Raw genomic sequence first — 288,358 nt, forward strand, 5'->3', positions numbered from 1 at the left:
TAATGTAATAAAGACTAATATAGGATGAACATTTTATTTTTTTATTTTTCTAGTGCTTAAGCTCTTAATAAATAAAAAGTGCGCTTATATTATGCGGGTAGGGAAGCAGATGGTACTAAAAAATACATGTGTTGAAGAATAAAATGTACGTACAAATTCTATAGGTAGGTAGGTATACGATTAAATATTTAAAAATGTTTATTCCTGCTTACTTAATAATTAAATAAAATCAAATTCATTCATCTCTTCTCTACATTTTTGGAATTAGTAGGTACACTTTTTGAGCAACCAATAACGGATTTTCCTGCGACTTCGTCCACATGATGTAATTTGTAGTCTAGTAGGTACTTAGATTAATCAAAAATTGCTAGGTATTTCAATTATTTCATGCATCAAGATTCTCATCAGTACAGAAAAAGATTTTATATGGTAACTAAAACCATAGGTAATAAATCATAATTGAGTTCTGAAGTTCAAAAAAACATGAGATTCTAAGCTTGTTTCTAAAAAAATAATAGGTAGGTATCTACCTACGTTACGTAGTATCACAGTTTTACGATACTATTCTATGGTTTTTAGTCAAGTTACTTGGTCCTAAGTACCTAGCAAACTTTTAAGAAACATCAGTTTTTCTAAATTCCCATGGTTTTTGACGAGATCAGTATGTTTTGCAGTTGGTTGCTATAGGACGGCAGTAGGTATGTCCTAGCAACATAATAATTGTAGCGAGCGTCATTTAACTCATGCAATGATACATCGAGTCGGAGACCATACACACATGCAGTCGCGGGCAAGGGCCGCGCGAGAATGAGGCGCGGGGCGGGCGGGGCGCTTGCGCGCGGTAGGGGCGAACAGCTGAGCGGGTATATTGACAGCACTCTGCACGTTGCCGACTAGTTAGTAGGTCCTCTGACACCGCGGAGTGCAGATGTGCGGAGTGTAGCCGCTACAATCGTAATGCCACACTTTGATAACTGAGCGGTCGCGTCCCGCAGAAATTATGACTTATGGACCGCCAGCCGAGAAAGAAAGTGGCCGATTTATAATTCTAGAGCGAAAATTAAGAATAGTGTCCAGATATTGGGAGGTCTTCGGCGATACGTCCGCCGTGAGGCTCCCGCGTCCAAAGGAACTCGTCTAAACTTTTCAGACTTTTATTACTTTAGTGTTTAGTGAAATAGGTGAACTGTGTTTTTTTGTGTTGAGTTTTTTCGGGGTTTTATTTTGCACGATGGTACCCCAGCAAATTTCGGATGTGCGTTCTCTGACGCCCACCTCGAGCGGCGTTCCTGTGTTCGGATCGCAACTGGTGGACAAAAACTCCTCAACGCCATATACTGATGCTACTCAGGTAAGCTAGATAGGTTAAGTGTTTTGGATTAGGTTAGTTTGTGATAGGAATTAGGAAGTGAAAAAAATAATAAAAACAGTCAAAATATAAATTTACAAAAAAGTAAAAAAAAAAAATGAAAAAATAACAACTGAAATTTAAAAAAACCGAATACATATCTACATAATATATCTATAAATAAAAAATACTGCAGATATATTAAAATATTGCATAATAATCAAAATTATATAAATTAATATTAATGATAAAATATGAATTTTGATGAATTTACATCATTAAAAATATTGATTCACTATCACTACAAAATTATCAATAATAATACTAAAATCAGCAAATATACGACTATTCTAACACGTATTAAAGAAACACGAGAAAATACTGAATAATTTAAAAGAAATAACAATAAATATATTAAATAATTGGATCAAAAAAATATTGTGCAAATTTATTCAGAAAGCACCCCAAATTCGACATGAAAACAAAACATACTCAATCTAAGGTCTATTAAAATATGAAATAAAATCAGCAAATATAGATTTAGCTAAACAAACATGAAAAAGTACAGAATAATAAAAAAACGATTACTTACAATAATTATTAATAGGATCAAAATAACATTGTGTAAATTATTCAGAAAACACTTAAAATTTATATAAACATACGCTCAATAGAGAACAAATATCAATCTAAGATCTATTAAAATATGAAAATTAAGTGTTCCAAAATACAAACTTTAAAATTTATTTAAAATGCCTTAAACGCTGAAACATCTAAAAGGCAAGAAAACGGTACCCTCTGAAATAAAGTAGCTACGCCAAGAACTTCCGAACGTTAGCAAACTTCCGTAAACGCTACCTCCCGATTAAATTACCGTTGAAAATTCAATTCTGAACTTTCGAATAACGAAATTGAACCATTTTAATTTTCTAAAACGTCACAAGCTCACTACGCTGCAGGAAAACAATAATAAACAAAGTGCGTAATAATTTTATCACCCAAGTTTTGAGCACGTAGAAATTTGTAAACATGTTTTTATAGATAATCATAAATTGAAGAAAATACCTTAAGATATAATATGCATACAAAAATATACATATATGCAATTACGTAGATATTGTGGTTTATTTTTCTTTCCTGTTTTGACGTTTTCTTTTTACATTTTCCGTTTTATTCATTTAATCATCAAAAGATGATACAGATAACACATAGATTTTTGAAAAAACCAAACTTCTTATAGGTAGTTTTCTAGTCTGCAGTGAAAAAATGTAATGACACCCCTTACCATTAAACAAGTGACACTTTAAAAATTTTGGACATCCATCTTTTAGAGTGTTATTCTTGAATGTTTTCGTATTTTATGATCTTCCACTCGATCAAAAGATTCGCAGTAATATACTATATAATATGTAATATTATAAAACAAAAAAAATTATATATTCAATCCAATTTGTTTATTAAACTACGAGTAGGTAGGTATTAATAAATATGTATTAATAAATTGTGTCAAACAACGCAGTTAAAAGACGATTACAATAATAGCTTGTTTAAACATCATTAATAAAGTTAATGTTAGTCAAAATTATCTAGTGTTTGTTTAGCTATAACTTATAAGTAGGTATACCTACTACCTTCTTACTCTACCATCTAGACAATTAATTTGATAAATAGTTCGTTTGGATAACGTTAATAAAATTTAAAATTTTATAACTTTAAAAATCTCACACTTTTATTAAGAAAGCAACATTTGAAAATCTATAGCATGTTTTTGTGAAAATGTTTAGCTGTAATCTAGTTATATAATTGTATAAATATAATGATAAAATAAATCACAAAAATACAAACACACAGCGGTTCATTAATTAATAGAATAACCTAATAAAAATGCTAAAATATAGCAACGTAAAAATATAGTGTATTAAAAAAGTGTCGGTCATTAATAAAATGTGAAATTAAACCTCAAGTTCGCGAGTAAAATTATTTTTCGCAGCTTACGTGGTTATTACCCGTCCATAAATTAAATTTACTAAGCGACTTGCTAACGAAGAAAAATTATTATAAAACATGCGAACTTTGAGGGGAAATGCGGGAATCCCGCGTTGATAAAAAATGAATCATGTTAAGTAAATAATATTTCAACTACTTATAAAGCATACGCTCCTAATAGTTTTTAAAGATATAGTGAAAAAGAAGAATGAAATATTTACATAAATGTCAAACTGAAATTTTTTGCAGTACAAGTGAAAAATTTATCAAAACATTTAAAAACTTAAGTGCCTAACATAAGATCTTACTTACTTAGTCCAAAATAAAGAGAAACAAAATGAGTTTAACGAAGAAATATCGATATTAGAAATAAATGTCAATTTGCATTAATTCACAAAAGAATATACCTTTCAAAATGTTTAATTTTTCTCCAGTACCTACTTAATCACTGCTTAAATTTAAGCCAAAATTCGGAATAAAAATAAATTCAAAAAACGTTTAGTTAGATTTTCAGAGCATTAAAAATTTTACTTAATTATGCAAAACACTTGAAATATGTCTCATTCTTGTAAATACCGTTTTTAAATATTAAATCTGTGAAAGAAATTATAGTTACTGTTTTATGCTAAAACGAAAGAGATATTTTTTACAAGATTTATAGTTTTAAATTTTTGATAGCTGTGAAAGGTTATTTATCACGTCTCAACGTTAAATAAAAACCTAGGAATTAGTTTTTTACGTCTCGTAAGACCTAGGTAAAGTGTTTATGAGCTGCGTGAGTGAACCTATTAAAGATATAAAATCTGAACTTTAAAAAACACTCCGTATCGAGTCGTGCGTGCAAAGCTAATCAAAGTTATGTTTATTTAAATTTTAGTATACAAATTAACATAAAGAGACTTAAGGAACGGAATAGTATCATTTTGTTTACTTTTTTACTAGAATTCCTCTATATGATTCTGAAATAATTAATAACAAGTATTCATATCCTACTAACTATTACTATAAATAATGATATTATTTGAAATTCATGAATAGTTCTTCTAAAATTGTGATAATCACATTCAGATCCAAGTTTTTAAAACCATTTCCGTGATATAATTCTGCTGAAATAAGATGATAATCTTTGAATTAATATGTTTGACACGTGTATATTTGAGACATTATTCTAGAGTTCAAATATAATTTGTCAGAACACATGGAAATTATTTAAGATGTTGTGCAATATCACAATATGTACTTACACGATTCTGGTCACGTACCTACACAGAGCTCTAATCAAAAAACCACCGATCTAAGAATATTACGACGTAAATCCAGTTTTATTATTCACCGAAATAAAAAGAGGTGTAACGAATTTAGTGCCCATAAAATAGAAGGATCAGCTTAAAGACTTAAAGTATAAAAGTGGAAGGCGGGTTTTTGTGAGAGTTTACTTACCTGAACACCGTGAATGCTGGATGATGGATCATAATAGTTTTCTTTTCAAAAAAAGATCGATTCTCGGAAGCAAAAATCTCCGTAAAACTCTGATTCAATTTAGTAATTTAACAGAAACGCAAACCTATTGTCGGCTTGAAAATAGATAAGTAGATTCCAAGCGTTACAAATGCATAATATAATTCAGAACTGTATGACTGTTACGAACGGATAAAGCTCGAATTTCAGAAAATAGGAAAAAAAGAAGTGAAATGAATAAATGAAGTGGACTGCAGTCGAATGACGTAGGCGTGTCTGCGTTAAACACGACGAGGAGCGACACACCACGTTATATTTTTCATTATCGCATTAAACGTTATCCATCACGCGATAGCTGCAAATGTAGCTGTAGGAGTCAAAACAATCGATAATGTAGAAAATAAGGAGTTTTTTTACTTTATTGCCGAACGGAGGATCGATCGAAATATCCGTGAAATGCGCCGGCGAACCCGAGAGTGCATTAACATTTCAATGTCAACTCGTAATATTTTTAGTCATCCTCTCTGCGTGTGTGAGTGGCCTTTCACGTACAGGCGAGTTCATGCGCGTACAGTACACGTCTGTGTGTGTTATGCGTTCGCTACTAGGAAATGTTAATCTCAGGTCATTCGCGCCAGCAATTTTGCCGAGAATATTAAAGGGAAATGAATTTTCGTACGCTTCTTCTTCTACGCTCAATTTTCCGCTTACGTTTTTTCTTTATCGGTTTTATCGGGTCTGGGACGTTCGCTATCGAAACTACCGTTGTACGATAACAGTATCGGGCATTTGTCATTGTACAAAACAATTTGTACAGAGGCCTTTGACCTGAAATAATGGACGATAATTCAATAGCGTATTAAATATTTTGAAGCAGTAACAGAATCGTGATTGTAACATAAGGAAACGATTAATCAGGATTGTAATATTGTACTGTAGTTTGCAGCACAATGGGGTGGATAATTAATACTATTTCATTAGTCACGAGATGATATTATGGTATGTAAAGAGCGTGATTATCATTATTTAACAAGGTGTCACGCTTGAGAAATGACCTATTCTCGAACGATTTATTCCTCGTCCGTCAAGAAGTTTTTTTCATCAAGAGGAAAATATAACATCACGAATGTTAATAATTTAGTTCGAACCGGCCATTCGTTTACATTAGCTTTGAAATATTACGCTGTGAATTGTTCTTTTCACGAATTTAATACGGACTAAATTTTCGTGCTCAAATTCTCTCGGTTTGTGTAGCGCAGTGGTCCAGTTTACAAAAAATACTAAAAGGGCGGAGTTTCGGACGGTTATAATCCGAACGGCGAGCAACAGACTTGTGTCGAGTCGGTTTTTGTTGTATTTTTTATTGGACATGTAGCGCAGTTGTGTATGGCAACAGATCTATTTCCAAGGTTACAGCGCCTCGGCTTCATTTATTACTGGAATTGTGATTGTTACGTTCTCCTAACCGATTGTTAGATTAAACATAATCTGAAAAACTCGCCTCGCCCGCTTTTAATTTACTTCAAACACTTCCTTGAAATAAAAGGCGCTACATTTCTAAGTCAACTTTTTCTTCGTGTCCGTCTGCTATAATGCTGAATACAACCTCCACTCACGAAAGGCTAGGTTTCGGTATTTAGGGAATTCTCATTAGGTTCGCCCTCAGTTATTTTATTTCTACTTAACGTTCGCGATAACATCTGAGTGGCGATTTCAAAAGATTACCGATTTCCTTGCACTTTCACAAAAGAAAATATAACTGCCGTCTGGCTGCGTGGCGAAACAATAAATTAAATGTTTAAGGCTGCCCGCTTTCAGAATCAATTTCGTGTGAATCCTTTACTCGAGTTTATCGTTTAAGTAAGCAAATTTATGTACCCTAATGCGCTCTTGGTAGCGCTGGAAATCAACGTTTGATTGTAAAATACGTACCCATGTCGGCAAATGCAATTTGCTCAGCACTTGTGGGTGGTGGTTTAATGGTGCCATTATACAGGAGAATGGCGTTTGTTGCACAAGAATTACCTTCAAGTACAGACAAACATTACCTGGAAGTATGTTTAGTATTGAAATTTTAATGTGTTTCGAGTGCTGACATTTATCTTTTTCGTTGATAACGCTGTGATAGTTGTTCTTCTGTTAAGTACCTTAAAACTTTGTTCTGTTTGCTAAATAATATTTTTATTAGTAAGATAGTATCATTTAAACAAAACATAGAGTACTTATAATGCTTAGGTAATCGAAAAATCTCAAGCGTTTTAAAAAACTTCAAAAAACACAGAATGTAACAAATAAACAAGTAAGCAACGTAAAATTACTGATAAAAAAATAAGTAAGCATATCTAATAAAACGACACTAAGTACTCCAACTAATTAATATTACCACAGTCGGTACAGTTAATTCCAATAAATTACCTCTTGCTAGTAATATAAAACCGAACCTATTGTTTAGACTATAAGGATTCAGATAAGTAAATAAACAAATAAAAAACCTAGCCCCACTTGAATTAATAATAATATCGAAGCTGAAATATCACACTAAAACATCAACATAGAAATTTCAACCCTGTGACATTCGAAAACACAAAGTCCAGCAAATAGCAATAAATTTAACGTCACGTTGACACCGCCTGAAAATCGCTACGACCAACTTCTAGGCGAAACACCAAAACTCGGCCATATATCTTTCAATTCCGCATAAGCTTCAGTTGGCTATTTGATTGTAAACATACCGGACTTTAGAAAATTTAGTTGAAATTCATCCGAAGTATTCGCGTTGTTTTCACTAACTGCTATAAATTGGTGTTATCACCAAACTTATGTCAAAGCGAACGAAAAATATTGATCTTAGTATGTGTATATGCGTGTAACTTTGTTTACCAAACTATTATTGTACATCAACTAACCTAAAAGAACACACTAATTCTTCTTCTCAATCGTTCACTCTTGACAGAGTGGTCGTGGCTATGAATATTTCACTGCTGCTCGTGCGATCTTCCTCCAGCGATTTCTGTTGGCGGCATTATGTGCACACACAGAGACAGGCATGTTTGTTGCAGAGAAAAGAACACACAGAACACGCAAAAAACAGAGTTGTTGTTGCTTCTCTATTTTTGTATTGTTGTAAATTAAGTTAAAGTTTTTAAATCTATACAAGATTCCAAAAATACCTATAATAATAGATTGGTATATTAGTATACAATGCAAAAGTAAGAAAGAGGTTAAGTGGTTGGAATATCGTTTAGGATCGTTATCATTAAGTGTAGCCAATTGTAATAAATGTAAGTTCTATTTGAAATATAACAGTACTAATAACATTTCTCAAAATTTCTTCACCGTCATTCTTCATAATTAACGGGTGACAAATTGTTTGTTTATCCTTAATGATCCATAGCATGGATTATCCAGTACATTTAACTATTCAGTCTTGTCTCTATAAATGCATAAAGAACCAAGTAACAGGTTGTGTTGTTGGACGGTATCAAATGTAACATTATCTTTACTTTTAATCCTATTACCTTCTTAGTTACATATTCATATTAAATTTCTATGACTTATTATAGTCTTCATACTCACAAACTCATAATTACGTAGATTTTGTGTTTTCTAGTCAACTTACTGAAATTAGACCCAGATTTTATTTTAAATCATCATGCTTTGATGATAAGACTTAAGTACTTTTTTGATCAAAAATTTGAACTAAAAAGTAAAATTTATCTGCAAACAATATAATAATTAAAATGACTTTAGTATTTGTATAACAAAGATAATCATGAAAGACATGAAGGGTAAATTTAATCAATAATATGATTAAATTGGGACATAGTAATAATATAATAGAAGCTGTAAATACTCATGTAATAAATTTGTACCAACGAGGTAACTCAGTAGATTCGAACAGTAATAATGTCTTTACAACTATTGTTAGACCAATAAACAAATCGAGGGCGTCAGACACTGGAATAAGCAGAAACTTAAGTTCATCTTCAGATTAGCTTAGCTGCGTGTATCTACATAGTTATTGCCAAAAAAGTAAGTAGTAAGTCTCTGCAAAATGAACAGACTTAACTTTTAATGTACCTGTTTAATATTCTTATATCTTAAAGAGATTGATTTAGGCTACTTTTTATTCCAGAAAATTAAAAAGTTCTCACATGAGTTTTATAGAACCTAAATCCATGCAGACAAAGCCGTATATCAACTGAAATAGACAAGTAACGTATATTGTCGGTATTAACTCCTAGAAGCACTTTTCAGAATCTATCAAAAACGTGACTTGAAACGTGGCGTAACAACTAAATCGTGCGGCTTAATAACAAATCTGTTAGAGCTCTAACATCCAGCGCTGTTTACCCGCGTAATCCGAACGACTGGTACAATCTTACGCCATTAACCGATTGCTATTACTGCTGACTGTGCACAACTGCAAGAAATCCCCGAGTAAGTGGGAAATATATTTTAACCAAGTCAGCGAAATCGTTGCTGTTATTAACAAGAGCAATTGAAATTTTTGTTAAAACAGCGAAAATATATACGATTGGTGAACAGAATCAAATATCAGTCGTAGTATTATACTAAAAAAATATAAAGTATTTTATGTGATATCAGCGTATTTTGTGGGAAAAGTCTTTTAGGTAGGTAAGTGTGAATTATAAACAACAGATAAAGGATATTTTTTGTTGAATAATTTTTATCTGTGTCGAACTATTTTGATAGTCTTCCTGATTAAGGTTTGAAAATATCCATTACTAGTTGCAATACAGTATAAGCAGATGTATGCCAATTAAAGTCAATCGAAATAAAGAATATTACTTAATAGGTATAAGGTACCCACTTATTCTGAGTTTGTGCTTCGTCGTATGTTTCTTTAAATTTAAATACCAGCTTTATTTTTTACATTAGCAATAATAAAACTCGTATTCTGAAATTATTCTCGCATCACTGACAATTATGGCGGTATTAAAAAGTCGCAGCCATATATTTGTAGAGTCATTAAACTTACTTTGAACTTTTAAAAATATTAATGTCAATATAAAACTTAAAGGTTGCTCGAATAATGCGTAAAGTTTTGCTTTAATTTTTTTTTTATTATGTGTGAAAGAAATCTGTATTTGTACAATCTTAAAGCAATCGTGTTTTAGAATCGTGAAATGCCACAGGCTAAAAGTTTCGTGGTTAACTACTTAGGCGTTGTACATTTTGTAATGAAATGTTAAAATATTGAATACTTTAGACTAATTAGGTCGTTTTGTAAGTGATTGCTAATAAAATTAGTTGTTTGTAAAATTAAGTAGGTTTTTAATTTTGTCCTGCTCAATATTATAAATGTGAAAGTGTGTTTGTTTGTGGGTTTGTCCTCAACGAAGGAATCACTTAAAGTGACGTGATTGTTTGCATGTATATATAGGTAGTTAGAGACTTAGAGAGTTATAGGTACATGTTACATTATATCCCAAAAAATCGTATTATGTAAATCGCTTCAGGTATTTAGAAGTTATGGTGGAATAAACAAACTCACATGTACATAAATCCTGAAAATAATAGATACCTACACTCGTTTTTTTGAGCAGTCATGTAAAAATCAGTCTGTATAAAAATAAATCAAAATCCTTATTATGCTTAAGAAAAGGTTTACTTTACATTTTGCAATTAACAGGGACGAACAATCATGGGTAATTGCCCCCTTTTTCATTTAATTCCACGCGATGGTACATCGAAAATCATAAAGTTTACGACTGCCGAAATTACGGGACGCTCGTCCTCTGTACGCTTAGTACAAGATTTTGCATCTCATCAACGTTGATAGAATTCGAGTTTCGTTGACTCCAGTGTTGAAGTAAAATGAACTTTAACTGCCTTGTTTTAAAGTTCAAATTTGCCCATACATCTACAGCCAGCGCTCCAAACGGAAACTTTTTCTTTAATTTTAATTTATAGATTAGCGCTAGGCTGAAATCAGACCTGCGTACAAGAGATGATGCAACGTAAGATGAAGCGCGCTTGTCTAGAAGATACCTATTCACTCTTGATTTAAAGAATATGGATATGAATACCTACTTTATTAACGGAGACAAATGATGTCAGCGCGTTTCGAAATTAAAATCGGTGGTACTGAATTTTTGACTTTAAATCAAGAACTTTTCGATTCATTTTAAATTGAAATGATTATATTTAGACGCTCGATTTCTGCCAAAGTTGGGTGAGATGTGAGATCTCATACTAAGGGCAGTGCTTTCGAAAAATTTCTTTAAAACTAGATTTTGCTGGGCTTCCTCTCTCCTCGGTTTTACGACCCCTTCCTTATCAGCCGCGTCGGTTTATGGCGTAATTAATTCTCTTATATGCCCTTCTGAGACCGCTGTTTTTAATGTCCACTAAACTTGAGTGAGCTTCGTGAAAATTTTCATAATCTCTCATGTATATTAAGTAGATATATGTTTAAGTTTATTACTATCATTAATTCAACTTTTTTATCCTTAATTAAGTATAATAACATGTAGTTAATTTAACAAATTATACCAATATTTAAGATAGTATAATCATAAAATTTGACATATTTTCCGATAGCTGTTGATAGTCAAAACTATTTTTGGTTTCATGTTTTAAACAAAACCCACTGAGTCATGAGTGTAGAATCTTTAACAAGTGTGTATAGACCCCGCATATAAAAGGATATTTACCTATAAATTTCAGCTAAATGCAGCTGTGGCGAGTACCGTTATCAACGGTAAAAAAACTCATCATCATCATTATCATCATTTTAACGCATTGCCGGCCTAGGTGACTTTTTTCAAAATAAGTACCTAAGTAAGTAGATAAGTATAATCTTAGTATAATAACCTTTTATAACGAAATTCCGCAATCTATTTTGGACTTGCCTTTACACAAGTTTAAAAAATCTATTAAAAGTATGCTCCTGCAAAAAGCATATTACCCAATCGAAGATTATGCAAATGATAAAAGACATTCTTCTTCAAAGAGTTTCTTGCTGCTTGGATAGGAAAGGCATTCCGAACCAGTGGTAGAGGCATTTGACCATTCAAAATTAGTACTTGTAAAGTTTAACTGAACAAAAAAAAGCATTTTTGTTTTATTAATTTTAAACATCTTTTATCATTCACAATGATTTTATCACACAGCTAGCTCGTTCCTACGACTTCGTTCGCGTGGACTACACAAATTTCAAACCCCTATTTTACCCCCTTAGGAGTTGAATTTTCAAAAATCCTTTCTTAGCGGATGTCTACGTTATTATAGCTATCTGCATGCCAAATTTCAGCCCGATCCGTCCAGTGGTTTGAGCAGCGCGTTGATAGATCAGTCAGTCAGTCAGTCACCTTTTCGTTTTATATATTTAGATTAGGTGGAACTGTATAGAAAGAAATTAGAAGGAGTCCAAAGGCGACTTGCTATAGGTATTTGTGGAGCATATCGAACAGTTTCCACTGAAGCCGTGCTAGTGATAGCCGGGCTTGTGCCTATTGCAAAACTGGTAAAAGAACGTGCTAAGCTGTTCGATAGCAAGGAGAAAACACTTTTAGAAGTGCGAGAAGATACCTTGAAGGAGTGGGTAAAGGAATGGTCGGGAGCAGGCAAAGGGACCTGGACCAGAGAACTCATTACCGACTTGAAAAAATGGCACACGAGGAAGCATGGGGAAGTAGACCGCTGGCTGACACAAGCACTCAGCGGCCACGGGGTGTTCATCACCTACCTCTTCGCAATAGGGAAAGCGCCTACTGAAAATTGCTACTTTTGCGGAGAGGAAGACACCCCGAGACACGCGATTTTTGAGTGTCCCGCGTGCGCGGATCTTAGAGAAGCAGCACAGGGAGCAAGCGACAGTGTCAACGCCCAAAATCTGGTAGCCCGTATGGTGTCAAGCGAGAATGAGTGGCACAGATACGGTCAGATGCTGAGAGCCATAATGTTGAGAAGGGAGGATAGAGAAAAACAAGAAAAAAAGGAGAGAGAGCAACCAAAGGGTCAGCACGAAGTAATGTTACACGGTTCCGTGCTGATCTCGCAGAGGGGGAGGTCTTTTTAGTCCGTGCGAGTCGGACACACCCTGTCGATAGACAGAAGTCCATTAGGGATTTTTCCTCCTCCTAGAGAAAAAAAAAAAAAAAAAAATATTTAGATTAAGTTCATTGTATATCATGGATTGCCGCAAAGTACCGCCTGCTTCTATACAACATACAAGATACTGTATTAGTTAGGTTAAGTTCGGAAGTAAAAGGCTATTTTATTTTTGACTGCAATCTCACCTGATGGTAAGTGATGATGCAGTCTAAGATGATAGCGGGCTAACCTGGAAGGGATATGGCAGTTTTTATTACCCCTTTGGTTTCTACACGGCATCGTACCGGAACGCTAAATCGCTTGGCGGCACGGCTTTGCCGGTAGGGTGGTAACTAGCCACGGCCGAAGCCTTCCACCAGACCAGACCAGAAATTTAGAAATTATAAAATTCCAAACCCCTGCCAAGAATCGAACCCGGGACCTCCCACTAATAAGACCACAGCGCTCACGACTGCGCCAGGGAGGTCGTCAAAGATCAAAGGTATAAACATTTTGTATCATTCAAAATGATTGTATCATACAATTTTGTGTAGGCATTAGTAACAACTAACAAGCCTAAGTCTAGTCGTGATGTGTTCGCTAGTGCCAGCCGTATAATCGGCAATGACCTTTAGAACTCTTATTTCGTTCAGTCGGAACCGGTTCGTGATCTACGCCAAGACCTGTTTCGTGTTGCTACGAGTAAGTTCTACCGGGCGAGCTCATGTTTCTTAACTAACCGTATTATTAAATTTAACTAAACAACGCTTCAGATTAGTTAACTACAATTAAATCCTTCTAATATTATAATTCACTCAGAGTCACTCAGCGGGCGATGGAGAGAGCTATGCTTGGAGTTTCTCTACGTGATCAAATCAGGAATGAGGAGATCCGTAAGAGAACTAGAGTAACCGACATAGCTCAACGGGTTGCGAAGCTGAAGTAGCAATGGGCAGGGCACATAGTTCATACAATCAATAGACGTTGAGATCCCAAGGTGCTAGAATGGCGACCTCGCACCGGAAGACGCAGCGTTGGAAGACCCCCCACTAGGTGGACGGACGACATCAGACGAGTCGCAGGGAGCCGCTGGATCCAGGCGGAGACCGTGGCGTGTGGAAGCAATATCAATACGTAACTCTATGAAAATTTCAACTCTTTACTTAATACGATTCAAAAGATACAGCTCGCTGACAAACGGACGGACGGACGGCGGAGGCTTAGTAATAAAATCCCATTGCCACCCGTCGGGTAAAGAACCCTAAGTGTTATATCTTGTAAGAATGGTACGGAACCTTCGTGTACGAGTTCGACTTGCGCTTTTTGCACTTCCATTGGGTTTAAATTTTAAGTTAAGCAGGAATGCTCAGCTCGACTAACACGCCATTGCAGCTGGGTGAAAAGAATTTTGTATTGACTTTATTTCTTTAACTGCTTCCACAAAATACCTACTTGCGTTTTCTTTTCTGCAGTTCAAACGTGGAATTATTAATGCTAGAGCCTTAAGAAAAAATGGCCAAGTGCGAGTCAGGCTCGCACACTGAGGGTTCCGTACTACAGTCGTATTTTTTCGACATTTTGCACGATAATTCAAAAACTATGATGCATAAAAATAAATAAAAATCTGTTTTAGGATGCACAGGCAAAACCCTTTCATATGATGCCTCACTTGAAATAGTTATCTTACTTCGAATATTGAAAATACTAATTATTAGTTCATGACCACAATTTAATTTTTTTTGTGTGATCTAACCCTAAATTCACGGTTTTTAACTTTTTCACCTAAAGCCAGCTATAAGACCCACCTACCTGCCAAATTTCATGATTGTATGTCAACGGGAAGTACCCTCTAGGTTTCTTGACAGACAGACAGACAACAAAGTGATCCTATAAGGATTCCGTTTTTCCTTTTGAGGTACGGAACCCTAAAAACAAAAGTACTTTTACATTGTTTTTGTAAAGCTAACGTCAGCAAAAAACCGTTTCTGAAATTATAAAGGGCTCTGTTTTTAATTTAAAAATTTAATAAAGATAAGAAACAAAATTGAAAAGGTACAATTCACTTTAATCCATCATCTACGTCACGCTAAAATACTTGGGTAGTCCAAAAGCGATTTTTATATTAAAGAGAATACTTAAGTGCATTCGAATAAAGAAACTAGAGATGGGAAATATAGCTAAAGAAAAATATATCACTCACTCATCTGGCTCAATAGCTCAATTAGCTCAGTAACCTATCTCAGTGAATCCGTATCCCCCATAGCATAGGAACCCTGGACCTAGCTTATGCTCGCGACTTCGTCCGCGTGGACTACACAAATTTCCAACCCCTATTTCACCCCCTTAGGGTTGAATATTTAAAAATCCTTTCTTATCGGCTGCATACGTCATAATAGCTATCTGCATGCCAGATTCCAGCCCGATCCGTCCAGTAGTTTAAGCTATGCGTTGATGGATCTGTCAGTCAGTCAGTCACTCTTTCTTTTTTTATATTTAGATTAAATATGTCAATAAATATATTGCAAATGGCTTGACTAAAAAAAACAGTCCAGAATATGTTTAATTAATAATTTAAAAATTAGTTTATTTTAAACATTTCATGAAATATAAATATCATGTTTGTAGTTTAGTTCGCAAAGTAAAACACAAAGTTTTAACTGACTGATACTTACTTTTTCAAGTACATAAATTAAAATTTTGCTAAATTGTTTAAATATTTAAAATTATATCCACTCACCTTGAATTATATTTTATAAATAGCTTCATGTTTATTTGCAAATAATACGTAAGAATAATTTTATGTAGCCTAATACTACAGAATATTTAATAGTACCTACCTTTCAGGTACAGAAGATTCACCTGACTATTCATAAGTACTTGTAAAAAGTTTACATGAATAAAAAAACATTCTATTCTATTCTATTCACCCCGAAAAATATTTAAATAAATAGAGCCTCTTGTCAGAACCAATAAAGTGCAATTTGGTTCGCTCGTGCTTCGGCTTACAATAGGGTATTTCACACCAAGCGAGAAAAAAATCAAAAAATGTATAAACAAAGTAATAGTTATTAGCAATAAGCAATCGAAAAACGTCAACTTCAGTTCATGAAATTATGTAACGAATTTTATAATTCAAATTAAAAGATACCAAGTGGGGTACCATATGAAAGGACTTTACCTGTACATTCTAAAACATATTTTTATTTATTTTTATGCATAATAGCTATTAAATTATCGTGTGCAAAATGTCGAAAAAATACGATAGTAGTACGGAACCCTCGGTACGCGAGTCGGACTCGCACTTGGCCGGTTTTTATTATTCACTCACGAGTAACCCACCTGTTTGTCAGACTTAAGATTTAGTTAAAACGAGACAGATTTATGTGAGAGATATACATCTGTCTCGTTTTAACTCTGTCTTAAGTCTAAGCTAAGTCAGAGTGTGCTCTATAGATCTCGCCTTTAGTGTTAAAAAAAAAATTCGATACATTTCACCGCGCTTAATAGCCTTATATGGTGACAGAAGGGTTGACTCATTTTTTGCGCAACGGAACAGCCTGGCTGTCCAGCGCAGAAAACAGAACCCTTATAGGATCACTTTGTCGTCTATCTGTCTGTGGGTCTATCAAGAAACCTACAGGATACTTCCCGTTGACCTAGAATCATGGTAGGTAGGTAGGTCTTATACCAGACATTCAGGGAAAAATCTGCAAACCATGAATTTGCGGTTACATCACACACAAAAAATTAAATTGTGGTCATGAACTAATAATTAGTATTTTCAATTTTCGTAGTAAGATAACTATATCAAGTGGGGTATCATATGAAAGGGCTTCATCTGTGTATTCTGAAACAGATTTATTTTTATTTTTGTGCATCATAGTTTTTGAATTATCGTACAAATAGTACGGAATCCTCGTTATGCAAGTCTGACTCGCACTTGGCCGGTTATTTCCAATTCAATAAGAAGTTAATTGTATAAAAGGTGCTGTCCGCAACTTACACGGCTAACACAATTACTGAAGCGAGTGAATATCAGAGGAAAAAGTTCGTTGGGCAAGAAAACTTAGAGAATTCTCTTACGGAGAATTAGTTGCAAACAGCGTAGACTGAGTAATAAATCTAGACAAAGGAACGTTTGCTTTCTCATTCTCATTAAAAAGAGAGCATAGATAAAGTTACTAATGTGATAAACAGAGACGCAGCTAACCTATTTTTGTCCCTTATCGTGTAACCGGTTTTTTTCAAGGACTACAACTTTAGTTGCAAATCAAACTTTGAGAATTTGTGGCGTCATTGTATTTCTCATTAGTTATTTACTTGTTTTCACATAAAAAACGTTTAATATAAATATTGTTGATCGGTTAATACAAATATTGACTACTACACAATGGTATTCATCGTTACGTCGTGTTATCGCTATCTCAGACGCGGTTACACAGTACTTTAGTCTAGCTTTTTTACTCAGTCTATGACAAAGAGGCTCAGCATGGCGGGGAAAAATAACTACCCTCATAACTTTTTATTCGTATTACAAATATTATTATGAGAGTCATTTTAGTGAGTCTATAACAAAAGATTACCTACACAAGATTTACAATGACGCTGATTCTGTTGTTTTTTGCTAAACTAAATTTAGAGTATTTTTTAGAAATATTAAAAAGAAAAGTATGCAGCCCTTACTTTTTAATATTGCTAAAAAAGGACGGAACATGAATTTTTCATTTAAAGACTAAATTTTAGTGCAAGCTCATCAATATAAATGACAAGATATGCCCAAGCGAAAACACACACACACACACCTAAATTTAAGAGTATTCGCATCCTCTTCTTACTAATGTAATATGAAAAGGGCAGACATAGTTTGACAGTTTTAAGTTTAATTTATTGCTGTCAAACCTAGTCACTTAAGCTGTCAGTAATCCATACTAATATTATAAATGCGAAAGTGTGTCTGTCTGTCTATCTGTTTGTCTGTATGTCTGTCTGCTAGCTTTTCGCGGCTCAACCGTTCAACCGATTTTGACGAATTTTGGTACAGAGATAGCTTGCATCCCGGGGTACATAGGCTACTATTTATCCTGGAAAATTAAAGAGTTCCCATGGGATCCACGCGGACGAAGTCGCGGGCATCATCTAGTTTTATAATATTAGTATGTCAGTGTAGATTTAAAAGTTATTATGGAAAATTACTTCATCGTTTTCCATTGAAGTTAACCAATTATTTTTTATTGGTGCTAGTAACAATAACAGGGCCCGTCGGGTAACGTGTTCCGCTGCACGCATGGTATAAGTTATGGTCTAATTAAGTATCAGTACTGAGCAATCTAATCGCCCATCCGTTTTACAACTTGAATCAATTTTGATTAACCAATGCAATCTAAAAGGAAACTTTTTAATAGAATACTAGATGAAACCCGCGGCTTTCTCCGCGTGGAATTAGATTTTTAAATGTCCCGTAGGAACTACTCTTTGATTTTCCGGCATAAAAAGTAGCTTCTGTCACTCTCCAGGTCTTTATCTATACCTACCCATGCAAAAAATCACGTCGATCCATTGCTCCGTTGCGACGTGATTGAAGGACAAACCAACAAACCAATAAACCAACCAACAAACACTCTTTCGCATTTACAATAGGGGTAGTGATAGATTATTTGATTTCATGATTTAAATCATAAGCCTGAAATGGCGGAAGGGAATTTTATGAATGAGAAAACAGACTACCCCAGCCTGCAATGCAACAGTAACAAAATTTAATTAAACAAGAAAATGCCTTACGGAACCCCAAAATCGGCATGAAGTACGGCATTCGGATGATTTACATCGCGAATAGCGTGACTCTAAGAACGAGGAAAATCCCTTGGATGCCTGTGATAGTGATGTAACGAATATTCGCATACGCGGATATTCGCATATTTTTGCATTTTTTTTTATACAGATACAAGTAGGCCCTTGACTGCACTCTCACCTGGTGGTAAGTGATGATGCAGTCTAAGATGATAGCGGGCTAAACTGGAAGGGGTATGGCAGTTTTTATTAAACCCATACCCCTTTGGTTTCTACACGGCATCGTACCGGAACGCTAAATCGCTTGGCGGCACGGCTTTGCCGGTAGGGTGGTAACTAGCCACGGCCGAAGCCTCCCACCAGACCAGACCAGAAATTTAGAAATTATAAAATTCCAAACCCCTGCCAGGAATCGAACCCGGGACCTCCCACTATTAAGACCACAGCGCTCAGCACTGCGCCAGGGAGGTCAAAATTATTCATATTCGCATTATGCATATTCGCATTCGCATTCGCGAAATTATTGCGACAGTTTTGCGAATAAAAAAAATATTGGATGTACCTAATAGTTGGTTAATAAAACAAAATCCATTAATTTTGTATGTTTTTAATTTAATAAAAAGTATCTTAATCTTATCTTCTCAGTCTTCTCTTTATCATTTGGTATCATTTATTTATTTTACTTTGGGCATGAATTACACTTCAATCGGATGCGTTCGTAATTTGTATTAACTCGGCTATTCTCGGATCAAAAAACAAACGGAACGCCGCCAACGTCACCAACCAAGCCATAGACAAATGGCGCTAAATTTATACAAAAACTGAATATTCGCATTCGCATTCGCGAATGTTGCCAGCATTATATATTCGCATTCGCATCCGCAAATGTCCAAAAAAAAATTTATTTTTTCATATTTTATTAGGATCACCAACAAACAGCTCTCTCATCTACATCAAACACAAAATTAGAAATACAAAAATTATTAGATAAAATGACGAGCTAATTAAAGGTAAATTACACCGCATGCGAATAAAGTCTCAGGTAATTTTACTACAAAAAATAAGTTAATTATAAAAATAATAATATTAATTACATAAATAAACTCTAAACTAATAAACAAATATAGGTAAGCATAGGTAAGCAAGAGTTAAGTATGTGCGTTTTAATTAATTAAATATCACTTGCTTTAACGGTGAAGGAAAACATCGTGAGGAAACCTGCATGCCTGAGAGTTCTCCATAATATTCTCAAAGGTGTGTAAAGTCTACCAATCCGCACATGGCCAGCGTGGTGGACTATGGCCAAAACCCTTCTCACTCTGAGAGGAGACCCGTGCTCTAGTGAGCCGGTAATGGGTTGATCATGATGATGATGATGATAGGTAAGCAGTTCAGCCCAGTTAAGCAAAATATGGCATTCGTTACATCACTAGCCTGTGATATTAATCACCCGCCTTGAGTCCCCCTTCCCAGGGTTCAGGCGGAATTCCCTCTAACGAACCATTTTAATACAATAAGTAGATAAGCTTCCGTTCTATGAACTTTTTCGTATCCTTTGGATCAAGTTTTGGGTCCTAAATTGAAATCTCCATCATTATTCTGCTATTATTATAATCATGCCAACGAATTCCATAATTTGGCTCCAGTTAGATATTTCTCCATTATCTTTTTTTATTTTTTTAATGAAAATATTACAATAAAACTTAAATTTAAAACTAGCCTTATCTAATTACTATATAAATCATGCCCGCGTGGAATGGTGTCAAGAATACTGGCTGCATTTCCGCGCTGGACAGCCAGGCTGATCCGTTGCGCAAAAAATGAGCCAGCCCTTCTGTCACCAGATGAGGTGAAATGTCTCGTAAAAATTTTTTTGCACTAAGACTCCATGACTCCATTATCTATATTATACTAGCTTATGCCCGCGACTTCGTCCGCGTGGACTACACAAATTTCAAACCCCTGTTTTACCCTTTTAGGGATTTAATTTTCAAAATTCCTTTCTTAGCAAATGTCTACGCCACATTAACTATTTGCATGCCAAATTTCAGACCGATCAGTCCAAAAGTTTGAGCTGTGTGTTGATAGATCAGTCGGTCAGTCAGTTATTCCTTTTGCACAGATAAAATGTAAAGCCGACTGAGTGATTGATCTATCAACGCACAGCTGAAATCACAGGACGAATCGGGGTGAAATTTCGCATGCAGATAGCTAGTATGACGTAGGCATCCGCTAAGGCAATTACGGATTACAGACAATTATTAACGGATTTAAAAAAAAAAAAAAAATAAGAGGGTTAAATAGGGGTTCGAAATTCGTGTAGTCCACGCGGACGAAGTTGCGAGCATAAGCTAGGGTTTACATAAACAACTTCAAAATTTCCTTCACATCGAAAAGTTTGCTTTATTTATTACAATTTACAAGTCAAAAGGTATTTCTAAAACGGATTCCGAAGAGACGAGCCAGTTTGAAGTTCTTGAGATAACAAATGGAAACTCAAAGACCTTTGACAATCGTAAGTAGGTAACTGAACATTTATTAATTCGAAACATTTTCCTAATTAAATATTCAGAACAATACGGCGCTTGTAATCAAAAGAGAAGTGATACGAGATACGAGATAAAAGTAGGTAATACAACATTTTTCTATTTATCTTTTTCAAATTGACTTGCCCCGTGATAATTTCCAAAAGTCTTGTAAAACGTATTTCTTCATTTTTAACCGAAAGCTTAAATTCTAATTTTCATAGATATAGATAACTTGAAAAACGACGGACTTCTCTTTTTATATGTACTATATACTATATGTATGTACTCTTCCACAAAAATTTAGGTTTTTCATAATCCCAGGGGATCTCTTCGATTTTTAGGGTTCCGTACCTCAAAAGGAAAAACGGAACCATTATAGGATCACTTTGTTGTCTGTCTGTCTATCTGTCTGTCTGTCCGTCTGTCTGTCAAGAAACCTACAGGGTACTTCCCGTTGACCAAGATCTGAAAACCGTGAATTTAGGGTTAGATCACACAAAAAAAAAAATTGTGGTCATGAACTAATAATTGGTATTTTGAACTTTCGAAGTGAGTGACTATATCAAGTGGGGTATCATATGAAAGGTCTTCACCTGTACATTCTAAAACAGATTTTTATTTATTTTTATGCATCATAGTTTTTGAATTATCGTGCAAAATGTCGAAAAAATACGACTGTAGTACGGAACACTCATTGCGCGAGCCTGACTCGCACTTGGCCGGTTTTTTGAAATAATAAGCAGTCGTCGATCCGCGTAATGCAAGCTGCCGTGGCCATGAAAAGCTAGCAGAAAGACAGACAGACATACACATTAGCATTTATGGATATGTATTTATCACAGCCTAGCCATAACCCCGTCACTGCATAACCCTGTATAAATAAAGCGTTAATGGTAAATAAATAATTAATTTTCAGCCGCCGCTGCCGGTATCATAAAGCCTTAATCCTAATTTGAATCGTAAACTTGTAATTATTACGAGCGAAGCCTAATCTTTGTTGATACAAATTTACTTCTTTAATCTAAAATAGCCCGTTTACTGCCTTCATGAATATTTAAGACTAGTTATCCTGCCCCACTTTAGCATCATTACCAACTGATAGACGTCCACTGCTGGACATAGGTCTCTTGTAGGGACTTCCACACGCCACCGTCTTGCGCTTCCGAATCCAGCTTGCGACTTATTTGATGTCGTCTGTCTACTTAATGAGAGGGGCTTCCACACTGCGTTTTCCAGTGTGAGATCGGGACACGTTTGGATCCCAACGTCTATCGGTTTTTCGAATTATGTGCCCTGCCCATTGCTACTTCAGCTTCGCAACCCGTTAAGCTTTGTCGGTTACTCTGGTTCTCCTACGGATCTCCTCATTTCTGATTTGATCACGTAGAGAAACTCCGAGCATAGCTCTCTCCTTTGCCCGCTGAGTGAATTTGAGTTTTCTTATGATTTTTTTCTCCTTTAATTTCTGAGATATTTATAAGTATGGCGCTGTTCATAAAAAATGACTAATCTCCCTTTTCACAATTGGCAAATCGTTATCCCTACCCCCGGCTCACTATTGAGCACGGGTTTCCTCTTAGAATCAGAAAGCTTAAGGTAAAATTAAAACTTTGCGACTACGGAGTTGCTGGCAACTAACATTGGTATACTGATTCTGAGCACACCTAAATTTTAGAGTATTCGCATCCTCTTCTTACTAATGTAATATGAAAAGGACAGACACAACTTGACAGTTTTAAATTTAATTTACAGGTTTAAATTAAGTCAAACCTCGTGACTTCAGCTACCAGTCGGGAGCCTATTGTTTAAATTTGTAGCGTGCACTAAAATTTAGTCTTTAAATGTAAAATTCATGTTCCGTCCTTTTTAGCAATATTAAAAAGAAAAAGATGTACTTTAGACATACTTTAAATTTAGTTTAGAGAAAGACAACAGAATCGGCGCCATTAGCAGTTACTCTTATTTTTAAAGTCGATATAAAAACTGTACCAAATCTAACGCATCAATAATAACGTTATCCTGTAGTTCAACAAGGTTAACACAGTTCAAAAGTTAACATTTGTTATCACTAGAAGATTGACACTAATTGAAACCCGAGTGGCCTAAGTTAACACGGTTTTAGTTAACAACTGATTACTGGTACGAGTCAATAGAGTCAATACTGATTAACCAATTTAATTAAATATATTCATAGGTAAATATTTTCCATTGCTAATTTGCGAGTTTTTTTTGTGAGTTTTTTTTTGTATTACAATACAGGTTTGCGCTTAAATAATAATCATCATATTTAATATTATATGTAAATGCGAAAGTGTCTTTGTTTGTTGGTTTATTGGTTTGTCTTTCAATCACGTCGCAACGGAGCAACGGATCGACGTAATTTTTTGCATGGGTAAGTATAGTTAGACCTGGAGAGTGACATAGGCTACTTTTTATTCAGAAAAATCAGAGAGTTTCCGCGGGATTTTCAAAAACTTAAATTCACGCGATTGAAATCGCGGGCATCAGTCTGCTGTCTGATAGCTTTTCACAGCCCATCTATATGACTGATTTTAACGAAATTTGGTATACGGAGATAGCTTGCATCTCGGGGAATGACCTAGGCTACTTTTGGTCTTGGAAAATTATAGAGTTTCCACAAATATAAGTAAGAGATTTCAGATTGGTACTGATTCTGAGCACACCTAAATTTTAGAGTATTCGCATCCTCTTCTTACTAATGTAATATGAAAAGGACAGACACAGTTTGACAGTTTTAAATTTAATTTAGAGCCAGTCGCGAGCCTGCTGTTTAAATTTGTAGCGTGCACTAAAATTTAGAATCTTCAAAGGTAAAATTCATGTTCCGTCCCGTTTTAGCAATATTAAAAGGAAAAGATGCAGATACTCTAAATTTATTTTAGAGAAAGATAACAGAATAGGCGCCAATATTTGGCAAATTCTTTCATGTAAAAAAAATCTAGGTTCAAGTTTACCGAAGCTATTATTTTGAGTAACAGATGTTGAGGTTTCAATTTAATATAGCTAACATATAACGAGTTCTGGCTTGAAAAGCCTAGGGCGTACCGGTCTGAGGCGAACATGTACAACATTTTTTAAGTTCACGGTCTTACAATTGTATTTATTGCACATGTCGATGCTTCCTTCTACCGGTTTGCCATATCTTGTTCTTAATGTGGCGCAGAAATGTTTTTCAGTTCAGCTTATTTTAGTGCTTTGGTATTTTAAGGTCGTGTTTCGGCGTGGCGATTCCAATGATTGATTTGATAAATTTATCAGAATGAATGAAAATGACGTCGTTGTTTTTGTTTGCGCTTTTATATTTCGCTGTAAGTATAAGTAATTACTATACAAATCATATCCGTGTGGAATGGTGCCAAGTAATGGCCGCATTTCCGCGCTGGACAGCCAGCCCTTTTGTCACCAGTTGAGGCCTAATCGCGGTGAAATGTCTCGTAATTTTTTTTTGCACTAAGACTCCATGGCCCTAGGGTCTCCACGGTAAACGGAACAAAAATGTAACACTTGATAAGAGAGGCATTATTATAAATGCGAAAGTGGGTTTGTTTGTTGGTTTGTCCTTCAATCACGTCGCAACGGTGGAACCCATTGTGATTTTTTGCATAAGTATAGATAAAGACCTGGAGAGTGACATAGGCTATTTTTTATCCCGGAAAATCAATGAGTTCCCACGGGATTTTTAAAAACCTAATTCCACGCGGACGAAGTCGCTGGCATCTGCTAGTACTTTCATAAATTCATTTCGTTTCAAGAAAATGTGGTCTCTTATGAAGTGAAACGCTTTTGGAAAGATAAAATCAAAAATAACCTCAGGAAATATCTGTCAGTGTTGGACTGTTACTTTGATAATAAACTTAATATATCAGAAATTAAATCAGATCATAAATCATTCTATATTCAGAGTTATTTGGTTCGGCATGTCGAAATTCGACGTTAGAATAACATAAATTTACAAATACATAAAACACTTTACACGTGTCGGATTGGTTTTCATGCGGTTTGAGGAAATGAAACATTTTGATGAAATGTGATTCATCAGGAGGATTCATCGAAATTACGGCGTAGATGATCTTAGAATACACAACTGCGTTATAAGTCCCGCAAATTGCTAATCCGCGTGGCCGCCATCTTAGTGACGTCAGCACTAGACTGAGGTTTCGAGCTGATGGTATATTTTTATTTCAGCTGACGTTAATTAACGTTATTTCGATGTTAATGAGACATGGTTCCAGCGCAATAGCAATTTGCGGGACTTATACGTAGGTACGTAAGAGGACTTACTAAATTAGCGAATCGCTTCGCACGGGCAGTTTGAGAGAAACTACATATTTAATTATAGATCAGGGAGACAGCATCAAGACTGGGAGCTGCAGTAGAAATGGCTAAAAACGGCAAGCGGCGCAAGTATGCTTCTCTTGTCGAGAGTTAGTTTGCCGTGGAGACCCTGGGGCCATGGAGTCTTAGTGCTAAAAAGTTTTTACAGCACGCGATTAATAACCTCATCTGGTGACAGAAGGGCTGGCTCATTTTTTACGAAAAGGATCAGCCTGGCTGTCCAACGCGGAAATGCAGCCAGTATTCTTGGCATTCACGCGGGCATAATTTGTATTAATTAGATAAGGCTAACTTTAAGTTTTATTGTAATATTTTATAGATAGGTCCCTATTTACATAATAATATTATCAAAAAATATTTTAGTAAGTAGGCTAGAAATCACCTTGAAGTGTAAGTAAAAACACAATAAAAAAAAACTATAAAGTACTTTCAGGTTATATTTTTATTACTCTGGTAAAACTAATGAGGCCACGGAAAAAATTAATTGCTGCAACAATTAATCTTGTTAAAAAAAACAACACTTAAATCACCAACGCATTAAAAGGATCTAATATATTCAGTATAAATGACACTTTTAAAAGAATTATAAATCATTCTGCTAAATTTCAAATATGGAAGAGTGCATCTCATGATATTGTTATCTGCATCTAAGTTGTTAAACTTGTATAACCGGTTTTTTTGGTAATGGTCTATTTATACGGACCACAACACAACCACGTCACAGCTACAGTCACACGTTGCTCGTTTGCGGTAGAATGGCAGCTACCAAGTCACGATATCGTAATCATCTCTGATTGGTTGACCCTCGCTCACTACTGGCTACAATGCATTGTTGCAACAAGAGTCGCGCAAATTCAGCCAATCACAATAACTGAGACTGTAATAATGATTGATGCAGGACGAAATCGACCAGCTGGTAACAATACTGATAAACACGTTACGGTATGATTTCGCGTAGACACCGATTAAGGGTATGGATTTAATTAAAATTAGCTCGCTTCCATTTTAGACAGCATCGTCAAATAAAGCACCAAGTGAGATCACAAAAGTTAAGAGTGTACCTACTTGTTATGAAATAAAAAGTGCGACCTAAAAGTCGTAGGTCATATTATAATATGAAAACATGACAACTGTAGAGAACGACCACAAACATAATAACCACATTACGACAGTACCTATTCTTAGTAATTTGTGGCTGTAACATCTCAACTTCAGGCACCTCGGCCACTGGCTGGCAAAATTTTAAAAAAGCTTTGCCGCTGTGATGTGGTCCGTCTGAGTAGACAAAAACTTTAGTATTGATTTAATAGGTATATCAAATTGATTAAGGTGACATTATGTATAATGATAATATGAATTTAAATGTTCGCTAAATTATGACAGAGAGATAATATTTTATTAGAGAATACTAACCTCATAAATCCGGCGCCAATAGATTTCCCACCAATAAATTTTACAAAAAAGTATTTTGTTACCTACTAATTTCAGTTTAATAGATAACTAAAACGGTGATAAATGGATAATTTGCCGAAAAAAAACTCAAAAAAATATTCAAAAATATAGGTAAGTTATAGTGCTTATTTATGTTTAGTTTCCAGTAGCAAAATTATGGGGCATTTTGAGGTTGACTTAGGAGCCCCATAATTTTCCATTTATCACCGTTTTTGTCTGCCTTTACCAATTTGTGTATTCCATTCTCCCTAGTCCTACGTGATTTCCACCTAATGCGTTTTTGGTTGAAATACCTAAGTAGTTTGTATCAGTTATCAGCAAAGCGCTGGATAAGGTCATTTGTGTACTTATCCGTGATTTCACGGATCCGTCAAAAAATGCGAATCGATGTAAGTTTTTGTATGACGGCCACTTCGAAAAATCACGGATACGAACTGAATACGGATGAGTGCACAAATGCTTTATTATGCATACTTTGATTAGTAAAGATGACGTATTTTTGCTGGACATTGGAGGCTCTAGTATCTTGATATCTCTATGTAAAATGACATTAGACAGGTCTACAGAAATCGACGTAGGACATTAGGTCGTTAACACTATATATCCACACGGATATTATGAACATTAAGCAGCGATGAAATGCAAATAAGTAGGCCAGTTTGATTAAAGCGGGTGATAACTAAATCTAGCTATACACTAATGTGACTGGTTGGCGAAGTCAAACAGAAATGAAAGCTAATTTGAACTGCAGCCTTCCTGTGGAGACGGCTATATAAAACACTAGTAGATAAATTACAATTCCAAACAAATTATACATTTCATTAGAATATGATTATTATTTTTTCAAGCAAATGTTTTTGTTTCTCTCTTTAACCTACCATTTCTATCATGGTTCGACTCCATTATCGGGCTCGGCAAATTGAGTACTAGCGGCAATGCTATCGTTCCGAACATTCGCGCTAACCCAAATGATTGGTGCGATTTTTCAAAAATCTCGCGGGGACCGTTTGGGTTTTCCGGGTAGGTAAAGTAAAGTAAAGTAAACGTAAATATTCTTTTGCACACCAAAACCATAACAATAGAATTATAATAACAAAGATGTTTGCAAGTACAATAGGCGGCCTTATCGCTAAAATAGCGATCTCTTATTATAAAAATTAAAGAAAGCGGAAGGGGTGTACTAATTAAATAAAGTAAACACATAAGATACATATTATGTATATGTATAAAAATACAACAGTAGATAAGAGAGGATAGAGGGATGTATATCTAATACATCACAGAGAGGACTATTCGATGTCACAGAATGTCGCATCTGTCAACCGGCTGATTTGCCAAACTTATTTAAAAATTCGCCAGACACAAAACATTCGCCGTAGGTATTTCAATAGTGGAGCCGCACCATTACAGATAGGTACCTACACGTCGCCGCACGTGTAGAGTGTAGACATGTGATAAAAAAACCAATATTTACCTAAGTAAAGGAATACTTTTCAAGTTAGCTTTGCTTACGATAAAAGTGTTATTTACATTTCAAAAAGAAATATAGAAAACCGGGTGGTCTTGCGCGCTCTATTTGCGAATTTATCTTCCATCGAACGGGAAGCCATTGATATTAAATCGTCAAAGATTCGTAGCCTAGCTAAACCTAGTTATTATAAAAGGAAAAGGTGACAGACTGACTAACTGACTGATCTATCAACTCACAGCTCAAACCGCTGGACGGATCAGGCTGAAATTTTGCATGCAGCTATATAACTATTATGACGTAGGCATTCGCAAAGAAAGGATCTTTTAAAGTTCAACCCCTAGGGGTTGAACTTTGTAGGTAGGGGACATAAATTTTTCTGGGTAAGAGCGGGAGCACACGATGCGTTGCGGTGGCGGTGCGGCGCCGGTGCGGTGTCACTGCGTCGTCTTACATAGAAATATCTGTGGCATGTCACACGATGCGCTCCGGTGCCGCACCGGACTTGCAACCACCGAGACGAGGCGGGGAGGGGTGAATGCGTTGCGACGTCGGAGCGGCACCGCTCAGTTGTTTATGCGTCACAAGGAAAGACACTGTCCAACGCTGCTACGGCGCCGCTGCGACATAACAACGTTGCGGCGGCGCACCGCACGTGTGCCTGCTGATACGGTGAAATCTTTGCGGCGCGGCGCCGCAACGCATCGTGTGCCTCCAGTCTAAGTTTTCGATGCGAGACAGTATTATTATTTATTTTATTTTTTAAATTCTTTATTATCAATAAATATTTTACAAAACATATATAACGTTATATTATAATGTTTAACTTAAATTATTAATACTTACAGGCTAAGTCGCGCCTCTTAAAGTTTATAAAGGAATATTAATGCGATGCGAGACAGTAAATCTTGGGCATCGGGTATCATTGTGAAGGAGAAGCAAAAAAAGTTTGAACGGGACTGTCGCGACGCAGCGATATTTCGCCAGGCCTTCTTCATAAATCGTCAGAACTGATCTACATATCCGTGTATGTACGCCCTTTCCAGGAATTTGGCTTTATCTTTTTTTAAAGCAGCCCCGTTTGAAAGCCATTTCTCAAAGAGTGGAATGAATTTTCGAGGAAAACATGGCCGCGAATCGCTAACAGAAATATACTTTAAACGTTCAAAGACTTTAATCTATCTAAAAGTAAAATACTTAAGTGCTTCTAGAATCTAGATAAAAGAAGAGAGCGCTACAGTTCAATCTCTATCTAAAAAAATGTTTTACAAATTTATTTGGGGATTCAAACAATGTTTTCTGAACTAGCATTTTGCTTTGAGCGACTTCGTCCGCTTGGATTTAGGTTTATCAAAATCCCGTGGGAACTCCTTGATATTCCGGGATAAAAGTAGACTATGTCTTTCCCCGGAATGCAAGGTATTTCTGTACCAAATTTCGTAAAATCGGTCGAAAAGATCGGCCGTGAAACGCTAGCAGACACATTTTCGCATTTATAAGTATTAGTATGGATGAGAGATCTGATGAGAGAAAAGACCTGCAGTTATTTACTAATTATATTTCTTATAGTAATCTATGTTTCTGTCTATGTCAGAATAATTTAATTTAAAGTAATTAAACATAAGCACCCACTAGTCACCCAGTGGGTAATGAGATTTATGTTTAAGGCAACAATACGCAAACAGAAGCAGCAAGTCGTCTCGAGAGATCGTATCAATAAACTTGTGTCGATTTGCGTTGACGCGGCGTTCACTTTACCAACTTTCTAGCGCTTTATTTGCCAAATCGAATACACTGTAGAGAGAGAGCCAGCGCGGGCCAGATCTTCGTTATTTGATAAATGCTGAAAGTAAGTAAGAAAGTTCTCTGCGCATTGTCCCCAACACTGGGAGGAACGTTTGTTTGAATATTTGTTTGGATCATGATTGCTTTGGGATCTAATCCATAGTTAATATTATAAATGCGAAAGTGTGTCTGTCTGTCTGTCTGTTTGTCTGCTAGCCTTTCACGGCCCATCCATTCAACCGATTTTAACGAAATTTGGTATAGAGTTAGCTTATATACCGGGGAAGGACATAGGCTTAGGCATAGGCATAGATGATGCCGCAACTTCGTCCGCGTGGATTTAGGTTTTTTAAAATCCCGTGGGAACTCTGATTTTCCGGGATAAAAAGTAGCCTATGTCATTCCCCGGGATGCAAGCTATCTCTGAACCAAATTTCGCCCAAATCGGTTAAACTGTTGGGCCGTGAAAAGCTAGCAGACAGACAGACAGACATGGAGTATGGATTAGTAACTTATGGATTTGGGCAAAAATTATCTTTCATGCATTCTAGTCAGCGCTTCCAGGCAGTTTGATCCACCTTTGGTATAGTGCATTCAATATAAACTGGGGTGTTTCCACTTGAGACCGTCATTAGGAATAACAATAGGATTACATTCGACATGCCACGTAAACAATAGGGATATTAAACGAAACACTCATAGAGTCCAGTCATTTTTAAAGGAGCCGGTTCAACCTCATACCTATATTTTGTTGCCAACCAACCAGTGTTGATACTTTTGAATTCACCCGCCACGACTTAATCCTCTTGTTATTGCTAATGACGGTCTCAAATGGAAACACGCCAGTTAATATTGAATGCACTATACTTGAAACCACTTGTAACAATCGGTATAGGTGTTACATTACAAGCCACGTCTAGCTTCAAGCAGACAGCCACCAGATGCAGCCAATCAATAAGTTGGTCCCAAATCCGACGCAGATGCGACGCCGTCCGACACTTTGTTACCTATCGGACGTTTTATAGCTGCACATTGATACACAGTGGCGTGCACAGGGTTTGAAGCCAGGGTAGGCACTAGTTAAGTAGGAGCCTGTTCACTGGCAGGTTATAATGAAAAATATGCATTGAGCTAAAAACTGGGGTAAGCAGTGCATTTATGCATCTATGACCTGCACGCCACTGTTGATACATATACATACATATAGCATCCTAGATTATCAGTACCCTTATTATAAATGCGAAAGTGTGTTTGTTTGTTGGTTTGTCCTTCAATCACGTCGCAACGGTGCAACGGATTGACGTGATTTTTTGCATGGGTATATGGTATAAAGACCTGTAGAGTGACATAGGCTACTTTTTATCCCGGAAAATCGAAGAGTACCCACGGGACTTTTAAAAAACCTAATTCCACGCGGATGAAGTCGCGGGCATCAGCTAGTCAGCTAGTTATTAAATAAATAAAAGCTGTGATAGCCTAGTGGTTAGGACGTCCGCCTTCTAATCGGAAGTCGGGGGTTCGATCCCGGGCACGCACCTCTAACTTTTCGGAGTTATGTGCGTTTTAATTAATTAAATATCACTTGCTTTAACGGTGAAGGAAAACATCGTGAGGAAACCTGCATGCCTGAGAGTTCTCCATAATATTCTCAAAGGTGTGTGAAGTCTACCAATCCGCACATGGCCAGCGTGGTAGACTATGGCCAAAACCCTTGTAACTCTGAGAGGAGACCCGTGCATTTGGTCATGATGAAATAAAAATGCTTACAAAAATTCACGTCATTTTATTACTACATTCCAAGACCATATTATTGTAATTTCCTGTATATTATTGATGTACATATCTTTGCTTATTTATATCACTGGTATTGAACAACAAAGTACTAGAGTTTTCAGCGTTGTAAATGTTGAATTTATAGCTCGCTCGCTTACTAAAAACTGACTCGAAATATGTATGAAATGTGCGCGCGTTTTGCACCATATAATTTAAAATAGGTATGACAATGGTATGGGTGGCTTCGGTTGTGGGTAGTTACCGTAATACGGGCTTATATGTGCCAAAATGGCCAGAAAGCGATTTCATTGACTTTTGGCAGACTTCACACACTTTTGAGAATATTATGGAGAATTCCTAAGCATGCAGGGTTTCTAACGATATTTTTCTTTGCCGTTAAATAATTTGATTTTTTTAACTTTTTAGTTCGTATTTAAACTTTTTTAATAATATAATGAACTGTTTAAGATAGGTGTACAAATACTTTATAAAAAAAATGCTTACACGCGTTGTAGCAATTATAACATCTGTTGATACCACAGTATAATGAATGCATAGAGGCTAACAGCAATAAAACACAATTAACGCCTCAACGCCCAGATAACTGAGATCTTTTGCAACGAGTTATAATTAGCTAATTAACTATGATCGTGTAAACGCAACGTTTGAGCCCGATAGCCTCATTGAGAATACGCATACGGTTTATTCGGTTAGAAAATTCCAAAAAATAAGTTAAAAAAAGTTCTACCATCGTTCCGCAAGGCATTGTCAATGTCTGTATCCATATTCCATACGCGCGAGGTTCTGTTTTTGAAATTGCATCGGCACATATTTTAGTACAGTAGTCCGTACAAAATTGGTTCTCAGACGCCATTTTAACTGTCAACTGTCATGTCGTACTTTTGACATGACAGTTGACACATTAAGTTAAAATGGCGCGTCAAAACTCATTTTTTACGAATAAAAATACTTGGTACTCGTATTTAAAAAAAACATCGATAAAATATGACGGTCTCAAAACAGCTGTTCTGTTTGGTGGCCATTTTAAATTCAGACGGAAGCAACGATCTTTGGATACTTATGTAGTACGCCCACAAGACGGGTCATTCGGAATAAAAACTTTTCCGTGTTGCATCTCGTTGTCGTTCTTTTGACAGCTTCATATGCACATGATTTTTGATTGGCCCTTCGTTTAAGTTTTACTTCAAAACTGAATTGTTAATAAGTAACTAAAATTGGCAATTTCTAACCGCACAAGCTATACCCTGATCGGTATTATCAACGTAGTCGCTCGCCGGAACGGTCGGATCCAAAGACAGAGGGGCTCTGTTTACACAAGGAAACGTCCCACAGGACTCGACAGAGCAAACATTGGAACAAATATTGGCCGTGTATTACCAACTGTAACCGTAACTTCTGAACTGCAGTGTGCACTGCAAGTTGCAATTGAGATCGCACTGATATTTTGGATCGTTCGCTTCTTTCATGGTTCTTGTTCATTTGATTCAATGAATCTCTTCATTTGTTTGTGTATTACTCTGTGGATTTTTATGTTTTTTGTATTGTTTAGTTTTGTACTAGCTGATGCCCGCGATTTCGTCCGCGTGGAATTAGGTTTTTAAAAATCCCGCGGGATCTCTTTGATTTTCCGGGATAGAAAGTAGCCTATGTCACTCTCCAGGTCTTTAACTATACCCATGCAAAAATCACGTCGGTCCGTTGCACCGTTGCAACGTGATTGTAGGACAAACAAACTCGCATTTATAATAAGGGTACTGATGTTGACCTCTAGCAGAGTGAACTACCTCTAGTCATAGAATCAGTACCCATTATTATAAATGCGAAAGTGTGTTTGTTTGTTGGTTTGTTAGTTTGTTGGTTTGTCAGAAGACCCGTGCTCAGCAGAGAGCTGGCAATGGGTACAAATGATGATGATGATTAGTCAATGTGGAAACATCAAACCAGTATGTTTGTTCATTCATACTATTTTTTTTTGTTTTTTATTTAGAAAACAAACCGCTAAAGACATTACATAGTTTTAACCATAATCTAGAAATTTCTTTAAGCCAGTGAAGTTTTCACAAAAAATTATTACAAATTTAGGTACTTTAACGCGCGTATCTCGATTCTCGTTAGTTACATTAGGGCCTCTGATCTCAAAGTAGTGTACATATAGTACGCGACAGTTTGAGATGGCAATCGAGGTGCGGACGCCCCGCACGCCCGCACAGCCCCCGCGCTAACCCGTATGGTGATTACGTAAAATGTTGCAGTAGCGACAGCAACGCGACACCAATAGCAATGCGACAGTTCATTTGTGTCTCTCTTCTTCTTATTATTGTTTTGCTTTGTGGCTATTGCTGTCTCTCTCTAGCTGGAAGTTTGACAGCAATGATTGCGAGATTGACGCCTGTCGCGAGATACGTAAGGTAATCACCCAGGCCGGTGCGGTATAGGGCGGGTGACGTGTGGGTGTGCGGGGCGTCCCCCCGCCCCCTACCCCGATTGCCTTCTCAACCTGTCGCGGATTATACTCACTTGAGACTGCACCATCAAGTTGAAGTAGTCAACATTATCCCGTTCGGTTATTATTCGGCTCTTTCGAGTTCACGGTCAGAAACCTATTAGCTACCGTAGTTTAGCAACTATACAGTTCGGAAACTATTAGCAAGCTGAAGTGGCAGTGGGCATGCCTGTCGTAGAGGCGATGGCCGTTGGAGCCAAAAAGTCCTTGAGTGGAGACTGCGTAGTGTGGAACGCCCTCCAGCATGATGGACTGACGATATAAAATTATAAAGAGGCTGGTGGGAAGTGGCTGGATGAGGAAGGCTGAGGACCGGGTGTGGTGGCACTGATGTGGAGGGATGGAACTCTTTGATTTTCCGGGATAAAAAGTAGCAGTAGTAATTTTATGTTAATTTAAGGTAATATTCTAACACCAGTTACAATCAGTACCCTTATTACAAATGCGAAAGTGTGTTTGTTTGTTGGTTTGTCCTTCAATCACGTCGCAACGGTGCAACGGATTGACGTGATTTTTTGCATGGGTATAAATAAAGACCTGGAGAGTGACATAGGCTACTTTTTATCCCGGAAAATCAAAGAGTTCCCTCGGGATTTTAAAACACCTAATTCCACGCGTACGAAGTTGCGGGCATCAGCTAGTGGTAAAATATATAAGGCTCATCAGACATTGTTTCAACCTATTGTACCTGCATTTTTTTAATTAAAAATTCATTCATTCATCCATTCATAGCCTATGTCACTCTCCAGGCCTTTATCTACACCCATGCAAAAAATCACGTCAATCCGTTGCTCCGTTGCGACGTGATTGAAGGACAAACCAACAAACAAACACACTTTCGCATTTACAATAAGGGTACTGATATTCAGTTTATTAGATAGGTAACGCGTTGAAACAACGAGGGGTGTGGGTAAAAATAAATTGCAGTGCAGCGCAAAAACAGTGCATTTCATAACTGTGTGGTCATTAAACTGTGTTATTAGAGTGATCACAGCTCTGTCACGAACGACGAAACATAGACACACGTCGTATAATTATAAACGCATTAGTGTAAGAGCCTTACTGTATAATGTACATTATACATTTTGTGTATAATGTAGGTACATTATACATTTTATGTATCACGAGCACAATTCTTTGCCTAATGCGGCTTATGGCCTCGCTCGAGAAAAATACGTCGCTGATACCTTATAATTCTTAAACGAATTTGTTAAGCGAAATATTAGTATTAGAACACATTAGAGACAATAATATCGTGAGACCATTGACTTGTATATTATTTCATTTGGACAGGGCTATTGAACAAACAAAATTTCACCGACTTAGTGGTGCTTTAGCACCAATGCAACCTCAGTGACGTCTGGATTTCAAACGTGTCGTTCATTAGTATGTAAGAGGTGGCGCTGATATATATTATGGTTCCGTGAAAAATTTATCCGTATATTAATTATCCGATCCGTAGGCGAATCAGAGTAACCGACATAACTCAAAGGGATGCGAGGCTGAAGTGGTAATGGGCAGGGCACATACTTTGAAAAACCGATTGAATTTGGGGTTCCAAGGGCTGGCAACACTGTTCATTATGATATATCAATTTATTAATAAATAAAAAAGCCTAAAATATTCATCCTTAATAAATCGGTTGACAAATTTACTTTTTATACTTGCATTTTAATATATTTATGATAATAAAAAACTTAATAATTAATAACGTGTTAGCGTGGTTAAAAAAATCGCTGATATCAATTATTGTTGTACTTTAAGTTTTTGTGGCCAAGTTTTTGTGCATAAATATCTTTCAATCTATGTGACGAAGAACCAAATATCAGTGAAAAACAGGACAAAAAGTTGCAAGACAAAAAGTCGCATATCTGTCTAAGGTCTTTATGGCACACCAATTTACTGAATAGGCCACTCGACACAGCTTTATGTTAACGCAACGTACTGTAAATATAGAAGAAATAAAAATGTCGGGACGGGGAATGAAAAAAAAAGAAAATTCTTATGTTTCGAAATTCAATATCTCCTTATCTACAGGATACAAATGAGAAATGAGGAAATTTCGAGGAAGCTAAGCTGGAAGACAGGATAGAGGGAGCATTTTTTTTCATTATAGGCGCACGCTTGACCACGATCACACCTGATGGGAAGTGATGATGTGGCCTAAGATGGGACGCGTCTGCCTAGAAGGTGCCTATTCACTCTTGTTTTAAATATGTGCTATTGCGCTGGAACCATGTCTCATTAACATCGAAATGACGTCATTTTGACGTCAGCCGAAACAAAAATATACCATCAGTCCGAAACTTCAGTCTAGTGCTGACGTCACTAAAATGGCGGCCACGCGCATTAGCAATTTGCGGGACTTATATTCACCAAAGTGCTCCATACGTTTCCTTCTAGTGTATTAATCTTCTAAAGCCGCTGCTGTGAAATTATGATGATCTCAAGGTTCATATTGAATGCAGCGAAGAGCTAGGAAATAGGAGTGGGTGAGGGGGGGGGGGGGGGGGGGGCGCAGAGCAAGTGCAAAGTAATTACACTAATGACGCCATTACAGAAAAGGGCATACGGGTAATGATTGATGATTCATCATTACGTATACTTGTTCACGATCATGTCTACACAATCGCGGAGAAGAAAAGTCTTTACTTTAATTAAGTAAAGACTTTTCTTCTGTTGCTCGTGCTGAATTTTAAAGGTGGGAACTTGGGTCTCATTGTAGCATTGAGTCTAGACCTTAGGCGTGGCATTATTATTAGGGTTCCGTACCTCAAAAGGAAAAACGGAACCCTCATAGGATCACTTTGTTGTCTGTCTGTCTGTCTGTCTGTCGGTCTGTCAAGAAACCTACAGGGTACTTCCCGTTGACCTAGAATCATGAAATTTGGCAGGTAGGTAGATCTTACGTTAGGGGAAAATCTGAAAATAGTGAATTTGTGGTTACATCACAAAAAAAAATTAAATAGTGGTCATGAACTAATAATTAGTATTTTCAATTTTCTAAGTTAAATAACTATATTAAGTGGGGTATCATATGAAAGGTCTTCACCTGAGCATTCTAAAACAGATTTTTATCTATTTTTATGTATCATAGTTTTTGAATTATTCTGCAAAATGTCGAAAAAATACTACTGTAGTACGGAACCCTCTTTGCGTGAGCCTGACTCGCACTTGGTCGGTTTTATATTTAAGAGCCTCAATAGCTCAATGGGTAAAGGAGTGGAATGAAAACCGAAAGGTCGACGGTTCAAACCCCGCCCATTGCACTATTGCCGTACCTACTCCTAGCACAAGCTTGACGCTTAGTTGGAGAGGATATAAGAGGAATATAAGCCATGTTAAATGACTAATATTCATTAGTCATTTAACATGGCTTATATTCTTTATTAAAAAAAACACTCGCAGACGTCAAAAGATTTACGAACCCCGTAAAGTAATCTGTCACTACGCGTAGGTATGTGTTGTTGAACCGAACTGTGCAGTGGGCTGGCTATGGGTTGATGATGATAATGATGATTACGTTTAATTAAGGTGGTACGATATATCGCTTCCATCTTAGATTGAAACGATATATCGTACCACTAAATAAAATGGCAGGCAAGATCTTATTTGTCAAAAAACTACACTCAATCATATAGCATGGTTGACCTAAGTCATTTTAGTAAAGACTAGCTTATGCTCTCGAATTCGTCCGCGTGGACTACACAAATTTCAACCCACTATTTCACCCACTTGGGGTTGAATTTGCAAAAATCCTTTCTTAGCGGATGCCTACGTCATAATAGCTATCTGCATGCCAAATTTCAGCCCGATCCTTCACTGAGTTTGAGCTGTGCGTTGATAGATTAGTCAGTCAGTCAGTCAGTCAGTTAGTCAGTCACCTTTTCATTTACATATTTAAGAAGATAACATCCCAAATGGGAGTCAAACCTTGGACCCTAAAGCTCACTGGATATTACTCGTACGCCATATAAATGGGCGTTATGTATGTAACTAAATCCCCAGTGGGTGTTAAACGGGCGACCATGGCTGCGCGTGTAATAAACAGTCGATGAGTACCCGGTTTGGCAAATATACAGAGGGGTCAGTAAATGTACTTGCTTAGCTTATTATGTTGCAGATTATGGCTCACAAACTCGCAATTTTTTTTACCGCAGTATTTGCTACAATTAAATCGAGTACGTTTAAAGAGACTTTCGAATTAATAACATTAACCAACGATGTCAGTATTTTTCAGATTAAAAATATAACTCAATCAATCAAATGCAAAGATTTGTGTTAAATTTTAATTCTAAAAAGTAGTGATATTGTAGGGTAATTTTATCAGTTTGTAAGAATTTTAATTGAGGTCCATTCGGGATAGGTTGATGCGTATTTTTTAAACAAGTTAATTACCATCATCGTTGTTTCATCCCAATCCTCAATCACAAGCACAGTCCTCTTCCTTCTCCTTTCGTTCCTATATTTTAACTCAAATGTAGTTGTGATGCTTAGCTACCTTTCTCTACTGTATGCTGGTTAGGCTTTGTCGCTAGGCTACCGCGTAGATGCAACACAGACCTCCGTTAGAGCAAATATAGTGCGTCGGTCTAGAATTAACCGAGCAATACACGGAAAATTTTAGTTGTTTTAATCATCATTCATCATTTAATCATTTATTTATTTTGCTCAGATATGGTAGGTGCATGTATAATATTTACATGGGGTCTTAAAAGTTAGGTAATCAGTTACATATCCTGCCAAGGATGGCGTGCAAAATTATTTCTAAATTATCTAATTTCATTAATATTGTTATGTCATCATGTACTCATACTCATCATGTAAATGTTTTTAATAATTCAAATGTCTATGTCTATTTTTATGTAAACTAAAGCTACGAGGGTTCCAAACGCGCCTCGTCTTAGCAAAAACTCGCTCACTTTCCTTCGATCACGACCATAAACGTTTCCTTTCTCAACTGTATGCTAGTTAAACCTTGTCGCTAGGCTACCGGGTTCCCATGCGGCTCGGAGATGCAACACAGAGCTCCGTTAGGGCAAATATAGTGCGTCGGTCTAGAATTAACCGAGCAATACACGGAAAATTACTGTTGTATTTGCGGGCGTGCATTTTTATTTCTCATAGCCGACACTGACTACAGATTAATGATAGACGGAGCTGCGTGATTGGTATTAAAAGTGAAGCCAATATTGTCATGCTAAAACATGTTCTACATTCAGAGAAAACTTCGTATTAGTTACTTCAGTAGGACTAGCTAATGTTTTTACAAAATCCCTTGGGGATTCTTTGATTTTCCGTGATAAAAAGTAAAGCTCCAGGTTTTCATGCCCTTGAAAAAATCGATCGTTGCTCCGTTGGGACTTGATTGACGGATAACCTAACAAAAGAACCAACCACAAACCAATAAATCAACAAAACACACTTTTTCTATTTATAATATTATGAGTAGTGATATAGTTCATTCATTTATATATTTATTGGCAACCACCAGTAAAGTTCAGTGAAGGCCGGATACGTAGATGCACTTTGACCTTCTAGCTCTATTTTTCTTGCACCAATTACAGATAATATATACAGCAAGCAGATGTTTTCCAATATGCACATTACATTAAAATGTGTTACTAAAAAATCTGCTATGAATATTTAGAAATAATAACTTATTTATTTTATTCATTACTATTATTTAATTACAACGGGCATAAAGCCCAATTACACTAATTAAACTACTGACTAACATACATATAATTACAAAAAAATTAAATTGAGTAAATGTAAGTTAAAATTACAATTAATAATAAATTTCTCATGTCAAAAAGCAAAAAGTAAAATAATATATTTATTTATCCAAGGAAAAAAATACCTATTTATATAAATCAGGTTTAATCTCGTAATTTAAATTTTTCGTACACCAGTATAATGAAAGTAGAAAAATAATTCAAATAAGCAATTAGATATGTAATTTTCAATACTCAAGGTCTAACCTTTAGAATCCGCACTATGCTCAAACCATTAGACATTAATGCGGGCTGATTTCTATCTATAATAATATGTTTCCTATAGTCTGTGATAGAGACATGACTGGTTGATCTATGATGTCATTATATAATTATATCAGCTGTGCAAGCCGCTTCTGAGTAAAGGGTAATCGTTTATCATATATGACTTGTCTGTCTGTTGGATAATATTACATTAGATATCTATATTACTATCATGAACTTACTCTTGATATAAAAATTCCATTTGGCATAATAATTTTTTTTTTTTTTTTTACTATGGTAGCCTGCCTGTGATAGTGGTAATAGCCTAGTGGTTAAGACACGACGGCCTTCTGTTTGGGGAGTCGGGGGTTCGATGCCGGGCACGTACATTCAACTTTTCGGAGTTAGGTGCGTTTTAAGTAATTAAATATGGATACCTGCATGCATAAGAGTTCTCCATAATGTTCTCAAAGGTGTGTGAAATCTGCCAATCGGCATTTGTCCAGCGTGGCGGACTATGCCCTTAAGCTTTTTCATGCCCAAAGGAGACCTGTCCTCAGTAGTAGGCCAGCGAAGGGTCAAGCATGATTGATAGTGATAGTGTTACCTCGTCATGTAGGTACGCTCAACAGCATTCGGGTTACATTCAAAATGTCAGATAGGTATGAGGGACAGAGACAACGCTCTACAATGTCACTCACACACACATACACACACTCACACACAATACACACTGATACACATATGTACACACACACACTCATACACACACACACACACACACGTATTTTTAAGTTTCATATTCATATCATATCACTAAATTTAGTTTTGTATAAGTGTTTATTTGTTAATGATGGAGGAGGGAGAGCGGGGACCCTGAGATACAGGTTTTGCAAACTTACTTCAGGGTCCTTGGCACAATATTCAAAAGACCTTTTAAAACAAATAAATCAGAAAATCAGAAAAAAAAAGTTTATAGATTAATATTAAATTTAATAAAGATAAATTGTCATTCTAAAGGCCGATGTACATTACTTTCTGCCGCGTACGTAAGTTTATTTATGTTAATTACCTGACATAATAAATTATCAAAACAAATCAATTCGCGTTGTTCGGATTAAACTACTAACCGAGTTGTATTATTTGACGCAATTAAGTAGTTATCAATTAGCCGAATTTAGATTACCACCTACGACTATGCTTCTACTATAATAGTAGTATACTGTAGTAGTAGTATAACGCGTGTTTGGCACGCGTTCTCAACTCAAAACGTGTGTTTATTCACGTGATAGGAAGCCAACGCTTCTCAAACTACTAGGGGGTTCAAATTTTCTGAAAAAATAATAATATGAAAATCTCTTCTTTTTAAAAAAAGAGTTCTCTTTACAACATTATCATAGTCAAGGGAAAAGTTCACATTATAAGGTTATAACATAAAAATATGGCATTTTTTTAACAATGTTGTTTTTTCTTCCAGGTAAAACTTCACGATCTGTTGGCGTGATTGAATGCGTTCGTGTCAGTAAGTATATAACCTATTTGTCAGTACTAAAATAAGCGTTGCTGACATCTGTCTGTGACGACTCTTGTACACTCTTAAACCAGTAGGGCGATTGTCTAAAACCTGCATCAATCATTATTACAATCTCAATTGTTCTGATTGGCTGAATTTGTGCGAATCTTGTTGCAACAATGCATTGTGGCCAATAGTGAGCGAGCATTAACCAATCAGAGATGATTGCGATCGTGACACTGTAGCTGTCAAACAACCGCGGTAGGGCCACTGCTGCTCGATCGCAATCATCTCTGATTGGTTAACGCTCGCTCACTATTGGCTACAATGCATTGTTGCAACAAGAATTGCACAAATTCAGCCAATCAGAACAATTGAGATTGTAATAATGATTGATGCAGGTTTTAGACAATCGCCCTACCGTTTAGGTGCAAAACAGTTGCAATAAAAATATCAACATGTTTAGTAGGGAATGCAGTTAGTTTATATAAAATTGATTGTATTATTGGCAATCGAGGTGCTGCTGCGCGATTGCGGTAGAATGACAGCTACAATGTCACGATCGCAATCATCTCTGATTGGTTAACGCTCGCTCACTATTGGCTACAATGCATTGTTGCAACTAGAATAGCACAAATTCAGCCAATCACAACAATTGAGATTGTAATAATGGTTGATGCAGGTTTTACGAAATCGACATAATACGTTATATAGGGTTGTATGCCATCACTTTTACATGCCATTATAATTCAGGGAATGAAAGTATTAGAATTGTTATGACAGGGTTGCGTGAAAAAAAAATGGCTGAGCATTCCGTGGCCCTACCGCGGTTGTTTGACAGCTACAATGTCACGATCGCAATCATCTCTGATTGGTTAATGCTCGCTCACTATTGGCCACAATGCATTGTTGCAACAAGAATCGCACAAATTTAGCCAATCAGAACAATTGAGATTGTAATAATGATTGATGCAGGTTTCCCGCAATCGAGGTGCTGCTGCGCGATTGCGGTAGAATGACAGCTTCAATGTCACGATCGCAATCACCTCTGATTGATTGACGCTCGCTCACTATTGGCTACAATGCATTGTTGCAACTAGAATAGCACAAATTCAGCCAATCACAACAATTGAGATTGTAATAATGGTTGATGCAGGTTTTACGAAATCGACATAATACGTTATATAGGGTTGTATGCCATCACTTTTACATGCCATTATAATTCAGTTAATGAAAGTATTAGAATTGTTATGACAGGGTTGCGTGAAAAAAAAATGGCTGAGCATTCCGTGGCCCTACCGCGGTTGTTTGACAGCTACAATGTCACGATCGCAATCATCTCTGATTGGTTAATGCTCGCTCACTATTGGCCACAATGCATTGTTGCAACAAGAATCGCACAAATTTAGCCAATCAGAACAATTGAGATTGTAATAATGATTGATGCAGGTTTTAGACAATCGCCCTACAGTTGTCCACATAATGTACAGCAGCCGGCAAGAAATATTGTACATCGACCTTTAGAAAGACATTTCGGCTTTGTAGAGCGTTGTCTCTGTCACTCATACCTATATGACGTTTTGTCGGTGTCAACGACAGAGACAACGCTCTACAAATCTAATATTTTCTTCTAAAGGTCGATGCACATTACTTTAAGCCGCGTACAGTAGAATATATTTTAATATTTTTAGCGGATTGATACATTTGGGAATCATCATAAGGAATGATAAATTAAATGATCAAACCTATGTATGTCAAACCTGATAGCAGACAGACAGGACAGCGCTCTCAAGGCGCACTGGATGTCTGCATTAGTTAATAAGTATATTAATTATATTAACTAACATAGAATAAATTTCTTACTAACATACATTATATTATAATATAGTTACTAACATAGATTAAGATGGTTACTAACATAATATTGTGGGCCTTGATGTCTGTGAAATAAAGATTATTTATTTATTTATTTATATTTATGTAACTCTGTCACCAGATAGTACGGATTAATGTACGTAGCTATTCGTCCGACGCAATATCGAAGTGCGTAGTAAAATGGAGCGCTGAGAAAACACCGCGCACGTGTCGGATACGAACAGTCTATTTCTGACTGTTTTGTGAACTTTCTAAGGATACTTTGTGAATGTCCGTACACATTTCGAGATGAAATTACGCGCTACGTCTCATAATTTTATGTATGTATCTGTATATGTATGTATATGTATGTATATGTATCTGATAGTATTAAATTATTAGCTACTAGATGATACCCGCGACCAGTGGCGTGCACAGGAGTTCAAGCCAGGGTATGCATTTAGGTATGAACTTATTTTACGGCAGGTTATAATGAAAAATAAGCATTGATTTATTACAATGAGGGTAAGCAGTGTGTTTATGCTTCTATGAGCTGCACGCCACTGCCCGCGACTTCGTCCGCGTGGAATTAAGTTTTTTAAAAATCCAGAGGAAACTCTTTGATTTTCCGGAATAAAAAGAAGCCTATGTCACTCTCCAGGTCTTAAACTATACCCATGCAAAAAATCACGTCGATCCGTTGCTCCGTTGCGACGTGATTGAAGGACAAACCAACAAACCAATAAACCAACAAACAAACACACTTTCGCATTTATAATATGGGTAGTGACTAGCCGACCCGCCCCGGCTTCGCTCGGGTGGAATTTAGAAAATCGAGGTGGGTGTTGAATTTCCAAAAATCCTGAAACACGTATGTATTTCTTTATTTGTGACCGAGAACCCAAATACCAATTTTCATGCAAATAACTTGAAACTTGACGGACTTTCATACAAATTTCATCCCCTTATTAGGTTAAATCCCCTTGGTAGTAAAATTTTCAAAAATCGTGAAATATGTATTTTTATTTTTGACCGAAAGCTTAAACACCAATTTTCATCGGTGTAACTTCAAAAATGACGGACTATCAAGTGCTAGCCAGAAGTCCCTAGAAGAGACCTATGTCCAGTTGTGGATGTCTTTTGGTTGATAATGATGATTTTTTTTTTTTTTTTAATAGATATAGCGAGCAAGCGAGCAGGCGGGTCACCTGATGTTAAGTGATTACCGCCGCCCATGAACATTTGCAGCACCAGAGGAGCCGCCGATGCGTTGCCGGCCTTTTAGGAATTTGTTGGTCCGCCCCTTGAATAACCCCATGTTATAATCTAGTGGGAACATCGCCGATGAATAAAAACATGCGTTGAATTGACGAGCTCTTAGTTTGTTTAAAAAGATTACTTCTTGACCTTTTAGGTACTTTTAAAGTTATTTCGGACGTGGACAGCTGTTTTGGCGTCCGTCCGTCTGTCCTAACGGGTTGATCCGTAGCCAACTGATCGTAAACACAAACATTAAGATTATCTGCTAACAACAGCATCACTGCTCATCCATCAAACGTCCATCTCCACTCTAACAGCCGTACTCAGAGTCGCTAATCGTTACTTAAGATTGAGTTAAAACGAGACAGATTTATGTGAGAGATATAGCTCTGTCTCGTTTTAACTTAACTTAGTAACGATTAAGCGACTCTGAGTGCGACAGTAAATCTTATTGCCCTAAGAGCTTGCGCGCACTACGGAAAATTTCCGTACGGTTTTTCCCCGCAAAATCTGTGAACTATAGAACTACCTACAGCTTGATAGCCTAGTGGTGGCAAAAAACAAGAGGAAAAAATTTACGTTTAAAAAAAAAAAAGTTAAAAAAATAGAAGCCAAAAACGACAAAAAAAAAATGCTATGAAAGATGCTAAAAAAAGACAAAAAAGAAAAATAAGAATATTATTATTAAAAAAAAAAAACTAGCATAGTCTAAGTAGGTATATAAGCCTAGTGTAACGTAGTATCCCTAACGCACTGCACTTAGTGTGTAGAAGCACCAATTTCAACAAAGCAATAAGAAAGGCAAACGGAAAAAAAGCCAATCTTAGTACCGACCTAGAACAGTCTCCGACCGCCATGTCGGAGGAAAAAAAGGGAGGAACACATTAAACAAAAAAAATAGCCTAGTGGTTAGGTTAGTTAGGCCGAATTACACGTCGTTTATCGACTTATTGAAACTATTTCATTCAAATGTGTCAATGTAACAATAAATAGGTGTTATGCAAATAATTTCCGATTGATAAATATAATTCCCGACGCAGTGACCTACTGGCCCAAATAACTGAGGACCGTATTTTTCATAAATTAGCATTGAATGACCTGAAGGTACAAATGGTTAGGGATTATAATAATTCCAGAATAATTCCAGTTAGCCTGTGACTCACACTGTTTATATTGACTAAAACCTATATGGAATAATTTTGTGCTCTCGCAGGTCAAAGCCCGGACCTTAGGCATAAGCAGGGACATCAAAGCCTCAATAGCTCAACCGGTATAGGAGTGGACTGAAAACCGAAAGGTCGACGGTTCAAACCCCGCCCGTTGCACTATTGTCGTACCTACTCCTAGCACAAGCCTGACGCTTAATTGGAGAGGAAAGGGGAATATTAGTCATTTAAAAAATGGCTAATATTCTTTCATAAAAAAATATATATATATATATTAATAATCTAAATATAATATATAAAATGAAAATGTGTCTGACTGAACTATCAACGGGTATGTAGATCTATTATGACCCTGACATCTGCTAAGAAAGTATTTTTGAAAAGAACAACTCCTAAGAGGTTAAAATCATCATCATCATCATGATCTACCCATCGCAGGCTCACTATAGAACACGGGTCTCCTCTCAGAGAGAAGGGTTTTGGCCATAGAGAGTTCTCCATAATGTTCTCAAAGGTGTGCGATGCCACACATCCATCAATCCACACATGGCCAAAGTGGTAAACTATGGCCAAACCCTTCTCACTCTGAGAGGAGACCCGTGCTCTGTAGTGAGCCGGCGATGGGTTGATATAATTTTTTTTTCTTCTTCTACGTCATTGTTTGACGTAAAGTGATTGTAATACATATCTACATTTTTACATCGTTTCATATCTTAGCTATTACAAGTTCTAATCTCTTAACTACTGGAGTTTAAAAACTTTAAAACGAATGGCCTCTTTTCAGAAAAAGAAAAACACTCAAGACGAGCTCGAACCAGAAACGATTTGAGATTGCTTCCTATAAATCAGGTTTAGGAGCAATTGGATTAACTACAAACGTTTGATAGAGGTAGTGTTATAAGTGTATAACGAAGAAACAGGAAGAGTGACACATAAAACTTGTAATTTTGAACTAAAATATCATGACAAGTTGATTACGTCAGACCCCGAGGTTGCAACCGTTTTCGAGACCTTCTTTACAGATATTCCTGTTTCTACTACAAAATCATTGAACTCTTCAGCAGCCGCCGCTCTCTCACTATTGGAGGATAACGTGCCTGAATGTAATAAAATGTTTGAATTCAGTCACGTTAGTTGCTCTGACGTTATCAAAGCTTTTAAATTAATTAATAATAAGAAAACAAATGATCTGTGGGGCATTTCCGTTAACGTTGTGAAATCATTAATTGATATTGTTGCACCCGAGTTAGCATTAATATTCAATAATTGTGTTGACTGTGGTGAGTTTCCAGACTTAATGAAACATAGTAAAATAATTCCATTATTTAAATCAGGTAGTACTAGTGACCCCACTAACTTCAGACCGATATCTGTACTACCCACTTTTAGTAAAATCTTTGAAAAAATAATTTTAACTCAACTGCTTAATTTTTTCAACATTAATGATTTATTTCACACCAAACAGTTTGGTTTTACACGGGGTCGCTCAACAACCGATGCTGGTGTTGAGTTAATACTAAATATATTTGAAGCCTGGGAGGAATCACGTGATGCGCTTGGCGTTTTATGTGATTTATCCAAGGCTTTCGACTGCGTTGATCATGAAACATTGGTCGCGAAATTGCACCATTATGGAATTAGGGGTGCAGCATTGGAATTGATGAGTTCTTACCTAAATGATAGAATACAAAGGGTAGACGTGAATGGAAAGCGATCTCCCGGATCCGTTGTAAAAATGGGGGTGCCACAAGGTTCCATCTTAGGACCTTTTCTGTTCCTTATTTACATCAATGACCTTCCTTACCTCGCTAAGGACAATTACGGGATAGTCTTGTTTGCTGATGATACATCACTTTTATTTAAAATCAATCGATACTTAACAACTTTTGATGAAGTAAACAATTCTCTCACCAAGTTAGTACAGTGGTTCGAAGCTAATAACCTGCTTCTCAACGGGAAAAAGACAAAGTGTATTAAATTCACTTTACCAAATGTTAAGCAGGTGAAAACCACTGTGCAACTTAATAATGAGGAATTAGATTTAGTGGATACCGCTATTTTTCTTGGAATAACGTTAGATGCAAAACTTCAATGGGGCTCTCATATAAATAACTTATCGAACAGACTTAGTTCTGCCGCATATGCGGTAAAAAAGATTCGCCAGTTGACAGACATAGAAACTGCGAGACTAGTATATTTTAGTTACTTTCACAGCATTATGTCATATGGTATATTATTATGGGGTAATGCTGCTGATATTAATTCTACTTTTGTGCTGCAGAAAAGGGCTGTTCGAGCCATATACAGTATGGGGCCACGAGAGTCGCTGAGAACTAAATTTAGGGAAGTTAAAATTATGACAGTGCATAATCAATATATTTTTGAAAATTTACTGTACGTACATAAAAACATAAATAAATTTAAAAAAAAAGTGACTGTCATAATATAAATACTAGAAATAAAAATAAACTTGTAATTCCCGCCTCTAGGCTCAGTAAAGTTAGCAATTCATTTGCTCGTAATTCCATACGTTTCTATAATAAGCTTCCAGAAGACATATTGGAGATGTCTCTCAACAAGTTCAAAGTTTTCATAAAACGTAAACTAATTGAAAAATCCTATTACAATGTAAAGGATTATTTAAATGATAAGCAAGCTTGGGAATGAGTTGCTTAACGACTTTGTGATAGTTCTAATAAGTTTCAATAAATTTGTAAAGTGGTGATAATAAAAAGAATACCCGGCTGAGTTTGTTGTGGGCTCTTCTCAGACCTGGGCGCGTTTGGAACCCTCGTAGCTTTAGTTTTAAGTTTGCGTTATAATTATCACCACTATATTATCTTACAAATCTAACACTATACCAGACAATCAATAAGAGTAATTTATTACCTATTTTGAATAAATCATTTGACTTGACTTTGTGAACGACGAAACATAGAAATATTCTGTACGCTCCATTGTAATGTACCGACAACTCTACTGTGGTGAGTGGTGAATCACTACCCATGAAAGCGTGAAAGCGTGTTTGTTTGTTAGTTTGTTGGTTTGTCCTTCAATCACGCCGCAACAGAGCAATGGATCGATCTGATTTTTTGCATGGATATAGTTGAAGACCTGGAGAGTGAACGAGGCTAATTTTTATTCCGGAAAATCAAAGAGTTCCTATGGGATTTTTGAAAATCTAAATCTACGTATACGAAGTCGCGGGCATCAGCTAATATATTATACTCTACCGCAAGCGTCTTCAGTTCGATTGTATTGACAGCTATATGGAAGCTGTAACTTTGAGTGAGCCATTCACAGAAGCGTCGCATGACACCCAGTAGGTAAACATCAATCACGAGTCTGATACGGTGAACGCTAATTGATGTAACACATTATAACTGTTTCTGCAAAATAACTATAAGGTATTTAATATATTGTAAAAAGTAATGGGGAGACAAAAAGAATTAAAAAATCTAACTACCTACGGGACTTTGTGGCCTTTATTTTTGAAACGCGTTTTCTATGATTTGTCATTCACTTGGTGTTATTAGATCATTTGATGAGTACAAACCTTGTTTTGCCAAAAAGCTTGCTCTAAGTATAAGGCCCGCAAATTTCTAATGCGCGTGGCCGCCATTTTAGCGACGTCAGCACTAGACTAAAGTTTCGAGTTGATGGTATATTTTTATTTCGGCTGACGTCAAAATGACGTCATTTCGATTTTAATGAGACATGTTTCCAGCGCAATAGCAATTTGCGGGAGTTATAATATAATATTATTTTACCTCGACTCTATATGTATATCAATGACTTGGATAAATATTAGAGTATTTTCGTTCACCACATTATCTTTTGTCATGACCCCTTTCTTGATCTCATAGAAAAGTGCTACGGTTCAAAAATCACCGATTACCGTTACTTTTGGCTCATTAAACAGCAGTCAGAGTCACGGAACCTTAAAATGGCCTTCTAAAATCCTCCGTCTAGCCACCCCGGTATACTTGGTTATCTCTGTGAAGAATTGGACGATACGTTAAGCCATCTACAGATGTCCCAACAGGACCCGACAAGGCCAGCTAAGTTTTTATCTACACTTAATAAAATACGGAAATACATATCGAAATAAATAAATAATGATTTATTTAGCTTCTTAGAAACAGAGATAGAAAAAAATACACAAATAAACGCTAACAACTAAGTATAAGATTTTTATGAATAGGTAAACTAGGAATATTGTGTTTAATCTTTCTTTACAGGCTGAAACGCCGAACCGATAGTTATGTAGAGATAATTATAAGATATGCTTAAGTATAAATAAATATATTAATTACCCACTAAATAAGTATATTAATTCTCGAAGACAAGGTTGTTTATAACGAACACTAAAGCTAAACAGAGACTGAGTGAGGCCAGTGGCTGACCTACGTAAGAGTAATATTCACTCTTAAAATTCATTAATTTAATTAAAATATTACCACTACCCTTGGGCAGTTAAATATCTACTCTTTATGACTCTAATATTATAAAGAAGTAAAGCTGTAGTAGAGGAAATCTTCGGAACTAATGATTTTTATTTGTATTTTGTATTTATTTCGATTTAGACTCATTACGAGCGCTTACGAAAGTCAGATCGGCATAGAACAATACAATAATAAAATGATTGTACAAAATATGGCATATTATAATCTAGACAATACTAGTTAAAGATGGCATAAAAATTATTAAGTTACTCAAGCACCTTGTCGTATTTGGTAATAAAATGTCATAAATGCACTATAAAAAAAGAAAAAGATAGGTACTCAAGCAAGTACATAATCTTCATGTCAACATAATAATAAAATGTAATCAAATGTTATGTTATATAGATTCTATTCTGAATATTGTTACACTCATAGATAGCTACATTGTCCCTCAGTGCTATCCATACTAATATTATAAATGCGAAAGTGTGTCTGTCTGTCTCACTGTCTGTCTGTCTGTCTGTCTGCTAGCTTTTCACGGCCCAACCGTTCAACCGATTTTGATGAAATTTAATACAGAATTAGCTTGTATCCCGGGGAAGGACATAGGCTACTTTTCATCCCGCAAAATTGAGGAGTTCCCACGGGATTTTGAAACCTAAATCCACGCGTATGAAGTCGCGGGCATCAGCTAGTAGGCTATAAATTGCTTATGAAGTCGCAGGCAAATATTTTATAATTGTTCATTGATATGACAGGATGATGACACTATTTTTGTCAACTTAAAACTAAAACTATGCTATTTCAAAACGTGTCGTAACCTAATTTAAGAAATTAGGTCCAAAATCAGCCGGTCATACTTTGTTGGATGTTGGAAAGTCTGTAGATGTGTAAGGAATCGGACGATACGTTAGAGAAGAATGGTAACATTCGTCGATAAGGCTTGGTGGAGCGTGCCAAAACTTGAATTTATTATGTTCGGTTCGGAAATCAAAAGTTAATGTTACGTAGCTTTGCTTTTTAAACATGGCAACAGTGTGCTTAAAGTTTATTTGGTATTTTATTTCACAATTCTGTTGCAAAAATAAGTAAAAATTAGTAATTTTGTTGAGTTTGACTTTATTTTAGGTAGGTTGTGTCCAACCTATGTGGTGCCTACAGGACAAGTTTTTCCGTTAAAAGTATCCGAAAATTCTATTAAAAAAATTGGCGGATTTTTTCTTCTTTATTTATTTATTTATTTATATTTATAGACATGTCAGCCCCATTATAATCTAAGTAGGAACATGGAGAAAATATTTTTAAAATTTTGGTTGATATTTAAAAAATTTGATTGAAAATATGTCTCCTTTTTAGAAGATTTTTTTTATAGAAAATATTACAATAAAACTTTAAGCTAGCCTTATCTAATTACTTTACAGATCAGAGACAACGCTCTACAAAGCCGAAATGTCATTCTAAAGGCCGATGTACATTACTTTCTGCCGCGTACTGTACCTATTGTTTCGTAAACAAATGTATGACACATACAATAAATAGTACAAAAATATTGTTTTTCCCATTGACTTATATATTACTTCGTATAGACAGGGCTATTGAACAAACAAAATGGCACCGACTCAGTGGTGCTTTAGCACCAATGCAACCTCAGTGACGTCTGGATTTCAAACGGGTCGTTCATTAGTACCTAAGAGGTGGCGCTGATTAATTTGGTTCCTAAACCGTCAAAAATTTTGTTCGCTTGACCATATCTTGTCATTTATGTCGATGGTTTTTCCTAACATACAAGCGCAGTATGCGGCATACCACAACGCTATAAACTGCAATAGGTAAGTACAAAATCCATCATAACAATCGCCACGTTGCATCACTGCACACTGCACGCGCTCCCCTGCGCGGCGTATTAATAAACAAGCCACGTGTGCGATATACGTGCGCTTGCGCATATTGCACAGTAAACTAGAGTGAGGGAACTCTCAGTTTGATCCTGCTGCTCGATTCAAACTCAAACTCAAATTATTTATTCAGAATAGGTAAAATTTTACGCTTACTGATGGTCAAATTTTTTTTATTTGTAAGATGATAATTTGTGATAATTAATACGTACCTAAAACTAAAGCTACGAGGGTTCCAAACGCGCCAGGTCTGAGATGAGCCCACAACAAACTCAGCCGGGTATTCTTTTTATTATCACCACTTTACAAGGGGATTTGCGATTGCGGGAAAACTGCATCAATCATTATTACAATCGCAATCGTTGCGATTGGCTGAATTTCTTTCTTGTTGCAGCAATACATTGAGCTAGCATCAACCAATCAGACGTGATTGCGATCGTGATATTGTAGCTGTCATTCTAAGTAGTCGTAGTAACTAAATTTTTTTTGTGTGATGCAACCACAAATCCACGTTTTTCAGATTTATTCCTTTACTTGTGCTATAAGATCTAACTACCTGCCAAATTTCATGATTCTAGGTCAACGGGAAGTACCCTATAGGTTTTCGTGACAGACACGACAGACAGACGGACAACAAAATGATCCTATAAGGGTTCCGTTTTTCCTTTTGAGGCACGGAGCCCTAAAAACTGTTAAAACAGATCATGAAAGCAAAAAAATACACAAAAACTAGCTAGACAGGTATGAATTTGATTGCATAAATTAAGCACTAATTAATTTATTCAGTTTTAGATTCGGTGTATTTTCTAAAGCAATATAAACACTGTTGATTGCAGGCGGTAGGTAACTATTACTAAACAACACTGTTAATTAATTTAATTATTCATGCAAATTGTGGCCGCTAATCGACGGCCAACTTGAACCAGCCCGTTTATCTCGCTCGCGCATGTCAGATATAATGTACTAAAACTGGGGGCACACGATGCGTTGCGGCGCCGCACCGCAAAGATTTCACCGTATCAACGGGCACACGAGCGGTGCGGCGCCGCAACGTTGTTATGTCGCAGCGGCGCCGTGGCAGTGTTGGACAGTCTGTTAGTAAAAATAACTGAGCGGTGCCGCTTCGACGTCGCAACGCATTCACCTTCCCCGCCTCGTCTCGGTGGTTGCAAGTCCCTTGCGGCGCCGGAGCGCATCGTGTGACATGCCACAGATATTTCTATGGTAGACGACGCAGCGTCTGCTTCTTTTTGGACGCCCCAGAATCATCAACGTCAGCGTGGTCGGCCGAGACGATGTTGGCGTGATGAATTAGATAAATTTACAGTAACGTGGCCTGAAGAGGCACGAAATAGAAAATTGTGGAAGGATCGGAGGGAGGCCTTTGCCCAGACGTGGGACAGCACAGGCTGATTTAGATTAGATTAGATTAGACGTCGCAGCGACACCGCTCCGGCGCCGCACTGACGCGCCGCCGCAAAGCATCGTGTGCCCCCGCTCTCCTACTATAACACAATCGTCACTATTTAACGTGTGGTCGTGTGTACAATTGTTTGCACCAGATTACAAAGTTATATAGTTATATAGTATAGTTGTATAGTTTGACCTGCAGCTCTTTCCAGCAATGTGCAGGACTGCAAATTCTTTTCTCATACATGGCATAATATTGTATATCAAATGTTTGAAAAGAGTAACCGCCGAGTTTCTTGCTGGCTCTTCTCGGTAGGAAAGTCATTCCGATTTCCGAACCAGTGGTAGATGCATCTGACGATTCAAGAATACCTGTAAAAGTTAAATTGAAAAAAAAATATTTTCATTTTATTTTTATTTATAGAATAGGTACAATAGATTAGAAATCTTTTTTACTAGATGATGCCCGCGACTTTGTCCGCGTGGAGTTAGTTTGCCAGACCTTCCTTACTTTATAAAAGCTGAAAGTTTATCTGCGTAGTGTCCCCAACACTGGGAGGCATAAAACCAAACATAAAAGCCCTTTTTAGATGTCTAGTAAAGAAAAATGCGATTAATTACAATGTGGGATACATAATAGATCATGTAAACGACTCTATATACTAAAGAAGGTAAAAAATGCTAATTAGTTCAAGATTACAATAAACTTGAACGTCAATGAATGGAAACAATTTGTGACTAAACTACTAAACAGTAACATTGAACCAGACATACAAAATCAATGGCCTAAGAGCCAGCGCGTGTCAGACCTTCCTTCTTTACATAGTATAAAATAAAGTCGCTTCCCGCTGTCTGTATGTATGAACGCGTAAATCTTTTAAACTACGCAACGGATTTTAATGCGGTTTTCACCAATAGATAGAGTGATTCAAGAGGAAGGTTTATAGCTATAGTTTAATTCTCAAAAAATTAGAGATCCCTAGAGAAATTGAAATAATGTGAATTAGGTCGGAAAAAATCCTCTCATTTGAGAGTTTCCGAGGCAATGACACCTCAATGACACATTAGTATCTACATTGCACCCATGCGAAGCCGGGGCGGGTCGCTAGTCTATATATCTAAAAGGAAAAGGTGACTGACTGACTGACTGACTGAATGACTGACTGACTGATCTATCAACGCACAGCTCAAGCTACTGGACGGATCGGGCTGAAATTTGGCATGCAGATAGCTATTATGACGTAGGCATCGGCTAAGAAAGGATTTTTGAAAATTCAACTCCTAAGGGGGTGAAATAGGGTTTTGAAATTTGGTAGTCCACGCGGGCAAAGTCGCGAGCATAAGCTAGTATTATATAAAAGCTGAAAGTTTCTCTGCGTATTGTCCCCAACACCGGGAGGAACGTTTGTTTGGATATTTGTTTGAATCATGGTGGCTTTGGGAGATAATAAGTAGATTGTATTGAAGATAATTTAATCGCATTTCTTAACGATATTTGCAAGGATACTGCTGCTAATTCTGTTGTACAACATCTCTAGAAAATGCTCTAAATATACTATCCTTTTTGTAATTCTCCCCGCCGAAAAGGATAGCGCTAGATTTAGACCTGACAATTTGGTTCAGTATAAAGATTGTGTGCAAGAGAATTAGCCACATTGTATAAAGGCTCAGACTAAAAATTCAAGGAGAGTTAGAGCAAGCTAGGTGTATAGAAAAGCTCTGAAGAGTGACAAAGACAAAAACACAGTTTTTTGTCTTTCTCACAGTTAGCTTTTTTTGCTGGGCACGTTGTCGTTTGTGCCCAACAAACCTCTGTGATGGTAATTTATTGCGAATATTACGAGTTATTATTTAGTTTTCTGGTTTAAATTTAGTACTGAAGGTGTGTAGAAGCCATTTATGGTACATTGCTGTGTGATCGGCTGTAACAGTTGTAGCGAACGTAAATTGTGAAACATTACCTTTCATATGTAAGTATGATTTCTTTTGTTGTTATGTCCCTTTCGGGTATACGCGTCTAACAAGTCTCCTTGATTCTTAGTCAGTCTTAGAGTATAAAGGTGATCACCCAAGCAAGCTCTGTGGTCCAGTCTATAGTTAGCTTATCGCTGCGTCAATACGTTGTAGTGTTATCTCCCCAGTAACAGCCCGGCACTGTCCTACAGGAGACCAAAGGCCTTGTCGCTTGATGTTATATTGCAATGATCGATAAATTTTTTGCACCTTTATTACCTGGTATCTCCCAAAGCCACCATGATCCAAACAAACGTTCCTCCAAGTGTTGGGGACAATACGCAGAAAAACTTTCAGCTTTTATAATAATAACGAAGGTCTGGCATGCACTGGCTCTTAGGCCATAAAGGTGATCACTAAAGCAAGCTGTGTGGTCCAGTCTATAGTTAGCTTATCTGCGTCAATACGTTGTCGTTTTATCTCCCCAGTAACAGCCCTTCTCTGTCCTACAGGAGAGCAAAGCCCTGTCGCGTGATGTTATATTGCAATGAGCGATAAATTTTATTGAAAATGTCATTACTCCCGTCCGCTTGTCAGCCGATAATATCGCTTCAAGCTCCATAAGGCAGTGGTCCGACCGCCGGCGAGAAAACGACTAACTGTCGACGATTTTCTCTCTCAAGAAACGCACAATAAATGTAGTATGCACATTCCGTGTAAACGAAAGAGATGCATATATCAAAAGTTGCTCTCTGACTGTTCACATTGCCGGCGACGACTCGCTTTACTAGTTTTGTTGCTAAGCGACGACCTTTCAAAAATAAACTCGCTCAGCGATATTCGTTCAGCGATGCTCGCTCGCTTGAACACGTGTAACGCGCGCGCAGGTTTGCATAGGACTGAGCGACCACGGGCGAATGGCGCGAGTAATCGCTCGTCGCACTAGCACACTCGCTTATAGCCCGGCGACCAAACTATCGAAACTACACACTCGCTTCCCGCTGAGCGCCAACTCGTTTAAGTTTCTAGTTGTACTCGTTTCTCGTTCATCGTCGGCGGTCGGACCACTGCCTAAGGGAACTATTAATTTACACAACAAGAACTATAAAACGGCTAATGGCTACTAATTCTCTAAAGATCTTAACTTCTAAAGTATTAAACAATGTAGTGTTTTTTATGATGCCTCGGACAGCAGACTGGTCTGACATCAAAATGCAATTGTCGATTCCCTGATATTTAAAGTTAAAAAAAATGAAACTTTAAGTCACGAAGGATTAGATGAATAAACATAATATGGAAGAAAATAAATATTAAACAAAGAAATCATTTATTGCTTCAACAATGTTACGTGTTGGGATGAGACTCTGATGGGTTTGAAATTTGTCTGGTTAAATAATAAAATGAAAAAAAAAAGATTAGTTACATTTGTACTAGTATTAATCCAACGGAATAGATTCGTATATTTTATTTTATTTTATTTTATTATAAAGGCAACCAATAAAAATAAAAAACAATAGATTTAGATCTAAGCGGTAACTCTGAATATGTGTACACAACAATTCTTATATAAATAAATGCACTAACTAACTGATAAGATACAATTTATAAAAACACAGAAAAAAGAAATACAAGAAAATTAACTATGAAAAATATACTTAAAGTGGAGAAGATGCAAAATGTTGATAAATATGTTTTTTAAATATGTTCAAATTATTAATATCTATTTTCGTAATTTTGTATTGATAGACTTGCTAAAATCATTTTAATCTCTTCCTAGTCGAGTAAATATAAGTAATCTAGGCTTCCTTTTAGTAACCGTTCAAGGCCAAAAGCATACTTCTGGTGCAGTTCAAGTTTCTACACCGATTATAATTTAACCATATCAAATCTAACTTGAAACTTAAATATCGGAACGAATGCTCCAACGTTAAAAATAAATATTGTGCTATAAAAACCGGCCAAGTGCGAGTCACACTCGCTACCGAGGGTTCCGTACTCGGATATTTTTTCCGACATTTTTCACGATAAATCAAAAACTACTAAGTAGGTATGCATAAAAATAAATAAAAAACTGTTTTAGAATATACTGGTAAAGCCCTTTCATATGATACCCCACTTGGTTGGTATAGTTATTCTACTTTGAAAACTGAAAATACTAATTATTTGTTCATTAAAACATTATACATTTTTTGGTAATTATTAAAATGTTTTCCACAAATCTACGCTTTTCACATTTATTCCTTTAGGCACTTCTGCTATAAGACCTAACTACCTGCTAAATTTCATGATTCGTGGTCAACGCCAAGTAGGTACCTTATAGGTTTTCGTGACAGACACGACATACAGACGGACAGACGATGGACAGACAGACACACTTTCGCATTTATAATATAAGTCTGGAAGTATGGATTTGAAAGAGGTATGTATTAATGGATACACAATTTGAATAAATGATTTGAATTTGAGTTTGATTTTAGGCTTATTTCGTAGTTTAACGGCATATTATAAAATAGTAAGACATAATTACAATGAATGATAATTCAAAATCATCGTATTCATCGTGGTAAAATGGAGAAAGATATACTTGGAGTTTCTCTATAACAATATGACACTTTGTTCCGGCGCTTCTTTTGCTTGTTCTCAGGTGGAAGAAGCGCCGGAATAACCAGCTCTTAGCTTTAAGTTGTGATGTGTGGCACAATTGTATAAATAAACGTCTTTCTTTCTTTTCTTTCTCTACGTGATCAAATCAGAAAGTAGGAGATCCTGAGGAGAGCTAGAGTAACTGCTAGCCTTCAAGGCCCATCCGTTCAACCGATTTTGACGAATTTTGGTACAGCGATAGCTAGCATCCCGGGGAAGGATATTTTACCCCGGAAAATCAAAGAGTTCCAGCGGATCTCAACGACAGGGACAATGCTCTACAAATCTGCTATAGGTCAGACATAGGTAGTACAAGATTTTACGTCTCACCAAACCAAACCAAATTCGAGAGTCGAAATACTTCCGCGTTACAGTAAAATGGACCTAAACAGCCTTGAATTGAAGTCAAATATTCAATGCCACTGATTTTAATTTCGCAATGTTTCCGCTTGGAGCGCTGGCTGTAGAAGTGTAGACAAACAGTGGCATTGAATATTTGACTTCAATTCAAGGCTGTTTAGGTCCATTTTACTGTAACGCGGAATTATTTCGACTCTCGAATTTGGTTTGGTTTGGTGAGACGTAAAATCTTGTACTACGGGTACTGTACGTTAAACGTGGGCAGGAAACTCTACACTACGGTACACTAAACACAAAGCAGGCAATTTGAAAAGACCACTCGTACAAACAATTGGCAACATTGTAGAGCTAACGCATGCCCATAATGTAATCGCTGCAACGTAGAATATGATAACAAACTACGCTTCAGTGGCGTCGAGTGTTTCACACCGAAAAACTTGCACGTGTACAACATTTCTTTGATATTAATGGCTTGCGTCATCCGATGCTGTACAGTGTACACGTAGACTACTGATAATAAAATTGTAATTATGCATGTTTATTGCATACTCTTGGCAGTGACTTGACCATCGCAAATTTAGATATTGGGAGATTTTATATAACAACTGAATGAAACCCGCGACTTCGTCCGCGTGGATTTAGGTTTTCAAAAATAATCTGGCGACTCTTAAATTTTCCGGGATTAAAAGTAGGTCTGCCTATGTCCTTCCCCGGGATGCAAGCTATCTGTGTACCAAATTTCGTCAAAATCAGTTGAACGGTTGAGTCGTGAAAAACTAGCAGACAGACAGACAGACAGACACACATTTATAATATTAGTATGGATTCAACGAGCACATTTCCATTTAGTCCAACTTATCTGAACGCAAGTAAAATATCTTGTCCCGTTACTTGGGGAGAAAGATTAAGAAGTACCAGAAAATTATCCCGAGCTGATTCCGCAGGTATTCTTGTTGTGAAATTGGGACATTTTTAGGGTTCCGTAATACAAAAGGCCTCCTCCAACCTCCTTTTGAATTGGAGGCCTTTACCCGCAATGGGGCTCATGTTCCATAAATAAATACAAAAATTTGCGTTCACTTACTAACCATACTAATCTAGGAAAATAAGTAAAATGTAAACTAACAAAACTAATCTACTATGTAATTAACTAAGGAACACGAGAATAAATGGCTTTATTATTATTTATTATAATTCAAAAGGAAAAAAGGAACCCTTTTCGGATCTTTTCGTTGTCTGTCTATCGTGTCTGTTAATTCAATAATAAAAAAGTCCAATTAGTATCATCATAATAATAAAAAAAAACTCAATTCAAGGGAATGGAAACCTATAAGAGTACATCCCGTTGACTCATGAATTGTGGTAGCAATTATAGCACAAGTAAATTCGAAAACCGGGAATTTGTGGTTACATCACAAAAAAATTGTATTCACGACCTAATAATATGTTTATTAAATTACATCATAGATGGCGTTATCCGTCATTAACTTGCGGTGTTGCTTATTGGAGCGAATTTTTTTACTATACTTACTGGTTTGAGATTTCTCGTACGATGGTATGGAACCCTTCGAGTGTGAATCCGACTCGCACTTGACCGGTTTTTCCCGCCCAATTAGAAAACTTTTGTAAATTATAATAAAGTAAGTAGGTTTAGTTTATTTGTAGGCTTTGTAACACACAGTCACAGTTTTCAGATTTTTCCCCGAATGTCTGCTAAAAGACCTACCTACCTACCAAATTTCATGATTCTAGGTCAACGGAAAGTAGGTTTCTTGACAGACCGACAGACTGACAGACAGACAACAAAGTGATCCTATAAGGGTTCTGTTTTTCCTTTTGAGATACGGAACCCTAAAAAGCAACTAAGTTAAAACTTGTAGATCTGTTTGACTTCTATTCAGCACTCAGATTTCAACATTCAGACACAACGCTAACGCTGGCTCCAACGTCGGGATATTAGCTTGCCAACGTTGGAGCAAATGCTAATTTCCCGTTCCACACGTTGGACAACTGTTGGGGCCAGCGTTGGGGCCAATGTGTGGAGCCGGCGTAAAGTATTAGCCGCACTTGAAACTGTCTCACTAAATGTCATCTTCAATTTCATCGAACTGTATATTATCCGAATCAGTAATATTATACTTCCTCTAAACATAATCGGATCATCTACACTTATGACTTCCACTAACTATTCCCCACAAGCACGGACTTATCAATTGTTACTAATGGTCCAAGATCCCAGTGTCACCAGACGTTACTTATTTTCTGAGAAACGAAATGTGTGGGATAGGGTACTGTTAGTGTGTATCTACTTACTATTTATGTCCAATTGGGGTCGATATGATCTGACACCTATAAACTGTCCGTGGGCCAATTTATAGTTATCAGAAAGATACCTAGGTATGTAAAAACATTACTCACTTTCCTTAAAGTTTGATTAGTAGTAGTAGAAAGTAGATTTATATGTTGCACAGAGTAATTAATATTCAATTCTGCCAGACACTTTCCGTCTGAGATAATTTCTGCCAAATGCTTTAATAATCTAACTTATAGCCTGAGTCATAAGTTTTACTTTACAGGATAATTTAGGAAATAAAAATAAAAATCCTCACTCACACTATAAGAAAAGTGAGTAAATATTTTACAACCTTTAGCAACTGATATCTTTATATTGACCTTCAGCAGAAGCTAGCAAATGTGCGGCAGAAAGTAACGTACATCGATAGCAGATTTCTAGAGCGCTGTCTCTGTCGTTGAGACCGACAAAACATCATATAGGTATGAGTGACAGAGACAACGCTCTAAAAAGCCGAAATGTCATTCTAAAGGCCGATGTACATGCCGCGTACTGTACCTACGTCAAAAGTACAAACTAACACTTCTCTATCACACACATTTCGTATCTCAGAAAATAAGTCACGTCTGGCAATTCGGGAATCTTGGACCATCACATCCTTGAGCTATTGTCAACAGTTCACACCAACTCGACATTAGCTGTGTGCGAGATTAAATCGAGTGCCGCTTCATATCGATCGGTTAATAAACCGTTTTGTTTATGTGACACATAATTCATAAGCGATTCGCGACATCGTTTAATGGCTATCTATCTCCAACTCTGTTAGCGTTTAAACTATCTTGAGTGGTTTCCATTATAAATATAGAAGAAACCGGCTCTACTCACGTTTTTAGTCGACGTAAGCCCGATTAGTTTCGAACCCATCCGCAACGCAGTCTCAAGCTGAGTTGAGTCCCTATGAAAAGGACCCCAGATGAGTTCGAAACTAGTCGGGCCCAGGTCGGCGTCGACTAAACACGTGAATAGGTACAGCCAGATTCTTCTATATTTATCTACTACTCATAATAATTATGCTAGATTTATGCTAGCTTACAAAGAGAATGTTATAGTCTTGCGTTCGACGACTTCCTACTTTAACTACGAAGCCATATAAGCAAATTATGTGCACTACCATTACATCCATGCATTCTAATGCGAAGGTGTGTCTGGCTGCCTTTTTCTTAGCTTTTCACGACCAATCCGTTTAACCGGTCTTTGGTAAAATTAGCTTAAATCTCTGGGATGGCCATAGGCTATCTGAGAAGTCAAAGAGTTCCCATGGTATTTTTAAAACCCTAAATACACGGGAACGAAGTCGCGGATAATGTCATATATTTGGTACATAGATAGCTTGCATCCTAGAAACTGATATAGGCTACCTTTTATCACGCATAATCTAAGGGTTTCGACAGAATAAAAAACATTTGTCCACGCGGCTAAATTAATATAACATGCTTTAACCGTGAAGGAATACATCGTGAGAAAACCTGGCGGTGATCTGAGAGTTCTCAATAATGTTATCAAAGGTGTGTGAATTCTGACAATCTGCATTGGCCGGCGTGGTGGACTATGGCCTTAATCCATTTCATTCTGAAAATGACCCGTTCTCAGTAGTGTCCCGGTAATGGTTTGAGATGATGATGATGATGATCACCTTCAAGATTTTTTTAAGACTACTGTATTTTATTAGATTAGATAGATGTTGGGAAACAAAAAGGCTTAACGTTCCTAAAATGCTAATGCAAACCGCAAAATAAATTAATATCCGTGATAGATAAAGTTCGTCCCTTGCACCGAATTTAGTCAAGCTACACGATAAAACCGGCCAAGTGCGAGTCAGGCTCGCACAACGAGGGTTCCGTACTACGGTCGTATTTTTTCGACATTTTTCACGATAATTTAAAAACTATGATGCATAAAAATAAATAAAAATCTGTTTTAGAATGCACAGGTAAAGCCCTTTCATATGATACCCCACTTGATATTATAGTTATCTTACTTCGAATATTGAAAATACTAATTATTAGTTCATACCACAATTTAATTTTTTTTGTGTGATCTAACCCTAAATTCACGGTTTTCAGATTTTTCCCCTAAAGCCAGCTATAAGACCCACCTACCTGCCAAATTTCATGATTCTAGGTCAACGGGAAGTACCCTGTAGGTTTCTTGACAGACAGACAGACAGACAACAAAGTGATCCTATAAGGGTTCCGTTTTTTCTTTTGAGATACGGGACCCTAAAAACATTAGTTAGTACAATTTATATTATCCCGAGTCCGTAACAAGTTTCGTTTGTGGCAAAGGAACTTTGTAAAGCCGAGTTGTGAAATACAATAATAGCATTTCCTTACTGGGTTATCATAATAAAGTTAGTACATTTATCACGAGATATATCATTTGCCGCTTTTGCTCGAACTCTTGCGCCAACCGGTTTCACCACTAAGTAGTATTTGCACGAAGATAAGTCGCAAGGCAAGGATCTAAGGCTGAGCACAAATGTTTGTTCCAACAATATTTTCCTTCCAGCCCCCACTTGATGTCGACATCAGATTAAACAAGTTTTAAATCCGAGACCACTTTCAGAGTCGTCCTGATAAAAGTTAACTGAGAATGATAAAAGAGAAAATAATCAGCTGCTTTGAGTTGGAGATGATAAAATTAATACTTTGTTGGCTCAAAGAAAATATTTTAGTAAGAAATATGAATAAGCGATGCTCAAATATTGCATTAAGATCTTAACTTAACTACAATATTAATAAATGCTAATCTATGTATGTTTTGAAAAGGTGACTGACTGACTGACAGATCTATCAACGCACAGCGCAAACTGCTCGACGGATCGGGCTGAAATTTGGCATGCAGATAGCTATTATGCCGTAGACGTCTGATCAGAAAGGATTTTTGAAAACTCAACCCCTAAGGGGGTGAAATTGGGGTTTGAAATTTGTGTAGTCCACTCGGACGAAGTCGCGAGCATAAGCTAGTTAAGTATATTTTCAAAATAGAATCTCAAATCATTACTCAAAACTAAATCAACAATGGTGCACCCTTTTAAATTACATGGACTATAAAATTTATGGGGCATGATGGACCACTTAAATTATAAACCATGGAGGCACAATGAGAACCCAAAAATTATTTTTGACAAAAATGGTCGGAAATGCTAAATTGCTTACGAACATCCCCAAATAAAAACACAGGTAGGTCCCTAAATTGAAGGCAACGAAAGACATTTCGGTGGTCAATTATGAGATAACTTCAAAGTCATTCCATGCGGTAGAAAATAAAAAATTACTGGCTGCAAATCGCACCACCTGACTGACTACTCGAAAAGCATATTTTCAGGGTTCCGTACCTCAAAAGGAAAAACGGAACCCTTATAGGATCACTTTGTTGTCTGTCTGTCTGTTTGTCAAGAAAATTACGGGATACTTCCCGTTGACCTAGAATCATGAAATTTGGCAGGTAGGTAGGTCTTATAGCAGACATTCAGGGAAAAATCTGAAAACCGTGAATTTGTGGTTACATCACAAAAAAAAATTGTAGTCATGAACTAATAATTAGTATTTTCAATTTTCGAAGTAAATTCTAACTATATCAAGTGGAGTATCATATCAAAGGTCTTCGCCAGTGCATTCTAAAACAGATTTTTTTTATTTTTATGCAGCATAGTTTTTGAATTATCGTGCAAAATGTCGAAAAAATACGACTGTAGTACGGAACCCTTGTTGCGCGAGCCTGACTCGCACTTGGCCGGTTTTTATGAATAACAAAACACAACATCTGTCGGATTCCGAACTACATATGTGTTTACTTCTAACCATCTGAATAAATAATTTCCATATGTGAGCAATGCACGCGAATAATTCCTATATTTAGTCATAAATTTTACAGGAAACTAAAAGTAGATTTATAACATTTACCTTATAGGCAAAAAATTGCTTTAAATTTCTTCCTGCTGCTATAGAAGAAAAAGCTGACTGACTAATCTATCAACGCACAGCTTCAAAACTATTGGACGGATCGAGCTGAAATTTGGCATGCACATAGCTAATATGACGTAGACCTCCCCTAAGAAAGGATTATTGAAAATACAATCCCTAAGGGGGTAAAATAGGGGTTTGAAATTTATGTAGTCCACGCGGACGATACTGTAGGTAAGAGACACGTGTAGAAATTGCTCAAATCTACTTTGTTAGGAAACTTTTTACTAGTCAAAGTCAAAGTCAAAGTCAAATGATTTATTCAAAATAGGTAATAAATTACTCGTATTGATAGTCTGGTATGGTGTTACATTTGTAAGATATAGTGGTGATAATTATTACGCAAACTTAAAACTAAAGTTACGAGGGTTCCAAACGCGCCCAGGTCTGAGAAGAGCCCACAACAAACTCAGCCGGGTGAACTATCTAGACAAAACAAAATCTAAGATTCCAGTCAGTAAATGGTTACACGTCAGTGATATGCACACAAAAGAACTAACAGGGAAAGACAAAAGGTCCATTCTTTATTCAGTACCAATTCAAACTGCACAGGATTCCGTTTGTTAAGATATAAGGAATAGAGATTAAAATGGAGTGAAGAGCATCCCAGACCATGAGGGCCGTATAGTGCGGTAGCGTATAATAAAAAAAAATGATGCAACGAAAAATGGTTTTTAAACGAAAACATAGTAAAGGAGATAAGGTTGTTTTATTGTGCCCACAACATGGGGGCGGGCGGCGAAACGTAAAAAAGGAACGAATACAGGCTGCTCCAGTATTGGGTTACTTAAAAATCTGTAGGAACGTTGAAAAAACCGGTCAAGTGCGAGTCGGACTCGTGCACCGAAGGTTCCGTATTATTGTCGTATTTTTTCGATTAATTAAAAAGTATCAGGCATATTAAAAATAAATAAAACTCTGTTTTAGAACGAACAGGTAAAGCCCTTTCATATGATATCCCACTTGGTAAAGTAATCTTACTTTGAAAGTTGAAAATACTAATTATTATTTGTTCATGAACACATTTTTTTTGTGATGTAACCACAAATTTACAGTTTTCGGATTTTTTCTTTTACTTGTGCTATAAGACCTACCTAATTGCCGAATTTCATGATTCTAGGTCAACGGGAAGTACCTTATAGATTTTCTTGACAGACAGATAAACAACAAAGTGATCCTATAAGGGTTCCTTTTTTCCTTTTGAGGTACGGGACCCTAAAAAATAAGAAATAAACAATGTTTTAATTATATGGATAGAGTTGTTGAAATGTTTATCCATAAATGTCTTACGGAAGCTTGCGGCTGTCTGTCTGTCAGCATAGCTAAAAACTTATTCTAATCAGTACCCTTAGTATAAGATTTTACGTCTCACCAAACGTTAGTAGAATTCGAGAGTCGAAACACAATAACGTCAAAGCAAAATGGATCTAAAGAACCTTGAATTTAAGTCAGAAATTCAATGCCACTGATTTTAATTTCGCAATGTTTCCGATTGGAGCGCTGGCTGTAGATGTATATACAAACAAACTTGAGCTTTAAAACAAGGTGGTTAAGATTCAGTTTACTATAACGCGGAAGTGTTTCGACACTCGAATACTATCAACGTTAGTGAAACATAAAATCTCGTACTAAGCGACAACTCGTATCAACTTGTAGAAAGAAGAACAAGATATCTGAAATGCTGAACATACACTTCAACCGTTGTATTGAATTGTCGCGTAGCCATTTCATACCAATTTTCTTTTACGAATTTTATATTCGATTCTCCATTTTTATTGAAAAACCTCGAATATGTATGGGACATTTAAAATAAATGATCGTTTGTATAGATTTCAATGCAGAGCACGTTAAGCTATTGATGTTTTCAAAGATTATGAAATGCTCAGTTGTTAAGACGTCCGGTTCCTTTTCAGGTCGAGGGTTCGATTCCGGCCATGTAACTTTTTGGAGTTATGTGCGTTTTAAGCAGTGAAGGGAAACAACGCGAAGAAACCTGTTTGCCTGAGAGTTCTCCATAATGTTCTCAAAGGTGTGTGAACTGTGAATCCGCCCTTGGTTAGCGTAGTAGATTTATGGCCTAAGCCATAATTATAGTGCTCACCAATCAATGTTCACAAATTAGTCTCAATAGCAACAGACTATGAAGTCTAGTCTAGGCAAGCCTAGAATAATTAGTAGACCGTGGTTAAACACCGCGAAAAGTACTTGATCGAAGAAGAACTATCATTTAAAACCCATTACGAATAAAAACTTCAACTTCAGGAATTTACATTTTTTTAGGGTTCCGTACCTCAAAAGGAAAAACGGAACCTTTATAGGATCACTTTGTTGTCTGTTTGTCTGTCAAGAAACCTACAGGGTACTTCCCGTTGACCTAGAATCATGAAATTTGGCAGGTAGGTAGGTCTTATAGCAGACATAAGGGGAAAAATCTGAAAACCATGAATTTGTGGTTACATCACAAGAAAAAATTTCAAATGTGTTCATGAACAAAATATTGCTATTTTCAACTTTAAAAGTAAGATTAATAATATATCAAGAGGGATATCATATGGAAGGGCTTTACTTGTAAACTCTAAAACAGATTTTTATTTATTTTTAGTCATAACAGTTTCTGATTTATCGTGCAAAATGTCGATAAAATACGATTGTAATACGGAACTCTCAGTGCGCGAGTCGGAGTCGCACTTGGCCGTTTTTTTTTCAATTTCTAGTAAATACCTCGTCTGGCGATAAATTATACAGCCCATTACGATTATCTAATGCTACTCCCGTGGCATATATGAGCCCATGTATGATACGTATCTAATGGAATAATACATCATAACCATTATGCATATAGGGTGGAAATGATTAATCTATTTAAACATACTTAGATATAATTTATCAAAAAAACTGAATTCTGATTTTAATCTATACAATGTTTTTTACGTTTACTACTCATAATTTTTGTCTTGTACTTTTAATAATAATTTTAATTTATACTTACTTACTACTAATAATAAAGCGTTAAAAGTTTGTGAGTTTGTTTGAGTGAGTGAGAGAGAGTCAGCGTGGCGGACTATGGCCTAAGCCCTTCTCATTGTGAGCGGAGACCTGTGTTCAGTAGTGGGCTGGCGATGGGTTAATCATGATGATGATAGTTTTGAATCATTTTAATTTTTAATTTTACAATAAGAACGAAGTTCCTATCACCCTGTATAATGCGTCTGATATACCGACCGTTCTACCTGTCTCCATCAATAATATTTTTTATAAAGTATCTCTCTAACATTGTCTAACGTCTGCTGGTTTGATTGATGCGCTTTGAACACTCCTGGGCTTTGAGATCCTTGGAGTAAAAGCCTTGTCAAAAATATAGAGTTAGGTATAAAACTATATTTTTTTGAAAAAAAACCACGATGTTTATTACTGCTTTCTAAAACCATATAATCTAATATTATTTGGACAAAATTTCAACCCCTAAGGTGGTAAAATAGGGGTTTGAATTTTTTGTAGTCCACGCGGATAAAGTCGCGAGCATAAGCTAGTTTGATTCAAAGATAGCTTCCATATCAAGGCATATATAGGTACATGGTAGGTAGGTAGGTACATAGGTAGGCTACCTTCTTGTCCCGGAAAACCAAAGAGTTCCCTCGGAATTTTCCTAAAAAAAACGAAAAACCTAAATCCGCGCAAACGAAGTCGCAGGCATCATTTAATGTATTTCGTAAAAAAATACATAAACGAAAATTTTAATTCAACAAGAGAAATAGCATGTAAAAGCAAAAATAAGAAACCTGAAATTACTTTTACAAATGCGAGATTTTAAAGGGGAATAATTTACGAACGTTTTTAATCGCAAATGATCTTTCGAAAGAGATAAAACAAAAAGTGGAAGCGCATAATCTCCGAATCGATCCTAACATTGTAAATGCACATAAAAGTTCCTACTAATTAAAAGCCGGACATTGGAAAATCCGTGCAGAATCGTACTGAGCAACGAAAAATAAAGAAGACGCCCCTAAAAGATATCTAAAACTTTGCTAGAGCGGCAATCGCAATCGCGGAGATTAAAATTTGGGACGAAATTTCTACAGAAAACTGAATGTAACTGTATGAAAAATTTTACCGCAAAACATGTATTAGGTATATCATTTGCGCAAATCGTCTACAAAAAGCTAAGGAACCAGGATTTGAATCCACTCATTCCACCTACCGAAACATCTTTCTATACCTGTTGTTGAAAATATAGCGAAGATAAATAGCCAAAGAGCCTAAAGTTTTCATTTCGAGTACTTCAAATTGTTGCTTTATCCTATCTACCAAGATTAAACGTTTTATATCACTAATCCGCTCCCATCCGAGCAATCTCGATAAAATTGTATAAGAGGATTAAAAGATTTATTGTATAAACCTCTTCAAAGGATTTTTTCGGATGCTCTCTTCTATTTTATTTCGTCCGTTTGTTTCGTCGTCTTCGTGGTGCGTGCCCGCGCATAACTTAACCGAAATGTTTAAACTCATTCGTTTATTTGGCTCGTTCGTGCTAAGGGACGGAAATATCTGGATGAAAAATTTGTTAAAGTGTATTCGCCAATTTAAATCGTCGCATGTTGCCAGTGATGACAAGGATCCGAGGCATAGTCGCTATAGCCTCAATAGATCAACGGTGAAAGGTGCGGACTGAAATTCGAAATGTCGCCGGTTCAAACCCCACCCGTTGCACTACTGTCGTACCTACTCCTAGCACAAGCTTTACGCTTATTTGGAGAGGTAAAGGGCCATGACTAATATTCTTAAAAAAAAAAACTATAGGCCTCATAAGAAAGTTCAAAGTCACTCAGCAGGCGATGTAGAGAGCTATGCTCGTAGTAACCGACAAGAAGTAATAATAGTGCAAACCCCCCCCTTTGAACTATTGACCTTTTGGATTTAAGTTCCCTGCTTGAGCTATTCAAGCTATTGAGTACCTACTTAAACGATAGAAATTCTGTAACATGTTCTTCCTTTTTCTAATTACAAAGTTGCTAACTTTTTATATAATGACTTCGATGAAAGAATCGTAAAAATCCCTCCTTTGATTGTGCTTTTCCATCTTTTAATCATCGAAATACCGTTGTCTGTTCTTAATGAACCGTCATTGCCAATATTGTTTCTATAGAACGTAGCATAAGAAAATATTATTAAATGTTTTCCTTTTTCATAAATAGGATTTCTTACATTTCTTTCTGTGTTACTGTTACTTTGATCGGGTCATGTTTTAATTTTTTTTTCATCCTAACATTAATTGGACCAGCTAATCTCTGCGAATGAATAAAATTGAATATAATGCGTATTTCTTTCAGTGACTGACCTGTTAAGTAAACTGCCTGTTATTGATTTTTAACCGACTTGAAAAAAGGAGGAGGTTCTCAATTCGTCGGAATCTTCTTTTATTTTCATTTTTTACTACTGTAAGTGACCTTTGTGACGTTCTTGACATGGATTTAGGTTTTTTGAAAATCCCGTTGGAACTTCTATTTTTCGGAATAAAATTAGCTTATCTCCGTCTCCGGGGTACAATATACAACAGGGTAGTTTTGATTTGAACCGCGAACATATTATATCTGAGTTCGCTTTTTGACCATTCAGCTATTGGGGGCTATAACTTGTTTCGAGTTTATGGATCCTTTTTCGGCAGTTCTTGTTGTTTTATTCCGGGCCACTAATGGATTCGGCTCGAGTAGCTCGGGAAAGTACACTAATTTCTGGCAATAGCACTCCGCCTCGTGTTTCGATTTTCATTTTGGATGTAGCATGCGCTCGAATCACGATTCGTGCCCAGTGCCCAGTGCCCAGGGTGATTCGGTTCGTGATTCCGTTTCAATTTTGCTCAACTATCGGGGAATATCTTCCGAGAATTACCTACTCTATCTATAAAATTGAATTGAGATATTTACTGTATTTATCTTCTTTTATTTACTACATTAGCAAACCTCAAATAACCCCTCAAATAATAATCTAAATATTTAAAAGGAAAAGGTGACTGACTGACTGACTGACTGACTGAATGACTGACTGACTGACTGACTGATCTATCAACGCACAGCTTAAACTACTCGACGGATCGGGCTGTTTGGCATGCAGATAGCTATTATGACGTAGGCATCCGCTAAAAAAGGATTTTTGAAATAGGGGTTTGAAATTTGTGTAGTCCACGCGGACGAAGTCGCGAGCATAAGCTAGTTTTAAATAAATGGTTTTGATTTAATTTGAATATAGAATAATTTATAATAGAGTTTGTTGTGGGCTGCTTCTCAGACTGGGGCGCGTTTGTAACCCTTGTAGCTTTAGTTTTTAGTTTACGTAATTAAATTTTCACCTATAAACATCATTATCTTACAAATTCAACAATTATTGACATTCAAAATTCAAAAAGTGTACCGTGGTACCCGTTTTGAATAAACGCTTTGAGCTTCAAGTTTAAATAACTTGTGAAGGGTTATAAAGGTTAGTTTGGAATTAACATAATATGAAGAAATAGTACTATTTTTAATTGCGAAATTATAAAGCAATTTTGCCTTACTGTTTTCATATTTTTTTTTTTTTTAAAGAATATTAGGCTTGTGCTAGGAGTAGGTACGACAATAGTGCAACGGGCGGGGTTTGAACCGTCGACCTTTCGGTTTTCAGTCCACTCCTTTACCGGTTGAGCTATTGAGGCTCTAAATTGAATATAGATAGCGTAAAAATTATATGAATGTGAGGGTTTTGGTAGATTAACAGCCAATGAACAAATCCTAAAAAGCAATAAAAACAGGTACGATGTTAAAACAAACATGTAACTCGAAAACTTTAATTCAAAAAAAAAATTGAATGATATTGATCCAATAATCGTACTCCAGGGATGCATCCACAGACAATAGCAGCAACATAAACTACAAGTTAGATACGCCAGACGTCTGCAATTAACACGTCTGGTGGAGACGAGATATTTGAAGATACCGACTTGACGATCTCTCTGGTGCAATATTTTATTTTTTATTTTTTTATTATTTTTAAAAAAAAAAAAAAGAATATTAGCCATGTTAAATGACTAATATTTCCTTTTCCTCTCCATCTAAGCCTAAAGCTTGTGCTAGGAGTAGGTACGACAATAGTGCAACGGGCGGGGTTTGAACCGTCGACCTTTCGGTTTTCAGTCCACTCCTCTACCCGTTGAGCTATTGAGGCTCTCAAATATATATATATATACACATAATATAAGAATGCCACGCGTCACGCCTCGGCTCAATGCTACAATGAGACCTAAGTTCCCACCTTTAAAATTCATCACTTAATTAAGTAAAGACTTTTCTTCTCCGCGATTGTGAACTCTGTGGACTCATATCTAAAGGGCGATGAACTTTAGAAGGCCAATAATCACTACCTATATCACTTATTATGAATGCGAAAGTGTGCTTGATGGTTGGTTTGTCCTTCAATCACGTCGCAACGGAGAAACGAAAAGACGTGATTTTATGTATGGGTATAGTTTAAGACGGAGAGTGACATGAGATAGATACGCCAGACGTCTGCAATTAACACGTCTGGTGGAGACGAGATATTTGAAGATACCGCCTTGACGATCTCTCTGGTGCAATAGTACTCTGTGGACGCTAATCTAAATGGCGATAAACTTTAAAAGGCCAATAAATAATCACTACATCTATCACTACTTATTATGAATGCAAACGTGAACTTGATGGTTGGTTTGTCCTTCAATCACGTCGCAACGGAGAAACGAAAAGACGTGATTTTATGTATGGGTATAGTTTGAGACCTGAAGACCTAACATGCGCCCCGCGAGAAAATTTTGTCTACGCATTATCTCGTGTTTTTTCATACAAATAAGACGAGTAAATGCGTAGACAAAATTTTCTCGTGGTGCGCATGTTAGGCGTGCTGGAGAGTGACATGAGATAGATACGCCAGACGTCTGCAATTAACACGTCTGGTGGAGACGAGATATTTGAAGATACCGCCTTGACGAACTCTCTGGTGCAATAGTACTCTGTGGACGCTAATCTAAATGGCGATAAACTTTAAAAGGCCAATAAATAATCACTACATCTATCACTACTTATTATGAATGCAAACGTGAACTTGATGGTTGGTTTGTCCTTCAATCACGTCGCAACGGAGAAACGAAAAGAAATGATTTTTTGTATGGGAATAGTTTGAGACCTGGAGAGTGACATGAGATAGATACGCCAGACGTCTGCAATTAACACGTCTGGTGGAGACGAGATATTTGAAGATACCGACTAGACTGGACGATCTCTCTGGTGCAACAGTACTCTGTGGACTCATATCTAAAGGGCGATAAACTTTAGAAGGCCAATAATCACTACCTATATCACTTATTATGAATGCGAAAGTGTGCTTGATGGTTGGTTTGTCCTTCAATCACGTCGCAACGGAGAAACAAAAAGACGTAATTTTTTGTATGGGTATAATCTGCAATAACACGTCCGGTTGAGACCCAGATATTTGAAGATACCGCCTTGACGATCTCTCTGATGCAATAGTACTCTGTGGACGCATATCTAAATGGCGATAAACTTTAAAAGGCCAATAAATAATCACTACATCTATCACTACTTATTATGAATGCAAAAGTGAACTTGATGGTTGGTTTGTCCTTCAATCACGTCGCAACGGAGAAACAAAAAGACGTGATTTTTGTATGGGTATAATCTGCAATAACACGTCTGGTTGAGACCCAGATATTTGAAGATACCGCCTTGACGATCTCTCTGATGCAATAGTACTCTGTGGACGCATATCTAAATGGCGATAAACTTTAAAAGGCCAATAAATAATCACTACATCTCTCACTACTTATTATGAATGCAAAAGTGAACTTGATGGTTGGTTTGTCCATCAATCACGTTGTGACGGAGAAACGAAAAGACGTGATTTTTTGTATGGGTATAGTTTGAGACCTGAGAGTGACATGAGATAGATACGCCACACGTCTGGTTGAGACGAGATATTTGAAGATACCGCCTTGACGATCTCTCTGGTGCAATAGTACTCTGTGGACGCATATCTAACTTAAGGGCGATAAACTTTAAAAGGTCAATAATATGGATATTCAACATGGACATTTAATAAGAAATCCATAAAATTATTCTGATCAGATTAATTTTATGAATCATTAGCTGATGCCCGCGACTTCGTCCGTGTGGGTTTTAGGTTTTCTAAAATCCCGTGGGAACTCTTTGGTTTTCCGGGATAAAAAGTAGCCTACGTCATTCTCCAGGTCTTTATTCATACCCATGCAAAAAATCACGTCAATCCCTTGCACCGTTGTGACGTGATTGAAGGAAAACACAAACACACTTACGCATTTATAATAAGGGTACTGATATCATGAACTCATTAGATCTGGATGGTACTCTAGCATAAAATTTCAGACTTTTAGATGACACTATCCAAAAGCATTAACTTGAGCTGGTTTATGTCTTATATTTAAGTACGAGTTTTATGTGAATCGTAAAAATGCATTACTTTGGCATTCATCCTATTGTATTGAGGGTTTGAAAAGTTATAAGGTTATTGATGGGTACAGGGTAACATTTATGAAATCGATTTTGGTACAAATTCTATGTAATTGTTCTTTATCAGAAGAGCGTTTAATATCTTGTAGAATAGAATAGAATAGAATAGAATAGAATGTTTTTTTATTCATGTAAACTTTTTACAAGTACTTATGAATAGTCAGGTAGTTTTAATTTACCACTGGTTCGGAATGCCGTTCCTACCGAGAAGATCTAGCAAGAAACTCGGCGGTTGCTCTTTTTAATTTTTCAATTTACAATGTTATTATACCGTACTATACAAGCCATTGCAGCCCCGTGCATTGCTGGAGCGAGTCAAATCCAAGCTTTTTTATCGTTTACATAGTCTGCGACTGTATAATATGCTTTTTTAGGAGCATACTTTTAACACATTTTTTTAACTTGTGTATTTTTTTTTGTGAATTATCAGCATAAGGAATGTTTCACAAGTGTTCTTTGTCACTTACCTGTGTGTCATTCCGTCTACTTATTGATAAGTTACAATATCTATATATATCTATTTCTACTTAACATCTCGTTTTTAGCTTATTTTCTTACATTTGATTTATTCATACTTTGTTCAATTTTTATTTTTTAAGATCTTCTTTTTATGTTTCATGTTATGCTTATAAATAATTTTATTGTTGCAGGTACAGTGAACAAACAAAATATACAAACAACTTCATTATGGTGAGATCCAGAGATTATTGTATGTAAAAAACCGGCCGAGTCAGGCTCGCACACTGAGGGTTCCGTACTACAGTCGTATTTTTTCGACATTTTGCACGATAATTCAGAAACTATGATGCATAAAAATAAATAAAAATCTGTTTTAGAATGCACAAGTAAAGCCCTTTCATATGATACCCCACTTGATATAGTTATCTTGCTTCGAATATTAAAAACCTTATTATTAGTTCATGACCACAATTTAATTTTTATTGTGTGATCTGACCCTAAATTCACGGTTTTCAGATTTTTCCCCTAAAGCCAGCTATAAGACCCACCTACCTGCCAAATTTCATGATTCTAGGTCAACGGGAAGTACCCTGTAGGTTTCTTGACAGACAGACAGACAGACAACAAAGTGATCCTATAAGGGTTCCGTTTTTCCTTTTGAGGTACGGAACCCTAAAAAGAAACATACGTTTACATAAGTGTCTAAAGTCATGACTTATTGAGACTACTTAGGTCACATTTTATAAAGCGCTATCTTTTCTACTCCCGTGGATTTTGTATCTTCTGTCTTACTTACTTGGAGCTCGCTTGGAGCACTAATTTTATACGCCACGAAACATGAACGTATGTATTACGTAACATGTCTAATGTCTATGAGACCTAGTTCACAATGAGTTCACCACTTTCGAGTTCTTGACATTTCGGCTGAGATCTATAGAGGGCACTTTGACATTGCTATTAGATCTATGCTTTGATCATACAGACAGTGCTGAAATGAGACTTATATCTATTATCTTTACATAAATCTGTCTCGTTTTATCACTGTCTTAGTCAAAATGCGCTATATGTTTCAGCCTTAGTTTTTTTAATTGTATACATTTATCTAGACTATTCAGTTAAATCAGCAGCGTAGTTTAGTTTGACTTCTATTAAAAGGTCACTATTTCCTAATTGTTTATTAAATTAACTTATTTTCCGTCTAGGCTCATTGTGTCCAAAATTAGCAACAACTTCCTTTTGACCCTTGCAACCTCTTAAGTAATCTAGTTATACCTCATTTCCTTTACTTTGTGAACATCAATAGAAGTGAAGAGGTACTAATTGAAATTTTCTATTTTTAGCATCTCTTAAATTTTAGTAGTGACAATATTTTTAATTGCTTTTAGCTTCTGTTAAGTTCCATCGAATTACTCAATTATAACAAAAGGGCTTTTTAAATTACGAATTATAGGATCACTATGTTTCTGTCTGTCTGCCGTGTCTGTCAAGAAAGCTATAAATATAAATAAATAAATAAATTATTTATTGATCAAAAACATACATAGGTTACAAGTACATCTGCATATTTAAAAGTACAAAAGACAGCCTTAAAATAACATACCAATTTTGTTAAGTATACAGAAATACCGACTGTCCCTAAGCTAGGTATACCTGTTTTAGGCGACAGCACTCTCCTTAAAATTCATGACTCATATTATAATAAAAAGGAAATGAAATCAGCTTGTAAGGTAGATATAAAATTAAACATATTTACACTATTACAGTTAGAAACAGCTGTGTGTGTGTGTGTGTGTGTGTGTGTAAGTAACCACTCTTTGACTCTTTTTTTGCATTCGTTTTCATTTAAGGGATATATATTTAAGACTTTATTTATTTCATTATAGATTCTACAACTATTGATATATTATAAATCCCTGCCAGTTTAGTTTTGTGTCTACCCGTTTTACAAATTTGATCCATTCTTCTATTTGCAAGGTTTTTATCGAAATTTAATTAACTGAATGCTAATGAGCTATTCAATTGTACTACAATCTACTCTAAATTTTGGCTAATTTTGATCAAGCGTGCTCCATCTCATTACCTGTCAACAGGTCTGGTTGCAGCTAAGCTCTAGTATATTTTATCTGTCTATCGGTATTTTACAGGATATATGATTTTGGCGAGTGTGCCGAAGAACTTTTCGACCTGGTTCCTCCTTCACCTTTCTACTATCGTACCGCAAGGCATCGCCAAGGTCTGCACCCGTACGTAGTCGAAATTCCACGAATAAGTACGAAGCGGTTTGCCTCCTTATTTCTAATTCGAACCGCTAAGATTTGGAACACCCTTCCAGCATCAGTTTTCCCCTCAAATTATAATATGGGTACCTTCAAGTCAAGAGTGTCTAGTGTGTGAGGCATCTTTTAGGCAAGCGCGCTCCGTCTTAGGCTGCATCATTTCTTGCCACCAGGTTTGTTTGCAGCCAAGCGCTAGTCTAAAAATTAAAAAAAAAACCCTCTGTGTTACCGAGTAACTAATTGAGAGTAACCTCGCTACGATTTTATTAATAGGCACAAAGTGATTACCATCTACCTAATGACTAGTGCCAATCTAGGTTTAGCGTTAAAACATGCGTTTCCTGTTCAGTTTTAAGTGACATATTAATTCGTTCGTCCACTTAAGTAACTACATCCTCATTAACTGTTTTGTTATTATTTACTCTGTCTCGGCCATTTATCTCTGGCTTTATATGGGTTACCTTAATGTTTTAATTGTCTTTACTATGTTTGAAGTCTACTATGCGAGGCGGATTTTAATAATGATCAATAACTTTATTTTGAAAATTGGCGTTTCCAAATTTCACTTGTTTTTTTAATGAAAATCCAATAAGTAAATTCCTTTGCAAGCTGTAATAGCCTAATGGTTAGGACGTCTGCCTTCTAATCGGAGACTGGGGGTTCGATCGCGGGCACGCACCTCTAACTTTTCGGAGTTATGTGCGTTTTAAGTAATTAAATATTACTTGCTTTAACGGTGAAGGAAAACATCGTGAGGAAACCTGCATACCTGAGAGTTCTCCATAATGTTCTCAAAGGTGGTACTTTAACTAGAAAAATGTTAAATATGCATGTGGAAGGAAAAAAGACGACTAAAGAAAAAATGGATGGATTGCGTGAAAGAGGATAATATGCATGTAAAAGGGTTGGATAATGCGTTGACGGATCACAGAAGTGAGTGGAAGAAGAAGACATGTTGTACCGACCCCACGTAACATGGGATAAGGTAAGGAAGAAGAAGAAGAAGAAGTATATCCACCCCATGTTAAAAACTGGGAACACTGCCGAAGGGAGTTTATTCCACAACTTTAAATTAAACGAATAGTGTGATAAAACATTATGACCCGATAAAAACTTGAAAGGAATTATATTAATTATCTTAAGCCCTCTTTGCGAAGACTTCTTGGAAAATAGCTATTTTCCCAATGTTGACTTTTGGGCAAAGTTGGGCCACTTTGACACAGATGTTCTTGTTTACTTAAGATCCCAATTAAAGTTCCGATATCCACGAAGTTCCAATATCGGCATCTAATTCCTTCGCTGATGGAATATTTACTTCCCATCATCGACATAAATGACAAGATATGCCCAAGTGAACAAAATTTTTCACGGTTTTCGAACCAAATTTTTTAATTTTTTTTCCACACAAAATAAAAAACACTTCAATATTGGTTGGTTTCTTCGTGCTCGTAAGCGCTTGGCGGCTTGCCTGAGCACTGCAACATTCCTCTGTTGTTTGTACTTAGTCTAATATTCTAGGTAGGTATTGTGCATATTATGAACATAATGTAGGTAATAAATCAGCGCCACCTCTTAGATACTAACTAGCTTTTGTGCTCGCGACTTCGTCCGCGTGGACTACACAAATTTCAAACCCCTATTTCACCCCTTTAGGGGTTGAGCTTTCAAAAATCCTTTCTTATCCGATGTCTACGTCATAATAGCTATCTGCATGCCAAATTTCAGTCCGATCCGTGCAGTAGTTTGAGCTGTGCGTTGATAGATCAGTCAGTCAGTCACCTTTTCCTTTTTATATATATTTAGATGAACGACCTGTTTGAAATCCAGACGTCACTGAGGTTGCATTGGTGCTAAATAAACATTTTAGGACCAATGAATCGGTGCCATTTTGCTTGTTCAATGGCCCTGTCCTTACGAAGTAATATATAAGTTAATGTTTCCAATACAAAGTTTAAACAAGTTTGCGCGCGTTGTCTGTAAGAATAACATCTCGAATCCGGAGGAGCTAAATGTTTGACTGATTTAATTCGAGTTCTTACAGTGAATTAATGGATTCTTGCCCCTGTTTGAACGCTGTTACAAAAAGAAACGCACCCTCTTCCTCAAAGGGAGACTCTGTATGGAAACATCATTTCTGCCAAAGTATCCGCCCACTCGGTCGAAAAAATTTAATGAGGTGTCATCAAAATGTGCGTGTTTAAAATGGAGAAGTTTTTTTTTATTTCTGTGTCGTGCCTTAGATTATTTTAGCCCATTAACATTTTAGTTTAATCGATATTTTAAAATCGTAACTACACTTAAAACTAACAAAAGACTTGGATTTTACGTATTTTAGAAGACCCTCTATTTAATAATCACTGAGAAATAAATTATTTATTTAGCCTCGTAGCTTTAGTTTTAAGTTTGCGTAATAATTATCACCACCATTTCTTACAAATCCAACAACTGACAATCGAAAAGAGTAATTTATTACCTGTTTTGAATAAATCATTTGACTTTGACTTTATTTTTGATGTATTAAAATAGCCAATTTAGCGAATCACACATTGGAGGGCGAAATTTTGGGTCTCAACTTTGTCATCTGGTATACGTGTCGATCTACGACTCAGTTACGAAGTTTGTAACCCAAAGTTTCCAGTTTATTTCAATTTGTCAGAACCGATAGAAATTCAATGGGTATGACAGTGGGGTCTTTGTGCGCCAAACAAAAGATGTCCCATTTCATTCCCCCCCTCCCCCACCCGACTCGTGTCATTATCCCTTTTGTACATTTTGATCGACATCAATTGGTAATGCCTGCTAATATTTTAGCATTTTCGATCGGTATTGTGGCGAGAATTAATTAAATTCGATGCCAGACGAGTGACGACAAATACAATTTGTTGAATGACACGATAAAATTCTTGTTTCTCAATTTTATTCAATGCTTTAACGAATTCTGATACGAAATATTGCTAGCTGATGCCCGCGACTGCTTTGATTTTCCGGGATAAAAAGTAGCCTATGTCACTTTCCAGCTCTTTATCTATAGGTACTCATGCAACAAATCACGTCAATCCGTTGCACCGTTGCGACGTGATTGAGGGACAAACCAACAAACAAAGAAACTTTCGCATAATAAGGGTGTGTGATGAGTGTGTTAAAATCACGTCAATCCGTTGTACCGTTGCGACGTGATTGAAGGACAAATCAACAAACCAATACACCAACAAACAAACACACTTTCGTATTTATAATAAGGGTACTGATTATTGCGATGTAGAAAATAAATCATCATCATCAGCAACGCGCGGGACTACCTACTGCTACTTATAAAACACGGCACCATTGTTACCTATTTAAAACGAGCAACTGCCGAGTTTCTTGCTCGTTTTTCTCGGTAGGAGGGTTCCGTATTACAGTCGTATTTTTTCGACATTTTTCACGATAAATTACAAACTATTATGCATAAAAATAAATAAAAATCTGTTTTAGAATGTACAAGTAAAGCTCTTTCATAATATGATACCCAACTTAGTATAGTTATCTAACTTTAAAACTTGAAAACTAGTATTTGTTTATGAACACATTTTTTTCCTGATGTAACCACAAATTCACGATTTTTGGATTTATTCCTTAACTTGTGCTGTAAGACCTATCTACCTACCAAATTTCATGATTCTAGGTCAACGAGAAGTACCCTATAGGTTTTCTTGACAGAAACGACGGACAACGGGCTGACAGACAAACAACAAAGTGATCCTATAAGGGTTCCTTTTTTAAAATAGTACGCATAGAAAAGTTGACGAAACAGAAAGAAAGAAAGAAAGAAAAAAAAAAAAAAAAAAAGACGTTTATTTACAAAACTATGCCACACATCACATCTTAAAACTAAGAGCTGGTTATTCCGGCGTAAACAGCGTTCATATCCCTCGAGTATAACTCTGTCGCAAAAAATATTTTATCGTAGTATGATTAAAAACTCCACCCGAGCTTCCAAAATTAGGATTTCATATGGCGGAGTGCTCGAAGTTAAATAAAATACAATTTCGCGAACTTTCCCAAAGCAAATTGACCCAACGGCACTGCCTGTGACAGTCTATTTCTTTATATTTGTTACCCTTGTTCCCAACTTAGCGTTTTATTGAACCGAGGAAAATATGCTGTGTTTTTCCCCCGAGGGAAAAGGAAATGGGTAAAAAATGTTTAGGAGAACTCAGTATTTATTATGCCTAATCCATTATCCATTAGGCTAACGGTCGAAATTAGTAATTAATCACTCTATCTGTAATAATAATATGTGGATAAGTTACTAATGGCTCAAATTATTAATCAATCAATCTGTAATCTGTCGATAAGTTACTTTGTTTAATATTGTGGTATCTTTTGACACAAACAACGTTGCTAAGTAACTTATATGAACAGATTAAACGTAGATTGGTTATTAATTTCAGAATTAAATATTGTTTTTTTGTTTAAAATAGTATATCTTTTGTTGCTAAGTTGATCGACAGATAACAGATTGATTACACAGCTCAACAAAAAAAAAATTGTTACCCTGGATGTCTCTGCGGATTTCTATAATTTTAAGTACACAGTTTTACACACCAGTGTTATTATTAACTAGCTGATGTCCGCGACTTCGTACGCGTCGATTTATGTTTTCAAAAATCCCGTGGGAACTCTTCGATTTTCCGGGATAAAAAGTATCCAGTAAAATGTCACTGTCCAGGTCTTATACCCATGCAAAAAATCACATCGATCCGTTGCTTCGTTGTGACGTGATTGAAGGACAAACCAACAACCAAACACACTTTCGCATTTATAGTAAGGGAAAATAATTATCCAAGGTGGGGTAAGCAAATAGTTCTATATTTCCAGTACCTAGGGATTTGATACGCGCTCCATCTTGGGTTGTATCATCACTTGCCACCAGTGGCGTGCACAGGTTTGAAGCCAGGGTAGGCATTAGTTAGCTAGGAACCTGTTTATTGGCAGGTCATAATGAAAAATATGCATTGAGCTATTACTACTGGGGTAAGCAGTGCATGTATGCCTCTATGACCTGCACGCCCCTGCTTGCCACCCAAGTCTGATTGCAGCCAAGCGCTAGTCTATAAGTTAAAAAAAAATATCTCTCGACTCGTCAATAATAAATTAAAATAAAAACTAAAAGACAACCCTTTAAGATCAAATTGTTCTCGTCTCCCCGACATTATGTAGTATAATGAACCGGCGGGAAGTAAGTTAGCATTAAGGATTCGCGTTTGCGGAGCTGTCTCTGTCGAGACAGTTAAAATTTCACTTGGCTAAGCAAAATTCTCTGTCCGCTGCAAAAATCTTCCCCTTTTAAAGCTTGTACAGACGTGCCGACTTCAATTTCTTAGCACGATACGACGTGTAACACTTTATCTATAAGATAATAGAACTGTTTATAAATTGAGTTCCTTACTGGCTCTTCGGAGTAGAATCTGATTTCCGAGACGGTGGTAGAGTCTTGCCACATCATTAGTGGCACAGGATATTCTACATGAAATAAATAAAATTTCATTTCATACAATAATTTCATTTCATTTCAATTGCTGTTAATTGTGTGAAATTAATTAATTAGATATATTTTGACAATGAAATTAATTTTGATTCCATGCATTGCAGATTGCATTTTTCGTGTGTAATAATGTTGTACAACTTGTGCATTTATTTTATTTTTATTGAATGGTTTACTAGCGATTTTAACATAAAACTTAATAACTATAATAAATACATGGATTTTTCTATCATGTACAACTTTATTAAATCATTTTTTTTTTTTTTTAATTTTTTTTTTTTTTTAATACAATAAAACTTAAAGCTAGCCTTATCTAATTACTATATAAATCATGACCGCGTGGAATGGTGCCAAGAATACTGGCTGCATTTCCGCGCTGGACAGCTAGGCTGATCCGCTGCGCAAAAAATGAGCCAGCCCTTCTGTCACCAGTTGAGGCTATTAATCGCGGTGAAATGTCTCGTAAAAAATTTTTAGCACTAAGACTCCATGGCCCCAGGGTCTCCACGGCAAACGGCACAAAAATGTAACTCTCTATAAGAGAGGCATACTTGCGCCGCTTGCCGTTTTCAGCTGTTTCTGCTGCGGCTCCCGGTCTTGATGCTGTCTTCCTGATATGACACGGGGCCAATGTGTCAACGCAAGTTGCGTCCCACATTAGCGCCCGTCCCCGTTCCCAGGGAACCAGCGTCAATCCATCAGGTCTCTTGCCATCATCCCGACTAATCCCTGCCGGCTCAATGAGCGCAGGAATATTTATGGTGGCAAGAGCTCTTTTAATTGTATCGTTAAGAGAGCCATGCCTAAACAGCCTACCGGAGCTCCTTTGGCAAGAGAGTCCGTGGATTCCAAATTTATCAACCTCTTTTCCACACGGACATCTGTGCTGATGGCACAGTGGTGTTCCCAATCTGAGACCTAGAGCCACACGAAAACTTTCGTTATCTAAAAGTGTGCCGAGATTTTTTGATGGCAAGGCATGCAGCCAATACCCAGATTCCTTTTCGGATAATGCTAGAAGCCTGGCACGATCTCTGTCACTTGTAAGATTTTGAACCAAATTCGTATGTGTCAGTTGAACCAATGGCAAATCCCAAAGTTTTTGTGTAGTACGTTCCTTCGGGATGTCGACATTGGGACATCTGACCTTCCAACTCTCTAGGGCCTCTGTGGCATAGGTCAATGATGAATTGGATTTGAGAATTTGAGAGCTAAGCTCTTTTATACTATGCACAGAGGACAGAAAAGCCGGAAGAGCTACACTGGAAATTTTCCTCACGCCGATGCCACCGTACTTGACCGGTAAAGTTGCTTGGTTCCAGGAGTGCTCATCAAAAGTTAAATTTAGAATTTGTTCTAGTGTACTTTTAAGGGTGGCATCCATGTTATCGAGTAGTCCATGAAATTTCCAAATTGGACTCGCGCGGAGAATGTAAATTAATTTAGGTACAAAAAGGCAATATTTTAGGATCGAAAATGCAATGTGAGAATTTAGAGTGCCCAATTTGTCGGTATTAGCCGAAAATGTTCTGACTTTTTGATCCAAGAGTGGTTGTATGGATTCATTATAAAGAGGAGCACCGAGAAGGCAAAGTGAACGTTTATCAAGTATTTTAATATTAGGTGAAATTTCATTGAATAATTCAGAGGCCAATAGAATTCTTTCTTGCGACAGTTTTTCTGTAAAAAACAATTCGCATTTCGAAAAATTAAGTTCTAAACCAATTTTCCCAAACTGTTGCTTAATATGATTAAGATCTTTTAGAACGTCATCCACGTTGCCCCCAATGGTTCCATCATCAAGATACCATATGTTAAATTTAGATGTTAAATTTGAGATATGGTTATGGATCCCTAAGCTGAACAGGGCCGGACCTAAAGGATCCCCCTGCTGAACGCCTACAGAAGACTTAATATCGCTATCTCCAAAGAATAATTTAGAAGCAGAGCTGTAACATTGCCAAACATATGGGTAAATTTCAGGAAGTTGCGTTGAGACTTCTGTCAGCAAAGTTGCCCTGTCCAAAGAATTAAAAGCATTCTTTACATCTACTTTCAGCAGTACCTCAACCTCGCCATTCGTTAAGAAAGAACGAGCCGAATGAACTGCTGCTTCACAACCTCCTTTACTGCCGAATCCAACTTGAATAGGTTGGAATTTATCCTTTAGGGTAGAGACTATGTGACTACACGCTAATTTTGACGCCAAACGGCGAAAAGTACAGCCAACAGCGATGGGACGGATGCCACCATCTTTCTTATTGAAAGCACAAAGCCTCGCGCCATAAAGGAATGGTAGAAAGGATGAATTTACCTCGCCAGATAACATGAAATTACATAGTCTGGTAATGTCGCTCAGTAGCGCCTTGCCGGCGTCCCCAGCAGTAACTCCCACAAGATCCTTAAGATGTTGTGGCGTTATGCCGTCCATGCCACCAGCAGAGCCACTAGAAAACGACATTATCGCAGCGTAAGTTTCTTCATCCTTTATCTGTAAATAAGAAGTGTTAGAAGGTGGATCTGGCAGCACAGAATCGGTATTTGGTAAGGGATGCTTGTCACGTAAGGCTTCCAGCGTTATATCATTGAATGGAGCCAGTGTATCACTAGAAAACAAAATGCGGGCGGCGTTTTTAAGATCCCCATCCATAACCTTGTTTTCCACAATTTTCTTCAAATTGTAATTTTGTGTTCGAAATGAGCAGTCAGGGATTGGAAAAACGCGATCAGCCAAACTATTTTTTTTTAATTTTGTACATAGCGACCCGATTTCTGACTTATTAACATAGAAATGTCTATATGCAAAAAAAAAGAGGTTTCGCCAATCTAAAAGTGAATTTGATAGCACATTTTGGATTGTATGTGATAAGGATCTAGCTAACGATATCCTAGCTCCTCGCGGAATGCGTTTTATTAATGGAATATTTTGACTGTATTTGGATAATAAAATTTCAAATGGTACCTGGTTATCGCTTCCTGATTGGGTTTGATCGCACATCAAATTTGGGCAAGTAAGAGGCCGTGTAGGCGGTCCGTGACAACGTGCGATGTGAATATTAAGGCCTTTGCGACCCTTAAACTGCCTGCCATCGCTACAGTGGGGGCATTCTAGGTATTCACCTTGAGAAGCACTGGGGTTCATACTTCGAAACACGTAAAAATAAAAACACTAAAACACTACACAATAGCGTCTATAAGCGCGCGGAGCCCCGACAGCGGCAACCAGGAGGCCTGCAGAGCAGGCGCTGCCCGTTGAGGCCCCTGAAACAAAAAGTGCTGTTAGTATCGCATATCAGGCGTGAAAATAATACCACGGGGTATTTCGCGAATAAGTGCCAATTTGATGCCAATATTATTCCAGAATAACCGAGCCAAATATTTAATAAATAAAAATTTTGAAACGAGCAAATTTTTCTCATTGACATCTCACTGACATTTAAATCATTTAAAATTGCATGATGTGGTAGTATGAAATAAATATCATATTACTGACATGACATGACTGAGGGAAGCGTCTTGGCCGCCGACTTATTGGCGCGTCTGTTGAAGGCTTTAGGGCGGGGGAGTTCGCCGGGCGAATTCTTGCATAAAATTTACATCGAGTGGTCCATACAAATTACCATTTCACTTCTTGCTCTGATTAAATGTTGTAGAAAAAATATTGCTCACTAAATGGAACAGAAAATTCCTGGTTTTTCGGACTCATTAAAATTTATGTTTTGCGTTGATATACAAAACACTGGATATAGTACGGAAACTTCAATGTGTTGTAAAAGTGTGGCGGTAAAAAAAAGCGCGTCTTGCTTCGTATTTATTTGTCGTTTACTCATAACTAGCTTATGGTTGCGCGTGGACTCAGAAATTTCAAATCGCTATTTTACCCCTTAAGGGGTTGAATTTTCAAACTTTTTGTTCAAAATTGTTAATTTGTAAGATGATAATATGCCTACTATAAGTAGCCCAAAGCGCCTTATAAGTTTTCTCTTCAATAATAATCTATTAACATATCGTTGACGAGTAGTATATTATATCAATGGGCTTGGACTCATTAAAATTGATGTTTTGTTGTTTTTTGTTACCCTCGCCGTCGGACGCCTAAGACTGATTTCCTCAGTTTGCCATTTAATTTTTTTCGGTTTCAAGGTTTTTTCCAGGCTTTTTTCTTTGAAAGTGTTTTTCTTTTCGTATCTACGTAATTGTTTAATTTGTTCCATTGTAATTGATTTAGAGAGAAAGAAAAACGCGTTTTTTGTCATGGTTTTAATTATTTTCACTCCACGTTACATTATGAAACAGAAATAAAATGATGAAATTAAAATCCATACTTCCACACTAATATTATAAGTGCGAAAATGTGCCGGTCTGTCCATACATATATGTATATATCAAATACTAGCGGATCCAGCGACAAAGTCCGCGTAGTTTAAGGTTTTTAAAATCCCGTGGGAACTCTTTGATTGTCCGGGATATAAAGTAGCCTATGTCACTCTCCAGGTCTGCAACTCCATTATAAAACAATGATTTAGAGCCTCAATAGCTCAACAGGTAAAGAAGCGGACTGAAAACCGAAAGTCCAGCGGTTCAAACCCTACCAGATGCATTATTATTGTCGTAGGAACCTACTACTAGCACAAGCTGTACGCTCAGTTGGAGGGGAAAAGGGGAACATGGTTAATATTTTTTTAAGAATAGATCAATGCATTGCTCCATTGCGATGTGATTGAAGAACAAACCAATAAACTAACATACTTTCCTATTCATAATGTGTGGTGATAGTGATTCAAATTATTATTTGTTTTATGTATAAACGATGACGATTCAAAAGCACTTGTAAAAGTTTACTTGAATAAAAATATATATTTATTCTATTCTATTCTATAACAACTCGCAAAGTAAAAAAAGTTTGACGGCAAATACAAAGCATTCCTTAATGGCCGATAAAAAGTGTAAAATCTTACCAAACTTGGCAATATCCGATAGGATTTCTTCCAAAAAAGGTGTGTGTTACAGCGTCTTTCGCGCGTTAGGGCGAGAATCCATTGGGAGAGGGGTAAAGGATATTTGGCAGACATCGCCTAGCTAATGATCCCCTTGATTGCGGTAAAGTGTCGCTATAAAGCGTCTGGATGCTGCCAACTTTGAAAAAACATCTGCCGCCACTAAAGCAGAGTATTTTTCCTGGCAGCCAACCGATATTATGAGACAATTGCCTTTAGTAGGCGAGAATTGGGGTTTCTCCCTTGTTCTACAGGCTAGCTAAATGTTAAGTGCTTTTTTTATTTAAACTATAGCTCCGTCTGCATGGAATTTATGTATTTTTATTTAACTGTACCAAGGGTTGTAAGACTATTATAAAATAACGAAAAATAGGTTCCGGTCACGTTGGTAACCAATGTTTCGTAACCCTTCGTCTTTTTGTAACTGGTTATTAAATCTAAATATATAAAAGGAAAAGGTGACTGACTGATTGACTGACTGACTGACTGACTGACTGACTGACTGATCTATCAACGCACAGATCAAACTACTGGACGGATCAGGCTGAAATTATGCATGCAGATAGCTATTATGACGTAGGCATCCGCTAAGAAAGGATTTCTGAAAATTCAACCCCTAAGGGGGTGAAATAGGGGTTTGAAATTTGTGTAGTCCACGCGGACGAAGTCGCGAGCATAAGCTAGTGTTGTATATAAGCAGGCGTTACTTTGCGGAAGTCCATGATATACAATGAACCAAAGGCTAATCCAGGACTTTGCTTGCTTGGTGGCTGCTTCTTGGCGGACGGTGCATTTCGCATGATGCATGTTCCACCATACAGATTCGACCTTTTTCAGCGGATTATAACAGATTAAACTTTTTGTTCATTGTATAACTGGTTATTAATCAAGAATATTTTATCCGGGTTCATAACGGAATAGGATTAAAATTACGTAGTTTCTTAACTGGTTATGTACTACCTAAGAGTATTTTATCCGGGTTCGTAACGGAATCTGGTTACTACGTACTGGTTACCAAAAAAGACAAAAATATAAGTCAACCCGGTGCTTATTATTGTCAAATAATAGAAACGGTGTGGCATAACCTGAATAAAGTTTACAGACAATTCTCATGCATGCAGGTTTCCTTCACCGTTAAAGCAAGTTATATTCAATGACTTGAAAGTTGAAACGCATATAATTCCGAAAAGTTAGAGATTCGTGCCCGGGATCGAATCCCTGACCTCCACAACATAAAGTAGCTTATGCTCGCGACTTCGTCCGCGTGGACTACACAAATTTCAAACCCCTATTTCACCCCCTTAGGGGTTGAATTTTCCAAAATCCTTTCTTAGCGGACGCCTACGTCATAATAGCTATCTGCATGCCAAATTTCAGCCCGATCCGTCCAGTAGTTTGAGCTGTGCGTTGATAGATCAGTCAGTCAGTCAGTCAGTCAGTCACCTTTTTCTTTTATATATATAGAAGAAGTAGAGAGCAAAACTGATGCCGGTTCGTTGAAATGTCATACTGAGCATCGAACAACTTTTGCAAAGTATACATCTGCCCCAGAAAGGTCGTCAAAACAATTTCAGAGGCACACTCTGCGAAATTAAATTATGATTTCGGAATTGATGAGGCATTTGGAGGGGCACTCCAATAAGAGCTGACAGAGCCAGCAGATGACTATTTCACGAATGGCTGCCGGCTACGTACAATACATATTTCGTTTAAATTGTGTCACGACTTCTGTCTTTGGCGTGTTGCTTTCATCGAGATGATTTTCAATGACGTCGAATTTTATCAGTACCTACCCATATTATAAATGTAAAAGTATGTTTGTCCTTCAAACACGACGCAACGGAGCAACGTGATATTTTGCATGAGTATAGTTAAAGACCTGAAGAATGACATAGACAAAATCAAAGGGTTCCCTCGGAATTTTTAAAAACCAAAATCCACGCGGACGAAGTCGCGGTCATCATCTAGTAAAATAATATATCGTCCATCTCTCGTTATAAATATAATTCATAAAAACCTTTCGCGAGTTGAGGAGGATGCGCAAAAAATCTTTTTAAAAATTTAAAGTCTCGCAATTTGGTGAAACTTTGAAATATTAATTTTTAATAATGTTTTAAGACCGCGGAACCCGCTAGCTGTCGGCGCCGCAGCGTAATTTTTGGCTCGACTTTATTAAAAGTTGATACTGAGTTGCAGGGATGGAGCCAGCCAGTAAATTAGAGAGAGGTTCTAATTAATTTCTAAAGGCTCTTTAATATAGAGAAGAAAACTTTATAATCTTTAACATAATGCTTTTTAGAATTCTAACTATATAAAAGGAAAAGGTGACTGACTGATTGACTGACTGATCTTTCAACGCACAGCTCAAACTAATGGACGGATCGTGCTGAAATTTGGCATGCAGATAGCTATTATGACGGAGGCATCCGCTAAGAAAGGATTATTGAAATTACAACCCTTAAGGGGGTGAAATAGGTGTTTGAAATTTGTGTAGTCCAAGTCGCGAGCATAAGCTAGTCTTTTTGTTAACCTCTTCGAATGTATTCTCGAATATTGAAAACCTTGGCTAAAATGAAATAAATTGATACATTTTATAGAGTTTACTTTATTCTATATTTTTCCAATTAAGTATATATGTATAAGTACATAGATCTCCAAATTTGCTAAGAAAAATAAAACAAATAATTCAGGTCTAATTTAAAATACCTTAACAATGTTTATTACAATTTATCTCAACAAAACCCCTAAGATTTGAGTCTAAATTTCGGTACAATAAAAGGTAAGTATACAAAAATTTAATTCTCTAGCAATTTAACACACACACACACGCACGCCCGATTCTATAATAAACACCTAGCTTTTTGCAACTAAAACAAGTTTTAGAAAGCAATTTTCTTAGGCTCAGAGGGGTCACGACCCACTTGAACCCTTCTGAACTCACTGATCCGGCCCTGTTAGGGCGGCAGCCGCCACGCCACTTCACCAAGTAATATAATATTTTTGCGTTGGTCAAATCAACGTTTCAATATTCAGAGGGTTCATTAATCACAGTAAATTGACAGAGAGGGGACTTGGGCCGATATCAGACCCCCTCGCTCACTTGTTAAGTTCTTGTGTTTTATTTTGCGCTTGTGATAATATTTTTCTGCGGTAATTTGATAAGCGTTAGTAAACTATAGAGTTAACTAGCTTATGCACGCGACTTCGTTCGCGTGGACTACACAAATTTCAAACCCCTATTTCACCCCCTTAGGGGTTGAATTTTCAAGAATCCTTTCTTAGCGGATGCCTACGTCATAATAGCTATCTGCATGCCAAATTTCAGTCCGATCTATCAAGTAGTAGTAGGTACTAGGTAGTTTGAGCTGTGCGTTGATAGATCAGTGAGTTAGTCAGTCAGTCACCTTTTGATTTTATATATTTAGATATGGGTACGTCCCGTTGTCTAAAATCATGGTCAGCAATGATTTATAAGCACACGAAAAGGCAAACATCCAAAAACCGTGAATTTGTGGTTCCATAACAAAAAATAATTAAAAGTGTTATTTCTTGTAGGTACGATGGTACGGAATCCTTCATGTGCAAGTCCAACTCGCACTTGACAGGTCATGCCTTAAGGAAAGCAGTCATGAGGTCTAAGTTGGAGCGCGCTTGCCTAGAAGATGCCTATTCACTCTTGCCTTTAAGTTATTCATTAGACGTCGCACCTAAAGAAGTTTTACTTGAAAAAATGGTCGCTGTACTGCCTAAGGTTGCCTGGAAGCCTAGAATAATAAATACTATAGAACGCTGATGAAGCTACTTTTGTATGAAAACCGAGCGAGCCACCCTAGAATAATAAATACTATCCAACATCAATGCCTGGAAGAGATCGCTATTTCAGCGATAAGTCGTCTTTTGTATCTTTGTTATATTTCTATTGTTTTGGTGTACAATAAAGAGTATTTTATTTTTACATACTTTACTGAGCACGGGTCTTCTCTCGGAATGAGAAGGGTTCGGCTATAGTCTACCACGCTGGCCAGTGCGGATTGCAAGACTTCCCACACCTTTGAGAACATTATAGAGAACTCTCAGGTATGCAGGTTTCCTCACCATGTTTTCCTTCACCGTTAAAGCAAGTGATATGCGTGCGTGCCCAGGATAGAACCCCCGACCTCCCGTATAGGAGGAGGACGTTCTAAAAAATACGAAGTCTTAATCAATAAGAAGTCTTAAGAAATTGCGAGCCTCAATAGCTCAACGGGTAAACCCCGCCCGTTGCACTATTGTCGTACCTACTCCTAGCACAAGCTTGACGCTTAGTTGGTGAGGAAAGGGGAATATTAGTCATTTAACATGGCTAATATTCCTTAAAAAAAATAGGTAGGTACGCATTAAAAATAGCGGCATAAAAGTGAAGGAGATGCCATAAAAGCGCAGGAACGTAAAGTTAAACGGGCAAAAGGCGCAAACTTCGGACTTCCAAAGCCTTGGAAGTTAATAAAAATCGCTCCCAAACGACTCCTGCAAAGTTCGCAGTAAACAGACCGGGGCTTTGCCGATACCGAAATAATACACGTCAAGTTCGAGACCTGCTGGCGCGTCGTGGGTTCCGTATTATTGTTTATCTTCTACTAGCTGATGCCTGCGATTTAGGTGTTTGAAAATACCGTGGGAACTCTTCGATTTTCCGGGATAACAAGTAGCCTATGTCACTCTCCAAGTCTTTATCTATGCCCATGCAAAAAAATCACGTCAATCCGTTCCACCGTTGCGATGTGATTAAAGGACAAACCAACAAACCAACAAACAAACACACTTTAGCATTTATAATAAGGGTACTGAAGTATGGCTTAAATAGAAGGAGCGTCGTAGATTTTCGACACGGATCCCTAAAAGGTGCTCCCCTCTCATAAACAAGGAAAGAGGAAAAGTAATTTGTCAAGCAAATCCTTCATGTCCCCAGATAAAGACAGCCATAGCTTAAACCCATAAACGACAGAGACAAAAGATACATGGTGTTCTGATTTATGATGAATGCCCCATTAATGATAAATGGGTGCTTTTACACTGAGATTAAATCGCTGAGAGGTCATAATACGCTGTTACATTGTGCGAGTAACTAGACCCGGTGTTAAGTTAACTGATACCCTATAATTGCATCATTATGTATTCTTACAAATAGGTGCGAAATTACAGCTTTATCAAGGCATTGTTCTTAGTGAATTTAGAACCTACTCGTCACAATGGGAGAGGGGAGCTTAATGTGAGACGGATAGCAATTACGCCAAATGTTTAAGTTTTAAACAGTATCCGTAGTACAAGATTTTACGTCTCACCAAACCAAACCAAATTCGAGAGTCGAAATACTTCCGCGTTACAGTAAAATGGACCTAAACAGCCTTGAATTGAAGTCAAATATTCAATGCCACTGATTTTAATTTCACAATGTTTCCGCTTGGAGCGCTGGCTGTAGAAGTGTAGACAAACTTGAGCTTTAAAACAAGGCGTTTAAGATCCAGTTTACTGTAACGCGGAAGTATTTCGACTCTCGAATTTGGTTTGGTTTGGTGAGACGTAAAATCTTGTACTACAGGTACAGTTTTTGTTTGTGATCCGTACTCGAAGGATGCCAATATTATAGCATAATTGAAATGAAATGAAATGAAATGAAATGAAATGAAATGAAATGAAATGAAATGAAATGAAATGAAATGAAATGAAATGAAATGAAATGAAATGAAATGATTTGAAATGAAATGATTTATTTGTTTTAAAAGGTCTTTTTACAATTGTGCCAGGGACCCTGAAGTAAGTTTGCAAAACCTGTATCTCAGGGTCCCCGCTCTCCCTCCTCCATCATTAACAAATAAACACTTATACAAAACTAAATTTAGTGATATGATATGAATATGAAACTTAAAAATATGTGTGTGTGTGTGTGTGTGTGTGTATGAGTGTGTGTGTGTACATATGTGTATCAGTGTGTATTGTATGTGAGTGTGAGTGAGTGTATGTGTGTGTGAGTGTGTACATGTGTATATTTTTAATAACAAATAACAAATTTCAAATTTAACCTACCTATTTATATTCCTACAAGTAATTCTGTTTCGTCGTACGTTTTTTCTTGTAACCACTTAGACAATGTTTTTTTAATATCAAACTGTTTACTAGTGTGGAAATTGAGAATTTTGTTGATTTTATTGTAGAGATGTGCAGATTTTCTGGTGTACTGATTGCGAGAAAAAGACGTTTTTGCTGCAGCTATATTAATGACATTAAGTTTCCTTCTCCTTCGTACAATTAAAGGTTCAAATTTTGTGGATTTATGTACTTTCAGAATCGTTTGCAAAATATATAATTGTCTCACAGTTAATACCTGACAGGTTGAGTAAAGCTTGTGTGTAGGAAATCTATAGGGTTTCTGATACATGACCTTTAGTAAAGATCTTTGTGCTCTCTCTATATCGATGAATTTAGTTTTAACTGCGCCACCCCAAACGGGGATGCAATAACCTAGTAAAGATTGAGCTAAAGCTATGTAAATTTTATTTAACAGGACTTTAGAGGCTATATGCCTAAGCATTTTAAAAATCCAAATTAGTTTTCGTATTCTACCACTAATTACTTCTATTTGTCTCTGCCATGATAGTCTATGATCTATTACAACGCCCAAATATTTAGTGGAGTTTACCCTGTTGATACTGGAGCAATTATTACAGTTACTATTACAGTTAGGAGCGTGCAATATCATGCTATAATCGGCCTCCGGCTGAGTTTTATTGGAGATGGAGAAACATATAAAATTAGTTTTTTCAGTATTTAATGTTAGTAAATTATTCTTCAGCCAGCGATCGATTTTAGCAAGTCCCAGTTCTGTTATATTTTTAACTTTTTCCCAAGTGGTTTCTGAAAAAACTATTGCAGTATCATCTGCGTAAGAAAAAATTTTTGCATTATTGATTTTTAAATTACAGAGTGCATTTATATAAATTAAGAACAATGTTGGTCCTAAAACACTACCTTGTGGCACCCCGTAAGAGATATCAAGATCTTGACTTATATGTTGCCCGATCTTAACTCTCTGGGTGCGTCCAGTAAGGTAGTCCTTGAAAAGAGACAGAGGGACATCTCTTATCCCAATATTTTCTAACTTTTTCACAAGAATGGGGACAGAGACAGTATCAAATGCTTTCTTTAAATCGAGAAATAAAGCAACACATTTTTTACCGCTATCGAGTTGTAGATCTATAAACGAGGTAAGTGCGATAACAGCATCTTCTGTAGATTTTCCATGTCTGAAACCGAACTGCGAGTCTGAGAGAAGCTGGTATTTGTTTAGATAACTCAATAAACGTATGTTCATTATCTTTTCTATTATTTTTGAGATCGAAGGTAAAACGGAAATTGGCCGATAATTATTAACATCCGCTCTGTCTCCACTCTTGTGAATAGGTGTTATATTAGATCGTTTAAGTAGTGAGGGAAAAATACCTTTATTAAAACAGAGATTTATTAAATGACAAATAATGGGAACTACATGGTCCTTAGCAAGCTTAAGGAACGAAGAAGGTATGTTATCCCATCCAGGGGCACTTTTCGCCTTGAGACTCATAAGCACATCATTCACTTCCTTATTGTCTGTATCTAACAACCCAAAAGAGTTTAACTGAGACTTATGAGTCTCACCTGACTCCAGATAACTTCCACTTGAAACAATGTCTTCTGCTAACTTTTTCCCTATACTGGCAAAATATTTATTGACATAATTCGCTGACTCAATAGGAGAAGACTTTATATTTAACAATTGTGTATTATCGGATTTTTTAGTATTCATGTTAGTAACTGATTTTATATTGTACCATAGCATTTTAGAATTTTTAAGTGATGCTCCCAGCTGTTTCCTGTCGTAGTCACGTTTTAACTTTTTAATTAAATTATTACAGAAATTGCGATATCTTTTATAACTTATTTTTAATATTTCATTGTGAGGTTCTAATCGTACTTTTTTTTGCATTTTGTTTCTGTTTTTTATACACCTCAAAATCCCGGGTGTAATCCATGGTTTGATCACCCGTTTACTTTTAGGGACCTTCACTGTACTGGAATTTTCAGTCAGTGATTCAGTTATACTGTTTATTAATTTATCAGTTACAAAGTGTGGGTCATAACAAAATAATAACTCCGGTAAATTTTTTTGTGCTAAGCTTGCAAGTGCTGCATTAAAGTCGGTAATGGTTTTAACTTTATGATTTACTTTAAATTTAGGATTTTGTAAGGTTAGACAAAGAAAAATCATAGAGTGGTCAGTAATGGTTGTGTTTAAAACAGCCATTTGTATGGTTGATGTGTTTTTGTTAAGTTTAATCATAAAATGGTCTAAACAATTACTTTCTCTAGTTGGTAAAGTATGACCTGGCAAGAGACTGTGTATTGATAACATGTTAAGATAGTTAAGTCTATTATTACGCTCATGAGTTTGTTCTGTTTCCTTGGCTATTAGATTTATGTTGATGTCTCCTGTTATTATAATAGTTTTATAGTTTTTTAATGTTTCTAGGTGTAAGTTCAGCGAATCAATAAATTGATCAGCGTTGACATTAGAAGGGGAACGGTATATACCTATAATTACACTATCGCATGTGATTAGTTGAACACATGATGCGTGTTGTAGTTTAATTTCTTTAACTGCCGTGATAATGATATTATTTTTTACTTTTAATGATATTATAATTATAGCATCTCTTTGTAATGTGGTCTAGTAAACAATTTAGATTTTCTTTCTCTCTTTAAAAGTCGAAATAGGTACATGCATACAAACAAATAAAAATAGAATCGGCAAGGCTCTTCTCGGTGGAACGGGCATTCCAAACCAGGTGGCTAGCCGGCAAAGCCGTGCCGCCAAGCGATTCAGCGTTCCGGTACGATGCCGTGTAGAAACCAAAGGGGTTTAAAAAAAAATCCAAACCCTTTCCAGGTTACACCGCAACCATCTTAGACTGCATCATCCCTTATCACCAGGTGAGATTGCAGTTCAGGGCTAACTTGTTGTATCTGAATAAAAAAAAGGCGGAGGCGGTGTGGTGGCGCATGTCCAGCAGTGGACGCAAACAGACTGACAGATTGAATCTGGTAACACGTCTACCAATTTGTACTTGTGTCGCTAAGTATACGTATTCGTTGGTTTCAATTAGTGACGACATGAGTCGACTTAACTCAATCAACGCGGGCAGCCGTTACAAAGACGGTAATCGTGAAATTACATCTGCGCTGTGGTAATAAACACAAAAACCAGCTCCCGCACTGTGTAGTCTAGGAGTAAGGCCTCATTTACTGAGACGCGGGGCGTCGCGCGTCGCGTGTGTCGTGGCTTCTCGCGGCGCGACGTACGAATTTTTTGTTTACGGTGCGGCGGCGCGTGAAGCGGCACTGATCAACGTACGCGTTATCACAAACATGTGGCAATATGTTGTTCATAGAGATGAGAGGCGGGAAGAGTGGCGGTGCTCGCCGCTGTGCCCGCAGCGAATCCTTAAAGCGTGTAGCGTTGCACGCGGCGGGTGCGTCTACGTTGTGCGATTTCCAAATAAAGACTGGCAGAACGCGTGTAAAATTGCTTCTCCGTAAACGCACTCATACAACGCCATATGTTTAAATTCAGTGCGGGCCGCGCCGCCCATCGCAACGCGCGACGCCCCGCGTCTCTGTAAACGAGGCCTTAGGGCGCGGCCACAACACTGCGGTGCGAGATCGCATCACAAAAACGATGCCGCATCGCAATGCGATGCGTTGACGCAACCCAAAAATTTCATCGCTTACGGCATCGTACGAGAAAACTCATCAATTTCTAGTGAGAGTAGTGATACACATTTCCTGCCGACTAGTGTAAGAATTATAATGGGGAGTGCTCTGAAGAGCTTTTTGACCTCATTCCACCTTCTTTTTTCTACAACCGCACCGCGCGCCACCGTAAGGAATTGCACCCTCACCACCTGGGTGTCTGGTGCACCTCGACTGTCCGCTGTGCCAGATCCTTCTTACCACGTGCAAACTGTGGAACCAAATCCCATCGGCGGTGTTCCCACTAGATTACAACATGGGGTTATTCAAGGGGCGGACCAACAAATTCCTAAAAGGCCGGCAACGCATCGGCGGTTCCTTTGGTGCTGCAAATGTTCATGGGCACGCAATGTCGACTCTATCTTGTACACCAGCTCTCAGTCTATTAATAATATAATAATAGGCCTAGCGATAATCTAGGAATCGAATTTAGATAACTCAAGTTCTTATTCCATTGATTTAAGATTCAAAATTGTGTGTACGTTTGTGTCGGAAACCTCGCTCGGGACCGAGTGGGTGGGTTTCGAAAGCTTTTGCGTAGTTAAGGACATTTGTGATAACTTCAATACCCGTAGTGTTTAATAATTAATTATTATATTACTAACAGCTGGTACCTATCTATATGTATCATCATGATCAACCCATCACCGGCTCACTACAGAGCGCGGGTCTCCTCTCAGAGTGAGAAGGGTTTTGGCCATAGTCTACCACGCTGGCCATGTGCGGATTGGTAGACTTCATACACCTTTGAGAACATTATGGAGGCAACTCTCAGGCATGTAGGTTTCCTCACGATGTTTTCCTTCACCGTTAAAGCAAGTGATATTTAATCTATATGTATTTATATCTACTAGAAAACATAGGAAACTGCATGATTAAACGATTAATTAGGCATAAACTAGCCGATGCCCATGACTTCGTCCGCGAAATTCTTAGATTTTCTTCTACGTCCTTCCCCGGGATGCAAGCTATCTCTGTACCAAGTTCCGTTAAATCGGCTTAACCGATGGGTAGTAAAAGGCTAGCAGACAACGGACAGACAGACAGATAGACAACTTTCGCGTTTAGGTATAACATTTGTATGGATAGTATGATCAGTATGGATTGTGACCAGTACCCGTAGTACAAGATTTTACGTCTCACCAAACCAAACCAAATTCGAGAGTCGAAATGCTTCCGCGTTACAGTAAACTGGATCTTAAACGCCTTGTTTTAAAGCTCAAGTTTGTCTACACTTCTACAGCCAGCGCTCCAAGCGGAAACATTGCGAAATTAAAATCAGTTGCATTGAATATTTGACTTCAATTCAAGGCTGTCTAGGTCCATTTTACTGTAACGCGGAAATATTTCGACTCTCGAATTTGGTTTGGTTTGGTGAGACGTAAAATCTTGTACTACGGGTACTGATGCTTTTTCTAATTTTTTTTTCGAAATTTAAGTAGTTTCAATATCAAGGGAAGCAATCAAAACATTAAAATATTATTGTTTCCTCATGTGTATAAAAAAATTGCAAAACCGGTTCCACAATAATAATAATATTATGACGTTAATATGCTGATTAATTTTATTTTTATACTCACGCCAAGGCTCCTCGATTGATTAGTAAGCTGCCCAATCGTTTAATATTTATGTTTGTAAATGAGATGCAGTCAATTATTATTACCGATACATATATACACACTGATACTTTAGAATGTTTGTTTGTTGGTAGGGTCTTCGACTGTAGTAATAAAATTAACTTGACGACCTCCCTGGCGCAGTCGTGAGCGCTGTGGTCTTATTAGTGGGAGGTCCCGGGTTCGATTCCTGGCAGGGGTTTAGAATTTTATAATTTCTAAATTTCTGGTCTGGTCTGGTGGGAGGCTTCGGCCGTGGCTAGCTACCAACCTACCGGCAAAGCCGTGTCGCCAAGCGATTTAGCGTTCCGGTACGATGCCGTGTAGAAACCAAAGGGGTACGGGTTTAATAATAACTGCCATATCCCTTCCAGGTTAGCCCGCTATCATCTTAGACTGCATCATCACTTACCATTAAGTGAGATTGCAGTCAAGGGCTAACTTGTATCTGTATCTGAATTATCTGAAGTGATTCTATGTATAGCGGTAGTTTATGGGGCTAGAATTAATTATTAAAAAAAAAAAGAATTTAAAAAAATCATGATTTTTATTTATTTATTTATGTTTGTCGTTTACGCCACGTGACGTCATTAATTGCTTTCCGTACAGCGTAACGTTGTTAATTATTTTAAAAATGAATAATAATAATCCTTTTTTTTTAAATTATGCTCTTTAACAATGAATAAACCATAAACTACCGCTATACAAAAAAATCACGCCATTTTATTACTACAGTCCAAAACCCTATTAAAATAGGTACAGTACGCGGCAAAAAATATTGTACAACAACCTTTAGAAAGAGATAGCGGTTTTGTAGAGCGTTGTCTCTGTCGTTGAGACCGACAGAATACCTATCACATAAGTATGACCGATATGAGTGACAGAGACAACGCTCTACAAAGCCGAAAAAAACGCGAGTAAAGTCGTTAACATTTGCTAGTTAAGTGTCCAATATACTGGCGCCACCCGGCCTATTACAGAGAAAAACTAGTTGTGCCGTTCAATAAAATTTAAAGAACGATTCGTTAGCTTCCACGTTTGATGGACGGTCGTTAACTAGGCTCTTTGATTAATTAATTATTTTTACTAGCGACCCGCCCCGGCTTCGCATGGATGGAAATGTAGATACTTAATGTGGTGTCACTTCCATACTAATATTATAAATGCAACCACAGCCGCCTCCGTCTCGTTTTTTGCGCGTAATATTTGTTAATTTTCGATGGAAGCTTGATTTCTTCCGACATTTTGTTCAAATATCGTCATATTTCAACAAATTAACGCAAACCAATATTAAATTATACCTATAAACCTTCCTCTTGAATTACTCTATGTATTGGTGAAAACCGCATTAAAATCCGTTGCGTAGTTTGAAAGATCTACGCGTTCATACTTACAGACAGCGGGAAGCGACTTTATTTTATACTATGTAGAGATTCTACGAATGAGTTACCGCTTGGATTCGAAAATCGTTAATGTCGGAGTTAACTATATAAATTACTAGCTTATTCTTGCGAATTCGTTCACGTGGACTACACAAATTTCAAACCCCTATTTGACCCCCTTAGGGGTAGAATTTTCAAAAATCCTTTCTTAGCGGATGTCTACGTCATAGTAGCTATCTGCATGCCAAATTGCAGCCCGATTCATTTAGTACTTTGAGCTGTGCGTTGATAGATCACTCAGTCAGTCAGTTTGATTTCCGGTATAAAAAGTAGCCTATGTCCTTCCCCGGGATGCAAGCTATCTCTGTACCAAATTTCGTCAAAATCAGTCGAACAGATTGGCCGTGAAAGGCTAGCAGACAGAGACACACTTTCACTTTTATAATATTAGTATGAATGGATGTATGGATAAAGCGCTTTTAAAGGTTGAAAGAATAATTAAAATCAGTTCAACAGTTCCCGTCTTTATCGATTACAAACTAACAAGTAGGTAAATCTTTCCTCTTTATAAAATTACATTGTAAAGATGGGCGTTATTGGCTATTTCTGGCAACGGTTAATCAACAGTTATTTAGTTTCAATACCAATATTGATAACCGTTGCCGAATATCGGTATCAGAGTTGTGTTTCAACTAATTTAATATGCGCAACGCGCAGCGGTTTCCGTAGTAGTAACTAAGCTAGCTGCCGTATCAATACCGTCTGTATAGCTAGCGCGCGCATATTCACTAAAATAAAACCAATTTTACTTTCATGAATATCGTGAAGTAATCACAACCTTAAGTTCATAGCAGCAAAGTTTAATTATAATGATCATTGACATAGGTCAAACTATAGTGGACGCCTGCACGAATAGTTTGACACAATCCAGTTAACCAAAAACATTTCACGAAGATTGATAAACCAAAGAGGACCTTATCTCTATTACTCTAAGGCTAACTGTATTAAAATTGATAGATCAAAGTGTAATGGACAAGTACTTGTACAGTTAAGCCTTAGCTTAATAGAGATAAGGTCGGCTTTGGTTTATCAAGTTCTTAGTTACTAAGCCGGTAGCCAATAACCGCTCCTTCTCAGCTTTCAGTGAAAAAAAAGAAAGAGAAGGCATAATTATTGCGTTTCTAGTTACCAAAAAACCAAACAATGCATTGTCAGTTGCCAGTTGGCAGCGTTGCGTTGTCAGGTGGTTCGTCATAGATGATAGCTGATAACCGTTGCTAGCTACGACAATAACGCTACGGTACGCTATAGGCACGGCAGCGGTTTTCAGTTAAGTTGTCTATAGCGGACACATGTCTATTACATAGTATACCAGCTATAGAAGTATAGAAATAAATTAATAATGTTGCAAGTTCTTTTCAATTGTCAGTCTAACTCATAACAATAGTACGGAATGCTGTTGCTATGTCCCAAGCCCGTTTAAAGTGATTATATCAAGTTATAATCGACGTATTTCCTCACAAAAAAAGAGAACTAATTAAAGAAACAACAATACAAATAGTAATCCAGTATTAGTAGTAAGGTCAAGTTTCTTTGCGTCTCCGACCGTGATAATGGTCGGTAGTTCTGTAACTAGGGTTACCTAGTAAAGCAGTGCCGTCAAATAGCGGCCGCAATGTAGCTTCGAATGCTGTCACTGAAACTGCCGCTTCAAGACGGCATCGCTTTCGTAAGAAACTATCATCATCATCAACCGATAGACGTCCACTGTTGGACATAGGTCTCTTGTAGGGACTTCCACACGCCACGGTCTTTCGCTGCCTGAATCCAGCGGCTCTTTGCGACTCGTCTGATGTCGTCCGTCTACCTAGTAGGGGGTCTTCCAACGCTGCGTCGAAGTGGGTGGAAGAGGAAGGAGAAGGACAGTGTGTAGTGGCGCGCTCTCGGGAAGATCTATGTCCAGCAGTGGACGCAAACAGGCTGATTGATTGATAGGCAACATCCCTGTAATTTGACTATACATTGTGGCCGCTTTGTGACGGCATTGCTTTAGTAGGAAACCCTAGCTGTCGGCTGTTATATAACGGCATCGCAAACCGTAGCTGTAATCGCGAGTATACCTAATGAAACATTTTGATTCGAGATAGACAGAGTTCCAGTGACGACAGTCGACGTTACATTGTGGCCGCTATATGACGGCATCGGTGTAGTAGGAAACCCTAGCTGTCGGCAGTTATATGACGGCATCGCTTTAATAGTTAACCCTAGCCTAGCTGTACTCGCGAGTATAATGAGCACGTAACACGTCCATGCGAACAGTTTCGCAATTTTGAACCGAGCGAGGTTAACAGATAAAAAAACGCACTCTCGTACAACTTTAACAATACAAGAATATTGTGTTAAGGTCGATGGATTCCTAATCGCTCATTTTAAATTTGAAATTAAAATTTAGAGCTGAGAATTGGATTCCTCTCGTAACCTAAAGTTTATTTATTGAAGTGAAAATATTCTCTAGCCGCGTTGAGCGATTTTGGGATCGGTAAAGACTTCAAGGTCGCATCACCGACATGCTAATGTTATAATGTTCTGTCAAGTTACTTACCTGATAGTTTTCATTTACAAATTGTGAAATTTTAGTTTTTGATACTAGAATTATTATTAACTAGCTTAGGTATATTATATGCCACTAAAATATCCAGGGAATTTTATCCTAAAACCACGCGGGCAAAGTCGCGGGCAACAGCTAGTAATGTATACGATTGAGTAATAATTTAAGTGTTATCTAAATATATAAAATTCAAAGTCCTGACTGACTGACTGACATATTATATATCAACGCACAGCCTAAACCGCTGGTCCTAGAGACGTGAAATTTTGAGGGGGTATTCACTAAGAAAGGATTTTTCAAAATTCCACCCCTAAGTGGATAGGGGATGAAAGTTTGTATGAAAGTCCGTCATTTTTCAAGTTATTGCCATGAAAATTGTATTTGGGTTTTCGGTCACAGATGAAGAAATACGTGTTTCAGGATTTTTGGAAATTCAACCCCCACCTCGATTTTCTAAATTCCACCCAAGCGAAGCCGGATCGGGTCAGCTAGTCTAAATATATAAAATTCAAAGTCCTGACTGACTGACTGACATATTATATATCAACGCACAGCCTAGACCGCTGGTCCTAGAGACGTGAAATTTTGAGGGTGTATTCTTTGTAAAGAGTAGGTATCCACTAAGAAAGGATTTTTCAAAATTCCACCCCTAAGTGGGTTAAATAGGGGATGAAAGTTTGTATGAAAGTCCATCATTTTTCAAGTTATTTCCATGAAAATTGTATTTGGGTTTTCGGTCACAGATGAAGAAATACGTGTTTCAGGATTTTTGGGAATTCAACACCCACCTCGATTTTCTAAATTCCACCCGAGCGAAGCCGGATCGGGTCAGCTAGTCCAAATATATAAAATTCAAAGTCCTGACTGACTGACTGACATATTATATATCAACGCACAGCCTAAACCGCTGGTACTAGAGACGTGAAATTTTGAGGGTGTATTCTTTGTAAACAGTAGGTATCCACTAAGAAAGGATTTTTCAAAATTCCACCCCTAAGTGGATTAAATAGGGGATGAAAGTTTGTATGAAAGTCCGTCATTTTTCAAGTTATTGCCATGAAAATTGTATTTGGGTTTTCGGTCACAGATGAAGAAATACGTGTTTCAGGATTTTTGGGAATTCAACACCCACCTCGATTTTCTAAATTCCACCCGAGCGAAGCCGGATCGGGTCAGCTAGTTTAGTACAAATGTAAATTAAGACCTAGGTACACTCCCAGATCAATGATGTTATTACAAGTATTACAACATTATTAGGCACTACAGTCGGAGTTAATCCTTGAAATTTAAATATCACTGTTCCTTTCTAATTCACTGAATTTCTATTCACGATGAAGGCAACCTCCATTTTGAGGGAGCGATCTTACAAATGAAAGGGCGTGGTGACTATCTAGTGATGCAAGCTGAGTATGATCGTGATCTCAATCAAAGAGTGCCGCTTGTTTCTCCGGCCAATCAAAGTTATGTTGACAAATCGGTGTAACAAAAAAAAAAAATGTTTGTTATTGTTTTATCAATTAGGCATAAATCTGTACAAAATTTAATTAAAATCGGTTAAACTGTTGGGCCGTGAAAAGCTAGCAGATAGACACACTTTCGCATTTATAATATAAAATATTAGTAGGATATATTAGGATGTCCTTAAAGTTTCCTACCAGCTCTCAGGAGATCAGTGGCCCTACCGCGGTTGTTTGACAGCTACAATGTCACGATCGCAATCATCTCTGATTGGTTAATGCTCGCTCACTATTGGCCACAATGCATTGTTGCAACAAGAATCGCACAAATTCAGCCAATCAGAACAATTGAGATTGTAATAATGATTGATGCAGGTTTTAGACAATCGCCCTACAGTGCTTCTTCCCGATATCGGTGTAACGGGCAATAAAAGTCAACAGCGTTTGCACAAATTGTACGTACGTGAGTTGTAAGTGCACAAATTGGATTTTTACAAGTATCTTGGCACCATGCTTCGGATTAAATACACGTGTACCAGTTTAGCTGGAAATAAGCATGCGATGACGTCGGTGAAATCGGTTATCGATAGTTTTATAAAAAATAAAATAAATTGAAAAACACATTTAATCTAAATATATAAAAGGTGACTGACTGATCTATCAACGCACAGCTCAAACTACTGGACGGATCGGGCTGAAAGGCATGCAGAGAGCTATTATGACGTTGGCTGAGAAAAGATTTTTGAAAATTCAACCCCTAAGGGGATGAAATAGGGGTTTGAAATTTGTGTAGTCCACGCGGACGAAGTCGCGAGCATAAGCTAGTCGCATATAAATTTATATGAATTGATATTGCAGTAACTCGGTTTAACGGTGAAGAAAACATCGCGAGGAAACCTGTGTGCCTAGGATCTCTCCATAATGTTCTGAACGGTGTGTGAAATCTGACAATCCGCACTTGTTCAGTGCGATAGAGTATGGTTTAAAACCCTTTCACATTCCAAAAAGAAACCTGCTGCTCAGTTGCGGTACAGTGACAGCTACAATGTCACGATTGCAATCACCTCTGATTGGTTGACGCTTGCTCACTATTGGCTGCAATGCATTGTTGCAACAAGAATAGCACAAATTCATCCAATCACAACAATTGAGTTTGTAATAATGATTGATGCAGGTTTATGAAATCCACCTACTGGGCTCAGTAATGGGTCAGCAATGATGACGATGATGATGTTTTACAAAAGCTTGTATATGTGGCATTCAAAGCCTTAAATTAAAATAATCTTGAAGCGTAGCATCTTTATTTCTCAAATCTTAAGTAAGAAATCCCATCTTAACGCGATTGTAAGTATACCCTTAATGACCATAATGAAGAGGCGATTAAGTGTAGGGTAATACGAAAGTGATAATGCTTTTGTTAATTATTATTATGCTCGAACAAAAGACTAAAACGATTTTGTAATTAGGGATGCATGTATAACGAAATAATTCTATCGATATTGATCTTTTTTGTTGTTAAAATTAAATAACTACTAATAAAATAATAAACTACTACTAATAAATAAATAATATTTTGAATGCGAAAGTGCGTTTGTTAGTTTCTCCTTCGTTCACGCCATAATGGATCGACGTAATTTTTTGCATTGGATATATACATACTTAGACATCTGTAGAGTGACACAGGTTGATGAAAGATTTCCTTTGATTAACCTGTGTCTTATTAACGGGATTTAAAAAATCTAAATCTACCTGAACAAAGATGGTATTTATGTGAACAAAATATTAATGATAATTATGTGAACAAAATACTAAATAGTAATGATAATTAGGGAAATATTAATGTAATAAATATTTTCGCATATATATTTTATACTAATACCTACATATTAATTGATAACATATATGATAACATATACATTTTTACCTTCAATGTAATGTTATATTGAAGGCAAAAATTTATAACTGTTTTCCATATTTACTAATTTTGCTGTTTTTGTTTCAGGTAAAATCTTTTTGGTGTCCAGATAATGTGCCATGAGTGAGTAAAATAAAATTGTTTAGCAAAAATATGTACAAAGTGGTAGATTTCTACAATTTATCTAGTTCTTACTTACTTTTACTTGGCTTCCATACTTGAATCATATGAAAATATTATATTTTGCTAGGGAAAATAAATGAGATATCATTATCGCTTTCCATCAAGTGAAAGTTTGTAACGAATAAATAAATACTATTTTCTTTATGTACTTATTTATACTAATACCGATATACACAACTAATTTTAAGTTACTATAAAAAGCCTTTTTTAGTATTTAATGCAATATTAGCATATTTGTGTGATTTAAATCAAGTTTCCTGTAAAATAGCGACTATATTAATTATGATTATAAAAAGCAACTGCCAAGTGCGAGTCAGGTTCGCGCACCGAGGGTTCCGTGCTACAGTCGTATTTTTTCGACAAATTGTTCGATAAATCAAAAACTATTATGCATAAAAATAAATAAAAAACTGTTTTAGAATGTACAGGTAAAGCCCTTTCATAATATGATACCCCACTTCGTTTAATTATCTTACTTTTGAAAATTGAAAAAAACTGATTATTAATTGTTCGTAAACACATTTTAAATTTTTTTGTGATATTACCACAAATTCACAGTTTTTGGATTTATTTCGTTACTTGTGTTATAAGACCTACCTACCTACCAAATTTCATGATTCTAGGTCAACGGGAAGTACCCTATAGGTTTTCTTGACAGACAGGACGGACATACGGACAGATACATATACAACAAACGATAGGGGTTCCTTTTTTCCTTTTGAGGTACGGAATCCTAAAATACGACTGCACATTTAAAACAATAAACGTTTCCCATAATCGCCCTTATTTGTAGGGTTATTAAAAAGTATTCGTGTATAATACAAAGCTTTATCGATACAACTCCCCCAACACTATAAATAATTTAGTCCGTGTTAAAACTTCAACGTCTCATTTCAACAATCTGGACGATAAATCGGTTGGACGTAGTAATTATCACAGCCATTGTTTTAACAAATTATTACGCTGCCAAATCGAAGAAGCGGAAGTTTCATATACAAAACTTAATGGACTAAGAGCCCGTGAGGGCCAAACCTTTTGTATTTTATAAAAGCAGAAAGTTTATTCACAAGGAGGAACGATCAGTGACTATGAAGTTTAGATCATTGTAGATAACGGTAACAAACACTTCCCTATAAAATCTTTTGTCAAAGTATGACTTAAGTCTATTTTTTATTTACATATTTGCTTCGGAATAGTATAAGATATTACGTCATACATTGCCAGACACTTAGTATCATGGCAGCCCCGTGCCAGACACCTTTAAACTTTAATATATCTTGGGTAAACTCAAACTACATACTAAGGCTGAGATCTATAGAACGCACTTTGAATTAACTCAGTCTTAAGTTTCAGTTAAAATGAGACAGATGCCAGCGATATAACACTGTAAGTCTGAGCAAAGTCAAAGTGCGCTCTATAGATCTCACCATTAGTCGCTGATCGTTCCTCCCTATGTTGGGGACAATGCGCAGAGAAACTTTCAGCTTTTATAAAATAACGAAGGTCTAGCCCTCACAGGCTCTTTGTCTTTAATAGGGAACAGGTTCTTGTATTTAACCAGCGCATAATCTCCCCTAAAACTTGGAAGTGGTAACACGCGAGGTAGTTTAATTCGAGATTTTTATCTGTTCAATGGATGGTAAGTAGGTAGGGTATGGTTAGGAAATGGGTTTAGAGAAAAAGACCAGCCAAGTGCGAATCAGACTAGCGCACCGAGGATTCCTTACTAAAGTCGTATTTTTTCGACATTTTGCACGATAAATCAAAAAACTATTATGCGTAAAAACAAATAATCTTAAAAAAGCCCCTTCATATGTTGAAAGTTGAAAATACTAATATTTGTCCATGAACACATTTTAATTTTTTTTTTATATGCCGCATATATTACAATAAAACTTAAAGCTAGCCTTATCTAATTACTATATAAATCATGACCGCGTGGAATGGTGCCAAGAATACTGGCTGCATTTCCGCGCTGGACAGCCAGGCTGATCCGTTGCGCAAAAAATGAGCCAGCCCTTCTGTCACCAGATGAGGCTATTAATCGCGGTGAAATGTCTCGTAAAAATTTTTTAGCACTAAGACTCCATGGCCCCAGGGTCTCCACGGCAAACGGCACAAAAATGTAACTCTCTATAAGAGAGGCATACTACATACTACTTTTTTATGATGTAACCACAAATTTACTGTTTTCTGATTTTTTCCTTTACGCATGCTATAAGACCTGCCTACCTACCAAATTTCATTATTCTAGGTTAACTGGAAGTACCCTATAGGGTAGATGAAGTAGGGTAGGATAGAAGTAGATAGAAGGATAACGAAGTGATTCTATAAAGGTCCCTTTTTCCTTTTAAGGTACGGATCCCTAAAAAACACGAATCGCTGAAGGTTAGATCAAATTGATGATTAGATGGATACAATCCTAGTGTAATCTGAGGTTTCGTTTTGTAAGATTGTCTTTGTTATATTTAATACTAGCTGATGCCCGCGACTTCGTCCACGTGGAGTTAGGTTTTTAAAAATCCCGTGGGAACTATTTGATTTTTCAGGATAAAAAGTAGCCTATGTCACCCTCCAGCTATACCCATGCAAAAAATCACGTCGACCTGTTGCTCCGCTGCGACGTGATTGAAGGAAAAACCAACAAACAAACACTTTCGCATTTATAATAAGGATACTGATAATTTTATTTGGGACCATAAATACCATAATGGAACCAATATTACGGAAATTTAATACTAAATGCACGACTTTCGATGCATTTCAACCGAGAAAACCGCCGCCACTTCGTAGCTCTAATTATCATTTAGCCCTAGACATAGACTGCAAAACGTTTTCTAAAAACCCATTGAGTGTTCTTTAATATTTCGGTACAAAACTTATTCTGATTTCTGTGTCAGTAGGATGTAGACCGTATATTTCATCAAAATTTGTTTAATGATTGAGCCCTGAAAAGATAGCAGACAGACAGACACACTTTCACATTTATAATATTGAATAGGATAATGATTAGTTCGAAAGTACTTGTAAAAGTTTATTTGAATAAAAAAGATTTTTATTTTATTTTTATTTATTTTAGTTACTCAATAAAAAAACGGGTTTCAGTGAAAAATACGCCATGAGCAAACAGATTTCTTTAGTCCAAAATTAAAAACTCATCGGATCCAGTCCAGCTATTGATCAAAAGCGTTCATTAACAAATAATTGGGTGACCTGCAAAAGTATGACACCCAGTAAATTACTAACGTAAATAAATATCATTTACAGCCGGGCAATTTGCCGAAAACAATCCCATTAAAATGAGATAAAACGGGATAAAAACAGATACAAACTTGAAAAGACAAAATTATTACAAGCTTTATACTCTGAGACAGTGTCTCGAAAATAGTCCGTCAATTTAGACGTTTACTGTGGCAATGAAATCCTGCCGAAAACTCATGTGCTTTATTAATAACAATAATATGTTACTTTAAAAAATCTGGCACGTACTACAGTGGCATTAAAATTGTGGGACATTTAAAAATTACCACGTCTTTTGCAAAGTGAATACAGAACTGCATAAAAAATAAAAATACATACCTAATGAGGAGGAGGTTTCCAGGCAACGTTCGAGATAATTTTCATAGATGGCGCTGAATACTTCCACCACTAAAGATGAAAAATAATACCTATAGGCTATATAATACCTATGATCCATGCTTTAATGTTTAGGTCGTGTCAATTAATGACATAGATGAAGAGTAAGAGCTGCAATTTTCCTTACGTTTTTTACCCACAAAATCTGTGAACTTTAATAGAAGTAATTAATTAATTTCGCATCCGATTAAAATTTAAAAATTTATAGCATATATGATATAGATGATATAGGTATTATTTTTCGTCTTTAGTGGTGGTAATTTATATTCAGCGCCATCTATGAAAATTTTCTCGAACGTTGCCTGGAAACCTTATTATTATTGAGACAACATCAAAAACAACGGATCGATGTGATTTTTTGTATTGTTATAGTTAAAGACCTGAAGCATGGAAAAGGCTGCTTTTTTTCCAGGGAAATCTAAGAGTTCTTCTGGGATTTTGTACGGAAATCGTCGCTGACGAAGTCACGGGTATCATCTATTTTTAGGGTTCCGTACCTCAAAAGGAAAAACGGTACCCTTATATCGTCACTTTGTTGTCTGTCTGTCTGTCTGTCGGTCTGTCAAGAAACCTACAGGTTACTTCCCGTTGACCTAGAATCATGAAATTTGGCAGGTAGGTAGGTCTTATAGCAGACATTAGGGGAAAAAACCGAAATTCATAAATTTGTGGTTACATCACACAAAAAAAATTAAATTCTGGTCATGAACTAATAATTAGTATTTTCAATTTTCGAAGTAAGATAACTATATCAAATGGGGCATCATATGAAAGGTCTTCACCTGTGCATTCTAAAACAGATTTTTATTTATTTTTATGTATCATAGTTTTTGAATTATCGTGCAAAATGTCGCAAAAATACGACTGTAGTACGGGACCCTCGTTGCACGAGCCTGACTCGCACATGGCCGGTTTTTTGAAATAAAATTCCAGTTTATTCCCCTACTTGAACTAACCTCCCATTCTCTATTTCCCATGAGTTCCGAGCGAGCCTCGCGCCGGCACTCTGTAGTAGAATGTACTCGAATACACGGGCATAGTCGCTGCGTCTATCGAGTGTCTATCGATACGTGAAATGTTCGCTGATGTGGAAGGAACGATTAGTGTACGGGTCCCTGGTTCATATTTCGACGAGGAACGTTATGTTGATGTGATATTATACGTAGGTATTGTATTTCAGAGCCGTCGTAGACTAGTGCTTAAGACATTCGCCTCTTATTCGGGAGGTCGTGGGTTTCACCCCGGGTACGCACTTCTACAGTTTATTCAGCAACAGATTCTCGGCTACGTGTTACCAAAAGTTCTTAGTAGTAGCCTACCTTTAGTTCAACATGGCAATCGGGGTGGGCCCCTGCACAACCCGATGCGGGATGGCGCGGGTTTCGTGCGGGTGTGCGGGGAATCCCCCGCCTCATAGCCCGATTGCAATCTCAACCTGTCGCGTACTATAGTAGGCATAACTTGGATAAACTTATTATAGGTACTAAAAAGTCGTAAATGCATACATACATGAATCCTAAAAACACAACACTCCCTTTTTATAGGCAGTCGTGTAAAAACTCTTAGAGCCCTCGCCCACGGCGACTTTTTGTAGCGATGCTGTCGCGCGTTTACTAAACGCACGCCAGCATCACTACTAACGCGTGTTAGTCGCATTTGCAACGTGCTACTGCATCGCGACTGTATCGATGCAAACGCGCGACTTTGTCGCATGACATCGGGGGAAGAACGGAGGGAGGGTGGCGCGTGAATAGAGAACCGAGCATCAGTGCAACATTTTTTCTCGTTTGCATCGACACAGAAGCGTGACAATATCGCGTTTGCATCGCGACTGAATCTGAGACCGTGGGCGAGGGCACACAGCTAGCGACCGCTTCGCGACTGTATCGATGCGGACGCGCGACAGCATCGCTACTGTATCGTTACAAAAAGTCGCCGTGGGCGAGGGCTCTTATTTGTTAAAGAAATTGACAGATAATATTATTATCACCAATTTCAGTTACGATTCTTGATTAAATTCTAACACTCGAGGCTATGCGGCAATTTAGAAAAAAAAACTTTACATAATTGACCCAAGGGCCGTAAGGGTCACGTAGATATAGAAAAACCAAAGAACTATTAACGCAACGTCACGAAAATAAACCTCATAAATTGTAATCAAGAATTTTCCTATTCAGGTCAAGATTAGATTGTAATTTGTAACCTTCATTTACATTTGGACGTTCACTCGGATCGGCCGCTGTCATTGATACACTACAAAACACTAGACAGACATTATAATAATTAGTAATTACGGTCTTGTACATTTTGCCTACTGCATGTTTAAACATTTATAAAAAAAAATATTGCATGTAGCAACATGATTCTTTTTTATTTGAATAGCTTATTTTATCTAGTTTTTAGGAAGTATTAACATAGATTTAAATGTAAAATGACTATAAGTATAAGCAGAATAAATTATTTAATTAGAGATCTCTTGCTCTCGTAACTTAACGATTACTCAAATTCACGATCTAAGCACATTAATAATTGTTCGAGTATTAATCTTAACTCACTATTTAAAAATCTAGATTTTTTTAAAAGAATCTGACAATCTTTATATCTATGAATTCAAGTGACATAAAATAAATTTAAAAATGTCGACCAAATCCCGCGTAGAGATTTTTTTTTAATCCCGTGGGAGCTAGAACTTAATTTTCCGGGATTAAAAGAAACCTATCTCCTTCCCCGGGATGTAAACTAATTCTGTACCAAATATTGTAAAAATCGGTCTAATTGTTGGGCAGTGAAAAGCTAGCAGACAGACAGACAGACATAAAAACAGACAGACACTGTGGCTAATTCCGTTGTACACAATATCTAAACTAAACTAAAATGGCACGTCTAAGTCTATTGCTATCCTTTTTATAATGTTGCTTGCGGAAAAGGATAGGAAAAGGACTAGATTTAGACCTGTACCCGTAGTACAAGATTTTACGTCTCACCAAACCAAACCAAATTCGAGAGTCGAAATACTTCCGCGTTACAGTAAAATGGACCTAAACAGCCTTGAATTGAAGTCAAATATTCAATGCCACTGATTTTAATTTCGCAATGTTTCCGCTTGGAGCGCTGGCTGTAGAAGTGTAGACAAACTTGAGCTTTAAAACAAGGATATTAAGACCCAGTTTACTGTAACGCGGAAGTATTTCGACTCTCGAATTTGGTTTGGTTTGGTGAGACGTAAAATCTTGTACTACGGGTACTGTTAATTTAGTTTAGTTTAGAGATTGTGTACAAGAGAATCGGCCCCATTGTCGCATTTATAATATTAGTATGGAAGTATGAATATTGTGTATCTTTGGTTTTACTATACCAGTGGTTTTATAAGTAAAATAAACGGGTATACACAGACACCCACGGCGTATCCACCTTATATAGATATTGACATCTCTGAGCAAATGAGGGTCAGGTTACAAAAGCCATAGTCATTATCGCCGCTTCGTTAGAATTATCTTTAATCTGACCAGACTTGAGACGTGACGACCTAGTTACAATGCGTGGATGGTGACCAAGGGTAGTGGGTTCGAATAATGGTGACTGGCTATTGCTCGCGACTTCGTCCGCGTGGATTTAGGTTTTTAAAAACCCCGTGGGAACTCCGGGATTCCGGGATGCAAGCTAACTCTGTACCAAATTTCATCAAAATCGGTTAAACTTCTAGGCTGTGAAAAGCTAGTAGACCGACTGACAGACAGACACACTTTCACATTTATAATATTAGTATGGTACAAATCACGGTACAAATAAAGAATTAAATAAATAAATAAAAAATTATGTAAGTAATCATTTAATTTAAAACCATTTAATTCTAATCCTAATCGTAAAACGCAAAAACGGCTGAACGGATTTGGATGAAATTTGGAATGGAGATAGAGTATACCCTGGATTAAAACATAGGCTACATTTTATCCCGGAAAATCAAAGAGTTTTGATGAGTGGGATTTTGAAAAAAGTAAATCCACGCGGACGAAGTCGCGGGCATCAGCTAGTCATTAAATAAATAAAAGTACATAGGAATAAAACGATATAAAAATACAAAAGCAGTAAGAGACAATGGGGTTTTCCAAATAAAGAAGACAGCTAAGCCCTGCCCCTTTGTGATGTCGCTCAGTCTCTCCAAAACCTGCAATTGTTTCCCCTTTGTATTATTATGTAGAATTTTGAGGGAAATTGTCGTAAATTCTTTAAACGTTTCCTTTCGCCGTTAAGGTTTGAACATACTTTCGACACGCGTCGCGTCCTTTGAAACTCGTCGAATCGTCGTCATCTCTGGGCGTCCACTGTTAGACTTCATCATTATCATCATCATTAGACGTCATCTGCTGAACATGTCTCTTGTAGGGACTTCCAGACGCCACGGATTTGCGTCTCTTAAATAAAGCGGCTCCCTATGACTTGTCTGTCGTCTGTCCACCAAGTGAATGGTCTTTTAACATTGCACTTTCCTCCTTGGGTCCCCGACGTCTATCGGATTTTCAAAGTACATAATTATGTGCCCTGCCCAATGCCACTTCAGCTTTGAGCCGTTTCAACCCGTTGAGCTACGTCGGTTACTCTGGTTCTCACGCCTATCTCTTCATTTCTGATTCTGATTTGATCACGTAGAGGAACTCCAAGCCTAGCTCAAGATGGTGAGCCATCGCCCGCTATATATGACTCTGAGCATTCTCTCATTGTACATTCCATAGTTTTTTTTTAAAGAATATTAGCCATGTTAAATGACTAATATTCCCCATTCCTCTCCAACTAAGCGTCAAGCTTGTGCTAGGAGTAGGTACGACAATAGTGCAACGGGCGGGGCTTGAACCGTCGACCTTTCGGTTTTCAGTCCACTCCTTTACCCGTTGAGCTATTGAGGCTCTAAATTCCATTTTCATTCCATAGTTAGCAACCATGTATCGAATCCATAATAATTATGTCTTCGCCAGCAATCCGCAGTCTACCAATTCGCACATGGCCAACGTGGTAGACTATGGCCACAACCCTTCTCACTGTGAAAGAAGACCCGTGCTCTGTAGTGAGCCGGTGATGGGTTGATCATGGTGATGATAGCAACAGGTCATGATATTTTATTTTTTATTTTTTGTATATTATTTTATAAATAGCATACTAAAAACATATGTGTTAAAAAGCAAATTTTCTTTTCACGCTACCCCTAAACGTTAATATATTTTGTTGTATATGAGTTCTTCCCCTTTATTACCGTGGTTCAAAGTTACCCAAAGTTAAATATGATATTACCGCACCAACATAATATCACGGTTATTGGCTGATATTGTTTTGTATATGGCACCTATAAACAAAAATTGGTTTTCACGTAAAAGAATATAAAATGTGCGTCGATTTATATGTTAAATTAAACTAAAATGTCACCCAAAGGTTTACTGATGTTACACACGTTTCAATCTGGTTCTACGGCGTGATTTGTTTTTTTTCACGTTTATTCAAAGTACGATAGGTAAATTACTTTTTTTTCTCATAACAACATGTCAGATTACTTTTTGCTATGTTAAAAATTGATTTTGTACAACATACTTGGTTTAATTTTTTGCTTTAGGAAAAAGTACACGCATAATGTTATTTAGTTTCACTGATCGAAAAACTAGTTATCATAATATAGGAATTTACGAAATTTTCAAGTTGACTATTGACCAGCGCGTTACTCTCCCGGTAAAGCACCAGCGAGCGCTCAGGTTTTGTTTTTCAAAACCTGCAGTAATAACGCAGAGTCGGAGCCTTTTCATCTTGTGCCACGTAGTGTGGCTGCAAAAACCATAGCTCATTTTAAGTCTGTTTATGTTAGCAAAAAATTTTCTTTTTGTGTTTCTTTCAAATTTAAAATAGGAGCAATTAAAATACTTAATCCAAGCTTTTAAATCTATTTGACCACTTAAAATCTAAAGACTTCTCGTTTGATATTAAAATACGAGTAAGATGACTCAACGATTTTATAATAAGTACCTACCGATTACAAGCTGACGTCCGCGACTTCGTCCGATCATAATCTAAAGACCTGGAGAGTGACATAAGCTACTTTTTATCCCGAGGAATCAAAGAGTTCCCATGGGATTTTCAAAAACTTAAATCTAAATAAATAAAAGGAAAAGGTGACTGACTGACTGATCTATCAACGCACAGCTCAAACTACTGGACAGATCGGGCTGAAATTTGGCATGCAGATAACTATTATGCCGTAGACGTCCGCTAAGAAAGGATATTTGAAAATTCAACCCCTAAGGGGGTGAAATAGGGGTTTGGAATTTGTGTAGTCCACGCGCACGAAGTCGCGAGCACAGTCTTTAAATATGATGGATAGTGATGTTTTATTAAATTATGTACAAATAGCTTATTTTCATGAGGGATTCGCAAATGGTCCGGGTGGGGGGTAACCACGACGCAGGGAGGGGTAACCACGAGTGGGGGAAGCGGCCAAGCATAGAATGGGTAATACAACCATATCGTCCTCACACGCTGCCAACAATTTACCATAAACTTTAATAATACACATTCTTTATACGACGCAACCGAGATAATCAAAATTTAAGCATCTAGATCGGATATATACGAATATATGAATGGGTTCTCAGTGAGAAATAGACGTAAACCACTCATATGGACGGTAAACTATGAATAATGTATGGCAATATTGGAGCATTACCATTTTTAGTGTTCCGTACCCGAAGGATGCCAAATGGACCCTGTTACTAAGCCTCCGCTGTCCGTCTGTCTGTCCTTCGGTGTTTCTTTCTCGTGAACCAGGGCCAACTCTCAATCTCCCATGGCCCCCACCTATCTCTCGTTTACATGGGTCGAATAGCGGGAGGGCGCCCGTTCGGTAAGTTTGCGTTAGGCATTTTCCCGGGGCGCCATCTTGACTCTCTACAAATTATTTTATCTCTCACTAGCTTATGCCTGCGACTTAGTCCGCGTGGACTAAACAAATTTCGAATCCCTATTTTACCTCCTTAGGAGTTGAATTTTCAAAAATCCTTTCTTAGCGGATGTGTACGTCATAATAGCTATCTGCATGCCAAATTTCAGCCCGATCCCGCCAGTAGCTTGAGCTTTGCGTTGAAATATCAGTCAGTCAGTCAGTCAGTCACCCTATTGTTTTATATATTTAGATGAACCGTAATAGTCGAAATTTTCATAGAGTTTCTATTTCTGTTGCCGCTATAACAAGTATAAATAAAAAGTATATAATATGTCTTGTATGACGGTACGGAGCCCTTCGTGTGCGAGTCCGACTCGCGCTTGACCGGTTTTTTCTCCTTGAAATCTGGGTTGAGATTTTATAAAAATTTAGCCGGTCGTTCAACTTTTGGTCGTTTAAAGCAGATGCTAATATGTTACGTCACGATTTCATACGATTTGTATGTGCCTTAATGAATATGTTAAATGGATTCCTGGGCTGTAATAAATTTGCGTCTAAAACTGTCAAGCTGAATTTGGGGGCCTACCGCCGTATATCTAAATATATATTACAAAAAAAATAAAAACCGACTTCGTTACACAAACACTAAAAATTGAAAAATAATTTAATTTATTACCGATTATATTATGTATACAAGAGTTAATATAGTTCCATAATAATACTTTTTGGTGCCGGTGCCAATTAGCTTTAGCTGCGCGAATCGTCTAGACTTCATATTTTTATGGGACTCCACAATGGCACCTCATCATTGGCACCGACCCCAAAAAATATTATTATGGAACTATATTAACTCTTGTATACATAATATAATCGGTAATAAATTAAATTATTTTTCAATTTTTAGTGTTTGTGTAACGAAGTCGGTTTTTATTTTTTTTGTAAAAATTTTTTATTTCACAATTTTTAGTGGCCCCATGGAATTATGCTATGACTGGTTAAAAATCTACTGTTTACTAAGCTATTACACTGATCGCGAGCAATTTACTCTTATCCGTTGAGGAGTTCCAGTATCTATCTTCGAAGATGTTCATCAGATCTTCACCAAATTGAAATGGGACCAACTTTGAAGTATACCCTTTCAAACAAAAAAAGAATTTTCAAAATCGGTCCAGGCGTTTTCGAGTAATCGGGGAACATAAAAAAAAAAAAAAAAAAAAAAAAAAAAAAGATTCCGACGAACTGAGAACCTCCTCCTTTTTTTGAAGTCGGTTAAAAAGGAAAAGGTGACTGACTGACTGATCTATCAAGTATCAACGCACGGCTCAAACTACTGGACGAATCGGGCTGAAGGCAAGCAGATAACTATAATGACGTTAGGTTAGGTTAGGATTTTTGAATAATTTTTGAATAAGTTCCATTCTACTTTCCGAATATAGAGTTTGCTGAACAATAATATACCTACTCGTACTTAATTAATTCATAATTCATATTCATAATTGTTAATAGATTTACAGAGAGTAAGAATACAGGATACACTTGAAAAACAAAGGGCGACCTTATCACTAAAGTGATCTCTTCCAGGCAACCCATTACTCTTTGTTCTTATTTATTTATTTTTGTTCCAGGTAATAACTTCTTGATAACTTAATGTGGATGAAGATGGTGGTAAGTAAAGAAATGAATGTAAAACTCACAAATGCGAATAGACTTTGGGTTGTAGCCAAGAATTAGCGACATTGACTAGAGCTCTTAAAAAAATAACAACATCAGACAAAACTAAACGTCAGAACACTTTCGCTAGTATCCAAGTATTTCTTACGTGAAACAAATAGTGAAATATCACATACCTAAGTATTTATTTTACACCTCTAAAAATCTTTTCTACAGTAGCCTTAGTATAAGATTCTACACCACATCAACTGTGATAGAATTCGAATGTCTTAACACTGGTTAAAGTAAAATGAACCGTAAAGTTCCTGATTTAAAGCTCAAGTTCGTTCGTATATCTACAGCTACCGCTTCAAGCAAAAATCTCTTTATTTTTGATTTGATCACGTGGAGAAACTCCAAGCATAGCTCTCTTCATCGCCCTCTGAGTGACTCTGAGTTTTTTTTAATGCCCATAGTTAGCATTAAATAAGCAGGAAACCTCTGGATTTAAGCGGCACAAGTCCGTGACGCATGGAAGTCCCTACAAAAGACCTATGTCCAGCAGTGGACGTCTATCGATTGACAATGATTATAATAAAATAAATAATAAATAATCTTTATTTTATCAGACAACAAAGGCCCACAATATTATGTTAGTAACCATCTTAACCTATGTTAGTAACTATATTATAATATAATGTATGTTAGTAACAAACTTATTCTATGTTAGTTAATATAATTAATATACTTATGCAGACATCCAGTGCGCTTTGAGAGCGCTGTCCTGTCTGTCTGCTATCACCTTCAGGATAATGTTGGGACTTCTCTCCAACCTACTTATTATGACTCGATTATGACGATGATTCTGATGCTGTGTTTCGAATTATATCATCGTTGATATAGCATAAAATCTCATACTAACCACACGTATTCGCATACTCTCTATATACGATTAAGTATGTATGTATTCGTTTGTATGTATAAATATATAATCGCTGAGTTGAATACCCCCATTATCACACCTCTCGCGAATAATATATAGGACAATTTTCGCCCGCGATATTTCGTCACGTTGTCGTCACGCGAATCGCTTATCGGAATCAGAATTTCATATACGCGGATATTGCAGAGAATTTAAATAAGGTTTTTTGTTTGCAAGTCAATCCGTACTTAATATTTATTTTGAATGTGAAATTGTGTCTGTCTGATGATTATAATTATCTATCTGTCTGTAGTATGTTTTTAATGACGCAAGCGCTAAACCAATCTTATAGATAAACATAAACATTATTTTTAAACCTAGAATTTTGTGTATTTTTGCATAAATATTGTGGCAGATTGTAGCTACTGTACCCATAAGCGTAACATCTATAGTACCTCAATCTATGCAAATAAATAAATGAAATGAAATGATATGAGATGAGATGAGATGAGATAAGATGAAATGAAATGAAATAAATCTTACCGGTTTAGTTTACCAATATGATAAGAGAAGCGTTCGCTAATATAGCAGGCGGTAATATAGTGTGATTTTGACGACTTATTTGACAGTAAATATCATTAATATTATTCAGAAAAAAAACTCTTTAACTTTTCGGGATATAATCTAGATATGTCAATTCCCGGCACCGAACACTCCCGGTTTGCAAGAGGTTTCGTCAAAATCGGTTAAACGGAAACCGTGAAAAGCTAGACAGACAGACACATCTTTGCATTTATAATATTAGTATGGATAATATGAAGTGATGCTATATGTACCGAGATATCAACGACCTGTTACGTGTTAACGGTCAGGTTTACGTGTCCGAATGATGACCTGTCAATAAAAGGTTACGGGTTAATAAACTATGGGGACGTTCGTTCACATTTGAATCGTTTGAAACTGCGCCGCTTGGGACAGAGACTAACATAATCATTACTTTAGCATTAAGTAGGTATTATACCTATATCTGAATTTTTCATCATCACATTCGAAAACGAAAAAAAAAACTGTGTACAACGTTAGTTTTAGTATACGCAAAACCTGAAAGTAGTTTATTCAGAATCGGTAACAGATTGAAATAATTTTTAGTACGTATTAAATGACCAAAAAATACTTTAAAATCCTGCAGTTTGAACACCTAGTTGAATGACCAGCTGATTTGAGCCGCGCGAGCGGGAGCGCGAACGATCGACGCCAGCCGTCCCGTTCGCTCACAGCTGCTCGTTTGGGGTGACCATGTTTTTACGGGACAACGTCTCAATACAAAAAGCTTATAACTTCGTAAGTTTTCATTAGGTAAATATTTTGGAATTTTGTATGTTTATTCTTTATGTAAAAATATTCGACACGAGTTTCAGTTTTTGCGTTTACTTTTGAAATTTTTATTATTTGTTGTTATAGCGGCAATAGAAGTCCACGTTCTGTGAAAATTTCAACTCTACCTATTATAGATACAGCCCACTGACAGACAGATGGACGGACAGCAGAGGTTTAGTAATAGGGTTCCCTTGGTACCCTTCGGGCACGGAACCCTGTCAAGCAAAATTAACCTAATATGAGAAGAATAATATTAGAAGTGTATGAGACAGTCATCAAGAGCATTCGCCTTAAGGTAAATCTCCGACAGGTAAATAACCGCCGAGTCTTGTCTCGCTCGAGATTAACCTTAGACGACATTTAAGTTTTTATTTCTCGATTTTACTTTAACGGCCTTATTGGAGCGGGCTTGTTATTTTTAAATTTCTGCCTTATCTTCATCTTTCAGCTTTGTCTATAGACTCGTCTCGAGCGCTGGTTGTTTTTTACCCGATAAAGTAACAAAATCGGTCAAGTGCGAGTCGGACTCGCTTACGAAGGGTTCCGTACCACCATGAATTTGTGGTTACATAACAGAAAAAAATAATTAAAATGTGTTCATGAACAAATAATATAGGTATTTGTTCATGAACACATTTTAATTAGTTTTTTGTGATGTAACTACAAATTCACGGTTTTCGGATATTTTCCTTTACTTATGCTATAAGCCCTAAACCTACCTACCTGCCCAGCCATTTTCCTGCCAGATTCTAGGTCACCGGGAAAGCACTCTATAGGTTTTATTGACAGGCACGATAGACGGACAAACATACAGATAACGAAGTGATCCTATAAGGAATCCTTTTAAATTCCTTTTAAGGTACGGAACCCTAATAAATGATTTTGATTTTTGAGAAAACCACTTTTAGTATTTGATTCAATGAAATATAAATATTAAAATGCATTGAATAATACTACCCAGAGGGAGCGAGATAGATGGATACAACAAATGTGAGTTGTTTCAGTTTGCTGTTTCTAAAGAATCAGACTACATACCTACATAATGGTTATTCATGTGCCAACAATTTTCAGCGTGAATTGAAACATTTTTTTAATACCCGACGCTAGTTAAGCCGCACCACTATTTACTAAAAATAGGGTTGCCAAATTCAAATTAATTATTTGCGAAAATATTTTGTTTCGTGAAATGTTATGTTAAACCGTTTTTTCCAGTATTTTTTAAGAAATTAGCTTATGAAAATTTTTCTCAATAAATTGAATTAATGCAGGATTTTTTTTAAAAGGCTATACATTTAAAAAAAATCAGTTCACAGAGTTTAAATCTTTAACAACGGATCAAAAATTTAAGAACCTATTTAACGTTAGTTGTATTATTATACGTCTCTGAAGTTGAAATGCTGATTGTTTAAATTAAAATACGAAACATGATAGCATAATATAATAAAACTTGTAGTTTGTCAAAAACATAAAAACAAAAATCTTACTTTTCGTATTATTTAACCATTACAAACTTTCTCTCCTCATAATCCCAAGGACCTCTCGCATCGTCTGCCGTTAAGTACACAATTTTCTACATTTAGGGTCTTTGATGTAAAATAACTCGACCCGCGACTTCGTCCGCGTGGATATAGGTTTTTAAATCCCATTTTTGATTTTCCGAGATATAGACTAGAGTAGCCTATGTGTTAAGTCAGGGTATAAGTCCATTCCAAAGTTTAGTACGCTTAGTATAAGATTTTACGTCTCACCAAACGTTGTTAGACATCGAGTCGAAACACAATACCTTCAAAGTAAAATGGACCTAAAGAGCATTGAATTGAAGTCAAAAATTCAATGCCACTGATTTTAATGTCGCAACGTTCACGCTTGGAACGCTGGCTGTAGATGTCTAGACAAACTTGAGCTTTAAAACAAGGCAGTTAGTTAGGTTTTCAACACTCGAATACTATCAACGTTGGTGAGACATAAAATCTCGTACTAAGTGTACAGGCAAATCCGTCCAGTAGTTTTTACATGAAAGGCGAAGAAGTTATTTGTTACAAATACACACACACTCATACAAACTTTCTCCTTTATAACATAAGTGTGAAGTGTGATGTGCCTTTTTTTTGTAGGTCCAACATTTCCCATTACCCGTAATGGTTATTACGATACTCTACAATAATAATGGTGAATGTGACAACCCTAATTTACAAGTATTGCGTAGCCGCACGAAACGAGTGCGTCGACCCGGTTATTGATGTCGCGCGATGAATAGATCCGTGTGTTTACGTTTGTTCAGCTAACATCATATTTTTATAATGGCTCATCGTAGGTAGGCCTAACTGTCCATATTGTTGAATTTATTGCTAACTAGGTTATGCTCGCGTCTTCGTCCGCGTGGACTACACAAATTTCAACAAATTGAAGCTATTTTATTTATCCTCCATTTGATGTGTTTATTTATATATATATATTATGTGTATTTACTTTATTTAATTAGTACACCCTTCCGCTTTCTTTAATTTTTATAATATCCTCTACCCTAAGGTTGGCTGGAAGAGATCGCTATTGTAGCGATAAGGCCGCCTATTGTACATGCTATCTTTGTTATATTAAATCTATTGTTTTTGTTTTGGTGTACAATAAACCATATTTTACTTTACTTTACTTTACCCCTATTTCACCCCCTTAGGGGTTGAATTTTCAAAAATCCTTTCTTAGCGGATGCCTACGTCGTAAAAGCTATCTGCATGCCAAACAGCCCAATACATCCAGTAGTTTGAGCTGTGCGTTGACAGATCAGTCAGTCAGTCAGTCACCTTTTCCTGTTATATATTTAGACTAGCTGATGCCCGCGACTTAGTACGCGTTGAGTTATGTTTTTAAAAAATCGCGTGGGAACTCTTTGAATTCCCGAGATAAAAGGTAGCCTATGTCACTCTCCAAGGTCTTTAACTATACCCATGCAAAAATTTACGAATTTTATGTTATATATTTTGCATATGTCTAGAAAGTGAGTGCTATATAAACGATATCCAGGTCTCTGTTGGGTTATCAGTGTCAATAATAATAGCATTAAATTTAATTGGGTCGCACATTTGTAAATTAACACTATGAAGTTATCTAACCGAGCTGTTTATTATGTTTTTACTTCTACTCTTCTCCAAGGCCCAGTTTCATGACAGACGATTAAAGATACGTTACAGTTTAAACTTCGACCACCGAAAACAAAGTAAAGTAGTTGCACTAAGTCAGTACATATTCAATATTCATAACTACCTTCTTGGTTGGGGTTAAAGGGCAAATTTTGGTCTAAAGTTTGTTCACTGTGCAGCTTGTGTAGCCCATTTTGCTTATTTTAAGTCAGAATTTATCTGTAATCGTTACTCATAACTTTCACAATCTGACGTTTAACTGGCCATAAGAAGTTACGAAGAAGCAAATTCACAGATAAACGACTCAATGAACTTTGATGAACAAAGATATTTCTAACTACGATATTGAAACTAGTCGGGCTAACGTCAGCTCACCACGTGAGAAAAGCCGGGTGTGAGACATGAATAAAAGATATTTCTATTAAAAAAGAGACAATTAGGTACGTCTTTATTCCACAGTTACTTACCTAATTAATAATTATCGATTGATAAATCGGGCCTTATTTTAAGTTATCAGTTACCACACCCTAAAACCCCCGATATACATTCAATAAAAAAATCGCAGTGTCGAATCGAAATCGGGGTCGTATTAAAATACCCGATCGAGTTGGACGCGGGATTACCGGCCGTCGATCCCGGTTTAATCTACGTTTATCGTCGCACAACAGCCGCGCGCGTCCAACACTGACGGCGACGGACGGCTTAATCCATGTGCTCTATGCTTTATATCGGGAAATCTGGGAAAACGCCGAATTTCCCGTTTTTTCCGAACCCCGGCTTACGTTTGTTGATTCTTGGTACCCGATGGGATTAGATGTCGCAAGGATTCTTATGGTAGCTTTGGGTATTGTATTTTTTTTAATTAGAAACTAGCTGATAGTCGGGGTGGGAACGTCCCGCACACCCGGACAGCCCCCGCGTTAATCCGATGCGGGCGAGTGCGGGTGTGCGGGGCGCCCCATGGCTCATACCCCGATTGCCATGTCGACCTGTTGCGTTCTAAGTATTGTAAAATTCTGTGGATTTTTCTGGATATTAGTAGTTTATTCTCCAGGTCTTTAACGTTATCCTTTCTTTAACTTTGCAAAGTGATTGAAGGACAAATAAACCCACTTTCGCATGTATGTTATTATGGTTAGTGATAACGCCAAAATTCAATTTGTTCGGGTTTAAATTCCACTCTCGTTTTCCAACCCATAAGAAAATATAATGGAGAGTTTTCAAAAGAGGTTATTTTTCAGCGGCTTTTGTTAACTAATAGTTACTTGTTTATATTCATAGTGACATTTTTTTATTATACAACAGTCAATCACATTATTTTTCTAACACCCGTCACCTGCTATGTTTTCCTTATTTTCTTCCATCAATAAATGAAATAATAGACTGGAAATCACTTAGTATAAAAACAAAAAAAAACATTTATTTAGGTACCTATTACATTTATAACATAGCCTAACAAGATATGCTATAGTTCAGAATTGAAATTAGCAGCAAATTAACTTTAGTCAATAAACCCTCTCCGCTCTACCAACCAATTCACTCGCAACCGACAAACCGCGTATGAAATTTAATTCACCGCAAAAGAACATGGCGCGTTAATAAATGAAATAAGTATAAAAAACCAGCCAAGCGCGAGTCAGACTCGCGCAACGTGGGTTCCGTGTCTTGGAAGGATACGTGTAATTATGTTGTTTCTTAAATTATTTCCAACTGCATCTTTTGAATGTGTTTACTCACAAGTTTGGTTTTTTCACAGCTCCAATATATTGTAGACTCGAGTATTTCATATTAGTTTCAAGAACTTACTACCTCCACGCGTTCCTAAGAAAAGGGTTTGACAGACAGACAGACAACGAAGTGATCCTATGAGGGAACCTTTTTTATCCGACTGCGGCGAAACCCAACAGAAGAATTATGTGTTCGACCTGCATACATGCATGTATGTATGTCCGTTCCTATGTCCGCTCGTAACTACTCAACGGCTCAACCGATTTTGATGAATGATACGTAGATTTGTTTTAATGGCACGAGTGTCACTTGGTAACATAAAATTATTAAAAAATCAAAATGGCGGATTATTTGCGAATTCATGCTAAAAAAGATGCCATAGAAAGAAACCGCATTCGGGGTTTTTTTAATTTTTAAATTACTTGTTCTTTTGGTGGCACGGAACCCTAAAAAAGCGAGCATACGCGGGGCCCATTGGAATTGCAGTCATAACATCGCAATAAAAGCGGGCCGGCCTGCCCCGACCTGCACCACATGTGCAGCATCCAATTTCACAGAAATAACACAAAACACACACATAAAAACCCCGCGCGTTGGGATACCTGCCGTAAATGGGCTTTTCGGAGATCGGTGTCGACGAAATATCGCTATTTGCTCACATATATAGCCCTGCAGCGCCCATATCTAGTACACCATGGACTTGGAATAACTAGATGCCGCAAGTTTATGAAATACCTCACCACCGGCGTGCAGTTTATAGAGGCATTAAATCGCTGCTTAACCTACTCATAATGGATTAATGCTTATTTATTTTCCTTTAGGACCTGCTTGTAAATAGGTTCCTATTTAACAACTGCTTACCCTGGCTATAAACCCTATTGCACGCCACTGCTCACCACCTGGGTGCCTGGTGCACTTCGACCGCCAGTTGCACCAGTTTTTCCCTCGCACATGCAAACTGTGGAACCAACTTCCTTCGAGTTCCCACTAGATTTCAAAAGTGAACCATTCAAGGGGCGGATCAACAAATTCCTGAAAGGTTTCCTCTGGGCCGGCCTTTTTTTTTTAATAGATATAGCGAGCAAACGAGCAGGCGGGTCACCTGATGTTAAGTGATTTTTGCAGCACCAGAGGAGCCGCCGATGCGTTGCCGGCCTTTTAGGAATTTGTTGGTCCGCCCCTTGAATAACCCCATGTTATAATCTAGTGGGAACACCGCCGATGGGAGTTGGTTCCACAGTTTGCACGTGCGTGGAAAGAAGGATCTGGCGCAGCGGACGGTCGAAGTGCACCAGACACCCAGATGCTCTGCCAGATTCTCGCTATTTTCATAAAAAAATAATAGTATGAAACCAACCGTGCTTATTTTTCTCTAACTACACATTGAACTAGGTATACCTGAGGATCAGTGGCGTGCACAGGGTTTGAAGCCAGGGTAGGCATTAGTTAGGTAGGAACCTTTACTGGCAGGTCATAATGTAAAATTTGCATTGAGCTATTACAACTGGGGTAAGCAGTGCATTTATGCCTCTATGACCTGCACGCCACTGCTGAGGATACTACTACTACTACTACTACTACTACTATAGCAACGATGACGTCACGCAACTATTTAGTGATGATCATAAATAAGGTTCAATCGCTACAGTCATCGCATCAGTGCACCAATAGACTTCGACAAGAGAGAGGATCGATTTTTCATATTTGGAAAGAGTAAATGCTTATAGTATGATTTTAATTAACTTAGGCGCTTGGCTCTTTCTTTAGCTCTAACCTCGGGCACGCCTGGAAGGAACGCTTGCGATATCTAGCTATTTTAAGTCCGTGTTGTATACCTACGTGAAAATACGTGCATGAATTCTCAGATATAGTTACAATCGATACGGGGTAGTTGGTTGGTTCCACTATAAAGAATTCCCGCGGGATTTTTAAAAACCTAAATCCACGCGGACGAAGTCGCGGGCATCAGCTAGTAAGTTATAATATAAGTTAATATAAATGTTTAGTCTGGAAGATTATTTGCCAAAGGTTGTTTTTTCTTGAAAAATGAGAATTTAAAACTTTGCCAGTTAAAATCTTTTGGTGCCATTGCTCTTACTTCAGTTCTCTGAACCCTTGCAAAGAAAAACATAATTCTTTATCACACTATATCTACTAATATTCATTTTTTACTCCTTTGTGTCCGTATGTTTGAATATTCTTTAAATATATAAAAGGAAAAGGTGACTGACTGACTGACTGATCTATCAACGCACATCTCAAACTACTCATTCAGCGGTTAAAGTGTAATTCAACGACGAAATAAAATGGTACAATTTAATGGTAAAATTTTTAATTAAAATTTTAACTCTTACCATGTAGGTAGAAAAAAAAACCTTTTTTTTTCGGGGCTCGTCAGTAATATTACTTTAATCACCTGTTTTATTACTGGCTATAAAAAGGTAATCTTTATGCTGTTTATTAATTGTGTATAATTTTCCGCCATTTTTTAGGCGGAAGTGAACAGATTAGAGCGGGATTATTCGCTAACTCAGTGTTCAACGATGACAGCCACCGAGCTCATTTGACATTTATTTTTGATCCATTGACGGTTTTCTAGAAAAAAACATTCTAATATCACTCAGTGGAGCAGAAATGTAGAACCACCCAATGTCATATGAGCTCGGTGACTATCATTCATCGTTGTCACACTGAGTTAGCGAATCAACATGCAGAGCCAGTAGGAATTATTAATTTCCAACTTGTCCCTGCCTGGAATTGTATTCGCGACCTTTTATAACACAGTCCAATCACTTTGACCTGCAGCTCGTTCCAGCAACGCACAGGGCTGCATATACTTTTTTATACATGGCCAGTGGCGTGCACAGGGTTTGAAGCCAGGGTAGGCATTAGTTAGGTAGGAACCTGTATACTGGCAGATCATCATGAAAAATATGCATTAAGCTGTTACAACTGGGTAAGCAGTGCATTTATGCCTCTATGACCTGCACGCCACTGTACATGGCATAATATTGTATATCAAATATTTGGAAAGAGCAACCTCCGAATTTCTTGCTGGTTCTTCTCGGTAGGAAATTCATTCCGAACCAGTGGTAGATGCATCCGACGATTCAAAAATACTTGTAAAAGTTTTGTTTAAAAAAATATTTTCATTTCGTTTCATTTTATTTCATTTCACTGCACCGTAGGGAGATCGTCTAAAATCTGTGTGGGAAAGTCGCGTGTACACATTAGTTACTCACATCTCACATGGATGCCGGCATCGCATACTTTAACATTAATAATTCAAACACAAAGGTCGTTCCACTCAACCTTGCTGTTATCACGGCTAACTGTACAATTTATTTCTGTACGTTACAAAAAACTCGCCAAGTGCGAGTAAGACTCGCGTACCGAGGGTTCCGTAGTACAGTCGTATTTTTTCGACATTTAGCATGATAAATAGAAAGAAAGAAAGAAAAAACGTTTATTTTTAAAACTGTGCCACACATTACCAGTTAAACTTACGGGTTAGGTTATCCCGACGCCTTTACTTGAGCAGTGAAGTCAAAAGACCTCAAGCAGAAGAAGCGCCGGAATAAACTATGTCATGTGTGGCGAAACGCGAAAAAAAACCTCGAAAACTCAATCAAAACCTGTTATGCATAAAAATAAATAAAAATCTACAAGTAAAACCCTTTCATATGATACCCAACTTGGTATATTAATCTTACTTTAAAAACTGTAAATATTAACTATTATTTGTTCATGAAATCGTTTTTTGGATTTTTCCCTTTACGTCTTCTATAAGACCTACCACCTGCCTGTCAAATTTCATGATTCTAGGTCAACGGGAAGTACGCTGTGGGTTTCTTGACAGACGCGACAGACAGACAGACAGCGAAGTGATCCTGTAGGGCGATTGCCTAAAACCTGCATCAATCATTATTACAATCTCAATTGTAGTGATTGGCTGAATTTGTGCGATTGTTGTTGCAATAATGCATTGTAGCCAATAGTGAGCGAGCGTCAACCAATCAGAGGTGATTGCGATCGTGACAGTATAGCTGTCATTCTCCCGCAATCGCGCAGCAGTAAGGGTTCCGTTTTTCGGTACGGAACCCTAAAACCTGCGTAAAAACCGCGCAATTTCATCGGAACATAATTTTTTGGCGGTATCTCGTACGACGGTTGCCAGCCAATTTTAATAAACAACAATAAAGTCTGATTGTGTGTCTAGGCTTTACCTATTTACCTTTTTTTACGACTTTTATATTTAATTTTATATTTAACCAGTAGGTATTATGCCCGCGACTTCGCGTGGGGTACCTACACGAATTAACCTCTATTATGCCCACTTAGGGGTTGAATTTTCAAAAAAAAAATCTTAGCGTAATATGTCTACGTCATAATAGCTATTGGATATCTAATTTAAGCACAATCCGTCCAGAGTCTGAGCTGTGGGTTGATAGAGGAGTCAGTCAGTCAGTCAGCTTTACCTGGTATAACTATATTTAGACTAGACGATAACCGAGATTTTATCCGCGTGAGTCTTTAAAGAATCCGTGGGAACACTTTGATATCCCAGGATAAAAAGTATGTCACTCTCTATATCCATACAAAAAATCACGTCGATTCGTTGCTAGTTCCTCCTTGCTCTTGCTTCTTGCTCCATTGTAGCATGATTGAAGAACAAACCAACAAACAGACACACTTGCGACTTTGTCCGCGTAAATTACGAATTTAAAATACTTTCCGGGCATTATTAGAAAGTACCTAGTATATATCCGTCTCTGGGAGGCAAGCTTGAAAATCAAAGAGTTAAATCCAGTCGAAGTCTTGGGTAATATCTAGTTATTTATGATTAAAAGATGTCTTTTTAGGTATCAGAAATCAATTTCATTAAAATTTCATACCTAAAGTGAAGAGCGTAAGGATTTACTGACAGAAGCCGCTGAGTCAGGCACGTCCTTACAAAGTTACTTTGAAAAATGAAATCGTTCCGGCGTCGTCAAAAAGCCTTCCGCCCAATCATTTTAGGCGGTCCCTGAAATATTATACACTAGAGCTAGTGGAAATTTACAGGAGCTACTTAATAAAGAGATCTCTCTGGTCTCGTGATCAAATCAGAATAGAAGGAATACCAGCGCAAGATCGATTACGGTAAAATGACAGCTACGTGAGACCTTTTTGATTTTCCGGGACAAAAAGTAGCTTATGTCACTCTTCAGGTCTTTAATTATACCCATGCAAAAAATCACGTTTATCTGTTGCTCCGTTGTGACGTGAGAAAGACAAACCGATAAACCAACAAATAAACACACTTTTACATTTATAATATGGGTAGTGAATAATATGGATAGTAATTTTCAATTTTTGTACATTGCTGAAAACATCTTCAAACACGGTACGTATCAGAAAATATATATTACTAGGTAATGCCCGCGAGTTTATCTGCATGGATTTAGCTTTTTAAAAATCCCGTGGGAACTCTTTGATTTTCCGAGATAAAAAGTAACCTAGCCCCGGGATGTAAGCTAACTCTATATAAAATATCATGAAAATCGGTTAACTGTTGGGCCGTAAAAAGCTAGCAGACAGACAGACAGACACACTTTCACATTTATAATATTAGTATGTTAGCTTATTGAAGTTAGTTTAATGAATTGGACAATATTTGACTCATCCGATGTCACGCGATCGGTGGCGGGGAGCCATCTTGAATCGATTTGTATAAATACCCGGTGTTTGAAGGTTTTCAAGCAGTCTCGTTCCGACTCGAGACTCGACGACTATTAAATACTTTTGTGTTTAGGTCGATATTTTGATTAAGTGGTTACAATAGCAATTGTGCCCTAATCAAGTTAATATTGCAGTTAGGTTATAATAAAGATTAAATCTCTCGATTAGCCTCTACGCGTTGTGATCTATATCCACGTGCAAGCTTTATATGAGGGAACATTTTAATAACTTATAAAATTAGTTAAATTTAACCTGCTTTTCTGACTTACGCTTAAAGTTCAGAAGTGGGATCTAACTTACGTTGCCTTAATTTTGCTTTGCCATCTAAACAGTTGTATTTTTGAAAACGCGAGTAATTTAAAGTAAAATTAAAAATATACCCGCAGATATTTTTTTATAAAGTACCCGCAAAATTTTTGTTAAATTTGAACAGTTAGACGCCACCGAGTTTCTTGCTGGTTCTTCTCGCTAGGTCGTGGCATTCCGAACCAGTGGTAGAATTGCTTTAGAATCTAGAAGTAATTTAGTACAGTAGATGATGCAGATTTTGTGTACATCGAATGAGAGGTCAAAAGTTTAGATTTATTGTTGTGTGATTGAAACTGACAGCGCAGTTCAAGGGATGTTTTCATGTTTTGATTGCTAATGGGCGAATACCTTCTGTTTTAGTTGTTGTGAACATTACGGGGTCACGCAACAAAACAGTTTAGTTGTTGTGAACATGAAGGGGTCACGCAACGGGTAGTCGGTTATTTCACGAGACGTGAAAGCGATCAGGAAAGGCCGACTGTTAGCTTATTGAAGTTAGTTTAATGAATTGGACAATATTTGACTCATCCGATGTCACGCGATCGGTGGCGGGGAGCCATCTTGAATCGATTTGTATAAATACCCGGTGTTTGAAGGTTTTCAAGCAGTCTCGTTCCGACTCGAGACTCGACGACTATTAAATACTTTTGTGTTTAGGTCGATATTTTGATTAAGTGGTTACAATAGCAATTGTGCCCTAATCAAGTTAATATTGCAGTTAGGTTATAATAAAGATTAAATCTCTCGATTAGCCTCTACGCGTTGTGATCTATATCCACGTGCAAGCTTTATATGAGGGAACATTTTAATAACTTATAAAATTAGTTAAATTTAACCTGCTTTTCTGACTTACGCTTAAAGTATTAGTATGGGTTAATATGGATATGGATTATTCATGGGTGACAATTTAGTTTGATTAGTAGAAAAGTCTTTTCAATCGCGTATCTATCACAAAACTACAATTGACTCATATCAATTACCACCTCAAAACAGGCCGCCAGTTCTTCGCCTACTTTACTTCGCCTTTGCCAGTTTTACGCGGTCCCTGAAATATTACCGCTTTTAAACATTGAAAATAGATAGTCTGTTGTCGGGGAGATGGAAAATAGCGTATTAGAAAATTGGAACATTGAAAATTGCTTGAAATATGGAGTTGGTATTAGGTAGTGTATTTCCTATACTAATGGATTGTGCGCTGAGGGAATTCTAAACAGATATTTATATGATATCTCTGGTGCTGTTGCTCTAAACCCATACTACCCATAACAAATGCAAAAGTGTGTATGTCTGTCTGTTTAGTTTTTGCGGCCCATCAATTTAGGATTTTGTAAAGGTATCTTCTCACATCTTATTAAAATTAGATTAGATAGCCCGTTAGGTCAACAAAATCTCCTACTTGGCTGGAGGGAACTCAGCGGGGCACAACTAAACTCACAAATTTTCGTACGTCAAATGTCCAGTACGTTTAATATACATGAGATTTGACATCTCGCCAACGTTAATAGTATTTGAGAGTCAAAACACAATAACGTCAAAGTAAAATAGATCGTAAGATCCTTGAATTGAAGTCAAAAATTCAATACCACTGATTTTAATTTCGCAACGTTTCCGCTGGCTGTAGATGTGTAGACAAACTTGAACTTTGAAACAAGGCAGTTTAAGATCCAGTTCACTATAACGCTGAAGTGTTTCGACACTCGAATACTATCAACGTTGGTGAGACGTAAAATCTCGTACTAAGACTGACAGTTCAATACTATAACGCGAGTTTCTCGGGAAATTATGATCTTGGGATTACGCTAGAACTGTTGAAGTGTATCAAGTCGTTATTTTATAGACTTTTGGAGTGTTTAAAAGGCATGGGTAAAAATCAGATAACCCGTAGGTTAACAATTAAGTCGTTTCTATAAATCCCGCGTTCGGCCAGCTGTAGCTCACGGGGCGCAACACAAAACTGATAAATCACGGGATATGACACTGGGATGCGTTGTGTGCGTTATATACTGACGCATATATATGTGACTGCGGCGAATCCACTGCGATTTGTTGAATTGAGACTTGCCCGACCGTTTTAGACTCTAATTCAAAATATGCTTTATTTGTCAGTGTGATTTGTTGAATTCAAAGCAAAGCAGATTAAAGTCTGTCTTATTCTTTTATTTTAAACTAGCTTATGCTCGCGACTTCGTCCGCGTGGACTACACAAATTTCAAACCCCTATTTCACCCCCTTAGGGGTAGAATTTTCAAAAATCCTTCCTTAGCGGATGCCTACGTTACAATAGTTATCTGCATGCCAAATTTTAGCCCGATCCGTTCAGTAGTTTGAGCTGTGCGTTGATAGATTTGTCAGTCAATCAGTCATCTTTTATATATTTAGATATATAAAAAGAAAAGCTGACTGACTGATTTATCAACGCACAGCTCAAGCTACTCGACGGATTGGGCTGAAATTTAGCATGCAGATACCTATTATGACGTAGACATCCGCTAAGAAAGAATTTTTAAAAATACAAACCCAAAGGGGGTAAAATTTGTGTAGTCCACGTGGACGAAGTAGCGGTAACCTAATCCGTACCCATATAAATGCGAAAGTGTGTTTGTTTCTTGGTTTGTCCTTCAACCACGTCGCAACGGTGCAACGGATTGACGTGATTTTTTGCATGGGTATAGATAAAGACCTGGAGAGTGACATAGGCTACCTTTTATCCCGAGAATTCAAAGAGTTCCCACAGGATTTTTTAATAACATAAATCCACGCGTACGAAGTGACGGGCATCAGCTAGTAATGAAATAAAAATAAAACTCAAAAATTTCAAATCAAATCAAGTTAAGTTGATACTTGATAGGTTACAAGAAAACCTCAACAATTTCCGAGCTACCTATAATAAGCCCGTTTACCGCAGAGTTGTGATTGAATCTAAGTAATTTCTATCAGCACAATAAGTTTCGTAACTACGTTGTATCCAGTGGCGTGCAATTCATAGAGGCGTAAAAGTACTGCTTACCCTAGTTGAAATGACCAGTGCTCATTTTTCTTTATGACCTGCCATTTATATAGCAGGTCTCTATAAGGTGTATCTAAGGCCTATCTTACTAATGCTTACCCTGGCTTCAAACTCTGTGCACGCCACTGGTTGTATCATACTCGGTAAGGAACGTAATCGACTACTGCCATTATAGATACAATCTATGTCGATCTCTTTGATATAGTGGTAGGCGCTTTAGCCTTATAAGTGTTCCGGGTTCAATTCCCGGCTCAATAATTTGACTCAAATGGCATATTGAATAAAATTCTGGCTCTTCTGAGTGAAACTCTCGTAAGGACCGGTGTAGTGGTAGAATCTTTTTTTTTAAATAAAATGACGAGCAAACGAGCGGCGGAGCACAAACTCACGGTTGTCAGATTTTTCCCTTACGTGTGCTATAAGACCTACCTACCTACCAAACGTGATTCTAGGTCAACGGGAAGTAGGTACCCTATAGGTTTCTTGACAGATACGACAGACGGACAGACAGACGGAAAGATGGGACGGATATACAGACAGATAGACAAGGAAGTGATGCTATAAGGATTCCTTTTTTTATTTTTGACGTACGAATCCATAACAAAAAAAGATTTTTTTAAATCGGTCGAAGGCGAGTAATCGTCGAAAATACATAAAAAAAAATGATTTCAACGAATGGAGAACCTCCTCCTTTTTAAGTCGGCTAAAAAAATATGCGCTGAAGAAACTACTGGTGATGTTATCCAGGGCAGTGTGTTACATATTTTAGTAGATAGTAGATACCTAAAGTGATAAATTCTTCCCGCGGCGATGGGAGTGACGCCCTGATCCGTGCTCATATTTCACAATTTCCAACCCTTATCTGCCTCGTGTTCGTTCTAGCCCGGATAATATGCAGGAAGTAAAAATATTTTCGAAAGCCTAGTAGTGGTTCGGGAGGCAGAGGTTCGATTCCGGGCACATACCTCTAATTTTTATGGTTCCGTACCTCAAAAGGAAAAAAGGAACCCTTATAGGATCACTTTGTTGTCTCTCTGTCTGTCGGGTCTGTGAAGAAACCGATAGGGTACTAAGTTGACCTAGAATTACGAAATTGACTGACGGTAGAGGTCAACGAACGTTACGTATGTAGGCCACTTGAAGTCAATGCCGCGTCGTAGGCGGGGCATTGGCCCGAGTTTTGCGCGCTATACATTGCGGGTTTGAAAGATACTAAATCACTAAAACTACAAAACGAGGCAAATGGTTATTGATATTGGATTCTGTTTAGGTAGTATAACAATAACGCTAAGTTTTAGCTAGCATTCTGGTAACATCCTGTATAAATAGCAGAACTCTATCTGAATGTAGAATAAGTAGCACAGAACGGACGATCAAGTTAAAATCCTTTTAGAAAATTTTGAGAATGATAGCGCAACCCGATTATTTAAATTGTGTCTAATTGGAAACGAGGGAGCAGTAGAATTCTGTTTGTGAACGCCCTGACAAAACTTCCAACTGGATACAATTTTACATTTCGAAATGCCTTTATAGTTCAAGAGATAGTGGTCATTTGCGGTGCGTTCTTGTTAAGCAATATAAATTATGGCGCAAACTGAAAACCAGCGCTGGGCATTATGAGCAGTGCTCGGCTATGCTAAGTTTGCGATCTATTGTTTATTGTTAGTTTTTAGTTTAGATATATCAGATAAAACATTGTACATCCCTAGCAATAATTAAAACAATAAAGCATATTTATTATTATTATATTATTATTAAGTTTCACGTAAGATTTTATTGTTACAGTTGGTAGGTACGTCTTTATTCAACTTTTAAGGACTTGTTACAATAATAGCTCTTCTTTTTCAAAAATTACGACAAAAATGTTTAAATTTTATTTGAATACATATTTCTCTACTTAAGCACTTAAACTAAAAAAAAGTTTGAATGCTTTGTTAGGAAGCTGTGTTGTGAAATAAAAGGCTCATTTATTTATTTTTTTGTTTACTTATTTTTGTTGTATTCGATTATATTTATTTATTCTTTTCCTTTCTTTTCTTTATGTTCTACTTAGAAGTATTTCATTGCAACCTTTTGTTAACAGAAATAATTTTACATATTTTTTAAATACTTCTAATAATTTAAATTTAACAAAACTTTGACATTTTTTAGCTATGCCATTTATTCATTCAACGACCTACGTTATATTTTTTATGTTAGCTTGACAGTTTTTCATACAGAAGTCCCTCATCGATAACATTAAAGGATGTTTCATTTTAACATAGACAGGACCTGCCCGCCCGATTGTGTAAGAATAACCATCGCTATCGCAATTGTCAGGAAATTCTGCCCTTTGATTGGTTGATTCGCTGTTTACATTTTTTTACAACCAATCAAAAGGCAGAATATCTCGACGATTGCGATAGCCATGAAATAGTTATTCTTACACAATTGGGGGGATGGTCTTGGTATGTAATGTTGAAATCTTTTACCAATTATTGCCACCGTCTCTGCGACTATTACTTGGCCCACTATAATTTAATATTACACGAACGGCACTGCAGCCTGGCTTGGGTTGCGAAAGTGAATAATTTGACTATGGAGATTTAGTCTAACCGTGAGCCCGCGGATGGCTCAGAAGCAATTTACTTGTTACTAACGGATGATAACTACAATGATGCATTGCTTTTGTAGTTTATTTCAAGGAATTCTTTGGTATTTTTGAGGATCTACTTTATAGATCTGACTTACTTTGAGTTGTTCGGAAGAAACTAAAAAAATTAAATGGAGATTAAATTAATTTAATCACAAGAATTCTATGAGGTATGGAGTGAATGGGATGTATTCTGATTGGTGTATGTTTGATTGATTGGTGTTTTAATTTTTTTTCGAACAACTATCTTTTTTTGAGACCTAACCTACGAGTTCCGTTGCGGCGTGATTCAAATCCATCGATATAAATGACAAGATATGCCCAAGCGAACAAAATTTTTCACGGTTTTGGATCCAAATAAATCTAGCGCCACCTCTTAGATACTAATGAACGACCCGTTCGAAATCCAGACGTCACTGAGGTTGCATTGGTGCTAAAGCACCACTGAGTCGGTGCCATTTTGTTTGTTAAATAGCCCTGTCCATACGAAGTAATATATAACTAAATGTTCAAATCAACAAATTAGCACACTTTCGCATTTAATTTTTAGTAGAATCTTTCCTTATAAGAAAACTGCAAGAGTCAAGACAAAACTTAAGTACACAGAATTTTCTTGAACGCAACTTTTGAATGGCACTGCTTTGAATAGCAACTATTAAAGCTACAATGAGATGCGAACGAACATGAAGCTTATTATCATTCTAGCATCCTTGGGTAACGTCCTTTTTTATCTTCAGCAAAATACATTTAAGTGTTTTTTATTACTTTAGGATCCGGTGAATAAAAGTACTTACCTATTGAGAGGTGCAAGAACTTATTTTAAGTAATTATTAAGTATTTTATTACTAGCTACTACATACTAACCATTTATATTAAGTTTGTTAATATGTAATGCACAAGATGAATAAACCGGTTTTCTTTCTTCTTTATTTCTATTAAATGATTTCATCTTCGAGCAGATTAAAATATAAAAAACATTAGGATACTTAGTTACTTTTGCCAGCGTCATGGCGTAGTTTTGGAGATTCAAGTAAGTCACATTTCTATATCAAACACATTCCTGACCCCTGACTCGAATTTTTTTAATTGAAACAGTTTTGAAGGGTGCGAATTATTGTTTTAAATTGAACTCAGTGGTATATTTGACCCCGATTGTTCATCGTATATCACTTAAATCTACAAACTACTGGACGTATCGGGCTAAAATTTGGCATGCTAAAAGCTATTATGACGTAGGCTTCCGCTAAGAAAAGATTTTTGAAAATTCAACCCCTAAGGGGGTGAAATAGGGGTTTGAAATTTGTATAGTCAACGCGGATGAAGTCCCGAGCATAAGCTAGTAATATTATAAAAGTATTCAAAAAATCCTAAGACACCTACGCTGAGTTTATGAAAGAAGTATTTTTAATTTACCAGGAAAAATAAACGTGACCCCCCAAGATTTTAAAATCTAATTAAAAATGTTTGTACGTCAGCTGAACTAGTCACTACCAATTAAAGGCGATGAAATTGTTATACTTATATACGCACCAGCTCTTCACCTATATGGAAAGCACACGCAAAAAGTCCTTTCACAAGAACAACAATGGACCGAATCCTTACTTTTAATTTATTCTCTTTCCGTTGGCTGGACGTCATTTCATTTTTGCGTTAAAACAACACGTTTCTGCTTTTATTTCTCCGCCGAGACTCTAAAAGTGACCGCACACAAGGAAACTGTCCTCAAGAGCCGCAAAAATTATAAGAGCTGAAAGAGATTTTTCAGTACCGATACTGCAAATGTCTTCATTCAAAGTCGGTCGCTACTCTGAAGAAATTCATATGACGTCTGTAGTTCAGCCATATAACTGAGGAAACCTATTAAGTATAAACAAATAAGATCTCTGTTGATTAGCTTCCGATGTCGATTAGTTCTATTAATGTCATCATCATATGCAAATGTTATCATATAACACGAGTTGGTTACATCGAGTATGCCAGGTAAATATGCCAGGCATATGGCTTCAGCAAGAGTAAAAATCACACGGATTACATACATTGCTTATTATGTTATACACAATCTCTAAAGCAATTTTACAGGAATAAATCTAGTGACATCCCTTTTTATAGAAAGCAATCCCATTAAAACGGGGATAGCAATGTATTTAGAGCTAAGAGCTTTTACTAGTTTAGTTTAGAGATTGTTTACAACAAAATTATTCACAAAACCCCTGTCATTTTAGTTTAGTTTGGCGACCGTGTACAACATTAGCCACAATGTACTTGACCGCGGTTAGATTGTTCGCATCGTTCCATTACGGCTCTTGCGTCTCTCACAGGTTAATATGCGATCACCTTAACGCTTTTATTCCTTCGCCGCGTACTATAAAAGATATTTTCTCGTAAAGCAGTTAGACTGCAGACTAATATCCGGCAGCCTTTTATATAAGTTGATCCGTAAATTTGTTTGGCTTTCTTTAACAGTTAGTTATTTGTTTAAAGTTTCGGACGGCGGAGATAAGCGCTCGGAGTTGTCTCGTCGGCTCCCAATTTAAGTGAATTACGGATACCACTTAAGATGGAGTCAAACTTTTTAAGGCTTTGCACATTTCTGATGCTGCCTCGCTTCGGAAACCGCACTTATTCAATTCTTTCATCATCATCATGATCAACCTATCGCTGGCTCACTACAGAGTACGGGTCTCCTCTCAGAGTGGGAAGAGTTTGGCCATAGTTTACCACGCTGGTAACTAGATAGCTGGTAAGGTAGACTTCACACACTTTTGAGAACATTATGGAGATATCTCAGGCAGGCAAACATCACGATGTTTTCCTTCTCCGTTAAATCAAGTGATATTTAATTACTTAAAACGCACATAGCTCCGAAAAGTTAGATGTGCGTGCCCGGAATTGGACCCCCGACCTCCGATTAGAAGGCGGACCGTCCTAACCGCTGGGCTAGGGACCAAATTTCGTCTAAATCACGGATGGGCCGTGAAAAGCTAGCAGACAGACTGTGTCTTTCGTGTTCGCATTTTCAATACTTTTAAGCCCATTGCATTCTGCGCGTGCGTTTCACCTGAAATGTGCTATCACCATTACATGAAATCCAACTTTTTAAGATGATACTCCGTCACGAGCGCCGTCTGTAAGAATCAAAGTTTGCGAGTTTAAAACTTTGAAATAGGTATAATGCGAAATTGCGGCGCGGTAATAAAGGCTGTCTGTTGTTTACGTACGCCATCAAAAGATACCACCGGCCAGGGAGCTGTCATACCACTAGAGTAGCTATGTTTCACAAAATACAATCCACAGCCTGGTGTACAAATTCAGCAGTCTTGCAAGTCCAGTGTCAATCCCCACAAGCTAGGACTCAACCAAAATAGAGAAAAACTTGTGCTCTGATAGTCGAAATCCACATGTCAAGCGTAAAAGTCCACATTCAGATATTAGCACTAGACTTATTTTTACTATGTTAATAATATAAATAAATAAATAAGTAATAAATTACAGTTTTTGATTGTCGGTTGTTGGATTTGTAAGATAATAATTTTTACGCGAACTTAAAACTAAAGCTACGAGGGTTCCAAATGCTCCCAGGTCTGAGAAGAACCCACAATATATTTATCATAGTTATAAATAAGAGGGTAAAAAAAAATGCCCTTCCGAGATTGATGTTTCCTAACACTTAAAATCTAGTAGGTATAATGACAAAAGAGCAAAAGACATATTTTAACAAACGCGTTCCATCTTAGGCCCCATCATTAGGAAAGCATTTATTTATAAAATTATTTAGTCAACATACAGCTTAAATCGCTGGGTCTACAGACTTTTTTCAAGTCTGTATACTCAGCCATGTAGCAGGTACGTTCTCTCTAGACCCCCTTTGCCCTCTTCTGCTCCTCCCCCTTCCTCCCTGTCATTAATTTGGATTGTGTGAAATTCCAACGGAATCTTTGAAAACCTTAATCCAAGCGGATGAAGACACAAAAAACAAGTTATGATTTTAAAAAATTGGGGTGATTTTTCAGATGCCTGATATATTATGAGATCTGCTACTCCATGCTCCTACTCAATGCCGCCAAGCTACATCCCGGGCTTAAGTTAGTGACATTGTTTTGTTAGTTACAAGTACAAGCGACATTTCACAACAACGCCCGGCTTTACCGTTCATGAATATAATTAAAGCTCCCCGTTTTGAATATTGTGATCCTCTTTCTAACTTAGGCGAGTTCTCTTTGCTTCATCATGATCATCATTAGGTACTGGCTCAGACCTAAGAAATACTGTAGCACTTGACCTGGTTGGATCTACTTATTTCATTTACTCATTTCTCAATAAAACGTATTAGGTAAGCTTAATATTTAATTTTTTCTAGATCTATAACTAAGTCCAATACCGGTTTATCTTTCCTATATGTGCCCGAATAAAATAAATTATATTTATTTTGAAAATCATGGCCCTTGAAACATCATTAGTAGGTACACTATTAACTATTATGCATAAAATTAAATAAAAATCTGTTTTAGAATATACAGGTAAAGCCCTTTCATATGATACTCCACTTGGTATGTTATCTTACTTTGAAAATTAAAAATATTAATTATTTGTTCATTAGCACATTTTAATATTTTTTTGGTTGATTTAACCACCAATCCACCCAGTCCAGTGTATCAGTATCAGTTTTGGTTCATCAATTTTGATATAAGTACCTACTTCAAGTCAAAAGTAAATAGGCGTCTTCTAAGCAAGTGCGCTCCATCCATCAGGTCTTTCTTCTTATACTTAGGGGCTATGCAGGTTCTTAAATCCCGTCTCCGATCTATTAAGTTTGCCTCCACTTCACATCTCCTTATCAAATCCTGTGGCCGCCAGATCCAGCAGCACTTTTTGACTGGAATTGAAGTAACATCCTCAGGGTATACGATGTGTTTCCCTAGATGGATGCTACGTTTGTGCATTAAAGCAAGGCAGTGGCAGACAATGAGCAAAGGAGTCTCGGTACACTCGTGGCATCCATCAGGTTACATCATCTTGGCTTGGCTGCAATCAGGACTGATTGCAGCCAAGCCAAAGTCTATACTAAACTTTATTTACTTCGGTACAAAAAAGTTAAATTGATTTAAAAATACAAACACTGAAATCTTTTCCACCCCGGCAATGTTTGCCGTATAATTATTTTCAGTTGCACGAACACATTCGACTCGATACAACTAACTGTTGCCTGTGTTTTATTTCTCGAACAGCCGTCCCCTGCCAACTGTACCAAGTCGGGGCTGTTTCGCGGTCTACCAACTCGCTCGTATCGACGGCCGACTTTAAAAACTCCGATACGTTTAATACTCTGCCCGCTCCAGGCGCAACTTAATAATGTATGTGTTACGGGCAAAATTCCAAGGGTAGGCAAAGTTGACACTGCTCGGGCAATGTTGGGCACGGAATATTGAGTACTAGCTGACCTTCATTTTATAATCATCATCATGATCATTCCATCGCCGCGCCGGCCAACTACTGAGAACAGGTCTGTATGAGAAGGTTTTTCAGCTATCTAGGTCCAATGGATTAGGCTAGGCGTTGAGTCACGACTTCTTTTCCTATAATATTTTGATTAAGATTTAAAAAAAAAAGAATATTAGCCATGTTAAATGACTAATATTCCCCTTTCCTCTGCAACTAAGCGCAAAGCTTGTGCTAGGAGTAGGTACGACAATAGTGCAACGGGTGGGATTTGAAGCGGCGACCTTTCGGTTTTCAGTCCGCTCCTTTAACCGTTGAGTTGATGAGGCTCTCAAATTATTATATTGAGTAGGTCTGTACATAGCTGACCGCAACTTCATTTCATCATCATCATCATCATCATCATGATCATCCCATCGCCGGCCAACTACTGAGAACAGGTCTGAATGAGAAGGTTTTTCAGCTTTCTAGGTCCAATGGATTGGGCTAGGCGTTGAGTCAGGACTTCTTTTCCTGTAATATTTTGATTAAGATTATTATTTTTTAACTGCAAAAATATCTTTTTGCAGTAGGTAAGATAGATGTTTCATCTTTATACGCTAGTACTAGCCGCAAGCCGCAAACCAAGGCACTTTCAGGCTACAGGATATTAAAAGTCCAAACTACCCGGGCAGAATCGACTTTGCACACCGTGCGAACTTCAGCCGTAGCATAGCGAACTTGTTTCATTCGACTTGAAGAACGCCCGCTACCATCCAACTTTCTTGTTTGCTTACATCTATTCTACTTCTTCCGTCCCTTTTTAAGACGCTTTGCATGTTGGTTACAATCGAGGCGGTGTGTTTTAAGAGCGCTCTCCATGTCCAATACTCGCTTGAGGACTGTACCCTTAGTACGAGATTTTATGTCTCACCAACGTTGATAGTATTCGAGTGTCGAAACACTTCCGCGTTATAGTAAACTGAATCTCACTGTCTTGTTTTAGCTCAAGTTTGTCTACACATCTACAGCCAGCGCTCCAAGCGGAAACGTTGCGAAATTAAAATATGTGGCATTGAATTTTTGACGTCAATTAAATGCTCTTTAGGTCTATTTTACTTTGACGTTATTGTGTTTCGACTCTCGAATTCTAGCAACGTTTGGTGAGACGTAAAATCTTATACCAAGCGTACTGCAGTCGAGCGTAAGAGCATGCTATTGCGATCGACATTTACGGACGGGACGCTCTTAAGAGCGAGTGATGCGTCAATATCGCAAATAAATTTTTTGTGTTCCATTATTTTTTGCAAATTATTTAACATTTTTTAAAAACCGGACAAGTGCGAGTCGGACTCGCACACGAAGGGTTTAGTACTATCATACAATATTATGTACTTACTTTTAAATACTGACAGACAGACAGACAGATGGACGGACCGCGAAAGCTCAGTAAGTAATAGGCTCCCGTTGACATTTGAAATATTTTAGTTTCTTATACATGGTTTATTTACGCACTAAGTTGCCTCAATGGCTTAAAATAGAGACGTTTCGATGATCATATATGTTTTTTATTTATTTAGAAAACAAACAGCTACCTATACATATTACATAGCTTTCTATGTAGATCAAAATAAATATAATTTTACTAAGTATATTGATAATTTGTTATTTTAAGGCATAGATAGTGGAGAGATAAATCGATATCTGGCTTAGTTTTAGATCTAGAACAACAAATAACAAAATAACAGGCGTAATACGTTTGTATGGAGAAGCGCGTGAGAAGTGTAACCTTAAGAGCAAACCATTCGGGACGTTCAAATAGAAGCTTATTGCCCCAGAACGTCGGATTGTTCTTTTAACTTGGTCCCGCGGGAGGCGGCATTGTAGTTGCAAATATAATAGACGTGGAGACTTGAAAAGTAGTCACCTCCTCAAAAGGAAATAAGCGTGAATAAATAAGAAAGGAACCCGACTGCGAAAACCTACAAAACTTAATCAAACTTCAGTACTAAAGAATGTCTGAGCCGGGGGCATACAGAAGACATATAAAAAACTATTGATTGTTACACATGTCCCCGTCTGCGACACATTTTATTAGCACTATAGTTTATTTAAAGTTTACAGACTTTTTTGCAGATAGGTTTCATTTTATTTTAATAACTAGCTTATGCTCGCGACTTCGTCCGGGTGGACTAGACAAATTTTAAACCCCTATTTCACCCCTTTAGGGGTTGAATTTTCAAAAATCCTTTCTTACCGAATGCCTACGTCATAATAGCTATTCACATGCCAAATAATTTCAGCCCAATCCGTCGAGTAGTTTGAGCTGTGCGTTGATAGATCAGTCAGTCAGTCAGTCACCTTTACCTTTTATATATTTAGATTAATATTTTTTATTTCAAGCATTTTTTTTTATTTTGTTGTAAGCCGTAAATGTTTTAGAAAGAAAAGAAAACAAAGTCTTACTCAAGTAACTACAAGTCGTAGGAATCCCGAAACCAAAACATGCTAAATTGAAAACAAAACAGTCCATATCATTTCGAAAGCAATCAAGTAGATTAATTTTAATAAAAGGCATCCAGCCTTATGGAGTTATATGTTCCGAAAGGAAAAACCTCCTTAAATTAAAAATTCAAAAAACCAAGTAGCTGTATAGAACGTCGATATATTATTACAACTTTAGATTATGTATGTACAAAATTGCTAAATCAACCGCTCAAACAATTTGCAAAACGTATAGAAGCATACTTTAAATTGAAAACTTCTCGTTCAGAAAACTGGGACATATTTCAAGGGTTCACACAGTTAAGGCCCTTTAATCAAATTGGTACTTCGCAGTTCAGCTCGATATTTGTGAAATTTCGCGAACCCTTCGGGACTGTTTTGACAAATAGTTGACTAATAAATTTCCATTGAAACCCCGATAACTTTCCCTCAGCCAAACTTTAAATTGGGACGTTTTAGAGAGTTTAGCTTTAACTTAATTATGAGTTGAATTAGTCTTAATACGAATATTGCTTTTAGATGTTTCCTTGAATTGATATTTCGCTTTGATGTAATCTAGTTACCCCAGTACTTACTTACATAGTCTATAATTCTATACTAAGTAATCTAAATATATAAAAGGAAAAGGTGACTGACTGACTGATCTATCAACGCACAGCTCAAACTACTGGATGGATCAGGCTGAAATTTGGCATGCAGATAGCTATTATGACGTAGGTATCCGCTAAGAAAGGATTTTTGAAAATTCAGCCTCTAAGGGGGTGAAACAGGGGTTTGAAGTTTATGTAGTCCACGCAGACGAAGTCGCGAGCATAAGCTAGTAATATTATAAAGTGTATATCAGAATATGGTTCATGATATTGTATTTAAAACTGAAGCGTGCCAGAAGTCAGATACTACTCACAATCAGTGCTTATTCACTTCCCCGCTGCTGGGACCTACTTAGCACTTTTTGATATAATATTCATAAGTAACGACTTATTAATGATACATTTCCCCCAAACACAAATGATAAATGACTTTCGCCACGTTCGCCCGCCATTCAGACATTTTCATGTGTAAAAAGACCCATTCTTTGTTGATTTTATTAATCGGTTTTGCTGTTCAACTATTTAGTTGTGTGTCAAAAAAGTTGTTTCTGAAAAAATCTATGCTGACTCGGTGGTTTTCGTTAAGATTGTAAAAGCAGTTGTATTTTTGTGTATTTTTTCTAGTTTCTCGAAAAGGTAGTGTTTTTCTAATTAATTCCCTGAAAATCAAAAGAATTTTCAATACTATAAAGTTGTCTATCATATCAAATTAAAGAACGTAGGAAATTGTAAGATACAATGTACTTAATACAAAAAGAATATATATACCATTTCCTTGAAGTTTAGGCAAAACATGTACCTACCTACCATATCTGAGCAAAATAAATAAATGATTAAATGATTAACACTATAAAAATTATAAAATATAATATATATACCGTTTATTTAAAACATGAGTCAGTTAATTATAACCAAGCGATACGATAGTTATGTTTTGCAATGCTTATCAAATCTGAACCGATTTCGATATATTTTTTTGTCACGATACAAAAGTGTTTGTAAAAATTGTAAAAGTTTATTAAAATAAAAATCTTTCTATTCCTAAATAGCTATCAGTGAATATTACCTACCTATTAATTAATGTTATTATTAGATATAGGTACTTTTCAATCAGCAAGCAGAATATAACGGAAATGTAATTGAAGTCAGTTTTGCTTAAAGTTTTTAAGGTGTTCTTTTTATGTTTAAGTGTTACAATGTAAGGTACAATAAGTTCAAGGATTTATTCGTATTTTGCATAATTACTAAGGTTCACGTGTTCATATGTACCTTGCGTGTTCTTGATGTTATCATGCAGTAATTTTTTCTTACATTAAGGGGCATAGCACACTTCGAAGCAACCATATTATTGTTTGAGGATGCCGATAGCGGAGTCATTATGAGGCATTGCATGTAAATATTTGAGATTTGTTTCTCAAGTTATTTGATTAAAATGTTTGATATTTTCCCTTCGACGTTAAATTCGTTTTTTAATAGACTTCCAGAAAAAGAAAAGGATGTTAATTACTGTACGGCGTGCAATTTTTTTGCGAAGTTATTTAATATTTTGGATATAGATAGTAGACACTTACTTTTTTTGCATTGGACATTTTGATTTGATTTTTAGTTTAGGCCATGATAGCCTAGTGGTTAAGACGTCCGCCTCCTATTCGGAAGGTCCGGAGTCCGATCTCGGGCATGCATCTCTAACTTTTCGGAATTATGTGTGTTTTAAGCAACACTTGCTTTAATGGTGAAGCAAAATATCGTGAGGAAACCTACATGGCTTCCTCACGAGTGTTTTCCATAACGTTCACAAAGGTGTGTAACTGCCAGTCCGCAATTGGACAGCGCGGTGGACTTTGGCCTAAATCTCTCTCATTCTAAGAGGGAACCTGTGCTCAGTAGGCCGGCGGGCGAGGAGTTGACCATAATGATGTTTTTTTTTGGTGAAGATATGATTTGAAATTCTTTAGAGACAATTACTTGCAACTCCTTTACTTTTAACTCCAAACCTGTTTTGTAGTCTTAAATTTTTTTATGAAAAAAAAAAGATTCCGACGAATTGAGAACCTCCTCCTTTTTTTGAAGTCGGTTAAAAAATGTGCGCGGTGTCCTTAAGTTAAAGTTAATACAATTTACATAAGTTTCGAGAAGCGTGCTCTTTTATGCAAATTATTTCTTGTTTCATCTATTATCGCACATTTTAATAACCTTGATTTGTAATTAACACAGTTTGAAATCTGTATACTTGAATATTGCAATATTTTAACACTTTTTTGTTTATTTTTAATAGACTGACTAACTGATCTATCAACTAACAACTCAAACTACTCGACGAATCGGGCTGTTTGGCATGCAGATAGGCTATTATAAGGTAGGCATCCGCTAAGAAAGCATTTTTGAAAATTAAATCCATTAGGGGGTATAATAGGGGTATGAAATGTGTGCAGTCCACGCGGACGAAGTCGCGAGCATAAGCTAGTAACATATAAACTTATTATTTGTTAATGAAAGATTGGCATTTTCTTATTAACTTAGTTCGGTAAACAACAGAGTATTTTGGGTTGGTTCCAAACTTTCGTATTGAGGCTTTCCCTGACATGAACTGAGGTTGAACTCGGGCTGAGGTGAAATTTTCCCCAAGCTAAAACTTCACGACATCGAGAGGGGGTAAATTTATAAAGGTAAGTGTCCACTGAAGCGGATACGAGTGACAAGTAGACTAATGCTTGAATACACCAATCAAAGTAATCAAATATCTCAAGTTCATATCAACTGTAGGTACTGGCAACGTGCCTTATCTCAAATTTTTGACGATTTTACTTTATGCTATTCCGTACTCCTTAGTGTTACGGTTCAAGATACTGATCTAGTTTCGAACAAACATTTGAAAGCACGTAGGCACACCAGCATTACTTGTAATCGCAATTTTTTTGTTTATAGTTTTGAGATAATACGTTGTGTTCTCTTATTTAGTTTCTACTGACATTTTTTTTAAATAAAAATCATCAAATCGTTTAATTAATTTTCCATGCCTATAACACTCTTCTAACGTCTAACGTCTTAGATATAGTATTAGGATTAGGTAATTAGTTATAAGATTACTAACATTAGTTTTTAAGGCGTGTGTTATTACTAACAAATTATGATCGTGTTTTATGGTCGAATTAAAGGATTTTTATTTATTTATTTATTATAACAATTAAATATTAAAATTACAAATCGAAAATATCATCATCTAAACCACAGTAACGAGGCAGGGGGCCCAAAACGCTGGCTGCGTTACCTCGTTGAATGGCCAGACTAATATTTTTAGTTTTAGTACAGTATTGTGATTTAAACAGTAACACGTAAATATTTTACACAACACAAAATTCTTAAATTTTAAAAAGCAATTGTTTTTTTAGATTTAAGTTTATTAATAGTTTATTTGTTAACCATTGATAATAAAATTATCGTAAGTGGGAAAAAAATATTAAATAGGTAGATTTTAAACTAATAATACATTGTTTTTAATTTAACAATTACCATTTCTTAGTCTTCTCCATGTTTTTGGTTGTATCTTGAAACTTTTGAGTTTGTCTGCATTTTAACTAACGAATGGAAGTTCAGTGGAATCGCACCCTTATCCCGCCAACCTATCAGGGATGAGCTGGGAATTTTCAGCGAGGAAAATTTAATATTTTATATGGACGATGTAAGAACGACGGGGTATGATAAAATTGGAAAAGCTGATGAACCAATTTTTTGGAAACAGATGTGAAAACTAGGGGATTGGAAAGCTGATTGGGACATCTTATTAAATTGTGGATTGCAATTTGAGTCTGTCCCTCGGGTGCTTTCAAAGTCAAAGTCAAATGATTTATTCAAAATAGGTAATAAATTACTCTTTTTGATAGTCAGATGTTGGATTTGTAAGATAAAGTGGTGGTAATTATTAAGCTTTTAAAATTTTTGATTTTACCGTTATCAAGTTTATGTACGGTTTTTTGTCATTTTTGGTGTACGTACCTTTTTCAATTTTTTAGTCCCAATTTAATTCCCCTGTGAAATAGAATCATTATAAAATAAATCCATGCTTATCATATTACAAGCGCACGCCCGCGACTTCGTCCGCGTTGACTACACAAATTTCAAACCCCTGTGTTGCCCCTTTAGGGCATAATTCCTTTCTTAGCTGATAATAGCTATATTCATCCCAAATTTCAGCCCGATCCGTCCAGTAGTTTAAGCTGTGTGTTGCTAGATCAGTCAGTCAGTCACCTTTTCCTTTTATATATTTATTAGATGTCGCGGGCAACATCTAATAATTATAATTAATTAGCGGTAAAATATTCAACCTATATAGGTTGCTTACTTAATTTTATATATCCCTGAAATTCTTCTTCTTTCTTCTTCTTTGTCGTATCACTCTTGGCAGAGCGGTCGTGGTCATCACGAAGCAACGTCTTTGAGGGCAGATGTAATATGCCCCACGAGCATTCGCCATTTCTCCCTGCCATGCTGGCTGACAGCCTGAAATACTGTGATGTAATATGATGTTACGTAAATTACAGTTTAATTAGAAAATCCACGTAATATGGTTTAATTAGCCTGGCGTCTATTTTCATCCAAGATTGTGTAAGATTTTCTAGAGGCAAAACAAAAACAAACCAAACAACAAATGAAAACCCGAACTCAAGATGGGTAATCCAATAAACGAAATGTAGTTAGAGAGCAAATCGCAAAGAAGCAACAAATATTTTCCTGCAACCCGCAATCTCTGTAAGAGGTAATTTAGTTACAATCCAGGTAGTTAGTAACTGTATTAATGTGCGAAGTTCGCATGCCGCTACGAGTTGACGAAATTGCCAACTTCATACGTGCGTCTATATAATTTGTAATTTGTCAATTTTGTGTTCGACAACTTTACCCTAATATGCGAAATCTTGCATAAGATTGGAGTTTCTTTACACTAGAAGGCCTTTTCCAATGAGTACCATCACACACGGCCCTCAATTTTCCTCATCCAGCAACTTGCCGCGCGCCACCCTCTTTAAATATCGTCAGTCCATCTTTATACGGTTCCGTACCTCAAAAGGAAAAACGGAACCCTCATAGGATCACTTTGTTGTCTGTCTGTCTGTCAAGAAACCTACAGGGTACTTCCCGTAATCATGAAATTTGGCAGACATTCGGGGAAAAATCTGAAAACCGCGAATTCGTGGTTACATCACCCAGAAAAAATTAAATTGTGGTCATGAAATAATAATTAGTATTTTCAATTTTCGAAGTAAGATAACTTTATCAAGTTGGATAGGGCTTCACCTGTGCATTTTACAACAGATTTTTATTTATTTTTATGCATCATAGATTTTGAATTATCGGTGCAAAATGTCGAAGAAATACGACTGTAGTACGGAACCCTCGTTGTGCGAGCCTGAATCGCACTTGGCTGGTTTTTTTTTTCCTGCGCATAGAAATGAGAATGTTTTCAACGCTGCGCTCGGATATGAATAATTTTTTAAAAAACGTATGCGACTGTATTTGCCGTAACTTGCAAAGTGGGTATTTACGCAGACGGTAGGATCAACAAAGTCTTACTGCTTTATGAGCCAGAAAATTTTAACTTCGTTCTCATACTTTGCTCTATGATAATAAAACCATTTATTACGCATGTAAAACTCATGAAAGTGTAGCGTGTAAGCGCGCAGTTCGAGCCAAATTTTATCCTGAATCAACTAGAAAGTAGTTGTTGAAGTGCATCTAATGACTTCGTGAATATTGTCTGTTCAACTATCTTTTTTTTTTTATTCTACTACTCTGCTAACTTGCAGAGATCCTCTCTAACAGAGAGTAAGAGAGAAAAAACAGATAGAGATAGAGAGAGATAATAAGCAGCAAACAGAGAATGAGCAAGCTAAAGCGTTCAGGAAGCTTCAAGATGTCTTCTCCGCCAAAATTGCTAAGTGCTTGTACACCAAAGTCTTCGAACAGTGCACATTGCCAGTGATGACCCTTATGGTTCTGAGAAAGCTCAGAGTCACTTAGCGGGTGATGGAGAGAGCTGTGCTTGGAGTCTCTATACGTGATGAACGTGATGAAATCAGAAATGAGGAGATCCTCATTTCTGAGGATAAGAATCAGGACCGACCAGAGCACCGACTTAGCTCAATTGGTTGCTAAGCTGAAGTGGCGATGGGTAGGGCACATAGTTCGAAAAAGCGATAGACCGATTCAACCCCTAAAGGGGTAAAATAGGGGTTTGAAATTTGTATGAAAGTCTGTCAGTTTTGAAGGTAGAATCGTGAAATTGTGTGTTTACACTAATTGTTATAAACTTAGTAAACGTGTATCATGGTTTTAAATTTTTTTGCCTCTAAGTAGAAAAATAAGAGGTTTGAAATTTGTGTAAAAGGCTGACAGTTATAAAAAAAAAAGGGTTTTAACATAGTGATTTGAAATTACTTTAGTCCACGCGGACGAAGTAGCGGGCATAAGCTAGTTACATATAAAACTCATAAAACTGCACCAGCGTAAGCGAAAAGCTCGAGCCAAGTTTTATTCTGAATCAACTAGAAAGTAGTTGTTGAAGTGCATCTAATGACTTCGTAAATATTGTCTGTTCAACATCTTCGAACATACAAAGTTATTCATAATATTCCGTCTGAAGAGGAGATTAAGTAAACTGTGGTGTTACCAAGGAGTTGGGAAATATTGTTGGCGAAATGTAAATTCATTATGTTTTATGCAAAAACATCTTTTAACTTGTATGTATTACTAGCTTATGCCCGCAACTCTATCCGCGTGCACTACACAAATTTTGAACCCCTATTTTACCCCCTTAGGAGTTCATCATCATCATGATCAACCCATCTCACTCACTACTCACTCGGAGCACGGGTCTCCTCTCAGAGTGTGAAGGGTTTACGCCATAGTCTACCACGCTGGCCATGTGCGGATTGGTAGACTTCACACACCTTTGAGAACATTATGGAAAACTCTTAGGCATGCAAGTTTCCTCACGATGTTTTCTTTCACCGATAAAGCAAGTGATATTTCATTATTTAAAACGCACATAAATTTGAAAAGTTAGAGGTGCGTGCCTGGAATCGAACCCCCGACCTCCCATTAGAAGGCGGACGTCCTAACCGCTAGGCTATCACAGCTTCAGGAGGCCTTAGGAGTTGAATTTTCAAAAATCCTTTCTTAGCGGATGCCTAGGTCATAATAGCTATCTGCATACCAAATTTCAGTCCAATCCGTCCAGTAGTTTGAGCTGTGCGTTGATAGATCAGTCAGTAAGTCAGTCAGTCACCTTTTCCATTATGTTTGGATATTATGGAGTGCCTTATAGTACTTTTATATAACATCGCGCAGTTTGCTATCAGAACTAAGCAAGCTCCATTGTGCTTGACGCCGATACATAAACGAAAACTCATATCGCAGCGTCTTTATGTGTCGTAAAATAAAATATTTTCATATACTCCCATTCTTTAGAAGGTTTATATTACCTTACAATGTTTTTCGTCACCATTGCACGATAAAACTGTGAACTAAGCGCGAAAAATACTATAAAATAAAACTAGTTCTCATTGCAATCTCGTCTAAACTTCGAAGGTAAATGTAAGGTCAAGATATTCTGCTCATAATATATTTTAATAGTTATCTATCTAACAAAATATAAGTTCTGTGAGAAGGTCCAATATCTTTTAAGATCTTTCTTCTACATTCCTTGTAGGTATTAAAATATGCTCGGCCTGGTTAAAACCTACTTTTCACGTTTTTTCTTTAATTCAGATACAAGTTCAATTAATCTCACCTAGTGGTAAGTGATGATGCAATCTAAGATGGATGCGGACTAACCTGGAAGGGTTATGGCCGTTTTATTAAACCTATACCACTTTGGTTTCTACACGGCATCGTACCGGCACCGGAATGCTAAATCGCTTGGCGGCATTGCTTTGCCGGCAGGGTGGTAACTAGCCACGGCCGAAGCCTCCCATCGGACTAGTCCAGAAATTTAGAAATTTTAAAATTCCAAACCCCTGCCGGGAATTGAACCCGGGACCTCCCACTAACAAGATCACAGCGCTTACCAAGTGCTCCGTTCTCTATTTTATCGTATTTTTTGCAAATAAAGATATATGTTATGTTATGTTATGTTATCTTCGAAAATATTTTTGAGACCTTCACCAAATTCATATGAGATGACCTCTAAAGTACGACCTATCAAACAAACAAAGAATTATCAAAATCAATCCATAAATAATTGCCGAAGTAATCACTTACATAAAAAAGCCAAACAGTCGATTTGGGAACCTCCTCTTTTTTTTGAAGTCGTTTACCGCAAGCTATAGGGTACCTTGATGGATATTTAATGACGCCTAGGTTTTAGCTGTGATAGATTTATTTCCCATTTGTTGTTCCTTAGGCACTTGTCCCACCACTGACGACAGCGAGAAACGAGTTGAGCTAAAAACTTGCAACCAGTTGACGAACAACGGGAAGCGAGTACCTATGTCATTGGGATAGTTTTGTCGCTGCGCTATGAGCGAGTGATACGAGTGCGGGCGATCACTCGCACCAGTCACTCGGTTAGGCGCCCGACTCATACATTTCATTCTTGTGCATACTGCGCGAGTGTTTTGACCGTCAAGAGAGCGTCGCTAACGTTTTTTCTTTTATAGCCCTTGTCGCTGCGATAAACTAGTGGAGAGGGAGTTCCCACCGACACGACAGTGTCCACACTCAGCGATCAATTATCTTCTAAATATATAAAAGCAAAAGGTGACTGACTGACTGACTGATCTATCAACGCACTGCTCAAACTACTGGACGTACCGGTCTGAAATTTGGCATGCTGATAGCTATTATGACGCAGACATCCGCTAAGAAAGGATTTTTGAAAATTCAACCCTTAAGGGGGTAAAATATGGGTTTGAAATTCATGTGGTCCACGCGGACGAAGTCGCGAGCATAAGCTAGTTGTTGATATTTATGTAGAATCACACATCACACGGAATCATACATCGATTGTAAGTTTCTTGAGCGAGAAAATATCGATAGCTAATTGCTTTCTCGTAAGTAGTAGGACAAGTGCCTTAGATTAGACTTATTTATCATTGTTTTTTGTTTCAGGTACAGTTGGATTAGTTAGCTCTTCTTGATGGTATACCTATACTGTGAGTTTTAATTGACACATTCATCTTTGTTTGAGAGAAAGTCTTATCAAGCTTTTGAATGTTTTGTGTTTTATACTTAACCATAATCCTATGAGCTCTATGTATAATGTTCCTGGTCTAAGCAGTTAAAGATTAAGTCTTTTGCTAAAGAATTTCTAATCTATCTTCTAAAAGGAAGAGGTGACTGACTGAACTGTTAACGCACAGTTCCAACTACTGGACGGATCGGGCTGAAATTTGGCATGCAGATAGGTAGGCATCCGCCAAGAAATGATTTTTGAAAATTCAACCCCTAAGAGGGTGAAATAGGGGTTTGAAATTTGTGTAGACCACGCGGACGAAGTCGCGAGCATAAGCTAGTTAATTATAAAATCCGTTTTACGTTTAGTTGTACGTTTTCACTTTTGTCGGCAGTACCTTGTCCCTACTGATTGCTAATTTAAAATTGATCTACTTATATTTCCAAAACCAAATTTGGAAATCTGAAGCAACATCATACAAGCAACCGACTTTTCACTATATTAATTCCAAAGAATATAAAATGTAACCGATATATACTTCAAAACGTCATTCTGCCACAGCTCTTAGTCCCCCGAGCTTGAACTGCAGAAAGTTGGAACTTGTCCCCCACATTACAGGCGTCTACGATATAATGACAATGCAAATTGCAATGCTGCACCTCGGCGTCAGAAGTTCCCTTTATATTGAACGTGGAGAAAGAAATTATGAAATTTTAAAATTTTGATACTACAATTAATTATAAAACCCAAAAAAAAAAACACCACTGTTATTTCGTAGATGTACTTTTTCACTTTTGCTGGCAGTCCCTAGTCCCTACTTATTGCTAATTTGAAATATTTCTGTGTACATTTCCAAAACCAAATTTGGAAATCTGAAGCAACATTATGCATGTGTGAGATTTATAATAAAGAAGAGAAGTTAAGGCAGTGGGCTTTAATAGTGATGATAAATTAAATCCAATGATTACTAATGAGAGTTATCATTTATCAATTATTTGTCAGGTAAGGCCAAATACTAAGTAATTAAAAATCAAGCAAAGCATCTGCTGTATTATTTCAAAGTAAGAATCCTAATCATCTAAACAGGCTTCTATAATAATTAGAAGCTAACAACCTAGTGTTTACTTTTATCTCAATGTATAAAATAAATAGCACAAGAGGGTAGGTGATAAATACAGAAGTAAAACCAACCAAGTCCAATAATAATTGAATTGTATTGTTCAGCATTGATCTATTTATATTAAAATGAATCTACCACCCATTTCGCTAAGGTGTTTAGTCATGGAGAAGAAAGGGCAAAGAAACTCCATAACACACATCTTTTAAAACATTAGAACGTTGAGTAAAGTAGTAGGTACATATTTGGTACACAGTTACAACAGGTAACCTATAAAAGGCAAATGATTACATTACATTATAATAAAATATAAGAATACTTAACTTCAGTAAGGTCCGCTGTGTTTGCTCTGGGCTGTCGATACAAGACTGTCCCCTCTCTGTCGAGGTAGGGTACTTTTATAACACTGCCATCGCAAACAGGGCGGATGTCGACTATCACATGATCTTAATATTAATCATTATTTATTTTAGGTTTGTTGACAAAAGGTATGTTGACACACCCAATTTACAATAATAAAATCAGTGACATTGATGGTCTACGTATTAATAATTTACAATAATAATAAGCGACTTAAATTGTCAGTTTACACAACATTATTATTTCCCATAATAGCTATTGCCAACTGCATGTTGACAATAGCTTAGTATAATGTCACTCTTAGTACATTGACAGTATTTAATTTACGATGAATAATTAGTTACCAGTATTGACAATTCACATAATATTATTAATCGTATTGTCACATTCCTAAATATTAAATTAAACAACATACAAGAAAAGACCACTTAAACCATACTCTTTCCGTACATTGATATTGAATCCGGAAACGGAATAACGATTCTGTTTTAAATATCACAACAAATATTCATTTCGGACTCCCAAGTTTATGATTAGATGAATTTTAGCATAATAATTATGTGTCCAATTTTATCGTAATATAACACGGCCATACTGACAAGTACTTCGCTCCCGAAGTACATAGGTAAAAACAGAAAGAAAAGAAAAAAAATTGTCCCATTGGGAGTCTTAACATTTTGTCACATAGTGAGTCTTAACATTTTGTCCCATTGGGAGTCTTAACATTTGTCACATAGTGAGTCTTAACATTTTGTCCCATTGGGAGTCTTAACATTTTGTCACATAGTGAGTCTTAACATTTTGTCCCATTGGGAGTCTTAACATTTGTCACATAGTGAGTCTTAACATTTTGTCCCATTGGGAGTCTTAACATTTTGTCACATAGTGAGTCTTAACATTTTGTCCCATTGGGAGTCTTAACATTTGTCACATAGTGAGTCTTAACATTTTGTCCCATTGGGAGTCTTAACATTTGTCACATAGTGAGTCTTAACATTTTGTCCCATTGGGAGTCTTAACATTTTGTATCATATGCCAAAAAAAATTTTTTTTTTTTCTTTCTTTTTTTTTCTTTCTTTCTTTTTCTCTGTTCTGCTTTTGTCATTTAGCATAAATTATTAGTATGTTTTATTACAATTCGGCCATCTTGATAAGTACTTCGTTCCCGAAGTACATAGGAAAATAGAAAAATGCAGCCAGTGAACTTAAATGAACAGCGGCAACAAAAGTACTGACATAAAAAAATATAAGATTGCTTCATTCACAAAACGATATTCAATGATTCAATGTCAATGTTACTGTCATAAAAACTAGAATAGCTAGACGTCAGACCAAAATTAGAGTAGAAGAGAATATGTTTTCTGTTGATTATGTCTTATAAACAAGTGTAGTGTATGTACATCAAACCAACTCAAAACAAGAATAAATTGATAACACGTAACGTAGGTATTTATAAAATTAAAATGTTCTGATAGCATTACTAAACAGAAAAAAACTTGAGCAGGTAATCTGCCTTACGTTGCTAAAAAAGTAATTTAGCTAAATAATAAAAGTTACTTGAATGGACCATCTCTTTTGTGTTGTTTTAAGAGAAGAAAAATGGTTGAGTTATTTTAAGAAGCAAAATAAATAAATAAATATAGTTTATGTTTAAGTTACATAAATCAGAATAAGGTAATTTCTTCAAGTTTCGAGTTGTAAGTACGATGCAATTTCTCAAAAGCAAACCTACTGATTTGATTAGTATTATTGTTTCGGTATATCATAACTTTCTAAATGATTTCACATTTACATATACTTTATCAAAAACCGTTCGGCTAATCTGACCTCCAACTAGACTTATTCTTGTCTAAATAAATTATACCACAACACGTGGTTTATCTAACAAATTAAAAATCTTCTCTGATTCACCTCACAGAAACTTTTTTCATATAAACTATACCACAAAATCGTGGTTTTAAATTTACACTTTTCTTCACACACAACGCACAAAATTGTACTTAACTTGCTCAACGACGCGACGTTTCAACCGGCGATGCCACACCAGCACCAAGTGCCACTGACAACAGAGTTGCCCCTCGCTTTGGGATCATCGGGCACCAACATCAAGTGCCACCGACGACAGGCGGTAGCCTGTCGCTTCGAGGAGAAGCCGTATCCACGATTGCTGAAAGCATTTGAAAAGTATTAGTATTTCGACAAGAAAAGAATTATCGTATCCCACTTCTGATGTGAGATTTATAATAAAGAAGAGAAGTTAAGGCAGTGGGCTTTAATAGTGATGATAAATTAAATCCAATGATTACTAATGAGAGTTATCATTTATCAATTATTTGTCAGGTAAGGCCAAATACTAAGTAATTAAAAATCAAGCAAAGCATCTGCTGTATTATTTCAAAGTAAGAATCCTAATCATCTAAACAGGCTTCTATAATAATTAGAAGCTAACAACCTAGTGTTTACTTTTATCTCAATGTATAAAATAAATAGCACAAGAGGGTAGGTGATAAATACAGAAGTAAAACCAACCAAGTCCAATAATAATTGAATTGTATTGTTCAGCATTGATCTATTTATATTAAAATGAATCTACCACCCATTTCGCTAAGGTGTTTAGTCATGGAGAAGAAAGGGCAAAGAAACTCCATAACACACATCTTTTAAAACATTAGAACGTTGAGTAAAGTAGTAGGTACATATTGGTACACAGTTACAACAGGTAACCTATAAAAGGCAAATGATTACATTACATTATAATAAAATATAAGAATACTTAACTTCAGTAAGGTCCGCTGTGTTTGCTCTGGGCTGTCGATACAAGACTGTCCCCTCTCTGTCGAGGTAGGGTACTTTTATAACACTGCCATCGCAAACAGGGCGGATGTCGACTATCACATGATCTTAATATTAATCATTATTTATTTTAGGTTTGTTGACAAAAGGTATGTTGACACACCCAATTTACAATAATAAAATCAGTGACATTGATGGTCTACGTATTAATAATTTACAATAATAATAAGCGACTTAAATTGTCAGTTTACACAACATTATTATTTCCCATAATAGCTATTGCCAACTGCATGTTGACAATAGCTTAGTATAATGTCACTCTTAGTACATTGACAGTATTTAATTTACGATGAATAATTAGTTACCAGTATTGACAATTCACATAATATTATTAATCGTATTGTCACATTCCTAAATATTAAATTAAACAACATACAAGAAAAGACCACTTAAACCATACTCTTTCCGTACATTGATATTGAATCCGGAAACGGAATAACGATTCTGTTTTAAATATCACAACAAATATTCATTTCGGACTCCCAAGTTTATGATTAGATGAATTTTAGCATAATAATTATGTGTCCAATTTTATCGTAATATAACACATGCAACCGACATTTATTATAATAATTTCAAAGAATATGAAACGTAACTGATATTTATACTTCAAAACATGATTCCGCCGAGCTCTTATTCCCCCGAGCTTGAACTGCAGAAAGTTGGAACTTGTCCCCCACATTACAGGCGTCTACGATATAATGACAATGCAAATTGCAATGCTGCACCTCGGCGTCAGAAGTTCCCTCTATGTCGAACGCGAAGAAAAGTTCAAAACTAAGTGCTAAAACTACAATATTATTCGAAATGGTGATTTGTGTACGTATTTTCTTTTACGGAATTTTAAGTCTTTTCAAGAATTCACACCAGTTTCGCTTTATTGTTGTTCTTATTTTGTATAAGTATAGTTATATTAGCATAGAAATGGCAGATATCTAATTTTTTGAGTTTTATTTACTTACCTGTGCATTCCAAAACGGATTTTTATTTATTGCATATATGCATCATAGTTTTTGCATTATCCACTAAGTATACCTACCTCAAATACAATAAAATACAATATCTCATTACTAACATCTTATTCATTATTAATAAATTCTTAACATTTTGCATTTAATATTAAATAAGTTTTAGTATTTAATGAGTTAATTAAAATCTAATTAATGGCACGTAATATTAATAAGTACGTAGTAATAAAAAACCCGAAAATACCTCTCCGAATAAAGTGGCCCAACATTGAGACCTGGAGCCATATCCAAATTGAGAGATCACGACTAGAATGAAAAATTTTAAACCATAAAAGGTACTTCACATAAGTTATAGTGGCCTTGTTATCGAAAATGAATAAGAGTCTCTTGTAGCAGACGCGACGTCTACTTGATTTATTATCGCACTCCTACATAAGCATTACAGTATCTAGATAACAAAATGTAAACAAAATAATTTACGACGCGAAATAAAATCTGGACAGACTCAAATGACATCAGAAGGTGGACGTACTCATAAAGAACAGACGCCCTGCTTTATCTTTTACATGGACATAAAATTGAAAAGAGGAGTAGGTACATCTCGATATACGACCAGTAGCTTCTCGATTCAAATCGTCTATTGAACGAAATCTTTTCTATGTGAATACACTTTGTCATAAGTCATAACTTTGATCATTCAACGGTAAATTGCATGTTCTCCATTGAGTTTTGTTGTTTATCTGTTACTTTATTTTTCATATTAAGTTCCTGTATTGCCTGTACTTCATACATATTTATGGAAGACACTTTATTTGCAAACTTGAAAAAGTAGTTTTAAAGTTTAATGCATTGCTTATTAGCATTTCAAGCTGACATGACATTTTGAAAAAATCAAAACTTTATTTATATTGACTTAAAAAAATTAATTCTTTATATTGACTCCTTATGGTGCCTGTATCTTGTAGTATTTTGTATTGTATTATTATTGATCTCATGACTCGTAAGAGAAAATAAGAGGTGTCATTGTATTTGATGAAAGAGCATGGGTTTGACTCGCAGCTTTTGGGGACTGCAATTACTTTCATATGGCACAATTTTATTATAAATCGAATCTTTAAAAAAGAACAACCGCCGAGTTTTTTTGCTTGTTCTTCTCGGTAGGAAAGGCGTTCCGAAACCAGTGATAGATGCATTTGACGATTCAAAAGTACTTGTAAAAGTTTTGATTAAAACATATTTTTTTTAAAATATTTATTAGCACTAATCTTTTCCATTGTATCATCTAAAGTGATTATATCTCCCCTTTATTTAACATATTCTTACAAAAGTCAAATCTTTTAAAGCGATAATACCTTTTCACGAACACCAAAGGTCGTCGTCATTTGTCTAAGTACTCTAAGTCAAGTCGCAGAGGTTTGATCTACGCAATGCGATATAGGATTCAATAAACACTGTGTGGTGAGGCATAAAAAACTGCCTATCGGTAGTCCACACACATATACTTACTACGTGATATGTATGCCGAATAGATTACGCACAGATGAATTACTTTACCGTTCGTTTTATGCCTTCACGTTATTGGACTCTCAGAGTACAAAGACAAACTTAACTTTTATGGCTATAATCCATACTTGCATATGATTACATACTAGCTTATGCTCGCGACTTGATCTGCGTGGACTACTCAATTTGACCCCTTTAGGGGTTGAATTTTCAAAAATATTTTCTTAGCGGATGCCTACGTCATAATAGCTATCTGCATGCCAAATTTCAGCCCGATCCGTCCAGTATTTTGAGCTGTGCGTTGTTAGATTAGTCAGTCAGTCAGTCACCTTTTCCTTTTATTACATACTAGCTTGTGCTCGCGACTTTGTCCGCGTGTACTACACAAATTTCAAAACCCTACTTCACCCCTTTAGGGGTTGAATTTTCAAAAATCCTTTCTTAGCGGATGCCTACGTTATAATAGCTATCTGCATGCCTAGCTCGATCCGTCCAGTAGTTTGAGCTGTGCGTTGATAGATCAGTCAGTCAGTCAGTCAGTCAGGCAGTCACCTTTTCCTTTTATATATATTTATATTTAGATTGGCGAAAGTGTCTACTGTCTGTTACATTTTCATTGTCCATCCACTTATCCGATTTTGAAAGATAGAGAGATAGCTTGCAGGCCGAAGACGGGCACAGGCTTCTTTTTAGTCTGGAAATCAAGTGTCCCAACTGGATTTTTATTTAACCCGAATCCACGCGGATTTGTTTGTGTGATCCACGCTCGAGTAATTTTATTCAAGTTTCTACCAAAGAGTTGAAGGAGATTTCTATATTATTAGTACTTAAAGCCACCCGTGCGAAGTCTGGATAAGTCAGCTTGTAGAGTCATATAATTTGCATACTCTTAAGTTATTTGCACTTTCCTCATTAACAATTTTACTGTTGAAGTTTATACAGTTTTATGTAATTCAATTACTTTATCAGCGATTTTCTCTCTCAAGAAACGCACAATAAATGTACATTCCGTGTAAACGAAAGAGATATATCAAAAGTTGCTCTCTGACTGTTTACACTGCCGGCGACGACTCGCTTTACAAGTTTTGTCGTTGAGCGACGAGCTTTCAAAAATAAACTCGCTCAGCGATGCTCGCTCGCTTGAACACGTGTCACGCGCGCGCAGGTTTGCTGAGCGACCGCGGGTGAATGGCGCGAGTAATCGCTCGTCGCACTTGCACACTCGCTTATATCCCGGCGACAAAACTATCGAAACTACCCACTCGCTTCCCGCTGATCGCCAACTGGTTTATAGTTTCTACTTCTACTCGATTCTCGGCTGTCGGACCACTATCTAATGGTGGGAAGCAGATTTTATGTACGTATTTATTAGTTACCTTGAAATAAACCTTGCAGTTACTTCTGTTAACATCAATTTCGCCTTATTAAGAAAGCTTAAACAGGATACTTCATGTCATACCTTAATTGTGTTATTTACGACTTGGTGCACTGTTTCATATATTGTTTATTCTATATTACTAGCATTCTATATGTTTTCATGTCATGTTGTTTGTTATACTCACTACCAATATTATAAATACGAAAGTGTGTTTGTTTGTTGGCTTGTCCTTCAATCATATCACGACGGAGCAAGGATATAGTTTAAGACATGGAGAGTGACATAAGCTACTTTTTATGCCGGAAAATTAAAGAGTACCCACAGGTTTTTTGAAATCCCAAATAAATGCGAACGAGTTCATAAGCATTAGTAAGCCTTCAATATGTTTTGATATATGTTGTTTGTTATTATAAATAATATAAACGAGATCTGCTGCTGTAATATTAATGCGATTTACTCGTACTTTAATGGTCTCTATAAAATTTTCAAGCTCTATTTTCGTGTTATGAATATTTTATCCCTGATATTTTACGACGGTATCCAAACATGTTTCTCTTAGATATTTGTCTGTTCTACATTACGTTCCATGAACTATGACAACCAGGCAAGCCGACTCGACCGCTCGACTCGAATATATTATAATGCAGGAAACCACGAGCCAGTCTAGTATTCAATTTATCTTCTAAAAATCATAAATTCAGTGTAATGATATTTTGCATCCGCTATATATGTGGATTGTAGATTCGCCCCGTTTTTGGCATGTTATTTTGCATTTTGGTCATCGCTAATAAATTTTTGTTAGAGTGTTATTATGGGTATTCGATTTCAGAGAATATTTAGGACAATGTTTTGCGTTTTCCTTGAGATTACGATGATTTGTGAATTTTCTTCTGAAATTGAATGTTCTTAAAGTGAAGGCTGTTGAAGTTATAGGGATGAAATCACTATTTTATGAATTACTAGCTGATGCCCGCGACTTCGTCCGCATGGATTTAGGTTTTTTCAAATCCCCTGGGATCCCTTTGATTTTCAGGGTTTAAAGGCAGCCTATATGTATGTATGACCCGGGATGTAAGCTGCCTATGTATCAAATTTCATCAAAATCGGTTAAACCGTTGGGCCGTGAAAAGCTAGCAGATAGACAGACACACTTTCGCATTTATAATATTAGTATCGATAAGACAAAATGTACGTAATTTACCTAGGCATACCGCATACTTTAAGTTTTTGCATATTTCTGTTTACAATCCAGATTAATCGAGATAATAAAGTGATCGTATTACGCACAATCTAGTTTCACTAGGTCAAGTTAGAAACTGGCCCAGAACAGGAATCGAACGCCCGACATGACAATTATCGATTATTAACCACTTAGTTCGAGGTGAAACTGCTTAATGCTAACCAGTCCGAGCCTTTCCCTTTACGAGCAAAACGTTAAGTTAGAGGAGATTTAAGTTTTGTGGAAGAAATACTCTTTTGAGACATGTTTCCCTGGTAGATTAACATCGGTTTTTAGTGACAATGAATCAAAAACTGAGAATTTAGAGAATAAAAGTGTCTACTCTAAATTTAAAATTGGCTTTGTTAAATAAAGCGGATTGAAAAACTAACAAACTCGAAATTATGAACATTTTGAACACACTTCAAACAAACTTTTACCTACCTCTTTGTAATTCTTTTGTTCATACTTAAATAGAATAATGAATAAGCTTAACAAAATAAAAATCAAAAGGCCATTAAAACTCTAAAACACAGTTTGGGGAAACGTTAAAAACTCAAGAATAACCAACCCAGCCGAAATGAATTAATTAAAACTACGTTCGATCGGAAATTTTAAACAAACCAAAGTTCCCTAAGTCCAATATGTGCAATTACTTCGAATCTTGTTAGCTAAAGTAAATTTAAAGCAAGTACCAATAAAGTTTATTCAGAAACAACGCTCTTGTTTGACCCCCAGCAACCCCGGGTAATTGTAATGGATTGGGGGTATTGGTTTGAGTTAATAGAAACAAGCAGTGATCATCTAACTCCGATTGTTTATACAGGGCTCCAAGTAAATGACTGCAGCCCTCTTGATTTCTGTGGCCTTGGTACTTATAAAAGGCTTCCTTAATTAAAGCAAAATCCTTTTAGTTCCGGAAATAATTAATTATGGGAAGAAAACTTTACACTGATGAGTATAAGTATAACTTGCTAGCTTATGCACGCTACTTTGTCCGCGTGGACTACACCGAACTCTTATTTAAATAAATTAAATATATATAAATTAAATATATATAAATTAAATAAGTTAAATTTTTTAGTGATAAGTTTTTCTGTATGTATATTGTATATACTATATATAGTTTTTTTTTGTTGTCTACTTAATAATAATTTCAAATAGATATCCTTAGTTTTTTGGTTAATAAATAATGTAGTTAAATTTTCAAAAATCAAATGAGGAATATGCAGTAGGTACTCAGCAAAAATCAATTTGTTTTGTAAATTTATGAAATAAACAAATTCAGGAATATTATGATATCAGATTGTTTTTTGTTTTTTTGTTTTTAATGATATAATATCTATGTAAATGCATAAACAGGTTCTAGGTTCAGTTTCTGGTTAAGGCAGCTTAGAAAATTACCTACTTCATCTACAATGGCTAAATCCAAGAATACGGTATTTGACCACTACTCAAATCAGTGACTTTTATCAAACGTCAAAACGCGCGCTTAGTATGGGAGATTCTATGAAATACAAGAATGTGATGTCACATCATAATGACGTTCTATTTTAGTTTAATCAATAATTTAAAATGGTTATTACACTTAAAACTACGTGAATTTTACTTATTCTGGAAGATCCTCTATTTAATAATCACTGAAAAATAATTTATTTTTGTAGTCAAATACCCAATTCTAAAGAAATCTTCCGAAGAACAAGAAACTCGTCAGTGAAAAACTTTTCAAAGGGCATCTCAAGAACTGCTATAGATACAAAGAAGGTCATACTGTGTCCTAAGCCTTAAATAAATTAAAGAAAAAAAAAACACGCATACATTTGTTAGTTTAATAGGCAGGTAGACAAATAATTACGTGTTATTTTACGTGTGACCCAGAAATTATACGCAATGAATGGTAATGGTAATAATAATAATTGTCTAAAAAAAACCGGCCAAGTACGAGTCAGGCTCGCGCAACGAGGGTTCCGTACTACAGTCGTATCTTTTCAACATTTTGCACTATAATTCAAAAACTATGATGCATAAAAATAAATAAAAATCTATTTTAGAATGCACAGATGAAGACCTTTCATATGATACCCCACTTGATATAGTTATCTTACTTCGAAAATAGAAAATACTAATTTTTAGTTCATGACCACAATTTTTTTGTGTGATGTAACCACAAATTCGCGGTTTTTAGATTTTTCCCCGAATGTCTGCTATAAGACTTACCTACATGCCAAATTTTATGATTCTAGGTCAACTCCTACCCTGTAGGTACCCCTTAGGTTTCTTGACAGACAGACCTACAAACAACAAACTGATTCGGTTCCGTTTTTTCTTTTGAGGTACGGAACCCTAAAACTTATTTAAATGAGATCTCTTTGGGACCTTTATTTCACCTTCCACAGATAGAGTGTTACATTACAAACAAGCTATTATTTGCGGCTACTAGTGAAGCAAAAAATGAGAGTGATTACCTTACAGAACGTGATTAGGTTGTAGGGACAGACAAAAAAATATTGCCGATGGAACTTCAATTTTTTTTTGCTTCGTCGTTTCAAATTCCAAGGTATTATAGGTTTTATTACCAACTAGATGATGCCCACGACTTCATCCGCGTGGATTTATGTTTTTAAATCTTTGATTTTCAGGATAAAAAGTAGCTTATGTCCTTCCCCGGGATGCAAGCTATATCTGTACCAAATTTCGTCAAAATCGGTTGAACGGATGGGCCGTAAAGGGATAGCAGACAGACAGACACACTTTCGCATTTATAATATTAGTATGGATTGATACTGATTAAAAAACAAGTCATTTAAAGTTTTCCTATAACCTCGACTGGCGCACTGCATTTTTTTCAGCCCGTACATCAATGCGCATAAATTCTATCGTTTTGATTTTATGAGATTTTTACATTGACACTCGCGCTGTCAAGACCGTAAAATCATTTTCAAGTTTTTCTGTCGGTCTTTTTTGCTAACTGTACGACAAGAGTATCAAAGTATAAAGTGGTCAAAATTTCGAGTAGCTATACATAGATACTAATATTTTATTCCACTCTTAACCATCGCTCGCAGCGCGTGTATGGCCTTGCTTGCTATAACGATTGTAATTTTGAAACTGGTATAGTATAGTTCCTATTAGAGATGGCCATTATGGCTACTTTTCATTTGGTGAAATTATTTTTCAACACAGGCGATTTTTCACGGATAGTGATTTTTCTATTTTCGCACTTACAATCGATTGCTATATTAATTTTACTAGGAATTATGATCACGATCAAGAGCGCTAATATTATTTCACACATGGTTTTTCACGGAAATTTACTTTCCGAACTTATAAGTGCGAAAATTCGCTTAACGTGAAACGTAGCAAACGATTGCTTGATTAAGTAATTTTACCAGATGTTTACCACTATAGTAAGACCAGAAATCTCATGGCAAATAGGCATAATCACGAAATTTATGTATTTAAAAAAAAAAATTTCAGTATGACACTGAGTAACAATATCCACCACAGAGTACTATATACATAGGATATTCACAGAGTACAGTGTTGCTAACTTTGGAATTTCATTTCCGTATTTTTCATGAGATTCTGACCACCTATACCAATATAGCACGCAGCAAGGAATTTTCTCGCTCGTGCGCTCTTTAGCGTCTTGCAGCGTCTTGCGCGAAATTTAAACAATAAAGCGGTATTAAATGTAATATTTATAAGGTACCAAGTGTTATTATCATGAAAGGTTATCACATGATTTTTCACATGCTACACACCTGTGACATGGCCCACCTCTAGTTCCTATGGTTATATTTAGCTTAATGGTTATTGTAATAACGACCTGCTATTTTGATAATGTAGTCGTAAGAATTATTATTATGTGTCTCGGAAATTGCTCTACTTTTTTTATTCGATGACATGTTTACTCGTAGTTAACATTTGCGGTTTCTGATGGTCAGGGATTTAACGTACTTACTAGTTTGTTTTTAGGGTTCCGTACCCGAAGAGTGTAGCGGAACCTCCGCTGTCCGACCGTCGCGTCCGGCCGTCTGTCTGTCAGCAGGCTCGTGAACCTCTATAGGTAGCGAGTTGAAATTTTCACAAAATGTGTATTTCTATTGCCACTGTAATAAAAAATAATAAAAATTTCAACATGGTTGCTAGGAAAATTAACAAAACCGGCCAAGTGCGAGTCAGGCTCGCGCCCGGGGGGTTCCGTACTACAGTCGTGTTTTTTCGACATTTTGCACGTTATATCAAAAAAAAATTTATTTATTCATAAAAATAAATAAAAATCTGTTTTAGAATCCACAGCTGAAGCTCTTTAATATGATACCCCACTTGATATAGTTATCTTACTTTGATAATTGAAAATACTAATTATTAGTTCATGACCACAATTTTTTTGTGGGATGTAACCACAAATTCACGGTTTTCAGATTTTCCCCCTAATGTATGCTATAAGACCTACCTACCTGCCAAATTTCATGACTCTAGGTCAACGGGAAGTACCCTGTAGGTTTCTTGACAGAAAGACAGACAACAAAGTGATCCTATAAGGGTCCCATTTTTCCTTTCAATACGGAACCTATCTGAAATATCAGAACGAAAGGTACAAAAAGTATATTCCGAAGATGTATATAGGATATTTTATCCCGGAAAATCAAATAGTGAATGAAATTTTCAAAAAGAACCTAAAACCACACGGACGAAGGTGTGGGCATCGGATTGTTTATTATAAGTTTAATTTGAAGTAGATGGACTTAATTATTTGTCAATTTCTGAAGGTTAACCGTTCCATAAATTAAGTTAATAGTTAGGCATTAACTTTTTGCGCTGAGAGTAGGTATTGGGAACCCAACGCGGACATGCTCGATCTCATGCATTATTTATTTTACACGCTGTGCGAATTTAGAAGTAATATATCTTAATGATTTGAAGAATATTAGCCATGTCAAATGACTAATATTCGCCTTTCCTCTCCAACTAAGCGTCAGGCTTGTACTAGGAGTAGGTACGACAATAGTGCAACAGGCGGGGTTTGAACCGTCGACCTTTCGGTTTTCAGTCCACTTCTTTACCGATTGAGGCTAATTGACTCCCAATACTCATTAGGTACCTACTAAAAATGCAATCCTTTGTGGGGCCCAGGGCTTCGATCCCAGGCACACACCTCTAACTTTTCGGAGTTTTGTGTAATTAAATATCACTTGCTTAAACAGTGAAGGAAAACATCGTGAGGAAACTTGCATGCCTCAAAATCTAAATATATAAAAGGAAAAGGTGACTCACTGACTGACTGATCTATCAACGCAAAGCTCAAACTACTGGGCGGATCGGGCTGAAAGGCTTGCAGATAGCTATGTATTATCACGTTGGCATCCGCTAAAGATGGATTTTTGAAAATTCAACCCCCAAGGGGGTGAAATTGGTGTTGTCGCGAGCATAAGCTAGTTCTCTATAATTATCTAAAAGGTGTGTGATATCTGCCAATCCGCACATGGTCAGCCTGGAACATGGAATATGACCTTATGATGCCAGTAGTGGTGATAAACATAGATATTATAGTTCCCATGAATCCCGTATCCCTGAATGGGAGGCCAAAGTCATAATCACCGCTTTAGTTATGATGGTGTTCAAAATGGTGTTAATATGGGTACCAAGTCAAGAGTGAATAGGCATCTTCTAGGCAAGATCGCTCCATCTTAGGCTGCATCATCACTTGCCAGCAGGTCTGATTGCAGCCTAGCGGTAGTCTATAAATAAAAAACCGGCCAAGTGCGAGTCAGGCTCGCGCAATGAGGGTTCCGTACTACAGTCGAATTTTTTCGACATTTTGCACGATAATTCAAAAACTATGATGCATAAAAATAAATAAAAATCTGTTTTAGAATGTACAGGTGAAGACCTTTCATATGATACCCCACTTGATATAGTCACTCACTTCGAAAGTTGAAAATACTAATTATTAGTTCATGACCACAATTTAATTTTTTTTGTGTGATCTAACCCTACATTCACGGTTTTTAGATTTTTCCCCAAATGTCAGCTAAAGGATCTACCTACCTGCTAAATTTCATGATTCGTACCTCAAAAGGAAAAACGGAACCCTTATAGGGTTCCGTTTTTCCTTTTGAGGTACGGAACCCTAAAAAAAATCAAACAGGTCATTAATCCAATATTTATTTAAAGGTGAACTTGACAAGTTTTTGTAAGAATCATCAACGGTTTTAATTTAATACAAAAGCCCGCCATTAAATCCCAACCGCAGACGCCGAATCACTTGTAATAAATTATTGCTCAAACAATATCCAGCTAGTAACTAGTTACGAAACCCCTAACTTATTGCTACGCCAAAGAAAAATGTACGTGCAATTTTGTGCTGTAGCACGAGTGTAATAAAGCGTTAAATGGCGTACATAAAATTGATGTACGACCACGAATTTGGTCGGTACGGTACAATGAAACAATAATCTTCTTCCATATATGGACTCTCCAAATTGGTAAACACAAAAATGGTTGGCGACATACATTTATGCTGCACTAGCTTATACCCGCGAATTCGTCCGCGTGGACTACACGAATTTCAAACCCCTGTTATACCCCTTTAGGAATTGAGTTTTCAAAAATCCTTTCTTATCGGATGTCTACGTCATAATAGCTATCTGCTTGCCAAACTTCAGCCCGATCCGTCCAGTAGTTTGAGCTGTGCGTTGATAGATCAGTCAGTCAGTCAATCAGACAGCATTTCCTTATATTTAGACTAGTGGTTGAAGGTGACTTTGTTTTGGTCTATAGTCTATTGTCCGTAAGCTGTTTTAACGCTACTTAACCTATTTTAGATAAAAAGAAATGGCTTTCACTACTTTAGTGCATTAAGTTCTATCTATTCTTTATCTTTACTGCGATAATCTGTAATGTAGATATCTATTCTGCTATAGAAGTAGTTTTTACTGATTATGGTTAACTAGCTTATGCTCGCGACTTCGTCCGCGTGGACTACAAAATTTCAAACCCCTATTTCACCCCCTTAGGAGTTGAATTTTCAAAAATCCTTTCTTATCGGATGCCTACGTCATAATAGCTATCTGCATGCCGAATTTCAGCCCGATCCGTCCAGTAGTTTGAGCTGTGCGTTGATAGATCAGTCAGTCAGTCAGTCAGTCAGTCAGTCAGTCAGTCAGTCAGTCCGTCAGTCACCTTTTCCTTTTGTATATATATAGATGTGGTCGTGGTTATAAGCCACCCAATCTAATCAAGTTACTGATTTGTTTTGTTGTTTTTTTAAAAGGATATTTAGCCATGTTAATCATGACTAATATTCCCTTTTCCCCTCCATCTAAGCGTAAAACTTGCGCTAGGAGGACTTACGACAATAGTGCAACGGGTGGGATTCGAACCGCCGAAATTTCGGAATTCAGTCCGCTCGTTCTTAGTCGTTGGGCTATTGAAACTCTGTCATCATCATCCTCATCAACCAATAGACGTCCACTGCTGGACATAGGTCTCTTGTAGGGACTTCCACACGCTACAGTCTTACGCCGCCTGAATCCAGTGGCTCCCTGCGACTCGTCTGATGTCGTCCGTCTAGCTAGTGGGGTAAAGACCAACGCTGCGTCTTCCGGTGCGAGGTCGCCATTCCAGCACCTTGAGACCCCAACGGCTATCGGTTGTACGAACTATGTGCCCTGCCCATTGCCACTTTAGCTTCGCATTGAAACTCTGTATTTGATTGATATTTGATTCATAAATTTGCCATCTTAGTTGCATCATGCTATCTAATAATTTTTGGTCCTGGTTTTATTTTTAAAACCTGCAGCATAATGCTGAGCTGGGGCCATTTCATCTTGTGCCAAGTGGGTGCAAGAACTCGTGTTAGATTTAATTGATTATTAAGTACTTCTTATTATCTACTAACTACTATCTACTAACCATTAACTTTAAGTTTATTTGTACCTTAGGCATAAGATAAATGAACCAGTTTTCTTTCTTTCTTTTTTTCTTTCTAATATCTGAATAAAACAAAACTTCGGTTTCCTTCGGCGATGCCTTGCAGTACGATAGTAAAAAGGCGAAGGAGGAACCAGGTTGAAAAGTTCTTCGGCACACTCTCCGAAATATATCCTGTAGAATACCGATAGACAGATTTGTTTTTGTATAATGCGCAGTAATACGCCTCGTGTTCAGATCAAACTAGGTAGGTTGTTTTGCGGGGGGCACATCTATTTTAAAATGTACATATACCAGATTGTCAATCAGACAAAATATACGCCGTGCGTTATAAAAAACGTGTATAGATAATCTACATGAACGTATAGCTCGCCTAGTTAAGATTCGAGGCATGTTCAGGTGAATAGACGATTATGGCGAAAAGGGGTCGAATCGACGTATCTTTAGAAAAGGCCCGAGTTCATCGTGACTGTTGACACGTGTCGCGAAGCCAGGTCGAGATTTGCTGCTAATGTAAGCCACGGACGGGGAAAAGTGGCTGTAAATTGCTTTTTGAAAAAGTTTACGGTTTACTACAATGTTGTGTTACTTTTTCTTTGCGTTGTTTCCTCATTGCTGAAAGTCGTGACCTCTTTTTTTTCTTCTTTTTTGAGATAATAATGCGGTGGGTTCAGTGTTGCTTACAAGTGTAAGAATTGTTTAAAATTTAGGCAAAATAGTGGTTTTAAGAATACATTTCAGTAGAATAGATAGATAATAAAAATAGATGACAGAAAATACATAAGCCTAATTATTAAAAACTTTGACCTCCTATTCGGGGGGGGGGGGGGGGGGGGGGGGTTTAAGCAAGTAAATATCACATGCTTTAATTTGAACGAAAACATCGTGAGGAAATCTTTACACCTGCTAGTTCTCCATAATTTTCGATTCAGGTGATGATGATTATGAAATGAGCCTTACGCCTTAAAACTTCTTTTCAATGTCTTGTATATTCTGTCAGGTTTTGTTGCAATAAACTTTAATCTATTACATTCAATTACGTTGTATTCTAGTTATGCATTGAAATGATATCTCACCCTGATCTAGCCATGTCCCAATGTTACTTGGATTCGATAACAATGCCTGCGGATTTAACCCTAATCCATACGTCAACAAGACGTCAGGCATCGGGTATTGAATTCGAAACCATTCGTGTTTATCGCCTCTAGGCTTACCACCTGAACTGTAATAAGCCTGTCAGTTCATTAACTTGAATAGAGCCTGCACCTAATGGTATTAGACGTAACGTTTGTGCCTAGAAACTATAGGCTGACGTTTAGATGCTAGCATTATCTTACCTAAATCTATAAGATTTTATAAAAAGCTTCCAGAAGACATATTGGAGATGTCTCTCAACAAGTTCAAAGTTTTCATAAAACGTAAACTAATTGAAAAATCCTATTACAATGTAAAGGATTATTTAAGTGATAAGCAAGCTTGGGAATGAGTTGCTTAACGGATTGTGATAGTTCTAATAAGTTTCAATAATTTTGTAAAGTGGTGATAATAAAAAGAATACCCGGCTGAGTTTGTTGTGGGCTCTTCTCAGACCTGGGCGCGTTTGGAACCCTCGTAGCTTTAGTTTTAAGTTTGCGAAATAATTATCACCACTATATCTTAGAAATCCAACATCTGACTTTCAAAAAGAGTTATTAATTACCTACCTATTTTGAATAAATCATTTGACTTTGACTTTGACTTTAAATAGGTACTAGGTAGCTTTCTTTGCGTGTTCTATCACCTCTATAATGGAGAGTGTTCCGAAGAGTTGTTTGATCTCATTCCACCCTCCTTTTTCTACAACCGCCCCGCTCGCCACCGCAAACAATTCCACCCTTACCACCTGAGTGTTTGAAGCACTTCGACCACCCGTTGTGCCAGATCTTTTTTCCGCGCAAATGCAAACTGTGGAATCAACTCCCTTCGGCGGTGTTCCCATTAGATTACAACATGGGGTTATTGAAGGGGCAGACCAACAAATTCCTGTAAGGCCAGCAACGCATTGGTGGTTCCTCTGGTACTGCAAAAGTTCATGGGCGGCGGTAATCACTTAACATCAGGTGACCCATCTGCTCGTTTGCTCGCCATTTTTATTTGAAAAAAGCAACGCGGCGACTACAGCTATACCATCGTGGTGACCAGCGTGGTGGAAACTAATGGAACTCAGAACTCAGAGGAAACCCGTGAAGTGAGCCGGCGATGGCTCCAGATGATAACGATGACAGACTTGTAAATTCGGTTGCAAATGCGGTTTAAGAAGCTGAGGTATATATTGATAGGTAGGTATCATTTACAGATAACAAAGTTAAGATAAAACAAACATAGCAAACAGCGCCCCCCCTCACGTGCCTGGATAAGAACAAGAAATTCAATCAGCATCCGTTATTGAAAATGAACCGCTCCAGAATTTCAATGTACCTACACCGAAACCGTATAAGATTTATTGCTAAGATCCACAGAGTTGTCGTGTCCTAGAGAGTGTAATATGTCCCGCTACAATGACCTGATTTGACTGCTGTACAATTTTACGTCGTTGTACGCACTTTTTGCCATTTAGTAAATTATCGTTTAAATAAGAAGAAGAAAGTTTAAATAAGTTTAAATAACTCTAAAATCGTTAGAGTTTAATTTAACGATTTTTGAATTATTTAAACTTTATTTGAAGATCCGTGATAGCCGTTAGATTGCCCACCCAGTGAGGTGGGCAATCTAACGGCTGACTGATTGACTGCCTGATCTATCAACGCACAGCTCAAACTACTGGACGAGTAGGCATCCGCGTCGAAAGGGTTTTTGAAAATTCATCCTCTAAGGGGATGAAATAGGGGTTTGAAGTTTGTGCAGTCCACGCGGACGAAGTCGCGAGCATAAGCTAGTCACAGTATAAGGAGAGACACAATACTCCGACGCCTTTGATTTCGTGGTAAATGACGACCACAATCACTCTGCCTTATAGGTAGGTCCCAGAATTACTGGGGCCGACTCGGGTCGCTAACTTACCGCGCTTTTGCTCTGCCTTGATAGCTTTGTCGAACCTCTGACAGGTAATAACATACTATCCTTACTCTGTGGTATAATTACGTTTTATGATAGGCCAATAGGGAAGAGGGTTTTATTTAAGCCTGTTGTGTTTGTATGAGGTTTGTTCCTCCATGGTCTAATTAACTCGATGCTTAGATCGAGTAAAAAACGCCTTAGAACTCGAGTAAGTACGTGATACCACATATTACAATGCTATAAACCTTGGCCCGTATGTTTCGCTCCGTGATTTTAAAGGTGAGCCGTTAAATTTTGATTGTACTACATTTAAAATAATCTTTTATAATGTTAGAAAGGTTTGTTTTGATAAAGATGTAACTGTTTCTATTAGTGTAACATTTTATTAAAACCCAGCGGTTTCGCTCGGCTGAAATTTTTGAAACTCTTGTCTTCTACATTTATAAAAAGTAAAGCTGACTGACTGACTGATTGATTGACTGACCTATCAACGCACAGCTCCAACTACTTTATGGATCGGGAAATTTGGCATGCAGATAGCTATTATGACGTACACATCCGCTAAGGAAGGGTTTTTGAAAATAGAGGTTGAAAAAATCCTTTCTTAGCGGATGTCAACGTCATGAATTACATACCAAATTTCAGCCTGATCCGTCCAGTAGTTTGAGCTGTGCGTTGATAGATCAGTCAGTCAGTCAGTTACCTTTTCCTGTTATATATTTAGATTTGTGACTACTCGACTGTTTTACGCGAATTCGAAACGAATAGTAGGTAAAAAATTCAAAATGGCCGCCATGGAAATAAAAAAAGTGTTATTTCTTACACGATGGTACCCTTCGTGTGCGAGTCCGACTCGCACTTGACCGATTTTTACATCAGTTTTGTAATTTTACATTTTTAAATTAAAGACTTGTGATTATCGCGTGTTTAAATTGCAGCCTATTAGAGATCAAATCAAAACTGGTGAATTTATCGGAGAAAACAAAAGGAGACCCCCTTCTCTTCGCCGATGTCCGCATGACTTGACTCGACACGTGTCCCGAATCCCAACGACACTTCTCCTGAACTTGATAGCACGAAAGTTCACAAGACGAAATCTTTCCGCCAACTCGAAACTCTTGAAACGTGTACCGGACGTGATTACTTGAGATTAGATGTCTGAAAACTGTGAAACTAACTTAAACCCGTTCTGTTTTTTAAACCTGTGTGTGATAATGATAACAATCAAATAGCTGACGCCGAAAACCGCACGTATTCAATTCTTTAATTGAATTGAATGTGTTGTTAATTTCTAGCGATAGAAGGGCTGGCTCATTTTTTTTGCGCAAAGAATCAATCTGTTAATCAGCTGTTCCCATGTTCACTTCATTTACTTATAAATAACAAGCAGACTAGCTGATGCCTGCGACTTCGTTCGCGTAGGTGTATGTTTTTAAAAATGCCGTGGGAACGTTTTCTGGGATAAAAAGTAGCCTAAGTCACTCTCCAGGTCTTTGACTATACCCATGTATAAAATCACGTCAATCCGTTGCTCTGTTGCAACATGATTGAAGGACAAAGCAGCTAGCGCGCACCAATAAAAATTTTTTTTTTACCAGTGTGGTGAGTTGCGATGCGTTTAAAATCCGCAAATTAAAAAACGTACGGAAACTTTCCGTGGTGCGCTCTTAGTCTGAGCAAAGTACGCTGTATAGATCTCAACCTCAGGTCTCAGCCCTACACACACATACATGAATCGGATGCGGACAGGCCGGTGCTTCGGTAGTAGTAACAGGTAATTAAATCAGTTCGCTTGTATGGAGTATCGAGGGTGTGTCAATGCCGCAAATAATATGAAATTCCATACAAAATTGAACATGAAAGGTGACAAGGGCCAACAGTTGAAGTAAATGTTGAGAAATAGTACCAACAATAGGTACCAGTGATTAGCAGCATTGAGAGTGTATATAACCCTGAATTACGAAATATGATGGATAGACATACCCGCCTACAACATCGAGTGCGATAGAATTCAAATCGAATGATAATTGCATCAGTATCTATTCAATACGGCTTTTGATTCCTGTTGCTATTGACTGAGAATGGCTTTATGTTATTGTGCCTTTTCAACGGTATATTGCTTGATAGCTTGTAAAAAATAAGCTGGTATTTTATTATGTGTTCTGTATTTACTAAGAGACCCTTCACACTAGCTTTTCTCCAGAGTATGCGTTCGTCGAACGTATGACGCCGCGAATATGCGACGTTACCTTTGGTCGCTGATTTAGCATAGCGTAGCGTGCAGTTATTATTTTGGTATTGTCATTAACAAAATGGATTTCTAATGGTGATGTAATTTTAAAACTAAAGGTTCCCAACGCGCACTGGTCTGAGAAGAAGATTGTTATTAACAAAATTGATTTTGTCAAGGAAACTACTACTAAACTACTCCTACTAACCAAAAGACTAACAAAGTCTTTTGGTTAAAATAATGGAAAGAATAAAAAAGCTAAAAATGAAAAGAGGACCTATAATGTAAGTTGCGTCTTAATGGAGCAAGGGATCGACCAGATTTTTTGCATGGATATAAATAAGGACAGGCTATTTTTTATCCTGAAAAATGAAAGAATTCCCATGGGATTTTCAAAAATCTAAATCCTCGTGGACGTCGCGTGTATCAGCTAGTAGGTAGACATAAAAAAATATTTTGCGATTGTACATGACGCAGAGTTTTAATGTCAACACGGTGCGGGCGTCGCGTTTTCGCGGCGTCATAGGTTCGAGGAACGTCTACGCTGGAGAAACGCTAGTGTGAAGGCTCTAAGAGAGCAATAGATGAATTCAAAAGGATGACGTCTGATAATATTGCGATTCATTAACTCGGTAGAAGTTTGTTATAGTTTCCAGTATGATAAATCGTGAGTTGTTTTGCGGAGGACAACGTCGTTAGGAAAGCTTTAAACATTATTATGATAATGATAAGTTAACCATAATATTATTATAAATGCGAAAGTGTGTCTGTTTGTCTGCTAGATTTTCACATCCCTCCGTTTAGTCTATTTTGACAAAATTTAATACATATATACTACGGACATATAGGTACTACTTTTAACCCGGAAAATAAAAAGTTCCCACGGCAAACTTTTATGAGACGTGCTTTTGAATCGTCAACTGAGTCTATCACTGGTTTGGAATACCATTTCAACCAGCAAGAAACTTGACTATTGCTCTTGTGGCGGTTGCCACAGTACAAACTAGATGGCGCTGTTCAATCGATGACGTAGTCCCGAACAAATGTACCGCTGACAGTACTCGCACTAGCAGAGTGTTCTGCAATCTGGACTATATATAGAAGTTTCAAGATACAACCGTCGGCCCAGCTGGCGCTACCGAGCACAACCAACCGCTCGGTGGGAGATCTCCCTTTGGTACGGTCGAGCCTGCACATCGCTCCCGTAAACTCTCTTCAAATATTTTATATAATTATATTTATGGCTAACAACTAAATTGTATAAAACAGGCTATAAACTGTAGGGTGCAGAATAAAGAAAAAAAATATCTAAAATGCAAACTATAGAACCGAAAACTCAATAGGTACTTTAAAATAAACTGCAACACTTAAAAAGATTCGCAACAAGGCAAATTGAGAGATTTAAAAAGAAAGAAAGCGCTTGACAAAAAGCCTTCTAAATAGGAAAGAAAATACTAGAGGATTCTTTTGAATTGTTTTAAATTTAAATATCACCGTCTCTAGGAGCATTGTCGACGCGATATATGTTAAATAAGGACGAGAGAAAATGCTGAGATATCGTACTAGGAAGCGAATGTAAATTGCGTATATATGTAGTATATTGTATATGTCATGCATATGTTGGTAGTTGATACCCAACTACGGACTGTTTTAACAACTTTACAGTGGACTAGAATATTTTTAACTCAATCGTAAAGTATTATAAAAACCGGCCAAGTCTGAGTCGGATTCGTGCACAAAGGGGTCCGTACCATCCATACTAATATTATAAATGCGAAAGTGTGTCTGTGCTAGCTTTTCACGGTCCAACAAATTAACCCATCTTGATGAAATTTGGTACAGCGTTAACTTACATCCCGGGGAAGGACATATTATGCTACTTTTTATCGCGGAAAATCAAAGAGTTCCCTCGGAATTAAAAAAAAAACCTAAATCCACGCGGACTAACTCGCGGACATCATCTAGTGCCTAATAATAAGCAATGATGAGGTAGGAGCGCGTTTGCCTAGATTCTAGAAGATTTTTTTTTTCGTTATAGGTGCACGCTTGACCACGATCACACCTGATAGGAAGTGATGATGTGGCCTAAGATGGGACGCGTATGCCTAGAAGATGCCTTCACACTTTTGACTTTTAGTAAAACTGCGGAACCATTCAAACCGGATCGTAAACAAACTCATTTCTTGAACTATAAAATATGCATTTAAATGTACAATAATGTTTTACAAATGTAATAAACTCGGGTACTATCTTGATGGCACTATTTTGCGAAAAGTAACAACCTATTAGTGTTACGCTATTGGACAGGCCCTCTCTCCCATTAACTATAGTATGCGACAGGTTGAGATGGCAATGGGGGAAGGAACGCCCCGCACATCCGCACATCCCCCGCGCTAATCCAATGCGGGCGAGCGCGGATGACCTGCGGGTGCCTGGGGCGTCCTCCCACCTCATACCCCAATTGCCATCTCGACCTGTCGCAGACTATAGATAATATATGAAAGTTTAAACGTATCACACACTCTAGAACGGTTTGTAGAACTACGCATATCTATGAATAATTTATCTAAATATATAAAAGGAAAGGGTGACTGACTGACTGACTGATCTATCAACACACAGCTTAAACTACTGGACGGATCGGGCTGAAATTTGGCATGCAGATATCTATTATAACGCAGGCATCCGCTAAGAAAGGAGCCGGAAAGTCCTTGAGTGGAGACCGCGTTTAAGCAAGCGTAGTGTGGGACGCCCTCCAGCACGATGGACCGACGATATAAAGAGGCTGGCGGGAAAGGGCTGGATGTGGAAGGCTGAGGACCGGGTGTGGTGGCACTCTTTAGGGATGGCCTATGTCCAACAGTGGATGTCCACAGGCTGATGATGATGATATAAAATACATAAATATTTAACACGCCCCAATAATAATTTCAATGTTACTCGAAATTTTTCTCAATAAAGCGCAAGATGTCGTCTGAGAGATTCCGTTCTTTATTCTCAAACGAACCCGATCAAATTGCTTCAGTAATAAGGGTCTGCCTTAATAAAATGATCGCTGGAGCGTAAATTTGATATCATATTTTGGGAGATTCTATTTATTTCAAGCAGCGAATTATTTCTTAAACGTTTTATATTTAATTTTATATAACAAAGTTCTCCGCACTTATTATTCCTAGTAAGCTTAAATGAACAAGTCGTGATATACTTTTATCTTTAGATTCAAATAATTAGTAGGCACTTATTATTAATCTGTATAATTTTAATCCATACTAATATTATAAATGCGAAAGTGTGTCTGTCTGTCTGCTAGCCTTTCACGGCCCATCTGTTCAACCAATTTTGACGAAATTTGGTACAGATATAGCTTGCATCACGGGGAAGGACATAGGCTACTTTTTTTCCCGGAAAATCAAAGAGTTCCCACGGGATTTTTAAAAACCTAAATCCACGCGGACGAAGTCGCGGGCATCATCTAGTGATACATAATTTGTTAGAGTAGTGTCGTTGGCACGTTGAGCTACATTAATAGGACTTTTTTTTTAAATCTTATAGGTACTTTACTATCATTACAATCTAGCCTATGGAGAGGCTAATAAGTATCTTTAATAGGATGAAGTCATAAATGTTACACTTGACAGCTACCTACAACTACATATTCCTTATTCTTAGGCTTTAAGACTACAAATTTTCTATATTTGTTCAATTTTACTTCTTTATTGTTATTTTTATAGGTTATTTACGCATTTTGGTGTTTTACCGTTGTCGAGTAAACAATAACCTTAATTGCCAAATTCCACTGTCAACGCAGAACCACAATTTGAGTGATCACATAAAATTACCAGGATCCTCCAAACATCATTTATATCTGGTTCATAATGTTCCGGGCTTTTCAATTCAAAGGGGTCGCCAAAAAGTTTCATTTCTACTATTGTAACTCATTATCAGCGAGCACAAAAGGCCTCATCTGGTGAGGCCCAACAATGGGGCCCGACCTAATCGCCATCCACAGTGCTTTTGTTCGTCGTTAAGGGACTGGGGATTGTCAACATCTTCATTAATATTTTCCCGTGCCGTATTATTCGCTAAAACTCTTAAGAGCTTAAGCCCATCGACTGAAGTGTCGGATTTAGCATGCCTTTCGTTTATTGCTACCGTTCTTGTACGCTTAGTAGAAGATTTTACTTGCCAACGTTGATAGTATTCGAGAGTCGATACACTTTAGCGTTAAAGTAAAATGGCTCTTAACTGCCTTGTTTTAATGCTCAAGTTTGTGCATATATTTACAGCCAGCGCTCCAAGCGGAAACGTTGCGAAACTAAAATCGATGGTACTGAATTTTTTACTTTAAATCAAGCTTCTTTAGGTCCATTTTACTTTTGTTTCAACTCTTGAATAAAATCTTATACTAAGCGTACTGTTTTGATGCCGTTTTGTGGTCTTTCCAAGAGATTAACATTGGAAATACTAATAATCTGATCTCAAACTTCGTAATTGCTTAGGTAGGTATATATTCTAACTTGCTTATGCCCGTGGCTTCGCCCGCGTGGTTTTAGGTTTATAAAATACATTAATTCATATTCGTAGAGCCTACTTCAAACACAGATGTCGAGTGTGTGACGCAAATTTTGCACGGGTTGGTTGGAGGTCATTGTCATGTTGTATTTACTGTGCATAATTTTAAGATTAGTAGGTATATTAAGAACCTGTTCTCGAATAACCAGACCCGAAGAATTCTTCTAAGGAAGTCGTTATTACTTAATCATATTTGAAAACTTTATCGAAACGACCTCCATTCTGATTCGCGAAAACCCCGGAATTGAAAACGTGCTTAAAACACGGAAATTTGTAGTACATAATATATTAATACCGGACATAGGTCTCTTGTACGGACTCCCACACGCCACGGTCTTGCGCCGCCTGAATCCAGCGGCTCCCTGCGACTCGACTGATGTCGTCCCTCCACCTAGTGGGGGGTCTTCCGGCACTGCGTCTTCCGGTGCGAGGTCGCCATTCCAACACCTTGGGACCCCAACGTCTATCGGTTTTACGAAGTAATGAATAATGTTCTCGAAAGCGTGTGAAATTTGTTATCCGCACTTGGCCAGCATGGTGGACTAAGGTGGTGGTGTACTTAGCTTATTCTGAGATGAGACCCGTGCACAGTAATATGCCCACGATAGGCTGTGATAATGATAATGATGATGATTAGTATGCGAAGACATACAGTACCCGGCAGGAAATATTGTACATCGACCTTTAGAAAGAGATTTGTAGAGCGTTGTCTTTGTCGTTGAGACCGACAGAATGTGACATAGGTATGAGTGACAGAGACAAAGCTCTACGAAGCAAAAACTTCTTTCTAATAGTCGATGTACAATATTTCCTGCCGGCTAATGCACCTATCTGAAATGAATAAAATAGATAAGAAAATGCAGAATGCTAATTTTTATGAGGAACTAATTCTGTGACTCAATTGTTACACCTTTCTTTAATCTAATGAACAATAGATATGACCTCTATTATTATAAACACGTGTATAACAATAACAACATGCGTAGAGATTAGAAGGCAAAGCCAGTAACTAATACATTCGTTCACAATACTAGTGATGCACGATATTTGCTTTGAATCGATTTTTGAATTCGTACGCCTTTGAATCGATTCTTAGAACAGAATCGATCTCAATAAATGGTTTACAAATTTTACATTTGGACAGAAAACATCTTTATAATAATATTATAATAAATATGAATCGTGGTCACGACGGTTATGTATATTTATGTCTTTAAAGTTTAATCAACGAAATAAGCCTTCAATAAAATCTTTCTTTTTATGTCATGCTATCAGCAACCATTTGTTATTATGTTTTTACTTTAAACTTTTACTATTTTTTAATTTTATTACAAATGCTAATCCTTCTTCGCGTTCAACATTACAAAACAAAAAAATTTCGACACAGCCTTTTCAGTATTCAGCTACGATTTACATTTACAGTGATATTATCGAGTGAGACGACACGTTCAGCTGCTCGATTGCGGTAGAATGACAGCTACAATGTCACGATCGTAATCATCTCTGATTGGTTGACGCTGGCTCACTATTGGCTACAATACATTGTTGCAATATGAATAGCACAAATTCAGCCAATCACAACAATTGAGATTATAGTAATGATTGATGCAGGTTTTACGAAATCGACTTACAGATCAAGATAGCTAAAAATTAGCGACAATCGTGAAATACCGTAGACTTTAATAACACAATCGATTGGCCTTACTCTAAAATCGATTCACGTGAGCATTGAAATGAATCGATATGAAATATCACTAGGTACGTCATCATTTGAATCGAATAAAAATCGAATCCTATGCATCCCTATTTACTTACAACACATAATATATCGTGTCCAGGAAGAGAAGCGGTTGCCCTTGACAACGCCAGTACATTCAAACGGCGTGCATTGACGTTATACTCTAAATAGAAGGTTGCCCGCCGTATATAGCCGGCTCGAGCACTCTTGAGCCTATCGGATTAGGTTCCGTAACATATTTTTTTCCTTTTTAGGAACCACGGATAATATTTTGTACAAACTTATTCTATCGTATTTTCGATTAGCTTTAGCTTGTGTGGTAGTTTTTATAGAGTCGCAAAGTAAAATATATTTATCACACATACACAGTCTCATTAAGTAGATGTTAAAAGTTAATGTTTATCCGTCAACGATCATCATCATCATCATCATCACCATCATCATTAACCGATAGACGTCCACTGCTGGACATAAGTCTCTTGTAGGGACTTCCACGCGCCACGGTCTTGCGCCACCTGAATCTAGCGGCTCTTAGCCGAAAAGAACCAAAACTTAACGTGCGGGTGACGTGTGGGTCGCCACGCACACCCGCACGTCACCCGCGCTTGCGGGCACCGGGTTAGCACGGGAGCTGTGTGGGTGTGCGGGGCGTTCCCTCCCCGATTGCCATCTTGACCTGTCGCGTACTGTACAATACAGAAGCAGGCCATAAAATTACCAGTCCCTTGTTAGCAGTAAAATTTTTGAGCAGTAAAAACTTGGAAAAATTAAATTATTTCACCAAATCCCGTGTCAGTCACTCCTTGAATACATAATAAGATATTTAACTAAGTAAATTCAGCCGTAAGACTGGGAACAAAATGAAAGCCTTGGTAGAACATGAAAAATGGTGTTTTGACGAGCTTCCTGGCGACATGGATGCTGTCCACTATAAGTGGAAGGTGTCAGATTCGATTTCCGGTAGGGGCAATTTGAAAATTAATCTGTACATATAAATAGGTTTGACTGACTTATACAGGTATCTATCAACGTACAAGTAAAATTAAATTACTTAGTAAGAATGAAGAAAGGTTTTTACAACTGTGAAAGTTTCATTTAAATCGGTCCAATGCTTTTTGCATGGTACGCGTACATGCAAATAACCAACAAACTATTAGAATTGTATATGAGTTGAAGGACAATAATTACCCAATGAATGGCTTCTAATCGACGTTTAGATATTGCCAGGTCTATGTTTCTTTGATGCTCTAATGATACGTTTTAATTTACATAGCGGCCATTTTGAAATTCGCAATCTTGGTTTTTAATTATTCGTTGTTATAGTGGCAACAGAAATACACACTCTGTGAAAATTTCAACTCTTCACTTATTACAGAGTTTTTTAGATACAGACAGCTGACAGGCAGACATACAGACGGATAGAAGGACCGACAACAGAGGCTCAGTTATAAGGTCCTGTTGGCACCCTTCTTGTACGGAACCCTAAAAAAATTTCAACGTCAAGTAAAATTAGTAAGAATGAAGAAAAGTATATGCGTGAAAGTTTCATTTAAATCGGCCCAATGCTTTTTGCGTGATACGCGTACGTGCAATTAAACAGCAAACTGTTAGAATTTTATATTACTTGAAGGACAATAATTACCCAGTGAATGGCTTCTAATCGACGTTTAAATATTACCAGGTCTCTGTTTCTTTGATGCTTTAATGATACGTTTTGTCTACCTGTCTGTAGACTGTATCAAAGTAACACAGCGTTTTATTTAGTGGTAATTAGTAGCTTTTTATGTAATGATAGTGTGCTTTGAGCTATATGGATTTGGAAATCTTTAATGGACTTAGTTAATTGACCATTTTTATTTTTCATTTACCAAAATTGTAGATACAAAGTTACTTAAAGTTATAAATTAAGTTACATTGGAAATGCTTATCTCTAAACAGAGATTTCTTCCAGCTTCCCATCCAAGGTTGTGATATACTACTGAGACCAATTATTTAATTAATTCTTCTGAGGTTGGTCAAAGTTATTATGATATTGTAAAAGATGTACTTACACTGATGTAGGTATATGAAATTAATATTTTCTTTAAATTTAATATTTAAATAATTAAATAAATATTTAAATAAGTTGTGTAAGGTTGGTTCATATTGAAAAAAAATAAGATCGAATTTTTTATTTTTTTATTTATTAAAAATGTTACAGTAAAACATAAAGCTAGCCTTATTTAATTGCTGTACAAATCACGCCCGTCTGGAATGATGCCAAGATCAAGAATACTGACTGCATTTTCGCACTGGACAGCCAGGCTGATCCTTTGTGCTAAAAATTAGCTAGCCCGTCTGTCACCAGAAGAAGGTATTAGCTGCGGGAAAATGTATTTTTTGATTGATTAACATTGACTTAAGATGACTTCGATACAATTCCTACCAAAGAATAAAGTAAAAAAAGTAGCCAATAGTAAGAAATAAGATAATCTGAGATAAAACATGTTTACGAATTGCTACAATTTTCTGCTGGCCCACAAATAGAGACAGTAAAAGTATCCTAATAATAGTATTAGCATCGGTAACCTGAATACGTTCGAGCGGTGCTGCAAAAACCTACCTCAGAGTTCACCTTGAAAGCCGGAGTGGGCGTAACAAACTTGATTTAGTCTCCATCTGACAAACCCTTTTTTTGTCCTGAATATAAATAAGACGAGCAAAAAATATAAAGTCGAGTGAGATTTTTTCCCCCTCGCTGTTCTGTTACCAGCGGGACCGAAGCCGAGTTTAGCGAAAGTAAGATTTGAATAATAAAAGACATATTCGCTTATAGTGCGGCGCTGTTGTTATGTTTTTATATCGTAAAGATTGTGCGCCCGAGGTTCTTGCGTATCCGCGAAAATACGGTGCGGAAACACCGTATGTTTAGATGTGAGGAAAATATGTGCAACAATCGGGCTGTCCTCATCACTTCCTTCACGATTCGATAATGATTTCCTGTGTCCTTCTCCGTCAATGTTTTTACAATACTTATTTAGCGGAGACGCGGAAGCGATGCGTTCGAGCACTTCGACTGTTTCACCAATACGTGCAAGATAGTTTGAAATAGATTAAAATTAGGTCACACGTAATGCGAACCGAGCACATCAATTCGCATTATCAGTCAATTACATATTCGGGTAGCGTTGCCATTGTAAAATTTTCCTACACCCAGCCATTAGAATTGATTACATTTATTCTAGTTTGTAATAATAGTAATAATTCCTATGATAACAATATCATTAATAGTAAGGACGCAGAGTTAATGGTGCAACGTCATGCATACTAATTGTACACAGGCAGCTCTTTGCCAGCGCTCGCCATATCGGACATGCTTGAAATAATAATTACGCTCTCCACAGTTTAACTGATAACACTGATTTCCTGTTTGAACTTAAATCTCAATAAGTAGTCGAGATTTTCCTCGCGTGAGAATTCCTCGACATAAACTAATGGATTTCATTTCTTTGTCCACAGACGAAAAAGAACAACCCGAACCACATCAAGAGACCGATGAACGCTTTCATGGTCTGGTCGCAGATCGAACGCAGGAAAATTTGCGAACAAACCCCGGATATGCACAACGCGGAAATATCCAAAAATCTTGGCCGCGTATGGAAGACGTTGAACGATGAAGAGAGGCAGCCCTTCATCGACGAGGCGGAGAGGCTTCGGCAGCTACATATGCGCGAGTACCCGGACTACAAGTACAGGCCTCGCAAGAAGACGGCGAAACCTGCGCAAAGAAGCGGCGCTGTCACTAAGCAGAAGCGTAAACAACGCGCCGATAGCAACAACAACAGAGGTGTGTCCAGGCGGCGAAGTCGACCTGCCCCTACGGTACCAAGCGTTCCCGTCGAAACGCCCGCACCCCCTGCACTGCCCGCGTCCCCGGCAGGGTCCCCCGATTCCCCTGAATCTGCCTGCTTCTACGACGACAACACGCGGCGCGATCAGACGGATCTCACGGATCTGTACTCGATCACGGATCTGCTCCCGCTGCCCGCAGACTGCGAGGTCGACCTCGACGCGCTCACGGACATGGAGTCGTTCGAGACGGCGTCCTCGTCCTCCGGCTCGCACTTCGAGTTCTCGTGCACGCCCGACGTGTCGGACATGCTGAGCGAGATCGGCGTGGCGGGCGACTGGGACGACCACACGTTCTCGTCGTACCTCACGTCGTCCTAGAGCGGTGCCGGGTCGCCACGGCCGCTGGCCGCCACCACTGATCTCATTTCGAGCCGCCACACGGGGGCCGACGACGCGGCGACCGCTCGCCGCCCCGCCTAGAGAGTGCCTACATCCAATTGACGTGTCGACATTTGGATTCAATGTACAAAGTTATTTAATAAGATTCGAGGGTGAAATTTAATTTCTAAGTGCACCAGCCGCGTGGCCGGTTTCATCTTCATTTTTCTCGGTTATTCCTTTGTGTTGAATGCGAACTATTGGGGAACGGCTCCCCGGCTGTGCCGGGCTTTCAAACCGTAGGCTGTGAGTTGGTTCTCGTTTAAACGTGTTGCTTTTCGTAAAGGTTTTGTTGAAAACAAAAACATTTGGGGTGATTTCCAAACGGCACGTCTCAGACGCATCTCAGTAAACAATCCGTCTTACTCTCCGTCGCTGGTAAGCAAGCCACGGTCCGCTCGGGTCGCTCGTCGCATGCTCGCACCGCGTTGTCGCGTCCGTATTCTATACGTGTACATTACTCGACTTGGCTTCTATACTAAGTTCGCAATTGCCGCTCTTCATTTTACGTTGTTAACAATTTACCGTAAGAACGGTCTTTTTTTAAAACTTAAAATGTCTTAGTCGAAACATTATATCGATCGAGTAATAGAAACATAGGACTAGGTTATAGTCACGTTCGTCTTACGTTCTATTTACTGTACGTAAGTTCACTTTATATTCTTTGATGCACACATAGTTAATAGTTCGACATTATAATTTTACAATTGGAAGCTAATCGGTATGTCAGTTGATGAATTTCGGAGTGCGGGATTTTCGAGTAGGAGTTTTTGGAGGGAGTCCCTTGCTGTGCTTCGATTTCGGTATTTATTGGAACGAGCCACGCGTGTATTTCGGTCGACAGGCCACCCTTTGTATTCGTTGCGTGCGTGACTTCTTCTAGATTCATTGTTAGCACGGCGGGGGATCTAGGTAGGTGTGTAAAGTTGATACGTCTTGCTATAGTGTACGTTAGGTCGTTTAAGGTAAGGTAATTTCCGTTCAATGGTAAGGTACGAAAAATATGTAAGAAACGATGGCACCTCAGGATCGATGCGAAGGGACACTGTTCGACTTTCTTCTTCCTTTCTACATCTTCACGCTTCAATTTGTAAAAAAACGTCTATAGAAAGATACATATCAGTAAAGGGGGTGTATTAATTCGCGGGACGGTGGGAAAAAACTTATCGTATGAACAAAGTACTAGTTCGGTTCCAAACAAATGTTTTGCTGTTTCAAACTCTGTGATTTACTTTATGGATTTTCTAAATTATAAGGATCTAGTGGAGACTGATATCGCATAGATTAGTTTTAGCAGCGCTAGCTTCTCTGACTTTTTAATTTTTAGAACTGGGCATAATTTTAGTGAGGAAAAGAACAATACGTACCTATTTTTGATAATTTGCCTTTCTGTGGAGATCGGGTTGCGATCTCATTACCAACTTAGCACTTGCAATATTGGTTTCTTAAGCTAGGAAACGTTTTTTACGAATTTATAGTTGCAAATGTCAATACGGCGTTGGACCCGATGTCCACAGCGAAGCAGGGGCTAAACACAATTTGTATAAAAAATTCGCAAAAACTGTCAATTCATTGAAAATGGAGTCAGTTAGTTAGCGGGGTAATGTTTCTGAAACGAATATTACCTCAGTCATTTTAAGATATAATTATAAATCTTCTAAAATATACTTTTTCAGATAACGAACAATATTTGTAGATAATCTGTGTCCCTAAGATATATTTCATTATAGTAAGGGATCCGTTGTGCTGATTGATAAAAAAAGAAAATGCTTTACTTATATTATTATATTCTTATAAATATATTATGTAAAAATGACTTCGTGTAATAACTTAGTGAGTGTCTACGAAATCCAATTATTTTTAAAGAAAATGCATAAAAATACATGTTATCTATACATTATCGTGATGTGAATACTGTCTTGTGTGTCGTAGGGCGATATTATATTATACATTATGTGGATAATAAAAAGAAAAAGTAAATTTGTGCCTAATGAATAAACTTGAAAATTTCATAATATTATGTATATTTTAGTGATGCTCAAGGTAACTTTATAAATGCGTAGTGTTTTATTAGCTGCTGTTGAAATCTGTGTAAATCATAAAGTTAAGATTTTTTGAACGCCAGACATGCATTTTGAATTAATTTTGCTTCTCTATAAGTTTCAGCGATCTATAAATGTTCCACTAGATGCGGCAATAGTAACAAACATGTTCCAATGAACATCGGTGTCCGCACTCCTGTCAATCGTAATCTCTTTAGACGCAGTCCGTTCCTACGAACATAGATAACTTAGAACAGAGTATCGGTACTTACTAAAGTTACCACTTTACAAACGCACTGCGTCCTAAAGCGGATTATGATTGATATTTGATAGAAGTGCGAACGCCGATGTTCGTTGGAACATGTTGTTACTAATAAAGCCGCATCCAGTGGAACATATATCGCTGATAAGTTTGCTTTACTGTTAAAATATATCATATTTGTGATCATAAGTATCAGCATTCACTACTGCATCTTCTTCCAAAATGATTTCCAACGTAAACGAGTATTTACATCTCTCGTGAAGCTCAATCTATGCTTATATTTCATCAATTTGGATATTGGTGTGATAGTGAATGTTAGCATTAATATAAATAATCACATAAACAATGACATTCACTTCTATAATGATAAGTATAATCTTTTCATTAGCTTAAAACTCAAAATTTTGTAAACTTATCAAATCGGCAAATTGTTCGCGTTTACAGATTTAAATATCAATCTCTTATGAAATGCAGCACTAGTAATGTATAATTTTTATGTTGTGGTCTTTTGGCAATTTTAATGAATTCCTTGAAATTATTTTTAAATCCACCATTTTAAGTAATTTTGTGATGTCTCTAATTTGGCTTATCACGTGCAAGTTTTTGAAAATAAGTATTTAACTTCATCAGATTCTTTATGACTGGTCTTCATGTAGCGCTTTTGGTAAAAATGTTCACTTTAAAGAATTAAAGCAATATACTGATAGTGACACAAACGCTCAAATTAGATTAATATCTCCTCAAAACGTTATAATATTTGTCATTCAACCTTTACCATTTTTTATTAAATTATGTTTAACAAATTCATCATCTCAATTTGCATTAACAGTCATGATAATTAATACGGATATAATTTTTTGTAACGTTTTCGTAGATTGTACCATCTTTTTATCTAAAATTAAGGAAATCTAAATTTAAAATGTCACTCAATTTTGATAATGAGGCGGATATTAGATACTATTATAACCCCAAAGTATTCGTAAAGCAACATCGAATTTATTGTTGTATTTAGCGCTTCTTAATGTGGTTCTTCAATAATTGGAATTATCAGGGTTTCGATGTTTTCTTTCAAATAAGGATTGTAAAAAACCTTTTGTAAAAAATTGTCTCTTTGATTCCCTGGTGTGTCTGTTCTAACGTTTCCGAATTCTTTGCTTCAACTGATAGGCTTTTTCCTTCGTAGCCTTTTTAAAAATCTATCAAGGTATTTTAAAATGTAAATAAATAAGTATTGAAAACTGTTTATAATAATGAAAAGTCAAAATAAAGCGATACTGTGAGAAAAATTAGAGGGTATTTGTACGCGTCTCAAATAAAATAAATATCACAGAAGACGTAGTTAGTTGTTGTAGGTTATATAATGTGTAATTAAAATAATTATGTATAAAATTGTTGTATACTTCATTGTATCTTAACTTTCTCAACTTCATCTTTGAATATTTGATTACATTCTTTATGTAGATCGAAGAATTCAATTAGATGATCAGAGATGTTAGTTCTTCTGTTAAGATCTTCAAATCTTTCAACTACACGAACTTGAGTACTAACTAAAGTTAAAACCGAAAATCGTTCCACTATTTCGGTTGATAAAATTAAAGGTAATAGTGATATGTAATCTCTTTTTAAAAGATTTTACACAAAATCTGTTAGTTGAAGAATAGAATTGAAGATCCAAAAACTTTGCCTGAGTCTATGCTTAAAAATCGCTTGTCATACAAGTAGATCGGTGTTTTCTTACTGAAACAATATAAGTAGGTTAAAAATTATGTATGTTTAACATTATAATACATAAAAGTAAGTCATAAATGCAATTCGATGGAAAAAATGTTAGTGATTCATTCACAGAACTGAAAACGTTAAAAATATTCTCGTTATGTTGTTTGAAAAAAATTGAACGTAATTATTATATTATCTCTGTATCATATGTATATGTATCACTGTTGTTGATTTATTTAATAAGCGTCTTCTATCGTAAGGTTTATTTAATTTACATTTCAATACTTTGAGACACAACGAAGCAAATTCTGTTCCCCCTCTACGTTCTTCAATAGCACCTATTCCCTATAATTAATTAGTCTTACTGATATATAATTGGTGTCTATAAGATGATTAAAGTTAAACAATAATTAAACATAATATTCTATGTCAACTTCAACAAGTAGTGAATGCGTATTCATAATTATATAAAATAGATATCTGATTCGTTGTTGGCGTAGATGTGTCATTAAAAAATAACAATTATTGGTACGAGGATTAAAGTTAATGATAATTATGAAACAAAACGAAAACTTCGCACAATCTGAGTCAAGGAATTAACATAGGTTTAATAGAATAGGTATTAAACGTAATATAGTAACTGTTAATGTTACAGGTTTAAGTGTGATAGTTAATTTTACGTTCCATACTATTTACTCAGAAAAACGTCTTACATTCTGTCGATCTTGTCGATTTGGAACTTTATTTTGCTTTAATTCGTATTCTTAATTATTCGGATATACATAACCACACCATTTTAGTAGATAATAATCGTGTATATTTTTGTATGATAATATTATTATTTGACTTTTTTGCTTTGATTTTATTCAGAATTTTAAGTTGTGCTAACTCTGTAGAATTTTCGAACAAATTTATAAGGAACAAAAATTATTAAAAAAAATGGTCCATTAAATTCTATCGTGTAATATTAAGGTAATTATTACGAGTAGCAGCAAATGTATACTTAAAAGTGTGTGCTTACAATTTGTATTAATGAAGGAGTACCTAACATGCCAAACGAATTCAAACCTTTGAAGCTAAAAAGCATGGCTTTAAACGTGGGACTGAAGTTTCATTGTCGTTTCTATTTTGTTCTTTTACCATTGGACATTGTAAATACCTTGTTAATAGACTACTTAAGGCCACATATTTTTTAGATTTTCTTTTTTAATAATTCACACAGCGACCGTGTGTTCCGAACTATTCTAGTCTTGGAAGATTTTGAGCAGGTTTCGATTCCATATACAGTCGAGTCCTCACTGACCCGAGTTAGGATTTTGTGTATTATTAAGGTTTCCCTCGAGGACGATCGTGATTCGTGGCCTTTTCGTAATTGATACCTGATTTTTTTTACAATTTTTTTCAATTGATACCAAAAAATGATGAAGCTGTTAGACACCGTTACCGATGGATCTCTCTTTTTTAGCACTAAACAGTTACGGTCTTTTGGCTTACCAAATAGTGGGAACGCTTCTGTGTTACCAACTTTGTAATTGGTTCTAAAATGTTGTACATATTGTAGACGATCGTTGATTTTAGTGCGCTGTGATTAGCTAACTTTCTTTTTTTCTCACACATTCTGACATTTTCAATGATTGACAAACAATTAGAACTATTTTAGTAAATATGGCTCAACCAAGTCCTAAACAATAAAATTACGTTCATTTTTAAACATATTTTTATCGAAATATACTTAGTATTGATAAAGAAAAATTGGGGATGAAAAATACTAAATGTTTCTCTTTGAAATACTACTGATATTACATTAAAAATATGTCTAAAATAAACTTAATTTTATTGTTTAGGACTAGGCCGAAAAACATTTTGTTAAAAGTGTACTAATTTTTTCACAATAATTGAAAATGTTAGGATGTGAGAGAGAAGGAAACTTAGCGAACCAAAGCGCCCTAAGTCATTAAAACGCACGGTTCTCTAATTTTTTTGAAACTACCCTCTATTTATTATTGGGTTGTTTTCATTAAAATCTTATTATCCGGCAATATTTTTAAGGTTTATTTTGTAATGATAAGTTATTTTCAATCGAGGATGTAGTCTTCATCGAGCTGTCCCTCGAACGTTGTATAAATTATATTGATTTGTATCTTATAAGGTACATACTGTAACTGCATATATGTACGTAGTTTTTTAAACTGTTAAGTATGAAATAACATTACTGTAGTTATGGAGTTAAGGAAAACGTGTACATTTTGTATCGTACTTTGTTTCAATAATGAATATATATTATTATATGGTAAAAATAAATCATCCAGTTTTTAAAAAATAACCAGATTTTTAATTACCTTTACCTTCCTTACTTAAACTATTAATCTTACCCGATGGATTAGTCTTAGGCCCAGTTGCTTTTCAACCTAGTGATAAAACCTAATAAAAAATAAAGTGGGTTGCATAAGTTAATATTCGTAGACGTAGTTCCATGATTAAGGTTTAACAAGGTTAATAAATTCTTACTTATGCAAACCATTTATCTTTTTTTAAAGTCAAAGTTTAACCGTAACCGTGACTTAACTTTAACCGCCTGTCATGCAACTGGACTTTAGATGAAACGTATTGACCTGGAACACGCATGTTCGTTCAAGTGATAATAGGATGACGTTGACAGCTCCTTCTAACTTAACAGACTATTTTTTTATGTTAACTTTCGAGTTAAGTTAGCAGGAGCTGACAAGGCCATCTTATTAACATTTAGATCGAGTAGTAACAAACATTACATCTACTTACTTCTGTCCATACTTAATATTACAAATTCGAATGTAACACTGCTTGTTACCTCTTCATGTCTGAACCGCTGAACCGATTTCGACAAAATTTGGCACAGATATAGCTTGCATTCTGGGAACGGATATACAGGCTGATGATCAGTGATATGATACCACAAAAAGGCGAAAAACGTAAATTAAAAAATCCTACATTTTGTAAAATTTTACGATATATTGCAAATTAACGGGTCCCCAAGGTGTTAGAATGACTAGAAGGTGAGAGAACGACAAACGGAAGAGAGATAGCTTGCATCCTGGGGATGCATAGTATAAATACTTTTTATACTGGAAAATCAAAAAGTTCCAACTTCCAACAGAATTTTTCTAAATCCACGCGGACGAAGTCGCAGGCATGGCATTGTATTAGGTACAGGTACATCGGCCTTTAGAATGACATTTCGGCTTTGTAGAACCTTGTTTCTGTCACTCATACCTATATGACGTTTTGTCGGTCTCAAAGACAGAGACAGTGCTCTACAAATTTGCGATCTCCTTCTAAAGGTCGATGTATATTACTTTCGGCCGCGTACTGTAGTATTAGTTCTTATGCCCCACTTAAGTGAGAGATCATTAAGAATGTTAGACGTTTGATGACCTCATCAAAAATGAATAATGAAAAGTCTAATATAAGGAAGGGCATATAAAATTAAAGCAATAAATTTGAATAATAGTCGGGCCGGGACCCTCGGGCGGGCGCTCTCGAATCTTATTTGTGAGTTTGCTTAATTAAAGCCTCTTTAGAAGGTCACAGAAGGTACAGTAATCGAAGAGCTGGCGGACTATTTAAAAAAGGTTATCATCATCAACAAATTCCTGAAAGGCCGGTAACGCATCGGCAGTTCTTCTGGTGCCGCAAATGTTCTTGGGCGGCGGTAATCACTTAACATCAGGTGACCCGCCTATCTCTATTTAAAAAAAAAAAAACATATTTTTTTCTGAGCACGGGTCTCCTTTCAGAATGAGAAGGGAATATTAGTCGGGCTGGGACCCCGGGGCGAGCGCTCTCGAATCTTATTTGTGAGTTTGCTTAATTAAAGCCTCTTTAGAAGGTCACAGAAGGTACAGTAGTTGAAGAGCTGGCTGTCAATTCAGGAAAGTCATCAACAACCCATCGCCGGCTCACTACTGAGCACAGCAAAAAAAAACCGGCCAAGTGAGAGTCAGACTCGCGCACCGAGTGCTCCGTACTAAAGTCGTAGTTTTTCGATTCAAAAACTATCAATCAAAAACTATTATGCAATAAAATAAATAAACCTCTGTTTTAGAATGTGCAAGTAAAGTTCTTTCCTATGATATCCCACTTAGTATATTAATCTTACTTTTAAAGTTGAAAATACCAATTATTTGTTCATGAACACATATTTTAATTGTTTTTTGTGATGTAAACACAAATTCTCGGTTTTCGGATTTATTCCTTTACTTGTGCTATGACTATAAGACCTACCTACCTACCAAATTTCTTGATTCTAGGTCGGGAACGGGAAGTACTGTATAGGTTTTCTTGACAGACACAATGGACGGACAGACAACAAAGTGGATCCTATTAGGGTTTCTTTTTTACGGAATCCTGAAAACTAATGTCTCTAAAAAGTAACTAAAAATCTTGGTCCTACATAACATTTTTTTTAAGGGTTTGAAATTTTTTACATTTTTTGGCAATAACTCAATAATATGTTTTTTACAGTTAACAGCTTTTTAGTTAAAGGGAGCAGTTTTCTACTTAGTACTTCCCGAATACTTCCCACTAGCTCTTGTACAATAATGGCCTGGTTTCAGAATTTACTGGCACTAAATAGGAAATAGTTGGTGGTCAGATTACGGTGTGCTCCGAGTGAAACCAAAATCTAGTGGCGGTTGCATGCGAGAGATAGGCAGATGTAGTTTTGGTATGATAACATAATGTGCTGTCGTGTGCATTTTGTTTTGTTGACCATTTTTAGGGTTCCGTACCCAAAGGGTAAAACCCTATTACTAAGAAGTGAAGTGCCTACAAAACACTTGTGTCCAGCAGTGGACAAAAGTTAGGTTAAAGAATATATCTGATTTATACAAATGCCAAGAAGACAATTCGGAACATCGGTATAGTATTTTTATCTCACGAAGCGACCAGCGCTTTACTTGTGGTAACAAATGTACAAACATGTTGTGAATGTGTGCGTGAACGCGCGAGCGGCGTGCGAAGTAACGTCAGTATAGAAAATAAACGTCGAAAAATCGTTGATAGTGAGGTTGGTTCATTATTTCACTTTTTTTTTGTAGTTTTTAGATTTTTTATGTATTTACTGATAGATAGACTAATATTGTGTCCAAAACGACGTTTTACTCCGTAAATCATTATTATCGATAGATGTAATTTGTAAGTATGAATTTTGTATGTTTTTTTTGTAAGTATGATTGTAAACTTATGATTTTAAGCTGATTCCGATGAAACTGACACTGATAATGATGATGATTCGAATGATTCTGATTGATTTGATTAAATATTTAAAAGTAACCATTTGTTATTTTATGTAGTTCTTAAAAGATCTGTCCCTTCAATATATCATTTATTTTTTATTTAATCTTTTATTTTACACAATAAACAACAAGAAGACTAAAATATAAAGAAAAAATTAGTTATACAGATTCATATTCACGCTTGGGAATATAATTCCTAATTCCATTCGTTAGGATGTATGTGCTAACGCTACTAGTCTTCACGCACACATGCGTACCCTGTATTATACACTTGGTTACCACAAGTAAAGCGCGCGTCGCTTCGTGAGATAAAAATACTATATAAGATTGATTAGGGTTGTCACAACATAATCGCATTAAGTATGTACGCTGCGACCTCCAACGTCACAGCCAGACGACGCACCGAGTACGGGATGGCAGTCTGGCATTAGTATGCAGTTCAGGGAGCCGCTGTTATTGGTCGTGATAAAAGAAAACGGGACTCGAATCGTGGAACTCTGCTTGATTCTTTTTGTTTATTGAATCGGAATTAACCGGAAACCACGATTGATTCGTTCATTTATAATTTCAATGGTTGATTAATGGGGTACGTGATTTTGCACTGTTATGACACGATAGGTTAAACATCTGGTTTTCTATACTCGAATTTTTAATTAAACAACACGTTTTGACATTAGCTAATGTCAAATCAGTACCCTTATTATATATGCCAGTGTGTTTTTTGTTGGTTAGTTGGTTTATTGGTTTGTTGGTTTGTCCTTCAATCACGTCGCAACGGTACAACGGATTGACGTGATTTTTGCATGGGTATAGATAAAGACCTGGAAAATCAAAGAGTTCCCACGGGATTTTTAAAACCCGTCTTGCTTATGTTCATTTTTAGGTTCACCTATTGAGAAACTCTGCAAAGGTCATTGAGGCCTTCCAGTGTGTTGTAATCTGGCCGCTCTTGCATTATTTATAGTAACAATGTATCTGAAAATTAATAAACAAAAAGGCACATTAAGAACACGATAAAAAAATACATTAACAATAACCAGATAGCGATCACTGGTTTCATTTTTTTTACAATATAAATTTAGGTTTACGATATTCATCGCATGCACTGATAACAATCATTTTAGCGTTACACCATCAACATATTGAGTTTTGTTGGAGGTTTAAGGTGCGTTTTCCTGCGAATCAAAGATGGAGACACGATACAGCGACTGGTTTAAGAAATCTTCCGACAATGGCTACATAACATGAAGTAGTAAGTATATTAATGGATACATTACCTTGTACATGAAATCCATACTAATATTATAGACAGGGTGTAACCAGAAAGCTAGCAAAAACTTAGCGTTATTGTTATACCTACTACTTACCTAAACACAATCCAATACCAATAACCTTTGCCTCGTTTTGTATTTTTAGTGATTTAGTATTTTTCAAACCCGCAATGTATAGCGTGCAAAACTCGGGTCCATGCCTCGCCTACGATGCGGCTTTGACTCCAAGTGGCCTAAAAAAACTACCACTTAAGAAATAATTACCACAAAACTCCTTACACGCACGTTACGCTTGTTCTCATATGCACCGATTTGTTCATTGATTAAAATATATCATGGTAAGTATATAAAATATTAAGGAGCTGGTGAACAAAAATAACTACACAAGCCGATGTAGACTTTATGTCTTCTACATAGAATTAGAAAACCCGCCTGCTGCTACAAAAAAAAAAGGATAACTTGTCTATTTCACGTCACTTCAACTTGTATCTATCGCTGTCGCTCTAAGCAGCAAGTTTCATGAAACTGGACCTTTACCGCCGTATTAGGCCGAAACACGTTCCAATGTCGGCAATGAAGACTTTATCGGGCAGCCCTGATTAATTCAGTTGGCACGCATTAAAACAAGTACAAGGGATCTGTTTTGGACCTAAGGCACTTGTCCGACCGCTGACGATAAAGCAACTCTTCTTTAAAGTGACGACCTCCCTGGCGCAGTCGTGAGCGCTGTGGTCTTATTAGTGTGAGGTCCCGGGTTCGATTCCTGGCAGGGGTTTGGAATTTTATAATTTCTAAATTTCTGGTCTGGTCTGGTGGGAGGCTTCGGCCGTGGCTAGTTACCACCCTACCGACAAAGCCGTGCCGCCAAGCGATTTAGCGTTCCGGTACGATGCCGTGTAGAAACCAAAGGGGTACGGGTTTAATAAAAACTGCCATATCCCTTCCAGGTTAGCCCGCTATCATCTTAGACTGCATCATCACTTACCATCAGGTGTGATTGCAGTCAAGGGCTAACTTGTATATGAATAAAAAAAAAAATAAAAAAAAAATTATACTAGCTTATGCCCGCGACTTCGTCAGCGAGGAATGCACAAATTTCAAACTCCTATTTTACCACCTTAGGGTCACCTAAAATCCCTCTCAATAGCTCGCTGAGTGACTTTGAATTTGTAAACAAGGCCGTTTGTCAGTGTCCACGTTTCAGCACCATAGATGAAGACGGAAAGAACACACTGGTTAAACACTTTCGTCGTCAGACACTGAGGAATTGACGATGAGAAGATTTGACTCAATTTCCCAAAAGCTGCCTTGCCTGCCTTCTCATTGCTTGTCAATTCATTTCTAGTTATTAGCTTATTTCTCGCTAATCGTCGGCGGTCGGATCAGTGCCTAATGAATTCTAAATAGTGGAGACCAAATTAATTTGCTGTTTCTTGTCGGAGGTTTTATAAGGGCCAACCTCCGTATTAGGGGGCTCATGTATAATACCGATTGTTAATCGGCTGTTTAGACGCTCGGGTTTCCTTGTGGTTATTTTTTCTTGTTTTGGTTAATGTTCTCATGTTGTTTAGTTAGGTAATTTGAATACATTATGCCTTGGACAAGAAAATTAATACCTATCTTGTTGGAACCAGACTAAAGCTCGACGAGCTGCAGGTCAAATTCACGCTCTTTTGTCATTTAGATAATCTTCAATTGTGTAATATGCTTTTTTCAGGAGCATAATTTTAATATATTTTTAAACTTGTGTAAAGGCAAGTCCAAAATAGTTTGCGGGATTTTGTCATAAAAGGCTATACTCATGGCATTTACCTCATGGCTTAAGGTGCCATTTTTGAGCAAAATGTTTGTAGAGTAGCACTAAAATTTAGTTTAATTTAAAATTCTTTTTCCTAATTTTTTTTTTTACAATAGTAAAAAGAAAAAAATTGCAGACACACTAAATTTAGTTTAGAAGAAAACAATCTAATTTCTAAGTTCTAATTTAGTTTAGACTTTAGAGAAAGACATCAGAATCAGTACAAATATCACACAAATATAAAGAGAACTCATTTGATGCAAGCATCATTGTTTGTCCGCTCTTATCGCAGAGCCCTCGACTCTTATCAGTAATCATGTATGGCAGACAATCTGTCGCTGTGATACTGATAACATATCGGATGTCGTCATGGCTATTCATAGCTGGTTTCTTTACAAGCTTTATCGGGATTAACCGTTTAGATACCTACTTAAGTTCTAGGTTCAAGGTTAATAATTTTAAGCTTTAAAGACATAATAATAGTATAGTAAATATAAGTCCCGCAAATTGCTAATGCGTGTGGCCGCCATTTTAGTGACGTCAGCACTAGACTGAAGTTTCGAGCTGATGGTATATTTTTATTTCGGCTGACGTCATTTAGATGTTAATGAGACATGGTTCCAGCGCAATAGCAATTTGCGGGACGTATACCACAATTAATTTGAAGATTTTATTTGTGATCACGACCCGCACAATTGGGTATTTTCCTACTTTTGAATTTGATAAATATTGTTACTTTATTATAAAACTAGGATAAAAATAATGACGTACGCTAAAAAAAATATTAAAATCCAACAAAGATTTACAAAGTTACAGGCATTTTAATTTTGGAGTGGGAGGGTCCTCTATCCCTTTCTCGCAAAACGAAAATTTGTACGCACGAAGCTACTATGGCATTAGTAAGGTGTGACGTCAAAATGCTATATCGCTATCTCTGTCTAATCAGAAATATTTAAATGCTTATAACTTTTTTGTTATTTGATCGATTTAATTAGTTTTTTCAGTTTACGTCATTATTTTTATACTAGTTTATAATAAAGTAATAAAAAAATTGGAGTCAAATATCAAATTGGGTCGAAATATCGACAAATAAAATCTTTAAGCCTACGTGATAGCCTAGTGGTTAGGACGTCCGCCTCCTGATTGGGAGATCGGGGGTTCGTTCCCAGGCACCTCTAACTTTTCTAAATATCACTCGCTTTAACGATGAAGAAAAACATCGTAAGGAGATCTGCATGCCTGAGAGTTCTACATAATGTTCTCAAAGGCGTGTGTCGTAAAAAATGGACACAAAAACAGCTGTAACTAATCTGATCCATGGTCACTAGGATCGAAGTACTCAAGGTCTCAGAGTAATTTGTAAGGGTACCTTAAATACTAGAACACGACTATAATAATCGAACACGTTTATTTATAAACTACCATTTATAATAACCAACAGATCCTGCGTAATTAAGGCTCAAATGGCAGTCATTACAACATCATTCCATACTTCAAACAAGTAATTTATCATTACACGATGTAGTGAACTAATAACTAAATAACACCTGTAGATGCTTGGAGATAACAGAGCGGACATCCTGCGCTTTTTACAAGTGAAAACGCGTTATAATGAGTCTAGCAATATTCTCCGTCTTGATTAGCATAATATATCTCATATATACCTATATCTCTACATAGTATAAAATAAAGTCGCTTCCCGCTGTCTGTATGTATGAACGCGTAACTTTTAAACTAAGCAACGGATTTTATTGCGGTTTTCACCAATAGGTGATAGGTATAATATGCAGGCACGCAGGTTTCCTCACGATATTTTCCTTCACCGTTAAAGCAAGTGGTATTTAATATTTTTAACTTTTTTTTACATGTAAAAGATGTATAAATAATGCATCAATATTCACAAGATTTAATAAACCTTACTACATAGTAATATTTTTTTTTTTAAAGAATATTAGCCAATGATGACTAATACTCCCTTTTCCCCTCCAACTAAGCGTTAAGCTTTGTGCTAGGAGTAGGTACGACAATAGCACAACGGGTGGGGTTTGAACCGGTGACCATTCGGATTTCAGTCCACTCCTTAAACCGTTGAGCTATTGAGGCTCATTAAAATACACATAATTTCGAAAAGATGTGCGTGCGTGGTGCGCACTGGTGATATTTTTTATAGAAACTTTTAATAATGATAATAATATTAACATTAGGAAAGAAAGTGATCGAAAGTTGTTTTCCTTACAAAAACTTGATAAGAAATCTGATAAGAGCAGATAAAACGCTTATCAATGTGACGTCACAACCTTGGGTCGACAGCAATTGGGTTATTGACACCGGAAGGGCAGCGTTATTTTGTGTTTACGAAAATAATTAGCGATCGGATGTTCACGACGCGACGTCTCAGATTATTCATAGATTTTTGAATACCTACTAACCAATCATCACCATTTATTATTTACTACATGATGCCCGCGACTTAATCCGCGTGGATTTAGGTTTTCAAAAACCCCGTGGGAACTCTTTGATTTCCCGGGATAAAAAGTAGCCTATGTCCTTCCCCGGGATGCAAGCTATCTCTGTACCAAATTTTATCAAAATCGGTTGAACGGATGGGCCGTGAAAGGCTAGCAGACAGACAGACAGACAAACTTTCGCAATTATAATATTAGTATGGATTTTTATTCAGATACAAGTTAGCCCTTGACTGCAATCTCACCTGGTGGTAAGCGATAATGCAGTTTAGACAGCATATCTTTTTCGCTTATGGGACAAAGATTACGGATCATCATCATCGACCCATCACTAGCCCACTACTGAGTGGTTCTCCTATCAGAATGAGAAGGTGTTTCGGCCCCTGTCCCCACAAGGGAGCCCGGGTCCCGGGGCCCAAGAGCAGGACCGCGCTCGAACAGGCTAGGGGCAGGGTCGCACTACCAACCAAATCGGCTGATCGACCTGTGGAGAAATAGAGACGTGCATAGGCAATATCACTTACCATCTTGTAGATATCGAGTCTTCTAGAGAGTAGACCAGCTCGGATGTCTAGGTGGTGTGAGTAAATGACAGTTAGAGTGTAAATGTGGGTGTGTTGAGCTGAGCCTACGACGACGGCGGGAGGCGAGCAGATGCTCGGCCCCCAACGAATCAGCTGTGCCGGGGCGGTGAGCCAGATAGCCCAAATATACACATGAAGCCATCGGGGAGAACTTCTTCGGTTGGCCTTAAGTGGATTGGCGGACTTTACACACCTTTGATAACTTTAGAGAACTTTCAGGTTTTTATTTATTTATTTATTCAGATACAAGTTAGCCCTTGACTGCAATCACACCTGATGGTAAGTGATGATGCAGTCTAAGATGTTAGCGGGCTAACCTGGAAGGGGTATGGCAGTTTTTATTAAACCCGTACCCCTTTGGTTTCTACACGGTATCGTACCGGAACGCTGAATCGCTTGGCGGCACGGCTTTGCCGGTAGGGTGGTAACTAGCCACGGCCGAAGCCTCCCACCAGACCAGACCAGAAATTTAGAAATTATAAAATTCCAAACCCCTGCCAGGAATCGAACCCGGGACCTCACAAACCTCACAATGTTTTCAACAAGTGATATTTAATGACTTAAAACGCACATGACTCCGAAAAGTTAGAGGTGCGTGCCCGCGATCGAACCCCCGGCCTACCGAGTTGGAGGCGGACGTCTTAACCACTAGGCTATCACGGCTCAAGTACAATGTCAGTGACCGCAAAAGCAATGCACTAAATGTGACTGACCCCAACGTAATGTGAACACGTGCCAAATTGTTCTGAAATATGGGTAACTGACTCGTATGAAAATATTCTTTATTTTCGCATCTCGTTTCAATCTAGAGGTTGATAAATTTGGAATCCACGGACTCTCTTGCCAAAGGAGCTCCGGTAGGCTGTTTAGGCATGGCTCTCTTAACGATACAATTAAAAGAGCTCTTGCCACCATAAATATTCCTGCGCTCATTGAGCCGGCAGGGATTAGTCGGGATGATGGCAAGAGACCTGATGGATTGACGCTGGTTCCCTGGGAACGGGGACGGGCGCTAATGTGGGACGCAACTTGCGTTGACACATTGGCCCCGTGTCATATCAGGAAGACAGCATCAAGACCGGGAGCCGCAGCAGAAACAGCTGAAAACGGCAAGCGACGCAAGTATGCCTCTCTTATAGAGAGTTACATTTTTGTGCCGTTTGCCGTGGAGACCCTGGGGCCATGGAGTCTTAGTGCTAAAAAATTTTTACGAGACATTTCACCGCGATTAATAGCCTCAACTGGTGACAGAAGGGCTGGCTCATTTTTTGCGCAGCGGATCAGCCTGGCTGTCCAGCGCGGAAATGCAGCCAGTATTCTTGGCACCATTCCACGCGGTCATGATTTATATAGTAATTAGATAAGGCTAGCTTTAAGTTTTATTGTATTAAAAAAAAAAACTAGAGGTTTTCGACATGTTTTTGAGGAATGTGGTATATTTTTGGCAGTTTTATTTATGTTGCATTGTTAACATATTGCAATAATTCATTGATGCATTGAAATACACGTAAAAAACATTTTTTTCGTAGACAAATAATTGCATTCGTTAAACTATTGTTGATTATCATCATCATCATCAACTGCAGTGGCGTGCAGGTCATAGATGCATAAATGCACTGCTTACCCCAGTTATAATAGCTAAATGCATATTTTTCAGTATGACCTGCCAGTAAACAGGTTCCTACCTAGCTAATGCCTACCCTGGCTTCGAAGTCTGTGCACGCCACTGATCAACTGATATAGGTATCTTGTCATACTACTACTTTTCATATGTAGAGTAGAGTCTACCAGTAGAGTCCTAAACGCTGCATAAGTGACATTGATTTATTGTTTTACATACAATCAATATATTTTGAACTAGTGGTATTATTCACTTAAAGATTCGGAATTATAGTGTAAAATTATATTAGACTAGCTTATGCTCGCGACTTCGTTCGCGTGGACTACACAAATTTCAAACCCCTATTTCACCCCCTTAGAGGTTGAATTTTCAGAAATCCTTTCTTAGCGGATGCCTACGTCATAATAGCTATCTGCATGCCAAATTTCAGCCCGATCCGTCCAGTAGCTTGAGCTGTGCGTTGATAGATCAGTCAGTCAGTCAGTCAGTCAGTCAGTCAGTCAGTCAGTCAGTCAGTGAGTCAGTCAGTCAGTCACCTTTTCCTTTTATATATTAAAGATTAAAACATTTATTTTTATGTTTCTACTAGCTGATACCCACGACTTCTTTCGCGTGGATTTAGATTTTTAAAAATCCCGTGCGAACTCGTTGATTTTCCGGGGTAAAAGTAGCCCATGTCACTCTCCAGATCTTTAACTATACTCATGCAAAAAATCACGTCGATCCGTTGCTCTGTTGTGATGTGAATGAAGGACAAACCAACAAACCAATAAACCAACAAACAAACACACTTTCGCATTTATAATAAGGGTACTGATTAACATGGCTAAGTATTTCATAAAACATCCTTAAGGGTTACAGTGGTACCAACCTACTAAATATATTATATACCTACTCTTCTTCTAAATCACGGCCACAGAGTAGACTAAAAAAATTAGTACAAAGCAGTTAAATACAAAAATTATTTACTCAAGCAGGCCAAGTTTATAGCCATGACACTATATCGATAGTACATATTGTAGCGTGTTCGTAATATGTTTGAACATGAATATGAAATCCTGAAGAACCTTCAAGTTCAAAACTAATACAATTATTTTATATGCGCACGCTATTGGAGCAGACACGCACGATCTTTAAAAGGCAAGCGATAACTTAAACGATTTATTTTGTTACTTTAAGTTATCTTTTTAGGGTTCCGTAGTAAACAAGGAAGGAGCCGGCGATGGGTTGGTCATGATGATGATGATGATCACTGTCCATACGTCTGTCTGTTTGTCTGTCAGCGGACTGTATCTCGTGAACCGTAATAGGTAAATTTCTGTGTGTATTAAGTTAAAAATAAGTGTGTATTCTTATTGCCGCTTTACTAACAACAAATATTTCAAGATGGCCGCCATGTAGATTAAAATAATAGTAAGTGTTACTTCTTGTACAATGGTACGGAACCCTTCATGTGCGAATCCGACTCGCACTTGACCGATTTTTTAGTTTACAATGATATTATGCCAAGTACAAATAGTAATAATATGGATATGGATTATTGAGATGTGTAAAAAAACAGTTTCTAGGTTTGCCTGACCGGGTTGTAGCTGCCCTATTTGGCGGTAATTAAATATTTAACTAACTAACTAACACGATACATGAAGGGCGTCGAATTACCTAGATCTGCACGCGCATTACTGACTCATATTTTAAGATAAACTGTACAAGGCTGCAGTGAGTACAAATAGTGTGAACTTAGGTAAATTTTCTGTTACAACCCTTCCGACGTTCGTGTTACCTGCCACGTATTACTTACGAGTACGTATAATACCGTCAAGGAAAGAGTGCAAAGGCATCTTCTTGGCAAGCATATAGCTTGATACCATCATTTCTTTCTATAAAGTTTGATAGTCGCCAGTCGCCAAGCACAAGTTTATCTTGCAATTTGAAAAAAATGATTTTTTCTCCTGAAACCCCTTTATTATTATTTACTTCAACCGCCTACTTTACTTAAGCCCCTATAAAACAAATAATTTAGAAGATTTTCTTGGAAAAATAAACCAAATAAATAAATAAATAATTTGTAATACCATATTACAATTACGATTATAATCACAAATAAATTGCATGAGATGTTAACCGATAATGATAACGCGTTTGCGAATAGATATAGTTAGTATAGTTAAGTTTTTTTTATTTTTTTTTATAAAGAATATTAGCCATGTTAAATGACTAATATTCCCCTTTCCTCTCCAATTAAGCATCAGGCTTGTGCTAGGAGTAGGTACGACAATAGTGTAACGGCCGGGGTTTGAACCGTCGTCGTCGACCTTTCGGTTTTCAGTCCACTCCTATACCGTTTGAGCTATTGAGGCTCTAAAGTTAGTTAGTTAGTATAGTTAGTATAGTTTTTACTCCAATAAACTTTTAAAAAGCCTTTTTATTCGTCAAAGTCTACTAATCCGCACATGGCCAGCGTGGTAAACTATGGCCAAAACCATTCTCACTATGAGAAGAGACCCGTGCTCTGTAGTGAGCCGGCGATGGGTTGATCATGATGATGATGATGATGAATCGTCAAATGAATCTACCACTGGTTTGGAATTCTCTTCCTATACTGAGTATAGAATCTTGTATAGAAGCAGGCGTTACATTGCGGAATTCGCAAACCGCCCGCCCTCCCACTGCTAAACATGCAGGAAGAAGCAGCCACCAGGCAAACAATACGCCCCACCACCACGCAGCACCACACATTGTTTGCCTGGTGGCTGCTTCTTCCTGCATGTTTAGCAGTGGGAGGGCGGGCGGTGCATTTCGCATGCTGCATGTACATACAGATACAGATTCGGCCTGTTTCAGCGGATTACAGCATATTAAGATTTTGGTTCATTGAGTATAGAATCAGCAAGAAAGTCCGTGTTTGCTCTTTTCATTAGCATAATATCCACATGTCGGTGAGCTCTACACTCGCAGTGGTGGTGGTGCTCAGTAGTGTACACACGAAGCTGATTCACACAGGGCACTTCCTACATAATTTATAATTTCATGGAGCGATCGGCGTATCTGGGCTAATTGTTCTGTGATTCACGGCCACCATTTTGTTTTGCTCGATTTTGTTTAATTAATATTCATATTCAGAAATCAATATTAATATAATAATACAGGGTGTAACGCTGGCAAAAACGAAAACATGTGATAGTACTTATAATTACTGATACGTTACCACAAAAAAACAGACAGACAGACAGACAACAAAGTGATCCTATAAGGGTTCCGTTTTTCCTTTTGAGGTACGGAACCCTAAAAACGCGAACAAAATATAAAAATCCTATAATTTTGTAATATGGAGAACTCTCAGGCATGCAGGTTTCCCCCACGATGTTTGCCTTCACCTTTAAAGCACACGTACGTACCTATCCTTGTTACAAAATATCACAGACCTCATGAATTACAACAAAAACAATTACAATAATCCTCTAAATTATTAAAATGAATTTCATGAATTACATAATGTTGCATAATTTCATATTCATCAATTTTTTGTCATCAAAAATGTTTTATAATCTTAATCTGCAGGTAAACGAACTTTATCTTTTGCACTAATCTTGACCACTGACGCACTAATGATTATTATCTATATCTATACTAATAAATAAAATTGAAGTGTCTGGCTGTAATTTTGAAATAACTACCTCATATTAAGCTCATATTATGGTTATTTAAACTGTACGATAACTGAATTACTCGTTTAAAAAAAATTGTCTGTCTGTTTGAACAGGCTAATCTTCGACACGGCTGAACCTATTTTGACGGGACTTTCACAGATAGGTAAGTAGAGTATTAACCAAGGAGTTACAGAGGTTACTTTTTACCGACTCATTTACACGTCCTATTCAAATCACCAGGTGATCATACAATAGGGTATTTTACCGTTTTTTTTAAGTCTTAATTTGATCCTAAAGTGATAATAAACTATCAAAAAAATACAAAAATCTTATTCGATCGATAAGGGCAATAAAAATGCATTTAATTTTTCCATGTCAAATTTCGCCGCGTAAACGTTACCGCCATCTTTTTAGGTTCATGAGCTGTCATGACGTCACACGGATTGATAAATAAATAAATAAAATGTTTTTATTTCGACCAACAAGGATCATATTGGTGTTAGTAATTACACGAAACTTAAACCTAATTGTTAGTAATTATTAATATTAGTGTTAGTAATTACACGAAACTTAAACCTATTTGTTAGTAAAAAATCTATAACTATTTAAATTAGGACAGGATCGATTTGCCAGCACGTGAATCATACAACAGTGATTCAAGTACTGGCAGTCGATCCTGTCAGAAAATACCTTCAGGAGGCCGTTGGGGCTAGATCGGACTCTACGCAACAGGGATGTGCACCGCGCCCGCATAGTAGTAGATAAGCAACGGTGTTTTTTAAATACATTACAATTTCAATCCATATGACGTCACAGTCGGAATTAACATGGCGGCTACGGTATCATGCTTTTCGAATATATTTTGTAGAACAGATAAAAAATGTAAATTAATTGTAATATTTTATAAACTGAAATTAACATTATTCGATTGCTTATTGCTAATACCGTCTTGTTTATACATTTTTGGATTTTTCTCGCTGGATGTCAAATACCGTATTAAAATCGGTCAAAACATAATAGTAATGTACTCCACCGATTGTATATCAGAGTTGCGAAGTTCATGAGATTTGATAATAGGTATCGGTGATATTGAGGACGCTGATAATGAGGGCAATGACCTAGCTACATATAATATCATACTACATATATAGGTTTTAAAAATTATGCTATTACTAGCTGATGCCAGCCAGTGGTGTACAGGTCATAGACGCATAAATCCACTGCTTACCCCAGTTGTTACAGCTCAATGCATATTTTTCATTATAACCTGCCGGTGTACAGGCTCCTACTTAACTTTTTTTTTTTTTTAAATTTTGATACAAGTTAGCCCTTGACTGCAATCTCACCTGGTGGTAAGTGATGAAGCAGTCTAAGATGATAGCGGGCTAACCTGGAAGGGGTATGGCAGTTTTTATTAAACCCATACCCCTTTGGTTTCTACACGGCATCGTACCGGAACGCTAAATCGCTTGGCGGCACGGCTTTGCCGGTAGGGTGGTAACTAGCCATGGCCGAAGCCTCCCACCAGACCAGACTAGAAATTTAGAAATTATAAAATTCCAAACCCCTGCCAGGAATCGAACCCGGGACCTCCCACTATTAAGACCACAGCGCTCACCACTGCGCCAGGGAGGTCGTCAAACTAGTGCCTACTCTGGCTTCAGATCCTGTGCACGCCACTGATGCCAGCGATGCTGATGCCGCGTGGAATTAGGTTTTTTAAAATCCCGTGGAAACTCTTTGATTTTCCGGGATAAAAAGTAGCCTCTGACATAGGCTGACATAGGCTAGGGGAGCCAGAGACTGACATAGGCTACTTTTTATTTCGAAAAATCAAAGAGTTCCCGCGGAATTTTTAAAAACCTAATTCCACGCGCACGTAGTCTTTTTTGGGCATTATAGCTAGTCTGTCATAATGTTGGATACAAGCTAGATGGCGTTACTTTGCGGAAGTCCATGATATACAATGAACCAAAAGCTGAATTTGTTTCAGCGGATTATAGCAAATTAAGTTTTTGGTTCATCGTATCATCATCATGATCAACCCATCACCGGCTCACTACAGAGCACGGGTCTCCTCTCAGAGTGAGAAGGGTTTGGCCATAGTCTACCACGCTGGCCATCAGTGGCGTGCACAGGGTTTGAAGCCAGGGTAGGCATTAGTTAGGTAGGAACCCGTTTACTGGCAGGTCATAATGAAAAATATGCATTGAGCTTACAACTGGGGTAAGCAGTGCATTTATGCCTCTATGACCTGCACGCTACTGCTGGCCATGTGCAGATTGGTAGACTTCACACACCTTTGAGAACATTATGGAGAACTCTCAGGCATGCAGGTTTCCTCACGATGTTTTCCTTCACCGTTAAAGCAAGTGATATTTAATTAATAAAAACGCACATATAACTCTGAAAAGTTAGAGGTGCGTGCCCGGGATCGAACCCCCGACCTCCGATTAGAAGGCGGACGTCCTAACCACTAGGCTATCACAGCTTTTTATTGTATAGTCTGTTATAATGTCTAAGTACTAACATTAGATTTTAATTTTAACCGTTGTTCTCCATTACCGCACAGAAATTCAAAACACGCGCAGATCACTCCGCTATCGGGCACGGAGAAAGGTCAGAGATAACAGCCGGCCGTTGACCCGACAGGATTTCGCGTTATCGTCCACGAAATAGAATGTTATTAGGTGCCATTATCTGTGTCTGCTGATAGCGAGATTTTCTATCGGTTGTTTACTAACGCTTCATATTTGTAGGTAGGTTTTTACCTATATTTTTCCTAGTTAGTTAACCCTTGACTGCGATCTCACCTTTTTTCTCAGTCACTCATACCAAGATAATGCTAAAAGATTTTACAAGTAATAAACTGAAAACGCAATTAATAAAATATCTCAATGCTCTAAAATATAATGAAACCGAGGATCTTCTGATTAAAATAAAATGATTGAAACAAACTAGCTAATATACACAACAAATAATACACATACACACATACACACACACGCACCCACACAAACACACACGCATACACACCTTAACACACGCACACAAACACTCGCATACATGCACACGACTATCACTTGTAATAAACACCGGTATAACATGTCCGACCTTAGCGCACCAAATTGTAATAACATTTATTCAAGTTTTTAGAAATGGAGAAGGCAACCCACTGTAATACAGTGTTTACTAGTGCAGGGGTTGCCCATTCATACGTCTACTAGACCTAGGTCTACTTAATTATTATTACTTGTTTTTTATCTGTATTATAAGTATTTTTTTTGTGTTCCTTATATGTAATTTAATATGTAATAATATCCAATAAATTTAATTTTAATTTTAATGTGACGTTTTGTCGGCCTCGACGACAGAGACAACGCTCTACAAATCAAATACAAATGCGGATTGGCAGACTTTACACACCTTTGGTATGTAAAGTCTGCCAATCGGTATGATATGTTTGATTTTATCCCGAGCACGCCGCTATAAGTTTTTACGGAGTTATGAGCGTTCTCTTTAACGGTAAAGGAAAACATCGTGAGGAAACCTGCATGCCTGAGAGTTCTCCATAATGTTCTCAAGGGTGTGCGAAGTCAATCAATCCGCACATTAACACCATGATAGATTACGGCCAATGATGATGATGATTCTATAGTAGGTATATAGGTGTACCTAGAACGCTAACAAAAACTTAGCATTATTGTTATACTACCTAAACACAATCCAATACCAATAACGCTTTGCCTCATTTTGTAGTTTTAGTGATTTATTATTTTTCAAACCCGCAATGTATAGCGTGAAAAACTCGGGTCAATGTCCCACCTGCGACGCGGCATTGACTTGACCGAGGGGCCTACTTACGCAGCGTTCGTTGACCTCTAGCGTCATTCAGATGTTTTATTTGCAATATATCGTAAACTTTTATATTTTTTTATGGTATCATATCAGTTATCATCATTACTATCACCTGTCTTCGTTTTTGACAGCGTTCTGATTACACCCTGTATGTAAGCCCACCCGTGCATGGCCAAGTCAGCTAGTCGGCATTATGTATCGCATATTATCTAAACATTATTACTTACCTCATGTTTTATTCTAATATCGCGTACGACAAAATGGAAAAATAACCCAATAACCATGATCAAAACAATTTCTGGAACCATCAAACATGATAAATAAATTGTTTATTTCTAAAACTGATCGCACATCACGTAGCAGTCCGCACGCCATGCAAATTTGAAGTGTTTATGTTTACAATTTACATTCATTCGACCAATGTCGATTGATGTCTTCAATCAGTGTAAATCGGTTGATGTGGTAACTTTGATTAATCGACGGCTGATGATCTATAAAACAATCGATGTTTCATCGATTAATAGTGAATCAACGGTTAATCGATTGTGAATCGACCATACCATCGAGAAATTGCCATGCGACATTCGAGAGCAGCTGTTCTATTTCTATCATCGATCGATCCTCATTCAATATCAATCCACACAGATCAGTTAGGTGTGACTATAAAAAAAATCGCACACGGCGGCAGATTCGTAAGACATAAAAGACACGTAAACACGAGCATTCTGTATCGAATACGAGATAACACCATATCTGGTATACCCATTGGTGCTGTTAAGAACTGTGCATTGCATGTACCTTTTGCGGCTCCTAGGATCGCGCCCAACGACCAATAAGCTACGGTTCGCTAGCTGCCAGTGACGAAATTTGTGATTTGTATGTTTACTCAGTACTGAAGCGACTGTTAATGCCATCTAGTAGCGACACTTTGCATCTATCGATACGTTGCGTTACCAAATATCAGGTAGATTAGCGATCACTTTTATCCGAGCTCCAGAATTTTAATCTCCAAGCAATGCTTTCGAAGTTTCAATAGGTATCCTTGGAGTTTGTATTAAATTTTTAAGCTCTCTCAGCCCTTGTGTCCAAGGGCGGGGACATCGGGGCGGGCGACACCAGGGCCGGATTGAACCGTCGTTGTTTTCCAAATGTATTAGCGCATTTTGTTTGCGCGGCGCTCCTATTCTCGATCCGTGCGATAATATTTTAACTTTATCTCGGATGCTGTAACTGGAGATCTTCTGTGTACACAGGGTACAAAATTCAGTATGACAAGAAAATTTGCATTGCACAAGGTTAACGCATTGTACCTACTACAAATAAATTCCTATGTTCACTCAAAACTACAACATGAAGATATTTAAGGCACGGATAAAAAAGTCCTTAAAAGCTAGCAACGCATTAGAGGTTCCTTTGATGATGGTTTAGGTAATAGTAACTTAAAATATTAGTACAGCTGACTTCACACACATTTGAGAATGTTATGAAGAACTTTCAGGCATGCAGGTTTCCTCACGACGTTTTCCTTCACCATTAAAGCAAAGTTAACACACATAACTCTGAATAGTTACAGATGCGTGCCAGGGTCCGAACGGACCTCTCGTCTATGATGTCTGAACCACTAGACTATAACCGCTCTATCCAGAGAAGAAGAAGAAGAAAACTAGTTTATTCATCTTGTGCCTAAGGTACGAACAAACTTAAAATTAATGGTTAGTAGGTAGTAGTTAGTACAATGAACCAAAAGCTTATTCTATACAACAATAAAAGAATACTTAATAATTAATTTAATTTAAAATGAGTTCTTGCACCCATTTGGCAGATTAATGTTGCAGGTTTAAAAAAAAAACTCCAATTTCTAATCCAGTTGCTAATAATCCAATTGACTTACTGCAATCCACCAACTGTCCCTACGCTACCCGAATTTCGTAGAAGCGACACTCGACATGTTTATTCTGGCTGGAAGTGCACAAAAACTGCAATGTCCCCCGTCTCCTCTTTAACATAATAATAGATTTCGGCTCCCGGGAATTTATATTCAAGAGGAGTCACTCCGTCACACACTCCATACAAAGGGCTTTGAAGATTTTGGCCTAACTAGCAGTCCGCCATTTTACTTTTTTCCCAAACTAGCGGTCACGCATAAAAATGCACTGAAGCGGAGTGGAGCGGAACGGGGTCGTGTATTTTCAACCAATCAGGTTATTGTTAGATGATGCGATCAATTTATTACATCATCTCTCTTTAATCTACTTGGTTGAAAACACACGTCCTTGCTCCTCTCTGCTTCACCTTTAATACGTTAATAATGTAAAAGCAAAAGCTGAATGACTGACTGAGTCACACACTAAAATCACATTGAGTTTGATTGAATAAATGAGATAACTACGTATGTATGGGGCGAGCGACGGAGAGTCCGGCGTTAGAGCCCGACGATCACTGAAGGGTCTACTGAATACGAATACGAATAACTATCATAAAACTGCCGTTCGTATTCCGAATGTAGTGGCTCGTAAATAGTTTTCATTATGGGAATTTTTCGCTTAGAATAAAAATGGTGGAAACTTACAACTCTGCTCGTAAATATGTCATCATCATCATCATCAACCGATAGACGTCCACTGCTAGACATAGGTCTCTTGTAGGGACTTCCACAGGGACGCCACGCTCTTGCGCCGCCTGAATCCAGCGGCTCCCTGCGACTCGTCTGATGTCATCCATCTACTCTTACCTAATGGGGGGGGGGGTCGTCGGTCTCCATTCCAGCACATTGGGACCCCAACGTCTATCGGTTGTACGAACTATGTGCCCGTAAATATGCACTTACTTTCTATTCTAGTACCTTTTATAGACCTAGACCTCTAGAATCTGCTTAATAGGTTCTGTTTATATCTGAACTAGCTTATGCTTGCGACTACATCCGTGTCGATTATACAAATTTATAAAGGGGTTTGAAACCCCTGTTTTAGCCCTATTAGGGATTGAATTTTCAAAAATCCTTTTTTAGCGGATGTTTAAGTCATAATAGCTAACTGCATGCCAAGTTATTGAAAAGATAAAAATGATGAATGAAAAATTCAGCCCGATCCGTCGGGAATCGAATTCTGCAATAAAACCACAGTGCTCGACACTAAGCCAGATAGATTGCAAAAGTACAATATGGATAATAGAAAGAGATAAGGGATGCGAAAAGATGTCTAAAGAAAAGAAAAATGAAACAAAGATCAGAGAAATCCGGTTTAAAACTATAAGTATACAAAATGACTAAAAACATTTCAACCAAAATTAGGGCTAAGTCATCTCGGCCCAACAAATATTCCTCACAAAATGAGGTATCTCTAAGGTATCTCAAAACCGCCATCATGATGTAAGGTCATAAACCATAAAGTCCTATAACTACGAGACTGGTATTATTTAATGCCTAAATCACACTGCCAGCTGTCTATAGCGTTCTTTACAGGGTGTAACCAGAACTCTAGCAAAAACTTAGCGTTATTGTTGTATTACCTAAACACAATCCAATACCAATAACCATTTGCCTCATTTTGTAGTTTTAGTGATTTAGTATTTTTCAAGCCCGCAATGTACAGCGTGCAAAACTCGGGTCAATGCCCCGCTTACGACGCGGCACTGACTCCGAGTGACCTACTTACGGGACGTTCGTTGACCTCTAGCGTTAGTCAGATGTTTCATTTGCAATATATCGTGTAATTAGAGATAGAATGATTATTAATTTCAATCGTATATGTATAGAAATCCAAGCTGGATTAGGTACAGTGAACGCAGAACGCGGAACTCCAGACCGTTGGCCGTGGATTAGATACCTAGCTACAGGGCTGATATTTCTGAAGATATTTGGTGCAAAACATCCCGGCGAGGTTCTTTGGAGCTTCTTTTAAATTGCTCGTAAAACGTAGTCAGGAAATTGTTTTGACGTTGTCAAATGTGATATAAGGCTTCGTGTACACTGAGGAATTTAACGAGATGAGGATTTTAAAGTGAAGCTTTTCAGGCATTGACTTCTATATTACTTCGTATGGACAGGGCCATTGAACAAACAAAATGGCACCGACTCAGTGCTTTAGCAACAATGCAACCTCAGAGACGGGTCATTCATTAGTATCTAAGAGGTGGCGCTGATTTATTTGGTTCCAAAACCGTGAAAAATTTTGTTCGCTTGGGCATATCTTGTCATTTATATCGATGTTTTCAGGGTCCCGTATCTGAAGGGTTCCAACAGGACCCAATTACTAAGCCTCCGCTGACTGTCAGTGAGCTGTAGGTATCTCATGAACAGTAATAGGTTAGAGAGATGAAATTTTCACAGATTGTCAATTTTTGTTGCCGCTAGAATGACAAGTGATAAAAATTTCAAAATGGCCGCCACGCAAATTAAAATAATTCATCATAAACATGACTGAAAAGTGAATAGGCACCTTCTAGGTAGGCGCGCTTCGCCTCCACGCATCATCAATAGGGTCTTGGACTGTAATAAAATGAAGTGATTTTTTGTATAGTGGTAGTTTATGGGGCTAGAATTCACTATTAAAGGGGATTAATTCTAAAAAAATCATGTTTTTGAAACATAAACGTCACGCTTTACGGAAGGTAAATAATGACGTCACAATCCGTTTTGATTTTTTTTTTCAATTTTTTAACATAAAAATAGAGTAGGTAATTTCTGCGGATAAATATTTTTTATGTTAAAAATTAAAAATATTTGTCGTTTACGCCATGTATCTAACCTTATTATCGCTTTCCGTAGAGCGTGACGTTGATAATTAAATAATTATTTTAAAAAAATTAATAAAAACCATGATTTTTAAAATTATTCTCTATAATAAATAAATAAATAAAGCCTTTATTACTGATATTTACATTTAAAAATTACATGATAAATTTCATAATTTAAATCTCGCACTTTAGTTCTTTCCGATCAGCGCGTCTTCTGACGCATAGGCCTTCTCCAGGTTTTTCCATAAGAGTCTGTTTTGTGCTTCTCTTGTCCATAGTGATCCCGCTGTCTGCTTTATATCGTCTACCCAGCGTTTCCTTTGTCTACCCCTTTTCCGCTTTGAGCCATCCCTAACTTCCCATTCTGTTAAAGCTTTGGTCCACTTCTTTGACTTCTCTCGAAGCATGTGTCCAGTCCATCTCCATTTAAGTATTTTAGTTTGGATGACTACATCTTCGAGTTTGGTGATTCGTCTTAAATCTATTGCTATACAAAAAATCACGTCATTTTATTACTACAGTCCACGATCCAATTCATCACCTACTATTTCGTGTGATTGCAGTCAAGTTTGACTCCACTGTACCCTTCCTTTGCTTAATTAGGTGAAAATTTGAAAAAGAAAAGTTCGTTATCCTGCACCCACCCTTAGCGTCCGTCACTCTGTGTTTTTACGAGGCATCCGAAACTCCCGAGTTAATCAAGCGGACCGGTGAGAGCTCGAAATGCTTTTAATTAAGCTTCATTACACATTTCTTTTCACTGTTAAGGATTTTATTATCAACGCGCCGGATGGCGGTACTTCGGGCGGACATCTGTTGGAAATTGGCGGATTTGCAAATTACTTACCTACCTTTATTAATTAGGATTTTTAAATTATTGTATACTGCACCTGCTGCGATAGCCTAGTAGTTTCTAATCGGAGGTCGGGGGTTCATTCCTGGGCTCGCACCTTTAACTTTTCGAGTTAAGTGCGTCTTAAGTACCTATTTAAGGCGATATGCGTCCGAAAAGACACATTTCTGATGTTCAAAGAATAATATTTTTGGCCTCAAAAACTACTTTGTTATTTTTTTTTTAATATTATAAAAATTAAAGATATTCCTAAGTCAAATATGAGAGCCAAAACGCGATTGGCACAATTTGGCTCAATACAAAAAAATCGCAAAGTTTCCCCAAAATACGTATTTTTACACGACCATTAGGAGAAAAACCACTTTTATTCGATTGATATAAAACCAATTTCAATAAAATTTCGTATTTACGTTCAACGTTTAATACACTAAGGGATTACGGTATTATTTTATGGTAACAGAGCACATAGAATTTGAAATATACATTTTTATAAAAAAAAGTGTAACTTTGCACTCGGACGGCCCAGACTTTTGCATACATTTCGTCTTTGTGATCCCATTTCGCCTTAAATATCACTTACTTTAACGGCGAAGGAAACCTGCATGCCTGAGAGTTTTTTTTTTTTTTTAGATATGCCAACGATAAATTGTAACAACATTCACAAATATTAAAAACATGTCACAAACAATTCCAGTCCTACTACAATCATCAATTATAGGCATATACAGCATTACGTAAGTCTCCGATTGTGTTAACAATAAGCTACCTACATTACAAACTTTTAACATTAACCACTAATTAATAAATATAATCTACAGCTAAATTAATAGATACAATTGCTTAATTCATAAAATTAGTTGCTCATTACATAAAAAATAATTAAATTAGATAAGAGTCAGATAAGGATAACAAGAGTTCTCCATAAATGTTTTCAAAGGTGTGGAAGGAATTCGCACTTGGCCAGCAAACCATTCTCATTCTGTAAGGAGACCATGCTCTGTAGTAAGCCAGTGATGGGTTGATCATGATGATGATGTTATATTATCAACATCAGAATGATATTTTGTCCGATAAGCGAAATAGATAATATGAATTATGATAGGGAAAGATAAAGTGTAAATGTATAAAGTGTTTTGACCTCGCAGCGTGTCTGCTTGATTGACAACACTTATTTATTCATTCCCATGCCCTTTGGAAGGATTTGTGTACGGTCTCGTACCTCTACTATTGGTCTGAGAGCTCGTACAAAATGCGTCTGCGTCACTTACCACCAGGTAATATTGCAGTCAAGGGGTAACTTGTATCTGAATAAATGAATAAAAAAGTTCTATATTATTTATTTATTATTTAATTAGAACGGCCATAAAGCCAATTACACTAATTAAAATACGAGTACAAACTAACATAAACATACTTACAAAAATTAACAACTTAAAATTATAAATTTTCACTTAAAATTATAAATTTTCAAAAATTGTCAGCAAGATCTGACCCATGAGGTCAGCCCATTTGTCAGCAAATATGTCACAGCGAGGGGACTCCTTCAGCAGTGCGTTGAGCGCAGCCAAAGTGCGCGGTATGGGTGACCTGGAACGCGCTACCGTGCGATTAAAACGGACTTACGAAAAATTTGGAGCGGTGGCGGAGATAGCTGTAATTAGAGGGTGCATAAACGCAGCAGAGCTTGTTGTGTAGTTCAGAGCAGTCAATCACACCCCTAAGAATCTTGCAAATTGTACCAATTTGGTCGCAGTCTCTTCGGGTTTTGAGCGAGTGGAAACCCAAGTGCCCTTGGAGAAATTTTGTGGGATACATAAATGGGTAATACCCGTGCAATTTTTTATATAATGTTCTCAAAGGTGTGTGAAGTCCGCTAATTCACAGTTTCTTGCTGGTTCTTCTCGGTAGGAACGGCATTCCGAACCAGTTGTAAATTAAAACTACCTGACTATTCATAAGTACTTGTAAAAAGTTTACATGAATAAAAAAACATTCTATTCTATTCTATGAGGCGGTGGGACGCCCCGCACACGTGCACGTCACCCGCACGTCACCCACACCGGGTTAGCGCGCGCGCTGTGCGGGTGTGCAGGGCGTTCCCTCCCCGATTGCCATTTCGACCTGTCGCGTACTATACAAAATATAACAAAACGAAAAGTATACTTATGTATTTGTGACTTAATATAATTTTCGTTTCGGAGTAATTATAACTAGATAATTTTGGCCCCGATTCTCTAGTCTCTCTCTAAACTAAATTTAGAGTATCTGCATCCTTTTCTTTTTACTAATGCTAAAAAAGGAACGGAACATGACTTTCACATTTAAAGACTCTAAATTTTAGTGCACAATACAAATTTAAACAGTAGGTTCGCGAGTGCGTCACGGGTTTTACCATCTAAAAATTAAATTTAGAAATGTCAAACTGCTTCTGTCTTTTTCATATTACAATAGTAAAAAGAGGGTGCGAATACTCTAAAATTAGGTTGTGCTTAGAATCGGTGCCAGCCCGCGACAGTCCGCGTGGATTTAGGTTTTTAAAAATCTTTGATTTTCCGATTTAAAAAGTAGCCTATGTTCTTCTCCGGGATGCAAGCTATCTCTGAACCAAATTTCGTAAAAATCGAACGGATTGGCCATGAAAGGCTAGCAGACAGACAGACATACAGAGACAGATAGACAGACAGACAGATAGACATACAGACACTTTCGCATTTATAATATTAGTATGGAATAGTTTGCAAGTATGGATGTCATACAATCTTTTGACCTTTGCGTAGATAAGTTTTCGAGTTCCAATAGTAGGTTAGCTTTCAATTTGCAGTTCTCTCTTACCTATGGCCCCATGTTTCGAGTTGGGTAGTTCATTTATAAGGCAGGAATCACGTGTTGGCGCTCGGTGCCCTAAGTAATGTGACCTACTCCAGAGTAAGTTCTAGGATTTTGTTGGGCATCTTTCTACCGAAGTTTGCTTACACGTGGTAGTCACGTGGTACCTATTCCGCTGAAATAAGTATTCATCATCATCATCATCATCATCAACCAATAGACGTCCACTGCTGGACATAGGTCTCTTGTAGGGACTTCCATACGACACGGTCTTGCGCCTGGATCCAGCTTCTCCCTGCGTCTGATGTCGTCCATCTACCTAGTGGGGGGGTCTTCCAACCACATGAGTAGATATTATAATTGACCAGAGGGGAAGCTTCACACTAGCTCACGCACACCACGACGTGCCACGGACGCTCCGTGCGCCCAGTTTGGCGGCAAACGAAGCGTCCGTGACACGTCGTGGTGTGCGTGAGCTGCGCTAGAGTGAGTGAACCTACAGCCAGCCGCTAGTATGAAGCTTCCCCTCTGGTCTATATTATCTACTCATGTGTTCCAACGCTGCGTCTTCCGGTGCGAGGTCGCCATTCCAGCACCTTGGGACCCCAACGTCTATCGGTTATACGAACTATGTGTCCTGCCCATTGCCACTTCAGCTTCGCAACCCGTTGTTACGTAAATAAGTATTACGTACGTAAGACGTATGGGTTTAATAAAAACTGGCATACTTCTTCCAGGTTAGCCCGCTATCATCTTAGACTGCATCATCACTTACCATCAGGTGAGATTGCAGTCAAGGGCTAACTTGTATCTGAATTTAAAAAAAACGTTGTATAGAAAGGCAACTTTCCAGTACCTACATATTAAGCGAAAGCTCAGGGACATGTGCATTCCGCCAACTGTCACGTATGGTGCTCAGACTTGGTCCCTGACAAACTCTCAAAAGTCCAAGCTCAAGGTTGGCCAAAGCCATGGAACGCAGCATACTTGGTATAAAACTAATCGCGTAGAAAGATCGCATAAGGAATTTGCGTAAGACAGTGGCGAGTGGAACTCCCTACAAGAAATCTATATCCAGCTGTGGACGTCCATCGGTTTTTTTTTTGAAAGAATATTAGCCATGTTAAATGACTAATATTCCCATTTCCTCTCCAACTAAGCGTCAAGCTTGTGCTAGGAGTAGGTACGATAATAGTGCAACGGGCAGGGTTTGAACCGTCGACCTTTCGGTTTTCAGTCCACTCCTTTACCCGTTGAGCTATTGAGGCTCTAAGGTTTACGATGATGATGAAGAAATTATGTTCCGGTGCGAAGACGGTGTTTATAGAAGTCACAAATTCCTTGATTGCTTCTGCCGGGAATGAATTCGAGACCTTTCATATAAGCTATCCCTTACAGCGCTCATGACTGCTCCAGGGATGTAAATAGTATTTGATGGAATAAGATTATTCTATCCAGACGTATCTAGGTCTTAGGCATCAGGCAACTGTCTGGTTCGTCTCAAATAGGCTTAGGAACGAGGGGCCAATCTAAACAGGATTATGTTCAGCAGATTTGCGGATTGTTAGAGCCGATTTAGATAAGGAATATAACTTTAATAATACCTAGGTAGTCCTGAAAGTTTTTGGCCAATGAGTTTTTCTCATTATATTTTCCTAAATCCTAATCCGAATAATATTAATATCTATAATATAAAAATGAAGCATTAAATGTGTTGCTCATCGCAAATCTCGAGAACCGCTGAACCGATTTCGCTAATTTTTTTTTTCATAATATTCCTTGAAGTACGAGGATGGTTCTGACGGAGAGATTATACCCTGGATTATAACACATAGGCTACTTTTTATCTCGGAAAATCAAAGAGTTCCCACAGGATTTTTAAAAACCTAAAGCCCTTGATTGCAATCTCACCTGGTGGTAAGTGATGATGCAATCTAAGATGGATGTGGGCTAACCTGGAAGGGGTATGGCAGTTTTTTATCAAACCCGAACCATTTGGTTTCTACACGGCATCGTACCGGAACGCTAAATCGCTTGGCGGCATGGCTTTGCCGATAGGGTGGTAACTAGCCACGGCCGGAGCCTCCCACCAGACAAGACCAGAAATTTAGAAATCATAAAACTCCAAACCTCTGCCGGGAATCGAACCCGGGACCACAACAAGCACTAACAAGACCACAGCGCTTACCACTGAGGTCATCATAAGTTTTTCGAACCATGTGTCCTGCCCATTGCCACTTCAGCTTCGCAACCCGTTGAGCTATGTCGGTTACTCTGGTTCTCCTACAGATCTCCTCATTTCTGATTTAATTAGGATTAGGTGGAAACTCCAAACGTAGCTTTCTTTATCGCCCGCTGAGTGACTCTGACCTTTCTTACGAGAATATGGGCCTCCTTAGAAAAAATTTTTTTTTTTTATTATGCTTAATTTAAAGTAATCAACAGCGTAAACACATAATTATTATTTAAATTTAAATCTAGGTATAACAGAAGGCCAAAAGAGATTACTTAAAATTATAATTACACTATTTTAACAGAATAGAGTTAGAATAAATGTAGGTATATACAATAATAAAATAAAATTACAACAGTGTGTGTATGATTGTGTGTGTGTGTGTATGCGTGTGTGAGTGTGTGCTTATGTGTGATATATAATAAAACAATTATTACGTATTAATAATAAATAAACAAACATTAATTATTAATAAACAATCAATAATTGTGTAATTAAATGCTAATTACCAACACTACAATAAAATGTATCTGACATCAATGATTACTATTATGAGTATGCTAATAGCAAAATTATATTGCATGATATGATTTTTTATTGCAATTGAATTATTGCCATATTGTGATGGAGAACTTAGCATTTTTTACTGGATCATATTATAACACCACGCGATCCTCTTCTGCTGTGATAGCCTAGTGGTTAGGACGCCTTCTAATCGGAGGTCGGGGGTTCGATCGTGTTTACGCACCTCTAACTTTTCGGAGTTATGTGCGTTTCAATTAATTAAATATCACTTGCTTTAGCGGTGAAGGAAAACATCGTTTTTTTTTAATACAGATACAAGTTAGCCCTTGACTGCAATCTCACCTGGTGGTAAGTGATGATGCAGTCTAAGATGATAGCGGGTTAACCTGGAAGGGGTATGGCAGTTTTTATTAAACCCATACCCCTTTGGTTTCTACACGGCATCGTACCGGAACGCTAAATCGCTTGGCGGCACGGCTTTGCCGGTAGGGTGGTAACTAGCCACGGCCGAAGCCTCCCACCAGACCAGACCAGAAATTTAGAAATTATGAAATTCCAAACCCCTGCCAGGAATCGAACCCGGGACCTCCCACTATTAAGACCACAGCGCTCACCACTGCGCCAGGGAGGTCGTCAAAAATAGTGAGGAAACCTGCATGCTTGAGAGTTCTCCATTATGTTCTCAAAAGGTGTGTGAAGTCTACCAATCCACACATGGCCAGCGTGGTTTGGCCATAGTCCAAAACCCCTCTCACGCTGGGAGGAGACCCGTGCTCTGTAGTGAGCCGGCGATGGGTTGATTATGATGATGATACCTGTGACGTAGTTATCAGCTAAGAAAGGATTTTTGGAAATTCAACCCCTAAGAGAGTAAAATAGCAGTTTGAAATTTGTGTAGCCCACGCGGACGAAGTCGTGGAAATAAGCTAGTTTTAGAATAAAGTGGCAAAAACCCAGTGCTTCTATGAACTGTAAAAATCACTGGGAATTCTTGAAAACTTAAATTCTTCAAAATGGCCGTCCACTTGAACGCAACATGAAAATGTCAAGCAAGAAGGAGAGATTTTCTGAATTGTTAGCAGAAACTTTTGCCCCGGGAAAAAATTCCGACCATGGCGTCGTTATTTTAGGCATTTCCAATTATGCGCTGCGCTTTTTTTTCGTCTCTCGCTCTTCGTCTGGGGACAACTATGTGGTAGACATTTTGTTTTTACTTTTTGGAGTCTGTTAATGTTTTGTATTCTAGCGTCTACGTTTTCGGAAGATATTTCGTATGCATTTACGTACGAATTATTTGATCCTACTATTTTAAGGAAGCTAATTTCTTAATAATTAGCTAGCCCCATCTTCCAAGTTTAACAAATAAATGATCAGTGAAAGAAAGGAAATATATTATCTTTTACCTACTTCTTCTTTTCTACTCGTATATATAAAAACTACTTCGTACGCGTGGATTTAGGTTTTTAAAAATCCTGTGGGAACTCTAAAAGTAGACTATGTCCTTCCCCGGGATGCAAGCTACCTCTGTACCAAATTTCGTCAAAATCGGTTGAACGGTTAAGCCGTGAAAAGCTAGCAGACAGACAGACAGACAGACAGATACACTTTCGCATTTATAATATTAGTATGGATAGTATGGATGAATCGCTAAATGTGTTGCTGATTGCAAATCTCGAGAACAGATGAACCGATTTTCCTAATTCTTTTTTTATAATGTTCCTTGAAGTACGAGGATGATTCTTACGGAAGAGAATTTTTTTAAAAATAAGGCGGTACGAAGTTCGCCGGGGCAGCTAGTCTTCTTATATAAATATACAAAAGGAAGAGGTGACTGACTGACTGACTGACTGACTGATCTATCAACGCACAGCTCAAACTACTGGACGGATCGGGCTGAAATTTGGCATGCAGGTAGCTATTATAACGTAGGCATCCGCTAAGAAAGGATTTTTGAAAATTCAACCCCTAAGGGGGTGAAATAGGGGTTTGAAATTTGTGTAGTCCACGCGAACGAAGTCGCGGGCATAAGCTAGTGGAGATATAAATTAGGATTTTTCAGAATACGCTAGTAGAAGAAAGGTGAAAACGGGCCGAATTGAGAACCACCTCCTTTTTGGAAGTCGGTTAAAAACTAACAACAACTAATGAAAGTAAACAAGGACCTCAAATATTATTTTACACTTAAAACGAATGAATAATCTCGGATAAGTTAAAACAAAAGCAGCACAGAGAGGAATTTCTTATCCGCTTCGTGCTTTGAGTGAAGTTATTAAAATCAGTCTCCCAGCTCTCTGGATCTTGCTAATAGTGGTCTGGGTAATTTTTAAGTCTACTGTTTTGTCACTGCAAGTATTTGTATTGCAATTCATTATTATTACTGAAATTGACTTATGCAAGTTCACACAAAAATGTGTATAAGTTCTGCAAATTGCTAATGCTCGTGGCCGCCATTTTAGTGACGTCAGCACTATAGTGAAGTTTTGGGCTGATGGTATATTTTTATTTCGGCTGACGTCATTTCGATGTTAATGAGACATGGTTCCAGCGCAATAGCAATTTGCGGGACTTATTACCAAAGAACACTCAATCGACAGATGACATCAAATGAGTCGCAGGGAGCCGCTAGGTCAGGCGACGCAAGCCGGTGGCGTATGCTGTATGCAACCTATGTCCAGCAGTGGACGTCTTAATTGTTGTTGTTGTTGTTGTTGATGATGATGATGATGAAATAGAGCGTCTCTGATGATGCAGGTGGGAGGTCTAAACTGGAACTCTCTGGTGGTAATGGCATGACAGTCGAATTTGGACTCATTTGCTTTGGTTTCAAGTACATCCGTCTGTCTGTCACGGCCCATCTTTTCAACCGATTTTGGCGATATAGCGGTAGCTTGCAACCTGGAAACGGACATAAGTTAATCCCGGAAAATCAAAGAGTTCCCACGGGAATTTTAAAAACCTAAATCCACGTGGACAAAGGCTAGGGCATCATATAGGTATTAAAGAGGCTACTATTTATCCCGGAATATAAACCAGAATATATCCAGGGATTTTTGAAACCTAAATCCACGTAGCTTCGGACGAAGCTTCGGATATCATCTCATCATCATCATCATCAAGAACAACCCATCGCCGGGTCACTACAGAGCACGGGTCTCCTCTCAGAGTGAGAAGGGTTTTAGCCATAGTCTACCACGCTGGCCATGTGCGGTTTGGTAGACTTGACACACCTTTGAGAACATTATAGAGAACTCTCAGGCATGCAGGTTTTCTCTCGATGTTTTCCTTCACCGTTAAAACAAGTGATATTTAATTAAGTACTTAAAACGCGCATAACTTCGAAAAGTTAGAGGTGCGTGCCCGGGATCGAACCCCCGACCTCCCATTAAAAAGCGGACGTCCTAACCACTAGGCTATCACAGCTTCGGACATCATCTAGTTAAAGATAAATTAATTAATATCAAAGTACCTATCTATGGTTTGTAATAATATCAAAGTAGGTATTTACTATATTTTGTAAGAAAGGTGACAATAATTAAGTAAGACGAACAATGTAAAACAATACTCGCCCAATTGTTTAAAAGGAATGAATATTATGGAGCATTTCAGGATAACTTAATACTAGAGATTAGAGAAGAGCAATACTGCTACTTTTACATAATTTTCATTAGAAGATATCATTATTTTTCTTCACAATGATTTCACAGCCGTTTATTCACGAAAAGTAATTTTGAATTTTCACACTTACAATCGCTTGATACGAGACATATTTAACTAGGAATTATGATCAACATCAATAGTACTAATATTCCTCAGGTGGTTTTTCAGAGAAACTGAATTTAGCAATTATCTACCATTGTAAATGCGTAAATTCGTTTTCCTTGACGCTGGCTGACTGACTACTAAGGAAGGATCAAATCTCTGAATGAGATTGGCCATAGTTTACCTGCACGCTGACCAAGTGTGGTTTGGCAGTCTTCCCACACCTTCGAGAACATTATGAAGAACTCTCAGACATACAGGTTTTCTCTGTATGTTTTCCTTCTCCGTTAAAACAAGTGATATTTAATTGCTTACAACGCACATAACTCACAAAAAAACAACGCACAAAAGTTAGAGGTATGTACATGCACGGTATCGAAACTCAGATCACTTTTGGGAAAAAGAAGTACCCATCTGTTTCACTGTGAAAAAATTTATAATTTCATGCAATGAAAATGATTCAAAAGTAGCAATAATGCTACTTTCGCGTCCCTAGGTATTTCATACTCGTGCCAAAGCAACGGAAAGTGCTACGTCTAATTTTGTGATCCGCCTCTCGTTTGAAGTGGCTTTGTTAAAATTCAGACTCGCTGAAACTTGTTATTACTGGTCTGGGTAATTTTAAAGTCAACTGTTTTCCCGCTGTACGGTTTTAACATTTTCGAGCGATTCGTGTGTTAAAATTCCTAATGTTTTAAGACTGTAATTATTAAAACTGTGGTCTGGTTATTTTAAAGTTTTGTATTGGGTTGGGTTTTAGCTTTAAATAAATTATTATTATTATTAACTAGCAGATGCCCGCTACTTTGTACGCGTGGATTTAAGTTTTAAAAATCCCGTGGGTGCTCTTTGATTTCCCGGGATAAATGTAGCCTATGTCACTCTCCGGGTCTTAAACTATACCTATGCAAAAAATCACGTCGATCCGATGCTCCGTTGCGACTTGACTGAAGGACAAACCAACAAACCAAAAAACAAAAACACTTTCACATTTACAATATGGTTAGTGGTGGACCATAGATAAATGGGAGAGCAAAAGTACAGCAACTAATAACATTATTTAAAACGGATTAATAAGTTATTGCGGAAGCGACGCTCAGTACGCCCAAGTTTGTGATTCGAGCCGCGACTGGATAGAGTGACTTTATGCAATTCTGACTAACTGAAACTCTTTATTGGCGGTTTCAGTTATTTGAAAGTTAACCGTTTTGCTACTGGCAGTTCGGAGGATTATAAGGATTGTGTTTTATGTACTTTAGAAACGAGTATTTTTTTTATTCGCTTAGGAAGATTTTTTAATTCACAAATTATGATTATGATGTGACTCTTTGACTGTTTGATCTTAGGTGGTGTAAAGTGATGATGCGGAAGAACCTAGAAACCAACGCATTATTATCCCAAGAAAACTTCTATCATCATGTGATTAATAGAAGGGGTCACAACCCTCAGCAAAGAGGAGAGAGAGAACAGGAGTACAGCAACTAATAACATTATTTAAAACGGGTTAATATCACCTCGAAGTTATTGCGGAAGCGACGCTCAGTACGCCCAAGTTTGTGATCCGAGCCACGACTGAATAGAGTGACTTTATGCAATTCTGACTAACTAAAACTTTTTATTGGCGGTTTCAGTTATTTGAAAGTTAACCGTTTTGCTACTGGCAGTTCGGAGGATTATTAGGATTTTGTGTTTTATGTACTTTAGATATATTTTTATTCGTTGACGAGGATTTTTAATTCACAATTAAATAGTTATAAAAAAATAAAAAAAATCTTTTTTATTCAAATAAACTTTTACAAGTACTTTCGAATAGTCGGATGCATCTACCACTGGTTCGGAAGGCCTTTCCTACCGAGAAGAACCATGATTGTGAGATGGTTCTTTGACTGAAATTTTAGGTGGTGTTAAGTGATGATGCGGAATAACCTATAGTCTACGACAGCTTGAGATGGCAATCGGGATATGAGGTGGGAGGGATGCCCCGCACGTCATGTTGTTTCATGGCATTGTTTTGTATTGACAAACTATAACAATATAGCACAATCGAAATTATATTGCTAACACACGAATTCGTATTCTCGTCCACAATGCGAGGCTAAACTGTTTTGACAGCTCAAGAGTGGAACCTATTCTGCTCGATTGCCAAGTTGTCAAGCATAGCGAAACGATTTCGGTCAAAGAGATTAACTGTTAACGATAGAGCGGATATTAGTGAAAAAAAACAGAAATTTTAAATTATAACTAGTCAAGTGCGACTCGGAATCGCACACGAAGGGTTCCGTAAATACTATCGTTCAAGAAATAATACTTTTTATTTTCATGACGGCCAACTCTAAATATTTTATTATTAATTGTTGTTATAGCGGCTATAGGAATACAAATTCCGTAAATATTTTGACTCTGTATCTATTATGGTTTACAAGATACAGCCTGCTGATAGACGGATGGACGGACGGACGGACAGCGGAGGCTTAGAGTAGTTAAAGTATCAAAATGCAACAATACTTTGCAACTTTGTCTGAAGTTGTACTAAAATCGTATTTACAATGGACAGGGTATCATGTATATGTAGCTTTAACCACCCACCATCAATTATTAATGTTTATGAAAGCAAATAAGTGGATTTAATCTAATCTAATCTAAAAAAAGTTCCGGTGTCGGAGTGAAACGTACATTGAGTGTGTTGTAGAAGACTTGTATGATGTTATGTGTTGATGTTGTGTATTGCTTGCTTTTCCTGCTTTTATAGTGGGAGGGTGGGTGGTGCATATCACACCCTAAGAAAAGTACTGAATTTATATTTCAAAAAATCTATCTAGACATTCTATACAATAAAAAAAAATTTAAAAAAAAAATTGACATAAAAGCGAAAAGTATGGAATTAGACTAGCTGGATTGTTGTAAGTCGAGATACTTTCTAAAATATTGCCATTGTTAAAAATTAACTTCCTATTTTTCTTTTACGAAGCGTTAGCATTTATATGAATACGATTTGTCAATTTTATATTACAGCAAAAAGTAGCCAAATTACCTACAAATTTGTCATGACTTTCGTATATAATGTCCTTTCTGCGATCAATATGAAGTTTGAATATCTTGGCTTTCATTGCCTCCCGGCTCCGCTCGGCTGGTATAAGAATCGCGTAAAGAAATTTTTCCATTTTCGCATGTAAAACAAAATTTTCTCGCATTTTCGTTTGAATTCACACCGAGTCCCTGGCGGTGACGGGATTCCGTTAGGGTGGCAACACTGTGACTTATTGGCAAAAATAATAAAATTATGTTTATGAAATTAAAACGTATTAATATAAAGTAAATTAAAATAATATTGTATCTATTTAAAAAAGAAAGAAGTGTAATTATTGTTCATTTTTATGTATCAATTTAATTAATTTTATTTCATTTTATTTAATGAAATTATATATTATTTTTTGGTTTCTACACGGCATCGTACCGGAATGCTAAATCGCTTGGTGGCGCGGCTTTGCCGGTAGGGTGGTATCTAGCCACGGCCGAAGCCTCCCACCAGACCAGACTAGAAATTTAGAAATATATTACATACAAGTGCATGTTTTTGGAAATAAAGGCTATATTTTACCCAACTGCAGGGAAACCCAAAGCAGGCTTACACGATTTTAACCCGTATGTCAATATGTCCGTTCGCGTTCCTATGCGTAAAATGATTGTACGACATTCGATTCGTCTTGATGGCACGAGTGTCACTGGATAATTTTACGTAAAAAAATTAAAATGGCGGGTTTTATGCTGGTTTTTCAGAAAACTTGTTATTTTATTCATTTAAATGTATGTGGGTATACTCGTAGGTACCTTCGTACCTATTGATACTTTAGAGATTGTCCATAACAATACAAACACATGGTCACAATAGAATCGTCGGCGAATAGTTTCGCGGCTGTCAGGCTTCTTTGAGGGGGATTTATTATTTTTATTATTGTTTCACGAAATGCAGGCTTCGGCCGCCTTCCGTAGCTTGAGTTATGACGGCGCGAAAATAAGGAATTATTGGAGGAGGGTTATTAAAGCTTTTAGGGGTAGCGACTAGCGAGGCTACCCCTTGCTACCTCTTGCCTGCTCGCTGTTGCGGTAACTGACATGTTCTCTTTTCCTTCTCGTATTTGGTTAAGGAAATATTTTGTGTTTATTATGGGAAAGCGGTTAGAATATTCTTGTTCATGGGTGTAAAATATATGTAAATCTATGTATATAAAAGGAAAAGCTGACTGACTGACTAACAGACTGACTGACTGACTGATCTATCAACGCACAGCTCAAAGTACCGGGCGCATTTGGCATGCAGACAGCTATTATCATGTAGACATCTGCTAAGAAAGAATTTATAAGAATTACCCTGAGGGGATGAATTAGGGGTTTGAAATTTGTGTACCCAAGGCGGACGAAGTTGCAGGCATAAGCTAGTAATGATATTAGTATGTGCTCACGTTGCTATCTAAATAATACTGACCGAAAATGTATGAAACCCTGGAAACGTAGGTACCTGTAAGCAGTGGCGTGCAGGTCATAGAGGCATTAATGCACTGCTTACCCCAGTTGTAATAGCTCAATGCATATTTTTCATTATCACCTACCAGTAAACAGGTTCCTACCTAACTAATGCCTACCCTGGCTTCAAACCCTATGCACGCCACTGCCTGTAGGTACAATTCCGGGCCAATTTAAGAAACGCGTTAAAATATAATTTGTCAAATTGTTTTATTACATACATCATCATCATCAACCCATCGCTGAAGTACTACTGAGCACGGCACACTACATAGATCTCTATCTATAGACTATCTAAGAGTGAAGGAATTTTCAGAATCGGATCATTAATTACGTAGAATACAACATCCAAACTTACTAATTTTACCTCTTTACAATATAAGTGTATACCTAGATATTTTTAAGTAGTTAATATACAAATACAAAATATGGCAATTTTTTTGTTTTTATAGTATTTAATTTTATTATTATGATATTTCACAAACTTTACCCCTTTATAATATTAGTGTATACCTAGATATTTTAATTACTGAATAAAAAAATACAAATGGCTATTTTTTTTGTTTTTATAGTATTTAATTTTATCATTATCATATTTTTATTCTAATTACTACTGAAAGGCAGAAAAAATATCGGTATTATGCAAAAATTGTGCGGAAAAATCTAACGTAGGTACGTCAATCACAGACATAAGAAAAAGATAGACGCAGAAAACTAAAGTGACGACCTCCCCGGCGCAGTGGCAAGTGCTGTGGTACCGGCAAAGCCGTGCCGCCAAGTGATGTAGCGTTCCGGTACAATGCTGTGTAGAAACCAAAAGGGGCCCGGGTTTTCCAAGTTAGCCCGCTTCCATCTGAGAGTGCATCATCACTTACCACCAGGTGAGATTGCAGTCAAGGGCTAACTTGTATCTGAATTTAAAAGACTATTCATAAGTACTTGTAAAAGTTTACATGAATAAAAAAAACATTCTATTCTATTCTAAAAAAAAAGAGTTAGTGTTGACTTTGTACAGATTAAACATGCATGCCATGCACATAGTTATTGTATTCCGCAAGCGTTTAAGTAGTAAGGTCTTGGACAAAGATCGATCGACGAAGGTTAAGGACAATGTCTTAGGTGTCTGACAGGGGGTTGCCACTAAGTGTTTGGCAAACATGACGTGATTTCTAATAGATACTATTTCGAAGAAAATATATAAAACTAGCTGATGCCCGCGACTTCGTCCGCGTGGATTTACATTTTTCAAAATCCCGCGGGAACTCTTTGATTTTCCGGGATAAAAAGTAGCCTATGTGTTAATCCAGGGTATAATCTATTTCCTTCAAAATACCAAATTTCATCTAAATCTGTTCAGCCGTTTTTGCGTGATTGAGTACCAAACATCAAAACATCCACACTTTCTTATTTATAATATTATTAAGATAAAATATAGATTTTATACTTTGACGAAAGATTTTATATGGCTTTGTTACCTGTCAAGCTCCTTGTCATTCTATCTATTTGTTTCGTAAGTCTATGGATTCGTTATGCATAATAAACCGTTGACCTAACTGTATGTAATAACATCTTAATACTTATTATTTTTATGAAGGAATTCTGGTATTTGAGGAATTTTAAGAATTATGAGATAATAAATTTTTTATATTTAATTATGTAGGTACGAACAAATCCACGAGGCAATGGATAAGTTCAATGACTATTGTGTTGGAAAATATCTAATATTAGCGCTACAATTCTAATTTTATCCATAGTAGCCTATAATTTTTTTTAAAGAATATTAGCCATGTTAAATGACTAATATTCCCCTTTCCTCTCCAACTAAGCGTCAGGCTTGTGCTAGGAGTAGGTACGACAATAGTGCAACGGGCGGGGTTTGAACCGTCGACCTTTCAGTTTTTAGTCCACTCCTTTATCTACCCGATGAGCTATTGAGCTAAACAAATACAATCTCAATATTAAAAGGCTAATGACGACGATGATGATGATAATGAAACTGCAATTTTTAATGGGACTAAATTGATATTGTTATACTATAAGGGGGTTTATGCACCCATCCGTGAAATCACGGATGCCGTAAAAATACGGTCCGGATGAGTACGTATTTGTATGACGGCCACTTCGAAGAATCACGGATACGAACCGAATACGGATGAGTGCACAAATGTCATAACTCATCCGTATTCAGTTCGTATCCGTGATTCTTCAAAGTGGCCTTCATACAAATACGTAGATTGGATTCGTATTTTTTCGACGGATCCGTAAAATCACGGATGAGTGCAGCCCCGCCCTAACTGTGTATAGGTATTACCTAAATCTGATTAAACCCTCATTTCCGCACAGCAAACAACAAACCAAACACAGCGTATGACAAACAGCCAATAATGAATCTCAGCCAACAAATTAATAGCTGTATAAGCCAATGCAACGATTGCCGTGACGTTGGTCGTCCGACGCAATTATGAGATACCATCGAACAATTGCTGTACAGAGACAGATCAACATGTAGCACAAATAGATTTTATATCTTAGCGTATGGCGCGAACTGTAAGCACAAGCTAGGTTTACTCTAAGTTAGTCAAATTTTAAAGAATATTTTATAATTTTTTAATTTCGCAAGCAACATTATATTGTTACACTATAACTGTGTAGTACAGGCATTAAATGTGATTACACCCTCATTTCCGCACAGCAAACAACAAACCAAACACAGCGTATGACAAACAACCAATAATGAATCTCAGTCAACAAATTAATAGCTGTATCAGCCAATGCAACGATTGCCGTGACGTTGGTCGTCCGACGCAATTATGAGATACCTACCATCGAACAATTGCTGTACAGAGACAGATCAATATGTAGCACAAATAGATTTTATATCTTAGCGTATGGCGCGAACTGTAAGCACAAGCTAGGTTTACTGGAAGTTAGTCAAATTCTAAAGAATATTTTATAATTTTTTAAACATTTAAAAAAATGATTTTTTTTTAAATATTTTATAATTTTTTAATTTCGCAAGCAACATTATATTGTTACACTATAATTGTGTAGTACAGGCATTAAATGTGATTACACCCTCATTCCCGCACAGCAAACAACAGAGCAAACACAGCGTATGACAAACAGCCAATAATGAATCTCAGTCAACAAATTAATAGCTGTATGTAAATGCAACGATTTACAATGAACCAAAAGCTTCATTTGCTATAATTCGCTGAAACAGATCAAATCTGTACGGTGCAACGTGCAGCATGCGAAATGCACCGCCTGCCCTCCCACTGCTAAACATGCAGGAAGAAGCAGCCATCAGGCAAGCAATATGCACCACCACCACGCAGCACCACACAAATCCCAAACACACTCGACGCACGTTTCGCCCCGACACCGAAGCATCCTAAAAACGCTAGTCGCTTCCAAATTGCGCTAATCTTAGGCCCGCAATAAATATTTATTGCCCGAGTCAGATGGAGGGATTAAGGGCGCCTCTGGATTCGCTCGATTTTATCTATCAAAGCCCTATTTTCGTGAGACTAATAGAATTTTTAAAAGCCTACCTATCTTCACATCGCTGCCTAATGGGTTTTCTATCTGGCTCGATTTATGACGTTCTGGAATATTTCTACTAGCTCAATTTATTCGAATCTCGGTTCTAGCGTTGAAAGTGCTTGCACTGCCATCTTGCGGATTAGCGTCAATTCTTTTAGTGTGAAGAGCTGTTCTCATATTCTGCTACGGAAAATGAAATTGAATTGAAAATTTTTATGTTCTTCGTGTAAGTGTGAAGTCATGTTTTATTAGTATCTATCTTAGTACTCACTACTCGAAAAATGATATTATCTTGACTGTCGCGTCTGTATATACGTTGATGAATTTTAAAGGTAAGGAAAAAATACAAACCCGTTTGGTCCTTATAAAATACTGGCTGATACCCGCGACTTCATCCGCGTGGATTTAGGTTTTTTAAAAATTGCTTGGGAACTATGTTGTTATGTCCTATGTCCTTCCCCAGGATGTAAGCTAACTCTGCACCAAATTTCATCAAAATCAGTTAAACTATTGGACTGAGAAAAGCTAGCAGACAGACAGACACACTTTCGCATTTATAATATTAGTATGGATAGTACTAAAATACGCATGTTTAGAACACACTCGTAATTCGTATTCAAGTTTACAATGACCTCAGCGCGATTGTGTGCGCTAGTGTGACAACAGTGTTATCGTGCGTTCGTCGTCGCCGAGTCTGCAACGCGCGTCGGCAGTTGATCGCAATACTACTATCTACTGCGTTATCTTCATACAAGTGTGTGCTACAAGTTAACGAAGCTTGCGATTTTTGTCAAAAAAAAATCTAAAGCAATCTTTACATCTCTACCCATACCAGAGTAAACTAGTGTGAGGGAACTTTTGGTTTGATCTTGACCTGAATCGATGATATTATTATGTCAAATACCAGTACCCTTATTATAAATGCGAAAGTGTGTTTGTTTGTTGGTTTGTCCTTCAATCACGTTGCGACGGAGCAACGGATCGACGTGATTTTTTGCATGGGCATAGTTTAAAATCTGGAGAGGGACATAGGCTACTTTTTATTCCGGAAAATCAAAGAGTTCCCACGGGATTTTTAAAAACTTTGGATGTATGGGGTATTGTTAGAATTCTTACATGATCCCAAGTTACATTGGCAAAAAAAACAAAACGACAGGAACGTCGTATTTTTTATTTTAATTTTTTAAATTATTGGCTTAGCTTGTGTTTGGACATCAGTTTATGACTACCTACTGTACGCAGGTATCGTCCAATGACCTTCCACATGAAGGACGGAGGGTAAGGGCCGGTTGTTTCAACAAATTTTGACGGACACGTAACCTTTAAATATGGCGCTAACGAACGTGAGAAAAGAAAAAGCGTTGATTCAGCATCTATTAGCGCTAACGTTCGTTAAAAAGTTACGTTTACGTTAACCAGTGCTGGCGCCATTGGTGATCGTCAAATCAGTTCGTAAATTCATACTTCCTACAAACGGAATATTTTATTTACAAATTATAATGGAATCAATTGAATTCAATGCTTTTAATGGCAGTTTTTTTGAAGATGAACGAGAATTTTTAAAAAAGAAAAAGTGTTTAAAATGCGAAGTAGCAATATCAATAACTATATAATTTAATATAAAATGAAATAAAAAAGGATACGGAAAATTAAGTTAATTTTTAGGGTTAGTTTCGTAACCAGAATAACAATGACGAACAGTTTTTGTGCAATGAAGCAACGCTGTTAAATTAACAAATGTTAAAATTCGTCTACATGTGTTAAATTTTAACGAACGTATCTTACGAAGACCAATGGTTTGAAACAACCAGCCCTAAGTTTATATTTGACCCGTGTTATTGTATTTCAGTATTCTTGTGTTTCACCTGTTCATAAACTATCTTACTTGTAGAGTCTTGAACGATAACACGCTATTTTTATTTAATTTACAATTATTGTATACTAGCTTATTCCCGCGACTTTGTCCGCGTGGACTACACAAATTTCAAACCCCTGTTTCACCCCTTTAGGGATTGAATTTTCAAAAATCCTTTCTTAGTATACCAAATTTCAGCCCGATCCGTCCAGTAGTTTGAGCTGTGCGTTGATAGATCAGTCAGTCAGTCAGTCAGTCACCTTTTCCTTTTATATATTTAGATTCTTGTGTTTCACCTGTTCATAGACTATCTTACTTGTAGAGTCTTGAACGATAGCACGCTATTTTTATTTAATTTACAATAAATTGTATATTTTAGAATACATAATATAGTGTACTATACTAGCTGATGCCCGCGACTTCATCTGCTCCACGCAGGTTATTTAGGTTTTTAAAAATCCCGTGGGAACTCTTTGATTTTCCGGAATAAAAAAGTAGCCTATGTCACTCCCCAGGTCTTTAACTATACCCCATGCAAAAAATCACGTCAATCCGTTGCTCCGTTCCAACGTGATTGGAGGACAAACCAACAAACCAATAAACCAACAAACAAACACACTCTCGCATTTATAATATGGGTAGTGATATGGGTAGTGGTTGGTAGCCTGTTGAGTATTATCTTTTTGCAGTGGTGAAGTGGTTATAACCCTCAGCAATGAAGAATACTTCATTGCTGAGGGTAGTGGCATTTCATTAATCACATAATGGTAGGAATTTCTAGGGATAATAATATAACGGGTTGTAAAGATCTTTAACGAGCTCCCTGACGCAATGGTAAGGACTCTGGTCTTATTAGTGGGAGGTCCCGGGTTCGATTCCTGGCAGGGGTTTGGAATTTTATAATTTCTAAATTTCTGGTCTGGTCTGGAGGCTTCGGCCGTGGCTAGTTGCCAAGCGATTTAAGCGTTCCGGTATAAGACGTACCTTCCTAAGTTCCTACCATCAGCAATTTAGTTATTCATCCATATCATCATCATCATGATCAACCCATCACCGGCTCACTACAGAGCACAGGTCTCCTCTCAGAGTGAGAAGGGTTTTCGTCATAGTCTACCACGCTGGCCAAGTGTGGATTGGCCTAGACCATATAGAATCATTCATGGCATTCATCCATATAGAAATACAAAATAACCATTTAAACGACACTTAAAAAGGTACAATAAAGCTCGGATATCCGCTATTTTATCAGAATTAAAATTGCGAAATCACCAAAACGCGTGTGTGCCCCAAGATGAACGATTCCGAACGAGGCGTTAAATTTACGATAAGTGTCTATTCAGATGGACCACACCACAGAGGAAAAAATGTTGCCAGACAGAGATCGTTTCTATAGCAAATACTCTCGCTGAGTTCGATTTTCGTGACGTGTTCGGCCATTTGTGGCTGCAATGTCACTGGTCGCGGACCCTGATCTAAGTTTGCAGCATCTATTGAATACTGCAAATTATTTATCATACGTGGTAAAAATTGTTGTTCATTTTGTGTCTGGCGACAATTTTTCTGGTGTGGCTAAAATTTTTCTAGAAATGTATGTGAGTGCCACGAGTGGGTTGCATTTATAACCGTAATGTCGACAGTATTGACTAACCTTCGTAACAGCTGTTTGCTTCAAATTGGACTCAGTTATGCCAAAATGTATCTTATTTCTCCTTTCCCCTCCAACTAAGAGTTAAGCTGGTGCTAGAAGTAGGTACGACAATAGTGCAAACGTTACCTTTACCGTATTACACTTTAAACTAAAACCTTTTAGTTACATTTTTTAAACTTGAAGGTTTTAAAACTTATTACACTAAATGTAACTGTTGTAAATGCCAGTTTGTACCATGCTTCAGATCTAAAACACATTCTAAAGTTGCTTATGATAATGTACGAATTGAACATTCATTAGCTAACTTAGCTATGACAATTTTCGGGTGGATATGTCCTGGCATAACTGATCCCAGTTATTATTATTATTCGTGTGAATTTTGGAGCGGTTGTGGCCCGCATGAATGGATCCTAAGATTACGCGGAGCGGTGTCGTAAAGCAAAATTACCTACTCGAGGGCCATTGAGATACCCCCTGGCCCTAGGGGACGGCGCTTGAGCTCATTTCATTAGAATTTATTTTATGTTATTATACGGAATTAAAAATACCGGTCCGGCGTCGTAAAATTGCACATTACAGGTCTCCAAATGGACCCATATTGTTCGCGAATTGAGATATTATAGACGTGAGAGAAAATTGGAGGGAAATAGGTGTTTTTATAATGTGCCCTTTTGTTAATTTTATGGGGAGGTTTTTGTTCTGCGTCGATTGTTAATGTTAAGTGTCACTTTGGTAGAGATTTAAAATGATGGGGTATATTCACGGAGTAGAGTACGACCTCCCGTAAGTAGCAAGATAGAGGAAAAAAGCGATGATAGCGGCCTCCTATCAATAGGTTCTATTCCGGACACATAGGTATGTACCTCAATTTTAGGGTTCCGTACCTCAAAAGGAAAAACGGAACCCTTATAGGATCACTTTGTTGTCTGTCTGTCTGTCTGTCCGTCTGTCTGTCAAGAAACCTACAGGGTACTTCCCGTTGACCTAGAATCATGAAATTTGGCAGGTAGGTAGATCTTACAGCTGACATTTGGGAAAAAATCTGAAAACCGTGAATTTAGGGTTAGATCACACAAAAAAAATTAAATTGTGGTCATGAACTAATAATTAGTATTTTCAACATTCGAAGTGAGATAACTATATCTAGTGGGGTACCATATGAAAGGTCTTCACCTGTATATTCTAAAATAGATTTTTATTTATTTTTATGCATCAAAGTTTTTGAATTATCCTGCAAAATGTTGAAAAATAAGACTAGTACGGAACCCTCAGTGTGCGAGCCCGACTCGCACTTGGCCGGTTTTTCGGAGTTATGACGTGTACCTACCTACTGTCAACTCTACCACCAGTCACCCTAACAATCACCTGCATCATTTTTAGGGTTCTGTACCCGAAGGGTACAAACAAGACTCTAAAGACTCCGCTGCCCGTCGTATCCGCCTGTCTGTCAGCGGGTTGTATCTCGTGAAGGTAGAGAGTTGAAATTTTCACAGAATTGGTATTACTAACTAGCTGATACCCGCGACTTCGTCTGCGTGGATTTAAGTTTGAAAAATCCAGGGGGAACTCTTTGATTTTCTGGGATAAAAAGTAGCCTATGTCACTCTCTAGCTCTTTAACTATATCCATGCGTAAAATTACGTCGATCCGTTGCTTCGTTACGACGTGATTGAAGGACAAACGAACAAACCAATAAATCAACAAACCAACATACCAATAAACCAACAAACCAATAAACTAACAAACCAACAAACAAAGACACTTTCGCATTTATAATAAACTTGCTGATCCCCGCGGCTTCGCCCGCGTGTATATAATGTAGCCTATGTCACTCAGGAATAATGCAGCTTTCTATTGGTGAAAGAATTTTCAAAATCGGTTCAGTAGTTCCAGAGATTACCCCCTACAAACAGACTTAACGACATTACCTCTTTATAATATTATATATATAGAAAGAAAGAAAGAAAGAAAAACGTTTATTTTTTAAGGCTGTACCACACATTACCAGCTAGACATTAGCTGGTTAGGTTAGGTATATATATTATAGATAGCTGGGGTAGTGATTAAAAAGTGTTATTTCTTGTAGGATGGTACGGAACCCTTCGTGTGCGACTCCTACTTGCACTTGGCCGGTTTTTTAATGATAGCGCCTACTAAGTACTATATTAATGACAAGATTACGTTATTTTGATAAAAATAACACATTTCGTTAGGTATAGGCGGTGCTGTTGACCACCGCGACCGTCAGTTCGTTGAACTGTGTTTGAACCAGTCAAATTGTCTGAATGTCATCGCTTAACGTCTAGACGGATGATTATGGAAACAGGCACACTCATTACGGATAAGTGATATATATTATTTGATAAGTATGTGGCTTAAGCTGTGATAGCCTAGTGGTTAGGATGTCCGCCTTCTAATCGGAGGTCGGGGGTTAGAACCCGAGCACGCACCTCTAACTTTTCGGAGTTATGTGCGTTTTAATTAATTAAATATCACTTGCTTTAACGGCGAAGGAAACCTGCATGCCTAAGATTTCTCCATAATGTTCTCAAAGGTGTGTAAAGTCTACCAATCCGCACATGGCCAGCGTGGTAGACTATGGCCAAAACCCTTCTCACTCTGAGAGGAGACCCGCGCTCTGTAGTGAGCCGGTGATGGGTTGATCATGATGATGATATAAAGTTTATTTAGTTACTTTAGTTTTAAGTTCGCGTAAAAATTATCACCACTATTTTCATCCTACAAATCCAACAACCGACCATCAAAAAGTGTAATTTATTATCTACTAGCTTATGCCCGCGACTTCGTCCGCGTGGACTATTTTAAACCCCTATTTTACACCCTTAGGTTTGATCTTTAACTATGAGATTTTAACATGAGCTTAGTAAAATATGTCATACTGTTAATTGCAAAAATATTAACTACAAAATTTCTTTATAGACACTTCAAAACTGACAGAGTTTCATACAAACTTCAAACCCCTTTTTTACCCCTTTAGGGGTTGAATTTTGAAAAATCCCTTCTTAGCGGGCGCCTACGTTATAATAGCTATCTGCATGCCGAATTTCAGCGTGATCCGTCCAGTAGTTTGAGCTGTGCGTTGATAGATCAGTAAGTCAGTCAGTCACCTTTTCCTTTTATATATATAGAAGAAGACTAGCTTAGTCCCGCGACTTCGTCCACGTGGGCTACACAAATTTCGAATCGCTATTTCACCCCCTTAGGGGTTGAATTTCATAAATCCTTTCTTAGCGGTTGCCTACGTCATAATAGCTCTCTGCATGCTAAATTTCAGCCCGATCCGTCCATTAGTTTGAGCTGTGCGTTGATAGATTAGTCAGTCAGTCAGTCAGTCACCTTTTCCTTTTATATATTCAGATTTTGAATAAATTATTTGACTTGACTAAGTAATTAAAACTACGTGAGCAAACCTGCATGCTGCATGCCTGAGAGTTCTCCATAATGTTCTAAAATACTTGTTAAATACGTGCTGGACTATGGTAAACCCCTTATGATTTCAAGAATAGACCCATGTAGGTACATTCTAGAAGAATTACTTAATATCAAGCTCAACTCAACGCGTAAAGGAGTGGACTGAAAACCGAAAGGTCGACGGTTCAAACCCCGCCCGTTGCACTATTGTCGTACCTACTCCTAGCACAAGCTTGACGCTTAGTTGGAGAGGAAAGGGGAATTTTAATCATTTAACATGGCTACTATTCTTTTAAAAAAAAAAAATATTCGAAGGTAGTTTCGCAAAAACCCTTATCAGCCAAAGGGCCGTCGACACCAAGCACGTTAGCCTATCGTTTAGCAATCCATGATTACCAAACCGATATTATCGTGCGATTAATGATAGACCCTTTATCCAATGTCGAAAACCTATACCCGACTGAAACGACTTTACTGGACCCCACTCCAACGAAATTTACACTCTATTCCATAGTACATAAAGTATAGATTTCTTTACGTAGAAATATATTGTAACAAAATTACGATACAATTGAATTTGAATTCTAAAGCTTTTAGATTAGAGTAGAGTTTTGTGTGTAGATAGGTAATAGGCTATGCATAGCCAGCTGTAATTCCCTGAGAGACAATAGGTAGTTGGCGTTTGTATCTCTAGAAATGAGACAATTTAAGGAATAACCAGAATATTAAATACATCACTATGGGGACTTTATAAACACTTAGCGATTCGATTATGGGGTTTCTATGTTACTTATCTAAAGTATAATTTCCTTTTGGAAAGTGCCAATCGGAAATGGGGCTATACTTAGGCATACCTACCTACTTAATTCAGATTAAGTTAATATTTTTTGATTCTACTTAGTACAGAGTTTTTCGTGTACCTACCCATATCCATACTAATATTATAAATGCGAAAGTGTGTCTATCTGTCTGCTAGCTTTTCACGGCCCATCCGTTTAACCGATTTTGATGAAACTTGGTATAGAGATAGGTTGCATCCCGGGGAAGGACATAGGCTGTTTACAGATAAGCATTTCCAATGTTACTTAATTTATTATTACTTTGTAACTACAATTTTGGTACATGAATAATAAAAATAAAAATTTAAAAAATAAATAAATAGGCTACTTTGAACCCGGAAAATTAAAGAGTTCCTACGGGATTTTTAAAAACCTAAATTCACGCGGACGAAGTCGCGGGCATCATCTAGTCTTTATGATAAAAACTGCCATACTTACCCCTTCCAAGTTAGCCTGCTTCCATCTTAGACTGCATCATCACTTACCATCAGGTGAGATTGCAGTGAAGGGCTAACTTGTAATGGAATAAAAAAAAGTCAAAGCCATATTCATATAGGTAAACTAGCTTATGTCCGCGACTTCGCGTGGACTACACAAATTTCAATCCCCTATTATACCCCTTTACAAATGAATTTTCAAAAATCCTATATTAGCGGTGCTCATAGGTGTGTGAAGGCTACCAATCTGCACATGGCCAGCGTGGTAGACTATGGCCAAAACCCTTCTCACTCTGAGGCTGAGACCTATAGAGCGTACTTTGACTTTGCTCAGACTTAAGACTGAGTTAAAACGAGGCAGATTTATGTGAGAGATAGCTCTGTCTTGTTTTAACTCTGTCTTAAGTCTAGGCTAAGTCAGATTGCGCTCTATAGATCTCACCTTGAGAGAAGACCCGTGCTCTGTAGTGAGCCGGCGATGGGTTGATCATGATGATGATGATGAAAGGTCATCGCCACTTTGTCAGTTCATTTCGTTACTAAGTAGGTAGGTATACCTACACAAAATAACAAGAAAAGTTTTTCCTTCGTAAAAGCATTCATAAAAAAATTATTGAGAAAGTGAGAACCAACCACTGGCAATAAATAAGTAATGTTGTTTTTGTACTTTTCGGGGCGATTTTTTGTTTTACCTATAATTTCAACATTTTTATGAAACAATATTCGAAGAACGCCATCGAATAAAACTTTCGTTGGGGGACTTAAGCCCCTTAAAAGTTCGACCGAAACTTCGCAATCAAATTTCAGTATAAGCTAATTGAAGTTTGCGAGCCTGAAAAAGCTTTGAACATTTAAGCCTAGTTAATAAGTTTCACTTGCAACTATGCTTTAGAGGCTTGTATGAAAAATATGGAGGCTCTTTTGGGATTACAGGGAACACACCAGACCTTAGTTGATCATCATCATCGACCGATAGACGTCCACTGTTGGACATAGGTCTCTTGTAGGGACTTTCACACGCCAAGGTCTTGCGCTGCCGCCATCCAGCAGCGGTTCCCTGCGTGTTGCTTGATGTCGTTCATCCACCGAGTGGGGGGTCTTCCCTATTCTGCAGTCTCACCTGGTGGTAAGTGATGATGCAGTCTAAGATGGAAGCGGGCTAACTTGGTCGGGTTATGGCAGTTTTTATTAAGCCCATATACGGATGCCCCTTTGGTTTTTACACGGCATCGTACCGGAACGCTAAATCGCTTGGCGGCACGGCTTTGTCGATAGAGTGGTAACTAGTCACGGCTGAAGCCTCCCACCGTCTATCGGTTTGTCGAACTATGTACCCTACCCATTGCCACTTCAGCTTCGCACCCCGCTGAACTATCTCGATTACTCTGGTTCTCCTACGCATCTCCAAATTTCTGATTTAATCACGTAGAGAAACTCCAAACATAGCTCTCTCCATCGCCCGCTGAGTGACTCTCTTCTTATTCTTACAGGAGACCCTAGCTAAGTAATGCGCCAGCGATGGATTGAGATGAAAAGTCCACGAGTCATGTTATCTAGCTTTTTCTAGTGCAAGAAACTGCATTACTAGAAAGCGCTGTATTTCAAAGGCCTTTTCGCACAAAAGTCAGCCATTATACACGGATAATACAAAATTTTTCATCTCGTAAAAGCTGTAAACCCATATTTTTTATTAAAAATACCTAAAAAGTGTAATCCCAAACGGAAAAGCGGACGCTTTGGCAAGGTAGGTACAATTCACCTTTTAGGGTTCTGTTCTTGGGAAAAAGGATTTTAACGGATAAACAGGCGGACCTAAAAGGGATCTTATCATGTAAAAAGACTTTTCCTGACTGACTGACTGATCTATCAACGCACAGCCTAAATCACTGGAATTAAAAAAAAAAATTATAAGTAGGTTCCTTTTATGATGTAGGCGCATGTTTTTTGAAAACTCTATGGGACTGGAAGTTTGTTTAAAAGTCCGTCACTTTTCAAGTCATCTATAAAAATTAATATTTGAGAAAATGAAGGAAATATGTTTCAGGATTTTTAGAAATTCTATTGCCAAAATAGGGGATGAAAGTTTATAAAAATAATATTTACAAATAATATTCTATTCTGCGGAACACACAGAGCTTTGATCCAGCTTGCACTTGTCCGTCTCTTTCCTTTAAAATACAGCGTGATCCTTTTTCACACATCCCAATAATGCGATTTCAGTGTACGAACTAATTGGGACCGGCTCTTTTTTTTGCACCAATAACGTTTATTTTTCATATACGGGGTGATTAAATTTTTTTCTCGCACTGTGTTGCGGTTTTGATCGCTGCCCCCAGTTAGATTTACGACCCGCTGAGGGGTCGGTGTGACATATTAATTTCAAATTTTTGCCGGTCATAAATAACGGGAATTCATCTCGAATATTTTTTTGTTCTGTTATCATTTTTTTTTGGCTATTGATTTATTGCTCTCTAGTGACAGGCTGGGCTCACTTGGACACGTGACTCGGCGTATATTAATAATGTCCTCCTGACCGAATTTCGGCCACGGAGGGCAATCTCCATAGAGATTAGCCAACTGCATTTAGAATGCACAAGTGTGTGCGTCTCTATTCCCTCACTCTCATAGACCGATGGGCCAAGAATCCGACCGAACGGCTTTACGTGCTCTGTGTGCAACTTCGGGCGATGGCATTCGCGTACTGAGAGAGATAAGATACGTTCCTTAAATTTTAGATCGCAGCACCGTGCGAGCTGAATTGCAGTTTATCGATCTGATAAAATGTAGAAAATAAGACACTTATAAATACTAAATTTTTGACTAGGAACATTTCCTTCAAACTCCAAATCTCTAGATCCACTGGTTAGTGTTGTAGGCTGTAAGTTGTCTATCAGCTGTTTTATGTCAAAAAGAAGATAGATAGGTACGTTAACTTTGCAAGTAAGTAACTTATTAAAATTCCACAATTAAAAAAACCGTTTTCTATCAATCTTTTACAAAATAAACTACTTTTTAGCAATCATTTAGGCAACCATAGTCTAAAGTTAGTTAATTTCAGTAGTTAAACTTTTATAATACGCAATAACCATTATTTTCATGGCTTAAATTATAGAGCGGGCCATATTAGTTTAGTTGTGAACATAAGCATATTAAAAGGTCGCAAGTTCCTTTTAAGCTCCTATAAGTTTAGCCGAAGAGTGCCATAGAGTTGTCATTACTAGAGTTGTAATTATATTACGCATTTAATGGTTTCCACGGAATTTTAAAAAAACTTAATCCATATGCGCCCGCGGCTTTGCTTGGCCAAAATATAAAACCTCTTTACCCTCTATCCTGTGGCAAAGAATTCGGCCTTATTCCTTGTCTACTTTATAAAAGGAACTTCTGTGCAAAATTTCAGCGTTCTGAGTCCTAGGGTTTGGCTGAGTGAAAGGTTTTTCTTTTTATATGTATAGGTGTATACCTATATTTAATCATGATCAATATTATACATATCTTACACCCGGCTGTACTCACGTGTTTAGTCGATGTTATCGTGATATGGAAATCACTCACAAAACATTAAGTATAAATTAAAAGAATATTTTTTAGCAAAGTTAGATGGCTGAGTCTTTTGTGTCTATGTAGATTATATAATTATTTATATTAGTGCTAATCCTATTCACCTAATAAACCTTAAATTTAATAAACCTACTCACGATTATAATATGTTACATACTTACGTGATTCTTCGCGTTATATACCTACTGTAGATTATTTCTTTTAAGTAATTAGTTAATAGGTATCTTCGTTGCAGATAGGCACCGAGGACAAACCTCTGTGGTTTTTCCGGTGTTTTTAGTTTAAGCTTTTATTTATACCTATGTATTTTTATTTGATAATAAATTAAAAAAAAAAAAAACTCACGATAGTTTTAACGCTAAAATCACGATCAACTCATCACCAGCCACTACAGAGCACGGGTCTCCTCTCAGAATGAGAAGGATTTTTCAGTGAGAAAAATATGACACACTTCACACATTTTTGAACGTAATGGAGAACTCTCAGCCATGCAGGAGGCCTTACGATGTTTTCTTTCACTGTTAAAGGAAGTCATATTTAATGGGCTACTTGACTCATATCTAATTTCGTCCAATAAATCATTATTTATTATAGTATTTTGCTTAAGACAACGAAATATATCAATAACATTATTAAAAACGCAGGATGGATATATTATAAATCCAATTTTAAAAAATACAGTTTTTATTTTTATTTGTAACGCAGAAAACGCTGTCAGCCATGATGTGACGTCATTAAATATGTAAACAAAGAAATGTCATCCCTATGTCACGCGGGGACTAACGTAGTATCCATATATATAAAATTTAGAGTCCTGACTAACTTATATATCAACGCACAGCCTAAACATCTAAACAGCTGGTCCTAGATACATGAAATTTGGTGGGTGTGTTCTTTGTAGGTAAAGAGCAGGTATCCACTAGGAAAGAATTTTTTGAAATTCCACCCCTGAGTGGGTTAAATGGAGGTTTGAAATTTATGAAGTCCACGCGGGCGAAGTCACGAGCATAAGCTAGTTTTTATATATTTCTAAAAACTCATAGTAAACGTAAAAAATATCGTTTTCTCTTTATAAATTGAATAAGTTATTACAACAAAGTGATCTTTGCAAAAATAAATTTGGGTTGAAGTCGTTAGTCATATAGGATCCCTTTAAGCAAGTCTTCGCGTGTTACGTATATTTATTTCACTGGGCACTCTAATCCACAACTTTCCTGTGGTCTTTATCGATGCGTTTTTTACATTCTCGGATGATAAAATAACGAAAATTACTATATTTTTCATGTACACTAGTATAGAAGTCATGTTTATTAAACTTTGGGAGGTTATGCTGTTGTTTACAAATGCATGACGTCAGAGCACAGATAATCTATCAGCCAAACATGGCCGACAGTGTTTTCACCTGTCTAAGAAAAATATATTTTTAAATGAAAGTTTTACAGTTTTTAGGGCGCAAAAAAATATAGTGTTAATTTTTTTGATATAATAGCACAAATATTAACCATTTAAGACCAACTTTAAAAAAGTGTCAAGTAGCCTATTGCTTAAAATGTACCAAGTTAGAAATGCGTGCCCCGGTTTGAACCCCCGACTGCTGATCAAACACTAGGCTATCACCGCTATCAACGCATCTTGTTAATAAATAATTAATTGGAGCGTTTTTTGACTCGCTTTATAGTAGTTATGCTACTCTATAGTCCAAACTCTGACTCAATGAAGACTGCTAAAACTTTGCCGCACAGACTTTGGTCCATATTATATTCTCCGTATGTAAGTAAAGTTCTTCGTGGGACATAAATGGGTAGAAACTTGAGATAACCTTTTTACCCAAAAGTCAAACTTATTTATTTCTTACGGATTCTCTTATTTAAATACTAATATTGTTTTTGAATAGTCTTATAGTTACCCAATATAGTCTTGAGGTAATGGATATACCCATGCAGAAATCATGCCGATCACTTGCTCTATTGCGGCGTGATTGAAGGACAAACTAACAAACCAACAAACAAACACACTTTCGCATTTATAATATAAATAGTGATATTTTAGCTTTAATAGGTATTCGAATAAAACGTCTAAATGAGACATACATCAAAGTGATTCCAATAGTTAAGAGGGCGCAGCTCGGTGCTTTCTTCATACAAACATAGGTGGGTAATTACTACATAATATTTTGATTTTGTACGCTCAAAACTAAGTATTACATCGGTTTGTCTTCACAGTATCTATGTTTAATGATATATGAAACATTGAAAAAAATATTGGTTTTAAAGTAACGAGCCTCGAAATATTCCTATTTTAACACTAAATTTATGACAACTTTGGGCGTTACTAAATAAGATTAGGAGTGTGAAAATTCTTAAACAATTTATCATTAGACATGTAGTTTATTTATTTATTAGTTGAAATATCTTTACTTTCCTAACATTTAGCGTTTTCATCTCAAAAACACTTTTCCTAAACCCTTTTCGCGCGCTTGATTCTTTTGAAAATTATCGTGCCTCTCACCTTTCTCATTTATTACAATGTCAGGTGAAAAGCAAACAGGTTACCCACGTGTGCTGCCAATTTCGTTCGAGCGTACTGCGTCACCTTAAGTAGGTAGGTACTTTATCTTTTATATTATTTTTATATTCGTCTGTGGAAATAGCAAAATTATATTTAACTTAAAATAAATAAATAAAATACTTAGCTATAAATTTCGCTGCACCCTGTATATTGCCAGATTCGTTGCCACCTGCAACAATGGACTCTCGGAGCGTGGATTCGGACAAAAGTGCCCCAGACACCCGGGGCAGAGTGAACTACCCGGGGCGAGACGAAAGCACTGCGTTTTAAAGGCATTCCTTGCTTTGGACACCTAGAACAATAATAATAACCTATCCTCCTAGTTAATATAATATATCTAAATATATAAACGAAAACATGACTGACTGACTGATCTATCAACACACAGCTCAAACTACTGGACGGATCGTGCTTAAATTTGGCATGCAGATAGCTATTATGACGTAAGCATCCGTTAAGAAATGATTTTTGAAAATTCAACCCCTAAGGGGGTGAAATATGGGTTTAAAATTTGTGTAGTACACGCGGACGAAGTCGCGAGCATATGCTAGTCTACAAATATAAATAAAAACCCATCGCCGGCCTACTACTGAGCTATGGTCGCTTCTCAGTTTGCTGGCCAAGTATGGATTGGCATACTTCACACACCTTTGAGAACATTATGGAGAACTTTTTTTTATTCAGATACAAGTTAGCCCTTGACTGCTATCTCACCTGGTGGTAAGTGATGACGCAGTCTAAGATGGAAGCGGGCCAACTTGGAAGGCGTATGGCATATTTCGTTTCTACACGGCATCGTACCGGTACGCTAAGTTGCTTGGCGGCACGGTTTTGCCAGTAGGGTGGTAACTAGCTACGGCCGAAGCCTTCCACCAGACCATACCAGAAATTTAGAAATCATAAAATTCCAAACCCCTGCCAGGAATCCAACCCAGGACCTCCCACTAATAAGTCAACAGCGCTTTAACCACTGCGCCAGGGAGGTCGTCAAACTCGCAGGCATGCAGGTTTCCGGATATCTACACACATAGCTCAGAAAAGTTAAAGATGCGTGCTCAGGATTGAATCCCTGACCGTCCGAATAGGAGGTCTAGTCCATCACGCTCTATATTATATGGTCAGAGTTTACAATAATCGCTAGAATTGCCGAGTTGGAAAATTATCGGAAAATTAGCTTCCTACAGCCAGTGCATGTCATTGTAGTATCAGGACACTGCACTGGGGCACTGCCCTGAGCACAATAACCTTAGGAAAATATTATTGCCTTGTTTACCAGCTTTACCACCTAGCGTGACTCGGGAAAATCTTAATTAGTTTACTCACAAGGGCGGATACATACAATTTTTAACCGACTTCAAAAAAGGAGGTAGTTCTCAATTCGGCCATTTTTTTTTAAATATTATAGTAGTTTTTAAATTATTTACACAGATTTTTTCGACGTTTCTGGACCGATTTTTAAATTACATATCCAAATCTATCATCATGATCACGTAACTCATCTGGCGCACTATTGAGCACAAGTCTCCTCTCAGAATGAGAAGGGTTAGGACATAATCTGCCACGCTCAGTGCGGATTGGCAGACTTCACACGCCTTTTAGAATATTATGGAAAACTCTAATGCATGCAGGTTTCCTCACGATTTCTAAAAATACATATATTATAACTCCGAAAAAGTAAAAGTGCGAGCTACTTTCATGGCATTGAGTGTTTATAGATCTACTAGCTTATGCTCGCGACTTCGTCCGCGTGGACTACAAAATTTCAAAACCCTATTTCACCCCCTTAGGAGTTGAATTTTCAAAAATCCTTTCTTAGCGGATGCCTACGTCATAATAGCTATCTGAATGCCAAATTTCAGCCCGATCCGTCCAGTAGTTTGAGCTGTGCGTTGATAGATCAGTCAGTCAGTCAGTCAGTCATTCAGTCAGTCAGTCAGTCAGTCACCTTTTCCTTTTATATATATATAGATGATGGCATTATTGTAAATTAATTATTAAATAGGTATTTGAAAAGGGCAACCGTTCAGTTTTTTGCTGATTCTTCTCGGTGTAAAGGGCATTCCAAACCTGTGGTGTAGTCCACCTTGTAAAGTGGTGACAATAAAAAGAATACCCGGCTGAGTTTGTTGTGGGCTCTTCTCAGACCTGGGCGCGTTTGGAACCCTCGTAGCTTTAGTTTTAAGTTTGCGTAATAATTATCACCACTATATCTTACAAATCCAACATCTGACTACCAAAAAGAGTAATTTATTACCTATTTTGAATAAATTATTTGACTTTGACTTTGTGGACGAGTTAAAAGTACTTGTAAAAGTTCATTTGAATAAAAAAATCTTATTATCTTTATCTCTATTTAATAAATATATATAAAATATAATAAAATGTAAAGCCCGAAGGAAATAGACTAAGTACTTTTTATCCTGCAAAAATGCTCTTTTTTTAATATTCGTGGATAGTGTATTTTTTTAAATTACATATTTCAACTTTTTGCATGTTTTTTTAATCGTATTTTTTGTACAAGTTATCCATTATGTACTTACCTAGTAAACCTGTTAAAATATTGTGCATAAAATTTTATAGATTAGACTGCCTCAAGAAATACAGCCTTTATTATACCTACTAACATTAGGGTAAACGCTGACGGTACGATTTTATGGCTAACTGTGACTAACCTAACTCAGTTTTAAAGTTTGTAAAATAAAGTTAAAATAGTATTAAAAAATGCCCACCCAAAAACCTATCAATATTACTTTGATTTTATTACGTACTTAGTTCTGTTTGGAAATGGTTCAAAGATCTTAAATAAGTTTAACAAACTCATGCGCATCGTCGCACTATTCACAGTGGAGCTTACACAAGCTTTAATAGCTCAATGAACATGGGGTGGACTATAACTCAAAAGGTTATAGATACCCCACCTATTTTACTAATGTCGTACTTACTCTTATCAGCTTTACACTTTTTCACAGAGCCTCGACAGCTCAACGGTTAAAAGAGTGGTCTGAAAACCGAAAGGTCACCGGTTCGAACCCCACCCGTTGCACTATTGTCGTACCTACTCCTAGCACAAGCTTTACGCTTAATTGGAGGGGAAAGGGGAATATTAAAATAATAGACTTGGCTAATATTCTTTAAAAAAATTATAGATAATTCATATTTTGAATTAAATCCATCAGTCGGCATACATCCACTGCTGGACTTGCTTCGCTTCTTATTCAAGAGTGCACCACTCAGCACGGTTCTCCAACTTCCTTATCCATCTATGGTAGGTAATGATTTAGAGCCTCAATAGCTCAACCGGTATAGGAGTGGACTGAAAACCGAAAGGTCGACGGTTCAAACCCCGCCTGTTGCACTATTGTCGTACCTACTCCTAGCACAAGCCTGCCGCTTAATTGGAGAGGAAAGGGGAATATTAGCCATTTAACATGGCTAATATTCTTTTTAAAAAAAAAAAGAAAAAAAAAAGAAAAAAAAAAAAGATCAAATCAGAAATGAGGAGATTCAAGGTCATCATGTTTCATCACCATCATCATCATCAACCGATAGACGTCAACTGCTGGACATAGGTCTCTTGTTGCTTGTTGGGACTTCCACAACTACGGTATTGCGCCGCCTGAATCCAGCGGCACCTTGCGACTCTGATGTCGTCCATCCACCTAGGCAGTGTGTCTTCCAAGACTACGTCTTCCGGTGCGAGGCCGCCATTCTAGCACCTTGGGACCCCAACGTCTATCGGTTTTACGAACTATGTGCCCTGCCCATTGCCACTTCAGCTTCGCAACCCGTCCCAAGACCAAAGTTTTCGAACAGTGCGTGTTGCCACTTGCCAGTGATGACGTATGGATCCAAGATATGGTCGCTAACTATGGGCCTCATAAGAAAACTCAGATTCACTCAGCGATGAGGAGATCCGTAGGAGAACTAGAGTAACCGACATCATGTTTAGGTTTAGCAAATTTTTTTTAAAGTAGCCTAATAGTCTTTTTGGTCAGTCCTTACTCTGATCCAGGCCTAAAGCAGCAAGGCCTCATTAAAACATGTTCAGTCCAGTTCGTCGACACAAACAAGTCGTGACCTGCGCCGGCGCTCCGAGCTGTCTGGTTGTCGTGCTCCTATTTTTATTATTTCTATACTCCACTCACGGCTCAAGGGCAGAGAGATGCCATACACTAGAGGTGCTATTATACAGTACCCGTAGTGCAAGATTTTACGTCTCACCAAACCAAACCAAATTCGAGAGTCGAAATACTTCCGCGTTACAGTAAAATGGACCTAAACAGCCTTGAATTAAAGTCAAATATTCAACGCCACTGATTTTAATTTCGCAATGTTTCCGCTTGGAGCGCTGGCTGTAGAAGTGTAGACAAACTTGAGCTTTAAAACAAGGCATTTAAGATCCAGTTTACTGTAACGCGGAAGTATTTCGACTCTCGAATTTGGTTTGGTTTGGTGAGACGTAAAATCTTGTACTACGGGTACTGATACAGTTCTTGCATTTCACGAGGGCGAGTGGCTCATGCTTGTGTTTAAGTCGTATCGGTATAAGTAAGGTAAAGTAAATGTGAGCGTTTACGAGCGTTTGCTCGCGACTGATTGGTCCGACATGCACACACACACTTATGAAATGCCCATGTAGACGACGTAACCACAAGTAAAGTTCACTCGCCTTCGTGAATTGCAAGAACTGTACCAGCTTCGCTAGATTCGCTGGCCCTTCGCTGGCTCACTACAGAGCACGGGTCTCCACTAAGAGTGAGAAGGATTTTGGCCATAGTCTACCACGTCACATAATGATGTCTGTGCCCAAATACCTTTAAGACAGGAGTGAATATGCACTATCTAGGTAAGCGCGCTCTTCCCTAGACCTCATCATAGCTTTTTATTAAGCACTAGATGATACCCGCGACTTCGTCCGCGTAGATTTAGGTTTTAAAGATCCCGGGGAGCTCTTTGATTTTCCAGAATAAATTTCCGGGATTCAAGCTATCTTTGTACCAAATTTCATCAAAATCGGTTGAAAAGATGGGCTGTGAAAAGCTAGTAGACAGACAGACAGAGACACTTTCGCATTTATAGTAATTAAAGTATGGATGGAAGACTGCTGTCAAGCGCAAGCCTATCGCAATAAAAAAGAAGCATCGATATAATGTGCATGGGTCTTAAAGAAAGAAAGTTACACGAAAGAAACAAAAAGGTCAATTAATCGTAGGTCAACAAGTCCTAATCAAAAAAACATGACGGCCGCCACCCATACAACCGCTACATTGAATTTTATTTTTCAAAAAAATTATAGCCTAGTTCGGGATGACGAAAGGATTCTAACGATACTTCATACATCTAAATCAGTTCAGGCCTTTAGAGGAATAAATAAACTCACATACATGAACCCTGAAAACATTAAACTCTTTTTTTCTTGGGCAGACGCTAGGTCATCTAAATATATAAAACGAAAAGCTGACTGACTGACTGACTGATCTATCAACGCACAGCTCAAACTACTGGACAGGTCGGGCTGAAATTTGGCAGATAGTTATTATAACGTAGGCATCCGCTAAGAAAGGATTTTTGAAAATTCAACCCCTAAGTGGGTGAAATTGGGGTTTAAAATTGGCGTAGTCCACGTAGACGAAGTCGCGAGCATAAGCTAGTGTAAAAATAAATGAGGTAATTATTTATTAACTCTTGAATTATGAAGTACGCACTTCTACGTTGTTTATAACTCTATGGTCAAGGGCTTCTCTCTGACATTTTGAGTGAAGGCCGAGATTATTATGGGGCTATTGAAGAATATTTGCAACAGAACCTAGAGTGTACGGTATATAAATAGAACCACGACAGTATTCATACATCCATGATTAATGTTAAAGGGAGGTTAAAGTTAAAATTTTGTCCCATAGTTAACTCACTCTGACTTGTGCAACCCATTATACTTTTAATGATGTGTTGATGATAGTCAAAGTTGAATTATTGTACCCATGATCATGTGCCTATTAAACATGTATGACAAACCGGCTTTACTCACACATTTTGTCGACGTCAGCCAGATTAGTTTTGAACCCATCCGGGGTCCTTTTTCACAGGGACTCAGTTCACGCACGCGTCACGGTTGAGACTGCGTGTGGCGCGCGACGCGGCCCGCACAGTCACCTGTGAGGGTGGCTGGAAGGAGAAGGAAATAAGAAGAGATCGTCTCCCGACAGTTCCTGTTACCTAAAATGATGTGACTAATTGTATAGTGGCGAAACCTGCATGCCTGAGAGTTCTCCATAATGTTCTCAAAGGTGTGTGAAGTCTGTCTATCTGTCGCGGTCAGCGTGGTGGACTACGGCCAAACCCTTCTCATTCTGAGAGTAGACCGATGCTTAGCAGTGGGCTGGCGATGAGTTGATCATGATGATGATATATATTCATTGCCGCGTGATAGGCGGGGCATTGACCCGAGTTTTACACGCTACACATTGTGGGTTTGAAAAATACTTGATCACTAAAACTAAATGAGGCAAATGGTTATTGGTATTGGATTGTGTTTGGGTAGTATAACAATAACGCTTAGTTTTTGGTAGCGTTCTTGTTACACCATTTTTTTTAATCGCTGGGCTTTTTAAATGCGTTTACGCATCCCCCCTCCTGGAAGCCAGCCAGCTAACCAACTGGAGGGAAGGTATGTGGGACTCGCCGGCCGAGAAGCGACCGGAATACCCACTAAAACCCAGCGGCACTCCTGCGCGTCGCCTGGCGACTGGGTCACGGGAACGCCGAAGCAAACCACCGCGACCCAGCCAGCGACGTCCGCCGAAGCGGACCCTCCACGCACGTCCGAGGTGCACCAACTATGTGCACCTCACCTCCCCCGGAGACGCAACGGGCGACAACGCAATCCCGCGCACGTCGCCCGCGTCTCAACCTCCGCCTCGTCCACTGTGTTCTCTGCTAGTCAGAGGGACACGCGGAGAAACCTCTCCCTGCCAGGTCATTAGCCATGGCCAACAATATCCCCGAAGAGAGGTTATTAGCCATGTTACCGGGGTGCACCGGCCCGAATACTGCTCTTCCCCTCGGATGGCCGATGCAATCAAAAGGGACCAGCAGCACCCAGGCACACTGGGAGGTTACCTGGCTGGCACCCCTTCTTGTTACACCCTGTATTATGTATGACCAGCCACTTCGAATCATATTATTACGAATACGAATGAGTGCACAAACGCCCTAACCCTACAGTTTATAAAAGTACAAATCAACACGTCACTGCCTCAAGTAAATGCCACCATATTTATTTTATTATATAAAATAATAGCGAATATATTTTACACGTCGTAATTGCAGAAAATACTGATAGCTTCCCGTAGCTTATCATTTGATCTCAGCCAATAAAATCATTAAACCTAAAGTTCAACACTCGATCCTAAAGCTACCGACACACCTGCGCGTCGTGATGCGATGCGGAAGCGTCCACAACGCGAATCTGTATGTCTAGATGCTCGATTACGGTAAAATTTGTCTGGTGGGAGGCTTCGACCGTGACTAGTTACCACCCTACCGGCAAAGCCGTGCCGCCAAGCGATTTAGCGTTCCGGTACGATGCCGTGTAGAAACCAAAGGGGTATATACCACAGGTTAGTCCGCATCCATCTTAGATTGCATCATCGCTTACCACAGGTGAGATTGCAGTCAAGGGCTAACTTGTATCTGTATCATTATAACTATATCAATTGTTGTGATTGACTGAATTTGTGTGATTCTTGTTGCAACAATGCCAGTAGCCAATAGTGAGCGAGCGTCAACCAATCAGAACTGATTGCGATCGTGACGTTGTAGCTGTCATCCTACCGCAATCGAGCAGCTGTAGGTAGAATAAGTAAAACCTGCATCAATCATTATTAGAATCTCAATTCTTGTGATTGGCTTAATTTGTGTGATTCTTGTTGCAACAATGCATTGTAGCCAATAGTGAGCGAACGTCAACCAATCAGAGGTGATTACAATAATACCATAAATTAAGTCCACTTTAAGTATATTTTTCATAGTTAATTTTCTTGTATTTCTTTTTTCTGTGTTTTTATAAATTGTATCTTATCAGTTAGTTAGTGCATTTATTTATGTAAGAATTGTTGTGTACACATATTAAGGGTTACCGCTTAGATCTTAATCTATTGTTTTTTTATTTTTATTTGGACCATTTATAGCTGAAACCTGTTTTGTGTGCCTTTATAATAAAATAAAAATAAAATAAAATAAAATAAATTCAGCCCAATCACAACAATTGCCTTTGAGTGATGCAGGTTTTCCGGAATGGACCTGTAAGTGTAGTGGTGACGTGAGGTGTGCAATGTGCATTATAATGTGAGGCGACTGCCGCGCGGTAGACGTTCCCCCTTCGTAGTCGCGCAGGTTTGGATGACGCTTTATACGTTGGGGTAAGGTATTGACCTCACGTCTCTGATTTGCATAAAAAAGTATTATTGTATCTCTTTTGTTTTATTGCATAATTGCATTTGTTATTTTTTATCGGTTCACAGTGCCGTCTGATTTTACAAGGTTTTTTTTAATAGAGATAGCGAGCAAACGAGCAGGCGGGTCACCTGATGTTAAGTGATTACCGCCGCCCATGAACATTTGCAGCACCAGAGGAACCGCCGATGCGTTGCCGGCCTTTTAGGAATTCGTTAGTCCGCCCCTTGAATAACCCCATGTTGTAATCTAGTGGGAACACCGCCGATGGGAGTTGGTTCCACAGTTTGCATGTGCGTGGAAAGAAGGATCTGGCACAACGGACGGTCGAAGTGCACCAGACACCCAGGTGGTGAGGGTAAAAGGTCCTGATGTATCTACAAAATTGTTTTAATTTATTTCTTATACTGGACTAGCTTAAACTAGCGACTTCATCCGCGTGGACTACATACGTTTCAAAACCCCATTTAAACCACTTAGGGGTGTGATTTAAAAAAATCCAAATTTCGTGTCACGACCACATGAAGCAATTTACTGCAATACCCAGCAATACTGAAGATTTCAGCAATGTTATGCAAAATAATTGCTCCAGATTAATCCATACGTGTTGCCGAGCAACAATTGCTTAGAAAAGCACACCATAAACTGTAGAGAAACTTCGAGCATAGGCAGCTCTCTCCAATGCCCACTAAGTGAATCTGAGCTTTCTGAACTCCTAAAGTGCTACCTACCTAGTAGTAACCTACCTAGTAATAGGAACTAAAATTGCCCCCCCCCCCATTGTAAAATCTTGTAACCCCCCTAAAATCTGAGTAAGACTACTCATCACCGCGCCAGTTCATCTCTACTATTGTAGGTATCCATTAAATCTTGAAGTAGTAGATTTATCATGTGCCTAATCCAGGTCCATATTTCACATTAGTCCGTCCACATTTTAAAGCCGCTGCGCTGCGTCTTGCACCCAGGGGATATTGGTACCATAAATCTTTATGAAGTGTTTTATATACCCTCTAAAAGATTTTACCTTGCCCGCTACAGTTTTACTGGCTTTACGCTCTGCTTGCATAGAAAATTCCAACTGAATTTGATACTAAGAACTAGCTTTCTCACGCGACTTTCATCCGCGTGGACTACACAAGTTTCAAATCCCTATTTTACTCCCTTAGGATTTGAATTTTCAAAAATCATTTCTTAGCGGATTCCTACGTCATAATAGCTATCTGCATACCAAATTTCAGCCCGATCCGTCCAGTAGTTTGAGCTGTGCATTGATCTACTCCGTGGCATTGATAGATCAGTCAGTCAGTCAGTCAGTCAGCTTTTCCTTTTATATATTACTAGCTTATGCTCGCGACTTCGTCCGCGTGGACTACACAAGTTTCAAATCCCTATTTTACTCCCTTAGGATTTGAATTTTCAAAAATTCTTTCTTAGCGGATGTCTACGTCATAATAGCTATCTGCATGCCAAATTTCAGCCCGATCCGTCCAGTAGTTTGAGCTGTGCGTTGATAGATCAGTCAGTCAGTCAGTCACCTTTTCTTTTTATATATTTAGATATTATGTATTATGCTTTTTGAGATCCGTAACTTACTCATTTGCGGTAAACACAAGTAGGTATCAAGTAGACATGTCTATGTCATAATTTATTTTTATTCGTAATTATTTTGTAATGCTTCCGTGAGTAAATAATGTAATCTAATAAGGTAATACAGCACATTATAACAAAGGTTATATGCTTAGGAACTCATTACTGGCATGTTTTATATGACTCCGCGTTCAATAAAAGCGAATTAGTAGCTTTTTATTCTGCAAGTTTATTAGGATTATCCTTTGTTTTTATCTAGGTAGTTATTTACTAAATAACTCGTTTTTATTATTATTATACTTCATATTATAATATGTACAAAACTGGATGAGAAAATTATCCACACGCATATTTAAATACTTAAATAATTACGGACGTCTGTCTTTTCGTTAGTAACCTTTTCTTGTGTCAAAATTGACCAAAATTGGTCTTGGCAAAAAATGACTATACCCCTGCAAAAAATCACGTCAATCCGTTGCACCGTTGCGACGTGATTGAAGGACAAACCAACAAACCAACAAACCAACAGCGCCTCAATAGCTCAACCGGTAAAGGAGTGGACTGAAAACCGAAAGGTCGACGGTTCAAACCCCGCCCGTTGCACTATTGTCGTACATACTCCTAGCACAAGCCTAACGCTTAGTTGGAGAAGAAAGGGGAATATTAGTCATTTAACATGGCTAATATTCTTTTATTAAAAAAAAAAACAACAAACAAACACACTTTCGCATTTATAATAAGGGTAGGTACTGATAAGGGTACTGATTGCTAAACAGTAGATATCTTTTTTAAAATGGGTCAAATTAAAACCTTGGATCTGCTAAAAATGAGTCAGTCAGTCAACGATTGTATACGAAATTATTAAGATAATAAGCGGATACGTACGTTTTGGTCACGATCCAATTGACAATGATCGGAGCCGCGCGGCCTCAGTGATGTCACTTCATCGAGCTTTTATACATCGATAAAAGGGTTAAATAATGAAATGAAATGAAAATATAATTTATTTGTTATCTCAAGACCCGTCATCTTCGGGAATGTCAGCATCGAAGTTGTTCAAGAATATAACTACCTCGGCCAGATCATACAACTCGGTAGAAACAACTTCGACAAGGAAGCTGACAGAAGAATTCAGCTGGGCTGGGCAGCATTTTCAAAGCTACGACAGGCTTTCGTCGATACCGCAAAGCCTTAAGACTAAGGTCTTCAACGAGTGTGTCCTACCTGTGATGACGTATGGAGCGGAAACGTGGACACTGACAGTTGGCCTCGTCCACAAACTAAAAGTCGCTCAGCGTGCTATGGAGCGAGCTATGTTGGGTATCACTCTCAGGGATAAAATCCGGAACGAGGAAATTCGCAGAAGAACAAAAGCGACCGACATAGCTCAAAGGATTAGCGGGCTGAAGTGGCAATGGGCAGGTCATGTCTGTCGCAGAACCGATGGCCGATGGGGCAGACGTGTTCTGGAGTGGAGACCGCGTACCGGTAAGCGCAGTGTAGGACGACCCCCCGCCCGCTGGACCGATGACCTGAAGAAGGTGGTGGGGAGCGGTTGGATAAGGAAGGCGGAGGACCGTGTTTGGTGGCGCGCTCTTGGAAAGGCCTATGTCCAGCAGTGGACGCAAACAGGCTGATGGATGGATGGATGGATGGATGTATGAATATGGGAAGACAAGGTGTTTACAATAAAGAGTTAAGCCAACATATCCAGTCAGGATGCACTAAATACAAATTTTTAGACAAATTAGGTAGTTCATTTTTCATAAAGCTAATAGATTAGATACGTATATAATATATTGTGTCAATGATATAAATGTCAGTCAATAATATAATAACATAATCGATTTCATTCAAATTCTTGTGCTTAAATTCTAAAAACTCATCAACAGAATAAAATACATTTTGCGACAGCCACTTTTTTAGTGCATTTTTAAAGTTTACTGGTAGTGCAGTTACAGATTTAGGAATTGCATTAGGTATAGATTTTATTTCGCCATTTAAATTTTAATAATAAGTATACTGTGATAGCCTTGTGGTTACGACATCCGCCTCCTAATCGGAGGTCAGGGGGTTCGATCTAACTTTTCAGAGTTATGTGCGTTTTAAGTAATTAAATATCACTTGCCTTAACGGTGAAAGAATAAAGAAAACATCTTATTTTAACGGTAAAGGAAAACATCGTGAGGAAACCTGCATGCCTGAAAGTTCTCTATAATAATCTCAAAGGTATGTGAAGTCTGCCAATCCGCACTTGGCTAGCTTGGCTATGGTCAAAATCTTCTCACTCTGAGAAGAGATCCACGCTCTGTAGTGAGCCGGCGATGGGTTGATCATGATGATGATGATATGAAATCAGAAGTATTGATTCAGTCCGATTCATTAAAGGAAAATTTTATGTAAATTTTATGTTATGTATAATTTTATGAAAACATATCTTTAATCTGATACTGCCTGTTTTTCCATAAATTAATTTGACAAGATCTTTATGAGGCTATTTAAAAACAGCGATAAATCCGTCTAATCCCTTCACTATTGCCGACTAACCTTTACTCGGCTGTATTTCGCTTTTGCAAGTTTAATCATGCTTCGCGGCCGCTCGTGACGCAACGTTTCGCAAGCCTAATCATTACTTTATCTTACAAATTGTATTCATGACGGTAAGGGACGACAAATGCAACAACAAATGCACGGATTTTAGACTTTTATCCTTTACTTGTAATAAATTTCATGATTCTAGCTCAACGGGAAGTAGGTAACATTTGATTCCCTTTATTTTTAGGGTTCCGTACCTCAAAAGGAAAAACGGAACACTTATAGGATCACTTTGTTGTCTGTCTGTCTGTCTGTTTGTCAGTCCGGCTGTCTGTCAAGAAACCTACAGGGTACTTCCCGTTGACCTAGAATCATGAAATTTGGCAGGTAGGTAGATCTTATAGCTGACATTGGGGGAAAAATCTGAAAACCGTGAATTTAGGGTTAGATCACACAAAAAATATTAAATTGTGGTCATGAACTAATAATTAGTAGTTTCAACTTTCGAAGTGAGTGACTATACCAAGTGGGGTATCATATGAAAGGTCTTCACCTGTAGGTACATTCTAAAACAGATTTTTATTTATTTTTATGCATCATAGTTTTTGATCGTGCAAAATACGACTGTAGTACGGAACTTGGTCGGTTTTTCTTTGGAGACACGGAACCCTAAAAACCGATCTAGTGCGAGTCGGACTCACACATATAAGGTTCTGTATCATCGTACAAGAGAACACTATGTACGTACTTTTGATTTTTTGAAAGTTTAACCATACTTCGCGGCCGCTCGTGACGCAACGTTTCGCAATTGTTTTTGTTTTATATTTGTTTGTTATCAATTTGTTATCAAGCGTGTCCCTTATCGATAACTAGAGTACGTACTTACCTAATAAATATAATGTATCATAACTAAAGTATTTTTAATTGAGTTATACTACTTCTACAAGGACTTTTCAATTAGATACTTAATGATTTTTGGTATGAAATTAATTTAAAAAGTTGATGTAAAATGACTTCTATTTATATTTGGTTATACAGGGTGTAACCAGAACACTAACAAAAACGAGGACAGGTGATGAACAGGTGCTGATGACAAAAAAAACGCGAAAAAAAATCATAAAATTAATTATATTTTGTTAAAGTTTACGATATATTGCAAATAAAACATGACTGACGTTTTTGCTAGATTAAATTAAAAAATTTAATTATTGTACATTTTCTCTAATACAATGCTGAGCCACTTCTACGAGTATAAGTGAGTGGTCTTAGGTTCGATTCGCGGCAGAGAAAATTCAGAAAATAAGATTAAAATAATTATGTAGGTATATTTTGTTTAAATATTTAAATCGTTGGACCTACTCAGGTTTGAAATTATTCTTCCACCATTATTATCATCTCAACATTCTGATCCCATCGATGTTCCACTACTGAACACAGGTCCCTCTCAGAATAAATTAACTTCAAGCCTTAGTCCATCACTCTGGCCAAGTGCGGCTTGGTAGACCATCTTTGGAAACATTATGGAGAACTCCTAGGCATAGACTTCCTGAAAATGTTTTTCTTTACTTAGGTACCTACCGTTAAAGCAAGCGATAAGTAATTAGCAGGTAATTAGGTACCAACATACTGTAGATGTGCGTGCCCGGGATCGAAGCCTGGACCTTATTTATTGTAGAAACTTACTTCATCATCACCATCAACCGATAGACGTCCACTGCTGGACATAGGACTCTTGTAGGGACTTCCACACGCCACGGTCTTGCGCCGCCTGAATCCAGCGGCTCCCTGCGACTCGTCTGATGTCGTCCGTCCACCTAGTGGGGGTCTTCTAACACTGCGCCTTCCGGTGTAAGTTCGCCATTCTAGCCCCTTGGGACCCCAGTGTCTAACTTGGGAACTTACTTAACTAAGTATATTTAACTAAGTAGGTACAGAATAAAAACCATAAATATAGGTAGGTAGGTATAAGATGTCCTTTCACAATAAAATATATCGCAATCAATAAAGCGAATTACGCCACCATTACTCGCAGGAAAAACGACGCGTATATCGTACGATTATTATTTATATTTGTATGCCTACTGCTGACTAAGATACCTGTTGGAAATCTTCAAACTTTAATATCCATTGAAGATTAAGAATCAAACCGCACACATTTGATCTCAACAAAACAGGCAATGTATACAAGAAGTATGAACTAAAATAAAGTGCAGAAATGAAAATGATATCATAGTACAAGGCGTAGTTAACTTGTCGCGACTTGTTAAAGGTATGTATAAGACCTGTGGGTTTAGTATGAGATTTTATATCACCGACGTCGATATAGTTCGAGCGTCGAAACACTTCAGAGTAAAATGGACATTAACTGCCTTGTTTTAAAGCACAAGTTTGTCCATAGATCAGCAGCCAGCGTTCCAAACTGAAACGTTTGAAATTAAAATCGGTGGTACTTACTGCATTTTTGTCTTTGAGTGAAAGAAGAATATCACAATTTTTCTCTGATACCTAACGGTATTGTTTCGATCTCGAATTCTGCCTTTGTTGGGTAGATATAAAATTTTATACCAGAGTGACCTAAAATAAGGAAACTCTCGGTTTCCTAATCATTTATTTATTAGCATAGATTGAGGTAGGTACAATAGATGTTATGTTTCTGGGTACAATCTACCATGGAGTGGAATGTAAAATTCTAATTTTACATTAAGAAAATTCAAGTATTTGTATTAACAACAACAAAATCCAATTAACCTAAGAATAATAAAATTCATCAATTAAATTATATGTTGCGAAATAAAATATACGTTGCGAAATTAAAATCAGTGGAATTGAATTTTTGACCTCAATTCAAGGCTCTTTAGGTACTTTGACGTTATTGTGTTTATAGACTCTCGAATTCTAGCAACGTTTTGGTGAGATGTAAAATCTTATACTAAGCGTACTGTGCTCATACTAAGATCACTGACACGTCGTGTGATGACCAATAGGTGAAGATGTATTCGCATGAAGGGGTTAAAAAATAGTTAATTAGGCAATTTAAAAGCTGACTAACACATCGGTTTATTGGCAGACGTCGTGAAACGGCTTTGGAAGAATCTTTCGAAGCGTACTCATATCACACGAGTAGATAATACAGACCAGAGGGGAAGCTTCATACTAGCGGCTGGCTGTAGGTTCACTCACTCTAGCGCAGCTCACGCACACCACGACGTGTCACGGACGCTCGGTTTGCCGCCGCACTGGGCGCACGGAGCGTCCGTGGCACGTCGTGGTGTGCGTGAGCTAGTGTGAAGCTTCCCCTCTGGTCTATAATATCTACTCGTGTGCTCATACCTAGTGCGCGACACGTCGAGATAGCAATCGGGGTATGAGGTGGGGGGACACCGGGTTAGCGTGAAGACTGTGCGGGTATGCGGGCATCCCCACCCCGATAGCCATCTCGACCTGTCGCGTCTGTCACGTATAGCCGAGAGAGCCAGCGCGTGCCAGACTTTGAATTCAGAAAGCTGAAAGTTTCTCTGCGTGTTGACCCGAACACTGGGAGAAACGTTTGTTTGATCATGGTGGCTTTGGGTAAATAACCATTGGGATGGATTTAACTTTTAAAGATATACCTTCTCATGCAACGCCTAGGAATTTAAGTCTCAAGAGTAGGTAAATAATTAAGTACTTACCAATGCTTATTTTTTTAACTACCTACTCGTTAAAACCAGAAACAAGCATAAACTTAGCGTTATTGTTATACTATCTAAATTCTAAACACAATCCAATAACAATAACCATTTGCCTCAGTTTGTGGTTTTAGTGATTTAGTATTTTACAAACCCGCAATGTATAGCGTGCAAAACTCGGATCAACGCCCCGCCTACGACGCGGCATTGACTGTGAGTTCCTACTTATTACGAAACATTCGTTGACCTATAGCGTCAATCAGATGTTTTATTTTCAAAGTAAGATTTTTTTTTTTTTAAAACAATAAAACTTAAAGCTAGCCTTATCTAATTTATGTTGTTTTATTTGCAATATATCGTTTACCTTTACAAAGTTATAGGATTTTTTTTTGGCTTTTTTTGTGGTATCATATCAGTAATCATTAGTACTATCACCTGTCTTCGTTTTTGCCACCGTTCTGGTTACCTGTATATATGCCACATCTAAGAAAATAAAGATTAGTAAGGTAAGCTAGTAAATAATTAGTAGGTACCTACACATGCTTATTTTTTTAACGACTCGTTAATAAATCCACTAAGTAAAGGAAAGATAAATGTGGATTTAAATCGCGTCCAGCCATGCAAGAGACAGCGATTCTTAATTAATGAATCACCATTTGTTTAGATTCGCACTAATGTATTTACTCTGCCTTAATGTATGGAGTTTCTCGCGGATTCTTTTAGATAGAAACAACATTCGTTACCAATAACAAATTCAATACTAACGGACAGAGTTTAAACTATTTAAAAGAGCTTTAAAAGCCCCTAAAACAGATAGGTATAGCCGCGACAGGTTGAGATAGCAATCGGGGTATGAGGCGGGGTGACGCCCCGCACACCATCACGTCTCCCGCACTAACCCATGGCTGTGCGGGTGTGCGGGGCGTTCCCTCTCCATTTGCCATCTCGAATTTGAGGTAATAAAAGCTAAGTAGGTACATACTTACATTTCTTCTTGATTTTCTTTTTGCCACTATTTAATAAATCATGTATTACTTACCTAGGTAGAAGAGAAGAAAAGACACCAAAGAGATCAGCTTATCAAGGCGATACTAAGAAGATACCTACTTAGAATGGAAGAATAAAAAAATATAATTTAAAACTACAAACTTTCTAGAAATACTTTATTATCTGTAGAGAACGAAGTAGCTTGTATACGAACGAAAAGTAAAAAGTAATCGATAATTTGGTTAAAGTAAAACAAAACCGCGAAACATTTCCGTAAAGCTGATTTCCCCGTATCCAATAACATTTTACCTTAATAGAATAAAGCCTGGAACACACGAGACGTGCCATCGCAGCGCGGCGCGACGGAAATTTGTTTAACACAGTTCTAATTCGAACCGCTATGATTTGTAACACCATTCCAGCATCAGTTTTCCCCTCCAATCATAATATGGGTACCTTCAAGTCAAGAGTGAATAGCATATCATCTTCTAGGCAAGCGCGCTCCATCTTAGGCGTCATCACTTGTCACCAGGTCTGAATGCAACCAAGCGCTAGCCTATGAATAAAAAAACATTAAAAAAAACAGTTCTTACACCATGTTTACACTAACAAACAAGTTGTGATAACAGTTTTTGATAGAAACTTTTACAAAAATTGCCAAAAACATGTCAATGTTAAACTTGTATTGTCACTGTTGGAGAAATATTTTATCCTTCTCCTGATACAACGTAGTAGTAGTACAAAGTAGTAGAGCCAAGTGAATTTTTAACAATTATTATTATCTATGCTACGGTCTATTTCACAAGTTATATTATATCATACAACTGCTATCCGAACCTGTTTTTAGTATATTGTAAAAAAATTAAATACTGGCAGCAAGCGAACCATGCCCTAGCGGTCAAGGCGTTGGGCGGGAACCCAGAAGATGTAGGTTCGAATCCTGCCGGTTCCGCAATTTTTGATATGTATTTAAAATTATTTAGAAATTTCCTTGAAGTGTAGGTAAAAACACTATCATAAAAATTATGAAATACATATTGTTTTAGGCCTGACTGTAAGTCCTTAGGAAAGAGGCATGGTAATTTTTAGGGTTCTGTACCTCAAAAGGAAAAACGGAACCCTTATAGGATCACTTTGTTGTCTGTCTGTCTGTCTGTCAAGAAACCTACAGGGTACTTCCCGTTGACCAAGAATCATGAAATTTGGTAGGTAGGTAGATCTTATAGCTGACATTTGGGGAAAAATCTGAAAACCGTGAATTTAGGGTTAGATCACACAAAAAAAATTTAATTGTGGTCATGAACTAATAATTAGTATTTTCAACTTTCGAAGTGAGTGACTATATCAAGTGGGGTATCATATGCAAGGTCTTCACCTGTGCATTCTAAAACAGATTTTTATTTATTTTTATGCATCATAGTTTTTGAATTATCGTGCAAAATGTCGAAAAAATACGACTGTAGTACGGAACCCTCATTGCGCGAGCCTGACTCGCACTTGGCCGGTTTTTTTAAGGCCACACCTCTCATTGGTCTCTATACATCACCGTATTGGACCGCAAAAGCGCTTGGCGGTACAGCTTTGCCAATAGGACAACTAACCACGGTCAAAGCTCCTAAGACAAAACTTCGAGTTTGTTCAAGCCTTAAACGCGAGCCTTAGCCCGAATTTGCAGGATCACGCCATTTTTTATGCGAAAACCACCTGACCACAAGCTCACCTAAAAAGACCATTCCTCACACACAATACCACCACGCATCCTGTGTCAATGACCAAAACTGACTCACCGATGCCCGTTACCAATGAGTAACAATTAATTAAACTCCGAGAAAACGATAAAATTAACACTAAACGACTGATACCTGGTCAATACGACCTAGGAATTAAAATTTTTGAAATGCTTAGGAGACTTTAAAGTAGTCTTGTTTGACATAAGTAAACGGCCTTTTTATTTGATAACTAAATGATGGATAAAAAGCTGTGATAGCTTTGTGGTTAGGACGTCCGACTTCTAATCGGAGGTCGGAGGTTCGATCCCGGGCACGCACTTCTAACTTTTCGGAGTTAGGTAAGTGCGTTTTAAGTAGTAAGTAGGTAACAGTGAAGGAAAACATCGCGAGGAAACCTGCATGCCTAAGAATTCTCCATAATGTTCTCAAAGGTGTGTGAAGTCCAAAACCCTCTGAGAGGAGACCCGTGCTCTGTAGTGAGTCGGCGATGGGTTGATCATGATGATGAAAAGATGGACATAACTTTGCCCACGTAGATAGGATAACAGGAGATTGGTTAAAAAAAAACCTGGGAAATCTTAAATTTTCCAATATAAAAAGTACTATAATAATCTTCTATATATATAAAAGGAAAAGGTGACTGATTGACTGACTGACTGACTGACTAACTGATCTATCAACGCACAGCTCAAACTACTGGACGGATCGGGCTGAAATTTGGCATGCAGCTAGCTATTATGATGTAGACGTCCGCTAAGAAAGGATTTTTGTATATTCAACCCCTAAGGGGGTGAAATAGATGTTTGAAATTCGTATAGTCCACGCGGACGAAGTCGCGAGCATAAGCTAGTATTATCTAAATCAACAAATCATGAAACAATCTGGTCAGATTCAAAAAGCGTGATGAATAATATCTTCGATAGCTCCAGGACTGTAAGTGGAGGCTTCCAAGCAGTGGACTAGGATAAAGAAAGGAAAAGTAAAGGATAACTCACGTATGCGCGACAGTTCTTCGTAAATTCCTTTTCTGTTCACTTCACTTTCTTTTCGCGAGAGAATCGACCACAGCTGAGGCGTTCAGGCGATTAGCGACACGTTTACACACGTTTTTAACACAACACGGCGTCCGCCATTACGGGTTCTTGGAGCGGAGAAGCGAGCGCCCAGCACGATGTCTTTGTTGCGATTGATGCGCCTAGCATCGCAGGCGCAACGTGTGGCGAATAGGTGAAAGGCGATTTTGGTGCGAGGGAGTAAGATAAATATATGGGTACAGGAGTGTGAAGGAGAGAGCTGGCTTTAAGAATTTTAATTCTTACCATTTCCCCCGCCTGTGAGCTGTCAAGCTCGCAATTATGTAATAATAGAGAAAGGAGAAAAGAGATATAATTTATAAAATTAAAATACTTAAATATAGCTTTACTTACATATAAGTTTTTAAATTAAGCGGAAAATAATATTTAAGAGCGTAAAATATACTTAAAAACTAATCAACTATATTTAAGTTATTCTAGTGGATAGGCAAAGGACAAACCTTTACCACTGGTCTAATAAAAGAACCATTTTTCGCTTCTATTTCAGCAACTCCGGTAGAGCCATGTCTACCAGAAAATGTGCGAGTTATAAGACCTAACGGCCGTTGCAAAGCGGAGCTAACTCTTTCATATATGTTTAGAAAGGAAGCAAAACTCAAATCAAGAGCAAGTTCGAAGTGAACTGCCTTAAATACTAAACGTATAAATACACATAAACGTGCGTTTCGTTTGCGAACCCCTCGTCCTCTTATGAAAGTTAGGTGCAGAGGGCCGGCATAGTCTACTACGGTATGCCTAAAAGCGTTAGCTTGCTTTAAGAGGCGAGGTGGCAAATCAGCCATAATAGGGATTGTAGGTTTTGGATTTAATCTATAACCGTTAATGCATTTATGAATACGTTGTTTTATAGAGCGTTTGGCGGATAAAACCCAAAATCTCTGGCTAGTTACAGACAATAATATCTGAGGTCCAGCGTGAAGGTTTTCGCGGTAGTAATAATCAATTATTAAAATTATGTGTCCTTTTTTAGGCATCAAAATCGAATGTTTATAAATAAAATCAAAAGAGTAATAGCTCAAGCGAGCTCTGACATGAATAATGTTATCACGAATAAAATTAATTAATTTTTGAATAGCGCGTGAACATGCAGTTCCATTTTTTAATTTTTTAATTTCTATAATATGCGTGAGGAGAGGTTCGTCCAAAGTCAATTGTAAAATCCATAATTCTTTCATAATCAATTTAGCGTAAAGAATTACGGGGCCTACGAGTTCTAAAACTTCGTAGAGTTGCGCAGTTGCGAAAAGAATAGAGCGTTTTGTCCAATTTAGCGAGGGTTGAGATACGAAAAACGTTAAATAATCTTGAGCGTGAAACCAAAGCAAGCCTAAAAACTTGAAGGTGTTTTTATTATCAAGCGGTATGTCTTCAGATTGTCTGTGCGTTTTAGGTATGTGACGTAGTAATTCGGGGGAATTACTAGTCCATTTAATAAAGTCAAATCCACCGGGTTTAAGTATGTGGATCAGCTGCTCAGCTATCTCTACTGCCTCTGAAGTAGAAGAGGCAGAGGATGCGAGATCATCTATGAACACATCCCTTTCGATGATTGCAGCAGCGGGCCACTTCTCTCTCTCTTGCTTAGCTACTTCGCGGAGAGCTCGAAGAGCTAAGAAGAGAGAGGAGCGCAATGAAACTGTGACACGATTGAGTTCGAACGTGTCTAGCGGGTCATCAATAGAGAATCTATATAAAATGCGTTGATATTTACGATGCGGAGGGAGAATTTCGATACACAAACACATTTGCCTTACATCGGCAAAAAATGCGATTTTATAGTGACGAGCATTTATTAAAATATTAAAGATTTCTGCTTGTAAATTGCAGCCTGTATGAAGAATATCATTTAAAGATATATCACAATCAGATTTCGTCGAGTCATCTAGGAAAATTCTGATACAAGTACTGGTTTTATCATCCCGAATAATAGGTCTGTGAGGTAAGTAGAACACTGGCGAAGTGGATTCTTCAGGAGAAACTCTAGAATTAACTGCAGCAAAGCTTCCATCGCTGTTGTCTGTAGTTATGCTGACGTGAATATTCTTACAGTCTTGTTCTTCGGGACTCAAGAATTTCTGTTGCGGTACTTCTTCTACCTTCCAAAGTTTTTCTAAAAGATTATCAAGCGGTTCGGGACAAATAGAGCAAAAGGCAGAAGTGTGCGAAAATTGCGAAAGAATAGGCGCATGCCCTAGGATAACATACCCTAGAGATGTCTCTATGGCTGACGGAGAGCTATCGTTACCTGAGATTTTATTAAAAAGCAGAATATCACAATAAAGCTTTACTCCGATTAATATATCTATACAGCCTGGTTCAGAAAAACTATCATCAGCTAACGGAATATCTTTAATTAAATGGTCTAAAGCGGATACATCAACTCGTGTGTTCGGTAGCTGAGAAGTAATTTCTTCTACCACCAGAGGGCGTATATGATATTCTTTAGTGTCATCGAATCGAGAATTGAACTTAAAATCGGAAATCCCAAGTATCCTTTGAGAAGTTCCACCGATTCCCTGAACTTCAAAGAAACGGCTTTGCGTGTTAACAGGTAACGATAGTCTCTTGCAGCAAGACATAGAAATATAATCACTTTGTGAGCCGGGGTCAATGAGACAGCGCACAAAGTGAGAGCGATTGTACTTATCTAGTACTTTAATTTTAGCGGTGCCTAATAAAGCGGTAGTAGCGGGGTGATTGCGATAATCGCGCGATATAGAACATAAAGAAGCGTGTCCATTAGCGGACGAGCTAATAGTAAGCTCAGACTTAGCGGTTTGCTCAGTCGATTTAGTGACTGGCAAATTAGCGTGCGGGTTGTAATCATTAGCGATTTTATTAGCGATAGGTTCCGCTTGAATAGCGGTTAGCGTTGAAGAATTATGGTGCGGTGCGTTTCGTGCCGTGGAATTATTAACCACAACACTACAATTAGATTTACTAGCGATAGAAAAGCATAATAAAGAAGAATGCCTTAAATTACAATGGGCACAGTTGCGTGAAGAAGAACAAGAAGAACTTCTATGGAGAATACTTAAGCAATTTGTACAGTAAGAATTCTTCTTCACTACTTCGAATCTTTCGTGCGGAGACAATTTCATAAAGTGCGGACATTTATATAAATGGATATGTTGTGAATTTTTGCATAGAATGCATCTAATATCATTTAACTTTTCGTTATTTTCAGTGGTAACGAAAGTTTTAGTTAATTTAGAAATAGGTGAGCCCTTAGGTTGTGATTTAATAACAGCGTGAGAATCAGAAGATTTAAAATTATTAGTCCTAGATAGAACTTTACTTTGTTCCTTAACAAATTCAATTAAGTTTTCATAAGAGGGCATCTTTTCTTTGCGATAAGTTATTTCAAAAAGCTTTACGGTATCTGCATCTAATTTTTGCAGTGCGAGATGTAACAAAATAAAATCAGTTAAATCTTTTAATTTTAATTGCTTAATTGCGTCTACAGCGGAATTAAAATTGTTTAAAAATGATTCAAGACCAGCGGCGCTATTATTATGTAATGATTTAAAATTTAATAACTGATTTAAATATGAGCTCGCTAACGAGCGATTATCATCATATTTTTCAATTAAAGCTTTCCAAATAATATGGTAATTTTCAGCACAAGTTGGCAACCCAGCACAAACAGAAGAAGCTTTATCTTTCAATTTACTTACCAAATAAAATACTTTTTCATTGTCGGTAAGATTCGGGTTGTCATGTATTAAGTTTTTAAACTGTTGGTAAAATAAGGGCCACTGTTTTATATCTCCGGAGAATTCCATTAATTCAATAGGAGGTAGGCGAGATTTTATTTTAGGATAATTCGAGATTGACTGCATAGCAATATTTTCAGAGTTAGTATTTTTATTATTAGAATAAGTCTCTAACACTTGTTTCACGAAACAGTACATTTCTTCAAACGAAGTCCATGATTGGTAACTAATTGTAGATTTAGGATCGAATTTCATTAGTGCCAAATTATATTGATCTAAATTTAATTCGAACTCTTTGCGCAAAGTATCAATATTAGACGCCTGTATCGATAATGATGATAATTTGGTGCGGTCAGAATCGACTTGCGACGCAGTATCATAAATTCTTTGTAAGCGCGCAAACATTGCGTCTCTTTTCGATTCCAATAATAATAGCTGAGTTTCATCGTTATCATACGACGTAGCAGCAGTCTTTTTACTCATTTTGAATGTTAAAAATTAAAGTTACCTAATCAAAACAAGTTTCTATTTTTAAAACGTTATTATCACTTTAATTTATTAAGTGTAGCGTTTAGAATCACAATAAATAATTGTATATTGTTTTTACAACACAACAATACACAACTATCAATTTTATTAAGTCGGCAAAACGTTAAAATAATCGTAAACTGATAAGAAAGCGCGTGACCATGAATGAGACACGCGTTTCGCGAGCGAATACAGTAGGTAAGATAAGTACCAGCGAGCGGCCGGCACACCTACTTATTATAATAGTTACCTACAGCCTACCAGAGCGACCTCTTCGGAGTGTTTCGAGTACGTAGCTATACAAGCGGTGCAGGCGCAGGGCGTTATATTTAGACGTATACTGGATAAGCAATTCGAAAGGCGTTGAAGAGAATACCTACTTATTTACAAATGGGTATTACTTATTACCACGAAATAAGGTTCAATATAATAGTTAGCGGATGCGGTTAGCAGGAAAATAACTTATTCCTTTTTGCCTATTATTAAACGTCTTACTAACGTGACTTTAAACTTCAATAACATTCAATTATTATGCGAAGTATAACGAAAAATGATTCTAGATTCGACTGTAAGCAGTTCTACTCAACCCAATAATTACCTATAGTTGATGTAGGTAGGTAGCAATTTTATTTAATAAATGAATATTATGTACAAATATCAAGTATTTATTTATTCTAGAGATATATTTATGCAAAAATATACACAAAATAACTTATTGTGTATACTTTACACAAAATAAGCGTTTATTTTAGCGAAAAATAGGTATCTAATATATTATGGCGGAAGTATTACGCAAAAATATACACAAAATAACTTATTATGTATATTTTACATAAAATAAGCGTTTATTTTAGCGAAAAATAGGTATCTAATATATTATGGCGGAAGTATTACGCAAAAATATACACAAAATAACTTATTATGTATATTTTACATAAAATAAGCGTTTATTTAACGATAAATAGTTATATAATATATATTGTGGCGGGAATATTACGTAATAATATACACAAAATAACTTATTATGTATATCTTACATAAAATAAGCGTTTATTTAGCGATACATAGGTATATGATATATATTATGGCGAAAGTTACGTAAAAATATACACAAAATAACTTATTATGTATATTTTACATACAATAAGCGTTTATTTAGCGATAAATAAGTAAAACATAATGATAGAATCGCAAACGTGACACGTCACAGGCGGGGCGTTATGAATATGATGCGAGAAAATTATATTTTTATTTTATACGGAATCAAACTTCCGGTCGTAAGGATCCAAAAACTATGGTCAGATTCAAAAAGCGTGATGAATAATATCTTCGATAGCTCCAGGACTGTAAGTGGAGGCTTCCAAGCAGTGGACTAGGATAAAGAAAGGAAAAGTAAAGGATAACTCACGTATGCGCGACAGTTCTTCGTAAATTCCTTTTCTGTTCACTTCACTTTCTTTTCGCGAGAGAATCGACCACAGCTGAGGCGTTCAGGCGATTAGCGACACGTTTACACACGTTTTTAACACAACACGGCGTCCGCCATTACGGGTTCTTGGAGCGGAGAAGCGAGCGCCCAGCACGATGTCTTTGTTGCGATTGATGCGCCTAGCATCGCAGGCGCAACGTGTGGCGAATAGGTGAAAGGCGATTTTGGTGCGAGGGAGTAAGATAAATATATGGGTACAGGAGTGTGAAGGAGAGAGCTGGCTTTAAGAATTTTAATTCTTACCACAATCTAAGGATCAATGTACCCAGTGGCAAGGACTACCGCTGCACGAAGGGACGTGAGCGTCTAAGTGTTAATCGATGAAATTGCAATGGTTCGTCCGACTTTAAGAACAGAGTTGAAAATGACTTCCAAGATTAGGTTACCGTTAGGGTTCAGTACGCTTCGGCGAAAATCAACGATTTAGGATTTGTTTTAGTCAACGAGCAATACATCTGGGAGACGACTATTTTCCTTTTGATCGCTTCATAACTTCAATGTCATTATGATCAACCCATCGCCGGCTCACTACAGAGCACAAGTCTCCTCTCAGAGTGAGAAGGGTTTTGGCCATAGTCTACCACGCTGGCCAAGTGCGGATTGGTAGACTTTACACACCTTTGAGAACATTATGGAGAAATCTTAGCCATGCAGGTTTCCTTCACCGTTAAAGCAAGTGCTATTTAATTAATTAAAACGCACATAACTCAACACAAAGTTAGAGGTGCGTGCCCGGGATCGAACCCCCGACCTCCGATTAGAAGGCGGACGTCCTAACCACTAGGTTATCACAGCTTTTAACTTCAATGTAATTTTAAGAATATTATAAATCTTTAGTCCATTTGAATGAACTTTATAGTGACTTTGAATTTGATTTTATGTCAATTGAGCACAGTAATTTAAGAATGAAGTAACACTAAATTAAGAATGAAGAATTCTCTAGAGATCACCTATTTATTAGATGCTTATTGTCATTTAATACTGACAGAATTTAGGTTGCTAGTTACTACGACACAAAACAAAAAAATAGAACAAAACATTAACAGCCTTACAAATAAAAAATGTTTAAACCACGTTTATTCAGAGCATATACAAGATATTGTTATGCATAGAATATCCTAGTTATTACTAGGATATTCTATAGCTGGTATTACTTCGAAAACTTTTCTATGATGTTATTTTCGGCTAAGTGCCGATTTTATCAACGTCGAGTAACGTTTAACCGAATAATAAATTGGATGTAATGACAGTTTTTGTATTGAAAACCTGGCAAATTATTAAACTTACTCTCGAATAAAACTTATTTTCAAAGCGCCTTAAGTGCTTTAAGCACTTGATTTGCGTTGAGTTTGATAATATCTCCAAATATTTTTGACCCAATGGTCAAGTAATTTGACAGAGAGTAACTTTACATTAGCATTTAATTACTTGAGGTCAGAGGCCGGGTTACTTTTTGGTTTTAGTTGATAACTGTAATTTGGAATTATGGCAAGGACGGGTCCGTAAACATGTTCATGACAGGGCGCCGAGATAAAAGATTTGATACGTTATTTATGGAGGTGTGCGTTTGGGAATAATTGGGTACGGATGTAGTACCTAATTAGAAGTGCTTATTTTTAACTTTATCTGATGTCTAAGAAACCTGCATGCTTGAGAGTGCTCCTAATGTTCTGAAGTTTGGCAATCCTCTTGGTGGACAGTAGCGAACTAGCCTGGAAGAAATCATCATCATCATCAACCGATAGACGACATAGGTCTCTTGTAGGGACTTTCACACGCCACGGTCTTGCGCCGCCTGAATCCAGCGACTCGTCTGATGTCGTCCATCCACCTAGTGGGGGGTCATACAACACTGCGTCTTTCGTTACAAGGTCCATCATCTTGGGACCCCAACGTCTATCGGTTTTACGAACTATGTGCCCTGCCCATTGCCCATTCAGCTTCGCAACCCGTTGAGCTATGTCGGTCACTCTAGTTCTCCTACGGATATCCTCATAACAATATTTCCATGTTATAAGAAATTTTTGATACGTAACCAACTAACCATGGCTGCATTCCTAAAGGCTCAAAATGTATCCAGTCATATGCGGGCCTGGGTGATACAGATATAGGTATGAAGGTAAGTTATCTCAATAAAGGTTGTATAGGAAATAACAGATAAGAAGCTATAAATTATTATAAAATGTATCGAGTGTGGAATAAAGTACCTCTATAATATTACAAACTCACGTTCGACCATTATATGCCAAGGGCGAGCGATGCGATCTGTCTTATGTCAGCTAATAACATGGTACAACATAAACCCTTTCAAAAGTCGAAATTACCGCTCTTGTATAACACTAGACATAGAAATAAGGGTCTAGGCAGAAGGTCTGCAAGCTGACTATAAAATTGCAGCAATACGTATGATGACTACTAGTCAAATCGAAATCAGCAACTTTTTATCAAACGTAACGCTCGCTTACTAAGGAATCTTGTATGGAATACAGAAATATAGATGTATTGTACCTATATTGTATGAAATATAGATGTGACGTCGTAAAAATGAGACGTAATTATTTAGTTAATTAAATAGATAATTTAAAATGGTTAGCAAACTTAAAACTAACAGCAGACGTGGATTTTACGAATTTTGGAAGGCCCTCTATTTAATAATTCCGAAGAAATAATTTATTTTTGATGTAGCTTAGGCATCATTGGGTTGCAGTTGACTGATTCCAGAAAAGCTGCCTCAATTGTTATTAATAATAATAATAATATAATAATAATAATAATAATATAGCCTTTATTTACTGAAAACATTTCATGCAGTTACATTTTATCAAAATATTCAGTATATACATAATATTTAAGAGAATCAAAAAAAACAAAACTTATACATAATACTTATTTACATTTACATTTATATTTATAAATCAATTGTTATTACAATCTCAATAATTATTGTTGTGATTGATGGAATTTATGGCACTTTTATTTCGGCAAATAGCGTGACAAGTGACTTTTTATCCCGGAAAATCAAAGACTGCCTACGGGATTTTTAAAAACCTAAATCCAAGCGTACGAAGTCGCCGGCACCAGCTATAGTTCTCTATAAAGTAGACCTCTATAAAGTAGAGTAGATAAAGTAAGAGAAAAGATTTTCAAAAAAGCCACACGAGTGCAGCCGGACGGATGAGTATTGCCATATTGCAAAACATGGAGATCTCATTACAGACATTATAACGCAATAGATGGATTGTTTTTCCATTATCAGTCGTTTGCACCATTTCCGCGATGCAGCTGCTGGCTTAGTACAAGTTTTAACTGCCTCGTTAGTCTAGATCAGCGAAAAGGACTATACTCTATCCACGGAAAGAAGTTGTACAGCGCTCCCTGTTACGTAATCCCATACAAATGATAGAGACATAAATTTCAGTGGGTACGGTGATGGTGGTTACGGGATTTGAAATACAATTCGAAAATGTTTTCAAAAAACATTCGATATTTAATTAGAAAACATAGTTTCGTTTGTGATTGGTTGGAACTTAATATGGTTAGCCCCACTGAGATTTGTTTAGATTTGTTGAGATTTGTTAATAAAAAACAAGACTGAAAATGAAATAAAATGTAAAAAAACCACATTTGAAAAATCGCGCCATACAGCCATGGCAGCTGTATTTTTTATCAAAACAATTATAGACATTATCACTCGGGATTGAAAATTCTACCAATACCCCATATACATGTACAAATATTTTCAGGCATTTAGTTATGGTGGAATAAAAATTAACATACATAATAACCCTGAAAACCTTTTTTTAGACAGTCGTATAATAAGGATCTTTGAGTCCATTTTACTCTTACGTTATGGAGCTTCCATACTCGATATCCATGAACGGTAATATAGGTATTTCGAGTATCGAATGTACGCTATCGAGATGTGTAACTTGTACTAAGGATAGTCTTATCAACAAGGTCGCCCGCATTGCCCATGTGCTGCGATTAATCGCTTGCATTTCTTTCCTATGACTTTGTTCTGTTGTGGAATTAATGTACTTGCTAGTAAATGACGTAGTTTCTTTAGGTACTTGACTACAAATTAGCCCTTGACTGCACTCCGCTGGTAAGTAACGATGTAGTCTAAGATGGGATAAAAAAGGGCCGAATTGAGAACCACCTCCTTTTTGGAAGTCGGTTAAAATTAATAATCTACTCTTAAACGTTGGTAGACCAACGATAAAAGATTAGATTGGTTATAAGTTATAACTAATGTTATACCAGCTAATAAATAATATTATGGTTCAGTAAATAATTGTAGGCTACATTTTTATGCCATCAATAAATAAATCAACATGGTAATGTTACCAACGGTTATACTTCTTTACCTCATTCAAATTACTATAGTCATTGAATCTTAAATCTTCTATGCCATTACCAAGTAAACATATACCTTTATACCAAGAGATGGTGGTAAAATAACAACACAATCCGACTGGTAGTCAAAATATTTTCTTAAGGCACTAAGAAAAATAATGCCTCCAGAGTCCAGTACCCGTAGTACAAGATTTTACGTCTCACCAAACCAAACCAAATTCGAGAGTCGAAATACTTCCGCGTTACAGTAAAATGGACCTAAACAGCCTTGAATTGAAGTCAAATATTCAATGCCACTGATTTTAATTTCGCAATGTTTTCGCTTGGAGCGCTGGCTGTAGAAGTGTAGACAAACTTGAGCTTTAAAACAAGGCCTTTAAGATCCAGTTTACTGTAACGCGGAAGTATTTCGACTCTCGAATTTGGTTTGGTTTGGTGAGACGTAAAATCTTGTACTACGGGTACAGATACGAGGTAGGCCGCGGAAAGTAAAGGGCGACAAGCGAAGTGCGAACTAACGTTGCCGTCAAGTGTCCCTTTTATTTTTTTATTTTTCATGTACCGAAATTGTAGTTACAGAGTAGTAATAAATTATGCTTGCGTGGAAATGCTTATCTCTAAACAGAGATTTCTTCCAGCTTCCCATTCAAGGTTGTGAGTGAGGCGTATAGGTTTTACGGTACTATTGTTCTTGTTTGAATATTCGAAGCTTTTATTCTCCAACAGCGCCCCCCTGTCAATGTCATTCAAGTGCCAAGAGAGCCTTGTCGCATAGTAGAAACGGTGATATTTTTTGATAACGGTTTGTTATCAAAAAATTGCCTGTTATTTTTTTATATAATAAAAATATGTAAGTATTAGTTAAAATATATATTATAATAGTTAAAATAATATTCAAACGCCATCTTTGTAGAAACATTTGTAATTTAAAAAAAACCGGCCAAATGCGAGTCACACTCGCGCACCGATGATATTTTTTCGACATTTTGCACGATAAATCAAAAACTATTATGCATAAAAATAAATGAAAATCTGTTTTCGAATATGCAGGTAAATCCTTTTCATATGATACCCCATTTGGTATATTAATTTTTCTTTGAAATTGAAAATACTAATTATTTGTTCATGAACACATTTTTTTTTGGATGTAACTTAAAATTCACGGTTTTCGGATTTTTACCATTACGTATGCTATAAGACCTACCTACCTGCTGAACTTCATGATTCTAGGTCAAAGGAAAGTACCCTACAGGTTTCTTGATACTTGATAGACGGAAGGACAGACAAAACTAACACACTAGACACCCTTAAAAACATACATTAATGCTTAAAACTTTAATGCTTGCAACCACGCTAGATGATTTTCTTTACTACAGTACATTTTTAGGGTTCCGTACCTCAAAAGGAAAAACGGAACTCTTATAGGATCACTTTGTTGTCTGTCTGTCTGTCCGTCTGTCTGTCAAGAAACCTACAGGGTACTTCCCGTTGACTTAGAATCATGAAATTTGGCAGGTAGGTAGATCTTATAGATGGCTTTAGGGTAAATCTGAAAACTGAATTTGTGCAGGTCACATCACACAAAAAAATTAAATTGTGGTCATAAACTAATAATTAGTATTTTTAATTTTCGAACTAAGATAACTATATCAAATGGGGTATCATATGAAAGGGCTTCACCTGTGGATTCTAAAACAGATTTTAATTTAGTTTTATGAATCATAGTTTTGGATTTATCGTGCAAAATGTCGAAAAATGCGACTGTACCACGGAACCCTCAGTGAGCGAGCCTGACTCGCACTTGGCCGGTTTTTTAAACACAAATTCTAGCCCCGTAGGTATTTTAAACCGAGGTGGCAGCTTGCTGCTCTCGGAATATTTATAGTTCACTCTGATATTATATTATTGTGTGGGATGTGATAAATAGACTCTGCTATCACCAATCTTATCTTATTTTAGAAACTTTATTATAAGTATTAATTTGGCAATATATGTCATCTCCCGTATGGTCTAGTGGCTAGGATACCTGGCTTTCACCCAGGAGGCTCGGGTTCGATTCCCGGTACGGGAAATCTACTTTTTTTATTGGTTATTTATTGAGTTTTTTGTCTTGTTTCGTACTCTGGTTGAATACTCATGTAATTGTAAAATTAAAAGTTCAAATCATTTTAAAGAAATATTTCATTCTGTAATGAAGATATCTTCTCTATATATAAAAACTAGAGAATAGCCGCGACTTCATCCGCGTGAATTTAGTTTTTAAAAATCCCGTGGGAACTCTTTGTTTTTCCGGGATAAAAAGTAGCCTATGTCCTTCCCCGGGATGCAAGCTATCTCTGTACCAAATTTCGTCAAAATCGGTTGAGCTGTGAAAAGCTAGCAGACAGACAGACAGACACACTTTCGCAATTATAATATTAGTATGGATATGGATGAATCGCTGAATGTGTTGCTGATCGCAAAACTCGAGAACAGCTGAACCGATTTTGCTAATTCTTTTTATGGTTCTTACGGAGAGAAAAATTTAAAAAATTTGAATCGACTGTTAGGCGGTACGAAGTTCGCCGGGGCAGCTAGTTATAAATAATTATACTGCAAATGGTGTTTGTATTATTTTTGTTTTATTGAACCACCAACAGAATCATTCAAATTTTTTTTATATAAAAAAATACATTATTCAAATAATGTGTGACTACATCATGCGAATAATTAAATTACAGGTTATAATTAGATATTACATAATAATAATGCGGGACAGACGGCTTACTGTGGGAACTTGTAATCAACGGTTAGAAAAAATCTTTTGGTAATCTCCTGGACTATATTGAATATCCAAGTCTAAATTTTAATGGTGTGTATAATTCGCCAAAGATCGTATCGATCTTAATGTAACGGGTGTGCAATAAACGTAATGGTTTGTGTATTATCTGTGCATTATTCCCTGACGTTAGACAATTACAGGCCAATTATACAACCATTGTGTTCTCTAGATTATGGCCTGGGCGATTCAGGGTAATAACATAAACATACTGACCACGCCTCGCTGCTTTTATTATCATTATAGTTACGATTATTTGTTATTAGTATGGATAAAACATTATTTATTGTTCCGTCGATGTTTGAACAGTTGTTTTATTACAGTTGGGGTCTTGGACTACGATCTCGTCTCTTGGTGAAAGATTTTTTGATTTGATAATAATAATTATTATAAACATTTCATCATCATCATGATCAACCCATCGCCGGCTCACTACAGAGCACGGGTCTCCTCTCAGAGTGAGAAGGGTTTTTGGTAGACTTCACACACCTTTGAGAACATTATGGAGAACTCTCAGGCATGCAGGTTTTGTCACGATGTTTTCCTTCACCGTTAAAGCAAGTAGGTAATATTTAAGTTATTAAAACGCACATAACTCCGAAAAGTTAGAGGTGCGTGCCCGAGATCGAACCCCCGACCTCCGATTAAAAGGCAGACGTCCTATCACTAGGCTATCACAGCTTGTCACTTACCTCTAAGGAAATAGCGCCTCGTCATTTTCCTAATAATAATAGTAGTAGTACTCAGCCCCCTGTTAAACCTAGGTCTTCTGTAGCACTCCTCACAGCGTACCTTGCGTGTCGCAGCCCGCGCGCCGCGCAGTCTGGTTGGCGCTGCGTAGCGAGCAGAGGCCCATTGAAAAAGGACCCCAAATGGCTTCGAAATTAGTCGGGCATAAATTAGTAGGTAGGTATGTAGGTAATTTAGTTTATTATTTTACAACGTCTTTACTCGTTTATAATTTTAATCTTCACTGTTATAATGGTAGTAGGTATAAGTCCCGCAAATTGCTATGCCGCTGGAACCATGTCTCATTAACATCGAAATGACGTCATTTTGACGTCAGCCGCAATAAAGATATAGGTACGTAGGTACCATCAGCTCAAAACTTCAGTCTAGTGCTGACGTCACTAAAATGGCAGCCACGCGCATTATCAATTTTCGAGACTTATGTACGATGTTATAATTGACGTTATCTCTTCATCTCCCGTATGGTCTAGTGGCTAGGATACCTGGCTTTCACCCAGGAGGCTCGGGTTCGATTCCCGGTACGGGAATTTTTTTTTTGTTTTTGCTCCATAATAATGAAAGGTAAAAATTAATAGTCGCAACATGAATTTTTGCCTTCATAAAAATACCTACACTTTTTTTTTAATAATAAGGAATCGGTGCCAATGTCTGACGACATGTGACGTCACTGCCAGTGGGTAATAATATTATTAATTTATTATGATTCACTTCTCGTTCGGTAAGCAATGATAAGAGGATAAGAGCAAAAGATAATAATATTATTAAAAGTAGGTAAGTACCTATAATATACTATAGGTACTATTAAGTTGATATTGAAATTTTTACATAGACATATAATCTTTCAATTTTTTGCTCCAGCTGATAAGGTCTTTGAAACGAGTGAAATTGCAACAGTAAACCAGTCGATTGCGTTGGTTAATAAGCAATGTTGACCCAAGTCGGGAATTCGATGGGTGACCGACTTGAAAGTCCGTCCTTTTCGGTGTCTCCGTGCCTCGGAGAGCCTTTAAAAATGGTTATTAGCTGCACATTGCCACTGTCCATATTATTATAAATGCGAAAGTGTGTTTATTTGTCACCCCAAAATTTCTGAAACACATCTCTAGACCATCTCATCAGTAGTCAGTACCCTTATCATAAATGCGAAAGTGTGTTTGTTTGTTGGTTTTTTGGTTTGTCCTTCAATCACGACGTAACGGTGCAACGGATTAACGTGTTTTTTGCAGGGGTATAGATAAAGACCTGGAGAGTGACATAGGCTACTTTTTATCCCGGAAAATCAAAGAGTTCCGATTTTTAAATATCTCGTCGCGGGCATCATCTAGTTCTTCAATAAAGGCTTGTTGGGACTTGACTCTCTCTTTTTCTCTCGTATCGTATTTTCTCATTACAGCACGTGGTTTAGAATGTCATTTCGGCTTTGTAGAGCGTTGTCTCAGTCAGTCATACCTATATTACGTTTTGTCGGTCTCAACGACAAAGACAGTGCTCTACAAATTTGCTATCTCCTTCTAAAGGTCGATGTACATTACTTTCAGCCACGCTCTGTAATTAGGCTGGTGGCATATCGGTACCCGTAGTACAAGATTTTACGTCTCACCAAACCAAACCAAATTCGAGAGTCGAAATACTTCCGCGTTACAGTAAACTGGATCTTAAGCGCCTTGTTTTAAAGCTCAAGTTTGTCTACACTTCTACAGCCAGCGCTCCAAGCGGAAACATTGCGAAATTAAATCAGTGGCATTGAATATTTGACTTCAATTCAAGGCTGTTTAGGTCCATTTTACTGTAACGCGGAAATATTTCGACTCTCGAATTTGGTTTCGTTTGTTGAGACGTAAAATCTTGTACTACGGGTACAGCTACAACCAGTGTAAACTTCAAACAATCTCGTCGTACCACCGTCTATTTATTTAGGATCACCGTGCGGTTCGTCGACTGACCGTCTCGAGCTCTAACCTTCGATTTTCAAAAATTTCACCTATAAATATATAAAACGAAAAGGTGACTGACTGACAGATCTATCAAATCTATTTGAGAGTAACTTACTTGTTGGTGAAATCGGCCCTTAACAAGATAACTGGTAGATGCATCCGACTATTCGTAAGTACTTGTAAAAGTTTATTCGAATAAAAAAGATTTTTATTATTTTATTTATTATTTATTAACCGACTTCAAAAAAAGGAGGAGGTTCTCAATTCGTCGGAATCTTTTTTTTTTTTTTTTTTTTTTTTTTTTTTTTTTTTTTTTTTTTTTTTTTTTTTTTTTTTTTTTTTTTTTTATATGTATGTTCCCCGATTACTCGAAGACGCCTAGACCGATTTTGAAAATTCTTTTTTTGTTTGAAAGGGTATACTTCAAAGTTGGTCCCATTTAAATTTGGTGAAGATCTGATGAACATCTTCGAAGATAGATACTGGAACTCCTCAACGGATAAGAGTAAATTGCTCGCGATCAGTGTAATAGCTTAGTAAACAGTAGATTTTTAACCAGTCATAGCATAATTCCATGGGGCCACTAAAAATTGTGAAATAAATTTTTTTTACAAAATAATAAAAACCGACTTCGATACACAAACACTAAAAATTGAAAAATAATTTAATTTATTACCGAATATATTATGTATACAAGAGTTAATATAGTTCCATAATAATATTTTTTGGGGTCGGTGCCAATGAGGTGCCATTGTGGAGTCTCATAAAAATATGAAGTCTAGACGATTCGCGCAGCTAAAGCTAATTGGCACCGGCACCAAAAAGTATTATTATGGAACTATATTAACTCTTGTATACATAATATATTCGGTAATAAATTAAATTATTTTTCAATTTTTAGTGTTTGTGTATCGAAGTCGGTTTTATATTTTTTTTGTAAAAAAATTTTTAACAAGCAAAATCAATGCACTAATAACAAAGTCGTGGTTAAAGCTCAATATGAAACAAAACCTAGTTCAAAAAGCACAAGTTAAATCATAACTTCTGTTCTGAACAATATGAAAATCTGTCCGTATTCTAGTATTTTCAATTCAAGTATTTTTAAAACTTCTTCTTGTACGGAGACTAATGGCGGTTACAGATTAGCGTTTTTCCGCGCGGTTTACGCTACGCTCTTTTTTGCATTGGCACTTACACAATTACAATTATACAATTACATAATTTTACAATCGTAATTATACAATTATATAATTACAATTATACAATTACAGGCGTGCTAAATATCGCGCTTCAACAAATCGAACTTGCATGCATGCGCTTATTTCTGTGTTTGCTCGCCGGTTCACTATAACCGGTGCAGATGGGTTGCTTTCTCCACTCACAATGAGAAGAATTTGGCCATAGTCCACCACATTGACCAAGTAGATTGGCAGACTTCGCACACCTTTGAGATCATCATGGAGAACTTTTAGGTACGCAGGCTTTCTCACGATATTTTTTTCATCGTTAAAGCAAATGATATTTAATTGCTAATGTGGAGGTGCTTGCCCGGATTTGAACTCTGGACCTCCCCGAATAGGAGGCCGACGTCTTAACCCTTAACCCATCGCCAATTCTACTCTCTACTGACCACTGGTCAACAGTACAGCGAAGAATCGGATTGCTAATGCGCGTGACCGCTATTTTAGTGACGTCAGGACCAGACTGAAGTTTCGAGCAACCAGTACAAAAATTTTTGCTGATGGTCTATTTTTGTTTCGACGGACGTTAAATAAATTCAACAGAATATTAAAAAACTTTTTATTAGAAAAGGGCTA

The 288,358-nt window shown here is 37.2% G+C and overlaps 1 protein-coding gene and 2 non-coding genes across 3 annotated transcripts; all 3 read left to right on the forward strand.

Moving 5' to 3' along the window:
- The first annotated feature begins 886 nt into the window (after window positions 1–886).
- On the forward strand, window positions 887–195,367 carry LOC117992064 (transcription factor sem-2-like). The gene is made up of 2 exons (XM_034979717.2): window positions 887–1,351; window positions 188,254–195,367. Exons 1-2 carry the CDS (start codon window positions 1,232–1,234, stop codon window positions 188,962–188,964), a joined length of 831 nt encoding a protein of 276 aa, XP_034835608.1. The 5' UTR covers window positions 887–1,231; the 3' UTR covers window positions 188,965–195,367.
- An 87,671-nt stretch (window positions 195,368–283,038) lies between these two features.
- Window positions 283,039–283,110, forward strand: TRNAE-UUC (transfer RNA glutamic acid (anticodon UUC)). The gene has a single exon. It is a non-coding gene; the product is annotated as a tRNA-Glu (tRNA).
- A 1,952-nt stretch (window positions 283,111–285,062) lies between these two features.
- On the forward strand, window positions 285,063–285,134 carry TRNAE-UUC (transfer RNA glutamic acid (anticodon UUC)). Its single transcript has one exon. It is a non-coding gene; the product is annotated as a tRNA-Glu (tRNA).
- Window positions 285,135–288,358: the final 3,224 nt, after the last annotated feature.

Source organism: Maniola hyperantus, chromosome 20, assembly GCF_902806685.2.
Source record: "Maniola hyperantus chromosome 20, iAphHyp1.2, whole genome shotgun sequence".
In the NCBI taxonomy this organism is placed as follows: Eukaryota; Metazoa; Arthropoda; class Insecta; order Lepidoptera; family Nymphalidae; genus Maniola; species Maniola hyperantus.

Bases quoted from the DNA above. Each gene is read 5' to 3' on its own strand.
- LOC117992064 (XM_034979717.2), top strand. From the start codon at position 1,232: ATGGTACCCCAGCAAATTTCGGATGTGCGTTCTCTGACGCCCACCTCG. The intron at 1,352-188,253 runs GTAAGCTAGATA...CTTTGTCCACAG, and splicing joins CATATACTGATGCTACTCAG to ACGAAAAAGAACAACCCGAA.